This window comes from Elephas maximus, chromosome 3, assembly GCF_024166365.1.
Source record: "Elephas maximus indicus isolate mEleMax1 chromosome 3, mEleMax1 primary haplotype, whole genome shotgun sequence".
Classification (NCBI taxonomy): domain Eukaryota; kingdom Metazoa; phylum Chordata; class Mammalia; order Proboscidea; family Elephantidae; genus Elephas; species Elephas maximus.
Window position 1 is genome coordinate 45,588,611 of NC_064821.1, and position 210,449 is coordinate 45,799,059.

At 51.8% G+C, this 210,449-nt stretch overlaps 8 protein-coding genes across 23 annotated transcripts; 3 read left to right on the forward strand and 5 right to left on the reverse strand.

The window, feature by feature from the left end:
* Positions 1-18,286: 18,286 nt before the first annotated feature.
* Positions 18,287-21,273, reverse strand: HES2 (hes family bHLH transcription factor 2). Its single transcript, XM_049877771.1, has 4 exons — positions 20,417-21,273; positions 20,235-20,330; positions 19,897-19,996; positions 18,287-19,822 (listed from the first exon to the last, which is right to left on the reverse strand). Exons 1-4 carry the CDS (start codon positions 20,459-20,461, stop codon positions 19,566-19,568), a joined length of 498 nt encoding a protein of 165 aa, XP_049733728.1. The 5' UTR covers positions 20,462-21,273; the 3' UTR covers positions 18,287-19,565.
* Positions 21,274-27,952: 6,679 nt separating this feature from the next.
* ESPN (espin) lies at positions 27,953-64,455 on the forward strand. Of its 3 annotated transcripts, XM_049877765.1 has the most exons (15): positions 27,953-28,246; positions 31,779-31,972; positions 46,667-46,853; positions 47,021-47,203; positions 47,366-47,497; positions 49,975-50,176; positions 51,695-51,969; positions 54,528-54,689; positions 54,780-54,978; positions 56,231-56,257; positions 57,401-57,546; positions 57,631-57,897; positions 62,625-62,704; positions 62,805-62,816; positions 64,202-64,455. In XM_049877765.1, the coding sequence occupies exons 1-15, from the start codon at positions 27,953-27,955 to the stop codon at positions 64,347-64,349; spliced, it is 2,508 nt and encodes an 835-aa protein (XP_049733722.1). In that variant the 3' UTR covers positions 64,350-64,455. The 3 variants fall into 3 exon arrangements, with proteins under 3 accessions (XP_049733722.1, XP_049733721.1, XP_049733720.1); XM_049877764.1 differs by lacking the exon at positions 56,231-56,257; XM_049877763.1 differs by lacking the exon at positions 56,231-56,257 and having other exon boundaries at positions 54,528-54,978.
* Positions 64,456-64,586: 131 nt separating this feature from the next.
* TNFRSF25 (TNF receptor superfamily member 25) lies at positions 64,587-70,255 on the reverse strand. 4 transcript variants are annotated; one of them, XM_049877769.1, is made up of 10 exons: positions 70,010-70,255; positions 69,381-69,501; positions 69,023-69,157; positions 68,443-68,610; positions 68,256-68,334; positions 67,435-67,490; positions 67,239-67,346; positions 67,041-67,078; positions 66,133-66,313; positions 64,587-65,923 (listed from the first exon to the last, which is right to left on the reverse strand). In XM_049877769.1, the coding sequence occupies exons 1-10, from the start codon at positions 70,253-70,255 to the stop codon at positions 65,595-65,597; spliced, it is 1,461 nt and encodes a 486-aa protein (XP_049733726.1). In that variant the 3' UTR covers positions 64,587-65,594. The 4 variants fall into 4 exon arrangements, with proteins under 4 accessions (XP_049733726.1, XP_049733727.1, XP_049733725.1 ...); XM_049877770.1 differs by having other exon boundaries at positions 67,239-67,534; XM_049877768.1 differs by having other exon boundaries at positions 67,041-67,075; positions 68,256-68,610.
* Positions 70,256-71,231: 976 nt separating this feature from the next.
* On the reverse strand, positions 71,232-130,812 carry PLEKHG5 (pleckstrin homology and RhoGEF domain containing G5). 8 transcript variants are annotated; one of them, XM_049877755.1, is made up of 22 exons: positions 130,696-130,811; positions 107,890-107,966; positions 88,290-88,419; positions 87,262-87,364; positions 86,794-86,854; positions 86,314-86,405; positions 85,697-85,833; positions 85,270-85,415; positions 84,405-84,614; positions 84,121-84,315; positions 83,642-83,737; positions 82,831-82,881; positions 82,440-82,589; positions 81,932-82,042; positions 81,632-81,781; positions 81,402-81,539; positions 81,108-81,227; positions 73,399-73,531; positions 73,195-73,310; positions 72,896-73,086; positions 71,615-72,394; positions 71,232-71,321 (listed from the first exon to the last, which is right to left on the reverse strand). In XM_049877755.1, the coding sequence occupies exons 1-22, from the start codon at positions 130,760-130,762 to the stop codon at positions 71,312-71,314; spliced, it is 3,264 nt and encodes a 1,087-aa protein (XP_049733712.1). In that variant the 5' UTR covers positions 130,763-130,811; the 3' UTR covers positions 71,232-71,311. The 8 variants fall into 8 exon arrangements, with proteins under 8 accessions (XP_049733712.1, XP_049733716.1, XP_049733717.1 ...); XM_049877759.1 differs by lacking the exons at positions 107,890-107,966; positions 130,696-130,811 and adding exons at positions 88,967-89,008; positions 97,368-97,512; XM_049877754.1 differs by lacking the exon at positions 71,232-71,321 and adding an exon at positions 88,967-89,008 and having other exon boundaries at positions 71,611-72,394; positions 130,696-130,812.
* Positions 130,813-132,119: 1,307 nt separating this feature from the next.
* Positions 132,120-170,777, reverse strand: NOL9 (nucleolar protein 9). Its single transcript, XM_049877766.1, has 12 exons — positions 170,372-170,777; positions 169,391-169,610; positions 168,884-169,011; positions 164,263-164,398; positions 164,041-164,137; positions 163,330-163,427; positions 141,757-141,918; positions 141,296-141,590; positions 140,764-140,875; positions 138,629-138,806; positions 137,205-137,338; positions 132,120-136,092 (listed from the first exon to the last, which is right to left on the reverse strand). Exons 1-12 carry the CDS (start codon positions 170,762-170,764, stop codon positions 135,937-135,939), a joined length of 2,109 nt encoding a protein of 702 aa, XP_049733723.1. The 5' UTR covers positions 170,765-170,777; the 3' UTR covers positions 132,120-135,936.
* Positions 170,778-170,920: 143 nt separating this feature from the next.
* On the forward strand, positions 170,921-180,481 carry TAS1R1 (taste 1 receptor member 1). 2 transcript variants are annotated; one of them, XM_049875870.1, is made up of 6 exons: positions 170,921-171,880; positions 174,306-174,612; positions 176,588-177,349; positions 177,776-177,967; positions 178,263-178,383; positions 179,271-180,481. In XM_049875870.1, exons 1-6 carry the CDS (start codon positions 171,687-171,689, stop codon positions 180,200-180,202), a joined length of 2,508 nt encoding a protein of 835 aa, XP_049731827.1. In that variant the 5' UTR covers positions 170,921-171,686; the 3' UTR covers positions 180,203-180,481. The 2 variants fall into 2 exon arrangements, with proteins under 2 accessions (XP_049731827.1, XP_049731828.1); XM_049875871.1 differs by having other exon boundaries at positions 176,588-176,674.
* A 2,223-nt stretch (positions 180,482-182,704) lies between these two features.
* On the forward strand, positions 182,705-192,372 carry ZBTB48 (zinc finger and BTB domain containing 48). 3 transcript variants are annotated; one of them, XM_049877776.1, is made up of 11 exons: positions 182,705-182,835; positions 183,291-183,631; positions 184,449-184,690; positions 187,211-187,322; positions 187,851-187,943; positions 188,290-188,376; positions 188,532-188,752; positions 189,171-189,307; positions 189,383-189,547; positions 189,998-190,086; positions 190,310-192,372. In XM_049877776.1, the coding sequence occupies exons 2-11, from the start codon at positions 183,350-183,352 to the stop codon at positions 190,604-190,606; spliced, it is 1,725 nt and encodes a 574-aa protein (XP_049733733.1). In that variant the 5' UTR covers positions 182,705-182,835; positions 183,291-183,349; the 3' UTR covers positions 190,607-192,372. The 3 variants fall into 3 exon arrangements, with proteins under 3 accessions (XP_049733733.1, XP_049733731.1, XP_049733732.1); XM_049877774.1 differs by having other exon boundaries at positions 183,291-184,039; positions 190,310-192,369; XM_049877775.1 differs by having other exon boundaries at positions 183,291-184,039; positions 188,532-188,686; positions 190,310-192,368.
* A 398-nt stretch (positions 192,373-192,770) lies between these two features.
* On the reverse strand, positions 192,771-206,252 carry KLHL21 (kelch like family member 21). Its single transcript, XM_049877777.1, has 4 exons — positions 205,177-206,252; positions 202,227-202,632; positions 197,872-197,944; positions 192,771-196,372 (listed from the first exon to the last, which is right to left on the reverse strand). The coding sequence occupies exons 1-4, from the start codon at positions 206,195-206,197 to the stop codon at positions 196,079-196,081; spliced, it is 1,794 nt and encodes a 597-aa protein (XP_049733734.1). The 5' UTR covers positions 206,198-206,252; the 3' UTR covers positions 192,771-196,078.
* Between the last annotated feature and the right edge of the window lie 4,197 nt (positions 206,253-210,449).

Sequence of the window (210,449 nt, forward strand, 5' to 3'; positions counted from 1 at the left end):
GTCCATTTTCTCATATTATTTGTTCAGCATACAGATTAAATAAGGATGGTGAAAGAATACAACCCTGATGCATACCTTTCCTGACTTTAAACTAATCAGTATCCCCTCGTTCTGTCTGAACAACTGCCTCTTGATCTATCTAAAGGTTCCTCATGAGCACAATTAAGTGTTCTGCAATTCCCGTTCTTCGCAGTGTTATCCATAGTTTGTTATGATCCACACAGTTGAATGCCTTTGCATTGTCAATAAAACAGAGGTAAACATCCTTCTGGTATTCTCTGCTTTCAGCCAGGATCCATCTGACATCAGCAATGATATCCCTGGTTCCACGTCCTCTTCTGAAACCAGCCTGAATTTCTGGCAGTTCCCTGCCAATATACTGCTGCAGCCGTTTTTGAATGATCTTTGCTTGCATGTGATATTAATGATATTGTTCTATAATTTCCACATTCGGTTGGCTCACCTTTCTTGGGGACAGGCATAAATATGGATCTCTTCCAGTCATTTGGCCAGGAAGCTGTCTTCCATATTTCTTGGAATAGACAAGTGAGGACCTCCAGCGCTGCATCTGTTTGTTGAAACATCTCAGTCGATATTCCATCAATTCCTGGAGCCTTGTTTTTCGCCAATGCCTTCAGAGCAGCTTGAACTTCTTCCTTCAGTACCATCGGTTCCTGATCATACGCCACCTCATGAAATGGTTGAATATCAACTAATTCTTTTTGGTATAATGACTCTGTGTATTCCTTCCATCTTCTTTTGGTGCTTCCTGCGTCATTTAATATTTTCCCCGTAGAATCCTTCACTATTGCAACTCGAGGCTTGAATTTTTTCTTCAGTTCTTTCAGCTTGAGAAACGCCGAGCGTGTTCTTCCTTTTGGCTTTCCATCTCCAGCTCTTTGCACATGTCATTACAATAATTTACTTTGTCTTCTTGAGAGACCCTTTGAAAACTTCTATTCAGTTCTTTTACTTCATGAATTCTCCCGTTTGCTTTAGCTGCTCGATGTTCAAGAGCAAGTTTCAGACTCTCCTCTGACATCCATCTTGGTCTTTTCTTTCTTTCCTGTCTTTTCAGTGACCTCTTGCTTTCTTCATGGATGATGTCCTTGGTGGCATTCCACAACTCGTCTGGTCTTCGGTCACTAGTGTTCAATGTGTCAAATCTATTCTTGAGATGGTCTCTAAACTCAGGTGGGATATACTCAAGGTCATATTTTGGCTCTCGTGGACTTGCTCTGATTTTCTTCAGTTTCAGCTTTAACTTGCTTATGAGCAATTGATGGTCTAGTCCACAGTCGGCCCCTGGCCTTGTTCTGACTGATGATATTGAGCTTTTCCATCGTCTCTTTCCACAGATGTAGTCGATTTGATTTCTGTGTGTTCCATCCACCGAGGTCCATGTGTACAGTCGCCGTTTACGTTGGTGAAAGAAGGTATTTGCAATGAAGAAGTCGTTGGTCTTGCAAAATTCTATCATCCGATCTCCGGCATTGTTTCTATCACCAAGGCCATATTTTCCAACTACTGATCCTTCTTTGTTTCCAACTTTCCCATTTCGATCACCAGTAATTATCAATGCATTTTGATTGCATGTTCAATCAATTTCAGACTGCAGCAGCTGATAAAAATCTTCTATTTCTTCATCTTTGGCCCTAGTGGTTGGTGCGTAAATTTGAATAATAGTCGTATTAACTGGTCTTCCTTGTAGGCATATGGATATTATCCTATCACTGACAGCATTGTACTTCAGGACAGATCTTGAAACATTCTTTTTGACGATGAATGCAACACCATTCCTCTTCAAGTTGTCATTTCCAGCATAGTAGACTATATGATTGTCCGATTCAAAATGGCCAGTACTAGTCCATTTCAGCTCACTAATGCCTAGGATATTGATGTTTATGCATTCCATTTCATTTTCGATGATTTCCGATTTTCCTAGATTCATACTTCGTATATCCCAGGTTCTGATTTTTAATGGATGTTTGCAGCTGTTTATTCTCATTTTGAGTTGTGCCACATCAGCAAATGAAGGTCCCAAAAGCTTTACTCCATCTACGTCATTATGGTCGACTCTACTTTGAGGAGGCAGCTCTTCCCCAGTCATCTCTTGAGTGCCTTCCAACCTGGGGGGCTCATCTTCCAGCACTATATCAGACAATGTTCCACTGCTATTCACAAGGTTTTCACTGGCTAATGCTTTTCAGAAGTAGACTGCCAGGTCCTTCTTCCTAGTCTGTCTTAGTCTGGAAGCTCAGCTGAAACCTGTCCTTCATGGGTGACCCTGTTGGTATCTGAATACCAGTGGCATAGCTTCCAGCATCACCGCAACACACAAGCCCCCACAGTACAACAAACTGACAGACAGTGGGAGATACACCTTGCTACACACTCCCAATTACTCTCCCCCTAATGAGACAGCCTACTCTCTCCCTCCACTCCCTCTTTTCATGTCCATTTCGCCAGCTTCTAACACCCTCCACCCTCTCAACTCCCCTCCAGGCAGGAGATGCCAACATAGTCTCAAGTGTCCACCTGATCCAAGAAGCTCACTCCTCACCAGCATCCCTCTCCAACCCATTGTCCAGTCCAATCCATGTCTGAAGAGTTGGCTTTGGGAATGGTTCCTGTCCTGGGCCAACAGAAGGTCTGGGGGCCATGACCACTGGGGTTCTTCCAGTCTCCGTCAGACCATTATGTCTGGTCTTATGAGAATTTGGGGTCTGCATCCCACTGCTTTCCTGTTCACTCAAGGATTTTCTGTTGTGTTCCCTGTCGGGGAAGTCATCAGTTGTAGCCAGGCACCATCTAGTTCTTCTGGTCTCAGGATGGTGTAGTCTCTGGTTCATGTGACCCTTCCTGTCTCTTGGGCTCGTAATCACCTTGTGTCCTTGCTGTTCTTCATTCTCATTTGATCCAGGTGGGCTGAGACCAATTGATGCATCTTAGATGGCTGCTTGCTAACGTTTAAGACCCCAGATGCCACCCTTCAAAGTGGGATGCAGAATGTTTTCTTAATAGATTTTATTATGCCAATTGACTTAGATGTCCCCTGAAACCATGGTCCCTAGACTCCTGCCCCTGCTACACTGGCCTTTGAAGCATTCAGTTTATTCAGGAAACTTCTTTGCTTTTGGTTTAGTCCAATTGTGCTGACCTCCCCTGTATTGTGTGCTGTCTTTCCCTTCACCTAAAATAGTTCTTATCTACTATCTAATTAGTGAATGCCCCTCTCCCACCCTCCCTGCCTCCCCCTCTCATAACCACGAAAGAATATTTTCTTCTCAGTTTAAACTATTTCTCAAGTTCTTATAATAGTGGTCTTATACAATATTTGTCCTTTTGCAACTGACTAATTTCACTCAGCATAATGCCTTCCAGGTTCCTCCATGTTATGAAATGTTTCACAGATTTCTCACTGTTCTTTATTGATGCGTAGTATTCCATTGTGCCTTCCATCTTCTTTTGATGCTTCCTGAGTTGTTTAATATTTTCCCCATAGAATCCTTCAGTATTGCAATTCGAGGTTTGAATTTTTTCATCAGTTCTTTCAGCTTGAGAAATGCAGAGCGTGTTCTTCCCATTTAGTTTTCTATGCCAGACCTTCACACATATCATCATAATACTTCACTTTGTCTTCTCGAGACGCTCTTTGACATCTGTTCAGCTCTTTTACTTTGTCATTTCTTCCTTTTGCTTTAGCTACTCAATATTCAAGAGAAAGTTTCAGAGTCTCTTCTGACACCCATTTAGGTCTTTTCTTTCTCTCCTGTCTTCTTAACGACCTCTTGCTTTCTTCACGGATGATGTCCTCGATGTCATTCCACAACTCGTCTGGTCTTCAGTCATTAGTGTTCAACACGTCAAATCCACTCTTGAGATGGTCTCTAAATTCAGGTGGGATATGCTCAAGGTCATACTTTGGCTCTTGTAGACTTTTTCTAATTTTCTTCAGTTTCAACTTGAACTTGCATATGAGCAATTGATGGTCTGTTCCTTGTTCTGACTGATAACGTTGAGATTTTCCATCGTCTCTGGTTGGCACATTAATTTGCCTAATAGTTGTATTAACTGGTCTTTCTTGTCGGTGTATGGAGATTATCCTATCACTGACAGCATAGTACTTCAGCAAAGACCTTGAAATGTTCCTTTTAACCATGAATGTAATGCCATTCCTCTTCAAGTTGTCATTTCCAGCATAGTAGATAGACCATACGATTGTCCAATTCAAAATGGCCAATACCAGTCCATTTCAGCTCACTAATGCCTAGGATATCGACGTTTATGCATTCCATTTCGTTTTCGATGATTTCCAGTTTTCCTAGATTCATACTTTTTACATTCCATGTTCCAATTATTAATGGATGTTTACAGCTGTTTCTTCTCATTTTGAGTCGTGCCACATCAGCAAATGAAGGTCCCAAAAGCTTGACTCCACCATCCACGTTATTAAGGTCAACTCTACTTTGAGGAGGAAGCTCTTCCTCAGTTTTCTTTTGAGTGCCTTCCAACGTGAGGGACTCATCTTCTGGCACTATATCAGACAATGGTCCACTACTATTCAGAAGGTTTTTACTGGCTAATTCTTTTCAGAAGTAGACCACCAAGTCCTTCTTCCTAGTCCTTCTTAGTCTGGAAGCTCAGCTGAAACCTGTCCACCATGCGTGACTCTACTGCTATTTGAATACCGACTGATAGCATAGCTTCTAGCATCACAGCAACACGCAAGCCCTCACAGTACAACAGACTGACAGACGCATACCTGGTATGAATCCCACTTGGTCATGGTGAATTTTTTTTTTTTTTTTTTTTGATATGTTGTTGAATTCTATTGACTAGAATTTTGGTGAGGATTTTTGTGTCTATGTTCATGAAGGATATTTCTCTGTAATTTTCTTTTTTGTGTGGTGTCTTTACCTGGTTTTGGTATCAGGGTTATGCTGGCTTCATAGAATGAGTTTGGGAGTATTCCATCCTTTTCCATGCTCAGAAATACCTTTAGTAGTACTGGTATTAATTCTTCTTTGAAAAATTTGGTAGAATTCTCCAGTGAAGCCATCGGGGCAGGGTTTTTTGTTTTTGTTGGGAGTTTTATTATTACCTCTGGAATCTCTTCTTTTGTTGTAGGTTTATTTAGTTTTTCTACCTTGGTTTGTGCTAGTTTAGGTAGGCAGTGTGTTTCCAGAAATTTGTTCATTTCCTCTAGGTTTTCAAATTGGTTAGAGTATAATTTTTATTATAGTATTCTGTTATGATTCTTTTAATTTCATTTGGATCTGTTGTGATATTGCCCAACTCATTTCTTCTTGAGGTTATTTCCTTCCTGTCCTGTTCTTCTTTTATCAGTTTGGCCAATGGTTTTTCTGATTTTGTTGATTTTTTCAAAGAACCAGCTTTTGGTCTTGTTGACTCGATTTTTTTTTTTTTCTATTCTCTACTTCATTTATTTCTGCTCTAATCTTTATTATTTCCTTTCCCCTGGTGCCTAAGGGTCTCTTTACTGCTCTCTCTCTCTTCGTTCAAGTTGTAGGGCTAACGTTTTTATTTTGGCCCTTTCTTCTTTTTGGACTTGTGTATTTATTGCTATAAATTGACCTCTGGGAGCTGCTTTTGCTGTGTTCCAAAGTTTCTGGTAAGATGGGTTTTCATTCTCATTAGATTCTATGAATTTCTTTATTCCATCCCTGATTTTGTCTACAACCCAGTAGTTTTTGAGCAAGGTGTTGTTCAGTTTTGATGTATTTGATTTTTTTTTCTTTTTTCTGTTATTGATTTCTACTTTTATGGCTTTATGATCAGAAATGATGCTTTGTAATATTTCAGTGTTTTGTCAACCAGCATCATTCAGAGAATAGAACTGATTTTTTTCTCTCAGCAGTATTGACACAAGCTGAATTTGAAGTGTATGAACATCCTTATTGTGGTTGTTGTTTTGTTATGTGCTGTCAATTCTGACTCATAGCAACCCCATGGGACAGAGGGTTTCCTAAGCCGTAATCTTTATGAAAACAGATTGCCAGATCTTTCTCTTGCAGAGCCACTGTGTGGGTTTGGACTGTGGACTTTTTGGTTAGCAGCTGAGCACTGTAACCATTGCAGCACCAGGGTTCCTATGAATGTCCTTAAGATGATTCATAACTGGTGTAAAAATGGCATGAGACGGCATCTGACCTCCTCCGACCTCACAATGGGGAAAGAGAATCAAGATCAGCAATCCAAGGCTGATTCCCATGAGGCAGAGTTCAGATATGCCTCCTCTTTCCACCATCTTTGCCAATTCTGACATCAACTATCCCTCCCACAGCACTCCCTACTTCTCTGCTGGGTTCAATAATTTATCACAACGGCCACACAGAACTCACAAAAAATACTCGTGATTATAAGGAAGTAACAGGTTACAATTCAGGTTCAGAAACACTCAGGATACAGTTCTTCCATGAGGACCACCTCTTTTCAGCTGTGCTTGAAGGCACAAGATCAGCAGACAACACAGCAGGCCACTCACTGACTCAAGTCCCAAGAACAAGAGGTCAAATGATGATGAGCCAGATGCAGGATCCAGAGCAAGCAAAAGCCAGCGACCTTTGCCAGAAAGTCTATGTATATGTTATGGGCTGAATTATGTCCCTCAAAAATGTGTGTCAACTTGGCTAGGCCATGGTTCCCAGTATTGTGTGATTGTTCACTATCATGTCATCTGATGTGATTTTCCTGTGTGTTGTAAATCCTACCTCTATAATGTTAAGGAGGTGCTATTAGCAGCAGTTATGTTAATGAGGCAGGACTCAATCTACAAGATTAGGTTGTGTCTTAAGTCAATCCCTTTTGAGATATAAAAGAGAGAAGTGAACACAGAGACAAGGGGACTTCATATCATCAAGAAAGTAGTGCCAGGAACAAAGTGTGTCCTTTGAGCTGAGAAGCTCCTAGTCCAGGGAAAGATTGATGACAAGGACCTCCCTCCAAAGCAGACAGAGAGAAAAAGTCTTCTCCTGGAGCTGACACCCTGAATTTGGACCTCTAGCCTACTAGACTGTGAGAGAATAAACTTGTTTGTTAAAGCCATCCACTTGTGGTATTTCTGTTATAGAAGCACTAGATAACTAAGACAATATATTGGATGCAGGCCACAGCCCAGAGGAAACTCCCATTACAACTGATTGGCTAATCAAATCAGATCACATCATGGAAGTGATTACATTATATCACAAAATGGAGGATGACTGAATCATTACATAACTGCCAAATTACATCATTACATAGTTGCCAATTACATTATTACATAACTGCCAAACCACTGAGAATCATGGCACATCCAAGGATGCACAACCTTAACCATCACACAAATCAGTAATTATTATTCTCACGTGCTAAATAAATACTTACTGAGCATCTTACGTGTGCCAAGCACTAGCACCATACCTGTGACACCACATAGTACAGGAACCATGTAGATACCTGTAAGTAAAACATACATGTAGAAAAACACACAAATCATAGTTAGACAGCTTGATTAATTATCATAAAATGAATATACCCAGTAAAACCACACCCCCCAAATCGAGAAAGACACCATCACCGGCATCCCCAGAAGTCCCCATCATGTCCCTTCCCAGGCACTGGCACCTCTCCTCCCAACAGGGAAACACTATCCACAATCTCAGTGTTGTGGCAGGCAGCAGTAATTTGTTCATTTTCACTGCCACATAGTATCACATTGTATGAATGTAAGTATTCCTTCTTCAATCTGTAACCCAGAGTTTCTCAAAATTGGTGTCCTTGATCCTCAGTAACATTTCTAGACCATTTCCCACCTTTCTCCCTAAAAAAAACCAAAAAAGTCTCCCGGTTTTGACCCTCGTGTCGTCAGAATGTGCCACCATTTTCTCTCCTTGTTGCTGTCATTTACGGATGCATGGGTCATGCCCTCACATTCCTTGAAGAATTCGGTCACTAAACCTGTTCAGCATCATAGCAACATGCAAGTCTGCACTGACAGACAAGTGGTGGCTGTTCATGAGATGCACTGGCTGGGAACTGAACCCAGGTCTCCTGTATGGAAGGCAAGAATTCTACCATGAACTACCCACTGGCTACTCTGCTCATATTTCCTGGTAAGTTCAATAGCCACATAGATGACCCTGGCTTCTCTCTTTGACTGCCTCTCTCCAGTAACCTTGACTGCCTCCACCCTGCCTCAACTGCACATTCCCAGGTCACATTGTTGATCTTGTTATTACCAGTAACTGCAAAACCCTCCCCCACACAGTCTCAGTTCTAAACATTGTGCTCTCTGGCCACCACCACCATCTTCCTCCTCACTCCTCTATTGCCCAGCTCCAGTCATCCCTCAACTCTACCAGACCTTCATTCCACTGGTCCAACCATCTTCTCCCTGCCCTTACCCACTTTGAGTTCTCTCTTCCCTCCTTACCTGTTCATACTCCATGGTTGGTCATTCTAATCATCCCCAACCACTTTGTCCGTCTTTTGCTTCTTTGTACTACCTGCTTGATGAAGCCACAGCCCTGGTTAAATCCAGCTTAGTGTCTATCCTGTGCAGCAACCGTGTATATAGCAACCTATACCTGCAACCATGCAGCTGAACTCAGCTGGAGTAAAACACACAGAAAAATTGTGCAGGCGCTGTGCAATGAATTACTTTGTGTGGGCCTTCTAGCTATGGTCTTTTTGATTCTCACAAAATGATTGGGTATAAGTTTGCAAATCAGGTGTTTGAGGCCCACCAAGGGAATTAGACAGTATCTCTAATAATGCAAATAAGGCGTGTGGAACCCTTGTGGGGGTGGGACTATGCAAATAAGGTTATAGAACCCTAATGAAGGGAGCCCTGGTGGCACAGTGGTTAAAGTGCTCAACTGTTAACTGAAAGGTCATCAGTTGGAAGTCACCAGCCACTTCACGGGAGAAAGACATGACAGTCTGCTTCTGTAAACCCCATGGGGCAGTTCTACTCTGTCCTATAGGGTCTCTATGAGCCAGAATCAACTCAACAGCAATAAAGTTATGGAGTATGGGACCTTAATGTGGGGATTGGTCAATTTTGCCATTCTGTTGGGTTTAAAATGACCCAATCCCTGAGGCGGGAAGAGGACCATCAAGAAAAGCCAGGAGTGGAGTGTGTACTTTGGACCTGGGGTCTGTGAGGTCTCCTAGACCCAGGAGACAGAGAGAACTATAACACTGAAGCCCATGAAAGATTGTGCGGCAATAGCAGCAGCGGCGTGAGCAGCAAAAACCAGGAGATCAGCGCAAGATTGTACAATGGGCTTTCCAGGCCATGGAACAAAGCTGCTACAAAGTGAGAGCTGAGAGTCTTTGGGCAGGAGGCTTCCTGGCAGAGTGGAGTGCCTCTGGGCACTTATTGGCAGAGCTAAAGAGCTTTGTAACACTTGCCCAAGCAGGGCAGAGACCAGGCCAACGGATGAAGGGCCAAGGAGCCAAGGGCTAAGAGAGAGGCCTGCCTGCAAACATGGCTGAGAAGAAGCTGTCCTGGTTGAAGAACTGTATCCTGAGTCATTCCTGATCCTGAATTGTAACCTGTTACTTCTCTAATAAAACCCATAACTGTGGGTCTGTGAGTTCTGCGTGGCCATTGCAACAAATTAAATCCAGCAGAGTAGTAGAGAGTGACATGGGAGGGATGGCTGGTGTCAGAATTGGTAAAAAGATTGGAGGGTGGAGGGAAATCTGGCCTCTACCTCATAGAAATCAGCCTTGGGCTGATGTTGATGGTGATTCTCCCCGCTCCCCTACCGCCGAAGTTGGACAAGGTCTGCCATCCACACACCATTTTTACAGTTGCTGTCAGAAGTGGGATTTGTTGCAATGGCTCCTGCCTTATGGAAGTAGGTGACTTTGGAAGAGAAAGTACGAAGGGGTGTGGGAAGTGAAACTTCTGATTCTTGGATGATTACTTTGGTTATTGTTATCTGTAATAGCTGAAAGCAAAGTAAGAGATGCTATGCTGCAGCTGAGGGGAGAAAGATGCATCTGGAGTGGCTTGGGGGAAAAAAACCTGGCCTGTTAAGCAAGAGGATTGATAGGGAGCCAGGGTCTTCTGGTTCCACCCAGCCAGAGGCCCAAGGCCATATGGATATAAATGGGAAGATAATTTTTAGTCTAGGGATGGAGAGAAATGATGAAACTGTAATATTTAATAAAGGTTTATAGGTTTATGTGAATGTACTCTGAATATTGGTTTAACTAGGGCAAAGTTTCTTCTACCTAGTATGTAAAACAGACCTAAAGGTATGATGGAAATGAATATTAGGTATTACAGATTACAGAGTGTGTAACTCCACCTTCAGCCAATACTTGACTGAATATGCTAAAAAGGGAATTAAGATTTGCCCAAAGAAACACAAGCTTTTCCTTTCAAGGCAATAGACCTGTGTATTGAGTATTGGGGACTTAGGTTGAAGACCTGAGCTCCACTCAGAACTTATGGAGTCATGAAATTTGCATTTGCAAAGACATGCAGGTCCACCCAGGAGTGCTGGAAGAGCAGGAGATTTGCATTTGAAGGAAGGACCTGCAGAAAAAAAAAAAGATGACTTACTTTTTGAACTGTGAGCAAACAGTATGAATTTGTCCTTGGGTGCATCAAGGCAGGAAAAGTAAGTGTCCATCAGAAGAAAGCCTTTCCAGGACTGGAAGTTAAAGGGAGCCAAAGAGTAAACAGCCTGGTATGCTTGCTTGGGATGACCACCTGATTCCTCTAGTAAGTGGAAGTGGTGAGGTGCAGCAGTGAAGAGACGGGCTGAGTTTGAATGTGTTCCACTGGCAACCATTGACCTAGCCCACAGGGGCTAGGGATGGTAAAGAGGTTGGATGGTGTTTTAGTCATGTAGTACTGCTATAACAGAAATACCACAAGTGGATGGCTTTAACAAAGAGAAATTTATTCTCTCACAGTCTAGTAGGTTACAAGTCCAAATTCAGGGTGTCAGCTCCAGGGGAAGGCTTTCTCTTTCTGTCAGCTCTGAAGGAAGATTCCTTGTCATCAATCTTCCCCTAGTCGAGGAGCTTCTCAGGTGCAGGAACCCCAGATCCAAAGGACACACTCTGCTCCCAGTGCTGCTTTCTTGGTGGTATGCGGTCTCCAACTCTCTGTTTTTATGCCTTGAGAGATGAAAGGTGGTGCAGGCCACACCCCAGGGAAACTCCCTTTACCTTGGATCAGGGAGATGAGCTGAGTGAGGGTGGTGTTACAATCCCACCCTAATCCTTTCAACATAAAATTACATTCACAAAATGGAGGACAACCATACAATCCTGGGAATCATGGCCTAACCAAGTTGATATACACATTTTTGGGGGACATAATTCAACCCATGACAGCTGGTCCAAAGTGCAGGGAGGTATGTGGACTCCCAAGCCTATGACTGGTACCTGTTGACCTAATCCACAGGGGCTAAGGATGAGCTGACCAGACCCAGAGATGTTTGACACCATGAGTTGATGCAGATTGCGGCAATTTAATGGCTTACTCTGGACTGGACTTTGCTTATGGATGCAGATGCTCAAAGTTCTAACCAAAACAGAAGATTCTTCAGACCAAAGAACATGCTTGTCTTCTCAGAGTACTGGTTTGATGGGGATAGGCATGTGCAGAAGTAGGCCCACTCCTCCATAGTAAGGACTAGAACCCCACCTTCATTTGCTTGAAGGCCATGCAGAGCCCTGTCCACTGCAGGACAGGACATACCCCCTCAGGCTCTGTCCACTCCCCTCCTGGTCAGTAGGCCAATAACTACAGTTAAGTCATTACATAGCTCCACTGAGGACCTGCTGGGCTTGGTAAGGGAGGGCAGAGACCATTCCTCAAAGGAACTGCAGGGCCTAGAGAGAATCTGTAGGCCTGGATTCCAAAGGTGCTGAGTCAAAGTGTATAGAAGATGATGTTGGATAAGGAGGGTGTATTGCTTTGGGGAAACATTGGTAGTTCAGTGTTAGAATTCTCACCTTTCGTGCAGGAGATCTGGGTTTGATTCCCAGCCAATGTACCTCATGTGTAGCCACCATCAGTCTGTCAGTGGAAGCTTGTGTGTTGCTACGATGCTAAACAGGTTTCAGCAAAGCTTCGAGGTTAAGATGGACTGGGAATAAAGGCCTGGAGATCGACTTCCAAAAATCGGCCAGTGAAAACCATATGGAACACAAAGAGCTGATTCTCAACTGATCATGGGGAGCATTGCTCTCGGAGCCCTATCCCAGTACACTAAGACAATGCAAACAGGCTGCCAGGATGGCTCCTAGAAGCAACAACTGAGGCCAACCAGCTCAGACGAGGGAGCATGCTACAACAAACATACTATACAAAGCTGACGACCCACCAGATGACTAAGTTCCTTGGGAGGACTGAGAGGATCCACCGTTCACCAAAGCAATACAGAAACCATAGAGGTGACTGCTAGTAGGAGATGCCATTACAGGCTTGGATCACTGTCACCTGGGATGACAGACCCCAAAACCGTAGAAGTCCAGTGGCAGCACTTAACTGTCAGAAGCCAAGGAGGTCACAATTATAATGAGCAGCAAAGTCAGAGTGGCATCCAGGGATCCTAACCCACAGAGCTATGGAGATGGTTAACAGACCACGGCATCCCTAGGGGCAAAATAGATGGGCAGCTAACAAGGCTATTGCTCAGTTTACACAATTAAAGTAAACAAAGGCTGGGTGATCAGAAGTCTGTGGCAATGATCCCAATAAGAAGCAATGATCCCTTTCCATGCCTGAGAGAGCTTTCGTATCCAGAACCTAGTGCCTGAAAGAAGGCTGGGTCCCCAGGAGAATGACCTTGCATCATGTAACAAATGTATACGGTAAAGACTCCCCAAGGCCTTCCCCAAAGGACCTGGGGCATTTAATTGGATAAGTGTACACTAGGGAAAGTGGAATGCTCAAACATTTCCGGGATAGCTGGACATAGGTCTGAGTTCATACTGATCCTCAGACATCCAAAGTGCCATCTTGCATCGCTCTTGGAATGGGGACATGTTGGAGGCCAGGTAATAAATGGAGCCCCAGCCACCATTGCACTGGGTCTACTGGGTCTGTGGATCTACCCAGTGATTGTTTCTCTGATCCCCAAATATATAGTTGGAATATAAAACCAAAACCCGTTGCTGTCTAGTCGATTCTGACTTATAGTGACCCTATAGGACAGAGTAGAACTTCCCCATAGGGTTTCCAAGCAGTGCCTTGTAGATTCAAACTGAACGCCTTTTGGTTAGCAGCTGTAGCTCTTAACCACTATGCCACCAGGGTTTCCATTTGGCACATCTCTCATATTAATTATTTGGCCTGTGGGGTGAGAGTTATCTATTATAGCAGGGGAGGCCAAGTGGAAGCCTCTAAAATTTCCCCTCTCAAGCAGGTAAATCATAATAATCTTGAATCCCAAGAGGATGGTGGCAAAAATTAATGCCATTTGCCCAGTTACCACCGATGTCTGCCTTGACAAGAAACACAACAGAGAATTCCTGATGGAGCAGGGGAACAGTGGGATGCAGATCTCAAATTCTTATAAAAAGACCAGGCTTAATTAATGGTCTGACTGACACTGGAGGGACCCTGGAGGTCATGGTCCCCAGATGCTTTGTTAGTCCAAGATGGAACCATTCCTGAAGCCAACTTTCCAGACAGAGACTGGACTGGACTATAAGATAGACAATGATACTGGTAAGGCGTGAGCTTCTTGGCTCAAGTAGACACCTGAGACTATGTGGGCAGCTCCTGTCTGGAGGCAAGATGAGAAGGAAGAGGGGGACAGGAGCGTTGAATGGACACGGAGAATACAGGGTGGAGAGGAGGAATATGCTGTCTCGTTAGGGGGAGAGCAGCTAGGAGTACATAGGAGGTGTGTATAACTTTTTGTATGAGAGACACTCAATGAATTAATTAAAAAAAAAATTAGTGCCACTCTTAAAAAGACCTTAAGGATGCCTCATATCTTCATGGCATTGACTAGTCTAATTCCTACAACACCCAGGTGGATCCTGGAGGACTAGAGCAAACCCAATGAAGTAGTAGCCCCCATCACAGATGGGGTACCTTTGCTAGGGCAGATTAACATGGCCTTAGGTACGTGGTGTGTGGCTATTGACTCAGACACAGAGAAGGAGAACTGCTGGAGGTAGCAATCCCGAGTTAAATATGGACAGAGGTGAACTGAGGGTATAGCTACTGAGGCTTGAGCTTCAAGGCCTGGACACTGTGGACTCCCTGCTGGAATGTGCTAGGAGCCAAGGGGAGGCCAAGACTGCCCTCAGGAGGCATGTCTATGGAAGCGTGGCTGAGAAGTTGTTTAACGAGAAACCAAAAGGATGGGGCATGAATCTCCAAGCACCAGTAGTTACGCGTGACTTATTTTTTCATTCTGAATAAATATTCACTTTCATACTTAAGTTTTTATTCATGATTTTATATTATTTTTCTTAAAGAAGTCCTTAGTATTTGCTATTGTTGCTGTTGTTGCTGCCGTCAAGTTGATTGATTCATGGTGACCTTATGTACAACAGAATGAAACATTGCTTAGTCCTTCTTCAAACTCACAGTCACTGGCATGTTCAAGTCCATTGTTGAGGCTCTTGTGCCAATCCATCTCACCAAGGGTCTCCCTCGCCCATGTTGGCCCTCTACTTCACCAAACATGATGTCCCTCTCCAGCTGCCGGTCTTTCCTGATGACGTGTCCAAAGCAAGCAAGTTGGACAAAGTTCTGTTGTGACCCCTAAGGCTTTCACTGGCTAATTTTGGGAGTAGATCACCAGGCCTTTATTCCTAGTCTGTCTTAGTCTGGAGCTCCACTGAACCTGTTCATCATGGGTGACCCTGCTGGTACTTGAAATACTAGTGGCATGCCTTCCAGAGTCACAGAACCACACAAGCCACCATGGTACTACAGACTGACAGATGAGTAGTAGCTTTAATATTAAGTTTCCACAAAACCTGGATCTGCCTCTGATTTAGGGGGCCTAAAGCATGAGTCAGAATCGACTCCACGGCAACAGGTTTGGTTTGGTTTGGTTAGAACAGTTCTGCTCTGCACACAAGGGGTCACCATGAGTTGGAACCACCTGACAGCAACAACAAAGAATGGTTCCTAGTTCTTCAAAATCACTTTGTCCTGTGTTTTGTCTAATTGTGGTGAAAATATACCTAACAAAACACACGCCATCTTAACAGTTTCCACACATACAATTCAGTGACATTGTTTACATTCTTCAAGTTGTACAACCATTCTCAATACCTTTTTCCAAATCCTTCCACCACTATTAACATAGCCTCAATGTCCCCTAAGCAATGGCCCCTTTCCAGTGCTTCCTGTTTTTAGTAGACAAAACACCAAGATACGTGGGTCTTGGGCTGCTCTCCGCAGCAGAACCTGCAGGTGGCATGTATTCGGCTTGGAATCTTCTTCCTTCACCCACCTTCCCCAGGTCAGTGAACCCCTCCTTCAGGGCACCCGGGCTCTGTATCTGACCACCTGGGCCCCTGCTCTCTGCTGCCCCCCAGTGGATCTTGGCTGATAAGACACTGTGTGCATACTGGTGGCCTCTAGTCCCTTTCTCTGGTTTCTGAAACCATTATTCAAAGTTTATTATAGCTGCTTTAAGTGCCTGGGGCTTTGTCAGGGCTCTGAAAACCCTGAGTGAAACTAGTTACTCACTGGGAACCCTCAGTGGGTGGCTGCCTTCTCCCCCACAAGCCCAGGCAGCTCTCTAAAGGGCAGCAACAGCCACACAGATAGATGCTCCAGGGCACACAAACCCAGGCACGCACATGCTCAGTCCCCCAGAGACACAGCCACATTTGAAGGAAACCGAGACAGACACAGAGACACAGGACCAGCCCCATCATGTTTTAAGGAGAAAAAAAATTAGCCACGTGCCCATATACTTAAACACAAGTTTCATTAGCAGCCTGGTCTATGTGTGTACGTGTGTGTGTTTTTTTTAAATAAATATGCCCTTTATGTTGAGGATCTGCACTTGGGCAGGGCTAACAGGACCTCTAAACCCTGCCTGCCAGAGACCATGTTGAATAGGAGGCTGCACATGGCTGTCACCACCCATCTGTCAGTTGGTTGTACTCTGGTGGCTTGCATGTTGATAGAATGCTGGAAACTATGCCACTGGTATTTCAAACACCAGCAGGGTCACCCAAGGTGGACAGATTTCCGTGGAGTTTTCAGATTAAAACAGACTAGGAAGAAAGGGCTGGCAATCTACTTTCAAAATTTAGCTGATAAAATCCTATGGACTGCAACTGAATATTGTCTGATACAGCATTGGAAGATAAGCCCCCTAAGTTGGAAGACACTAGACAATAACTGTAACAATGGACTAAAAAATACCAACAACCATGAAGATGGTGCAGGACCTGGCAATGTTTCATTCTGTTGTACGTAAGATTTCCATGAGTGGGAGCTAACTCAGTGGCAACTAACTACAAGCACATGGCGGAGTTTAATAGGTGGCTACCACCAATCCAGTCCCTCAGTGGAGCAAACGGCTAAGTGCTGGACCACTGGTTGAAAAGTTTGGCAGTTGGAACCAACCCAGAGGTGCTTCAGAGGACAGACCTGTCAATCTGCTTCCAAAAGGTCACAGCCTTGAAACGCGTATGGGGCAGTTCTATTCTACAATACATGAGGTCTCCATGACTCAGAATTGACTTGATGGCAACTAACAACAACAACAACAGCGATACCTTCTCCAGAGTGGTGACGCCAAAGCACAGGTGGGGGGTGGGCAGCCTGTGTAGGACAGGGCTGCAGGTCCTTCCAGATGTTCCCCAAAGGCTGTGGTCACTCTACTGTCCTAGACAAACAAGTGGGAGACTTGTCTGTGGGAGCCTGGGATTATCTAGGTGGAGCAATTTTTAAATGCGTGTTAGAGGAGTCCTCCTTGGCAACCTGCTCTTTACCCTCACGCTCGCGGAAACCAGACTTGACCTCTTCTAATTAGCTGGTGCCAGGGAACAGGTGGAGACCTGTCCCAGCCCTGTCTCCTTGGAAGTCTACATTTCAGCAAGCATGTTCCCAAACACCTCAGTGTGCTGGCTACCCAGGAGTCATTGAATCATTTCACCCACCAGTTTTATTATAGGGACACAGGGCCTTTCCTCCAACGGGGTGCAATAACCAGACAGGGAGTTAGATTGAGTCATGGGCCATCCCAGAAAGGGCATCCCAGGAGCTGGCCATTGGACAAGATGTGGCGCTCCTCAAAGATCCTATAATGTCTCTTTGATGGAGGCCACCTGCCTCCCACACAAAGCCCACACCGCCTGTGCTTACATTTGGCCATCAGACAGAGCTCTAGGAATACCTTGGGGGCTACCTGGAGGAGGCACCTGAAGGTACCTTGTGGAGGAGGATGTTGGTTTCCCTATTTCACAAGCCCAGCTTGGAGCTACCAGCCAAGACCTTCTGGGCAGCTCTTGCACATCACTGCTGGGAAACTCTGGCTTCTCGCCTCAGGCCCAGAACTCACCTGCTCGGGCATGCCTCAGCTCCCTGCCAAGGCCCAGATGGCTGCTCAACTCCAGTTCCCCAGAGCACCTGACCCTGTGAGTCACTGTCAGTCACAGGCCTGTCTACATGCCCCCTCCCACAATTGGGGCTTGATGGGGGTCAGGTCAACAGGTATCAGGAATCTGGGCCCTCAAGAGCAAGAAGTGGTAGGCCTGGAAATTCTTACCCAGTTCGAACCTGTGCCAAAGTTCTTATTTACGGGGACAAGGAGCCTACCCAGTGTGTGCCTGCTGGGAGCCCTTGATGCAAGGAGGAAACATGAGTTCAAGGGTGGTGTTGCTCCTGGCAGCTCAGGAGAGCAGTCAGCAGAAGTGGATTTTTAGGAGCAGGTGCAAGTGAGAGAAAATGGCACTTCCTTCTTCTCAGCACCCTCCCCCACATTCTGATCTGTCCTTCCTGGGAGCTGGGGCCATATTCAAAGTAGGAACTGAGGCAAAAGCCAGGCTGTCCAAGTTTTCATTGCACTGCACGGCCCAGTCACATCACCCACTCATTTAGTCCACAAGTTTTATTGGGCACTTGCTATGCACTCAGCCTCGGGGACACAGGGAGGTATGCACCCCCATCTGCCAGGAGCTTACAGTCTAGGAAGCTGGGCCCACAGAGGCCGGAGGACACCACAGTCTTGCTGGGGACCTTGTTCTCTTAACATTTTTCTTAATACTGTTTTTCTTAACGTTGACTTCTTCAACAGCACCTCCAGCTTCCTCTACCCAAATCAGGGCCATCAAGGGTTGGTGTGGCAGAGTTTGATTCACTGACAACCCCCCAACTGTCAGCTCTGTCTTCTTGCCCTGTGGACCCTGGCCCCTATAAAGGCTGTTTGGGCTAAGGCGGGGGGGGGCAGGTCCCAGTTTCTCTGTGAATGCTCAGAGGGTCCCCAGAAAATGGCTGCAGGTGCTCCTGCTGTCTCTTGGGCACCCACCAGTGATCCGCATGCCTCTCCCTGAGCTTTCAGAGGCCCCCTGGTTTCCGAGGAAAAGAAAGGAAAGGCTCAAGAACAGGCTGCCTCCAGTCACCTGTCCCAGTGAGTAGCAGGGAGTGGTCGGCAAGAGAGAACAAGGGAAGGTGTTTCCTTGACCTGCTGCCACCCCCTAACCTCCTGCTGTTCCATGACACTGGCCTGTCATCTCTTAGCACTGCCTGGATGCTGGGCTCTAGTCTCCAAAGCGACAAGCTGCCTTGAGACCACAGGGCAGCCTCATTCCTGCCCCACTCCCTCTTCATAACCCCAGACCACCTAGCTGGGGTATAGGGCATAGGTGTTACATTAATGCTTAGGGGATGAAATGCTTCCCAAGATGACCTAGCAATGTCCCTCACCCTCAGGGGTGCAGAGCACAGCTGCCCTCTGCCCAGGAATGGGAGGCTTTGGAAGGAGAGCCCCCAGAGTGGAAGTGATGGCTCCCTAGCCTCTCTGGTCCCCACTTTGGTGCCATGCAGAAAGCCTTGGGGGTGGGCAGACCAGAGCCCCTTAGACTGTTGCTGCTGTGTGCCCAGAGATTCCCAAGCTGAGCTGGCAAAGAGGCAGGCTCCCACAGGCCTGGGAGACAGTGACCAGTCAGAGTCAGAGCAGATGGCTGCACCTGGCCCAGATGAGCTTCTGGCCCAGGACTTGGGCCGGTGCCAGTGCCAGGGCAGGTGTGTGGCAGCTCCAGGCAGCTGTGGCTAGTCTAGTTCCAGAACCACCTCCGCCAGCTGGGATGGGGAACGTCTTCCTCACTTGCAGCCACCTGCCACTTCTCAGTCCTGGAAGCCCCAAGTTGAGGGGTGTACAGGCAGGGCCTCTCCTCTTATTTCCTTAGAGCTGGGCCCCCCATGGTCTGCAGCCTGCCACATAGGTCAAACATATTTCCGACCTGAGTGATGGTACTGGCCTGGTCCCTCGGAGTGGGTCCTGGTCCCTTTTGGTGGAACAGCAGCCACCACCCAGAGAGCTTCCTCAGACAGCCAAGTGTCCCTTGAAGTTTTCAGGGCCCACAATCTGGGCAGAGGGCTACCACGGCCGCCAGAGGCCAGGGCCACGGGGAGGCGCTGGCTGCGAGGGCCCGGGGGACGCGGGCCTCCGGGTCTGCAAGGGTGAACAGCCAGAGTCTGCCGCGCGCCCGCCGTCCGGTGTGGCGCCAGCCGTCCTCCACAGGTGCTCCAGTAGGCGCGCGCTCACGGCGGGTTCCAGGACGCGGCAGGCAGGCAGCACAAGGGACAGGCGCGCAAGGCAGGCGCTGTAGCCTTCGCGGTAGCTGTCAGAGGGCGCTGCGGGAGGAGAGGGGCGTGAAACCCGAGTGGGTCGGGGCCGGGAGCGGGGCAGGCCAGGTAGGGTCACTCACTGGGCGCGGCCGCCGGGCAGGGGGACGCGGGAAGCTCTTGCAGGAAGCGCACGGTCATTTCCAGGATGTCCGCCTTCTCCAGCTTCGAGTAGCGGGAGCTCTGCGCCCAGCCACGAGCAAGAAAGACCGAGAGAGGGACAGACAAGACAGAGATCTCTGGCCGGCTGCCCCGGGCACTGCGCTCTGGCGTGCCCGGCGCGCCGTGGCCCGCGGTAGGTCAGCTCCTCAGCGCTGGCCCCAACTGGGCACCGCGCGGATCCCCTTGGCGGTCCCTCGGGTAGGGGCGCCCAGCCCGCCCCGCCGCCTGGCACGCGGAGCCCCGGACGCCCGGCGCTCACCTCTCTACCCAGCAGCGGCAGGATGAGCCCCTTGAGCTGGCTCAGGCTCTCGTTGATGCGCGCGCGGCGGCGCTTCTCCAGCAGCGGCTTCAGGCTCTGCAGACAGAGCACAGGACGCGGTTACGAGGTCCGGGGTCCCGGCCAGGTCCCTGGCCGCCAGGGCCCTCAGCCCCGGCTCCTACCTTTCGCAGCTCCGCCGCATCCACAGCTCTTCTGGGCAGCCCCATGTGCAGCAGGAGAGCGGCGGCTGCCCGGCCTCCGCCGTAGAGACCAGCGCCGGGGAGACCTTCCAGGAGACCGAGGCGGCACAGGGTCCGAGGCCGTGGGAAAGCTCCAGAGCCGGGCTGAAGGAGTGCGCGCCGCGCTTCCGCAGTCCGGCTTTAAGCAGGTGGCTCCCGCCCACGGCGCCCCGCCCAGCAGCCCTCCAGGGCCAGGCCACCGCCTCCTCCCGGCTTTGTCACTGCTCAGGGCGGGTCCGGAGGGGCGGCGCCCCAGGATCCGCTCTAGGCCTTCGTATCCCATCTCTGGCGGTGTCGGGGGCGCTAGCCCCACGAGCCCGCCCAGAGCCCGCGAGGGAGGGTGGACGCCATCAGAGCGCCCTGAGGCCCGGCTTCCGCAGCCCTGTGACGGCTAGATGCCCTGCCCGGCCTAGGTCAGGGTTCAGAGGAGGCGCTGAACTGGAATGTGGGAAGCGAACGAAGGGAGGCCTGTCCTCTTCCCAAGAGCAGGGAGCAGGGGTAGAGGGGCCACCACGTGAGCCAGGCAAGGCCTGGCCTCTCCTCCTGTCGATCCTACGGGGCACGGTAACGGGTGGGGGCGGAGAAACTAGCCCCGCGGTGCCTGCGAGCCACAAGCTGCTCCGTGGACTGAGGGCTGAGCTGGAAAGGGAAACCGAGGCCTGGGGACACAATGCTATCTCCTCGGCCTCTTGCCGCTGGGGACTGGTCAGATAGGACCCAGGTACCTGGACTCCCTGTCCAGGACTCTAAGGACTCCAAAGAACCCTCTGGAGACTCACTGAGTTAGGAATCACATGGTTCCTTCGTCCCCGGTTTCGGATGGAGAAACTGAGGCCCAGAGTAGGCGAGGCAACCAGGAGCCCCAGCTCTATTAACCCTCCGAGGTCATTTGCGTTTCAATCGGCTCCAGCTTCGGGTTCCACCCCCGGGACTTTCCGGGCTCACGTAACAGGGCAGGAGGGTGCTGGGCTCTGGCTCTGGCTCCCGGCCCGGCCCCGGCCCCGCCCCCTACCCCGGCCCGCCTCCGCACCGCGTGGCCGTTGCTCCTACAAACAGTCTGGGCGTCCTCCGCCCATCTGCTCCTTTCCCCCGACCCGGCTGCCGGGGCAACCGCCAGCCGGGTGGACAGCACTGCAGAATGCTGGACAGACCCACGGACAGGGTGCCCGGCGGAAAAGAGGCGCGGCCCGGCGGAGACAAGGCTAGCGCTGTCCGGGGTGCTTAAACACCCTCCACTTCTCTCCCCCTTCCCCAGCTCAGCCCTCAGCCCCCAAACCCTATCTTGGCGTCCTTTTCCCTGCCGCTGGGACTGAGGCCTCCTGCCGCGTACTCCCCTCACTGGGCCCAACGGGACCAGCGTGCCCTCCATGAAGGCGGCAGGCAGCAGCCTAGACCAGGGGAAGCTGAGGCCACCCATTTCTCTGTCCCACGCAAAGGACAAACTGAAAAAAAAGAAAAAACGCAAACGAAGCCATCCAGTCGATTCTGACTTACGGTCGTCCCACGTGTGTCAGATTATTACTGAGTTCCACAGGGTTTTCAATGGCTGTTGGTTTGCTACAGGCTGCTAACCAAAAGGTTGGCTGTTGGAATCTTACCAGTGGCTCCACAGAAGAAAACCCTGGGGATCTGTTTTCTGTAAAGATCACACCCAAGAAAACCCTATGGAACAGCTCTACTCTGTAACACATGGGGTGGACATGAGGCTAGTCGGGGGAACCCCACTGCAGCTGACAACAACAAGCTTATGAAAGCAGATCACCAGGCGTTTCTTTCAAAGTGATGCTGGGTGGATTCAAATGGCCAATCTTTCAGTTAGTAGCCAAGAACGAACCATTTGTGCCATCCAGGGACTCAAAGGACCAACCAGTCACCATTTATCTAGCACCTATTGGGTGCCAATCACACTGCCAAGTGCTTTTATGGCTCTCACTTCCATTACTCCTCATAACAATCCTGTTATAAAAATTAATCATCGACACATTTGGCCTGGCAGGGCATGGGGGTGCCTGATCCTATGTCCCCTTTGGATATCATAGTTGAGCCCAGGATGCCTAAGGGTCAGCCCCCTCCTGGGCTATTAATTATTCAAGAGCTCAAAAAAAGACTTTGTGGATCATTCACAGGTGCCCCACATGGCTCCTTCTCCCTGTGCCACCAACAATGGCTCACTCAGACCTCTACCCCCAGCCCACCCAGCACCAAGGTCTGCGTCTTCAGGGAGAGAGGACCGCATACTAAATCCAGGGAAAGGGGACTGCAGGAGGCAGACCCAGACTAGAACATCCACTTCCAGGTCTGTAGACCACGGTTTGAAAACATGGGAGGGGCAAACTCCTTTTTCAATGCCAGTTACCCCAGATCTTAAGAAGTTTCTCTCAGCCATTCTCCCATTGCTATATAACACTTCAACCAGATAACCCACTGCTCCCCTCAACAGAAGGGTTCTAGTGATGCAGCGGTGAAAGCACTCAGCTGCTAACTGAAAGATGGGTGATTCGAACCCACCAGTCACTCCTCAGGAGAAAGATGTGGCAGTCTGCTTCCATAAAGATTACAGCCTTGGAAACCCTATGGGGCAGTTCTACTCTGTCCTACAGGATTGCTATGAGTTGGAATTGACTCCATGTCAGTGGGTTTGGTTTGTTTGTTTTTATACGTGGAGGGAGGAGTCAGAGCCAGAGGAACTTAGGTGGAACAGCTAGGCTGGGTGGATTATGGGGTACAGCTTTAGACAGGGGACTGGGGCCACCAAAGGACCCACTCATGCAGTAAAAGCCAGCCCTGAGGTACAGTGGGGACACTCCACCCCTGGTCTCTGCCCTTGGGAAGCACACCAGCTCTTGGGTAGGAGGAGAGGCCTAAACACGCACTTTTCACAGAACCAAGCTGGGCAGGATGGCTGAGCCCAGCAGAGGAGGGAAGAGCTCTCTCAGCTGATACTTGGAGGATTGGAGACAGTGAGGGCACTCTGGGCAGAGGGAGCTTCAGGTGCAGAGGTCCTGAGGGAAGGAGAGCATGGCAGTCAGCTAGACAGTGAGCTTTGTCACTTCCCATTTGTATCAACTTGTACAAGGTGCTTAAAACTGCCCTTGTCTAGTTTCCTCAGCTGGGAAATGGGGATAGCAGTTGTACCTCTCTCAGAGTGTTAGTATGGGGATCGAATATGCATGTGAAGTTTGGCCCGGTGCCTGACAAGCAGTAGTTGTTGCTGTTAGGTGCTGTCAAGTCGGCTCTGACTCATAGCAACGCTACGCACAACAGAGCAAAACACTGCCAGATCCTGAGCCATCCTTACAATCGTTGCCACGTTTGAGTCCACTGTTGTAGCCACTGTGTCAATCTATCTCCTTGAGCGTCTCCTCTTTTTCGATGATCCTCGGCTTAACCAAGTATGATGTCCTTCTCCAGGGACTGGTCGCTCCTAATAACATATCCAAAGTAAGTGAAATGAAGTCTCACCATCCTCACTTCTAAAGAGAATTCTGGCTGTACTTCCTCCAAGACAGATTTGTAGATTCTTCTGGCAGTTCATGGTATATTCAATATTCTTTGTTGTCTTAGGCTGGTTCTCTGGAGGAGCAAAACCAGCGAAATGTATACATAAATATATAGAGAGAGATTTATTTCAAGGAAATGGCTCACCCAATTGTGGAGGCTGGCAAGTCCCAAGTCCGTGGGTCAGGCATCAAGCTGGAGACTTCTCCTAACTCACTGGTTTCAGGGGCTGACGAGCCCGAAATCTGCTGATCAGGTGGCAGGCGTCTGGCTAATGGGGTTGCAGGACCTGGTGAATCCCACATCTGCAGCTCAGGCACAGGCTGCTGGCTCATGTCCCAATAACCAGAGTCAGAAGATGCGGAGACAGGATCACCATCAAGCTTTGCCAGAATATCCATTTATATTGGATGCAGGTCACACCCCTAAGGAAACACCCCTTCCAACTGATTGGCTGCTCACATCAGATCATAAAACAGAGGATGATTACATAATGTCTGCCAAGCCACTGAGGATCATGACCTAGCCAATTTGACATATAACATTAACCATGACATTGGCCAACACCATAATTCAAAGGCATCAATTCTTCTTCGCTCTTAACTTATTCATTGTCCAGCTTTCACATGCATGTGAGGCGACCGAAAATCCTAGTACTTCAGTCAGGCACACCTTAGTCCTCAAAGTGACATCTTTGCTTTTAAACACTTTCAAGAGGTCTTTTCCAGCACAGTTGCTCAACACAGTATGTCGTTTGATTTCTTGACTGCTGCTTCCATGGGCATTGACTGTGGATCCAAGTAAAATGAAATCCTTGACAATTTCAATATTTTCTACGTTTATCACAATGCTTCTTACTGATCCAGTTGTGAGGATTTTTCTTTTCTTTATGTTGAGGTGTAATCCGTATTGAAGGCTGTAGTCTTTGATCTTCATCAGTAAGTGCCTCAAGTCCTCTTCACTTTCGGCAAGCAAGGTTGTGTCATCTGCATATCACAGGTTGTTAATGAGTTTTCCTCCAATCCTCACACCACGTTTTTCTTCATATAGTCCAGCTTCTTGGATTATCTGCTCAGCATACAGACTGAATAGGTATGGTAAAAGAATACAACCCTGACACACACCTTTCCTGACCTTAAATCACTCAGTAGCCACTTGTTCTGTTCGAAGGACAGCCTATTGGCCTATGCACAGGTTCCTCACGAGCATAATTAAGTGTTCTGGAATTTCCATTCTTCAATATGTTACCCACAATTTGTTATGATCCACACAGTTGAATGCCTTTGCATAGTCAATAAAACACAAGTAAACATCTTTCTGGTATCATCTAGTTTCAGCCAAAATCCATCTGACATCAGCAATGATATCCCTCGTTTCACATCCTCTTCGGAATTCAGCGTGAATTTCTAGCAGTTCCCTGTCGATGTACTGCTGCAACTGTTTTTGAATGATCTTCAGGAAAATTCTACCGAAGTTTTACTTGTGTGTGATATTAATGATATTCTTCGATGATTTCCACATTCCGTTGGATCACCTTTCTTGGGAAGGGGCATATATATGGATCTCTTCCAGTCAGTTAGCCAGGTAGCTGTCTTCCAAATTTCTTTGCACAGACAAGTGAGCACTTCCAGCTTTGCATCCGTTTGTTGAAACATCTCAATTGGTATTCCCTCAATTCCTGGAGCCTTGTTTTTCACCAATGCCTTCAGTGCACTCCATAAATGGGTCATTATTGCTGGTGTCTGCTCTCCAGAGCTGCTATGGAGGACCTGGGGACAGGGTAGACTTGAGAGGGCCCAGAGAGGAAGAGGGCTCTGGCAGGAAGGACTGAGCAGGGAGAGTCTGGCTCCCAGCCTGGCTCTGAGAGGATGGTCAGCAGGAGTGGGTGCTCACAAGTGGCTTTTACGGAGCTGTCCTTGGCGACATTAAGAGGGTTTCAGGTGCTCTGCCTTGTCCATTTCAGTAGCAGCTGGGCATTACCTGGGCCTGACCAGCAAGATGAAACTACACAATAGATGAGAGTGTACAGGGCCAGGAGAGCTGCCTTGGAGGTGGAGGTTCCCCGGGCTATGGAGGGAAGAAGGATGGGATTACAGGAAGTTTTAGTTGTGGAGAAGGCACAGGAGAGGGGCGCCCTTAGCTCTTCATTCCATAGTGCCCCTTCCACTCGCTCACCTGCAGGGTGCCCTGCTACTGAGTGTGCTTAAGAAGGGCAGCTCAGGAGAGCAGAACATCTCTCAAGCCAGGTCAGCACCAGCGCTGCCAGGAAAAAATCTCTTCCCTCTCCTTGCCCACAAACCACTGGGTACAAGTTCCAGACCCCAGTGGCCACTGATCTTATCAGGGAATGAGGCTAGTCCCATCAGGTGAAGGTTGCTGGAAACCCAACCTGGCCACGCAGGAGCACAGCAGTTCAGGCTAGGTTATGAGGACACCAGGAAGCATGGGAGGCCATCCCGCACAGTGCCACCAGGTGGTGGCGCAGGAGAATGATGTCAGCGGCAGCCCCCAGAGTGAGCGCTAGGCCTCCCCGGGCTCTTGGAAGCGGGTTCATTCTGCACCATTTCCAGCGCAACCTCTTGCTGGGCCTGGCTAGGCACTGGGTGAACCAGTCAGTCCTGGCCGGGCCCTCACAGGGCTCCAGTGGGTGGGCGGGGGACGGGAAAGGAGAGTACAGGCTGTTTCAAGATCACCCGATGTGCTGACTGCTCTCCCACAGCTCCGCAGCCCTCACCTCTGGCTGCTCCAACTGGTGTCCCAAGTACTGTGCCTCTTTCCAGCTCCCACGACGGGCTTCCTGGTGTGACCACAGGCTGCCTTGGCACACCGGTGCTCGGCGGCCCACTCCCTCCAGGCCTTCCTGCATTTCCCTGGTGCCAGCTCTGGTGATGTCCCTGTTGTCTCCTGCCCCTGAGCCCCTGCTTTCACCTCTCCTGGCTTGTGGCCCCATACGCTCAAGCTCACGATTGAGTCACCCGACCCGGAACAGCAGCTCTTGGCGTTCTCCCAGCTGGTAATGTCTAAACCCTGAGATCTGAGCACACCGGGAGTCCCTTTCCCTCGGGTCCTGAGGTGGGAGGACAGGGGGGAGGATGCTCAACCAGGACATAGGCCCAGAGCCCGTGGAGACTTGTTAGTCCTGTTTCTGCTTCAGGGCCTTTGTTCTTGAAGTTTCCCCTGCCTACAATGAATGTCCCTTCTTACTACTCAGAACCTAGGTCCAGGACATCTTCTGGAGTGGATGGGCCTCCCCGCTACAAATCATCCTTTATCACCCCGATGTCCTGTTCTGGTGACATTTGCCACCACCTAGAATTGCGGCAGTTAGCTGGCTTGTGTCCCCAAGGCCGGGACAGCAGAGAGTGAACACTCTTTGATGAATGAACTCTACAGTTCTGCTCCCCAGTGCCTGGACGGCTCTTGAATTCTAATCCTACTTTCCGGCCCTCAGGGTCTCAGTTTTTACGTGAGGCAAATTAAGAAAGAAGTCCTGGGATGCCATGTGTGTTCCGCCTACCTCTGCCGCCAGAGAACCTCACCCGACCGGTGCCCCCAGTTCCCTCAGCCCCCGGTCTCCCGGCATCCCGAGTCCCCCGGAGCCCCCAGCCCTCCCCGCCAGGTCCCCATCGCTCCGAGTACCCAGGAGCCTCAAGTCCCCCTGGGGGTCCCGCAGGTCGAATTTGTCGCGCAGCCTCGCCGCCCTTCCAGCGTTGGAGTGTGGTGGCTCGGGGCGGGGCCGAGGCGGTCCGGGGGCGGGCCCGAGGCTTAAGACCAGAGCCTGCTGCCGCGGGGCCCCAGAGCGCAGCGGAGGCGGGTTGAAGCGGGCGAGGCAACTGAGTAGAGGTCAGACCGGAGCCGGTCCGCCTCCCCAGCTCGCAGAGCCCTGACAGGCGCGGAGGCGGCACCTCCAGACCCGAGGACTAGTGCATGGTGCCCCTGGGGCCGTGCTGAGCGCGGGGTGGCGGCCCCACGGGCGGCACCATGGCCCTGGAACAGGCGCTGCAGGCAGCGCGGCAGGGCGAGCTGGACATACTCAAGGCCCTCCATGCTGCCGGCCAGCTGGGGCCCTCAATGCGCGACCCGCTGGACGCGCTGCCCGTGCACCACGCGGCCCGTGCGGGCAAGCTACACTGCCTGCGCTTCTTGGTGGAAGAGGCCGCCCTGCCCGCCACTGCCCGCGCGCGCAACGGCGCCACGCCAGCCCACGACGCCGCCGCCACCGGCCACCTCGCCTGCCTGCAGTGGCTGCTCTCGCAGGGCGGCTGCCGAGTAGAGGTAGGTCCGCGCCTCTCCAGGGCACCCTCTGGCCCCGAACCCCCTGTAGCTCAAGGGTGGGGTTGGGTACCTCCCTGGCCCCCCTGAGCTCCGCATGGAGTTCCTTCCAGAGTGCTTTGCGTGGGGTGGGCTTCCAGGGCTGAGAGCACTCAGGCAGAGGCCCTGGCAAGCTCTGGCCCCTCCCTGGATCGGAACTGGGTGATGGGGAACCAGAGGAGAATTGGGTTCCACTGAGCTGGTATTTACAAAGCGCCTAGAAGAGGGGAAGCACTGACTCCCAAAGTCCTGTGGGGGTTGGGGTCACACAGAGCCCTTGTCCTCCAGGATCAGGTCTGGAAGGGGGTGGGCAGAATAGCACATTCCACCCCAGGCTGAGATGCAGGAAGCCACAGTGTGGAACGGGGTGGTGGGGACTTCCACCAGGCCCTAGGCTGACCCCTGAGCTCAGTGCCTTCAGGCCTCCCAGGTCTGAGTTGCTTCACCACCCCTGCCTGTCCTCCTGTTCCCAGGCCCCACCTTGTCTCACTCAGTATCCCCTAGGCTGGCACCAGCCTGACCCCTCCTGAGCTAGAGGAGGAGGCAGCTTGGGCTTGACAGTGGCTCTCCAGCCTGGGACCTGTTGAAAAGAGAGCATCCAACAGGTGCAATACAGCTTCGGCTCTTCTGGAGCTTCCAGTCCATGGGGGCCCCAGCCAACAAAGCCACAGACTGAAAGTAAATCAGGACTGCTGGGTCATGTCCTGGAGAGTAACAGGTGCTGCTTGAGCTGGGTGGCTGGGGAAGGCCTCTCTGAGAGATGACCTCCAAGAGGAGTCCTGACTGCTGAGAAGGAGGTGACCAGGTGGCAGGCAGACAGTCCTGGGCACCAGGCACAATAAGTGAAAAGCCTGAGGCTTACAGATTCTTGCCTGTAGGAGGGACAGCAAGGAGGTGGGAGTGATTGTAGTAGAGCGAGAGGGCCAAGCTGCCCAGGCTGGGTCCTGCAGGGTCTGGTACGCTCAGGTTAGGAACCTAGAGAATGCTCTGGCTGCCGGGGGAAGCCAGTGGAAAGTGGGCTAGAACTGATTTTCTACTAAGACCACCAGGTTAAGAGGAGGTAGAAGGGGAGAGGTCCCTGAGTTGGGGCCAACAGTTAACACGCCCAGCTGCTAACCAAAAGGTTGGCAGTTTGAGTCCACCCAGAGGTGCCTTGGGAGAAAGAAGTGGTGGTCTACTTCTGAAAAACGAGCCATTAAAAACCTGGTAGATCACGGTTCTACTCTGACACACATGGAGTCACCATGAGTCGGAGTCCATTTTTGGCAACCAGTTCCTTTAGAAGGGGAGGAAGCAGGGGTGACTCTGAGCTGGCTTGCTGGGCTCCAAGGATAGCCAGATCCCCACCCCCACCCTCTACCCGCAGAAAGGCAAGGCCCCCTCTCACTCTTCCTGGGAGATGGCTTCTTATCTTCTGGATGGCCCTATTACCACATGGTCCCTGCCCCTTCCTTAAGGGGTGGCATGTGTCTCCCTGAGCTGGTGTCTCCCTGGCCAGAAGCCTCCCTCTCCTCCCTGAACCCAGTGTTCCACTATGCCCGGAAGCCTCCCTTGCCACTGCAGAGGGAAGAAGCATATGGCCTTGTGCCCAGCTTATCAAGTCCCCTGCCCCCAAGCCCCAGTGGGCTTGGGTGCTGGAGGTGGAAGTGTGTGTGTGAATGTGGGGGTGTTGACCTTGGTCCCTGGTCCTGCCCAGCCTGGAGAGATAAGCAGCTTTAGATATGGGCTATAGCATGCTGGCTTCTAGGGCCTAACAGTTGGTGGAGCCTTGGGGACAGGCCAGAGCCCACAGGCCTATGGCCCTTTCCTTACTGCCACCCCCACCCAGAGGCTCAGACCCACAGTCCCTGAGGCCAGTGAGAAGGGAGGGTCTTCCTCAAGAGCTGGGGCCCAGGACATACTTCACCTGGTCCTGCTCAGGTCACCTCTAGCCAGCTCCGTCCTCTGCGCTCATGGGGACAGATTGAACCCAGCTTCTGGTCATGCACAGGCTATCCAGCATACAGGAGGGCCTCAGCATCGTCCTCAGCTTCCTGTGGGCCATTGACGCTCAGCCTCGCCTTCATCCCTGCTTCTTCCTAGCTGGCAGCCCAGTCCGTTTGTCCTGCCTCAGCCTCACTGATGATTCCCAGTGGTGCCCTGGGCCCCAGTTACCTGCTTTCCTCCCTGTTTCTTTCAGGAGCCCCAGAGCTTCCCTTTCCTCAGAGCTTGGCCTTCCTCTAGCTCTGGGTCTCTCACAAGTTCTTGCTGCCTCAGCCCCCTCTGTCCCCACAGTACCCTCTCTCTCTGGGCTTCATTTCCTGGTCCTCGTCTCACTGTGCCAACCCCTCATGGCTGCCTCAGCTCCTCCCCTGCCCCTGCCCAGCTCCTTGCCACCTCTTTTTTGTCTTACGTGCTTGGCTCTGGAGCTTGTTCTGTTCCAGAACCAGTGCCCACTCTCCCAAATGCAACAGCCTCTGGGCACGCACTTCCAGGTCTCTGGTGTTTCACGTCCTTATCCATGTGACTCACAGCACCCGCCTTCTCCAGTGGACCCACACCTGGAGACTCACAGATAATGATGCATTCCGAATTCTGGGCCCAGACCATCGCCCCCCTTCTCCCCGGGGTGCCTTGAGGCGGGTCTTGACCAAGCCCCTCCCAGGGGCTGCCTCGCCCACACCAACTGCCACTGGTTGACTGCCCCAGGCCTGCCCACCAGTACCAGAAGCTTCCTCCTATGCAGGGGCAAGAAGATGGTCTATTCCCTGTGGCCAGGAGCAGGAAGGTCTGCTGGGAGGCTGGGTTCTTGGAGGTGCCATTCACAGAAGAGAGGCCTCTCTTCCCACATGACACACTGGGGAGGAGGGAACAAGGGTTTAAGCTGGATGCAGGGGTGCCCCTCAGCATCTTGGTGTCCCTCAGCATCTTGGTGGCAGCCTGGAGTAGTCCCAACAACCCAGCCATTCTAGTCCTGCTCAGCCCAGCCACCCGAACTCACTCATTCAGACATTTGCACCTTGTTGCCAGCATTTGTGAGGAGTGGGCACTGATTCTGGCACATGGGACAACACAGAGGTGACAGGGAGCTGGGCAGGTATGGGGGAAGGGCTGAGGCAGCCATGAGGGTGGGCACAGTGTGATGAGGACCAGGGATGTAAGCCCAGCTGCAAACCTGTGAGTATCTGGGTGTCAGGCACTGTGGCTCTGAGCCATGTCTTGAGAGCCTGTTGTGTTCTGGGCATGTCAGAGGGTGACCTGCTGTCCTCAGAAGAGCCCGGCACGGTGGGCCGTTTGTGGACTGAGGGTCAAAAAAAGTCTGTCCAAGGACAGACGCAGGATTCAAACCCCTGGATCAATGCAACCCCAAGAACAGTGGCTAAGTGGGGTCTGGTCTCTCTACCAAGGACGGGGAGAGAGGACAGACTGCCCCGGGGGCTGCTGGGAGGCAGGAGGTGGTTTGAGCCAGCAATGGAGGCAGGACCAGGCTTTTGGACTAACTGCTCTCCTCCCACAGGACAAAGACAATTCTGGTGCCACAGTCCTGCATCTGGCTGCCCGCTTCGGCCACCCCGAGGTGGTAAACTGGCTGCTGAATCATGGCGGTGGGGACCCCACCGTGACCACAGACACAGGCACCCTGCCTGTCCACTATGCTGCCGCCAAAGGAGACTTCCCCTCCCTGAGGCTGCTCATCAGACACTACCCTGAGTAAGGACGCCTTTTGGGACCTCTGGGTGGGGTGGGCCAGGGCTCAGGGGAGTCCAGAGCCGGCCATGTCATTCTGCAATCCAGGGAGTGGCCACTCCTGTGGCCTTCCCAGTGGCCAGGGAGCCAGGTGGGAGGCAGCACCTATCCTAGCTGAGATTTCTCCCCTTGAGGGGCTCCCCATGGTCACTTGCCCCAGAGCTATGCAGGCAGATGCTGCCCTGGGGCTCTCCCAAGCTCAGGTCTGTGCCAATATGCAAGGCTGTTCTAAATGGAATAGGGGTGCCATGGTACCTTCTAGGCCTCCTCATGTAGGAAGAGGAGGAGCCGCACCAGTTATCTAACTCCCTATCCAGCCCCTCCCCACCCTGCCCAGAACCCTCCCCACCCCCACCCCTTCTCCTAGGCCCAGAGGTCCCTGACAAGGCCATTAAGAGAGTAGCTGGTCATTTCCTGTGGCCCTGTCAGCCCATCCCTGCTACTCAGGTGGGGACGGGGCACCCAGGCCTTCTAGCACCCTTGGCCTGAGCAGCTAGTCTAAGAAAGCAGCTGGCCAGGGGGCTGGGAGCTCCCCAGGGCAGGATGGGGGCAAAGGGAGAATGGGGCTCACGTGGGGATGCTGGGGGACAGCTACCCAGACCCGTCTGAGGGAGTGGGGACCCATGGCCACAGGGACCTGAGGTGGGATGGGGGCTCTGACCAGCATCTCTTATGAGACAAGTGGTGAAAGAGGTCCCAGCCATAGGAGGGGGGGCAGCTTTGGGGTGAGAGTGCCCACTGCTCCACTCCTGAGGGCACCTGCAGGGCCACTGGCCACCAGGGAGCAGGTAGGAGGCCAGCCCACTACAAGACTTCATGTTAGGGTAGCTACAGCTGGCAGCCGCTTGGGGCAGGCACACTGGCACAGATGCAGGGTGTCCCTACACCCACCAGGCTCCAGTGTGCTCTCAGCTGGTTCTGTTCTCACTAGGCAAGAGGTCTCCTGGTTTGTTCAGTAGGTAGCCAACAGGTGCTCCGCCCAGGCAAGGACCCTCTTTTCAGCCACCTCAACAGGGGCCACTTGGCAGCTACTACAGTGTGAATTCTCACTTCCCTACAAGCTGGCAGTTGGGTCATGTCAGAGACTGGGGCTTCAGAGGACAAGCCCAGAGACCCTTGAGTGCAGGTCCCGGCCTGGACCCATTAGCACCCTAGAGGGCTCTGTCACTGACCACTGAGTTAGACTCTCCAGGTTGGCATGTGGGAGCCGTGGGTCTGAAGGTCCCACCCCCACTGCAGTGATTCTGATGTACACAAGGGGTGGGGACTGCTGCTTCTGTCCTACCCTCTCGCTTAAAGCAGAGGGCACTGAGGTCCTAAGAGGGGAGGATTGTGGTCACACAGCAAGTAGACCTTCCATCAAACCTAACATGCCCAGGAAACTACAGCTGATGGCAAGGTCCACTTAGCTAGCCCAAACTGTGACTTATGACCTGAAAGTGTAATGAAAAATGTGGACGAGAGGGGTGAGGAGAGCCCCAGGCTGACCCCTGAGCCCCTCCTCACAGAGAAGCCTGAGGCCCAGGATGAGCCAGAGCCCTTCGTGGGCTGGAGTACCAGGCCTTAGGGAGTCTCTGCCTGTTCCGTGGTACACCCTTGTAGACTTGGGGTCCTGGGGACCCTGGCCCCCTCCCAGGCCATGCCAGGTGCTGGCTGTGATTAGGCCCAGATGGCCCAGGTTGATGGGCCTCCAGCCTCCACAGGAGTGGCCATGAATCTCAGGGAGGAAGACAGGAGACTCGGGCTTTGTCCCTGCAGTGGCCTGTGGCCTGGCTGATAAGGAGGTGCCTTGTGTGGTTGCCAGGCTGGGCTCAGGCAGGCGGAGGTGGTGGGGAATTAGGTGGGGCCTGATGGGCAGGGGGTCAGGGACTGGTGGGCCCCCGTAGCCTTCCACCTTGGAGGGTGGAGAGTCCCCCTCCCCAAGGCTGGGGACACTCAGGGCTGGGTCTTGGGGAGGGCAGACGCTCCAGCTGCCGAAGCGGCAGGGCCCAATCAGGGGACCTAGGCAGCCAGCTCAGAGCTGCTGCTGGCTCCATGCTCTCCCGTGCCTCCAGCCTGCTGTGAATCACCGTGAATTATTCACAAGGGCTTAGCTCTCTCTCTGGTGGAGGGTGAGGGAGGAAGAGCTCAGATACAGGAGGGAAACTCAATCCCACCCAGGGAGGCCAAAGAGTCCATGGCCATGGCAGTGACAAGCTGCAGAGGAGGTGATGGGCTGGCCAGCCTCAGGAGGGCCCAGTGAATGCCCAGGCTGCTTGGTGAAAGCAGACCCGCAGGCTGAGAGGGCTTGGGATTAAGGAGGACTCTGCGGCCCCCCAGACTACCCCGAGTCTACCCTGTTCATTGTAGAAATTCTCCCAGAAGCCAAAGAATTGCCACAGTGACCTCAGGGCCACTGCCCCTATGAGGGCCTTCCCCCTGAGCTCCCCGTGGAAGAAGAATTCTTAAACTGGGGGGCCTGGGGGCTTGCAAGAGCCAGGCTGGGGCTGTTTCTGGCCTTGCGTCCTGAGGGAGATGGAGGCAGGAGCCGTAGTGGCTGGGAGGGCGGAAGGAAGAGCTCGGCTGGGGCAGGTGGAGGAAGGGCAAGGGGCAGGGAGCCCTCAGAGCCCTGACCACCCTCCAGACACTGTCCAGGCCCAGGAACAACCTCGTGCTCACTGGCCTTCTCCAAATCAGCTTCCGGCTGCCCCGGGGACCTGAGCAGCCAGGGGGAGCTCAGGCCACCAGGAGCCGTGGGGGCTGCTGAGAGTAGGGAGGTTCCAGCTCTCGCTTCCTTCTGGCTCCCATGCTCTGTGGGTCAGTATTGAACTGGAAGATAAGTCTGCTCAGAGATTTTTATCACCTCCGCCTCCCTGAAGATTCTCCCACAGCCTCCCCCAGCAACCCCAGGGGAGGATTGGGACATGCCCTGGCCAGGAGTCTAAGAGTCAGGATAAAACCAGAGCAGATCCTACCTGCTGAAGCCCCACAACCACTTGAGGAGGTAGGCTCTAGAATCAGCCCATTTTACAGATGGACCCACTCCACCAATACTTAATGAGCACCTATGCCAGGCAGTTGCCTAAGTGAACCAGACAGACAAATGGCCCTGCCTTGTAGAGCTGACAGATGTGGAAATGGCATCTCGGAGAGGCCCCATGACTGGCCAAGGTCAGAGGCCATCACTGATTTGCTGAGGGGGCCATGCCCCCCCCCTCAGTCTGTCCCCCACTCCCGGTCTGGCTCTGGTCTCTTGGGCCTCTCCAGTGCCAGTGAACAGCCAGGACTTCCCCTTCACTTAAGCAAAGCATCAGCATGGAACCTGGCTGTTTCCTCTGCGTAGCCCCAGGGCTCAGGCAGCCTCCACCCAGGGCAGAAGAGGCTTCTCTCCCCTTCAGGTGGACAGCTCAGCTCTCACCCTGGAAGGCTGGGGTTCTGCCTGGACCCGAGGCTGCCCCATACCTGCTGGCCTTGTTTCTGCTCAGCCAGGGGGCACTCATTCATTCTTCATTACCTCCCCACCCAGGTCCACCCTTGGTGTTTGTCCAGGTCACTTTTGAAACAGGGCCTGGAGGCAGCGCCTGTACTGGCTAGTCCTCGCCAGGGGGCAGAGGCCCTTGTGCCCTGAGCCAGGTGGAGGCTCTGAGAAGGAGAGGTCTGGGGGGATTGGAAATGCCACTCTGGAAGTGGGGAGGAGCCCAGGAGGCCCCCTCAGAAACCCCTCACTCTGTCTCTCCTACTGCTTTCCTCCCTGATCCAAGACCCCATCATCTCACGGGGGCCTAGTGCTGCACTCCCAACCCCAACAGTCACCCTGCCTCTGTCATTGCCCCCTTCCTGAGTCCTTTGAAAATGTCCACAGGCTCCCCACTCACTACCCGTGAGGGAAGGCCTTCCTCCATCCAGACCCCCTCCCTGGCCACACCCCCAGTAGGTCTCCCCATCAATTACTCTGCTCCCCTTTCCTAGCCTCTTTGCTGTTCCTCCCACAAGCCAGCACCCCAGGGCCTTTGCACTGGCTGTCCCTCTGCCTGGAACTCTCCCCCAGAGAGCCCCACAGCTGCTCCCTCCCTCCTTCCAGCCCTTGATCCTATGTTACCTTCTCAGTGGTAAGACCTACCTGAGCCTGTTTCAATCCTAACTCCCATGACACACACTCACTCCCTGTCTTCCTCACTCTTTTTTTTTTTTTCTTTTTTTCCCCCCGATACTTTATTTATTAGAGCAGTTTTAGGCTTACAGAAAAATTGCACAGAAAGCACGGGGAGTTCCCCTCTGCCCTCTCTGCCACCCCGCACACACGGATTCCCTTATTATTAACATCTCACATTCCAGTGGTATGTTTGTTGCAATTGGTGAACGGACACTGATACATTATTATTAACTTAAAAAAAAGAAAAAAAAAGCAGTTGCCTTTGAGCGGACTCATGGTGACTCCATGTGTGTCAGCAGAACTGTGCTTTACACGGTTTTCAATGGCTGATTTTTCAGAAGTAGATCGCCATGCCTGTCTTCTGAGGGGCCTCTAAGGGCTCACCTTTCAGTTAGCAGGTGCGCACGCTAACCAGTTGTACCACCCAAGGACTCCATTATTAACTGAAGTTCATAGCTTACGTTAGGTTCACACTTTGTGTTGTATAGCCCTATGGATTTTGATAAATGCTTAATGTCATGTGCCCTCCTTTACCGTATTGTACGGGGTAGTTTCACTGACCCCCAAATGCTCCACTTTTTCATCTCTCTTCCCTCTCCCTGACCCCTGGCAGCCACTGACCTTAATGTCTCTGTAGTTTCGCTTCTTTCAGGATGTCATATTGGAATCACATTGTGTGTAGCTTTTCAGACTAGCTTTCTTGTTCCCAATTCCACCGGGCCCCTCCTTTCTCAGAGTAGTTTGATAGGAGGTGATGGGCTTGCTCCTTAAGTGGCGGGGGGGGGAGGCCATGAAAAGCCTTTCTGAGGAGGTAAGAGCTGAGGAAGAAGGAGTCAACATGAGAGCATTGCAGGAGAGGCACTGGCGGGTACGGAGATCTGAGGTGCTCAAGCTTGGCTTTACCAAGTACCAGAAAGAAGGTCCGGGAGGCTGGGAGAGTTGCAGGAAGTGAAGGCTTCCAAAGACATTCTAGGCACACTCACGGATTGGGATGTAAGGCTGATTGTTGTTAGTTGTTGTTCTTGCTGGTTGCCCATCGAGTCCATTCTGACTTATGGTAACCCCATGTATACAAAGTAGAACTGTGCTCCATAGGGTTTTCAAGGCTGTGGCCTTTCAGAAGCAGATTGCCAGGTCTTTCTTCCGAGGCAGCTCTGGGTGTGTTCAAACCACCAACCTTTTGGCTAGTAGTCAAGTGCTTAATCCTTTCTGCCACCCAGGGATCCCTGACTATTCTAGAGTCCTGCTGAATTCTAGGCTCCATTTCTTCCCTAAAAAAAAATGTTGCCGTTGAGTTGATTCCGACTCATAGTTACCCTATAAGACAGAGGAGAGCTGCCCCATAGGGTTTCTAAGGAGCAGCTGGTGGGTTTGAACTGCTGACCTTTTAGTTAGCATCCAAGCTCTTAGCCAGTGCACCACCAGGACTCCATATTTCTACCCTGGGCCAGGCCTAATTTGGATCTTTTAAAATAAGCCAGGAGGACGCTGAGAGACCCAAAGCAGACAAAGGTGCCAGGACTTTCTCTTCATAGCTGTCCTACACCACAGTGATGAGATAGTGTCCTCACAGTGTAAGTCCTTGCTGGCCTCCCTTGGGGCAGGAATTATTGGCAGTGGTGAGGACCACTGGAAATGTCAGACTCAGTGGGCAGATAACTCCTTGTTCCTTGTGGCAGCATTAACAGTGACCTGGCTCAAGTCCTGGATGAATGTCCACTAACCTTTACAAGCATTCCACATTGTTTCTGGGTAATTGGAGTATGACTTAATAGTCACAGTCTGTCCACATCATCTTTTTTCCCAAGAGAAAGAAAAACACACATGCCGTGATTGATATGATCAGTGATAGGGAGCTTCACGCTGAGAAAGACAGCTTTGGCCAAGGGTCTTCAGTGACTCCTAGGGTTTGGACACAGGAAGAAGAGTGGCGTGGAGTCCTTTACTGAGACAGAGAAGGTGGGGAGGGAGGGACTGAGGGCGACAATCTGAGAGATTTGCTTTAGGTGTGTATCTGAGTTCCCTACGGCTGCTGTGACACAAATACCACAAGTGAGTGGCTGTAAAGAACAGGGTTTTATTTTCTCACAGTTCAGGAGGCTGGAAGTCCGAATTCAGGGCTCCAACTCTAGGGGAAGGCTCTCTCTGTTGTCTCTGTTGGGCAGATCCTTGTCTCTTTCAGCTTCTGTAGCGCCGGTGTTCCTTGATTCCTTGGCAGTCTTCACGCACATCTATCTTCTTCCGGTTTGTGCTAGCTTCTGGCTCTAAAATGGTCTTTTCATAACTCAGAAGTGATTAGGTTTAGGACCCAACCTACACTGATATGGCCTCATTAACATAACAGAGAAAACCCTATTCCCAGATAGGATCACATCCACAGGTAGAAGAGCTTAGATTCCAACATATATTTTGAGTGGACACAATTCAGTGCATAACAGCATGTAAAGTTTGAGAGGCCTGTGAAATGTACAGGTAGATAAGGTGGTCTGAAGTGGGGGACTGGATGTGAGGGCTGGATGTGGGGTCCAGGTCCAAGCTACAGAGAGGAGCAGCATCAGGAAGATGGATGGCCTTTGACCCCAAGGAAGTAGACAGTCTCACCAGGGCACGAGTGCACTTAGAAAGGAGGAGGGCTGCCTTGTGGCCTGGGGCACCCCAATATTTGGAGGGGGGTTGAGGATGAGGGGCCAGCAAAGGAGGCTGAGAAGCGCCTGGCCAGTGTCCACATGGGTGCATGTCTTGGTCATCTAGTGCTGCTACAGCAGAAATACCATAAGTGGATGGCTTTAACAAAGAGACATTTATTCTCTCACAGTCCAGTAGGCTAGAAGTCCAAGTTCAGGGCGCAGGCTCCAAGGGAAGGCTTTCTCTGTCTGTCACCTCTGGAGGAAAGTCCTCGTCATCAGTCTTCCCTTGGTCTGGGAGCATCTCAGCACAGGAACGTCAGGTCCAAAGGATGTGCTCTGCTCCCGACACTGCTTTCTTGGTGGTATGAAGTTCCCATGACTCTCTGCTCACTTCTCTCTTTTATCTCTCAAAAGAGCTTAGCTTAAGACACTATCTAATCTTGTAGACCTCATAAGTATAATCTTATAGACCTCATCAGTATAATTGACACTAATCCATCTTATTACATCATAGTGGTAGGATTTACAACATATAGGGAAGTCACATCAGAAGATAAAATGGTAGACAATCATACAAGGGAATCATGACCTAGCCAAGCTGACAGATATTTTGAGGGGACACAATTCAATCCATGACAATGTGCGTCCAGGAAGCCAAGAGAAGTGAGTGTTTAGAAGAGCGGACGGATCCTCTGTGCTGACCGCCAGTGAGTCGTCAAGACACTTGAGGACAGAGAAACCTCTGGGTGGTAACATGGAGGTGCCAATGTCAAGACTCAATGACAGATGAGGAGGGACAGTGGGTCAGGACAAGGGGGCAGCTGGGAAAGCCAAGACCTCCCTCCCCTAGGAGGAAAAGTTGAACTTTTCAAAAGCTTCCTCACAAGAGGCCGCTGAGAAGCCGGCCAGCAATTAGGATGCCCATATGCCATGTGAGGAAACCAAGGCTCAGGAAGTTAAGGAACTCATCAGGGCCCCCATAGTGGGGTATAGAGTGAAGGCTGAGCAGAGGTAGGGGCTTGGTCCTAGAACATTTTCTTGTGGCCATTGGCATGGTGGGCTGGAACCAAGCCAGGTCCAGAAGTCAGAAGTCCTACCAGGACCCTACTCCTCTCCTCAAAGCAAGTGGCCTCTGGGTGGCACAAACAATGCCCGTTTCTGGGCCCCGGCCTGACCCATGCTTGGCAGGGAGTGGCACCCAGGCCAGCAGTGCCCCCCACCCATGGCCAATCCTCCAGAGGCTTGGGGAGCAGGAATTTTAGAATCAAATAGAGGCTCCCCTTCCCAGGCCGTGCTGGGCACCAGGCTGTGTGCGGTACAAGGACATTCTCATCCAGTCCTCATGGGCTGGGGCAGCGCTGATCACCCCATTTCATGGATGGGTTTGAAAACTCAAAGGGACAAGAAACAAAACCATCACACAGCCAGAGAGGGAGACCACCAGGCTCACGTCAGGTCCCTTTGCAGCAGAGGCTGGGCCCCTCAGAAATCCCTGGTTGCCCCCTTCTCCAGCACATCCCACCAACACACACACGGAACTGAACTCGTCAGCAAAGCAGGGTTCCCAAGTTCTGGGCAGCTCAGCCCAGTGAGTCTGTGGAGAATAGCAGTGGTCCATTCCGTGCATTGGGGTGTGGGAGGCACAGACAGACAGACGGACAGAAGGCAGGAGGGGGTGTGAACATGCATACCTGGAGTCTGTAAAAATGGCATGGGATGGTGTCTGACCTCCTCTAACTTCACAAGGTGGAGGGAAGACCAAGATCGACAGCCCAAGGCTGATGCATATGAGGCGGAGATCAGACATGCCTCCTCTCTCTTCCATCTTCACCAATTCTGACACCAGCCATCCCTCCCGTAGCACTCTCTACTTCTCTGCTGGGTTCAATAACGCATTGCAATGGTCACACAGAACTCACAGACCATACTCATGATTATGGGGTTTATTAGGGAAAACAGGTTACAAGTCAGGATATAGTTCTTCCATCAGGATAGCCTCTTCTCAGCTATGCCCACAGGCACTCCCCTCTCTCACCCTCGGCCTCTGCCCTGTTTGGGCAGGTGTTAAAAATCTATTCTAGCTCTGCCGATAAGTGCCCAGAGGCAGCCCGTTCCAGCAGCCAGCCTCCTGCCCAAAGATGCTCAGCCTTCTCACTCTGTGGGCCAGGAAGCCCACCAAACCATCTCCTGCCGGTCTCTTCTGTTGCTGTTTCTCTGCCACCACCTCTCACAGTCTTCAGTATTACAGAGTGTTCTCTCTCACTCACTCTCAGTCTCCTGGTTCCAGGGGCTTCTTAGCGCAAGGATCCCAGGTCCAAAGGATACATTCTGCTCTTGGTTCTCCTTCCTTGGTGGTAGTGGGATCCTCTCCTTCCCGCCTCTGGGTTGGCTCATTTAAAGCCCAGCAGGACAACAAAACTGACCAATCCCCTTGGTGGGACACAATTACCCTGTTTGCACAGTCCCACCCAATCACTCCGGGGGGAGTTAAAAGACCATGGTGAGAAAGGCCACATAAAAGCAGTTAATCACACCTCAGGGTCAGAAGCCTAAATCCTGTCTGCCTCTTTCTCATCTGATGACCTTCGTCTCGTTACTTAAGCCCTCTATGCCTCAGCTTCCTTGTTTGGAAAAAGTGAACAACACTGACACTGACCTTGTGGGGTGGTTAGGAGGCCTAGATGAGAGAATGTGGGCATTGTGCCCAACACAGTGCTTGGGTGACAGTAAATGTTCACTAAATGGTGGCTGCTATATTATTATCCATTATTATTATTACTACCCAAAAAAAACCCCAAACCAGTTGCCGTCGAGTTGATTCTGACTCATAGCAACCCCATGTGTGTCAGAGCAGAACTGTGCTCCATAGGGCTTTCAATGGCTTATTTTTCAGAAGCCGATCTCCAGGCCTTTCTTCTGAGGTGACTCTGGGTGAATTCGAACCGCCAACCCTTGGGTTAGTAGCTGAGTGTTAACTGTTTGCACCACCCAGGGACTCCCATTATCACTACTACTATTATTAATTCATCTCTCCAGTGATGGGAGTTTTATTTTGTTTTCTTTCTCATCCATATTTTTATAATTTTTCCCAGTGAGCATGAGGATACCCACTCTTCTTCTTGCCTCCAGGACAAGGTACATGAGGATAACAAGGCTGGGACCACACTCCCACCCAGGCCCATCCACGTAGCTGCCCCATGTCCTGGGGTCTCCCAGGCTGGAGGCTCCAACTCTAGAATGGGGGTCATGAATACAGGGGCAAAGACACTAACAGCGATGAGCTTGGCCAGTTAATGAGTGGTTATTACAGTCCAGGGGTGCATCCTGCTCTTCACCGGCTGACTCACCTGATCTACACATCACCCCTGGGTGTCAGCAGCATCTCCTACGGCTGAGCACTCCCTTCTCCTTGAAGCTCTCTCTTCACTTGGTCACCTCCCACCTCTATGACTGCTCCTTCTCTGTTTCCTTTGCCGACCCCCATGTTCTCTCTGACAGCTCACTGTTGGGGTCTCAGGCCTGGTCCCTGTTTAAACATTGTCCATTCCCTCCACCCAGGGCTTTCAGTGTCGCTGCTGGGCCAACAACTCCCAATTTCATCCTTGACTATTAACCTAATGATTGGTGGTTTGATCCACAAGTAGTACCATAGAAGAAAGGCCTGGCTATCTGTTTCCATAAAGATTACAGCCAAGAAAACCCTAAGGAACAGTTCTGCTCTTAACACATGGGGTCGCCATGAGTTGGAATCAACTTGATGGCAATGGGTTTGGTTTTTTTTGGTTTGGTCTCATCCTTGAATTCTAGACTCATCACCCAACTGCCTACATGACTGATGTCTCTCTCCACGTAGGTGTGCAAAGGGCACCTCAAACTTCCCCTGGCCAAAAGTCAAACTCTTGATTTTTCCACAGTAAGATCTTCCCGTCGTCGTAAGAAGCAACTCCAGCCTCCAGTTGCCCTCACACGTCATTCCCTCACATCCAGTCTGTCGGTGGATCGGATCTGGGGCTGCCCTTGAGAACAGAGCTAGAATCTGGCCACATCCCATCACCCCTGCCCCATCCTCCTTCAGGCCACTGTTATCCTGCCCTGGATTATTGCAACCATCCCTACCTGGTCTCCCTGCTGTGCCTTTGCCCTTCTGTGGTTTATTCTCAATGCAGCAGCAGCCAGTTGTTGTTAGGTGCCATCAAGTCGGTTCCGGCTCATAGTGACCTTATGTACAACAAAACGAAAACACTGCCCTGTCCTGCACCATCCTCACAGTTGTTGTTTTGCTTGAGCCTGCTGTTGCAGCCACTGTGTCAATCCCTCTCGTTGAGAGTCTTCCTCTTTTTCGCTGACCCTCTATTTCACCAAGCATGATGTCCTTCTCCAGGGACTGATCCTTCCTGACAACATGTCTAAAGTATATGAGACGCAGTCTCGCCATCCTTGCTTCCAGGGAGCATTCTGGTTGTACTTCTTCCAAGACAGATTTGTTTGTTCTTTTGGCAGTCCATGGTATATTCAATATTCTTTGCCACCACCACAATTCAAAGGCATCAATTCTTCTCCATTCTTTCTTATTCACTGTTCAACTTTCACATGCATATGATGCGACTGAAAACACCATGGCTTGGGTCAGGTGCACCTTAGTCCTATGCCACCAGGGTTTCCCTTATTGGTCTAGTTGTGAAGATTTTTGTTTTCTTTATGTTGAAGTGTAATCCATACTGAAGGCTGTGGCCTTTGATCTTCATTAGTAAGTGCTTCAAGTCCTCTTCACTTTCAGCAAGCAAGGTTGTATCATCTGCATAACACAGGTTGTTAATGAATCTTCTTATAATCCCGATGCCACGTTCTTCTTCATATAGTCCAGCTTCTTGGATTATTTGCTCAGCATACACATTGAATAGGTATCGTGAAAGATACAACCCTGATGCACACCTTTCGTGACTTTAAACCACGCAGTATCCCCTTGCTCTGTTTGAACGACTGCCTCTTGATCCATGTATAGATTCCTCATGACCACTACTAAGTGTTCCAGAATTTCCATTTTCTGCAATGTTATCCATAATTTGATATGATCCACACAGTCAAATGTCTTAGCATATTCAATAAAACAGGTAAACATCTTTCTGGCATTCTCTGCTTTCAGCCAGGATTCATCTGACATTAGCAATGATATCCCTGGTTCCACATCCTCCTCTAAATCTAGCTTGAATTTCTGGCAGGTCTCTGTTGATATACTGCTGCAGCAGCCAGAGGGACCAGATTTTGACATCCCTCCCCCATCTCAGGGTACAAGCAGATCCTTCCAATGGCCCAGCGGGCCCTCCACAAGCTGCCCCCACCCCAACCTCACCTTCAGCCACACTGGCCCTCTCTTTCTGTTCCTGGAACATGTTCCACCCTCGGGCTTTGGGAATGCTGTTCCCCCACAGTCCCAGGCCTTCCTCCCTCACCTCCGTTTACCAGTACCAGTGGCTGTGGAGTCAAGTCTGACTCTTGGCAACCCCATGTGTGTCAGAGTAGAACTGTACTCCATAGGGCACATCCGATGGCTGATTTTTGGGAAGTAGATTGCCAGGCCTTTCTTTTGAGGTGCCTCTGAGTGGACTTGAACCTCCAACCTTTCTATCAACAGCAGAGCTTGTTAACTGTTTATACCACCCAGGGACTCCTGTCTTCTTTTAGTCTTTGCTTGTTTCTCATCTTCACAGTGAGGCCCTCCCTGAATCCCACCCCCAGTCCCTGGCATTCCCTCTCTTCTGCCCCCACTTTATTCTTCTCCACAGCACCATGTCAGGTGACCACCTGTGCATTTCTTCACTTTTTTTTTTACTCTTATGCTGCTATTTATTTAATATTTCTTGATTTTTTTAAGGTCTGTCTCTTGCAGCTCGATTTCACCTGTTCTTTGTTGAGTGCTTTGTCCCCAGTGCCTGGGACAGAGCAGGTGCTCAGTAAATGTCTGTCAAATGAATGGACAAATAAGCCCTATGAGAAGGGACTGCTGTTATTCCAGGAACAGAGGGGTCCAGCATCTCCCCAGAGCCTCCCTGTCTCCAGAGCCCATGTTACTCCAGAGTACTAGCTGTGGATGGGCTTGGTAACAGGGATAGGCTGGGAGTACCACCACTGCCCCCTGCTGGCCCAGATCCTGCCTGGTGCCAACTCCTTGGGCCCAGGCCAGCTGGCTGGGTGTCTCTGGGTCACAGACACCTGCCAACCAGGTGCTGGGAGGGCAGGCTAACTGCACACACTGCCTTGGGCCTCTCCTAGGAGCCAGAGGGGGCCCAGGGCCCTGGATGGTGGATCACTCGGGCCTCTGATCCCCAGGACCCCAGCACTCGCTGTGCATTGGTAACAGGGTGAATAATTCAGGCCACTGGGTGTTGGTCATGAAATATTGAACAGGCTGCTACTGACTCACCAGCATGAGAGTGCAGATGCAGGGGCAACGCAGGCACTGGGGCATGGAGACCAGTGGCCAAGGGCCAGAGTGTTCCTGAGGAGAGGCATGTGGGTGGGTGCTTGGTCTTCTAAGCTCTGGACACAGTGTGGCGATGTGTCCCAGGCCTGGCCCCTGCTTCACCCAAGATGAAAGAGGGCCATGTTCAACATCAGCCTGGCAAATGGCAGCTCTGTGGTTTGGGGAGGGGTGGTGCCCACATTAGGGAGGAAGGAGAGGGCAGGGGTTGGGTGCCATGGGGTCTGAGGGGTCAGGAAAGTGGACAGAGGCCCAGGGTTGGAGGGACAGGGAGAAGTCTGCTTGGGGAGGGGGGGAAGGACAGAGGAGTGTGGGAGGAGGGGAGGGAGCCAGGTCATGGGAGGGGTGACAAGAGGGTGGATGGATGGTGGGGGAAGGCAGGTGGGAGGGAGGATGTGAAGCCAGATGAAGAATTGCCCTTCCTGGGGTAGAGAGGGCTGATCCGAGAACAGTGGGACATACCCGCCACCTTTGGCTTCTTTGAGGGTGGTGGGCAGCTCTGGAGTCTGGACCTAGATTGTGGCTCTACTTAGTGCCCAGCTGTGGTAACTGCACCCTGTTCTGTCTATTCCTAAACCAAGCCCTCCGTACCCATTGCCATGGAGTCGATTGATTCTGAAACCAAGCCCTACAGGCACTACACCAAACCCTACAGGCACTACACCAAACCCTACAGGCACTCATTTGCAGTCAAAAAAATTGAGGCTCAGGGCTGTGGTCAAGCCAGTGTCTCTGCTCCCCTGCAGCAGTCCGGGCCACTGGGCTGGTTCCCTCTTCCCCAGTCAGAACAGTCCCAAGCTAGGGCCCTGGGAAGCTCCTGGGACCAGATCCCAAGCCCTCCTCATTCCATCCTTTCAACTCCCTGCGTGCCTACTATGGGCCAGGCCCTATGTCACACACAGATGTGTGTTCACATGCCACTTACTAGCTGTGTAACCTTGGGCAAGACACAGCCCCTGAGCCTCAACTGTTCCTCTGCAAAATGGGAATGATAATAGGGCCTAAGAGCATTCAGAAAGCTTTACTCAGAAAATGGTGGCCACGCCGTGGGGCTGCCAGAATTACAAAGCGGGATGCCAATTAAATTTGACTTTCAGATAAACAACGAATACTTTTTTAGTATAAGTATGTTCCAAATATCGAGACCCGCGGTGACATTGGTCAGTATGCCTGAAAAGGTAGGGAGAGGCCAGGTCACTGCGGTCCCTGCAGGCCTTGGTGAAAAAGGCAAGTGACTCAGAAAGATTTGCATTTTAGAAAGGAAGGGGCAAGCCAGATGGGACTCAGAGGGAGTCCTAGAGGCAGGAGCCCTGTGGCCAGGCCCTCTCCGACCCAGGGAGCCCCGGAAGGGACCGAGGGGTGTAGGGAGGCTTGGGTGGGGGGAGCAGGAGCAGAGAGCCAATGGGGCTGCGTCTCCGCAGGGGAGTGAATGCCCAAACCAAGAATGGTGCCACGCCCCTGTACCTGGCGTGCCAGGAGGGCCACCTGGAGGTGACGCAGTACCTGGTGAAGGAGTGTGGCGCAGATCCGCACACGCGTGCTCACGACGGCATGACCCCACTGCATGCCGCCGCGCAGATGGGCCACAGCCCTGTCATCGTGTGGCTGGTGAGCTGGGGGGGGGGGGGATGGGGGCGGGGCCCGGGCGAAGCCAGCATGGGGAGGGGCAGGCCCTGGAAGTGGGCTCAGCAGGTAAGGCCAGGGGACAGGGGGTGGGGCCAGAAAGGGGCTGGCGCCAGCCCGGGTCCCTCCTCCCCCGCCCTACTGCTACCCAGGTGAGTTGCACCGACGTGAGCCTGGCGGATCAGGACAAGGATGGCGCCACGGCCATGCACTTTGCGGCTAGCCGCGGCCACGCCAAAGTGCTCAGCTGGCTCCTGCTGCACGGGGGCGAGATCTCAGCGGACCTGTGGGGCGGGACCCCGTTGCACGACGCCGCAGAGAACGGGGAGCTGGAGGTCAGAACCAGACGCGGGAGGGGCGGTCCGGGCACGAGTGGGCGGGGCTGGGGCCCAGAAGGGACGCGGGCGCCCTCTGCTGGCATCGCGCTCTCTTCACAATCCTGCTCTGGAGTGGGGGTCACGGCTCACAGACGGAGTTCTCAGAGCGTGCCCCCACAGTGCTGCCAGATCCTGGTAGTGAATGGCGCGGAGCTGGATGTCCGCGACCGTGACGGGTACACGGCTGCCGACCTCTCGGACTATAACGGCCACAGCCACTGCACCAGCTACCTGCGCACCGTGGAGAACCTGGTACGTCCCAGGCGCTCCTCCTGCCAACTTACCTCATTCCCCCTGCCCCCTAGAGACAGATGTCTTTACCCCATTTCCCGAGGAGTCAGCTGAGGTTTAGGGAAGTGAAATCCCTTGCTCGCGCTCACACAACTAGTAAGTGCCTTGACCACCACAACCCCAAACCAGAGCCCCTGCCCATGCAGAGTGAGAGAGTGGAGGCAAAAAATCCAGGAGGTGGAGAACGCCTCCCTGAGTCATCTTGACAACAAGAGCTAAAGCAGCTGAAGAAGTCACAGGGCAAGCACATACCAATGGGAGGAGCCAATGTCCCTCAGCAGGCCCTTCGTGGAGTGCCCCCACCTACCCACCCACGTACATAAGTTCATTTAACCCCCACAGCCACCCTCTGAGGTAGGTAGTGTTAGTGTCTCCATTTCACAGATGAGGAAACTGAGTCTTAGGGAGATTAAGTCCTTTGCCCAATATCACACAGCTCTTAAGTGGCAGATTCTGGATGGGCCCTGGGTGCCTGTCCGAGGCCACCTCTCTTGGCCACTACACTATAATTTACTTACTTCATAGCTACTTTATAACTGGAAACCCATGTAATTCTTTTTAAGTTGTTTTATTATGGTTAGACAGCTGGGAAGTGAGCCCCTGATACATGTAGTGGGTGGTTCCAAGCCTAGGGCCCCCCTATCTGGCATAGTGTCTCCTTTGGTCAGTGCCTTCAAACGATGCCTTCCGAAGGACACCAGTCAGCTTTAGGGGCAGCGTGGCCATGAGAGGTGCTGGGAAATGAGGTTTGGAGGAGAGAAGGCAGGATGTCCAGGCCCTGTCTGTGAGCATGTGGGGCTGGCTCTGGTTTTGGGAACTCCAGAGCAGAGCAAGGTGCAGGGGTGAGAGACTGTGGTGAGACCCAAGGAAGAATACCCCCCCCACCACCAGAAAGGGCTGCCCAAACACAGCAGGTGATACAGGAGGCAGTGAGTGTCCTTTCTGCACCAGAGGTGTGTTCCTTTCAGCTGACTTTGTTGAGGGGCTTGGTGACACCAGAACCCCAGGGCCCTCCAGCCCCTCCCAACAGCCTCCGATGTGGTGGCTGTGCTGGTAATAATGCCACAAGCTCCACTCACTGAATTCACAATACATAAATAGGAATGGCTGACACATATGGATTCACTGGGTGCCATGCCCTGGCCCTTCACTAACTTTTTTAATCTTCTTTACAACCCAGTGGGGCAGGTAGTGTTATACTCATTACCAGATGAAGAAACTGAGGCACAGAAAGGATAATTGACTTGCCCAAGGTCACACAGCTAGTAAATGGTGAGGTGGAGTTCAAAGTCAATGCTTGAAGCTGCAGAGCCTGCACCCCTAACCTCTGTTCTCTGCTGCCCACTGAGGTCAGGGCTGGGTGTCCCCCAGTGCCCACTACTATCAGCCAAGAAAAGAGCATCCTCAGGCTGCCCCCCAAGCTCAGCTCTATGACTGCACCTTGGCTCATGGGGTAGGCAGCAGGGTCTGGCCTTCCCAAACTGGGTGGGGTGTGGGGTGTGGGAACCCTGGCCCCCTCACCCAGGCAGACGCAGCTGCAGCAGTGACAGATCCAAGCCACCAAGGATGCTGGCCCAGAAAAGGCAAACACTCCCACAGAGCCCCTAATTACAGGGCCAATGAGCGTGGCCGCCAAGCCGTTACCTGGTGCTGGGCCTGCTTCCTGCTCCCGGGGGGCCTGTGACACTTCTCAGCCAGGGAGGGGGCGCAGGGCAAGGAAGAGCAGGCCTGGGTAAGAGGCAGCAGAGAGAGCAGGTTTGCTGGCAGCGGGGACGCCATGGGCAACGTAAGCAGAGCCCCCACCCCAGCCCGCTCCCACAATGGGAGGGACAGGCCTGTGGGCAGGGGCACAGATGCCTGTGGGGGATGGCAGTCTTGGCAGCCTAGGCTTGGGCACAGATCACCTGGACCACCTAGACCCCCACTCTTTCCCCAAGGGCCCCATCAGAAGACAGAGCTGGGCTAGCGTTGGGAGGCTGCTCTAGGTTGGGCAAGGAGACAGAAGGGGTGGTGGCCAGGCAATGCGGGATCTGGTCTCCTCCAAGTTGTGGGCTCTTCCTTCTGGCCCAGCTGCTGCAAGTCTTCTCACCAGCGGCAGCACCAGAGCCCCCTCCCCACAGATACCTCAGAGCCAAGGCCCTCTGCCCCTTGAAGAGGAAAGAGAAGGCCCCTTTCACCCCACCAGTCTCGCAACCCTCCAGCTAGGGAGGAGCCAGGGGGTGGGAGTTTCCCAGGATCCTGTGGGCCTTTGGTAGAGTGGCTGGTCTTGAACTTTAGCCTGGGAAGAACCTGGGAGACACTCCAGTGATGGGGAGAGGGAGCCTAGAGAGAGACATGGTTCACCAAGGTCGCACAGCAAGGGCAGGCCTGAGCCCCAGCCAGGGTGCAGCTGGTTAGGGGACGAAGGTGCCCTTATGCCCCACCCTCTTTCCCCCTAGAGCGTGGAGCACCGCTTGCTGTCCCGGGACCCATCCGCTGAGCTGGAGCCAAAGCAACCTGACTCGGGCATGTCCTCACCCAATACCACCATGTCGGTCCAGCCGCTGAACTTTGACCTCAGTTCGCCCACCAGCACTCTCTCCAACTACGACTCCTGCTCCTCTAGCCACTCCAGCATAAAGGGTCAGCACCCTGCCGGTGGTAAGTGGGCTGGCTTGGGAGGAGAGGAGAGAAGAGGGAGGAGGGAAAGCAGGCTGGAGTCAAGCCCTTGGGCACTAAGGGCCAGTCCAGGGCTTCACTGCTCATATGACACCTGGAGCTGCCCAGGTCACCTGCTGCCTTGAACACCTAAGAGGGGACACTAATGCTTGTGCATGTCCATCACAAACACACATGGACAGCCACACATATCCCTCCCCCACAAAACCCACACACCTCCCACACACAATTCCATACCCTCACCCTCACCCAGGCAAAGATACCCCAGACCTTACACAAGCCTACCCAGCCTCAAGAGTGCAGGCTTGTATGTGTGTACACACTAATATACAGATAGGAATGCACGCCCACTGTCTTAGTGTCCTGCTGCCATAACAAATGACCACAAAGTGGATGGCTTTAAAGGACAGAAGTTTATTATATCACAGTTCTGGAGGCCAGAAGTCCCAATTGGGGTCTCAGCTATATCGATTCCTTCTGGGGGCTTTGAGTGAGGAACTGTTGTGTGCCTCTCTCCTAGTTTCTGGTGGCTGCCGGCAATCCTTGGTGCTTAGAATTGCACCTGCCTTTGTGGTCATATGGTGTCTCTGCTCCCCCTGCATGTGTGTCTGTCTTCCCTTTTCATAAAACACCACTCAGAAGGGATTAGAATTAGGACCAAACCTGCTTTGGTATGACTTAACTGATAACATCTTCAGAGAAAGACCCTATTTCCCCAAACAAGGTCACATTCATAGGTATAGTGGCTAGGACTTCAATTTATATCTTTGGGGGACACAATTCAGTCCATAACACCCACACATATGGAGCCATGCAGATATATACACATACCTGCTTATACACAGGCAACCACCCTCCATGCCCACACCACAGATGTGCACGTGCATACACACCCAGTACCCACAGACCAATGCAAACATACTCATAAATGCAAAGAATCACGTGCACATGTGCACACACTCAGAAATGAACACAATGCACAGACACTCTGGCAGAAGCCCAGGCATGCGTGCACACACACACTGGCCACGCCCTGGGCGTAGCTGGCTGTCCACCTGCAATACCTGCTTCACACTAGGTGGCGATCTGCAGAGTTGGCGGGGGGGGGCGGTGGTTGGGAGGTGGGGAGTGGGGGGTGGGGGTAGGGGTGGGGGTAGGGGTGGGGGGGTGCCCTGCAAAGGTCAGGTGTGGCCATTCCTACTTCCTGCCATCCACCACTGCCAGAACTGCCCACAGGAGCTGCCCCTCCCATCTCCAGATGGCACTGCCCCACAGGCACACCCTGGAGCCAAAGCCTCTTCCAGACCTGGCTGCTTGGTCTTCCCCCAAAGAATACAGGGCAGGCAGCCCTGCCAGGGCCACAGGGAGGCCACACTCAGTAGTGCCCCTGAGCCTGCCTGGCCCCTTGGCAGGTTGTTTTCAGGCAGTGGAGGGTCTTGGTTCCAGGGAACAGCCTTTGCCTCTCTCATACTCACCCTCCTTCCATCCCCCTGTCCCCAGGGCTTCCCAGTGCAAGGGCTGCAGACATACAGACTTACATGGACATGCTGAATCCGGAGCTGGGCCTACCTCAGGGCAATATGGGGCAACCCACACCTCCACCGGCACCGCCACCCAGCTTCCCCCCACCACCCCCACCCCCAGGCACCCAACTGCCACCACCCCCACCGGACTACCCAGCCCCCAGACCCCCTGTGGGGCTCCATGCAGCTGACATCTATGTGCAGACCAAGAACAAACTGCGTCATGTGGAGACTGAGACCCTCAAGAAGGAGGTACTGAGCCCTCACCACCCCCCACCGGCCTGCCTCCCAGCGGTGGGACTGGCCAGGGTGGGAGGGTGGTGAGGGGTAGCAGAGGGCCAGCAACTGGCCTTGGTGGTGGGTACAGGGCCAGGGTTGCACCTTCAAGGGTTGCAACTCCTGGACAGCCACCATGGGGCACCGCCCCTCGCTAGGCTCAGGAGTGGGCACTGAGGACGGGGAATAAGTGAGACAAAACCTCTGCCCTCAAGGGAAGTCAGAGTGGGGGGCGGGGCTCAGCCAGGAGCTGAGACCTTGCCAACCCTGAGTAGTAGGGCTGTCATGGAGCTGGCAGAGAATATGTCTGCCCTTCGGTGGACCCACACATGCCCACATACCCTGGTCTCAGTGAGGAATGGCCCGAGTGGGCCCAAGGTGGGTGGAGGGTGGAGGAAAGGGGACGGAGCCCTGGCAGGACTCGGTGCTTACTGGCATTGGGGTCTGGGGGAGAGGATATCACTGAGGCTGACTTCCTAGTTTGGGCTTAAGCACCTGAGTGGGTGAAGGGCCAGTCCTGAGATGGCAGCTGTGAAAGAGAAGCAGTCTGTGAGAAGGGGGTGCGTCCAGTGTGGGAATGTTGAGGGTGAGATGCCCAATGACTGAGGCCTGGAGGATCCAGGCTGAGGTTCTGGGAAGGGCGAGAGGAGAGAAGATGGAAAGCTGGTCTGGAGTGCTCTGGGAGTCCTGAGCAGAGAGACCCAGAGAGGGCCTGGGGTGGCAGCCAAAGAGACAGCAAGGCTGGTCTGAGAAGTGGGAAGACAGGTGGCCAAGGGGTGGCCATGGTGGGGTGGGGGCCTCCAGGGTCCTGCAGGAGCCCTGGCTCTACCATTCTTTCTCAAGCAGAAGGCTAACCACCCAAGGGCAGAGCTGAGTAACAGATGGCCCAAAATGGGGGAACACCACAGAGACCCCAACCCCATACCCAGGATGAGACTTCAGACCAAGCTCTCACGTCGGTTTCCCCTTTCATCTCCGCGAGGGGCGGGGAAAAGGGCGGGGCCTTCCAGGGCCTGGAACTGCAGACGTTTTCAGCTTGGCATGTGAGCCCAGCCCAAACCCGCGGGACAGGTGGCCCGGCCTCAGAGCCCGAGCGCCCAGCTGCGCGGTCCCCGCAGCCCCTCCCGGGTGCGTGCGTGCCGGGCCGCAGGCCCCGGGGCCGCTCCACAAAGAGCTCTTTGTGCGCCCGCCGCGCCCCCCGCGCCGGTGCCCTGGCCGCGGGCCGGACCAGGGTCGTAGCATCCGCGCCTCCGGGGCTGCAGGGGGCGCCGGGGGCAGGCTGGCCCAGAAAACAAATCCCGCGGTGTCGCGTTTCTTGCAACGTGAGACCTGCCGGGCGGGGCACGGAGGGTCCGGGGCCACTGCGGGGACGCACGGGCTGGGGGTGGGGCAGAGGGACGGCCCCTGCTGGGTCACTCGGCCTTTGGCCCTGCCGCCTCTCGTCCTTCTCTCTGCTCTGGACTTAGCGGGGGGCAGCCGCGACGGGGTCGGCCACGGCGCTGTCACCCGAGCCCAAGTTGCTGCCCCTGAAACCCGAGGCTTGGACCCGTGTGTCGGTGTCGCTTACGCGGATGGCGATGGTTTCCAGATGCGGGAGGGGAAGGACTGGGACGCGACCCGGAGCCGGGGCCAAGGATGGGGGCTCCATTGCCCGCGGCCTGGCCCGCCTTGGGGCTCAGGCCGGCGGAGAGGAGGAGTGGGGGATGAAGGGCAGGTGCTCCCCACCCAGCTGAAAGGGAGAGGCGCGGAGAGCGGGGTCACATCTGCCCCGCGGGGCTGGCGCGGCGCAGCCGCCAGGTGTGGCGGAGCAGTTGGGCCCCGGCGGCATCCCCGGCTACTGGGGGATTCGGCCTGGGATTGGCGGGCCCTGGGTGATGTCAGGCCGCCTGAGCTCGTAGGGCGGACGTACGCGGGCGGGTGCGGGCAGGGATGTAACCTGAGAGGAGGGATCAGGTAGCGCAGGTGTCGGATCCGTGCCACCCCCGCTGCCAGGTGCACAGCGGGGGCTACCGGCACAGTCGCAGGTAGGAGCGCCCTGAGCCACGATCTGGGCAGCCCGGGGCCCTGGGCAAGAGGGAGCCTAAGAGGTCACGGGCTCTCCGGAGGTGCTCCCTAGGGGCGGGACCCCGCAGGAGAGTACTCTGTAGAGTCTTCGGCCCTCCGCTGGCTCTGGTAGCGGGAGTGGGGTGCGGCTGAGGCCTTAGCGCTGGCCCAGCCCCAGCTGGGAGCTGTCCCTTCTCCAGCTACCCCTGTATCTGGGCTGGGCCACCCCGCCCCTGGAACCGCCCCTTCTAGCCTCTGTGGCGGCCCCTATGCCCCTTGGCCCACGCCCAGAATCTCTCCCTGTAGGGCCAGCTGAGCCTGCCAGGCCACCGAGGCCCCCATGACCCTCGCCCCATCCCCGCTCTGAGAACAGGAGGGCCTTGGAAGGCTGCGTGTCCTGCCTCTAGACGGCCGGAGCTGGGGAGGTGAAGAGCTGGCAGAAGGGCACAAGGGACGGCTCAAAGCCCACCCTGCCCGCTGTCTTCCCGCAGTTGAGTTCCTGCGACGGCCACGACGGACTGCGGAGGCAGGACTCCGGCCGCAAGCCCCGCGCCGTCAGCAAGCAGCCCAGCACCGGGGACTACTACCGCCAGTTGGGCCGCTGCCCCGGGGAGCCGCTGGCCGCGCGCCCGGGCATGGCGCACAGCGAAGAGGTGCGTGTCCGCCAGCCCGCTCCCGCAGACCGCCCTGGGCCGGGCCACATCGTCCGCCGCTCACTCGCCGGCCCCTCTGCTCCCCCGCAGGCGGCACTGCTCTCCGGGAACCACGTGCACAACGGCTGCGCCGTCGACCCCAAGGGGTCCAGGGAGCTGCCTCCGCCGCCGCCGCCGCCGCCGCCGCCCCTGCCTGAAGCCCTGAGCTCGCCGCCGCCGGCGCCACCTCTGCCCTTGGAGGGAGCGGGCTCTGGCTGCGGACAGCGCCGCTCTTCCTCGTCCACTGGCAGTGAGTGGGGCCGGCTGGAGTGGTGGGGGGCGGCGCCAGCCTTGCACGGGGAGGGAGATCTAGACACCGCCCCCCGCCCAGCTGCGATTGCCCTAGTCTTTCCTCCTCTCTTCGTTCTTCCTGCTGCCCCTACCCTTATGGGGACTTGACCCCAAGCAAGGGAAGGCTCTGAGCTGCTCTAGGGCTGTGTGGCCTTGAGCAAGTCCTCTCCTCTCTCTGAGTCTGCCTCCCACCCCGTAGGGAGGACCCTCCAGCTCTGATGACTGGTGTTTCTGATGAGCCGGTGCTGGAGGGAAGCTCTGAGAAGTGGAACTAGCTTCAAGTGGGCAAGGCTGCTGTCCAGCCTTTTCCTGCTGCTCTCTAACCTGAGTCTCTCTTCCACTTTCCACTTCTTTCTCTGATTCTTCCAAGTGAACACAGACTTGAGTCCTTCTCATATGTGTGTCTGGGACTCTTCTGAACCACAGTACCCCCTCCCCCAGGGGCCCTGGGTCAGCACACTTTCCCTCCCTCCCAGCAAAATCCCCCAATCCTTTCTGAAGAGCCAGACTGGGACCCAGGACACCTGGTTTTCTTTTCTGTAAGTGTCCCACCTGCCAGGATTCCTGGAAGGCCCAGGAGTCAATTGTTTGAGAGCACTTTGTAAACACTGGACCCTCCCATCCCAGTCTGGCAGGGGAGCCTTCCTCAACCAGCCACTCTGGATAGGGACCACACTTAGCATCATCCAAAGCTTTATCTCCCTGACCAGGATTGCAAGGGCCCAGAGTAGGGCCAGTTGGGCCCCCTGGGGTTCCTATGGAGTCCAGCCCCAGAGCCCCTGGGAGCTTGTACATGGCCAGGTGATCCTCCAGAAAGGCCCGCAGCCCGTGTCCCACTCGGGTGAGCATCTCCCTCCACCTGCAGCCTGAGGCACGGCAGAAGCTAGGAAGAGAAGAAAAACAGGTTCTGGGCTTCTCCAGACACCCCTCTATGGGTACCCTATCCCAGCCTTAAGCCAGGATTGAGGTCCTGGGGGGGCAGGACCCCGGGGCGCTGGCACAGTCAGGAATTGGTCAGGCCCCCCCCCACCTCCTCGCACCCATCTCCTAGCCCCAGAGGGGCTTGAGCCAGGGCCTGATGAGCTGGAAAGCTCCTCCTCTCCCCTCCTCCTGTTCTCCCTGGTACTTAGCCCTCTCTCCTTGTCCCTGCCCGCCTCGGCTCCCTCCTCCTCCTAACTTCGCTGTTGCTTCTCTCCTCTTGGTTTTCCTAGAAGTGAGAGTCCTGAGGCACAGGAAGAGTGAGTAGCTCATTGCGGCTGGGGCTCAGGCTGAGGCGCGGGGCAGGGGAAAGAGGCATGCGCAGGAGAAGCCAGGCAAAAGGGCCCGGCCTCGAGGAAAGGGCAGGGCCAGGGACCAGCAGGAAGGGGTGTACCCTGGTACCCCACCACACCCACGTGCGCACACACCCATGTGCGTGACCACACAGGCTGCACTGTCTGTCGGGTTTGCCCAAGTAAATGATCCGACCCCGGCGGCTACCGCCTGTTGCCTTACCCTCTTCCCCTCCCTGCAGTCCTCAGTCCACAAATCTAGGAGGGGTTGGCCTTTTGTTCCTCCACCCAGACCCGGCCCCTTCCTCGGGGCTCTCAAATATCCTCACCAAATACACCCCAGTCACCTCAGCTGATAGAGTCAGAAAATGCAAACTCTTGGCCAGGCATTTGCATATTATTCTCTCCAGGCCCTTCTTCCTGGTTGCTTCCCCCCCCACCCCCCCCACCCCCACCCCCCCACCCCCCGCCACCTCCCCTCTTTAGTAAGGGATCCGCTTTCCAGGGTCCTCCAGAGCTGGGTAGTGCTTTGCCTTAAGTGTGCTCCAAGCTTGCAACCTGTGTGTCTGCGTGCGTCTGTTTGTGGGTGTGTGTTTGGAGGACGGCCTAGAGGCTGGTACTCCAGGCTGCCAAGTTCTAAGGCCATGGAGGCTCCCGGCTACTCAGTCCAAGGGTCGCTGGGCTTTGCTGAAGCCAGATGAGGGCCGAAGAGAGACTCCACCCTGACAGGGCAGAGGCAGGGAACCCTGGACAAAGGTCGGGGGCTGGCCCCAGGTAGTGTCTTGTATCTGGGCAATCAGTGTGCTGGGCGGAGATATTCGCTAGAGTCCCCAGGGCCGACCCAAGAGCCACCATGAACTCCCGGGGGCCCCCAGGCGGGGGCCCCATGCTCCGTGAGTAACCCGGGAGGATGGTGGGGCCGCCACCAGCCGGGAGCCAAGGACCCCGTCTGGGGGCCCTGAGGATTACCGGCGGGGCTAGGGATCTAGAGAACTGTCTTAGCCCCCCACCCATCCTGGCTTGGGGAGGGAAAAGCGGAGGGGCACGTGGGGGACTGCAAGAACGCGGCCCCGCCCCCAAGCCAGCGTTTCCTCTCCTGCCTCCGCGTAGGCACCAAATCTTTCAACATGATGTCCCCGACGGGCGACAACTCGGAGCTGCTGGCTGAGATCAAGGCGGGCAAGAGCCTGAAGCCGACGCCTCAGAGCAAGGGACTGACCACAGTGTTCTCGGGTAGCGGGCAGCCGGTCTCCCAGGTAGGCGGCCTGGACGGACGCTCCGCCCCGGCTCCCCTGCCTCTAGCCCGCCCGCGGGGCGCTCAGCCCCGCTTCTCCCCGCAGCCCGACTCGCCGCTGCCGTTGGTGTCGCCTGCGCCGCCTTCGCGGGCCCGCAGCCCCACCCCGTCAGCCGCCGGTCCGCAGCCACTGCTCAATGGCAGCTTGGCGCCAGCGCCGCCCGCCACCCCGGCGCCGGGCGTGCAGCTCGATGTGGAGGCGCTCATCCCCACGCACGACGAGCAGGGCCGGCCCATCCCCGAGTGGAAGCGCCAGGTGATGGTGCGGAAGCTGCAACTGAAGATGCAGGAGGAAGAGGAGCAAAGGCGAAAGGTAGGCGGGGTGGGGCTTCCCAGCGGGCACCCGGGTCTGCACGCGGGTACGCGGTTGGTCCCCCAGACCCCCTCCCACCTGCCCTGGCCCTTCTGTGCTTGTAGCTCCCATTACCTTTGGAGGAAGGCAGGATTGGAAACACCCACCCCTGAGACTCTTCCTAGCATACACTTCCAAGTCCTTTAACGTGAGATGGCAGTGTTTATCAAACTGTAATGCACCTTCAAATCTCCTGGGATCTTGTTAAAACGCCAATTCGGATTCTGGAAATCTGGGGTGGAGAATTTGCATCCCTAACAGGCTCTGGGTGAGGCGGCTGCTGCTGCTGGCCCAGGGACCACACTCTGAATAGCCAAGAGAGCTTTGGTCTCCAGTAGACCAACCTGGGTTAGATCCCTGAACTGCCACTTTCCAGCTGCTCACCGCTGAGCCTCCTTCAGCCTCATTTTCTCATCTGTAAGATGGGTTGGTCATTACGAGCTGTCAGGATGACTTGCCATTCATTTGTTCAACCAATGTTCCCTGGGTGCCATCTATGTGCCACACACTATTGTAGGCTCTGAGGATTCATGGTGACTAGATCTGGGCCTGCTTTGGAGGAGCTAAGGGTGGCTTCAAGGGATCAATCAACAAGCAAACACAGGCACACACACACACATTGGCTTAAGAGTGATAAGTGCCACAAAGGAGACAGGTGATGTGAGAGAGTGAGTCGCTGGGGAGACAAATAGCTGAGCTGTTACAGCACAGCCAGCCCTGTGATGGGAGCCCCGGGGTCTGGGGCAGCCCTAAGCTGGCCACCCTACTCAGGCTGGGGGCAGTGTTAGGGAAGAAGAGGGGGAGATGTCTCAGGTGAGGCTTGGAAGATGAGCAAGAATTGGCTGGGAAGGGTGTGGGGAGGGGAGAGCAGGCAGGAGAGGGGAGGCTTGGAAATCAGGGTGGGTGTGGCTCTGGCTGGCCTATTGAAGGAAGGGAGGAGAGAGCTGAGCTGGAGGGGTCAGTAAGGGTCAGGTTACCAAGGCTTGGCCAGCCACCTTACAGAGAATGGACTTTCTCCTGGAGCAGTGGTAAGTCACAGGCTGGTTTTAACCAGGGATGTGGCCATATCATGTTTGTGGGTGGGGATGGGATTGTAGTGGGTCAAATGGACTTGGGAGGCTGAGAGGGGGTGAGGGCAGCCCCCCAGGCTAGAAAAGCAGGGCTCTTGAGTGGCAGCCTAGAGATGGAGAAAAGGAAGGAATAAATAAGAATGTAAGAAGTGCCTGGCAAGCCTAGCTCTATTCATTGTATTATTATTGTCCGACAAGGGTGGAGGAGGGGTGGGCATCTCAGTGGAAGCCATAGCTTCAGCCTCTTTGAGAATGGAGTGGAATAGTGCCCTTTCCTTCCTTCAAGATCTCTCATTCTTCAGGTAAAACATGGGTGGCAGTGATCGGGAGGGCTTGGGCCGAAGGGAAGCTTGAGAAGGCGTCTACCCAGTGGCCTCCTGAGCATCCATCCTGGAAATCACAGGCCTTGGACTGGGTGGTGGGAGAAAGACGTGGTGGTCTGCTTCCATAAAGATTACAGCATTGGAAACCCTATAGGCCAGTTCTACACTGTCACATATGGTCACTATGAGTCGGAATTAACTGGAGGGCAGTGGGTTATAGGGGACTAGGGCGAGAGAGGGCTGTCCTGCATCGCGGTTTCAACGCCTTTTGCACGTTCCATCGGTGGTGTAATGAGCGACCAAGCCAGGCATGAAGACCCTGATCGCCTGCCTGCCCTCCCTGCCCCGGCAGCACCGTCCAACAACCGGCTGTCCCCCCACCAGCCACCCAAGTGGACCATGCCCATCACACGGAGCAGCGGCCTGGGCCCTCGGCCGAAGCCTCACTTCAGTGTAGTCGCCAGTGCAGCCCCGCAGAGCCATTACACCACCTGGTACATGCAAAGGGCGCCCCTGCAGCCGCTGCGGGAGCTGGAGCCGGGCCGAGGGAGACGCGCCTCCCCTCTCTTGTCTTCCTCGCTTAGCTGACGGCCGCCAGCCCGTGCTGCTACCCCCCCGAGGGCTGGAGGTACTCCCGCGTGCACAACGCCATCCTCGGGCCTTTCGGCGAGCTCATGACCCAGGCCGACATCCTCCGCATCGAGCAGCAAATAGAAAACCTACAGGTCCTGCACAAGGCACAGAAGCTAGAGACGCGCCTGGAGCAGCTGGAGCTGGAGCTGGCGCAGCTACTGCCCATCTCGGCCGCCCTGGCGGCGCCGCGCTTCACGGTCGACCCGCGCCGCATGCACGGCCGCGCCGCCAGCCTGCCCGCCTGGTGCAGCAAGATCTCCACGCTGCTCAAGAGCATGGCCTCGCTGCTGGCCGCGCTGGGCGGTCAGCCCGCTCACTTCGCGAGTTGCTGGCCGCCGACACGGGCCAGCCACTGCCGCCGCTAGCCGACGCGCCCTGCCGGCCTGGTCCGCAGTGCCTGGGCCGGTCGCACTCGCTCAGCTGGTGCCGCGACGCGGTGGCGCGCGAGATACTCGAGTGCGGCGTTTCAGTCCAGCATCTTCGCGCCACCTACGAGCAGCTTGCCCAGAGCTCAGCGCCTACGCACGGCCCGCGCCGCAAGCTCTCGCTGCTTGCCCATGACCCGGGCCGCGAGCCCATCCTCGAGGAAGACTACGTGGCTGCCGGACCCAGCGATCCCTGCGTCGCCGCTGCCGAAGGCCTGCTCCCCGCTGGGGAGCCCGGGTGTGCGCGGGACCCAGCTGCGGCGCCCGGCCGCCAGGAGGCGCTGCCGGAGCCGAAGCAGCTGGCACACCGGACGCCGCTCCCCACCGAGCTGCGCGATGTCCAGGACTACATCGACATGCGCAAGGAGCGCATCGTCTATCTGTTCCTGGAGCACTGGCACAAGTCGACTTGCGGCGGGCCCACGCGCCACGCCCAGACGCGCCTGCGGAGGCTGCTGCCCCGCGTGGTGGCCGCCGGCGCTAGCCCGGGCCCCGAGGCCGCCCCCCGGCCGCCCGCAGACTACGGCCCCGACGGGCGACTGCGGGACCTGCTGAAGCAGCGGCAGGTAGTGGACAAGCTGCTGGGCCGCTGGCGGAGCCTGGGGCGACGGGCGACAGCGCGCGCGCCCTGCGGCCCGAGCCTGGCACACGGCCTGTACTGGCCCGAGCACTTCCTGCCGCCCCTCGACGGCGGCGCGCCCCGGAGCTACGACAGCCTCACGCTTGACCTCTTCATGCTCGGCTACTTCCAGCTGCTCGAGATGGGCCTGAGTCGCGAGGAGCGCAAGTTCCGCCACCTGTTGTGCTACGAGATGTTCGACCGGTTGGGCACCCACCCCTGGGAGCTCATCCGCCTCTTCCACCGCGTGGTGCTCGAGGAGGTGGAGGCCGGCCAGCGCAGCTGGAGCGACGGCTTTGAGGACCTCAGGTGTCAGTTCTTCGGAGACGGCCCGGATGCTGAGGCTAGGAACGAAGAGGTGGAGGAGGAGGAAGAAGAGAGGAAGGAGGAAGAGGAGGCAGAGGAGAAGGAACCGGCAGAAGAGGTTGCTCCAGCTCAGACAGAGGACTGGCCAGAAGGGCAGTCTGAGGCCCCGGCTCCTGAGCTGCCGCCCCCGCCCAGTTCCGAGGCCCTGGCCGAAGACCCACTGGAGCTGGTGTCCGAGATGGGCGAGTTCAGCAACGAAGACATCTGCCGCTACATCGACCGTAGCTTCTCCTTCTGGAAGGAGAAGGAGGCAGAGCTGTTTGACATTTGAACAGGGCAACCCGGAATTCACCCTCAAGCATCTTAACACCGCCATGATGCCTGTCTGATGCCGCCAGGCAGCCAGAAGCAGGCAGAAGAGCCCAGGGCGGCAGGTCTTGGAAAGCTAAAAGTGCCCAGGACCAGGCCGCCCCAGCCTTTGAGGCCCCATCATGGCAAGATGTGGGGCATTGGTCGGGAGAGGCGGGACATGGCATAGAGCAAGCCAGGTGTCCCCCTCTGACCACAGGCCTTGCTAGGCTCTGCGTGGAGCCAGGCGGAAGACACAGCCCCCAGAGTGAGGGACTGAGGTCCCCTTGGGCCAGTCGTGGCCCTCTTTCTCTCTCTGGTTTTCACTGGAGCTCACAGCTGCCTCCCTGGCTGACGTCAAGGGAGTGCGTGTGCAGTGTTCCGTGTGCTGTGATGTGTGCAGACCCTTTCTCCTCTGTAACACCAAGTAATAAAACTTTCTGCTGTCAGGTGCCTGTGCTGGACCAACGCCGACCATGGCATTGCCACCCTACAATTGCAGAGGTGTTGCCCACTCCATCTGGGGAGAGGACAGGTGTGGGCCAGAAGGTCCTTCATGGGACACCAAGGTGCAACCTGAACCTCCCTGAGCTGGCAAGAACTGTGAGGGCCCACGTCAGATGGCCCACCGTCCCCTATAGGGAATCAGGCTCAGAGTGTCTGAAAATCAGCCCAGCCACTGCATTCTCTACTCCCTTCTCCACCGAAAACTCAACAATAATTTCTCTAGGGAATGGAGCCTAGGTTATTGGAGGGCAGGAGGGGCCCTCCAAGGGGGCTATGGCCAGATACCTTCATCCATTTGCCCCATAGAATGGAATCATAAGGGTCTCTTCCTGTGCCCCCACTGGGACCCATTCTCCCTACTCGTCCAGGCTCCCCTCCTCCTGACTGGAGATGCACCCCCTCCAGCCCCCAACCTTCCAGCCCAGGCTGGCCCTGAAACTCTGTGGCTGTGTTTCAGGAGGAGGAGGAGGAGGCCCGGCTGGCCAGCATGCCTGCCTGGAGGCGGGACCTCCTGCGGAAGAAGCTGGAAGAAGAGAGGTGAGCTGGGGCCCCAGAGGATGCAAGGCCTGGCAGGGTGTCTCAGGACTGTGTCCCTGAGGTGTTGACACCAACTAACGCTGTCTCTTTTCCCTTCCAGGGAGCAGAAGCGGTGAGTGTGGGGCTGGGCCCAACCTGCCTCCCCTCCCCCTATCGAGTCACAGAAGCCTGCCTTACGTCCCTCATCCAGCCCCATCTTAAGCAGATTCCCTTGTCACTGCCATACAGCAGTCTCTCTACTCCCAATAATGCCACCAGACCCTTTTCCCCCAATAATCTAGCCCCCATGTCCGAATAACTTCATCCTCAATACCCAGCCCCCATTGCCCACTAAACTAGCCTTTCTACCCCACAGTTAACCCAGCCCCAGTACCAATAACCTTCCTCATCTACCCCCTCAAAACTTAGCTTCTGTCCCCAGTGCTGTCCAATAGAAATATAATGTGAGACAGACACAGATGTAGTTTTTTTTTAGTAGCCACATTGAAAAAACTATACAAATAGGTGAACTTAATTCTAATATTTTATTTAACATATGTATCCAAAATGTTATTTCAACATATAATCAATACAAAAAGCTACTGAGATTTTTTTTACGTTTCTTTTTTTAAAACTAAGTCTTCGCAATATCTTGAGTATTTTACACCTATAATACATTCCAGTTCAGACCAGCATGTTTCAAATGCTCAATAACTATATGTGGCTAGTGGCTACCATGTCAACAAAACTAAGAAAACCGGTTGTTGTGGAGCCAGTTGTGACTCATGGAGACCTCATGTGTGCAGAACAGAACTGGGTTCCATAGGTTTTCCGAGGCTGTGACCTTTTGGAAGCAGATCGCCAGGCCTGTCTTCCAAGGTGCCTCTGGATGGGTTTGAACTGCCAACCTTTGCGGTTAACAGTTGAGTGCTTAACCCTTTTTGCCACATAAGAACTCTACCCTGTGAACAGTGCCCCTATGTTCTCATAATCTTATCCCTAATGACACAACTCCCGTCCCCCAATAATGTGGTCCCTCTGCCCCCCAGGAGCCCAGCCCATTCTCAATAAGCCATATTGTCCTGCCCGCAGTCCTGGCCCCAATAATCTTGCCCTCTGCCCCTTGTAGCCCCTCCTTCATTCCCCAATAACCCAGTTCCTCTGCCACAGGATGACCCAGCACCAGTTTCCAGTAATGCTCCCAGCCCACAATAAGGCAGCCATGGCCTCCCACTCATCAGCTCCTGTGTACTCCAATGATCTATTACCTCTGCCCCCAATCAAGTCCTTCTATCCCCAGCCATCCCGCCAATGTGCCCCCAGCCCAACCCCTGTTCCTGACAATTTAGCCCTTCTGCCCCTAAGAATCCATAGCGTGCCCACAATTCTCAGTCCCTCTGCCCTCAGGAGCCCACTTCTTGCCTCCGGTGACCCTGCCCCACTGCCGACCCGACCCCTGGCCCGCCGCAGTGTTTGCCCTCTGGCTTCACCGCAGTTCTGCCCCCATCCCACCCCCAGGGAAGAGGAGGAGCGACAGAAACAGGAAGAGCTGCGTCGGGAGAAAGAGCAGTCCGAGAAGCTGCGGACGCTGGGCTACGACGAGACCAAGCTGGCGCCCTGGCAGCGACAGATCATCCTGAAGAAGGGGGATATCGCTAAGTACTAGGCGTCGCGGCCTCCTGCCTGCACCCTGGCGTGCTCGCGGCCTCAGCCCCCGCCCCGGCCTGCCCGGTTGCGGCCAAGGGCCGGTGTCGGGCCGCCTCCCCTCCCGTGCTGGTAACCCTCCCCGCTTCTCCGCCCCCGCCACCTGCTTCCCAGCCCAGGGTGACGCTGAAGCGCACCCGCAGCCGCTCAGAAAAAGTGTCCACGCTGTTAAGACAAAAAAGTTGCTGCTTATTTGCATGAATATTTACATATATTTGCATGTTTGTTGAATGTCAATGCGCAGAGCTCTCTCAGCTTTAGGGCAGTGACTTTGTTTTCCTACGGGGCGCGCGCCGCCTGCAGCCCCCTCCCCCGCACCCCGGAACCTGCGTCGCGGGAGCATCCTGGGCGGAGGCCGGCGCAGCGCTGGGTTCGGGGCTTTCCTCCCTTCCTGACCCAGATGTGAGCCACCCAGCCCGGCCGCGTTTCCCATCCCCGTCAAGGGTTTCCTCTCAGTCATTTACCAGAAACGATGAAAACTGCAAACTGCCGGTCGAGTTGGAGACTACTGCTCCCGGGCCGCCTCTGCCTCCTCCCCAATTAGGCCTGCGCCCCAGCTCCGGCCAGACCCCTCGCTCCCGGGTCCTCTCACAGCCGCGGTGGAAGGAGTGGAGGACGAGGGGCCCCGAACCTGTGTCTCCAATCGCTGCCGCGCCCCCGCCCCGCGTCCCCATTAAAGCTCTCTCAGCCGCTGGGGCTCCTGCGCACTCTCACTCGCCGTCGCCGGAGCTTCCTCTTTCTCTGACTCTCTCCTTCTCTTGGGCTAACCGGGCCGCGGCGAATGTGAGAGGAGGCGGCTTTGGGGCTAGGGGCCACACGGCCCCTAAGAACCCCTGTCTGTCCCAGACCCAGGGATGGCAGAACCCCAGGCCCTTTCGACGCCCTCCAGAAAACCAAGCTCGGGCCACGTAATACTCCCCAGTCCCGGGGAAACACCAAGCAGCAGCTTTTCTTCATAGATTTAATACGAAGGCCTCGGCCACACTCAGGCCAAGAAACAGTGTAGCCATCACCTGACCTCTCCCCGCCTTTCGTCAACGCTTCTCTACCTGAACCCTGGAGCGAGCAGGGCCGAGGCTGGAGGGTGCTGCTACGCAGGGTCGTGCCAGAGGCTTAATAAGTGACATAAAATGTCTACATGCATAAGTAACCGTACTTAGGGCTTCTCCAAGGGCCACCCGCGCCCTGAGGAGGAGGGCGGGTCGCATCACGGGCCTCGCTGCAGGCGGCTGCGCAGGTCCTCGGCGCAGCCATCCAGCCCCATGCGCTCCAGGGCCGCGTAGACGGCGCCCAGGCCTGCGGGCTGCTGCTGGCGCCAGCGTTTGAGCATCTCGTACTGCTGGTCGCGGAAACGGCCAACCTCCACTTCCACGGCCTCAATCTCCGTCTCGCGCAATCCCAGCGTGCGCACGAACTCCTTCCAGCGCCGCGCGGGCACCGCGTCCATCACGTCGTAAAGCTGCGGGCCCGGCTGGAGCGTGGCAACTGCCGAGCCTGCAGGGGGCGCTGGCGGAAGCGCAGACGCCAGAGGCGGGCCTAGGGCGGGGCCAGAGAGAGCCAATGGCAATGTGGCTTGAGCCAGGGTGCGGGGGCGGGGCAGGCAAGTGTTCGGGGCAGCAGAGACAGGGCTGGGACAATACGGTCAGTTAGCGGACAGGAAGCGGGCAAGTGGTGCTCAGGAAATCACAACTTCCCACTTCCACCTCAGAATGACATCAAGGCCTTGGGCCCCTAAGCTCACTTACCAAGGGCTCTGCTCGTTAGCTGGTCCCAGGACCATGGCACCTCCGGGCAGGCAGCCTCCTGCGTCTGGGGGGTGTCAGGGGTCCAGCTGTTGCCTACCAACTGGACGGTGCAAACCTTCTCATTGCTGCCGGGTGGGGCCAGAAGGGTGTGGGTGCTGCCCGGAGATGAGGGATGGGTGGCCTGGAAGCCAAGAGGGGCCCAGGGTCAGCCCTGCCTGCCTAATAAGACCCCTTTGCTGGGGTCTCTGACCAGTAGTGAACATACCCTTGCTCAGTCCGCAAGCATCCCAAGAGTGCTTCCTCCCCAGTTAGCCATGCTCTCCCACCCGTGGCCACCTACCACCTAAAAAAACCACCAGAGGAGCCATTTCCTGCCTGGAATACCCTGGCCCTATGCTTCTGCCTTCCAGGCACCCTGGGGGAGGCCTCCTCATTATGACATTCATCCCACTAAACATTCACTCCTGTCTGTGCTCCAGTAGACTGCAGCGATTTGGGGCAAGGACTGAGCTGGCCTTGTTTACTGATATTCAGCTCTCATTCATTCATTAGGTCTCCCTGTGTTAACCACCTGTCCGTCAATGGGGACATGTATGTTGCTATGACACTGAGCAGGTTTCTACAGAGCTTGCAAACTAAGACAAACTGGGAAGAAAGGCCTGGTGATCTACTTCCAAAAATCATCCAGTGAAAAACCTACGAATCACAAAGGTCCAGTCCCATGTGCATGGGGTTGCCATGAGTCAGAGAACAACTCCAAAGCAGCTAACAAAACCACCAGCTATGCCAGCTGTCGTGCCACACAGTGGCAACCACTAGTTAAAATAAGGCCCAGTTTCCCCACTCCAGAGGCTGAGGCCCACGGTGCCTGCCTATCCTCTTCCCCAGGTTATTACTGAGTCTCTTACCTGCAGGGGGTTCAGGGCCTCCATCCCAGCTTCATCTGCTGAAAGAGACAAAGAGGGGTTGGTCAGCTCCGAGGCAAAGCTCCTGGGTGCCTCTGCATCTACATGCCTCAGTTTCCCCTTCTGTATCAGGGCTGAAGGGGTTCTGGGCTACCCATCCTGACCCCAGGCTCCCAGGAATGTGTGTGTATGTGCGCTCACCGGGAATCACCGGCTTGCGAGGCTGGTAGCAGCGGTACGTACAGGTCAGTGTGGCGCCAAGCAGGAGTGGGACCACCAGGGCTGGCAGGAGCACCTGGACCCAAAACACTGAAAAGGCATCTGGTGGGTGGGTACCCCCCAACCTCCCCTTGGCCCATCCCAGCACTCCTGCTCCCATTTCCAGCAAACCACCTACTCTGCCTCCAGCCACAGACAGTAGCACAGGGCTCAGGACAGCTCCCAGGGGTGCTCCTATAAGGGGAAGTGGTAGGGTGAGGTATGAGGGAGTACATACCCTCAGAGGGGCTACCCGGGACTACCTGACATACTCTTTATCCAGAGGTTCTTCTCCCCCCGCCAGCCTCTCCCCTGTGAGCCTCATTTTATGTTCCAGAAGTACTGCTGAAATGTCACCTGTGTCCCTAATAACAATAGCAACCACCATCATTTATTTCTTTCTAGACTGGATTGAGGGTTATTTGAATGTCAATGTCAGAAGGACAGAGATTTTGCCTATTTTGTTCCCTGCTGTATCCCTAACCCCTAGAATAGTGTCTGGAAACAGCAGATGTTCAGTAAGTACTTGTTGAGTGAATGAATGAACAAGGTGCCTTACTCTTTGTCATAGCACTATGGGGAACCTACTAACATCCTCATGTTTTGAATAGAGAAACCATGGATCAGAGTTTGTTACTTGCCCAAGATCTCCCAGCCCAAGTTTTGAACCCAAGCCAATGTGATTATCTTTACACATGACACAAATCCTCTCTCGAATGTATGGCTGGAAGGATCACTCAGGGAAATTCTCACAGAGTGACAATGCACCCCGTTATCTGGCATAAAGTGAATCTATTTTTCCTTCTATCACCTGTGTTTGCTTCAAGTGGGGCCAGGCTCCCTCCTCCGTGCCCTTCATCCTGGGGCTCCCTTATTCCCAAACCAACAGCACTTTTCCCTGTGGCCCCCACCCTGCTCCCAGCCTCCCTTCTCCCCAGTCCAGAGCAGCCAGGAAGTTACGTGGGGCAGGGTGCGCAGCCATCACCATGTTCATAGAAGCCAGGCAGGCAGGACCCGCAGTCAGTATCTCTGCCTGAACCTACGGTCCAAGGTCCAAGAGATGGTGTAGTCAGGATGGATGAGGAGGGAGGCAGGGAGAGGAAAGATGTGGGGCAGGTAGCTTGGAACAAGGGCAGGGGGAACTCACAGGGCACAACGGTATGGCGGTGCAGGGCCTCGCAGTCTGAGCACGGACGGCAGTGGAAGTGTGAGCCAGCGCTGCATTGCCTGACTGAGCACTCCAAGAACCAGCCCGGTTCGCAGCCGCAGCGGGTGTCTGCCACTGCTGAGCAGTTCTCCAGGGCAACCTGAGAGGCTGGTACAGGTGCAGAGAGATGGGGAGTGCAGAAGTGGTCAGAGCCAGAGACCCCCAGGGAGAGGCAGGGCAAATATCCCTGAGAATGGAGACCAGGATAGACCAAAAAGGAAGAGGGTACCCCACAAGGGGGAGAGGCATGAAGATGGCTATAGCACAGAGGCCAACCCATGCACGGAGAGGAAAGCCAACAGGAAGAGGGAAGGGCAAGGTATCCTGAGGCAGGATTGTGGTGCAGGGGGGCCCGGGGTGGACAGTCACAGGGCATTCACACCCAAACCTTGGGCCTAGCAGTGGCTTCCTTCAGAAAGATCCATGACCTGTTCTTCATTCATTCATTCCCCAGCACTTATGGATGCCGGTGGGCCAGCCCCCAAGAGGCCCCACCCCCAAGCACTAGGCAGCCCCTCACCCTGCTCATCACAGGCCTGGCAACGGGCACAGCGGGTCTCATGGTGGTTCTTCCTGGCCAGGAAGGTGCCCTGGGGGCACGGAAGGCAGGTAGCAGCCCCACAGGGCTTTGTGCAGGGGGCCTTCAGGTAGTGCCCTGTGGAACCCAGACAGGGGCAAGTCAAAGGGGACTGCCCAGTACCCCAAACTGCTCCCCACCTCCCCTTCCCTACCTTCCTGTCTCTTGAGCCCTACTTCCCTTTCAGACTGCCCCCACCTCCCCCAGCCTGCTGCCACTGCTAAGCTCCCCTGCCTGACCCCCACCTGGCCCCAGCCTGCCCTCACTCCCCCCTACTCTCCCCACCCTGCGGTTCACTCACCTGCTGGACAGCCCCTGCAACAGAACAGACCATTTCTCTTCTGGGCGTCACCCGCACAGTCACACCCAGGGCTAGGCGTGCTACCCTGGCCCTGGGCTCCCAGCAGCACCATGAGGAGAGCCTGGGGGAGGGAGGCTGCTGACTCCAAATAGAGCTGCCTCCACGTGTGGGCAAACCCCTGCCTGTCTCCCCCACTCCAGAGGCCCCAGGATGTGCCTCAGAACAGTGCAGGCCTCGGTTCTTTGAGCAGAAAGAGTGCCCATGTGTGTGGTGGCGGTGGGGACAACTAATTTCCTTTACCTGCACAGACCAGGCTTCCCACAGAGCCCCTCTCACACAACCCTCCCCACCAGGGCTGGAATTGGGACTGCCCCCATCCCCACTCAGGGTTTTTTGAAGTGAGGGGCACTGATGCTTCTCCACCTGGGGCCCGAAGAACCCTATGGCCCTTCGGAGAGTGTTTCCTCCCAGCGGAATGACCCCGCCTGAGCTGAGCTTCTAATTAGGTCGGCTGGGGGCCCAGCACCCTGCCAGGCCGGGAGCGAGACTCGACCGCGGAGGAGGGGGGGCTTCCTTCACCGCCGCAGCCGCCCTGCCCGAGGCTGTGCCTGGCCCGGCGTCCCACTCACCACAGCCACCGCCGCACAGCCCCTGGGCCGTGGCTCCATGCTCTGCGCCGCGCCCTCCGATGGCGTGCGCTGCCCTGCCCCGGGCTTCCCGCTCTGCCTGCCGGCTCCACGCCCGCCGGCAGGGCCCGCCCCACGCCGCCTTTGAGAGCCCGCCTCGGTATGGGGGCCGGGGCGGGGCGCGGCCATTCCCTGGAGCTCCCCGACCTGCGCCCCCACCACCTGGCGCCCCCGCGGCAGATCCCTCATCAGAGCTCACCTGGGGCGGCAGAGCACACGTCGGAGCGGGCTGATCCCAATCCCCAGGCAGGGGTTCTAGCTCCAGCCCTGGACAAGTGACTGCCCCTTTCTGGGCCTCGGCATCCCCAACATGGAGAGGGTTGGGCCAGAAGTACCTGAGGAGCCTCGAGGGGAAAACCCACCTTCCTAGGAGTACTTGTGGGGGTGTGAGTGCAGGGGATCTCCTCCCCTGGAGTACCTCCTGAGTCCTAGGAGCACCCTCAGCAGAGCTGGAGCCTCCTGACCCCACAGGACATCAGCTCAAGAGCCAGCCAAGGCGGAGCCCCAGGAAGGTACCTCCGGGAGGGCTCTGAGGGTGACCTTGTGGCTGTGGCAGGGGAAGAGGCTTGGCCTTGGGGTGTTGGTCCAGGGCCCCTGTTTCCCGCTGCCTCTGCTAGTCCTGTCCTACTGCAGATAGAGGAGGGCACAGGAGGACAGAAAAGGAGCGAACCTTGAGCTTAAGTCCACCTGCAGCAGGAAGGGAATGGGTTCCAGAACCAAAGCACTCTTTCCAGTGGAGTATATACAAGTCTTTATAAAAGAACCAAAACCTCAATAAATATGCAACTTTACATGGAGCCCAACCCAAGGCCTGTGGGGGCCTGTGGGGCTGGGAGGGAACAGAGGCAGGGGACAGTCTAGTCCAGTTTGGGGCAGATGATGGAAGTGGGAAGGCAGCTTGGATCCCCAGCCCTAGAGCCCAGCCTAGGGTGTTCAGCTGGAAATTTCAAGGAGAAGGAGACAAGGGACCCTGCCTGGGCAGACCCATTCCAGGTTAGTGAGGGTGGCAGCAGTGGGGGTGGGTGGATGGGGTACTGTAGCCTGGGTCTGGGGCTCTGCCAGGGCCTTCCCCACTTCCATCCAGACAGTCTAAGTGCAAATAGGCCCCAGTGGCTGGCAGGGACCCTGCCTGCATTCTGGCCCCATGCACAACATGAGGCAGTGACTGGAGCAGTCGCCGGCACCCCTCGAGGCATGCTGTCTGCTGTCCCTTGATCAGTGGCACCCTTGGGGGCCTCCCTCTGTTCACACCTCCCTGCAGGGGACGGGGAAAGACAGTCCTTCCTTGGCCTATGCCATTCACAGAGGGGTCCTGACCCCCCTTTCATCCCCACCAGAATCCTCAGGCACCCTGCCCCACTGTCTCCCATAGCCACCCCCCCAGCCAGGCCCTGGGGCAGGTCTCCAGCTCCCTCTCCCATCACCATCCCCAACTTCTGTCTGCTTCCAGCCATGACTGTGTCCCTACCCACTCCCTGGGCTTGCTGTCCCCAGAAATGCTGACTGACACTGGCCCATCTCCCCTCTACCCCTGGCCAGGTCACTCACGAGGCAGTGAGTGTGGAGTTGAGCAGCAGGGTGGTCCTGATTCGGTAGAGCTGGGCCAGGGTCAGCTTCCTGTGCTGGGCAGAGATGCCTGGAGGGGGTTCAGGCTGCACCCTGGGCGAGACCCCTGAGGGCAGCTCCCTGTGCCTCCTCCCGGTGGGGCCTGTGGGCTCCCCAGCCAGGCCACTGGTTCCATCCTCCGGTTCCGACAGCTCAGGGCCACTGCCAGGGCTGGGTGCCCCCTGGCAATCCCAGCGGGGTCCAGCTTCCTGAGGGGAACCCTGAGTCCTAGATCTGGGGGCTGCAGTGGCCAGGCAGAGCTCCGACAGACTGCGGCTGGGTGCTAGAGGCACTCCACGGGTGGCAGTCCCTGACAGCAGCTGGAGGAGGCTGGCCTCCGATTTGGACTTGAGCAAGTGGGGCAGACGGGGCAACAGCTGGACAGGGGTGCGGCGGCGGAGACGGGGTGAGGGTGGGGGTGAGGGGGCTTGAGGCAACTCTGGGAGCCGGGGCACTGGCTCCACCACAGGAGCTGGGGCCACAAAGTCTTGCAAGGAGGTGGGTGAGAGGGTGCCATAGGCAGAGTCCATGGAGCAGGAGCGGCCATCCACCGGGCCCAGGGGCAGCAGCTCGCTGATGGGAGTGATGGAGGAGGCCGTGGTGCTGAGAGAGGTCTCGTCCGACTGGGAGCTGAAGGGGCCGCCCTCAAACTCAGGTGAGGACAATGTCTCCCCAGGCTCTACCACTACCATGGCGAGGGTCTCTGTGGAGCCATCCGAGGCACTGTGGGGCCCAGAGGAGAGAGTCAGCCCAGCCAGAGGAAACCTGTCTGAGGTAGCCCCGTGCTGGGCAATGCACAGAGGTTTACAACCTCTGCCCTCTAGGAGCTCAAGGCTCAGAGATGCAAGACTGTGGCACGTGTACCAGATGTCCCAAAGCCTGTGCCCACAACATAAATCTATAGTGGATTGCAGCACAGTCTAAACCCTTAAGCCAGCACTCCAGCATCTACCATTGATTTATCAGATTTTGCACTCAAGGTGAACACTGTTCACTATCCTCTCCTAGACTCTGACCAGAGATAGAGTACACATGTGCACATGCACACACACACATGCACACACACACATGCACACACGTGCCCAACGGGTTCACAACATGAGGTCCTTCACAGGAAGGCGGCATGGCTGGGTGCTGTCCAGCGTCAATGGCTTTGGAATTGGGAGTCCTGGGGTAGAAGGCCTGCTCTGCAGGGACTTGCTGGGAGGTCCTGGGCAAGCATACCAGTGCTGAGAGTTGATGCTATTGCTGCTTTTGCGCAAGATGGTGGGGGAGCTTGCAGCCGAAGTGCTGCTCTCTCCATCTTCCTCCTCCTCCTCCTCTTCCTCCTCCTGCTCATCCTCCTCTTCCTCCAGGCTCTGCAGGGGCTGCTGGCTGCCTGGGTGCTCCTGTGCACGCAGCTGCTGCAGCTGGTTCTGCAGGTAGGGCGGGGGTGCACAGGGGCAGACAGGCTGTGAGCAGTAGCCCCCACCACGCTGCCCTGCCTGCCTCGCACCCCCCCACCACCACCACTCTGCTCTCACCTGGGCATTGTAAATGGCATCCACCCAGCCGCGGCATAAGGCCTGGCCGCTGGCCTGGAACGTGTAGGCCCCCACGGCGCTATGGAACTCATTCAGGTAGATGAGGAGGAAGGACCCTGGTGAGTGAGAGCCCCTAGTCAGCCAAGGCCCCAGCACCTCTCCCCACCAGCCTCTATGCAGGAGGTGGAGGTCTTGACTCCTCACCAGGGTCCCGCAGCTCCCGACACACGATCTTGTCCACTAGCAACGGTGGCCTGATGACCTTGGTCCTCTCGGCCTTCTTCACCGCTTTGGTCACCAAGAGCAGGTCCGTGAAGAGGAAGCAGTACACGTCCATCTGGAGGTGGGGAGAGGAGGAGGCCGTTGGGGTCAGGACCAGGACCCTGGAGTCACAGGCAGGGACCCTCAGCCTGTCTGCTGCAACACTCTCACCGGGGAGGTGGGTGAGACTTGTGTGCTGACAAACACCTCCTCCACCCACCTCCCAAAGTGAACCTGTAAGTAAAATTAAAATGAAGATACTGAATTGTACACTAAAAAACGCCTGTGATAGCAAACTTTGTTATATCTATCTCACCACAATAAGAATTGTTTTCTAAATTCCAGTAAAAAGAAAAAAATTAAAATGGAGGCAGTTTTCTTTCATTGAGCTATACACTTGTGATTTACTTCAACTGAAAGTTTACATTTAATTATGGGTGATGGGAAAATTCGAAAACGAACAATGGTAATGGTTGAACAACATAAGAAACATAACTAAAAAACCAAAACACCGTGGAAAAACATACCTTGCTCATGGATAGGAAGACTTAACATAGTAAAAATGTCTATTCTACCAAAAGCCATCTATACATACAATGCACTTCCGATCCAAATTCCAATGTCATTTTTTAAGGTGATAGAGAAACAAATCACCAACGTCATATGGAAGGGAAAGAAGCCTCGGATAAGCAAAGCTTACTGAAAAAGAAGAAAGTGGGAGGCCTCACTCTACCTGATTTCAGAACCTATTATACAGCCACAGTAGTCAAAACAGCCTGGTATTGGTACAACAACAGGCACATAGACCAGTGGAACAGAATTGAGAACCCAGATATAAATCCATCCACATACGAGCAGCTGATATTTGACAAAGGCTCAGTTAATTGGGGAAAAGATAGTCTTTTTAACAAATGGTGCTGGCATAACTGGATATCCATTTGCAAAAAAATGAAACAGGACCCATACCTCACACCAAGCACAAACACTAACTCCAAGTGGATCAAAGACCTAAACATAAAGACTAAAACGATAAAGATCATGGAAGAAAAAATAGGGACAACCTTAGGAGCCCTAATACAAGGCATAAACAGAATACAAAACATTACCAAAAATGACGAAGAGAAACCCGATAACTGGGAGCTCCTAAAAATCAAACACCTATGCTCATCTAAAGACTTCACCAAAAGAGTAAAAAGACCACCTACAGACTGGGAAAGAATTTTCAGCTATGACATCTCAGACCAGCGCCTGATCTCTAAAATCTCTATGATTCTGTCAAAACTCAACCACAAAAAGACAAACAACCCAATCAAGAAGTGGGCAAAGGATATGAACACACACTTCACTAAAGAAGATATTCAGGCAGCTAACAGATACATGAGAAAATGCTCTCGATCACTAGCCATTAGAGAAACGCAAATTAAAACCATGATGAGATTCCATCTCACTCCAACAAGGCTGGCATTAATCCAAAAAACACAAAATAATAAATGTTGGAGAGGCTGCGGAGAGATTGGAACTCTTATACACTGCTGGTGGGAATGTAAAATGGTCCAACCACTTTGGAAATCTATCTGGCGTTATCTTAAACAGAAATAGAACTACCATACAACCCAGAAATCCCACTCCTCGGAATATACCCTAGAGAAATAAGAGCCTTCACACAAACAGATATATGCACACCCATGTTTATTGCAGCTCTGTTTACAATAGCAAAAAGCTGGAAGCAACCAAGGTGTCCATCAACGGATGAATGGGTAAATAAATTGTGGTATATTCACACAATGGAATACTACGCATCGATAAAGAACAGTGACGAATCTGTGAAACATTTCATAACATGGAGAAACCTGGAAGGCATTATGCTGAGCAAAATTAGTCAGAGGCAAAAGGACAAATATTGTATAAGACCACTAGTATAAGATCTTGAGAAATAGTATAAACTGAGAAGAACACATACTTTTGTGGTTACGAGGGGGGAAGGGAGGGAGGGTGGGAGAGGTTTTTTTACTGATTAGTAGATAAGAACTGCTTTAGGTGAAGGGAAGGACAATACACAATACATGGAAGGTCAGCCCAACTGGACTGGACCAAAAGCAGAGAAGTTTCTGGGATAAAATGAATGATTCAAAGGTCAGCGGAGCAAGGGCGGGGGTTTGGGGAACATGGTTTAAGGGGACTTCTAAGTCAATTGGCAAAATAATTCTATTATGAAAACATTCTGCATCCCACTTTGAAATGTGGCGTCTGGGGTCTTAAATGCTAACAAGCGGCCATCTAAGATGCATCAATTGGTCTCAACCCACCTGGAGCAAAGGAGAATGAAGAACACCAAGGTCACACGACAACTAAGAGCCCAAGAGACAGAAAGGGCCACATGAACCAGAGACCTACAGCATCCTGAGACCAGAAGAACTAGTTGGTGCCCAGCCATAATCGATGACTGCCCTGATAGGGAGCACAACAGAGAACCCCTGAGGGAGCAGGAGATCAGTGGGATGCAGACCCCAAATTCGTATAAAAAGACCATACTTAATGGTCTGACTGAGACTAGAGGAATCCCAGCGGTCATGGTCCCCAAACCTTCTATTGGCACAGGACAGGAACCATCCCCGAAGACAACTCATCAGACATGAAAGGGACTGGACAGTGGGTAGGTGAGAGACGCTGATGAAGAGTAAGCTAATTATATCAGGTGGACACTTGAGACTGTGTTGGCATCACCTGTCTGGAGGGGGGATGGGAGGATAGAGAGAGTTGGAAGCTGGCAAAGTTGTCACGAAAGGAGAGACTGGAAGGGCTGACTCATTAGGGGGAGAGCAAGTGGGAGTACGGAGTAAGGTGTATATAAACTTATATGTGACAGTCTGACTTGATTTGTAAACGTTCACTTAAAGCTCAGTAAAAGTTAATAAAAAAAAAAAACACCAAAAAAACCAAACCTGTTGCCATCGAGTTGACTCCAACTCATAGCAATCCTATAGGACAGAGTAGAACTGCCCTACAGGATTTCCAAGGCGTGCCTGGTGGATTCGAACTGCCAACCCCTTGGCCAACAGCTGTAGCTCTTAACCACTTTGCCACCAGGGTTGCCAGAAACATAACTAGTGTCACCAAATTGTGCACATAAAAAATGTTGAAAAGGCAAGAATTTGCTACAAAGATATGTATCAAGATAAAAAACTTACATTTGATATTTATGCACCCAATGACAGGGCTGCGAGATACATAAAACAAACTCTATCGGCATTGAAAAGTGAGATAGACAGCTCCACAATAATAATAGGAGACTTCAACACACCACTTTTGGTGAAGGACAGGACATCCAGAAAGAACCTCAGTAAAGACATGGAAGATCTAAATGCCACAATCAACCAACTTGACCTCATAGACATATACAGAACACTCCACTCAACAGCAACCAAGTATACTTTCTTTTCTAGTGCATGTGGAACATTCTCTAGAATAGACCACATATTAGGTCATAAAGCAAGCCTTAGCAGAATCCAAACATTGAAATATTACACAGTATCTTCTCTGACCATAAGGCCATAAAAATGGGAATCAATAACAGGGAAATCAGGGAAAAGAAATCAAACACTTGGAAACTGAACAATACCCTGCTCAAAAAAGACTGCATTATAGAAGACATTAAGGATGGAATAAAGAAATTCATAGAATCCAATGGGAATGAAAACACTTCCTATCAGAACCTTTGGGACACAGCAAAAGTAGTGCTCAGTGGTCAATTTATATCAATAATGCACACATCCAAAAAGAAGGGCCAAAATCAAAGAATAATCCCTACAACTTGAACAAATAGAAAGAGAGCAACAAAAGAAACCCTCAGGCACCAGAAGAAAACAAATAATTAAAATTAGAGCAGAACTAAATGAAATAGAAAACAGAAAAACAATTGAAAGAATTAACAAGACCAAAAGCTGGTTCTTTGAAAAAATCAACAAAATTGATAAACCACTCGCCAAGCTGACAAAAGAAAAACAGAAGAGGAAGCAAATAACCCAAATAAGAAATAAGATGGGCGATATTACAACAGGCCCAGCTGAAATTAAAAGAATCATATCAGATTACTATGAAAAATTGTACTCTAACAAATTTGAAAACCTAGAAGAAATGGATGATTTCCTAGAAACACACTACCTACCTAAACCAACACAGAGGAAGAACAACAAAATAGATCCATAACAAAAGAAGAGATTGAAAAGGTAATCAAAAAACTCCCAACAAAAAAAGCCCCAGCCCAGATGGCTTCACTGCAGAGCTCTACCAAACTTTCAGAGAAGAGTTAACACCACTACTACTAAAGGTATTTCAGAGTATAGAAAAGGACGGAATACTCCCAAACTCATTCTATGAAGCCAGCATATCCCTGATACCAAAACCAGGTTAAGACACCACAAAAAAAAATTACGGACCTATATAGGGTCGCTATGAGTCGCAATCGACTTGACGGCACTGGGTTTGGTTTTTTTTTGGTTTATATCCCTCATGAACTTAGATGCAAAAATGCTCAACAAAATTCCAGCCAATAGAATTCAACAACATATCAAAAAAAATAATTCACCATGACCAAGTGGGATTCATACCAGGTATGCAAGGGTGGTTCAACATTAGAAGAAGAATTAATGTAATCCATCACATAAATAAAACAAAAGACAAGAATCACACGATTTTATCAGTTGATGCAGAAAAGGCATTTGACAAAGTTCAACACGCATTCATGATAAAAACTCACAGCAAAATAGGAATACAAGGCAAATTCCTCAATGTAATAAAGGGCATTTATACAAAGCCAACAGCCGACATCACCCTAAATGGAGAGAGCCTGAAAGCATTCCCCTTGAGAACAGGAACCAGACAAGGATGCCCTTTACCACCACTCTTATTCAGCATTGTGCTGGAGGTCCTAGCCAGACCAATTAGGCTACACAAAGAAATAAAGGGCATCCAGATTGGCAAGGAAGAAGTAAAATTATCTCTATTTGCAGATGACATGATCTTATACACAGAAAACCCTAAGGGATCCTCCAGAAAACTACTGAAAGTAATAGAAGAGTTCAGCAGAGTATCGGGATACAAGATAAACATACAAAAATCAGTTGGATTCCTCTACACCAACAAAAAGAACATCGAAGAGGAAATCCCCAAATCAATACCATTTACAGTAGCCCCCAAGAAGATAAAATACTTAGGAATGAATCTTACCAGAGATGTAAAAGACTTATACAAAGAAAACTACAGTACACTCTGCAAGAAACCAAAAGAGACCTACATAAGTGAAAAAACATGGACAGGAGGACTTAACATTATAAAAATGTCTATTCTAATACAAACAGATATATGCACACCCATGTTTATTGCAGCTCTGTTTACAATAGCAAAAAGCTGGAAGCAACCAAGGTGTCCATCAACGGATGAATGGGTAAATAAATTGTGGTATATTCACACAATGGAATACTACGCATCGATAAAGAACAGTGACGAATCTGTGAAACATTTCATAGCATGGAGGAACCTGGAAGGCATTATGCTGAGCGAAATTAGTCAGAAGCAAAGGACAAATATTGTATAAGACCACTATTATAAGATCTTGAGAAATAGTAAACCTGAGAAGAACACATACTTTTGTGGTTACGAGGAGGGGAAGGAGGGAGGGTGGGAGAGGGTTTTTTATTGATTAATCAGTAGATAAGAACTGCTTTAGGTGGAGGGAAAGACAACACTCAATACATGGAAGGTCAGCTCAATTGGACTGGACCAAAAGCAAAGAAGTTTCCGGGATAAAATGAATGCCTCAAAGGTCAGCAGAGCAAGGGCGGGGGTCTGGGGAACATGGTTTGCGGGGACTTCTAAGTCAATTGGCAATATAATTCTATTATGAAAACATTCTGCATCCCACTTTGAAATGTGGCGTCTGGGGTCTTAAATGCTAACAAGCGGCCATCTAAGATGCATCAATTGGTCTCAACCCACCTGGGGCAAAGGAGAATGAAGAACACCAAGGTCACACGACAACTAAGAGCCCAAGAGACAGAAAGGGCCACATGAACCAGAGACCTACATCATCCTGAGACCAGAAGAACTAGTTGGTGCCCGGCCATAATTGATGACTGCCCTGACAGGGAGCACAGCAGAAGATCCCTGAGGGAGCAGGAGAGCAGTGGGATACAGACCCCAAATTCTCATAAAAAGACCAGACTTAATGGTCTGACTGAGACCAGAAGGACCCCAGTGGTCATAGCTGCCAGACCTTCTGTTGGCCCAGGACAGGAACCATTCCCAAAGCCAACTTTTCAGACAGGGATTGGACTGGACAACGGGTTGGAGAGGGATGCTGGTGAGGAGTGAGCTTCTTGGATCAGGTGGACACTTGAGACTATGTTGGCATCTCCTGCCTGGAGGGGAGATGAGAGGGTGGAGGGGGTTAGAAGCTGGTGAAATGGACATGAAAAGAGAGAGTCGAGGGGGGGGGCGGGTTGTCTCATTATGGGGAGAGCAATTGGGAGTATGTAGCAAGGTGTATATAAGTTTTTGTGTGAGAAACTGACTTAATTTGTAAACTTTCACTTAAAGCACAATAAAAATTAAAAAAAAAACAAAAACTTACATTTGAAAAAAAAGGGGCGGGGGGAACGGAGCAACCAGAATGGAAATAATGAGAATGTTCACACATTTTGACAAAGGACAAATGTAACCAACATCACTGAACAGCTTGTGTAGGAATTGTTGAATGGGAACCTAAACTGCTGTGTAAATCTTCACCGAAAACACAATAATATATTATTTAGGAAAAAAAAAAAAAGCCGGGGGGAAATGGGCAGTTATTGCTTAATGTTTGAGGTGGTAGTTTTGGAAAGAGATAGTAGTGATGGTTATACAATATTGTGAATGTAATTAATGCCACTAAATTATATACTTAGAAATCACTAAAATAGTAATTTGATGTTATACGTATTTTACCACAATAAAAGAAAAAAGAGGTGATTTTAAAATCACAATCTGCAGGATGACTAGTACAGCAGCAAGGCTCTGGGCAGTTTCTGGCCTCCCTCCCGCCCAGGACCCCCCTGGCACTGACAGGTGAGCAGGCCTGGCCCCTCCTGGATAAACTGTGACCTTGCAGAATATGTCAAAACTTCTTGTTGGGTGCTGTGGAGTCAATTCCAACTGAGGGCAACTTCATGTGTGCAGAGTAGAGTTTCTCCATAGAATTTTCAAGGCTGTGACCTTTCAGAAGCAGATTGCCAGGCCTTTTTCCCAAGGTGCCCCTGGGTGTATTCGAACCATCAACCTTTCAGCTAGAAGTCGAATGCTTAACTGTTTGTGCCACCCAGGAACTCCCTATATGTAGAGTAAAACCAGTTAAAAATCAGTTGCCGTTGAGTCGAGTCCAACTCATGGCAACCCCAGTGTGTCAGTAGAACTGTGGTCTACAGTGTTTTCTATGGCTGGATTTAAACTGGAAGCAAAATCTCACCTGTCATTTGACCACGAAGTCACTGGTTCTTGAGTCACCACCCACTGACTCAGTAGCTGAGAACCACCAGTGACAGGGGTCCCTAGAAAGCATGGCCTAAACCCACAGGGCAAGAGAGAGTGGAGCGGGAGGTGGCAGGGGCCCCCGGAGTCACCTTGCTGTCCTTCCCCTCCTTCATTCTCAGGCTCCCCTCCAACAGCAGCTGTCGTGTCTCTTCTGGGGAGGCACCAGGGATGGGCGCTGTTAAGTCCAGCTGCAGAAATTCCTTCAAGAGCTAGGGGGTGGGGAGGGCATTGACTTGTAGGGGAGGTCAGGCGTCTGACGCCCCACCTCAGTTAGGAGTCCTCAGGTGAGGTCACCAGCATAGCCTGCCTGCCCATTTAGCCTTCTTCCCCACCCAGCAGCACTGGGGACACCCTCTCCTGCGTGCCCGCACACACACGCCCACCTTGTCCACCTCATCGTTGCTGCCCTCCACCACCTCGTAGGCGTCAACGCGGCTCACCACCGCTGCCAGCCGCTGCCGCTCTTGTCGCTGCCGCATGCACGCATTCACATGGTGAATGAAGCGCTCCATGGAGCCGATCTGGGGGCAGGTGAGGGGGTTCAGGCCCAGGGCCGGGGAGGGGGCCAAGGAGGGTCTGCGATCCACAGTACCCCACCCGCCAGCCTGGTTACCATGGTGACGACGGCCTCTTTGGCTCGCGGCTCATCAGTCTTCCTCAGCACCGACTTGAGGAGCAGCGGGTACTTGGTGAGCCGCTGGTGGGGCTTGGCCAGCATGTCACTCAGCTTCAACCGCTGGCACTGCTGGTGCTTCTCCGCCCACTGCGGCGGGGTACCGCGGGCCGGACTCAGGCAGGTCCGCCCACCATGCAGCCCCACCCTCTAATCCCAGACAACGCCGCTGGCAACCTGTGCACCTGCCGCCCAGGTGCCGCCCCGCCGCTGCCCACCACCCAGACCCTGACCCCTCACCGTAACATAGGCTCGGAAGAGGTCGTTGTCGCGCAGCAGGCCGCGCATGTACTCCATGCAGCCCTCCTCCTCCATGCAGTATCGGATGTAGGGCTTGAAGAGTGAGCCGAACTGGCCCAGGGCGGGAGAACAACCACCGCACCGTTACCGCGTGCTCCCTGCGGCCGGCTAGGCGCCAAACGCTTCGCAAGCCCTTTCTCACTGCATTTTCGCAACAATCCCAGGGTTAGGCAAGCTTATGATCCCTGCTTTCCAAACGAGGAAACTGAGCCTCAGCTAAGGGACCACCCTCAGCCAGGGAGTCAGCAGTTTGATGGCCAGGGCAGGGTTCCAACACGGGCGACTGACTTGTAATCTTGCCTTCGACCACTAGGGGCCGTGCGAGGTCACTGGCCAGGGGAGGTTACGGGGATGGGTGCGCAGATGGGATCCAGTGCGATTGGGCATGGAGCCTTTCCGGCGCCCAGGCTGCTTCTGTACCCCCGCCTGTGCCCATCCCTGCCCGTACCATCTTGAATCCCTTAAAGAAGTCCCCGGGCTGCAGCAACGCCCGCGTGCGCCGCGCCTTCTCCAGCACCGGCGCCATCACGCTCCTCCACAGCCCGCGGTGCAGCCGCGCGATCTCTGTGATGTTGCTGAACAGGCGCTCCGCCTCCACCTGCGCGGGACAGGAGGTCCGCTCGGCCCGCCCCTTGGTCTCGCACAGGCCAGGCATCTGGGATGAGCCCCTCGGCTGGGCCCGCCCCTCGAGTCTAGCCCTCCCGTCAGCCTCGCCCCACCTTTCGTCAGCCCCTCCCCGATTCCCGCCCCTCAGCACCACCTTCGCCAGGCCCCGCCCCTCTTCCTAGTACAGCCCTTCCCCTGCCCCTCCCCTGCCCCACTGCCAGTGCCCACCTCACCTCACACAGGAGCCCTGACTCTTGCAGGTTCAGGAGGCAGCACAGGAAGAGCTATGAGGGTAGAAGGCGCTGCAGCTCGAGGGGGAGTTCCACGCCCCACCAAGCCCCACCCGGACTCTTAGGCTCCTCACCCATCCTCCCTCCCAGGGAGACCTGAGGCAGCCAGGGACAGAGAGAGTTTACCCTTTGCTTTCACATCTGGAGGGGCCAGGGAAGGCTCCAGATCTCAAGAAAAGGTCCAGCCCTAATGCCCACCTGGGGGTCACCGTGCCTGGACACCCCCGGAGGGAAGCTCTGGGGAGACTGGCCTCGCAAACATGCCTGGGCCTCTCTTCCACCTCTGCCCTGGCTCATCTTTCGGGGCTGGGCTCAGAGGATGCTTCCTTCAGGAAGCCTTCCTTGAATTCCCAAGCCCAGGATAGGTGCACCCCTCTGTCCAAGTCCCTTCACCTGTACCCACTCAGTACCTATCCACTGTCTCCCTGTCTAGGGTGTGAGCTGTAGGGACCTGGCACAAAGCAGATGTTCAGAAATGACTTTGAACAAGTGAGGCCTGGCCTGCGTTAATTCAGCTCCACCCAGCCAACCTCCCGAAGCCCAACCCAGGTGTCCAGCCTGTGGGAGACCCTGCTCTCTGGGGTATAGCCCTTCTCTGGCTTTCCTGCCCCCCTTTTGTTGTATGGCAACTGCTCCTTCTGAAAAGGTCTGGGCTCAGCTCAGGGACCACCCAGTCAGAGGCCATGGGTGGCGGGGGGGCAGGCAGATGAGCAGGTGGCCAGGTGCACACTGGGCCAGGGCGGCCCACACTCACATTGGTGATCACCCGCAGCTTCTTGATGTAGGAGGCCTCGGTGTGCAGGAGCTCCCACACTGCCTCCTGCTGGTGGCACTGCCGGCGCGTCAGCTTCTGCGGGGAGAGGAGGAAGGGTCAACTAGGAGCCCCAAAGCACACCAGGCTAGCAAGAGGGGCCCGGGAGGATGAGCAACCCTGCAGGCAACATCTCATTTTCCAGGTTCAGACAGAGAGGTCCCAAGAGAGGCGGGGCCATCCTGGACATCACACAGATCCTCAGTCAAGACACCCAAGTTCTGGAGACTTCCTCTGCTGCTAAAATAGCCAAGTGACACAGTGACCTCTCCTGGCCTGTTTCCCCAAAGTGGGTTAACACCAACAGCAGCCCCTAGGGCTGCCCTGTGGAACATCCCGTCACTGAGGCCTCACGAAAGCCTCATGAGGTAGGGGAATGAGGAGGGTGGAGAGGGCGCTGCCAGGCCCAGGGCTGCACCCACCTCATGCCCATCAATGAGCTCCCGCCAGCTGTCCTCCAGCTGCACGCAGGCACCGTCCTCATCCTCGTCCTCATCCTCCTCCTCCTCCTCCTCCCAGGAGTCGTGGTCGAAGCGCAGTCTCCGGGGTAGCCGGGGCAGCCCAAAGAGGCTATAGGCATGCAGCTTGCCCTCCAGCTGCTCCATCTTGTCTGCCTCCTGGAAGGTCAGGGTCAGGGGTCAAGGTTCGGCCAGCCACCTGACCAGCCAGTTCTCCTGCTCCAGGGCTCACAGGGCTACACACATACCCGGCCGAAGGCGCTGGTGCTGGGGCCTGAGCTGAAGAAGCCACTGAAGCGACTGGCCGCCCGATTCTTCCAGCTATCACCACCCGTGCTGCTGGGACCACCACTGCTGCCGCTGGGCAGAGAGCAGCTGGAGGGAGTGGGGGGCTCCTGCCCAGGGATGCTTACCTCCCCCAGGAACTCAGACATGTTCTTGCGGCGGCGGCCAGGGGCCTGGTCAGGGAGGGGGCGGTCAACTAGTGTAACTTGGCCCCACAGCCCCTCACCACAGTGGGTCTCCATGACCGCAGGCCAACCTGTTATGTGGGAGTGTCTCTGCACCCTACCCTGGGATGTGACCTCTCCTGGGACCCACCCATGCTCTGGGGGCTAGAAGGCCCAGACACAGATACACCTGGACCACTGTCTCCCAGCCACAAGCACGCACAAGGTGGGAAGAAGCACACAGTTACACACACACACACACACGCTTACTAACACAGCTCCCAAGGCATCCCGGGGATACATATACAGTCAGTGACTCCTTGATGCCTGAGCACAAATACACAAAGCCACATAGACCTTACACACACACAGACACACACAGACACACAGACACACAGACACACACACACACACACACACACAGTGACTCCTGGATCACTGGGAGACTTCCAGAGATAAGACTCATCACTTTAGTATGGTCTAGATCCAGAGAGGGTCCCCACTGTCAGAGACAGTGCCATTTCCCAGAAGAGGAAATGACAGCCCTGAGAGAGAGCAGAGAGGGCCCAAGGTGACCTCCCCTCTGAGGAGGGACCAACTCTGTGCTAGAGCCCAGCTTGTGACTTCGCCCCAGCCCTGCCCTGGAACAGCCCCTCCTCCTCACCAAGATGTCGAGGCTTTCCCGGCGGCTCTGAGGGTCCCCACGTTCCAGACTGGGGGCCCTGGCCCCAGCTGGCCGCAGTATTGGCAGGCTCAGTGACTTCGAGTCCTTCACTCCCTGCTCCACCTTGCCTTCATCCCCAGGCTTGGCTGGATGGCATTTGGGGACAAGGAGAGGTCCTCAGTGCCAGGTCCAACAGAGGAGGAGGCCCCAGCCTGGCTCTCTTGAGAATGCAAACTAAGGGCTGGCTACCCTCCCCCTACAGCCTCACCCTGCCAGCACCGGTCACACTACCTAGCAGAGACACCTGTATGGTAATGAGCTGCTGGGGGCTCTGGCCAATGGCAACTCAAGCCAGGAAGAAGCTCCCAACTCCAGAGGCCCAGCCAGGCCCCAGCTGCCTGCCCAGCCTCTGGAGCCTTCTCCTCACCTTTGACCCGCAGGTAGTGTCCTCCAAACCTGTAGGCCTCAAAGGTGAGGGACAGGGGTGTATTGGACTGGTCCAGGTAGATGTCCACTTTGCCCAATGCGATGCCCTTCCTCTCAAACACAGGCAGCAGCACCTCTCTGCCCCAGAACAAGAAGTATGGACATGAGAGAAACAATCATGGGGGCCCTCACCCTGGCCACGCCTTCAGTTCCACCCAGCCTTCCTGACAGAGAGGGGAGACACACTCAAGATCACACACAGGTACAGGCACAGGTGTGCAGATACCTCCACAGTCCTCAGAGGTTCACACACGTTTACAAACAGGCCAACATCCCACACCCTTACCCAGTCTGCACACCAGGGCAGACAGTCACACACACACCTGTCATACCCAGGTACTGGGCCATGCACACATGAATGGAACATAATGGCACACAGACTCTGCCACATGTTCCCTCAGGCTGGTTTGCATATCATGTAGGTCTGCACACAGGTGTAAGGATTCACGCACAGGCCATCACCCAGACAAGGTCACACCTGCTGAGACAGGCACCTCCAGCACAGCAGGCCACGTCTCTCCCACCCCCGGCCCTGTCCTGAGGCCCACCAAGCCCTACCCCAGCGACTTCTTCTTCATGGCTGGTACAATCTCTGTCTCAATGTCCACATTCAGGTCGAATTTGAGGGTGAAGCACTCCTTGCTAGGGTCCTGGGAGAGGACACAACTACTGGTCTCTCACTGCCACCCCTCGTCCCACCCTGTCCGCCCCCAGAGCCCAGGATAGGAACCCCAGCAGGGAAGGCAACACCAGGATCACCCCAGCCTGCCTCTATCCCCCCCCAGAAAAAAGGAGGCCCCCAATCCCCTCCTGCCTGAGGAGATCCTGGACCACCCCCACCTGGCTGAGGTGGGCAATGCTGGGCACAGGGAAAGGTGGTGAGTGGGGACACACTCACGCCCGGCCCCAGCCCTCATCCTGGAGTTCAGAGCAGAGAGGCCCAGCCTCAGGGGTAGGAAAGGGCCTGGAGGGGGGACAGGGGCAGTTTGGAGGAGGCTGTCTGGGACTCCCCCTCTCGCAGCCCTGGGGGCCACTTACATCTGTGTGTCTTCTCCTTGCTTTCTTCTTGGAGAGTCTTAGGCCTGTGCTCTTCCGGTCCCTGCAAGGAAGACATGAGGGTAGAGGTGGGAGATGAGTGTGGGCTCTCATCAGGGATGTGAATGGGGGCCCGTTGTAGCTTGCCACCCCTCCCTCACCCCAAGTTACCCAACAATTCGGGGGCCTTCAGACAGGCCCTGGCCACCATGTGGCTGTGCGCCCTCTGGTGGCCAACACAGGAGTCACACCCAATGGTACCTAGTGAGGGGTTTGATCAGACATCCTGAAGGCGGCCCAGCCAGGGGGCAGCCTCCTCCAGGAATCTGGGTACCAGCAGGGGTGGGGAGGGGGTCTGGGAGGAAGGCACCAAAGCACCTGGTTCCTGCATCTCTGGCCTGAGGTCCAGCCTTGGGACCCCCACTCCTACCCCCCCAGGTATCTGCTCTGCCCACCTGCTCCCTCACTTACCCTTTGCCATCCATGGAACCTTCCTCCTCCTCCTCCAAGTCCACTGCAAGGCTGGTGCATGGGGGGCATGACCGGGTAGACACATTCCGGGCCAGGACAGAGCCTGAGGAGGAAAATGGGTTGGAGTTATGACGACCCCTCCCTGGTCCCCTCTTAGCCTTCCAACACGGCCATCTCTAGGGTGGACCCACTGCCTGTCACCAATCCTGGGCCCTCCCCCCAAACTTGCTAGGGTTCCACAGTTCTGTAAGGAGGAGCTCAGTCAATGCTTATCCCCTATCACCCCAGAACCAAAAGGACACTAGGGCCCTGGATGATACCCCAGGTGACATCCCACTCCCATACCAATCCCCCCTCCTACAAAATGGGGGTAACAGGGTTCCGCCTCTGGCATGGCTGCAGGAAGGGACCAAAGTCCATGGCTCTTTCCCTCAGCCTCCGTTCCCTTACTGCTGTGATCACACCAATTTCCCCAGGGCCCTGGAAGAAGGGGAAAGTCTTTTTGCCCCTCGCTCAGTGGAGAAAACAAGCAAGAGGCATTTCTCACCAGGCCGGGGTGCCTATAAGCCACCCCACACAGGAAATTGGTGGTGGGCCTGGGCTAGGTCCCTATTCAGTAGGAGCTCTTGTTCCCACCACAAGTGCCTTCTGACACCCACCCCCAACACCACCACCTCGGCACTGCCTTAGCCCTGCCAGCAGCCTGGCTCAGAGGATTTGCCCAGAAGTGGAAGCGGCTGGGCCTCTCCCGTTGCCCTCAGGCTGGGCAGAGCCAGGAAGAAGAGGGCTTTCCCGTGTCGGGCCCAGGCTGGGGGCAGAGGTGGCTGTAGACTCAGCCAGATAAACAGAGTGCCCTGGTAAGGAGGCCTGCTCACGAGATGGGGTGCAGTCCCCCGATTTTTTCTCTTGCTGAAAAACTTGTGGAACCAAAGGAACCATGACTCACTTGGGTTTCATTATTTACAGTTGATTTTTGCAAGTGTGAAGGCCCAGGGTTCCAGGGACCAGTCTGGGCCCCCCGTGCTCACCTTGGGGTGGCAAGTCGAAGCGGACGTGCCCGTCGTAATGCATGGCACTGTGGAACTTGCTGTCACAGGCCTCACAGAGGTTGAGGGGCCCCTGGTGGTGCAGCCGCTGGCAGTCGGCGTGGTGGCATACCTGTGGTGGGAAGGACAAGGGGCTGGGTCAGGCTGGGGCTCCTGACCACCTGTGGGGGCTGCTCTGTATTATCCAGCTCATCATTGCCCACAGGGCGCCTTACACTCATTAATTCATTGGCAAACGTTTCCCAAGCACCTACTATGTGCCTATTCCCGTACCATGCCCTAGGGGTGCCAAGAAAAGCAAAGTCAGGCCTTGGGTGCACAGCTTGCTGGAGAAGACTTGGAGTCATAACCAGGGCTGCCTCCTGGGTACAGGTTTGAAAGGCACTAGAAAAGGATGTTGGGCTGTCGTTTGGTCTGGCCAGCTGAGTGTGAACTGGAATGCCCTGAGCACCTCCCCCGAGACTCTCTGCCCTCAGTTCTGTGGCCTGCCAGGCCCCTTGGCCCCATATGGATTCCTGAGATAAGGTGCAAAGGGGGTGGGTTATGGAGTAGTCAAGGAGAGGTGGTCAGGGTCTGAGGGCCCATGTGGGGCCCATGAGCCGCTGCCAGGTGACTTGACCCTGGGCTTCCTGGACCACCCTTATCCACCCTCTCCCTACCTCTCCTGGGCGACTTTCATATCTTCTCTGCCCCCAAACCTTCTGTAAAAAAAAAACAAAAACCTTCTGTAGCCCTCCCCAAACTTGCTCCTCCACAACTATTTTGCTTCTTATTCTCTGGAACCAGAAGTCATCAGGAGGTTGGTCCAAGACCTCTGGCCACCACATCCACTCACCTGCTCCAGGTGGGGGCTGCAAAGGAACCTCTCTCCTTCAGTCTGAAGCCACTGAGATCCCACCCCGCCTGCCAGAGGGTGGGAAGACACTGCTCAGCATTCTTCCTCTCCTCCCCCTCAAGTCTCCCTTCCAACATGCTGCTATTTGTCCCTCTTATAAAAGCAGTGTCTTGATCTCCCTTCACCCTCCAGCTTTGCTGCTGTTAGCCACCGTCAAGTCAGACCCCAACTCATGCTGACCCCCCTGCACAACAAAACGAAATGCTGCCCAAGCCTGTCGCCATTCCCATGATCAGTTGTGGATCGGACCCTTGTAATCCATAGGGTCTTCACTGGCTAATTTTTGGAAGTAGATCACCAGGCGTTTCTTCTTAGTTTGTCTTAGACTGGAAGTTCCGCTGAAGCCTGTTCAGCCAGCCTCCACTACAGATGGGTTGTGGCTATACGTGAGGTGTACGTACTGACCAGGAATTGAACCTAGGTCTACCACACGGAAGGTGAGAATTCTACCCCTGAACCACCAATGCCTCCTCTAGTTATTGCTGCCCTATTTCTTCTCGTCCCTTTAGAGCCAAACTCCTTAAAACAGGTCTCTATACTCTCCACTTCGTTTCTCACCTCCCATTCTCTTTGTTGGAGCCCTGGTGGTGCAGTGGTTAGTTATAAGCTCGGCTGCTAACCAAAAGGTTGGCAGTTTGAATCCACCAGCCACTCCTTGGAAACCCTATAGGACAGTTCTACTCTGACCTATAGGGTAGCTATGAGTCAGAATCGCCTTGGCGGCAATGGGTTAAGGGTTATTCTCTTTATTCCCTTTTAACCAACTTTTGATTTTGAAATATTTCAAACCTACAAAAAGTACACGAATAGTACAATGTCCTCCAAATACCCTTCCCCTACATCCCCCAATTGTGAACATGTAACCACGTTGGCTTTATTGCTCATTCTCTCTCTCCCTCCTCCTTTCCCTGGTGCAGAAATCATGACACTTCCCCCTAAATACTTCAGCATGTATCTCCTAAGAACAAGGACATTCTCCTACAAAACCCTAGTATAACGTCACACTCAGTAAATTTAACACTGATACAGTACTATATGGTCGCTATGAGTAAGAATCAACTCGACAGCAGTGGGTCTGGTTTTCCTTTTTACTGTTGTGGTCATAGTACTATAAGAGTCCCTGAGTGGTTCAAACAGTTAACACACTCAATTGCTAACCAAAAGGTTGGAGGTTCGAGCCCACCCAGAAACATCTTGGAAGAAAGGCCTGGTGATCTATTTTCAAAAAATCAGCTGTTGAAAACCCTAGGGAGCACAGTTCTACTGTACACACATGGGGTTCCTCACGAGTCAGAGTTGCCTGGGTGGCAACTGATTTGGTTTATAGTACTATATAGTTCATATTCACATTTCCTCAATTGCCTAAATAAGGTCCTTGATAGATTTTTTTCCCCAACCAGGATCCAATCAAGGATCACACATGACACTTGGTTGAGTCCCCAGACTTTTTTTTTCCTTTATGACATTGACATTCTTTAAGAGTCCAAGCCAGTGGTCGGGCAGAAAGTCTCTTGATGTGGATTTGACTGACAGTCCTCGGGTGGTCTCAGATTAAGCATCTGGGCAGGGACACTACAGGGGAGACTTGAACTTCCAGGTGCTTCTCAGTAAGACTGATAACGCCAGATGGTTTGTTGAGGGTGGTGCCCACCAGATCTCACTGTACTTTGCTTTGTGACTAATAAGTCACCTGTGGGGTGATCGTTTGCAACACCCTGTTCCCTAATTATCTTACTCCAGGCCTTAGCATCCACTGCCCAGTTTTGCAGAAATGAGTTGCTACTACAATGGTTGCAAAGGGGGATTTTCTAAACCTACCATTCTCTCAGCCTCTCCCCAGTCAAGTTTCCGCCTTTCCATCGTGACAAGAAACCCATTCTTCTCAAGCTCACCCCACGACCTCCAGATTGCTAAACCCACTGCTCCATTTGCACCTACTGACTCACACAGTTGTTCTCCTCGAAACAGCTGCTTTCCCAGCCCCAGGAGCACGCTCTCTCCTGGTTTTCCTCCTGCTTTTCCAGCTGCTCCATCTCAGTGTTCATGGGGGCGTCCTGCCCATCTCCCTGTCCTTGGGCCTCTTCTTTTATCTACAGCCACTCTCTCGGTGACCTCAGCAGTCTCATAACTTGAAGCACCATCTACCCGCTGAGGGCTCCCAAGTTTAAATCTCTAGCTGGGGGCTTCCCCGGACTCTGGACCAAATTCCTCAACTCTCTATGTGGATTCTAACAGCATCTCACACGTCTTGTGCCCTGCAACTCTCTCCATCTCAATGGATGGCAATTCCATTCTTCTCGGTGCTTAGGTCAGAAACCTTGGGGTCGCCCACATCTAGTCAGTCTGGAAATTCTGTTGGCTCTACGTATCTTCACCTGACCACTTCTCATCAGCCCAACCTATCCCCTGTCCCCAGCCCCGTCACCTCTAGCCCAGATTACGGAAATGGCCTCATACCTGGTCTCCCTGCTTCTACCCTTGTCACTCCCTCCCCTGTCCACAGTCTGTTCTCCATGAGCAGCCAGGGTGGAGCCTGTTCAAACAGGAGTCACCTTATATCTTACGTGGAGTTCCTGGGTGGTGCAAACAGTTATGTGCTCAGCTGTTAACCAAAAGGTTTGAAAGTTCAGATACAACCAGAGGCACCTTGGAAGAGAGGCTGGGTGATCTGCTTCTGAAAAATCAGCAAACCCTATGGAGCACAGTTCTACTCTGACATATACGGGGTCACCATAAGTCGGGGTTGACTCCATGGCAACTGCTGGTACATCTACTTAAAACCCCTCCATGGTGTCCCATTTCACTCAAGAGTAAAAGCCGAAGTCCTCATATTTGTATCTATCAGCCTCCTGCCCCCCTCCATCCTGCCTCACTCTGCTCCGCTCACCAGCTTCCTGGCTGTTGTCTGACATGCTCCTTCGGGCACACCTCCGAGCCTTTGCATCCACTAATCCCTCTGCTCAAATGCTTTCTCCCAAGTATCGAAACGCCTGGAGCCCTGGTGGTGCAGTGGTTAAGATCTCGGCTGCTAACGAGAAGGCTGGCTGTTTGAATTCAGCCGCTGCTCCTTGGAAACCCTATGGGGCAGTTCTACTCTGTCCTGTAGGGTCACAGTCTTAGTCATCTAGTGCTGCTACAACAGAAATACCACAAGTGGATGGCTTTAACAAAGAGAAATTTATTCTCTCACAGCCTAGTAGGCTAAAAGTACAAATTTAGGGCATCAGCTCCAGGGGAAGGCTTTCTCTCTCTGTTGGCTCTGGAGGAAGGTCCTTGTCACCAGTCTTGCTCTGGTAGAGGAGCTTCTCTGCACAGGAACCTTGCAGATCTCATCAATATAATTGCCGCATAGTGACAGGATTTACAACACATAGGAAAATCTCATCAAATGTCAAAATGGTGGACAATCACACAATACTGGGAATCATGGCCTAGCCAAGTTGACACATATTTTGGGGGGACATAATTCAATGCATGACAGTCACTATGAGTTGGGATCGACTCGACAGCAACAGGTCTATCAAAATGCTCCCTTGTTTCCTCCCTTCCTGCAGCTCTTTACTCAAAAGTCTTCTTCTCATCCATTGGAAGCTTAGGGCCAGTGAGTTTATGTTAACGGAGGAGGAACAATTCAGAGAAAGAGGGTGAGAATGGTAGCACAACTTAAAGAATGTAATCAGTGTCAATGTGATCACTGAATTGTACATGTAGAAACTGTTGAATTGGTGTATGTTCTGCTGTATATAGTTTTCAACAACAAAAATAAATACATTATTTTTTTTAAAAAGTCACCTCAGTTTTCTAAGTTTCAACCCTCCACACTCCCTATCCCCCTCTGGGTTCCTTTTCTCTCCTTAGCATTTACCTCCATCTAACATTCTGTGTATTTTACTGGGTCTCCTCTACACGTTGTCAGCGCTGCAAGGATAAAGATTTTCGTCTAACTAGTCCCTGGCCGCCCCATCAATATTTGTTGAATTAACAAATGAGGACAATGGAGGGCAACTGAAGAGTTTCTGGTGGGGGGAGGCCCCTGTCTTAACTGGGTTTTCCAGAAAAGCAAAACCAGTGAAGTATATATATATAAATTTATCTCAAGGAAATGTCTCATGTGGTTGTAGAGGCTGACGAGTCCTGAGTCCGTAGGTGAGGCGTCACGCTGGAGGCTTATCCTGACTTACACTGCTGCAGGGGCTGATGACCCCAAGATCAGCAGGTAAGAAGGCAGGCTGCTGGCTCACAGGCTATGGACGAATCTAAGATCGTCAGGTCAGATGGCAGGCCACTGGCTCACAGACTACAGAGGCTGATGGATCCCAAAATCAGCAGGCAATATGACAGGCGACTGGCTCAAGTGCCAGGAGACAGAGGTCAGATGATGACGAGCCGTATGCAGGATCCAGAGCAAGTAAGCAAGTTTTGCCAGAATGTCCATATCTATATTGGATGCAGGTCACATCCCTGAGGAAATTCCCCTTACAACTGACTGGCTGATCTCATCATGTTACATCATGGAGGATGACTGCATCATTACATAATTGCCAAATTACATCAGTACATAACTGCCAAACCACTGAGAATCATGACCCAGCCAAGCTGACACACCATCTTAACCATCACAGGCCCAATGAGTGATTTTCAAGATGATCAAATGGTTAAGCACTATGCTACTAACCCAAAGGTTGGCCGTTTGAACACACCCAGAGGCACCTTGAAAGAAGGGCCTAGTCATCTGCTCCCATAAGGTCACAGCCTTGAAAACCTCATGAAGCACAGTTCTACTCTGATACACATGGGGTCACCATGAGTTGGAATCAACTTGATGGTAACTAACAACAACAGACAGGATGAGAATGGCTTGGACAGCAGAAAAAGTGGCTGTAGGGAGATAGGAGGTGGTTAAAAAGTCTGAGCTTCCTTATAATGTGGTTGCCAAGTGTGCAGGCCTGCAGTGAGGACTTTACATATGTTATTTCCTCCTAACCTAGGAGACAAAGGCTATTATTGCCCCATATTACAGAAGAGGAACGGGAGGCCCAGGGAGGTTAAGTAAGTTGTCTAAGATCACACAGCCAGGAGAGCCAGCAGTTGAACCCAATATGCCTAGCTTCAGATCCCAGGATTTTAACCACATGCACACCATCTCCTGGACAATCACAAAGGGTAGGGGGAGGCTGGCCTCAGGTCAGCCTGGGGGGCTATAGAGACAGGATGAAATTAATCACGGTTCCATGCTTGCCATTTTGGATCCTGTGTCCCTCTGCTCCTAATTTTTTTTTTTTTTTTTGTCCCTCTGCTCCTAAATCAGAAATAAAAAGCAGTCAGCAGGTGGCACTCTGAGCACTGGGTGGAGGTCAGGAGCTCAGGGATTATCTGGAGGCCCACTTGCTTGGCGGGGGGCTGACTTCTTTCAGTCCTCACCTCCAAGTGGGCAGCTGTGACACTATAACCAAATCCCTGATGGCAGCCCGAGTGCCAGGCATCTGTCCCCCACTTTCTACCCTTCCGTGCCCTTCATGAGCAGGTTTTCAACTGTGTCTCCGGAACTGGGGCAAGAGTGAGGGGTTCTACTGGACCAGAGCAGCTGTTTCTATCATTACTTAATCCATCAGGGCTCAGTTGCTAAAGAAAGCTGGAAAAGCTCCATCAATGGCCAAGGCTCTTCCCCCTCCCTGAGTGTCCCTTCTTCCCTGGGTCCCCCAGTATGCCAGTTCAGCGGCCCTCTACTTTCTGTGTCTAGCTTATGTCACCCCCTCTCTGGCCTCTCATATGCCTTGTTAGCCTCAGTTTACCAGTGCCCACCTTGGCACTTGGCCATGGGGCTGCAGACCCACCAGTTACCCAGGCCCTGGCTCATGGTGGGTGGCAGGGCAGGAGCCACGCTAGACTGTGGGGGGCCTGAGGCTGGTCTCTTGGACCCTTGCAGCCCAAGTCCCTGATTCTGTTTCACAATCTTATTTTTAAACAAAACTGATGAAAAGACAACAGATACTACACAAGGATTCACTCCTTCCAGCAGATTCAGTGTTCAACAGATATTTATTGAGCACCTACTACGATGGTCAATATTATGTGTCAGTTTGGTTAGGCCATGATTCTCAGTGGTTCGGCAGACAATGGACTGGGTGCTATTCCATAACGAAATGACCTTCCATGATGCGATGTGATGTGATCAGCCAGTCACTTGAAAGGGGAGTTTCCTTGTAGGTGTGGCCTCCCTCCAGACTATAAATGGAAGTTCTGGCAAAGCTCACTCTCTCCACCTCCCCACCTGACATCCAGATCCTGGGACATAAACCTGCAGAAGTCTCCAGCTGCCGCCTGACCTTTGGATTTAGGACTTGTCAGCCTCAACTCCATGAGCCATTTCCTTGAAGTAAATCTCTCTCTACATACATACGTACATACATATATATGTATATATATATACATCTCAACTGTTTTTGCTCCTCTAGAGAACCTAAATGCTATTCATAAGGTTTTCACTGGTCAATATTTTAGATGTAGATTGCCAGGTCCTTTTTCCTAGTCTGTCTTAGTCTGGCAGCTCCACTGAAACCTGTCCACCACGGGTGACCCTGCTGGTATTTTAAATACTGGTGGCATAGCAACACGCAAGCCACCACAGTATGACAAACTAACAGAGGAGTGGTGAACAATGAATAAGGAAGACCGAGGAACTGATGCCTTTGAATTATGGTGTTGGAGAAGAATATTGAATATACCACAGACTGCCAGAAGAATGAACAAATCTGTCTTGGAAGAAGTACAACCAGGATGCTACTTAGATGTGAGGATGGTGAGACTTCATCTCACATACCCTGGACATGTCATCAGGAAGGACCAGTCCCTGGAGAAGGGCATCATGCTTAGTAAAGTAGATGGTCAATGAAAAAAAAGGAAGACCCGCAAGGAGATGGACTGACACAGTGGCTGCAACAATGGGCTCAAACATAGCAATAATTGTTAGGATGGCACAGGACCGGGCAGGACCGGGCAGTGTTTTGTTCTTTTGTACATGGGGTCGTTATGAGTCGAACCGACTTGAAGGCACCTAACAACAAGAGAATCCAGACTAAGACACCTACTACATGCCCCATCCTGTGGGAGCCAGTGGGCTCTCTTAAGAGATTCTGAGAGACTAATTTCCCCAGCACTCTGATGAGCTTAGGTGACCATGACCACCACCACTAATAATAACAACTGAAGCCAGTGCCCAGCCTGTGACTGACCTCACCTGCCTCCATCCTCCCAGCAGCCCCTAGGCTCAGGGATGCAGAGGGCATGGTGAACTGAAGGGAAGGCCCAGGATCTGAACCAGGTAGGTGTTTCCTGACTTAGTCAAGGACATCTGCTTGAGCAAGAGGTTCCAGTAACCCCAGGGAGAACCACAAACCCAACTGGGAGGCAGAGGTTTGGGTGGGCAGAGCCCCCTGGGCTGACTTCCTCTCTCACCCCTCCTAACACATCCATCCCCAAACCACAGGGTCTCCCCAGCTCTCTTGAGGGGCAAGGGGCCTTTCTAGTCCTCAAGCACGGCAGCTCCTTCCGGAAGCCAGACTCCTGGGCCCCTTCTCTCAGGCCCATGTGCCCACTCCTTCTTCTGCCATCCCTGCCAGCAGAAGGGGCAGGGGGCAGCAGGATCAGAGCAGTAAAGTTCCCAGGGCTCACCCCAAGGGAGGGGAGAGCCCACTAGATGGGAAGGGCTAATGGGGCTTGGGGGACATGGTCAAGACCCCCCCCCAAGGCACTCCTCCCCCATCACACAAAGGCTTGAGCCAGAGCCAGGAGGAAAAACAGGCCTAAGTGTGAAGGGAGGAGGGTATGGGCAGGGCCTGGTGCAGAGGAAGAAAGGGGGAGGGATGGCCACTGCACAAGCCTGGGACCCACAGGTGTGTCCGGAGGGAGTCCAAGACACAAAAGGCCAAGGGTCGGGGCTCAGCAGGCCTGGACCCCTGGGTAGGGGGAGGGAAAAACTTCGGGGGTCCAGGCCGGCCCCGCACAGCGTGCAGCCCGGGGTCGAGGGGGCGGGGATCGACCGCTGTGTGCCCAGACCTCCCCCTTCCTTGGAGGCCGCACCGTTTGCCCGAGCGCCCTGCCGCCCGCCGCACCTCCGACGCGGGGCCCGGGACTGCCTGCGAGGACCCCGCCCACGCCCCTCGTACCTGGCCTTCACCGTCGCGAGCGCGACCCCTGGCCCAGGAGGGCGCGGAGTCCGGGGAGGGCAGCCCCGGACCTGGCCTGGAGGCCGCTCGGCGCCCGGAGACGCCGGGGCCCGTCCCCATGGCGGCCGGAGGAAGCGGCGGTCTGCGCCGCCCGCCGGACAAAGCGCGGAGCCCCGCTTCCTGCCATTGTGCTGCCGCGCCCGCCCCCGGCTGAGCGCGCCGGGACCCCGCGGGGACGCCCTGGGGGGACACGCCCCCCCCGGGACTGCGGGTTCCCGACCCCCGCCTCCCTCAAGTCCCTACCCCAGCACTAAGATCTGGGGCGCAGAGGACCCTCTGGACCTGCTCCCTCCTCCGGAGAGGACCCTGAACGCTGGGGCTGGGGAGGCGGGCGTGCCGGGCCGCTGGCATACCCCCCCCCCACGACTGCGGACTCCTGTCCCCAGCCAGGCCCCGGAGGCGCCCCTCTCCGCTCTGACCACTGGCCCCCCCAGCACTAACTTCCGGGGCTCAGAGGGCCCCTCCTGAACCTGCTCCCTCCCCCCGGGAAGTTCCCTGAATACTGGACAGAAGAGAAAGGGGAGGGACCCGGTGGGGGGCGGGGTGCGCCAGGCGGTGACCCCCCACACACCGATGGGATTGCGGACGCCCCACCCCGCTCTGACCCCAGCCCCCCAACGCCATCAGGCTCTCAGAGGATCCCTCCTGGCCGAAGGGGCTTCTTAGCCCACTCCCCGCAGTCCTGGAGACCCCTAAGAGCCTCAGCCCTGGGGACCCCGCTTTCATTGCCCAGGCCAGTGGTGGAGGCAGACGAGCCAAGGAGACTCGGTGGGGGGCGAGGCCTGAACTCACCCCCTCTCCCAGTCCTCAGACCCCCACCCCCCAGTCTCGGGGCGCCCTCTCGGCTGGGACCTCAACTTCCCTGCCCCAACCAAACGTCTGGCCCTCAGAGGCCTTCCTCCACCCCGCGTCCTGAAGGCCATCTTAGCCCCTGCCCGCAGTTCTGGAGGCCCCCGCCTCAGCCTCAGCCCGGGTGACCCTGCTCCCACTGCCCAGGCCAGTGGTGGAGGAAGAGGAGCCGATAGGGACCGGGATGGGGGAGGGTTGACCACTGACCGGTGCGCCGAAGAGGACGAAGGAGGCAGTCCTTGGGAAGCCCCAAGGCGCCGACTGAGGCAGGGGCGTCGGGAAAACCCCGCAGCCCCGGGGGCCCTGCTGCTCCAGGCTAGGTCCCTCCGCGCTCGGGTAGCGCGGGACCTTCCGTACGCCCCACCGCCAGGGGGCGCTCAGCCGAGCCCGAGAGGACACCGAAGCGGGTTGAGATTGGGGTGTGGTGCTGGGGTCCTCACTGAAAGGCTGTCAACGCGCCTTTACATTCACTCCCGGAGGAAGGCGGGTGTGGGGCAGGCCCTATTATCCCCCTTATCTTTTGGGGGTAAAGTGACATAAGGTGATTCACAGGCAGTACTGACACCCAGACTTCTGGCTCTGAGACTCAAGAATGGCCTCCTTGGGACCCTCCCAGCACCTAAAGGGGTGAGTGGGCATCCTGTCACTAATACACTCACCCTTTGGCAGACAGCTCCTCCTCCGCCTGGTTCACCCTGGAAGGGGGTGGGGAGCAGAGGATCTCTGAAGATCATTGCAGAAGGTGAGAGGCCCTCCACCTAGGGTTAATCACTGTCCACACAGCACCAGGTAGATCTTTTGTAAACTAACAACTGGATCAGGTCACTCCCCCAGGTAAAACTCTCCAGTGCCTTCCCATCTTGCTTAAAGTGTCAGCAGGACCTGTCTCCTACCCCACCTCCTAACCTGTCGAAGAAGGTGGTCTGCCTTGAGGGCCTTCCCTGCTTCCTTACCACATACCAAGCTCAGGGCACATCAGGGCCTTTGCCTCTGCATTCTCTCTGCCTGCAACACCCCACACTCCTGATGGTCAAACAGCTGTCACTAGGCCGCAACTGAAATGTCACCTCCCCAAGAAGGACTCTCCTCTCCAACTAAAATAGCCTCTCACCCTCCCGCTCTTGATCCCCTTAATAAAAAATTGGGTTATTTTCTTCTTAGAATTTATTACTTCCTGATATTCTTTTATTTATATTTATTCGTTTAGATCTTAGTCATTATTCCTCCCTGCTAGACTGTCCTCCCCAGAGGGCAGGGGCCTTGTCTGTCCAGCTCAGGAGTATCCTTGGCACTCAGATCAGAGCCAGTACACAGAGGGTGTTCAGTGCAGGTCAGCTCAACGAATGGATGATTGAAGGCAGAGGAGGGGTCTGGATGTCCCTCCCTGCAGCCAACGATCTGGAAGATGCAGCCTTCCCGCCATGACCTTCAGCCTGCTGGCCTAGGTAGGTCAGCTTCCACCTCAGATCCCGGTGGTCCTGCCCTGGCCCCCCTGTTTCTGCCCCTAGGCTATCCAGGTCAAGTCCTGACAGTTGCCTTCCACTAGGCACTCCCCAGGGCCAGGCCTGGCCCAGAACCTGTGGGCAGCAAGTCTCATTCACTTTTCTCAAAGACCCCAAGGAGGGAGATACTATTACTATCTCCACTGAACAGATGAAGAAACAGTCTTGGAGAGGTTAGGTGACTTCCCCAATGTGACTGCGGGGTAAGAGAGAAACAGATGTCTGTGATTGTGACTACTACCCTTGTGCCACAGGGTAGGGGGACAAGAAGACTGGTGGTTTGGGCAGCAAGGTCTTGAGGACTCTTGGAGATAAGGCAGATCTACGACCTAGCTTGGGGTGGGGTGGGGAGGAGACTCTCACTGGCCAGGTTGCGTCAAATGGAGACCACCAGGGCTGGGCCAGGGCAGGTACTGAGAGGTCACCAGGGCACTCTGATCCCAGCTGGGCCCTGCCATCCCTGAGTCAGGTTGGTGCATGGGTCTGCTAGCCAGGCCTGGGGCTGCTTCTTAAGGGGCCAGAAGCCTGCAGAGTGTGGAGAAGAAAGGAGCCCCTCTGCCCCTGCTGGCAGGCTCCTGGCTTCCCACCTCTACTTTGCAAGGAACTGAAACAGCTCAAGAGCAAGCCCAAAAGGTCCCATCCCCTGGCTCCCTGGGGAAGGGGCCCCTCCCCTGCCCAGGCCCAGCTCCCTGCTCGTGAGTCAGGGCTGGCTTGTTGAAACTGATACCCAGAAACCAGATGCTGGAACTGATGAATAATGGAGTCTCCAAGGCAGTACCCCTCCCCAACAGCACCATCTCCCCAGCCCCAGAGAAACAGAGGCCCATGGGCATCCCCTCCCCCAGAATGGGTTGGGTCCCCTGCCTGGTCTGGGGTGGGAAGAGGGAGCTCCCTATCCAGGAGGGGCCACAGGTCTAGGGCGAGGTCTGAGGCAGGCTCTGTGCTCTGCCTGCAGCAGACTGGCCTGGAATCAGGAGTGGGGCTCCCTGGCTCCAGGGACGGCCCTGCCCAGGGGCTCCCCAACTGGGCTAAATTCCCAGGGAGCCTTTGGGCCCAAGGCCCTGCCCTGCACCTTCAAGATCCAGGGCAGAGGCTGCATGCGGGGGCAAGTCTGCCAGGGTGGTGCCAGCTCCACCAGGCTGCTCCACCTTCTCCCTCTATCCAGAGGCATTGCTGACCTGCGGAGGGACCAAACGCCCACCCGGCTCCAAAGAACCCTGAGCCTAAACCCTAGTCCTGTGGATTCCTGATGCTAAGAGGCAGAGCCTACCCTGAGGCCCTGCCTGTGCCTGGTAGATGGCAGGGGTGCAGGGAATCTCTCTGAAGCCCTGGCCCACCATACAGGTCACAGAAGCTTTGAGGTCCCTTCCTCCCCAGGGCAAAAGGATGTAAAAGGCTGGGACTCAGTGCTAGGGAGAGGAGAGAGTCTGGGGTCTGCAATCATCACCTTCTGTGTGACCCCCTGCACAAAACACCAGACCTTAGGCAGCGCCCCCCAGTGCAGCCAGCACCACCTCCTGGCACCCTGTCATCCCCCAGTGCCACACAGAAGGCTCCTTGGCAAGGAATGGGCGGAGGGCGTGTGCCTGGACTTCAGAAGATCTGGTTCTGGGGCCCCTCCCTGCTGTGCCTCAATCTCCTGATGTGTGCAGAGGGCAATGGCCTGCTCTCAAGAACTTTACATCTAAGGACTGCTGCTGAGTCCTAGAGTGAGCCTGGACCCCAGCCACGGGGCAGTGGAATAGCAAAATGTCCACAGAGCCCCCAAACCTGAGGAAAGTTACTGGGGCCTCCTGTCCTCATCTTCCAGCATGGCAAATCCGGGCTTCTCCTGGGTTCTCCCTCTTTCCCGATCCCCCAAACGGTACCGGAGCATAGCCCAGACTACCTGAGGTGCAAGCTCTTGCGCCCCCTGCCGGCCTTCGAGAGAACTTCCCACCTCGAACTGACTTGGGGCCATGGAAATGTGGCAAAGTCCGCCGAACCTCCCAGCCACCCAGCTTCAGAATCCCCAGCTCCTCTAACAGCCCCACACTGCGGCCAGGGCCCCCTGGAGTCCTCACAGCCATATCTAAGACTCGACACCACCCTGGAGTCACTAGGGCGGAGACAGACACTTGAGCCCATTCCACCGGCAAGTAAATAGAGGTAGAGCCAGTGGCACCCACTGATGTCCACCCGCAGGCCTAGGACTGCGTGGGGCCCTCCACTCCTGGTTCTGTCCATTAATTCAGGGGGTGTCTTGGCGCCCAGACCCACTATTGTAGGGGCCCCATTCCCTGCTCTCCCATAAGACTCACCTTGGGGCGAGTTTCTTCCCTTGTAGCCAGGGGGACCAGAGCCCTGGGAAGGGCTCAGTCGCCTTTGAGCCAGACGTAGGCGCATGACGTAGGGGCATTACGGTATACCGGTGCGGGCTCTACCGCCTGGGCGGGCTGGGACGCACCAACAGAGCATCGGGCGGGACTGGGGAGAGGAGGGGTCCCGGGAAGCGCTTCGCGTCGGCGGGTGGCCGCGGGGAGGTGGGGAGGTGGCAGAACGCCCGGCCCGGCTTAGGGGTAATCAAGGGTCTGGGCTGCTTGTGGGAGGGTGTCACTGTCCTCGAGGGGGCCGGCCCCTTACAGATCCCCTGGAAGTGCAAAATCCTTAGTCATTAAGCCGGGCTTGAAGACAGGAGCTCGCCCGTCTCCTGCTCGGGCCCGCGACGGGAACCGCCCTGACCTTTGAGAGGACCCCCACCGGGCAGCGGAATCGCCAGCTGCCGGGCTCGCTTCCGCTCTGTTATAAATAGCTGAATGCTGACTGCGCCCTCCGCGGCGCCCCAGAAACGTGCCCGCCTTTCTCTGCGCCCCGTCCTTTTTCCCCATCCATGCCTGGCATAACCTGAAAAGGGGACCATTCTGCCCTTCGGTGGTTCCAGCTCCTCTCTCCCCGCTGCTCGAGTTTAAAATAACTGTGCTAGGAGCCAGGACTGGGGGACTTCGGGTCCCGCCAGGAGGATGCAGGCAACCCACGCCTCAAGTACACCTACCCCTCCCCTAATTGTCGTAATTGTCTCTGCCCCGCCGGTGAGCGCCATTGGCTTGGCTCGGTCCACAAGAACGGGCTTTGGGTGCAGGCCCAACCGGATCCCCTGGGGGCTAGATGCTGTCTAGACGGCTTTCCCTCTGACCCCTCACCAGGCCAGCGCCTTCTGAGACAGCACTGACCTTTTCTGTCCCTGCCTCCTGGGCCAGGTGCCCCACACCTTCACCTGCTCCCCCCAAAAGTTACTTAGCCATGGTCCAGGAGTTCCCCTTGCATGGTATCTCTGGTCCTGCCCTTTTTCCACCTGCAGACAGGACCGAATCTGTCTACACCTGACCAGCATCAAAACGGACTAGTCACCTCCTCAGACCCCCAAAACCTGGCCTCCCAAGAACACCCCTGGTCTCATGCATCCTACCCCCAAACCATTGCCCAGAAGACTAGATGACTTCCCTCTCCCATTTTCACTACATCCGGCCCGTTTTTTCTCCACCAGGATCCCAGATCCCCACTGTCCTCTGTAGTGTCCTCCCCACCTCTCCTGTCTTCATCATGGCCACCCCTCACCCCCACTCACACACTCTGACCCATCTCTGCCCCCTCACGACCCATTGTTATGCTGGAAGGGAGGTCCTCAGATCCAGCCTCCACTCCACACTGCAATCCCATCTGGTCACCCTACATCTGAGATGGCTTCAGCTATTGCAAACTCATTCCTATACTGAGGTAAAACTCACCTCCCTTAATTTCTACCAGAGTTCCTTGGGAGCCATGCATCAAAGCCCTTTCCCCTTGCCAGCTCCTTGGAAATGGGAGGTTTGGAGGTCAGCTGGACCCAGTTAGAGTCCCAGGCTTGCCTTGACAAGTCATCTAACCTCCCTGCTACTCACTATCCTCATCTACAAATGGAGCTGAGGACAGTCCCTACTGCACAGGGTGGTGGTGAAGACCCCATGAAGAACCTCCTGTGAAGAGTGGCTGCCAGAATCATGACTTTTGTTCCAGAATGATCCCAAGTCTACAGTGTCCCCTCAGTCCTTTGCCCCCCTCATACGTAGTAGCCCAGTTATCCCCTGTGGTCTGGTGTCTGCCCCTCCTCCATGCCCCCTTGTGATCCCGGAGGTCCTTCGACCACACCAGACTTCCACCAGAGCACCCAGCTGGAGGGGGCCCAGCATGGAGTGGGCAGTGCAGACACTGGTGGTTACTTGCTGGGGGGCGGAAGGGGCAGGGGAAGCCTACCACATGGTCACCCTGTCTCAGTCTCACCCGGCCCCCAGTGAAGAAGGGAGCCAACACTTCGGCCATCTCCCCCAGACCCTGAGCTCCCCCTGCCCAGGAACATGACAGATCTGCAGTGTTTGATAAACACGCATGCCCGGTTGAGTGGGGTTGTATGGGGTCCAAGATAGAGCCAGGACATCTCAGACCTCAGGGAGGTACACCCAAAGTCTGGTGGGTTTCTCCCCCACTACATGGTAGATGACTGAATGATCATTGCTAGCATTCTCTCGAACACCTATTATGTGCTAAGCACTTCACACAGGGACCTCTTTTAATCCTGGCTGCAACTCTAGAAGGCTCATTTTCTAGAACAGGAATGAAAAAGGCTTAGAAAGGTATAGTGACTTGAGCAGGGTCACACAGCTGGAAAGGGGTGGGCTTTGAGCCTAGAGCTGGCACTCATCGGTGTGGGTTACTCTACACATCTTCATCCCAGGGAGGGATAAGGACACCCCTTCTCCTTTTGGTCTCCACCACATATGCAGTCCAGACTCCTCACCTAGACATCCAGCTCTGTCTCCTTCTCCCTATACCCCCTGACCATGCTGGCTCCTGACAGCTCCCAATATTCCTCCTCTAGGCATTGGTGGTTTAGTGGTAGAATTCTCCCCTTCCATGCAGGAGATAAAGATTCGATTCCTGGCCACTGCACCTCAAGTGAAGCTACTACCTGTCAGTGGAGACTTGCGTGTTGCTATGATGCTGAACAGGCTTCAGCAGAGCTTTCAGACTAAGATGAACTAGGAAGAAAGGCCCAGTGATCTACTTCTGAAAATTAGCCAATGCAAACCCTATGGGTCACAATGGCCTGATCCACAAGTAATCACACGGATGGCACTGGACTGGGGAATATTTCATTCCACTGTGCACGGGGGCGTCGTGAGTTGGGGGCTGACTTGAAGGCAGCTAACAACGTAACAGTAACATCCTTCCTCTGCTCACTCAGCTCTCCTTCATCTCAACACCTCCTCCTTCCTCAGGACTCTAGTGGGCCTTCTCCAGGAAGCCCATTGTGATTGTCCCCTCCCCCACCCCAGTGAACCCTCAGGGCAGGAGATAGTGATGGGGTGGTTGATTCATCTCAGAAGCCCCAGCACCCAGGAAAGGCTGAAACAAAACTCAAAGGTGGGCCCAGAAGTGGAAGGGTTCAGCCCTGCTCAAAGGTGGCCCTTCCCCAGGGCAGCCTGGGAGGATCATTTTGGCAAACCAAAGCCGGACCTCCTCCCAGCAGCACTAGGACTTCAGCAACAGGAGGGGCAGGCGCTTTGTTCGCTGTAGACTTCCAGAACCTACACCCCTACACCTGGGCCTGGCACCAGCAGATGCTCAAGGCTGATTTGGCAAATGAATGAATGCAATTATCTCCTTCAATCAAGCCTCATGCCTGGCTGAGTTCTGCCTGTCATGCTATGTGACATGGGTGAGTCCTTCACCTCTCTAAGTCTCAGTTTCCTTACATGTAATGCGAGGATAACCTAATGCCTTTCTCATGAGATTTTCATAAGGGTTCAGATGAGCATGAGGGTGCATTTGGTCAATGGTGGCTATTATCAGCATCAGCAATAACGATATTCTTTTCTCCTCTTTCTCACCAAACCTGAGCGTCATTCACCTCCTCTCACTCCCTGCTCCAAACAGGCTCACCCCCTTGGCAAAACCTGCCTACACCCCCTTCCTTCTTCTCTGTACTTCTGCCTTTGGCATCCCCCTTCTGGACTGCCCTGGCCTTCCACTCTGCCTACCCATGTTTTCCTGTCTATCAGAGGCCACCTCCCCAGGGTGTCCTCCCAGACTAGCCCTCCTGCCTCTGATCACTCAGGCATCTCCGTCCCCACATTCAGCCTGTGCCATTTGTCCCAAAGGGGGTCTCAGTGGTGACAGGGCCTGGGTTCTCCCTCGAAGGCTGGGTAACCCTTTGGCTGCTGATCCCAACATCAGCTTGGCAGAGTTCAGGACAGGCCAGGGCTGGGCTAGAGATGGGCGTGGAAGCTGCAGAGGGCAACACGTAGCTGGTCCTGCTTGCTCAGAGATCAGCTCTCTTCTCACAGGTTTCATCTGGGCACAGCCTGAGTCCTCCTGTCCCTGCCCCTGTAGCAGCTTGGTAGCTTTCCAGAGGAGGGGCTGGGACAGCATGGCTTGGCCCCCCCTTACCATCCTACCCTCCCCAGGTCAGGCAGAGGCCTCAGGGCTTCCCAAGCCAGTGGTGGGATGTACGTTGGGGGAGCTGGGGCAGCTTGTTGCCAGGAGCCCCCATCTGGGGAACAGGCAGTCAGCCAACATTAGGCCCCAATGCCAGGCACCATCCGCACCAGCAGATTGGATCTGACATCACAGCCACCCCCTTGCCCGGTGGCCAAGGCAACTGGAGACCGCCCCCTCCTCTCCCCGCCCCCAGAACAGTCCTCCATGTGCCTTCTAACTAGTGTCCTCCTGTGCTGAGTGACTGTGTGTGATGGCTGGGCGGAAGTGGGGGGGGCAGGGTGAGGGACTTGTGGGGGTGGGAGGGTGGCATTTTTAACTTCCTGCAGCTGGCAGAGCTGAGCTACATGGTGGTTAGGAACACATGCTCTGAGATTAGACAGACCTGGTCCTGGGTTCAAATCCCAGCTCTACAACTTCTCCGCGATGTGTCTTTGAGCCAGCCGCTTCAGCTCTCTGAACCTCAGTTTCCCCATCAATAAATGGGAACGATAACAGGATGATCTCAGAAGGCCAGAGGGAGGAGTCAGGGAATCCTCAGCACAGGGTCTGACACAGTAAGGGGTGCCAGTTACTAATACTCTAATACTGTTACTTAAACGGGTGACAAATTTGGGCTTGGTCTCCCATGAGTTGTGGGACCTTGGCCAAATCACACAACCTCTCTGAACCTTAGGAGTCCCTGGGTGGTACGAATGGTAAAGCACTCAATTGCTAGCCAAAAGGTTGGCAGTTCATACCCACCCAGAAGCACCTTGGCAGAAAGGCCTGGCAATCTGCTGACGAAAGGTCACAGCCTTGAAAATCCTATAGAGCAATTCTACTTTATATATGTGGGGTCGTCATGAGTTGGAATCGACTTGCCGGCAAGTAACAACAACCTCTCTGAACCTCGGTATCCTCACCTGGAAAATGGGGCAATGATGGATGTCTTCCACACAGAAGGCAGTAAGGGGTACATAAGGCACAGACATGCATGGTACAAAGCCTGGCACAGAGCCCGCAGAAATGCCCCATCAATGTTATCACTGCTATCCCTCTTCTGCCCCTGTTCTCCCTGACTTATGTTTTGCGCTCACTCCAAGCTCCTGAGTCGGGCACTCCAGGGTCAGCTTGCCCTTACTCCTGCCCCTTCACCAGCCCCAGGGCCACAGTCATTCTCACGAAGTCCCAAACTGACCCAGACCCATGCCTAGACCTGAAGAGTGGCCCGGAGCTGCGGGAAGCGTGCCAGCCAGGCATTGGAATCAATTCCCCTGGCTGGGCCTCAGCCTCCTCATCCATGACATGGGGATGCAGCTCCTGTCATCTCAGGGCTGCTGCCAGGACCACAGTGCAGGGAAGGGCTTTAGGGTACCTCTGCTCCCCCTGCCCTTGTGCAGTCCCCCGACTCTGCTGTGCCTCAGCCAGGGGCAGCCCTCCTGCATCCTAAACCAACCACCATGCGGCTCTGTCCACCCCTGAATACAGGCTGTGGTCACGCCAGCAGCACCCTTGCCAGGGCCCTGTGGTTATCTGTTGCAGGGAGCCGGCCCTGGGTAGAGGGGCTTAGAGACCTGTACCCTGCCAAATCCCCCCTCCAGGCTCTGCAGCCTCCCTACCTTGGCTGCCCGCCCCTTGTCCATGCAGTCGGGATTCTGACAGCGCAGTCCCTTCTCCTTGGCCGGGCTCCGGTCGTCTGCAGAGGAGAGGGACAGAGAGCATCAGCCGGGCAGGGGCAGGGAGGGTGTGCCCAGGCAGGGCCCCCAGGCTCTCTTGGGCCCCTGTGGCCTCCCGACCAGAGGCTGGGTGGGGCAGTCTCCTCAATCTTCCCTGCAAAGGAGGTCAGTGTCCCTTTCACTTTTAAATGCCAACTTATCAGCACGGTAATCTGTTTGCAGAGCCCTTTCTTGCTGCAGTTCCCCAGGGAAATTATCCAGATTCCACGGGGAGAAAACATCTTTGGAAATAAACTGCCCTCTCCTTCTAGTCCCCTGTTCCGGGGTGCTGGGGGGTGGCTAAATACCCTTGTGGGGTCCCAGACCTCCTGGGGGGGATGGCTGCAGGGATGTGGGGGTAGTGGGGAGGACTCCAGGGATTCAAGTTCCCCTCCTAATCTTGCCCTTAACATTACCCCTCCCCCGCCAGGGACAGATCCCCCCCAAAGGCCTGGGGTGGCCCCTTTCCTCTGCTGTCCATCCTAGACCAAGAATTTGGCCCCCTCAGTGACTGCCCCTTCCCAGGGGCTGGGGTATAGCAGCCGAGGTCAGGAAAGGGGGCAAAGAGGCGGCCGGCCCAGCCAGCGTACAGGGCGGGCGGGGGGCCTGCTGAAGCGCGCCCCAACACGGGCAGAGTGGGGGGCCCCCAGCGGCCCAGATTCCGAGGCCGGCGTCCACCTGAAGAGGCCCCCCGCAGGGGAGGGGGCGGCCCGAGCCAGCCCGTGAGAGAAGACGCCGGGCCCTGCCCCCACCCCACACCCACCCACCCCCCGCTCCTGGGCCCCCCGCCCGGCTCCCGCCCCTAGCCGCGCGGCCAAGGCCGGGCCCGCGGGCCTGCACGGCGGGGCCGGGCCGGGAGCTCGCGGCGGCCCAGCACTCACCCATGGAGGAGGCGCCGGCCGGGCCGCCTTGGAGCGCGGGGACGCGGCGGAGCCTCGCGGGCGGGCCGGGGGACGAGCGCGGCGCCGAGGGACCCTCAGCGGCGGGAGGCGGTGGCGGGCGGCGGGCGGGGCAGGTGGGCGGTGGGAGGAACCCGGCGGGCGGCCCCGCCTGCAGTGGGCGGGGACACCGGCCTCGGGCCCGGCTGCCCTACGCCCCGCACCCCGCAGGGCCAGGCGCGCCCCGGCGAGGGTGGGGGGGTCTGGCTGGGAGGGGCTTCCCTCCTCCTGTCCGAAATGACGGGGGTGTGACCGAGGTCCCCGCTCCTCCCACCCCAATGTCCACCAGCCTCCTTCCCCCAGCCACCTCCAATGAAAAAAAAAAAAACACCGATGTTTTGATGTGGTCAAGAGGCATTTCCCCATCTCCCGGTGAGTGGGAGTGAAGGCATTTTTAGAAAACTGTGATTTCTCCTGGTTGGAACTGTACCCTCGAAGTGGAAACCATACCTTCCCACACCTGGGAGTGCAGGTCAGGACAGCACCCTGAAGCCGGCTCCGCCTCCCGTCGGAGCAGAAGCCCCCACCCCAATTAGAAATGCTGTCCCTGAAGGTTAGGGATTTAAACGACAGCAGGAAGCTTAGCCCAAGGACCCCCGAAAAGGGAAAGACTCCATAGATGAGGAGGCCTGGGTACCATCTCAGTGTTGGTTAGCATTTTTACAACTTTCCGAAGAACACCTCTAATGAGTGTGCAACTCGATACACTTTCACAAGATGAACACGCCCTGTAACTAGCACCCAGACCAACAAACAGAACATGGCCAGCCCCTAGAAGTCCCCCTGTGCCAAGAGCCAGTCACCACCCCCCTAAGGGTACTGCTGTCCTGACTTCCAACTGCTCAGATTCGTTTTGCTTGGCTTTGTACTTCATGTAAATGGAATCATGCAATATTTGAGCAGCATTTTAATGGTTACAAAACCCTTTGTACTACAGAAATGGAGCTTCAGAGAGGTGGTTGAGGTTTCCCCAAGGGGCTTGCAGTGTCCCTGAGCCTGCTTCCAGGGACCCGCATCCCACCCCGCAAATTGCCAGGTTGCGCCTGAAGGCTCCAGGTCAAAAAGACCAATATCTAGAAGATCCAGTTTCTGAAAGGGCCCGGGGCCCTCTCCCAAGGGCTGAGGGGTGGTCTCCCCTGGCCCCTGCTCCCAGAGGCCTCTGAAGGGCTCTTGGCAGCAGGGACTATGGTAGCTACCAGGTCTCTGGGCTCCCTGTATTTGTTCAGCAAACACACATCAAGGGTCTCCTGAGGGCCCATCACAAGCTAGGTCTTGGCTGGGTGCTGGGGACCCATTGGTGGCCTGACATGGTTGGAAGAGCTCACACTGGGGCCTGGCACTGGGGCGGGGCCCAGGGAAAAGGCAGAGTTTGGAAAGTACTGAGCAATGGGCTCCTGGGGCTTCTGGGCTGCACAGTGCTCCTTCGCCTTTGCTTTCTGCAGAATTTTCCAGTGTGGCCTTTTCCAGTGTGAGTTCAGAAAAGGGACCAGGACCCACAACTGCCCACAGGGAAATCTCAGGCCTGGTTCAGCCTCACTCCCACACAGCTCTGCTTACCTCTCTTGGAACCTCAGGTCCAGCAGGTTAGTGACACCTGGCCTGCCTTGACCCTGGAGGCAGGGGCAACCAAGGTGGGAGATGGTCCTGATAAGGACCCTGACAGCAGGCCCCTGGGATAAGCAGCCTTGCTACCCCTTAGCCCTGCCTACTAGGAGGTAGCTGGCTCAAGGGTGGGGTGGGAGTCAGGGGCTTTTTGTCTATCCCAACGCCAGCAGTGCCTCAGCCATCTGGGGGCCAGGGGGTCCACTGGTGCCCGGGGTCCTTAGGCAGCTTTGAGGGAGCTTCCCAAGTACCTCATTTGGAGCTTCTCCAAAGAGCTAGACAATGTCTGTTATTGGCTCCAGGAAAGTTCCAGGTCCCCGGGTTCTCACACTTCTAGATCTGGAGTCGAGTTCTAACGCCCTTTGTACCTTGACCTCTGGGTTTGGGCTCTCCATTCTGTAGGCTCCCAGCTGCTTCCTTTACCACTGGGTTCTGGAACTGCCTTCCCAGTTCTCTAGGTCCCATTATGACTACTCCATGCCACAGCCACCCTAGGATCAGAATGGCCCACGCCCACTGGCTTGTCAATGCATGGGTTCTGGAGTTCTATTTGTCTGTTTGACCTCTCTGGCTTCTAACCCCTCGGTTCTAGCACTCTCAAGATCTTAACCCACTTTCCAGACCCCACCCTCCTAATTGCTTGGTCCTATCTCCCCAGACCCCTAACTTTCTCTGACCTCTGTTTCCTGGGGATGTATTCCTCTCTCCCAGAGACTCTAAACACAGAATTGGTCAGGATCCGGAAAACTCTCAGGGCCAGGAGAGAGGCCTCTGGGTGCTATGAGGGTTCAGGTATGGAGACAGGAGGTCCCTACCATGGCCTTGCCAGGATCCCCCTTCTAGGCAATCTGCCCCATCCACAGCCCTGTGGAAAGATGGGCCTGATAAGAGGGACACATTTGTACCAAGGGATGTCATACACTGGACATAGCTGATTGGACCAGAGTTGGCCGCCTAGCCTAGCTCAGCCATTTAGATTCACTTTCTGAGAATCTGAAATGTGACAGGCAACTCTTGAGTCCTGGAGCCCTGAGATTATGGAGGGTTGGTCTGAGTGGGCAAGGAGCCCCAAGATTGTTTGGGAGTGGAAATGAGGGACCCTGCAAAAGCAGCCGATCAGCATAGAGGACCCTAGAGCAGGGAGGGAGGGAGCAGGCAGCTCTGTGAGAGCAGGGCAGCTCCTGGAGGCCTGTCTGCCCTTGGTGTCCCCCAGGACCTTGCCTGTTTGTAGTCCCCTCTTACTTGGGCCAGTTGGAGGGGTGTCTGCTTCTCATGCCCAGCCAGACCCCAGGCCAACCTGGAACCGCAGACTTGGGTATGGGACAGCACCAGCTGTGCTCCTGGCCTCTCTGGGTTCCATGGTCCTGGGGAAAGCCAGGGCCCCTCAGCCAGGCAGACACCCTCACTCACCACTCCCCCCACCCCATTACCTCTCTCTCTCAGTTCAGGGTGCCTCTTTTGCTTCCCCACCCCCACCCCACATGATCTCTACCAGAATTGGCCGACGGGCGCCTGGGCAGAAGCCGCCCGGCAGACATGTTTTGTTTGGCTGAGCACAGTGCTTCAAAAGAATTTGAATTAGTTGCCAACTTTGAAAAGTCAGGAGATTTCACACAAAAATCCGGAATTCTGGCTTCTCTCGACAAACCAGAGGAGACTGGCAGCTCTGGACCCATACTCCTGATGGCTCCAGCTCCCAAGTTGTGTCTGCCTTAGACCCTCCACAGTCCTCACCATTCCCTATCGCCTCACACCAGCCCTCTTGCCCCTGAGCTTCAGGCCCCGGTAGAGCATCTCCCGGCTCTGCTTCTTGGTCCTCATGCATCATCTTCCCCATCGCTGTCTGCTGGCATCCTGCTTACACTTCAAGGCCCCAGTCAAGGGCTGGTTGCCTCAGGAAGGCCTCTGTGCCTCAACATCTCCAAATTCCAGATGAATTGCTTCTTCCTTGACCTATTGCTTTTGACCTCTCTTCCTACCGGATCACTTCAGGAACAACTCATGATAGCCATAGCGCTCACTTGCTGAACACCTGCTTGGGCGTCTTTGCTTTCCATACCTGGTCTCATTCCACCATCTTATTCTGTGTAGCTTCGTCTAACTCAAAACGGTAGCCACCAACCACTCTGACCACTGACCATTTGTAATGTGGCTAGTACGGATTGAGGTATCTGGCATACTGGATTTTGAAGACTTAGTACAAAAAAAAAAAAGTAAAATGTCTTATTACATATGTATTTACCACAAAAATAAAGAATGTAAAACACCTCATTGATGGTTTTTTATATTGATTACATATTGAAAGGAGTCCCTGGATGGTGCAAATGGTTAACACTGTGGTACAATGAGTTACTTAATATGACCCTTCAAGCCATGTGTGGTCTTGTGACTCCTATAAAATAATTGGGTGGGACTATGCAAATAAGGTGCTTGTGGCCCTTCAAGGGGATTGGACTGCACTGCTAACAGTGCAAACAAGGTGCATGGCACCCTTGTGGGGGTGGGATGACACAAATAAGGTGTATGGAGCCCTAATGAGGGGATTAGTCAGCTTTGCCATTCTTCTAGGCTTAAAAGAGAGCCAATTCCAGAGCAGAGAGGGGACCTCACCACCACCAAGAGGAAGAGCCAGTAGTAGAACATGTCCTTTGGACCCGGGGTCCCTGTGTCAAGAACCTCCTAGACCCAGGAGACAGACAGAGAGGGAACTGTAACATTAGGGCAGTGTGAGACAACAAGAAACTGAGGCAGAGAAATGGCAGCAGCAGAACCAGAAGACTGATCCAAGATGGTGTGGTGGGCTTCCTGGCCCACTGAGTGGGGTGGCTACAATGGGTGTGCCAATCCACTGAACAGGAGAGCTGAGTGCCTTCGGGCAGGAGGCTTGCTGGACAGGAGGCTTGCTGGTGGAGCGGGGTGCCTCCAGGCACTTGTTGGCAGAGTTAAAGAGTTGAACAATGAATGAGAAAGACCAAAGAAAACTGATGTCTTTGAAATATGGTGGTGGTGAAGAATATTGAATATACCATGGACTGCCAAAAGAACGAATAAATCTGTCTTGGAACAGGTACAGCCAGAATGCTCATTAGAAGCAAGGATGGTGAGACTTCACCTTACACACTTTGGACATGTCGTCAGGGAGGACCAGTCCCTGGAGAAGGACATCATGCTTGATAAAGTAGAGGGTCAGTGAAAAAGAGGAAAACCCTCAACAAGACGGATTGACACAGTGACCGTGACAATGGGCTCAAGCATAACAATGATTGTGAGAATGGCACAGGACTGGGCAGTGTTTCATTCTGTTGTACATAGTGTTGCTGTGAGTCAGAACCAACTCAAAGGCACCTAACAACAACAAAGAGCTTTGTAACACTTGTCCAACCAGGCTAGGCTGAGGGGCCAAGGAGGCAAAGGGCCGAGGGCCTGAGGGGCTGAGGGGCTGAGAGTGGGCACAGCTGAGAAGCTGTCCTGACTGAAAAACCGTATCCTGGGTCATTCCTGATCTTGAATTGAACATGTTGCTTCTCTCTGATAAACCTCATAACGATGAGTATGATCTGTGAGTTTTCTATGGCCATTGCAATGAATTAGCAAACTCACCAGAGAAGTAGAGTGTGCCACAGGAGGGACAGCTGATGTCAGAACTGGTAAAAAAAAAATTGGAGGGTGGAAGTATGTCTGACCTCCACCTCATAGCAATCAGACTTGGGCTGTTGATGCTGCTGATGATTCTCCTCTCTTCTTGTGAAGTTAGATGGGGAGGTCTGATGCCCCGACCCCATTTTTTACAGTTGGTGTCAGAAGTGGAATTCGTTGCAATGGCTCCAGACTCATGGAAGCATGGGACTTTGTAAGAGAAAGAACAAAGGTGTGTGAGAAGTGAAACTTGATTCTTAGATGCGGGGATGAATTAACCAGTAAGCAAGGTACACATGGGCTTACTTCTGTTTACTTACTAATCTTTAGTGCATAATTTCACATTTGTTAGGTGGTTACTTTGTTTGTTGCTATCTGTAATAGCTAAGAGATGTTATGCTGGAGCAACAGACAGGGAAATGGAGGATAGAAAAGTTGCATCTGGAGGGGCTTCAGGCAAAAACCAGACCAGATGAGCAAGATGATTGGTAGGGGCCAGGGTCTTCTGGTTCCACCCAGCCAGAAACCCAAGGCCATATACGTATGAAGGGGAAAATAGTCAAGGAGTGGAGAAGAGATGGAACTGGAATATTTCAAAAGTTTATGTGTTTCTTTGACATGTACTCTGGCTATTGAATGTTTCTCCTTCCTAGTGTTGTAAAACAGACCTAAATGTATGATATAAATGAATATTAGGTATTATAGACTGAAAGACAGAGTGTGTATAACTCTACCTTCAGCTAATATTTGAGGTCTGGTGCCCTGACACCATTTTTTACACACACAAATGGTTAAGGTATTCGGCTGCTAACCGAAAGATTATAGGTTCAAATTCATCCACCCAGATGCACTTTGGAAGAAAGGCCTGGTGATCTATTTTAAAAAATCAGCCATTGAAAACCCCAAGGAGCACAGTTCTACTCTGAGACACATGGGGTCGCCATGAGTCAAGAGTCAACTAGATGGGACATGTTGAAAAGGTAGCATTTTGAGTATAAAGTACATAGTTAAAATTAATTTCATCTACTTCTTTTTTTTTTAATGTGACTACTAGAAAATTTTAAAGGCGCAATTTTTATTGGACAGCACTGTTGAAAACAACTGTGAGAGTAGTATGATCACTGTCCCTATTCGACAGATGGGGAAATTGAGGCTCAGAGGGTTGGGTGACTTGCCCAAAGTCATGCGACTAGTGAGTCATGAGGCTGGGACTTGAACCAGGTCCATGTGAGTCCAAAGCCTGTGCTCCTGACCACCAGGTAACATGGCCCCAAGAGTAGCACTGCCCCACAGCGCCCGTGGGGCCTGGCATAATTAGGAACTTGGCAAGAATGAATTCATCCTCCATCATCACATAATGCTTCCTTCCCCAGCTGACCCAGGGCTGACACGAGTCAGCAGGAAACCACCCTTCTTCTCACCCTGAGAGCCCCCCACTCCAATGGATGCTTCTGCCCCAAGAAAACAGAACCACCCTGTCCACCACCCCCAGGTCTGGCCATGAAAAGCCTGCCCCTCCCAGGAAGCAGCTGTGATCTCGAATGCCCCCTCGCACGAAGCCTAACCCTCCTGGGAGCCTATCTGTGGGTTGGCAGCTGCCACAGACCATGTTGGGGCCAGACCCCTTCACCAGGGCAGCCTGGGGAAGTGCAAGATTTGACCCAAACCTGCCCAAAACCAGAGAGGTCTGTCCTGGGGAAATGATTGCTGACCCATGAACAATCAGCCACCCCCTTCCCCGGCCACTGCTCAGGGTATCACAGGTGGCTTGGGAGAGAAAAGAGGTCCCCATCCTCTTCCCAAAACCTTGGGGTATCTTGGGAAGAGCAGTCAAGTGGGGACCCTGCTAGAGGAAGGGCACTGTCCCTGCTTGCAGCCCAGAACCATCGCCGGCACCATCCCCTTGGGCCTGGAGACCCCAGCTACTGCCCTGCACCCACGACTCCTGGCTCAGTATAAGAGGTAGGAGGACACATAGAGAATTTTTTCCTGGGGCCACAGACACTGTCTACTCAGGTCCTGCACACAGGCTGGGGCCAGCTGCCCACTTCCTCTGGCTGCAGCTGCTGTGGGCCCCTGCCCATGGGCCCACCAAACCATGGGCTTCAACCTCCAGGCTCCTGGGAGGAAACGAGAGTGGCCTAAGGGAGGACTAGGAGCTGTGCAGAAATGGGTGTGAGATTTCGAGTCAGGGAGAGTCATGCTCCACAGGGCCCCACCCCTACCATGGAGCTGGGCTGTGCATGGGCCCAACACCCACCCCTCCTGGGCCTGGGCCAGGTACTGACTCCAGAGGACAGAGCCCACACAGACAGCTGTGCACCCTGTCACCCACACGCCGCGCCTCAGTTCACCCCAGAGGTCTGCTCACGTGCCTATTATCCGGCCTTCTGTGCTGGGCCTCTCTGCCAGCCCTGGATGGGTGAGGGGCACTCTTGGGAGTAGGACTCCTACGGAGGGGTGTGGGCCAGGTCCTGGAGCTCTGAGCTGAGGGCATGGGCTTTGTATCTCAGCTAGCACCACCGTTCACCAAGTCTCTCAGCCTCCCCTTTCTCCCCAGAATAAAACTAGTTGCCATCAAGCCAAGTCAACCCCAGCTCAAAGCAGCCCCATCTGTGTTAGAGAACTGTGCTCCACAGGGTTCTCAATGGCTGATTTTTCGGACGTAGATCGCCAAGCCTTTCTTCCGAGGAGCCTCTGGATAGACTTGAACCTCCAACCTTTTGGTCAGCAACTGAGCACATTAATCCTTTGCACCACCCAGGGACTCCCCTCAAAGAATGAAGGGTTGAAAAGAATCATCAAAGGGTTGTTGCAAAGAGTCCAGGAGCCAAGCCTTGAGACCTGGTGAGCACTCTCTCAATATTAGCTGAGGGATCTGTACTACTGCGGGGGGATGCCCAGAGCTGGGCACAGACAGTTGCTGGACTATAAGCTGTGGCACCCCAGAGTGGGGAGGGACCTGCCTGAGAAGCCAAGGCAACTTCACAGAAGATGGGATTTCAGGTGACGAGGGCCCCCCAGGTGAAGGGCCGGCAGGAATAGAGATCTAGAGAGCAGACAGGAGAGCCACTGGGGTGGGCTGATTCTGAGAACTGCGGCCTCACCACCCGCCCAGGGGGGCTCAGTAGAATCAGGGATGGGGTGGGCGGGGGCGGGACACAGCTCCCAGGGCCACCTTCTTCACTAGCCCCTGCTGGGGCCTCCCTGGCTGTGGCTGTACTGGCTACATGACCTCAGCTGCCTTACCTGCCTCAGAACTTACCAGGCACAGCAGCACAAACAGATAGGACTGCTTCAGCCCAGACACATGCCCAGCCCCCCTCAGGCCCCATAATAGTGCAACTGGTGAGGGGGTGATGAGTTTGTCCCCACCTGGCCCCCTTCAGCACTGCATCTCTCTGTGCTCCTCTGTCCACCCCCAACGGCCCCATCAGAGAATCCTGCCCGCCCATCTCCTCACCCATCCTCTGAAGCCCCCGGGTACTCTGGGGGCCTAGGTGGGCCCTGTGCCTATCTCTCTTCACCAGGCAGCCACCTCCTCCCATCCACTGCTGTCAGGCAGTGGGGCAGGAAGCAGGAGGGGCTCACTCACGAGGGGACACCTGTCATGTACGCCCACCAGGTGTCCTTTCTCCTCTGACAGCAGCAATCCCATCATGCTTTGTGGAACCCATCCCCCCACTTCCGTGTGGTCTGGGTGATCCCTCCCATCTCCTCCCATGGCTGAACCTAGGTCTGACCACTCCTTTCCATCCCCTCGGGCCTCAGGGATGGATTCAGGGAAGAGCCCAACTAGGCTGGGGAAGCTCTATCCTATCCGGGGAGAGGCTTCTGCTTTCTGAGCTGTGGCCTAGGGGAGGCCGGAACCTGGGCCTGTGGGGGAGGCTAATGGAGAAGAGAACCCAGATCTCATCTAGCCGTGGCCTGGGCCTCACTGTGGTGCCAACAGCAGCCACTCTCTGCTTGGGTCCTCTACAGCAGGTGAGGGTCTCTGTCACTGACAACCCAAGAACCCTGATAGCAGAGTCACCACCTAAGGCTCCCAACTTGAATTGGCCAGTTATTAGTTGAGCTACGATAAAAATGACAGTAAAAACTATAGCCAGCATTGATTTAGCAATCGACTACTAAGCTAAAAGTTGTTGGTTGAACCCACCCCTTGTGCTGCAGGTGAAAGACCTGGCGATCTGCTTCCACAAAGATTACAGCCAAGAAAACCCTATGAAGCAGTTCTACTCTGTAACACACGGGGTCGCCGTGAGACTGAATGACTTGATGGCAACAGATTTGGGTTTTCCATGTGTGCTACGCGCTGTTGGCAGGGCTTCACGTACGTCACCCCAGGGAAGCCTCTGATCCTCATCCTTATCCCCATTTTACAAGTCTTCTCTGGCATCTCACACCTAGGGCTCTGATGGGAACACAACCTGTGAGCGTGGCATCTACTACTACTTTGTCCTGTCCCTCAATGGGCTTAATCCTGCTGTACCTCTGTTTCCTCATCTGTAAAATGGGAACAATAGAAAAAATGAACCTCATTCTGGGATCTGGAACATGGGAACATTCCAGAAGGGCTCCTCCCACCACAGGGCCCTGAGGGAACCCTGTGGTCTGATTTTGGAAGGTGGGAGGGCAGAGGCAGAGCCCCGGCCTGCAGCCCAGCACTGGCTGCTCCCCTAGCCCAGCCCTCACTACTACTGCCCACCTCTAGCTGTCTGCCCCAAGCTGCCCTTGCTACCCCTGGGTCCTCACTGCCCTCGGGGCCCTCAGCTCAGTCCTCTCCTCCATCAGTGGGCGGCTCTCAGGAGGGGCTCTGACCCCCACACCACCAAGGGTCCATGCTGACTATGGTGCGTCCCCAGCAGGCAGCACGGGAGCCTCCTGAAGTCTCATCCCACCTACCCCTGAGGTCCTCGATGATGTCTAGGCTGGAGCTCCATGAGAATCGCTCCACGGTGCCCAGCTCCAACTCATCCAGGGTGCCGGGCAGGGCCTCCAGCTCGTAGGCGCCCCGCTTCTTCCAGTAAAGAAACATGGTTGGGCCTGGGGAGGCCCCCCGCCTGCCTGGCCCTCACCGGTGCCCTCAGAGGCTGGACAGCTGGGGCCCTGGGTGCAGCGGGTGCAGGGGGCTTGAGGGCCGCAGGGACCACTGGGACTGGCCCTGGGGCAGGCCAGGCGGGCAAGCGCAGCCCTCCCCAGGGAGGGAGCATTCTGGGAGCGGCTGGGGGCCTCGATGCTGACCAATGGCCAGGGCCGCAGCCCCACACAAAGCGCCTTTCTTCCCCTCCTACAGACATTTTACAAATTTCGTTTTCCCGGCCCCCTCGGAGCCCCCGCCGAGGGGATGGGCTAGCGTCTGGGGATGGCAGCGGCCCGGAAAAGAGTGCGATTGTTCCGTGGTCTCTTTGCTAAGATAAGTTTTCAGAGGAAAAAAATGTGCTGCCCCAAGAGCAATTCCAGGCCCCCATCCCTGACCCGGCCCAAGCCCCTGAAGGATTTCTCAATGAGGAGCAGAGGCACCCGTGGGGGTGCTGTGAGATGCCCCCCAGAGCTATTTCCCAACTAAGCCCCTCCCCAGGAAGCTCAAGGCCCACCACTCCACCCCTGATGAGCAAAGGCCCAGATGAGACCTCCTGGGGAGTCCTTCAGGTCAGAGGGTAGGAGCTGCTGGCCAGGCCTGGTCCTCAGGCTGTCTGTGAGGCTTGGGTTCTCACCAGGGGTCTCTCCCCTCCCTGGGCCAGCCACAACCCCACCAAGCCGCCCACCCTAGCCCTGCCTGCCTCCTCAGACTGGCCCCCACACCAATGGAAAGCATCATGCCGGGAGTGCTAGGCAGGCCCAGCCCTTCCGGCATCAACTTGCAAGGGTAGGATGGAGGGGGTTGGAGGGTGGGGCAGAGCCACTCAACCAAAAGAACCATGAGAAGAGTAAAAACCAGCTGTATAGGTTGGAAAACAAAAGCCATGGGCAGATATATTCAAGAGCCACAAATATTTTTCTGGTTAGAAAATGAAAACTAAAAAGCTGCAGCCACCCTCCTAGGGAGACCCCGCCTGGTCCAAGTACCCGTGGCCCTTCGTCAATCATTTTGATTATCCCCATGAAGGTGGGTTTTGTCCCCACGGCACAGATGAGGAGACTGAGGCCCAGACTCCTCAGCTAATGAGCAGAAATTGGATTTGAACCCAGGGCTGTCCAGCTTCAAAGCCAAGTGGGCTGCCTGGACAACCACCTAGGGGAGAAGGCCAGGTTGTGACAGGGCTTGGAGCGGCCCCTGCTGGAATCCAGACCTGAATGGGTTGAGGGCACATGCACTGAACCCTCCAACCAGGTTCCTCTGCCTGGCCCCACCCGTGCTCCCACCCCTGAGCCTGCTGGGACTAAAGGAGCTGAGCTGGGGGAGCTCAACTCCCAGGACCAGACGCCTGACAGGCAGGAGGCCCGGGCAGGGGAACCTGGCAGCAGTGGGCTCAGCCTTCCTAGGGGTTCAGAGGGGTCACCCTGGGGTTCTGGTGGGTTGGGGGGTAGCCATCTGGGCAGCCTGCACACCCTCAGTTGAGGGTTAAGGTACCAAGAGATGGTTGGAGTGGGTAATTCAAGTCATATGCCTGCCCACCCACCCTCCCTCCTCCCGCGGCTCAAGGCCAGGGAGAAATACAGGCCCCTTGGTCCCAGAGCATTGGCACCAACATGGCTGAGCTCCAGCCCACAGGAGGTTGGGTGTGACCCTGGCTCATGTCCACGTGGCAAGTGGCCAGTGGGGGGTGTCAGACCTAGGCCTGGGTAGTCAGCTGACCCATTGCCCAGGCTAGCCATCACCAGTCTGTAACACCCACCCCCCTAGAAGCCAGGACGGCAGGGCGGGGGTGTCCTGGAGTAGTTACCCAGCCTGAACCCCTCTTCATCTGGGCCTGGCTGAAGACGGACCTGGTTAAAATTTCAGGACAGGCCCGCCTGGGGTGGGGAGGAGGGCAAAAGTTTCTCCCAACCTTCAGCTTTTCAGGGACTCAGGAGCCCCCTCCCACCCTACATACACCCGCCTGAGGAGGTCCCACCCTAGATGAGGCTGGGTCCTCTGGAGAGGTTGCAGGTGCTCAGGACCTAAGCCACCCTAGATGCTGCAGAGGGACCGGCCTTGCCTCTCCTGGCTCTCCCATGGTGAGCCAGACCCTGCAGCTCACCCGGTTGTTCTCTCAGTCCTCAAATGTGCCTCCAACCTCCCACCTCCCTGCCGTTATTTGTGCCAGTCCTGCTGCCCGGCTGTCCTCCTCCATTTCCAAGGGAGCCTCTCCCACATTCCTTCTGTCCAGGCTAGAGGCTCCCACCCTTTGCCTCGCCCTCAGTCTCCCCACGCAGGAGGGCAGGAGGCAGCCCCAGTGGGTCAGAGTAGGCTCCTCTAAGGCTGGTGAAACAGCCCTACGGTGCTCAAGCGCCCCTGTGAGCCAGCTAGTGTTGAAGGCAGGTGGACACACTTGGGCCTTTTACTTTACTAGGGCCTGGAGAAAAATAAAAAGGTCCCTCAGTGGCACAGATAGTCTGCTCTTGGCAACTAACCAAAAAATTGAGGTTCAAACCCACACAGCAGCACCACGAAAGAAAAGTCTGGAGATCTACCTCTGTAAGATCACAGCCAAGAAAACCCTATGGAGGAGTTCTATTCTGACACATACGGGCCGCCATGAGTCAGAGTTAACTCGATGACAACAGGTTGGAGAAAAGAAAACATCCCAGGATGCATCTTCATCCCTCTGAGACAGCCGGACTGGGAGGGCAAGTCTATCTTACCTTCTCCTGTGTCCCCAGCGTGAGACACAGAGTAATGACGACATCTGCCCTTGTCAAGGGACCAGTGCCATGCCCAGCACCTTCTGTACATCATCTCACTTTATGCCCATGTCATTCCACAAGTCAGGTACTATCATTCCCATGACAGAAAGTGAGAAGCTGAGACTAAGGTTGGAACTTGCCCAGGGCCACACACAGAACTAGCCAGAGGGGGCATTGCGGTCTGAACTCTGAAGCCACTGTCTGGCATAATGGCTCTCGGTGGCATGCACAGAGTGAGCAGTTGAAGCGTCCTGGGAAACCCCGGCAGGGACAGATGGGAGCCCAAGGACTGGAGAGACTAGGGCAGCTTGGAGCCAGAACCCTATCTTTGCAACCCCAGCCTACCTTGTGTGACTCCAGGAACCCACTGCCTTGGAATAGGAAGATCCAAGGGGAGCAGAGACCAATCACGCACTCCTCTCCAGTGGAGCCTCAGGGCAGGGAGCCCTATGGGGGGCAGGAAGAATCAGAGGTTTGCCTCTTGTCCCACCTCGAGCTCCAGGTCCTCCTGAGCTCTGGCAAGCGCCCTCTGGCCTTAGGCTGGACAGAAGTATAAGGAGCTAGGAATGGGCTCCTACATCCAACACCCAACATTGGCCCTGGCTATGGAGGGGGTCGACCTTCTGTGAACTGCAGCTGTTTCCTGGACAGCGGAAGTACCACATGAGCCTGGAGCAGGCAGCACACAGGGTCCTGCTGAGTAAGGACCCAAAAGAGGAAGAAGAGCAGGTGGCATGAGCTGCCATGGGCCCCAGGCTGGCCATCAACCCCATGCCTCCCAGGAAGCCACAGCGATAAGAGACCTTGGCCCCTGGGGGCACCCTCTGGCTGAGCTCCAAGGCCAAGAGTCCCTAGGCCCCTTTGATGCCCTATTTGCCTCAGCCAGCCTGGGGCCTCTCTCCCACTGTCTGGCTCCCTGAGGGCAGCATCTAAGGGTTGGACTTGGTTCAGATTCCTGCCTCTGCCCTCACAGCTGGGCACTTCGGGCACTTCTTGAAGCCTCCAATTCCATATCTGTGAAATGGGTTAACAAGACCCTCTCCCCACAGTGCAGTCCCCTCGAGATCCTGCAAGTGCAGAGTCAGCATGGCGCCCACAGGTGGCACACGCTCGCTCCTCGGGAGGAAGTGCTCATGATGGTGAAGCCCTGGGGTCCCTTCATCCTGCCGAGGGGCCTCGCCTCTCCCCTCCCCAGGCAAGGCCCACAATGACACCCCATGGTCCCTTGAGGCCCCAGGAGTGGGTGACTACATCCCCTCCTCCTTTTCTCAGAGTCTGCAGAGGCCTGTCTGGACCCCCTGAGCTGCCCAGGAGAGCCAGCTGTGTGGGTTGGTGGGGGGCTGGGAATGGAGCCGGCACTGTCGGGCCATCCCCAGAGTCAATGGCCGGTCGCGTGAGAAGTGGCGGCTCTGCAGGCCGCGCTGTGGGTTAGCATGCCAGGTTGGCGGCAGAGGCTGTTAGGAATTAATCCTGCCAGCCAGACAGAGGCGCGTTATGTAACCCAGTGGGGCGGGCACTAGCCACCCAGCCCTCCGGCTATCTTGCCCCTGCCTCCGTGGCCTGGGCTGAGAGGAGATGTGTCCGCTTTCTCCCACCTCACCGGGCCCCTAGTTCCAACTAAAGAGAAAAATCCACCCCAACCCATTGAGGCATGAGCCAAGGACCCCCAGACCAATGCCAACATGACCCCTGGTGGGTGTCCAGGGCGGCTGGAGGCCAACCCCCACCCCCAGCAGGAGGCCTGGTATGGGCGGCCCAGACCCCTCCCCTTCAAATTAAAAACTTCTGAATGCCAGACATGTGCTGAAACCTTGGCCACCTATAGGTCCTTCAGTTAGGAAGATGCCGCTGGAAATGGCCACAGCCACCTGGCTGTGAGTCAGCTCATTCACCAAACTTCAACCAGCCCCCCACCCCAGACCCTGGCCCCCAGTGCCTCTGAGGGACTCTGAGGAGCTAGTTTCAGCTAAACCACAAAGGAGCAATAGCTCTCACCAAGGAGGGGCACTGACTCACCAAGCCTCAGCTTTCCCTCTGCAAAGTGGGAACGGTCCTGAGAAGCCCCTGACTTCAGGGCAATGGAATAACAATTCCCTGTGTTGAAGGCCCTAGCCTGGAGCTTGGCAGACCTGAGAGAAAACATTTGAATAGAGTTGGTGGGGCATCTACAGCTCTCACAGTCCGCCGCCTACTAGAGTGGCAGCACTCACAGGGCCAGTGGGGCTCTTGGAGGGGTCCTCACGCTCCTGTGCTACCCTGACAGCTCTTTCTACAGCCCTCAGTGCCCTAGGGTCTGGGGCCAGACAGGTAAAGGGGAGCCCAGGAGCAACAGGGCCCAGGAGTGGGGTTCATAGCACCCATGACCAAGGCTGGAAGTACCCTGGGGGGTTTCTCCTCCACCCCCAGAGTGGGCACCACAGTCTGCTTGTCTCAGGCTGCCCCCAGTGACCCATCCCCATGGCATAGGGAGCAGAGGGATGAGAGTATTCTGCTGGGCAGACAGCCCAGTGCCAGGCCCAGAAGAGGCTGGGCCCTGGGATCAGGGCCGGGCAGCCTTTACTGTTCTCTTCCATATGCTCATAAACAGACCATCTCCCTGCAAGTCTCTTCAAAAGCAGAGGCTTTTGGGCTATGGGATGCTTGGGCCGGGGACCCCAACTCCACCCTCTTTTCTCCATCTCATGGTTGGGGTTACAGTAGGGACACTGACATTTGCTAAGTCCCCCTATAAGCCAGGCTCTGAACCAAGAGCTTAATGATCCTGTAATTGAATCACTATTACCCTATTTTACAGATGGGGAAGCTGAGGCTCAGAGGGCCTAGAAACCTGTCCAGGTCAGCCTGGGCGGGGAAGGGTTGGGATTCACATGGTGGAGGTCTGTTGCTGAGTCTCTCTGCCACCCTCTATTCTCGACCTCTGCTCCTTTCACAGCCAAGATATTCAAGTTCTATGTGCCCGGTGTGGTCCACCACAGGGTGAGGTCCACCCCAATGCAGGGTCCACCTCAGGGCACAGTCAAGGGCTCTTCCTACCTCATTGCTGCTCAGCAGCCTGAGCCCAGAGACCACGTGGGCTCGGGTGGGCCCATCCAAGGTGACCTGATTCCTTTCCCAGACACATCCCCTGCCTCAGGACTCTGGGAGCCCCTCAGGGTTGGACAGTCCTCCCTGACCCTTGAGCCCAATGGGCAAATGCCCAGGAAGGTGGGTCCCTCGCTGGGCTCCCTGGGTGTAGGGGGCAGTCAGACAACAGCCCCTCAGACTCTCTAGAGGCGACAGGGTGGGAGATCCTTTCATCATCCAGTGTCTGGTCAGGTCAGGCTGTCTCTTGCTTATCCCTACCACACAGCATGAACTAGCTGCTCACACCCTTCTGGAATGTCTCTCAGCTCCATCGGCCCCCTGTCCTGGCCCTGGCCCAGGCTCAGGCCAGCACTGTGCCTGGGCTCCCTGCCCCACTCCTGTCCCCCTGAGCCAGCCTCGAGAATGCAGCCCGGCTACCTGGGTTCAAATCTTGGCTCCAGCTCCTGCGGCCTGTGTCACCTTGGGAAAGCTGTTTAACCTCTCTGGGCCTCAGTTTCTTCATCTGTAGAGTCGGGTGCTCACAGTAGCTACCTCACAGGGGGAATCAAACCAAACCGAACCTGTTGCCATTGAGTCAACTTCAACTCATAGTGACCCTATAGGACAGAGTAGAACTGCCCCCATACAGTTTCTAAAGCTGTTATCTTTACTGAAGCAGACTGCCACATCTTTCTCCCATGGGTGGCTGGCGGATTCAAACCACTGACCTTTCGGTTAGCAGCTGAGCTCTTAATCACTGCACCACCAGGGTTCCTCCACCCGGAGACAGTAGGTATTTAATGATTAATACGGAAAAGCACTGGCACTAGGTGGGGGCTCCACAAACTACAGCAACAGAAGGCAAGTCTGAAGATGTCACAACTTTGCTTAAAAGCCTGCTCCCCGTCACCTAGGGTGTAGGCTACATTCCCTGGCCTGGTGGCTTGGACCCTTCAGGATCCCCTGCCCATTTCTCCCTGACGGAATCAAGAGCTCCTCCTGCCAGCTGCTGGGCCTCCTTTGACCCTGTCTCTGTTCCAGGCGATGAGTCACCTAAGATGACCCCACTGGCCTTGTCCGGACCTGGAGCCCCTTGAGGGCAGCCATTCCCTTGTTCTCCCCAGAAGCCAGGGCCCAGGTCCAGTCTGGCCCAAAGCAGGTGCCAGGCAAATGTTTGCTAATTTGAACTTGAATTAAGTCTCTCGCCCCACCCTCACAGGTAAAGGTGCTAGGGCTCAAGGGGGACTCTGAATCAGAGGGCAACCCACAGGCCCAGACATCCAGCCTGGGGCCAGGTCTCCTGTCACCCCCTTGGAGGTCACTCCCATGTCAGGTAGGAACATCACTGCCGTCTGCCCCAGGCTCTCTGTCTGCTGGGTGGGTGGACTTCTCTGCCTGGGGTTGGGAAGAGAAAAGACCAGAGGCTGCCTGTGGTCATGGCAGGATGGCCACATTCCAGTCTCACTGCTGGGCTCTGGCCACCGCAGACATTTAAACCTGGCCAGACAGACTGAAGGGCTGGGCCCTCTCGAAGGCCAAGTCTGTCCAAGGAACAAAGGCTTCTGGGCCAGGCTCCTAACCACAGAAAAGACAGGCCAGACTTCCGGGACAGCTGGAATTTCAAAATATCCATCTCATTGTTGGAACACCGGTTCTGATGCTTGGAAACTATCTTTGCAGTCCCCCTGGACACCCCCAGCAGAGACCTAGGATGTCTTAGACAGGTTTCGTCTCCTTGTTAGCACAGAGACTCCAAGGGTCCCTTCTTTCCCCAAGCCCAGGGGTCAGGCCCAGCCTATAGAGGAAATTTCTGGGCAGGGCAGCTGCTGGGTCCCAGTCTGTCTCAGCATTGTGGTGAATACTGGTGCCCGAAAGCTTCATGGTCCTGGAGAGGTTCAGCCTCAGTCCTGTTCATTTACATTTCAAGAAAAATAAAGTAAGACAGAGTGACTGCATGTGTGTGTGTGTATAGGTATGCACACATGCACACTATTTTTGATACTCCCCTTCTGAGGAAGGTGCCTTTAAGCACAGACTGGATAAAGTAAGGCAGCTGGCCATGCAGATATCTGGGAAAGAGTTCTCAGGTTGAGAAAACAGCAAGTGCAAAGGCCCTGAGGCAGGGGCATGTTTTGTATTTGAGTTTAGGTGACCAACTGCACCCATTTGCCCAGGGCTGAGGGGCTTCCAGATGTAGGACTTTGAGTTTTCAAACCAGGACAAGGTCGTCACCCTGGCAAGAGAAACTTCTGGAGGCCAGAGTGGCTGAAGCAGGGTGAACAAAGGGAAAAAGACAAATCAGAGAAGTGATGGGGCACCAGGGCCTGTAGAGCCTGTGAGGTTAATCTGAGACTGGAGTCATTGGAGGTCTTGAACAGAGGAGGGACATGATTTGAATTAGATTTTAAAAGGCTACTATAATAGAAGTAATTATGGATGAAGTGAGAGGAGCTTAGGAACATGGGGAAAAACTAGGGGAATGCAAGGATTTTCTGAACCTGCTGGGCCTCCAAGTCACCCTCAGAAAGCCTCTGTTCTGCCTCATTATGAGTCTAACAAATGCTAGTTTCACGTACCTTAAAAATCGCACCAAAATTTTGGATCTAACAGCAATAGCTACAAACAGGCAATGTGATAAATGCTTTGAACATTCAGCTCATTTGCTGGGGGTGGGGTCTGCTTCCTACGGTGGGGGACTAAATAGCCAACACTCTCACTTAGGACTACCAGAGAAGCTGGATAAAAAAAAATAATAATAAATTTTTTTTTAATCCTTTAAAACATCAAACAAGTCAAAATGTGGAAGAGGAGAACCTAAAGAGGTAAGCCCAGCTGTTTTTGCTGTAAGGGTATTTATGTATTCTGAAGGAAGAGTTAAGAAACTCAGTTTTACTTTTAATGGCCTTTGAGGACTAAGGTGTATCTGACCCAAGCCATGGTATTTTCAATTGCCTCATATGCATGTAAATGCTGGACAATGACTAAGGAAGACAGAAGAAGAATTGATACCTTAGAATTATGGTGTTGGCAAAGAATATTGAATATACATCTGTCTTGGAAGATGTACCACCAGAATGCTCCTTAGACGTGAGGATGGTGACACTTTGTCTCATCTACTTTGAACATGTTATCAGGAGTAACCAGTCCCTGGAAAAGGAGATCATCCTTGGTTAAGCAGAGGGTCATTGAAAAAGAGCAAGACCCTCAAACTTCTGTCTTGGAAGATGTACCACCAGAATGCTCCTTAGACGTGAGGATGGTGAGACTTTGTCTCATCTACTTTGAACATGTTATCAGGAGTAACCAGTCCCTGGAAAAGGAGATCATCCTTGGTTAAGCAGAGGGTCATTGAGAAAGAGCAAGACCCTCATGGAGATGGATTAACACAGTGGCTGCAATAATGGGCTCAAAAACAGCGACGATTGTGAGGATGGTACAGGGCTAGGGTGTATTTCGTTCTGTTGTCATAGGGTCTCTATGAGTTGGAGCCAACTCAAGGGCACCTAACAACAACAACAGGGGTAAGGGAACAAAAGTCAAAGTTCAGGGAACATCAAGCCTTGAATTTGGATTAAGGTTGTCCCAGACTAGTCGCGTCTCCAGGCATATGGCAGAAGCACATGAAAATCTATCATTCAAGGCTTCAAATTTTTCCTACAAATAATTTTTGAAACACAATGTCCAATGCATAGTCAAAGATAACTAAGCACACAAATAAATAAGATCTCATGACTGAAAATCTACAAAACAATGGCAACAGAAATAGATCCACAAAAACTTGTAATACTGAAATTATGCAGCACAGATCAAAACATTCCCACATCTGATCTCCACAATAACCCTGAGTGGTAGATACTATTATCTCCACTTTAAAGATAATGAAATTGAAGCTCAGAAAGCTACAGTGATTTGTCTACGGTCATACAGCTAGTAAGTAGGACAGCTGTGATTCAACACAGGTCTGTTGCCTCTGTAAGCTATATTATTAACAACTTCCTGTATAAGAGGGTCCTTTGAAGTAGGAAAACTAACAAGATAACAAAATTATGCTTAGTGTGCCCTTGATGCCCTCCACCCTCAGAGGTCCTAGATGGATGTTGTTAGATCCTGCTGCAGCTGCCATTGCACCTCCGCTAAGCGCCACGGCATTTCAGTAATGGGAGTGGATAGAAAAATGCCTGAAGACCAAGTAAGGGGACACCTGCCCAGCCACCCACCCTCATACGTCAGGGGCAGGCTCATGGAAGATGATGACCAGACGGAGTACATATACAAAGGGCCAAAATACTCCACTGATGGGAAAATAACTGGCACTACTTTCCTGGATGGCAATCTGGAAATATCTATTAAAATGTAAAATGCTCATACCCTTCTACCCAATGTGGATCACTCCAATTAATTTCTATTATCTGGCTACCCCCAGCAGAGAGCACAGGTAAGCTGTACTTGTGGGGATGAGCCAGAGGAAGGGAGAGTCTGAAGCTCAGACCACTTCCTGGGAAGGGGATTACCTGCACTGAGGGCCCGTGTGGGTGTCGGGATGATTGCTCCGTGACTCACTGTTCATGAATCTGTCTTGGGCCAGTCATGGTGGGGGTGGGGGCAGATGAAGGTTGGAATGGGGCTCTATTTGAGTGCAATCAGAGGGGTGGCCAGCTCAGCCCCAGGTCACTCCTTTTTGGCCAGGAATGGGGTGTTTCCCAGGCCAGAGCTCCAACTCTGGGGTGTTGGAGTGTTCTTTGATTCCATGAACACAACACCCAATGTGTCATGGTATATATTAGAAAAAGAAAATAGAAGGAGACTTAAAAATACTGATGGTTTAGGGGCAATTTCATGGCCCTCCCTGAGAGAGCTGCAAAGGCAAGAGTGGGAGCCCGTTCCAGACCATCCGGGCAATGGGGACATACTCAAACGCACACAATCTAATTGCTTGAAGGGTCTTGGGCACATTCCTCCTACCTTTCACCTTACAGAAAACTGGAGAACCAGCACCACCACCAGCCATCCCAGCAAATCAGCTCCGCACTAGAGCAACCTTTAAGAAAGTGTCCTGCCCTTTCTTCTTTCAGGAGTTGGGGAGCTGAAACTGAAAGCTTCTTCCCTCTACCTCCTTAACAAACAGCACATTCTCTCTGTCCACAAACCAGAGTTGATGGCTGAAGCCTCTTGGACTCGAGGGCCTTGACCTCCGTGCTCTTAATTCATTAACTCATTGATCGATGAGGACACGGGGGCTGAACATACCCAGCATGCAGAAGGCGGCTTTAAAAAACAACAAAAATCAGTTGCCACTGAGTTAACTCTAACTCATGGTGACCCCAAGGGTGTCAGAGTAGATCTGTGCTTCATACGGTTTTCAGTAACTGATTTTTCAGAAGTAGATCACCAGGCCTTTCTTTTGAGGTATCTCTGGATAGATTTAAGCCACCAACCTTTCTGCTAGTAGTAGCCAAGTGCCTAATTGTTTCAGCCACCCAGGGACTTCTAGGAGGAGGCTCACAGGGTCTTAAAGGGCCTAGTTTAATTATCAGCTGACTCGGCAAGTGTGGGGTCTTGGTAGCCCCTCCAAGCCCTGCAAAGCCCCCTCTTCTCCGTCCTCAGCCCTCCTTTCTGGACAAGAGAGGAAGAAAACACTCACCAGTGCCCATGCGCTGGCCAAGCCAGCTCCGAGGTGGAGACCCGTATTCTGTCAGGACTGAATTCATGCTTGACCTCGGGTGGCTGGGTCTGGCCCAGCCCTGAGCCACGTGCCAGCACTGAGGGCCTCTTGGTCAGGCACACTGGTGTCCGTCCCTCTCTGTCCACTGGCAGTGCAAACACTGAGGGCTTCTCCCAGACATAGCTCCACTTTTTAATTCCTCTAGCTGAATCCGGCTGAACAGAAAACCATGGAGCAATGTGTTCCGCTCCAACACAGGCCCCCCGGGTGCTGTAGATTTCAACGTATGGGCCACGCAACCACAGAGCTCATTGGGTTTCCTTGCTAGTGGATTTTTTTCCTTTGGATTTTCCATTCCCAAGTACCCATTTGCTCCCTGGAAGACTTTTTACACTGCTGGCTGCCTTGGTAGATGCCTTCCCTCTTTTCCCAGAAAACAATGCCCCAAAGACCTGTCGACCAGCAGAAGCCCCTCTGCTGGACCCCCTTGCTAGGAGGAAGGCCTCAAAGTTTGGTAGCTTCCCCCTGCCAGGCAAAGGTTTACAGCCCAGAGACCCGAGCAAGTTCCAAAGCCTTAGAAAAACCTGAGCCTCAGTCTGCTGAGCGCCAGAGCAGCACCACGGCCAGTTGCCATAGCAACCCTTGGCTTCTGAGCCCAACACATTGTCTGCCCAGCTCAGCTCTATTTGCCGATGCCTAGATCTTGCTTACTCAGCTTGCGGCATTTCCAGATCAGACCTGTTTCCCCTCGCCAGCTCAACTGTGTGTCTCCTCGCAGACTGCCCCCCCAGTCAGCCCCCTACCCTGCTTTTTCCTGGCAAAGCCTTGGAAATATTTAACTTAGCAAGGTCCTTCTGCAAAGGCCTGAAGTGTCACGTGAGCATTTTCCCCCTTACTGCACAGATGGCCCCCACATTTATTTTAGCCACCGTTCAGACTCAGCCTGTCGGCCAAGGCTTTCTCTCTGCCAGGCCAGCCATGAGGAGAAGCTCCAAGAGCAGAGCACAGGCAGACCCCAGGTTTCTTGCTTTCTTTCTTTTTTTAATTTGAGCTCCTCAGGGAGCAAAATCTTCTTTCCTTCTAATATACTTTCAAAGACAGTACGGAAAGGGCACACATCCTCTTAAGTTACATACTTGGACCCAAGCAGAAAAAGTTTAATTCCCACTGCACTCAGTACTGAAATGGAAAGAAGGCACAAACATTTGCTGGAGATTCCTAACTCCTCCTCACTTCTGGCATCCAGATTTTATTAGCCCCTTTTCAGAGTTTTTTTTCCCAAATGTTTTTGCCATAATTTCTAAGCATTTAAATAATTTTGTGTAATAAAATGATCTAGTTACATAATAAAATTACACAGAAATTAAATTCATGCTTTCAAAAATATTTAATGATACAGAAGTTCATGTTAAATGAAAAACACTGGATAGAAAAACCACACACAGTAGGACAATTTTGTTAAAAAAAAAAAGCCACGAAACACACATGCACACACATATGTACAGAAAATACCAGATAAGAGGATATCACAGCATTAACAGTGACTATGTGGTGGTGGACTTAAACCTAATGTTCTACATGTAATTTGTTTATAAAATATATGTGGGTTTAAGAAAAAAACCCTGGAATGAGTGGGTTCAAAAGAGGCCATGAACCTGCTTTAGAGCCCTTTAAATAAAAACAGGACACTGGTTCACAAGGATAGCTTTAAGGCAACACTACCTAGAGGCAGGAGGGCAGAAGCGGACGCTGTAGCTTCAAACATCCAGTTTCTGCATCATTCATACATAGCTGTGAGGATTACAAGTGGGCCCTGCCTTCCAAGAGTTTATAATCTAATCAGAGACAGACCGCACACCAATAGTTGACATGTGGTAGACTGTGTCTCACACCGGAATGCTGGAAGAGGAACTATTACCCCATCTTAAAAGGGGGCAAGCAGGCTCCATGAGCTTAAATATCTTCCTCAGTTATACTGCTACCAAACGGCAGAGCTAGGATTTGAACTCAAAGCTCTACTATCAAAGCCTACTGTCTTACCACCACATTGCCATCCAAACCTAAAAAAAAACTATTAGACAATTAAAAGAAGTCACCATCTGGTACCTTGAAAAGAACTCCTTGCCCATGTCCAGGCCACATGATCTCATTTGACCCTCACTACCTGCCTGGCGAGCAGAAACCCGAGTGTCTGGCAGGCTAAGTACCTGCCTGGTGAAGGGGTCCAGGTGGAGGACATGGAAGCCCTCTGCCCAGCCTGGGGTCTCACAGCCCACACGCTCTCCTCTCCAGGGCACTTGAGGCGCCTGCTTGAACATTCCCCCCGCCCCTTTCTCACATCAACATCCAAGCCATGGTTCCAGAAAAGATATATCGAGTCTCTGCTTCCAAGAAGGTGGAAATGTCAGACAGATGGACCAACTGAACTATCTTTGCTTATGAAATAAAACAAATCCTATAAATTGAGAATATTCTCATTTATTTTCATACCTACTTTTCCTATTAATGGATCTCTTTAGAAAAGAACTGATCGTAAAGAAACTTAAATATAGGCAATTAAGAGTTTTCACTTTCTGCGCCATATATTTATATAATTTTTAAAAAAAACCGCATGTGCTACTTTGGAAGTCCCTGGGTGGCGCACTTAAGAACTTGACTACTAGCCCAAAGGTTGGCAGTTAGAACCCATCCAGCAGCACCTGGGGACAAAGGTCTGGTGATCTGCTTCCAAAAAGTCACAGCCCTGAACACCCTATGGATCAGTTCTACTCTGCATATGTGGGGTCGCTGAGTTAAAACTGACTTGACGGTAACCAACAGAAACAACTACATTGGAAACCACACACACAAAATATTACGTTTTTGTAAAAAATAATTCAATATAGAACTCTGTATTTCCCATTCTAAGCCACAAGAGACTGTAGAAATGAATAAAGGACCAATTCCATTCTTTCTCTGATATCTAGGCTATTAACATTCATAATCAAATGGTCAAACACCCAGGGAGGATAGCACCATTATGGGTCTGACCAAACAAACCTGGAGCTGATCCCAGAGCAAGTCAGCAGGATCTCTTAACCCCCTGGGAAAAGTCCGACACAAGCTCCTAGGGCCAACTCTAGCCCTAATAAGAGCCACCTAATGAATGGCCAACAGCTCCCTCTAGTGACAATGGTTTTTTCTTCACTGATGGAGACTGAAGACAGGACATCCTGAATGGCCAGAAGGATAACTGGGCTAAACGCGAAGCTGGATTTACTAAAAACCCAAATCACAGGGCCACCACTTCCATTCTGCAAAGGTGTTGAAAGGCAAATATGTCACCTTGAAGACTAAGGTGTGTCGACCCAAGCCGTGGTGTTTTTAATCACCTCATATGTACGCTAAGGCTGGACAATGACTTAGGGAAGACTGAAGAATTGACGTCTTAGAATTATGGTGTTGGAGAATACTGAATATATCATGGACTGTAAAGAGTGAACAAATCTGTCTTGGAAAAAGTACGACCAGAATGCTTCTTAGAAGCAAGGATGGCGAGACTATGCCTCACAGACTTTGGACATGTTATCAGGAGGGATCAGTTCCTGGAAAAGGACATCATGCTTGGTAAAGTAGGGGGTCAGCAAAAAAGAGGAAGACCCTCAAAGAGATGGACTGACACAGTGGCTTCAACACTAGGCTCAAGCATAACAACAACTGTGAGGACAGCCCAGTGTTTCATTCTGTTGTACACAGAGTCGCTGTGAGTTGGTACCGACTCGATGGTACCTAACAACTTTCATTCTTCTAGAGACTTGCTGCTAATGACCTATATATAGTATTACCTTAAAGATATAAAGAACTGGAGAAAGACAAGTTGATGGTGGTGGATCATTGGTTAAAACTCTTTGTAAGACCAAGAGAGAAAAACAGGTACAAGCTAAATTTGGACGTAAATAAGAGACAACTAAAAGGCTCAAACTTAAGTGGTCTCTAGGGTGCCGAGGAGGGTGACAGAGGGTTCCTGTCCTCTCATGTGGGTCTATAATATGCTGAAGAGCCACCACAAAGTACTTAAGACATGGGTAATCAACGGTTTAAATAAACATCAATGTTAAGACTCACACATCCCAGTAGCTACCCTCCACATGATCATGCCAGGAAGCTGTCCATTAATTCTGATGATATGGTTACAATACCAGTTTGAAATGCTGCCCCAGTTAAGTAACTCACCATCTTTAAATGCAGAAATGATACAACCTGGCCCGATTGCCCTGGTTTACAAAAATCACTTTCAGCCTCAGAACATAAAGACTCATGACTACCCAGAAGACAAAGAATGGCTCTTCATTGTTTTTTTCTGCAGGAAAATGGCATCAACCCCAGTCTTCCGTACCCCTTGGAGGAAGCTCTAAATGGCACTGTTGTTCATATGCACAAGTTCATGTCTGGCTGCCCAAAGCCTTTTCACAAGAGTTGGTCTGCCAGTCCTTCTTCCAAACATTCTTGTTTCCAGTTCTGCCCCATGGTTGAATCTTCAGCCTTCGATGAGAACTTAACGATACAGTTTTAAAGAGCTCGGAGGAGATGCTATCCAGATTTGAGAATAATTTCTTCAGCATTATATCATACAGTTAAAAAAGATCTTAAGAGCTCTTGAGTCCAAACTTTCATCTATTAAACCCTGATTAAATTTAACACACCAAACATCATCTTTTATCACACAACCCATCAATGGAAGATAACTTATTTAGAATCAAATGAACAGGAAATAAGAAGGAGCACCCAGGGTGTGACCATCCATCCAGAAGCCAAGGAGGAAACCCGGTCGGGGTCCCCTCCCTCAATCTGCACGGCACTCCGGCAAGAACTGAGTCAGTCTTCATGGCCCATTGTTCCTCAGATCCCGCTCGCCATCCTCCCTTCCTCCCTGGTATATTTTTGTGGCCCCAATTTCCCTATTTTTATCCAGGTTCCAACTACCAGAATCTTGCAGAGCTTTCAGGATCAACCATATTGTTTTAATGGTGTACTTTTCTCTGCTGCTACTATGAATGAGAGGTATAATTAACTTTCTCGATCGTGTAGCTTTAAGACGAGAGAAACTCCAAAATGTTTACTATTGAACATACTCATGAATTATATAGAAATACTGTTTACTAGGTAAGTGCACCATTCGTTTCCATAAAACACCACCAATCAAGCCTTCTGGTAGGCAAATTTCTCCCCTTTTTAAAAACATCAGTATCGGTACATTTTTCGATATAGTTTAGGCCTCAGGTGCCTTTTCTCTTCATAATTTTGCTCAGAGTCTCTTGCTCCAATTTTGTCTCGTGCTCCAGGAAGGCTAAAATTATAATCTGTTGTGACGTAAGGTATTGTTCCTTCAAATCCACACTGAAACAGAAACAAAGAAAATAGATGGAAACACTCCAAATCCAGGCAATCAGAGGCTGCACTACTTTATTTCTTCCCCACAAGACTGTGTTAAAAGTGAGACTTCAACAGAGGCTGGAGAAACCCCAAGAGTATGGCCCCTGGACACCCTTTTAACTCAGTAATGAAGTCACTCCTGAAGTTCACCCTTCAGCCAAAGAACAGACAGGACCATAAACCAAACAATGATACATGTAGCTCAACCACGTGTACAAGATTAGAAGGGAACACCAGCCGAGGGGCAAGGATAAGAAGGCAGGAGGGGACAGGATAGCTGGACAAATGGAAATGGGGAATGCAAGGTCAAGAAGGGGAAGATGTTGACATGTTGCAGGGCTGACAACCAATGTCACAAAACAATATGTGTATTAACTGTTTAACGAGAAACTAATTTGTTCTCTAAACCTTCATCTAAAGCACACACACACACACACACACACACACACACAAAGTGAGACTCCAGTGGTAAGGGCCTCTAAGCACCCGCCCCCTCCAGCTCAAAGGGCCCACTTAAAACAATCAGCCCAATTGCAAATATGACTACGCCTCCTTTCTGTACAATTCCACAAATGTATCAACAAACAGCATGAGGGCGTGTCTGTGTCTCTCTCTTGAGTATGCAAATCAAGCAGGTAAGACAAGTAGGAATATCCACTGGCTCCCACTCTACTTGCAGCCCCCATGGTTTGGCTTTGGGGGCTCACCAATACCCTTGGGATGCCCTTGGCCAATACGCAGCAACCCAGCACCTTCCCCTGGGTGCACCTGAAGGCCATTGTTAGGAAGGGGTGATCTGAGGGAGGCAACCTCTGCTCTCTTCTCCTACACAATCTACTCCTGCGATCATGGCTCTACCACAGGGCCCTTGGCCCAGAGTGATGGCGACTCATGGCCTCAGATCTTTGCAACCACCCTGATACTCCATCATGCCACATTCAGGCCCTACAACCAAGTGTAAGTTTCCCAAACAATAACCTGTTCATTTGACTCTAGCCCCAACAGCAGTTCCTCGCTTTCTCTATTATGGACACAGCCAGACTCCCTCCCGAGGTGGCCCTGGGAATCACACTCACCTGGCTCTTGAAGACACACTGTGGGACGGAGACAGCTCCAATCAGCAGACAGTTCACGTCTCTTAGCTCTTCTGGGGGTACAGGGGTGAGGATGTAGTAAAGCCTCTTCTCCATGTCAATCCCTCTGCAGATCCCTTGAAGACATACTCACAATGCAAAACTCATCCTTTCAGAAAGAAAACAAACCTACCCACCATTTAAAATCGAGTGTCAGTTTCAACCGTTTTGCTTTGAAAAAGCAAAGCATCAAGAGACGCAGTATTCGTACCCTTCCCCTTGCGCAGCTGTAAGGAGCCAAAACTGCCTAAACGCAAAAATGCTAGATTAGGTTTTAAGTAAGGTGAGCACAAGACAGGGATAAAATCTACCACTGAAGAACACAAAGCGGATGACTCAACATTTCTCCATTATCAATTCCTGCTTTATGGTTCTATATTAAATGACAATTCATGTGATAATGCTTTTGAAAAGGACAGTGTTGTACCCAACCTGAAAAGTGTATTTAATTACTCAAGGAGAGTGCTATCTTTGGGTCACTTAGGCTTAGCTGCCTTCCATGAACGCCTACAGACACTGACTGACCTCTGTGAGCCAGGGCACAATAATGTGCGACAGGGGTAGCAATGGAGGCAGGGACCCAGTGCTGCAGCTTAATATGCAATGGGAAGTGACAGGACGGGACATACTCTTATCTGTGATCAGATCACTTGACTGTGAGAAGGGATTTTAAGAGAAGAAGTGAGGGTCTGGTTAAGCAGCTTTTCCAGTGGCTTAGACGAACACAGAGAAAAGGGGAGGAACCTGGCATACTTTGAAAACAGAAACTACAAAACTTGCTAATGTGTTGGATGTGGTGAATGAAGGAGAAGAGGTGTCAAGGACAACGCAGGGGTCTAATGGGAACAACAGAAGGAATGAAGGGACCATTCACAGGCCTGGGAACAAGAGGAGATGGTGTGGGTGGGTGGGAAAGGTCCAGGTCCCACCAAGAGCTCAGTGTTGGACACATCAGGTCAAGATGCAGTGAGACACCCCAGTGGAGATGTCCACTGGCAAGCTGGGGCTCAGATGCCACACTGTGCTGGAGGGTCCAATGGGGTGGTTAGCCTAAAGATGGACTTAAAGCCCAGCAGTGGATAAGAAGGCCTGAAGAAAAAGTGTCAAGTGAGAAGAAGAGGGCTATGATGCAGACCTGAGGAATCCTACATTTAGAAAAGCTGGCAGGAGAGGCTGAGAAAAAAGCTGCTCTCCTTCCTGGTCTCTAGCCTCCAAAGGTAGCTGGTATAGAAGGGTGAACAGTTCCCTGATCACTCCAGCTGAAAACAGCTCCATTATCCCCACCAGACTGAAGCCAGTTATCGACAGTTACAGAAGTAAACCCATTTGATTAACGGCACGGGCATGTTTTACCCTCTCAGACTCACCGAACCCCACACAGTCACAAAGGGGAGTCTGGGTGAGCAAGATGGGCCCGTTCACGTAGCCTCTGACTTCATCCTGGATCTTGCAGAGGCCAACCCAGCTGGCGTTCACAGCATACATGATGTGGGTAGGGGCAACATCAGCGTGCGTGATTCGCAGCGCGACTGCATTGAAGGGGACCTGGAAAATCAACACACACTGCCCTCCATGAACTCGACCTTGACAGGCTGCTTGTAATTCTTATAGATGACTAGCCAGCTATCTAAAGCTCTGTCTACCAGACTGACTATCCAAAATTATCTATGGACAACAATACTAACCAGTGTTTGGTGAGAGTGTCACTGCTTTAATGCAGTGAACCTAAGGAATTTACATAGTTCTTGTGTACCAGCTATGTTTGCTAGGAATCTAAGCCGAATGTTCAGAATGTCTTTGTTTAAATGGACACATAAAATGAAAGTTTGGAGGTGTCCTGAATGAGTTAGAGGGAGACGTTCAGCTAAGTAAGTGTGAAAACCCCATTTATGGAGGGGTCTCCTATGGTAAACAATACAAGTCAACACAGGGAGAACAGGCCCCCACTCATTTCCTAATATAACCTATTGAGGCTATTCCTAAAGCACGAGATAAGTAACTACCTTTAACATGGAACTTCCTGGACTGTTGTTTTTGGGTCCCACTGACTCAATTCTGACTCATGGTGGCCCCACGTGACACAGGAGAACTGCCCCGTAGGGTTTTCTACGCTGTATCTTTACAGAAGCAGATGGCCAGGTCTTTCTACCGCAGAGCCGCTGGGTGGGTTTGAACTGCTAACCTTTTGGTTAGCAGGCAAGTGCTTAATCATTGCGCCATCAAGGCTCCTTAACTTTCTGGGTAGTTCCAAAGTTTTAGAATAAAAAAGTATTTTGTAACACATATTACTTAGGCTTCAAAAATAAAACTGAAACCACCAAAGGGCATGAAGTTAAATTACTGACAGATTGTCGCAGGTTTAGTTACAGAGCATCTCCACAGGGATAAGTGACCCAATAAACCAAGGTCCCCTTGCCCCCTAAAAGAACTGCCCAAGATTCTCCAGGGGAGCTGACATGGAAGCCAGGCCCACCACCTCTGGCTATGTGACCTCTGGCCAAGTGGCTCATCCTGACTGGGACACGGTCTTCTAAGCTGTCACCAGGGGACGATAATGGCACTAACCTCACAGGGTTGCCCTGAAGAGCCAGTGAGTGAGCCATTCCACATACAGTGTCAGAACAGCACCTGGCACCCATGAGTGCTCCACCTTGGAGGGGCTTTACAGCAGGGGATTAAGTCTCTGGGCCCTCTGTCAGGCTGCCTGGGCTTAAATCCCAGCTCAACCTTTTACTATGCCACTTTGGGCAGGTTGACTCAACATCCCTGGCCTGTTTTATCATCTGTAAAATGGGAGTGGTAGCAGGACCGTTGTGAGTCAGTGCGTTAACACAGTCTTAGAAGAGCGCATAGCACAGAGCAAGTGTTTAAGAAATGCTACCTGGTATTTTTGATCTTTCATCATCCTGAATCCTAACATTATGATGATTTTTTCCCAAAACAATTCTCAACATTTTGGATTTCAAGTTGCAAATACTCTGACGTTATAATCTACTTCTGACAACAACGATATCAAATACCTTAAGAGTGCTTTTCTGAACACTGTTTAATCTATACAGTCATTCTACAACGTACTGGTACTATCTCTACTCTACAGATGAAAAACTGAGTCACGGACATTGAATAAGTGAAAGGACTGGAGCTGGACTGCCTAGGTTTCAATCCCAGCACCATCACTGGGAGTAGGTAGAACGTTCTCAGCCAGCACGTAACCACACTTATACCAAGCAGAGAGCAACAGTTAAGAACATGGATTTTGGAGTTACACTGCCTGGGTTTGAATTCCAGCTCCACCAGTTCAGCAGGATCACTTAGCCTCTCTGCATCTCAGTTTCCCCAATGGTAAAACGGGGGATACTTACAGAACCTACATCGTATGTTGTTTCAGGATTAAGTGGGTGAAGAGTTACAAAGTAGCTAGAACACTACCTGGCACACAGGAAGCCATGTAAGTGCTTGTTAACAAAATAAAGACAATTTCTCTCGCAAGACTTCGGATTACCTGGTAGGGTGTCAGACCATGTAAAGGAGAAACTGATCTTGGATCTGGGGGCTGCAGCTTGCCAAGGTAACCTAAGACTGCCAATTCACGAAGAACTCTGTTATGTGATTCTCTGAAAAGTAAACCAGAGCCAGGTCAGTAGAGATTCAACCTTACATGCTCCCCTCCCATTCAACAACAGAGGTGCATTTGTTGTTGCGCAGATGACACTTCCAGGGAACTGGGCTGTTTTCTTAAGCTGTTTAGGACCCTAGCATCTGCAGTCCCTGCTTTGACCCAGCCCGACTGGAAAACACCCGAGAAGACTCTCCTTGACGTCGAAGCTCCTGGCAACCACACCCAGAGGCGTGTCTGAGTATTTCAGTTGGGAAAATAACGGCTCAGAAAATAACTGATGCCTTTATAATTTTATAGGTGTGAAGGAGATTTGAAAAATTTGAGACAACTATTTCTATGAAGGCACTGAGAACAGAAGGCCTCGTTAAACTGAAGAAAATGTAACTCTCTAGCTGAATGGTGATTCTTTATTTACCTATTTCTTGGAGTTTTTCTAAACGCAAACTCTGATCGAACGCATATCAGTTTATGTCCAGGAAATACAACTGGACTCTCTCTTTCATCATCAGCATACTCCAAATTTTCTGCTTCTGGAAGGTGGAATCCTCGATCTCTTATCTTGGGCCTGCTTTTTGTGTATAAGCCATCAGTGTCATCCACATAATCGGGGGTGAGGTTTGGCATGTATTTACTTCGGCCAGAACTGAACTGAACGACGTGGCTGGGCGACAGCAGTCGGATGAGATCGATGAGAAGTAAGAGCCCATTGTCTGCAAGGAATAGATGACACAGGCACCATTAATGTACTGTGGGGCAACCGCATGTTCCTACAAGAAAAGGTTACACCTAACCCAAGACAAAGTAATCAGTGAGAAGGGTTCAACATGGATAGCTGACAGCAAAAAGCTGGCACAGGCACATGTCACGTGTGCTCACCTGTCACCCATCCCATCGTGTTGATGATAAGAGGTGACTCTCTCTTGTAAGAGCTGAACACATACTTGATTATCTCAATATAATGTTCATAGTTGTCTTTACAGGACGTTTTCCCATAATATACCATTTTCTGTGGTGTTCTCTGGTGGGTGAAAGGAGGTCCTAAGAAGACAAAGGTAAGAGCCATTAATCCATGTCGACTTAAAAAGAGACGAGATATAATTTTATAACAAAAAAGGTGGGGAGAGTTTTATTTCAGCCACCATCACTGATAAAGATTCTCAGAAAATCTAAGCCCATCCTACCAAGAAAACCCATTGCCGCTGAGGTGATTCCGACTCATAGTGATAGCTGTAATTCCACTTTCTGAAAACTAAGCTTTCAACTTAATATGTAAAAGACATGCTCGCTATTATGTAACCAGTTAACCCCAATTATGTCTTAATATGGCTATTCACTCAAAAAATATTTACCGAGCAACTGCTACATGCTGGTTTAGATGGGCGGAATATATCCATGAATAAGAGATAAACACCACCACCTTTTTCAGGTTTACGTTCTAATGAATGAGTAATTAATAATAACAGCAATCACTTACTGGGATGTAGCACTTACTATGTCTAGGTACTTCTTATATATTTTCCAATTTTCATAGATCCTTATGAGGTAGGTAGTATTATCATCCTCATTTTTACAGATGAGGAAGCTGAGAAAGAAATTAATTAACTTGACCAAAGTCACATAGCTAGTAATTCTAACACTGGGATTTGAACTCAGGTGGTCTAGTTCCAGAGTTTACACTTCTAATTACAACCCTAGTCCGCCATCATATAAACATTTGTCCAACCCAAGCCATTATCCATTTCCTTTGGTGGGGGCCAGGAACTGAAGTGGTACAGTGAGGACCAGTGCTAGGCCCATGGGCAGAATGTTGGCAGGACCAGGCCTGGGCTAGTGTGGTCAGTACAAGCCCACCTGGGACAGAGATTCAACTGGTAGCATGGACGCTGTGACTGCAGCTGGAAATTCAACTGGCAAGGCTCCCTTCAATGATGGGGCCAGTAAGGCCAGGGATGAGTGACAGCCAGCAACTAAGGGGGTGGTCTGCATAGTCGAGAGAATGAACAAATAAAGTAGGATTGAGAGTAATGGTGTCTAGCTTCCTCATCCTCAGAGAAGAAACTTACAAATATGGAAAGAAGGAAGGCTAATGAGAATGAACTCTGAGGTGTTAGATTGGAATTGGAATGATTGCTGTAAACCCTTGGCTTTTAATACACAGAAACTATAGAGACATAGACAGCATGTAAGGCCAGGGGCCAACTGTGGAACACACTGCTCATCAACTGGTCATATGCAAGTTCAAGTTGAAAGTGAACAAAATCAGAGAAAGTCCACAAGAGCCAAAATACGACCTTGAGTATATCCCACCTGAATTTAGAGACCTTCTCAAGAGCCAATTTGACGTGCTGAACGCTAATGACGGAAGACCAGACGAGTTGTGCAATGACATCAAGGACGTCACACATGAAGAAAGCAAGAGGTCGCTGAAAAGACAGGAAAGAAAGAAAAGACCAAGATGGATGTCAGAGGAGATTCTGAATCTTGCTCTCAAACGTTGAGCAACTAAAGCAAAAGGAAGAAATGAAGTAAAAGAAATTAACAGAAGATTTCAAAGGGCAGCTCAAGAAGACAAAGTAAAGCATTAAAGTAACATGTGCAAAGAGCTGGAGACAGAAAACCAAAAGGGAAGAACACGCTTGGTGTTTCTCAAGCTAAAAGAACTGAAGAAAAAATTCAAGCCTTGCGTTGCATTTGCAAAGAATTCTATGGGGAAAATATTAAACGACAAAGGAAGCATCAAAAGAAGATGGAAGGAATACAGAGTCATTATACCAAAAAGAATCAGTCAACATTCAACCATTTCAAGGGGAAGCATATGATCAGCCCATTTATGTTGGTGAAAACAGGTATTTGCAATGAAAAAGTCATTAGTCTTGAACCTATTACATCGCCACAGTAGTCAAAACAGCCTGGTACTGGTACAACAGATACATGGACCAACGGAACAGAATTGAGAATCCAGACATAAATCCATCCACATATGAGTAGCTGATATTTGACAAAGGCCCCAAAACAGCTAAATGGGGAAAAGACAGTCTTTTTAAGAAATGGTGCTAGCATAATTGGATACCCATCTGCAAAAAAATGAAACAAGACCCATACCTCACTCCATGCACAAAAACTAACCCAAAATCAATCAAAGACCTAAATCTAAAACGATAAAGATCATGGAAGAAAAAATAGGGACAAAGTTAGGAGCCCTAATATATGGCATAAACAGCATAGATAACTGGGAGCTCCTAAAAAACAAACACTTATGCTCATCCAAAGACTTCAACAAAAGAGTAAAAATCTACCTACAGACTGGGAAAAAGTTTTTAGCTATGACATTTCTGATCAGTGCCTGATCTCTAAAATCTATATGATACTGCAAAAACTCCACTGCAAAAAGACAAATAACCCAATTAAAAAATGGGCAAAAGATATGAATAGACACTTCACTGAAGAAGACATTCAGGTAGCTAACAGATATATGAGGAAATGTTCATGATCATCAGCCATTAGAGAAATGCAGATCAAAACTACAATGAGATTTCATCTTCACTCCAACAAGGGTGGCATTAATCCAAAAAACACAAAATAATAAATGTTGGAGAGGCTGTGGAGAGACTGGAACACTTCTACACTGCTGGTGGGAATGTCAAATGGTACAACCACTTTGGAAATCGATTTGGCGCTTCCTTAAAAAGTTAGAAAAAGAACTACCATACGATCCAGCAATCCCACTCCTTGGAATATATCCTAGAGAAATAAGAGCCTTTACACAAACAGATACATGCACACCCATGTTTATTGCAGCACTGTTTACAATAGCGAAAACATGGAAGCAACCAAGATGACCATCAATGGATGAATGGATAAATTATGGTATATTCACACAATGGAATACCACGCATCGATAAAGAACAGTGAGGAATCTGTGAAACATTTCATAACATGGAAGAACCTGGAAGGCATTGTGCTGAGTGAAATTAGTCAGTTACAAAAGGACAAATATTGTATAAGACCACTATTATAAGAACTTGAGAAATAGTTTAAACTGAGAAAACATTCTTTTGTGGTTACGAGAAGAGGGAGGGAGGGAAGGTGGGAGAGGGGTATTCACTGATTAGATAGTAGATAAGAACTACTTTAGGTGAAGGGAAAGACAGCACACAAATACAGGGGAGGTCGGCACAACTGGACTAAACCAAAAGCAAAGAAGTTTCCTGAATAAACTGAATGCTTCGAAGGCCAGCGTAGCAGGGGCAGGGGTCTGGGGACCATGGTTTCAGGGGACATCTAAGTCAATTGGCATAATAAAATCTACTAACAAAACATTCTGCATCCCACTTTGAAGAGTGGCGTCTGGGGTCTTAAACGCTAGTAAGCAGCCATCTAAGATGCATCAGTTGGTCTCAACCCACCTGGATCAAAGGAGGATGAAGAACACCAAGGTGATTACAAGCCCAAGAGACAGAAAGGGCCACATGAACCAGAGACTACATCATCCTGAGACCAGAAGACTAGATGGTGCCCAGCTACAACCGATGACTGCCCTGACAGGGAACACAACAGAGAACCCCTGAGGGAGCAGGAGAGCAGTGGGAAGCAGACCCCAAATTCTCATAAGACCAGACTTAATGGTCTGACTGAGACTAGAAGGACCCCGGTGGTCATGGCCCCCAGAACTTCTGTTGCCCCAGGACAGGAATCATTCCTGAAGCCAACTCTTCAGACATGGATTGAACTGGACAATGGGTCGGAGAGGGATGCTGGTGAGGAGTGAGCTTCTTGGATCAGCTGGACACTTGAGACTATGTTTGCATCTCCTGCCTGGAGGGGAGATGAGAGGGGGGAGGGGGTTAGAAGCTGGCAAAAAGGACACGAAAAGAGAGAATGGAGGGAGAGAGCAGGCTGTCTCATTAGGGGGAGAGTAATTGGGAGTGTGAGACTGACGATTTGTAAACTTTCATTTAAAGCACAATAAAAATTATTAAAAAAAAAGTCATTAGTCTTGCAAAATTCTATCATTTGATCTCTGGCATTGTTTCTGTCACCAAGGCCATATTTTCCAACTACTGATCTTCTTTGTTTCCCACTTTTGCATTCCAATTACCAGTAATTAATCAATACATCCTGATTGCATGTTCTATCAATTTCAGACTGCAGAAGCTGATAAAAACCTTCAATTTCATCTTTGCCCTTAGTGGTTGATGCGTAAATTTGAATAATAGTTGTATTAACTGGTCTTCCTTGTAGGCATGTGGATATTATCCTATCACTGACAGCGTTGTACTTCAGGATAGATCTTGAAATGTTCTTTCTGATGATCAGTGCAACACCATTCCTCTTCAAGTTGTCATTCCTAGCATAGTAGACTGTATGACTATCCGATTCAAAATGGCCAATACCAGTCCATTTGAGCTCACTAATACCTAGGATATCGATGTCTATGCGTTCCGTTTCATTTTTCACAATTCCCAATTTTTCCCAGATTCATACGTCGTATGTTCCAGGTTCTGATTATTAATGGGTGTTTGCAGCTGTTTCTTCTCATTTTGAGTTATGCCACATCAGCAAATGAAGGTCCCGAAAGCTTTACTCCATCCACGTCATTAAGGACGACTGTACTTTAAGGAGGCAGCTCTTCCCCAGGCATCTTTTGAGTGCCTTCCAACCTGGGGGGCTCATCTTCTGGCACTATATCAGACAATGTTCTGCTATTCATAAGGTTTTCACTGGCTGATTCTTTTCAAAAGTAGACTGCTAGATCCTTCTTCCTAGTCTGTCTTAGTCTAGAAGCTCAGTTGAAACCTGTCCTCCACGGGTGACCCTGATGGTATGTAAATACCGATGGCACAGCTTCCAGTATCACAGCAACACGTATGCCCCCACAGTACCACAAACTGTCAGACATGTGGGGGATCAAAATGATAGTAACAACTAATAGCCCCTTTGTTGCCACTTGTCCTACGGTCTCCTAGATTTTCACTTCTTGGAGTTAGGTCAAGTTTTCTTTCCCATTCACGTTTACAATTTGGTAGCACCAAAACAGATTTTTTAATTTATTTTGTATCAGTAAGTTCTCAAACTAGCATTGTTTAAAGGCAAATACTGGTAGTCCCCTGCTTACAACTTATTAGAGCTACAATGACTTACAGCTGTCTTTGTTTTTGTACATCTTATTGTTAGTAATATGTACTACAAGCAATGTCGCAGCATGTAATTTGCCGATATTATCATTCTCAGATGTTCACTTGCAGATGTTCAAAGATTGGATTTATAAAGATACGGATACTAAAAGGCAATAATAATGGAAACAAAAAAAAAAAGAGGTACTTGATTTACGTCTGAACTGACTTACAACAGAATTGCTGGAACAGAACCCTGTCATAAGTCAGGGGCTACCTGCAGAGTTGTATGACTCCAGCAAGTATCCCCTTGTTCTTTCAAACGCAGAGTTACCATATTACCCAGTAATTCCACTCCTAGGTATATAACCAAGAGTAACAGAAAAAAAAAAAAAAAGTCCACACAAACACTAGTACACAAATGTTTACAGCATTATTATCCACAACAGCCAAAATGCAAAAACAACCTAAATGTCCATCAACTGACGAACGGATTAACAAAATGTGATACAGTCATACCAAGGAATAATATTCAGTACTACAAAGACATGAAGTACTGATACATGCTACAAAGCAGTTGAACCTTGAAGCGTTACATGAAGTGGAAGAACCTAGACACTAAAGGCCACATATTGTATAATTCTGTTTATTTGAAATGTCCAGAACAGGCAAATCTAGAGACAGAAGGCAGTTCAGTGGTTGCATAAAGCTGAAGGGTTAAGGAGAAATGACTGCCAATGAACAGTCTTTCTTTTTGGGGTGACAAAAGTATTCTAAAATTGATTATGGTGATGATGGTTGCACATTTCTGTGACTATCACATACTTTTAAAGGGTGAATCATATGGCATGCAAATTCTATCTCAATAAAGCTGTTATTAAAAAAAAAAGCACGCTATCCTTTGACCCAGCAATCCCATAGGTAGGAACATACCTGGTAGATATTCTCGCAGAAGTAAATGCAAGAGGACCTTACGAGCATATCAACTAGCCTGTTATCATATGAAAGCAAAGAAAACCAAAACCAAACCAGAAACCACACAAATGCTCATCCACAGGCAGTGGGTTCAATAATGGAACATCCGTAAAATAGAGGTCTATAGAATTTTGAAAGAAGAATAAGGCTACTTTGTACGTGTGAATATGGAAGAAAAAACCTCCAGAGATGGTAACTGAAAGTAAGAAGAGTGAAGAACCACGCATGAACATGCAATCCTGGTTGCACACATTTTTTAAAGGAGACATACGTGGGTTTTTCTGAGAGGATTCAAGAAGGCTATCTACTGTTACAGTGGTTTCCTTAGAAGGACTGACAATGGGAAGACCCACTTTCTATTTTGTGTCTTTATCTTTTTTGTAGTGTTTTATTTTTGTCATGTACAAGTATTATTGTGATTTTGAAAATAAGTTTTAAAATTTGTATTTAAATAAAGGTAACACACTGCAGATTGGAACCAATGTCACGAAACAATTTGCGTAGAAATTTTTAAATAAGAAACTAATCTGCGCTGTATGCTTTCACCTGAACCTCAATAAAATTAAAAAAAAAAAGTACACAAGAAAATAGGACTTATTGGTAACTGTTACCACATATATAATTTTGAAACAACAGCAAAAACAACCAAAAAATATATGTGCAGGTATATATGGGTGTATGTAGGCATATATGTGTATAAAATTGTGGTGTTGGCAAAGAATATTGAATATACCATGGACTGCCAAAAGAACGAACAAATCTGTCTTAGAAGAAGTACAATCAGAATGTTCCTTAGAGGCAACAACGGAGACTGCGTCTTACATACTTTCGACATGTTGTCAGGAGGGATCAGTCCCTGGAGAAGGACATCATGCTTAGCAGAGTACAGGGTATGCGGAAAAGAGGAAGACCCTCAAAGAGGTAGATTGACACAGTGGCTGCAACAATGAGCTCAAGCGTAACAACGACCGTAAGGATGGCGCAGGACTGGGCAGTGTTTTGTTCTGTTGTGCACAGGGTCGCTATGAGTCGGCACCGACTTGATGGCACCTAACAACAGCAGCAACAACAGAGGTATACAGAGAGCTCAGGTGGCACAGTGGTTAAGTGCTTGGCTGCTGACCAAAGGTCGGCAGTTCAAACCCACCAGTCACTCTTGCAGGAGAAATATGTGGCCATCTGCTTTCCTAAAGATTTACTGCCTTGAAAACCCTGTGGGGCAGTTCTACTCTGTCTTATAGGGCTGCTGAATTGGAATCAATTCAACAGTTAACAGGTTTGGTTTTTGAATATAAGTGTTTGCCTATGTGCATGTATATGCATATGTGTAACTGTAGGCACATATATTCACATACATAAGAAAGCACACAAGGGCACAGTTCCAGATACTTTTTAGACAAACGAAATATCTCATATATCTTCATATAGCTGGACTGTATGAAGAAGAACGGGGCATCAGGGTTGGAGGAAGACTCATTAAAGACCTGCATTATGCAGATGACACAACCTTGCTTGCTGAAAGGGAAGAGAACTTGAATTAATTACTGATGAAGATCAAAGATGACAGCTTTCAGTATGGATGACACCTCAACATAAAGAAAACAAAAATCCTCACAACTGGACCAATAAACCACATCATGATAAACGGAGAAAAGATTGAAGTTGCCAAGGATTTCATTTTACCTGGATCCACAATCAACACCCATGGAGGCAGCAGTCAAGGAATCAAAAGATGCATTGCATTGGGCAAATCTGCTGCAAAGGACCTCTTCAAAGTGTTGAAAAGCCAATATGTTACCTTGAAGACTAAGGCGCGCCTGACCCAAGCCGTGGTATTCTATATCACACCATATGCATGTGAAAGCTGGACAATGAATAAGGAAGACCTTAGCAGAATTGATGTCTTTGAATTGTGGTGCTGGCGAAGAATATTGAATATACCATGGACTGCCAAAAGAACAAACAAATCTGTCTTAGAAGAAGTACAACCGGAATGTTCCTTAGAAGCAAGGATGGCAAGACTGCGTCTTACATACTTTGGACAAGTTGTCAGAAGGGATCAGTCCCTGGAGAAGGACATCATGCTTGGCAAAGTACAGGGTCAGCGGAAAAGATGAAGACCTCAACAAGATGGAGTGACACAGTGGCTGCAACCATGGGGTCAAGCATAACAACCACTGTAAGGATGGCACATGACTGGGAAGTGTTTCGTTCTGTGGTACACAGGGTCGCTATGAGTCAGAACTGACTCGACGGCACCTAACAACAACAAATATCTCAAGGGATTGGATATCTGGGTTGAAGAACTAGGACCATAGCCTCTTAGAACATCTCAGTTAACTGGCATAATGTAGTTCATAAAGTTACGTTCTACATCATAGTTTGGTGAGTAGTGTCTGGGGTCTTAAAAGCTTGCAAGTGGTTATTTAAGATACAACTATTGGTCTCTACTCGTCCAGAGCAAGGGAAAGAAGGAAACTAAAGACTCAAAGGAGAAATTGGTGTACAGCAGAGTCTACATGAACCATGGCATCATCCACCCTGAAAACAGAAGAGCTAGATGGTGCCCAGCTACCACTACCAACCATTCTAATCAAGGCTACAACAGACACTGATGGAATGGGAGAAAAATACTGAACAGAACCTCGAATTCCTAAAAAACAAAACAGACTTACTGGACTGGTTGAGACTGGACGACTCCCTGATACTACTGCCCTGAGTTACTCTTCAACCTTCAACTGAAACTAACCCGAGGTCACCCATAAGTACTGTGTCCCTTGAAAAAAAAAAAAATCCCCTATATGAGACCAAATGATCAACAATTACTATAAAACAAAAATGAGAATGTAAAGGGACAAGGAAACTAGATTAATAGAAACAGAACAAGCAGAACAGAAATAATGAGATTGTTCATGTATTGTGAAGAATGTAACCACTGTCACTGAAGAACTTGTGTAGAAATTGTTGAATGGGAACCTAAACTATGTAAATAGTCACTGAAAACACAATAAAATATTATCTTAAAAAAAAAAAAGAGATAATAACTTTAGCATTAATACCATTTATAACCAGAATGGACTGAAACGCAAATGTTTAAGCCCATGTGTTCCTAATGATATTGAAGAACAAGTGACAAATTAGACATGGAGCAGGGAAGGGGGTGCTAAAAAGCCAATTCATTACCTTGAAAACTGGCATATAAAGTGAGACAAGTAAGCATTATCTTGCCTTTTGGATATGAACTAAACCACTGCATGATAGCAGACGAAGATAAGTTTCTCTGTGAAGAGGCATTCCAGACAATAAAAGAAAAAAAAGAATTAGAATATCAGAATTTTGTAACCTCTATTGAATCTAGGGAGCCCTGGTGGCACAGTAGTTAAGAGCTACAGCTGCTATCCAAGAGGCCTGCAGTTCAAATCCACTAGCCACTCCTTGGAGACCCTATGGGGCAGTTCTACTCCGTCCTATAGGGTCCCTATCAGTCAGAATTTACTTGACGGCAATGGGTTTAGGCTTTTTTGGTATCGAATCTAGGCTTTGATCAAAAGTGGCTATAAACATCACAAAAAGAACAAGCAGATGTCATGTGCTCTGATGGAAGAACACAACATTACTTATGAAGTAATTTTTCTAAACACAAAAATTCTGAATCTGATCAAGCTCTAGATCAGAGTTGTCCAACAGAAATGCAATGTGTCTACATGTGGAATCTTCTAGTAAACACATTAAAAAAGTAAAAACAAACAGGTGAAATTTTAATATTGTATTTAACTCAGTATATCCAAAATATTTTTACTTTAACATAGTTAACGCAGTAATTATTGACACAGCTTACATTTTTTTCATACTAAGTTTTCCAAATCCAACGTGCGTGACACTCACAGCACATTGTAATTTGGACCAGCCACACTTCAAGTGCTGGATGCCACACATGGCTGGTGGCTGCCGTACCAGGCAGTACAGGTGTAGGGCCAACCCCTCATTCACAGGAAACACAGAAGACAGAAGAATATGCTAATCCCTGCCACAGAGATGCAATCAGCAAAATCCAGACTGTGGAAAATTCTACAGGACAAATAATCCAGTTTCTTCAACAAATAAATATCAGGGAAAAAGAAGGGACAAAAGGGAACTTACACTGTAAGGAGGCTCAAGAGACGGATCAAGGAACCCCGTGAAGCTTATGTCCATCTGATTCAAACCAAACCAAACCTGTTGCCGTCGAGTCAATTTCAGCTCATAATGATCCTACAGGACAGAGCAGAACTGCCCCATAGGGTTTCCAAAGAGCGGCTGGCAGATTCAAACTGCCGACCTTTTGGTTAGTAGTCCTAGCTCTTAACCACTGCACCATCAGGGATCCTGATTCAAACAATACACTAAAAGATAAATGAGTAAATATATAGTGTGCCAAGAATCAAGGAAGGCATATTTGGAGGTAGAGGAGGTGGAGCACAGGCTAGGTCAGACCTAGTTCTCAACATAAGGCAGGAATTCCAGAAGAGCAGAGAAATCATAACCTTAACCTGTGTAACGCTGAATATGGCTGTCCGATTCTTAGGAACAAGGACTGTGAACACCTCAAATTCTGTAACTGCCCAAGCATCCAATGCTAGAACAGAACAAAAAGTTTCCAGGCTTTCAAGGACTCAAAGTATTCCACCCGTGCACTTCCTCTGAAATAATCTAAGATAATCCCGCAGCAAGATGAAAATCAATCAGAATAAAGAGTTCTAGGACAGGAAAGGACATGTGCAGACAGAACTGGTGAGCAAAAAAAAGAGGTGATTTGTTGTTAGTCTAAAGCATTGGCAGAAAATGAATCCTAAAACCAAAGAAAAAAGGCAGCAACAGGAGAATGGACACGTACACTGTGTCTTATTCATAAATGAAATACTACATAGCAGTTAAACGGATAAATAAGCAATACACAATCAAGATGGGTAAATCCCAAAGGAAACCCTGAAGAAAAAGCAAGTTGCAAAAAGGTACTGAACATGTCTTTTAAAGTTTTTAAAAATAGAAAAATAGTATTATAAACTATCCACAATTATATATTTACATATGTAAAGAATAAACACATACATGGAAATTATAACTATCTGATAATAATTTGGGAGGCAGGAGATTTTGATGATGGGGAGGAGGATACACAGGGGACTTCAATTAAACATGGACTTACAATGTTTTCTCTTTTAAACCAGGCACGGGTGTTCATTATGCTATCTACCCTCTTACACAGTTCTGAACCTTCCATTAAAAAAAAAAACCCATCTATAAATAACATTTCAAATATCCTCAACAAAGCCAGGGAAATGTAGGAGAGGAGAAAAGATGCCAGGTTGGGTGGGGTACGAGGAAATGCCAATTCTTTATTGGTAGGGGAGGGCTTCACATGTAAAAGCACAGAGAATACTTACTATCCAGAGCTAATAAATGTTAACATAGCTATATTTATTTCGGATTTTTTTAATTTGCTAAAAATTATGGATAACAACCAGAAGACTAAAAAAAAAAGTAACACATAAAACTCAAACTAGTAAAGAAAAATATAAGGATAAGAAAACTCAGACACAAGAAAGCATTAAAACAAAATTGAGATGGCCAAAATATTTCCACACTTATCAGGGATCACAATAAATGCAAACATATTATTCTATGAAAAGATAGTCACACAAGTGGTGTATGAAAAGGAAAAGACAAAATCCAGCTATACATTATTTACAAGAAATGACCTAAGTTAAAATGTCCCAGAAAGGTTTAAAGTACAGGGATAGGGCCTCTAAGTTAGGATGGTAAATTGAATACATGCATTTGAATTTGTTCCTTTTCAAAATGTCACTAGAGGAGGAGTAAAGATTTTACATAAAGATATAAACTCAGAAGATGGAGAATACAGGGAGGGGACGACAGCATCTGGAAACCAGAATGCAGATGGATGAAGAGTAGTTGGCTCGGCTGACCCAAAATTCCAAATCCTAAGCCAGTAGTAAGAAAGCTGAGAACCAACCGAAATCACAGTCTTCAAAAAGGCTTGGTGGCCACAACGTCAGAAATAAGAAACTTAATAGAAGAGCTGGAAGATACAGCTGAGAAAGTCTTCCCCCAGAGAGTGAAAAGACGACGACGGAAAACAGAAGACGTTCAGCCTAGGAGGTCCAAAATAATTTATGTAGACATTCACCTTAAGGGAGCAGAAGCATGCCTCCCCACTCCCTCTGTGTGGGCTGTGCATTATGATTTCCTTCTAAAGAGCACACTGTGTAAAGGGGGAAGGAGTAACTTGACTGTGGAGAAACCTGAGTAACACTACTTTGGCCAGGTGATCAAGGGCAACATCAACAGTCAGAAATTATGTTGATAGTATGTACCCTTGACATCATGTGACGAAAATGATACTTTACCTCTTTAATTTTCTTCCCCAAAACCCATAAACCCCTTCTAATCATGAGCAGAATAGCAGATAAATTCCTATAGAAGAACATCCTACAAGCACCTGACCCCTCAAAACCAAATACAAATACCAAAACTGGAAAGCTCATCAAAAAACAAGGAAAGTCTGAGAAATTCTGACAACCAAGAGGAGCTTAAGAAGACATGAGTAATGTGGTATCCAAGATGGGATCCTAGAACAGAAAAAGAACATTACATAAAAAAGTAAGGAAATCTAAAATAAACTATGGACTTTAGTTAATAATATATCAAATCAGTTATTTAATTACGACAAACATACCATGGAATGTAAAACATTAATAATAGGGATAACTGGGTGTGGGCATACAGAACTCTCTGTACTACCTTCTCAATTTTTCTGTAAATCTAAAACTGTTGTAAAAAAATGAAGTCTTTTAATTAAAAAAAAAAAAAAAAAGCTTAAGGGAAAAAGAAGATAAAAAGTTCAGCCTCAGAGATTCAACATCTGATTAAGAAGAGGTCCAAAAAAGGAGAGATTAGAGAAAACAGAGAGGAAGGAATCAAGGAAAATATTTGCGACATATCATAGAACTGAAGGACATGACTTTCCAAAGTGAAAGAATTCACTGTATACTCAACGCGACAAATGAAAACAGACCCACACCAAAGCATATTCTTGTGATTTCAGAGTGCTGGGAACAAGGACCACTCTAAGTTTCCAGGGACGAGTCACACACAAAGTTCAGGGAAAAAAAAACTTCACGCTTCTCACTGTCAAGAAGACAATGACAACAAAGAGACCAATGTTTTCAGTATTTTAAAGGAAAATATTTCTGAACTAAAATTTTACATTCAACCAAAATTATCTACGTAGTTATGAGGGTAGAATTAATACATTTTCAGATGTGCAAAGTCTCCAAGATTATTAGCCTCCCATGAAACTTTTCTAGGAAGGTACTGGGGGATGTGCTCCACCAAGACAAGGGAGCAAACCAGGAGACCCACTGGAGGTTATATCCACAAAAATGTTACGGAAATCAACAGGAGGATGATGAGAGGGGATCCCAGGTGGGCAACAGTCCTTCAGGAAGACAACCAGTCCAGACTGGAGCAGTGAGACTCAAGACACAAGGAGCTAAGGGTTGTCATCACCATGCCTTCTGCTGCTGTACTGCCTTTACAACCTACTAGCACAACTAAGATGTGCTCCAGCAAAACAAGAGACTAAATCAAGAAGTAGAAAGGTATGAAATCCAGCTAAGTGGAAATCCAACCCAAGAGAGGGAAAAGGTATCATAAGGAAGACATCAAAGGTTAAGTCTGACAGCTATGCAGTAGGCCTAACAAGCAAACAGCCCAGAGAGAAGAATGGAGGCTTCCAGGAGGGACGTCACTAAGACAAACACTGGTACTAAGGTTATCTGATATGACTGGACTAGTAAGCTGTACTGACTCCTAGAAGGTGTGGGAATCAGCAAAGGCACAAAGAAAACAAAGCAAACACAAACATAAAACAAGGGAAAGATTCCCCTCAGGGAGAACAAAGTAAAAATGGAGACAATCATAGTGCACTACAAGACTCAATTGTGAACACTGATTAGGATAACACTATAAATAATGAATACTGATTTTACTAAAAATTGTAATGCACCTATAAGGTGATGATGGGGGAAAAGCAGAGGGAATCCTCATCTGCCATGATAGGTAATCAATAAATCAATAGATAATGTCTAAAACGGACTAATAAAAAGAGAGCAACATCTACATGTAATTGAAAAACAACGAAATAGGTAAATGCCAGAAGACATTACTGAAAGAATTTAGACAAGTTATATTCAGAGAGGGGGACTTAGGGAGGTGCCAAGAGGCAGGGAACTGATATATTTTGCTATAAGCCTTTTAATATTATGACTTTTAAATAAGTTCATGTATTATTTTGATAAAATTAAAATTAATTAAAGTAAAAGAAAATAAAAAGCAGGATTAAAACTCATGAGGAAGTCACAGACTGGGAGAAAATATTTGCAAAACACGTATCTGATAAAGGACTTGCATCCAAAATATACAAAAAACTCCTAAAAATCAACAATAAGAAAACAAACAACCCAATTATAAAACAGATAGAAGATACAAACAGAAACGTCACCAAAGAAGATATACAAATGGCAAGTAAGTATACGAAAAAAACGCTCAGCAGCATGTGTCACTGTTAGCTACCACTGAGTTGGTCCCCAGTTCATGGCAACTCCATGCACAACAGGATAGGACTGTTGTGATCCACAGGGTTTTCACTGGTTGATTTTTGATAATAGATTGCCAGGCCTTTCTTCCTAGTCCATCTTAGTCTGGAGGCTCTGCTGAAACCTGTTCAGCATCACAGCAACAGGCAAGCCTCCACTGACAGATGATGGCTGCACCTGTGGTGCACAGGCGGGGACTTGAAAGTGGGTCTCCCACATGGAAGGCAAGAATTCTACCACTGTTCCCTCATATGTCGTTGTCGTTGGGTGTCGTCGAGTCAATTGCAACGGACAGTGACCCTATAGAACAGAGTAGAAAAGCCCCATAGGGCTTCTTAGGCTGTAAACTTCACAGGAGCAAATCACCACGTCTTTTCTCCTTTGGAGCTGCTGGTGGGTCCCTATTTCTAATCTTTATGTTAGCAACTGAGTACTTAACCACTGCACCACAAAGGCTCCTCCATATGTCCTTAGGGAACTGCAAATCACCTATTACCTACAAATCTATCAGGATGGCTAAAATCCAAACCAAGAGGACACCAAAGCTGGCTAGGATGTGGAGCAACAGAACCTCCCCATCATGGCTGGTGGGACTGGAAAATGAAAACAGCCACTTTGGAAGACAGTCTGGCAGTTTCTTACAAGGCTAAACATAGGTTCACCATATGATATACCAAATGTCCTCCTAGTATTTACTCAAATGAAATAAAAATGTATATCCACATAAAAACTTAAACAGGAATGTTCACATCAGCTTTATTCATAATTTCCAAAAGTTAGAAGCAACCAAGATGTCCTTCAGTAAGTAGGTAAATGGATAAATAAGTGACGGTCTAGCTATATAATGGAGTATTATTCAACAATAAAAAGAAATGAGCTTATCAAGCAATAAAGACTTGGAAGAACCTTAAAATGCCCATTCCTAAGTGAAAGAAGCCAGTCTGAAAACGCTACATACTGGATGATTCTAACTGTATAACATTCTATAGAGACAGAGAAAAAATCAGTGGTTGCCAGTTCAAGGAGGTCGGAGGGATGAATAGGCAGAGCACAGGGGATTTTTAGAGCACTGGAATGATTCTGTATGGTACCGTAATGGTGGGCACATGACATTATGCATTTGTCAAAACCCACAGGACTGTACAACACAAACTGTAAACCCGAATGTAACTACGGACTTTAGTTAATAACATCAACACTGATTCATCGACTATAACAAAGGTATCACAGGAAAGCAATACGTTAACAGTCAGAGAAAGAGTGTGCACTGGGGAGAAGGGAATACAAAAACGCTTGCACTTTCTGCACAATTTTTCTGTAAACCTAAAATGGCTCTAAAAAATTAAGTCTATTAAGATCTTGAGAAATAGTATAAACTGAGAAGAACACATACTTTTGTGGTTACGGGGCGGGGAGGGAGGGTGGGAGAGGGTTTTTTACTGATTAGTTAGTAGATAAGAACGACTTTAGGTGAAGGGAAGGACCATACTCAATACATGGAAGGTCAGCTCAACTGGACTGGACCAAAAGCAAAGAAGTTTCCGGGATAAACTGAATGCTTCAAAGGTCAGCGGAGCAAGGGCAGGGGTTTGGGGACAATGGTTTAAGAGGACTTCTAAGTCATTTGGCAAAATAATTCTATTATGAAAACATTCTGCATCCCACTTTGAACTGTGGCGTCTGGGGTCTTAAATGCTAACAAGTGGCCATCTAAGATGCATCAGTTGGTCTCAACCCACCTGGATCAAAGGAGAATGAAGAACACCAAGGTCACACGATAACTATGAGCCCAAGAGACAGAAAGGGCCACATGAATCAGAGACTTACATCATCCTGAGACCAGAAGAACTAGTTGGTGCCCAGCCACAACCGATGACTGCCCTGACAGGGAGCACAACAGAGAACCCCTGAGGGAGCAGGAGATCAGTGGGATGCAGACCCCAAATTTTCACAAAAAGACCATACTTAATGGTCTGACTGAGACTAGAGGAATCCTGGCGGTCATGGTCCCCAAACCTTCTGTTGGCCCAGGACAGGAACCATTCATGAAGACAACTCATCAGACATGGAAGGGATTGGACAGTGGGTAGGAGAAGATGCTGATGAAGAGTGAGCTACTTGTATCAGGTGGACACTTGAGACTGTGTTGGCATCTCCTGTCTGGAGGTCGGATGGGAGGGTAGGGAGGATTGGAAGCTGACAAAATTGTCATGAAAGGAGAAACTGGAAGGGCTGACTCACTGGGGGAGAGCAAGTGGGAGTATGGAGTAAGGTCTATATAAACTTATATGTGACAGACTGACTTGATTTGTAAACGTTCACTTGAAGCTCAATTAAAAAAAAAATCAAGTCTATTAAAAAAAAACTCACTAGGCAAATATCAACGAGAAAAGTGTCGATAATTTCAAAGTAGAACTCAAGGGTAAAAAAGCATTAAATGAGAAAGTTTGTATTAATAAAGGGGTTATACACCAATAAGAAAAACCTATGTATCTTTATACCCCCAACAGCAAAGCATTAAAATGTTGTTGTTGTTGTTAGGAGCCACTGAGTCGGTGCCGGCTCATAGCGACCCTATGCACAACAGAACGAAACACTGCCAGGTCCTGCGCCACCATTACAATCGTTGTTATGCTTGAGCTCATTGTTGCAGCCACTGTGTCAATCCACCTCGTTGAGGGTCTTCCTCTTTTCCGCTTACCCTGTACTCTGCCAAGCACGATGATCTTCTCCAGGGACTCAACCCTCCTGACAACACGTCCAAAGTGTGTAAGATGCAGTCTCGCCATCTTTGCCTCTAAGGAGCATTCTGGCCGCCCTTCCTCCTAGACAGATTTGTTCATTCGTTTGGCAGTCCATGGTATATTCAATATTCTTCGCCAACACCACAATTAAAAGGCATCAACTCTTCTTCGGTCTTCTTTATTCATTGTCCAGCTTTTACATGCACATGATGTGACTGAAAATACCCTGGCTTGGGTCAGGCGCGCCTTAGTCTTCAGAGTGCCATCTTTGCTCTTCAACACTTCGAAGAGGTCCTTTGCAGCAGATTTGCCCAATGCAATGCATCTTTTGATTTCTTGACTGCTACTTCCATGGCATTGAAATACATAAAGCAAAAATTATCAAAAAACCCCACAAGACACTTACTAGTTACACAGGGAAATACAGTTAACTTTAAGTGAAAAAAAGTCAGGTGACACCTTAACCAAGCAATCAAAGTCAACATCACCAATAATAAGGCATATTACCATCATATACCTCAATATGATATACTGAGAAGGGTACATCATTGCTTCCATAGTATTCTTGCTAAAAATATATAATATCCATCCAGTCATGAGAAAGCCTAAGACAAACACTGTATCTACTAAAGAAACTGAATTTGTATTTAAAAACCTTCCCACAAAGAAAACTCCAGGCCCAGATGACTTCACTGCTGAATTCTACCAAACATATAGGAAGAAATAATACCGATTCCACATAAGGTCTTCCAGCAAATAGGAAAGGAGGGAACACTTTCCAATTCATTCTATGAGGCCGGCATTACCTTGATACCAAAGTCTGACAAAGCCATTTCAGAAAACTATAGATTAATACTCCTCATGAATATAGATTTGAATATTCTAAACAAAAGATTAGCAAATCAAATCCAACAATATACAAAATGAGTAATAAGTCATGACCAAATGGAGTTTATACAAAAATGCAAAACCGGTTTAACATTTAATCAAGCAATATATTAGAACGGCAACAATCAAAAAAACAGAAAACAACAGGTGTTGGTGAGGTTGGGGAGAAACTGGAGCCCTCATCTATTGTTGGTGGGAATGTAAAATGGTACAGCCACTATGGAAAACAGCTTGGTAGTTCTTCAAAAAGTCGAACAGAAAATTACCATATGACCCAGCAATCTCAATCTGAGTTACATGCCCAGCAGTGAGGGCCGGAATACGAACAGAAGCCTGTACAGCAATGTTCACTACAGCACTTTTCACAATAACCAAACTCTGGTGGCACAGTGGTTGAGTTCAGCTGCTAACCAAAAGGTCAGCAGTTGGAATCCACCTGGCGCTCCTTGGAAACCCTATGGGGCATCTACTCTGTCCTATAGGGTTCACAGTGAGTCAGAATCGACTCAACAGCAATGGGTTTGGTTTCTGGGTTCAAAAGGTGAAGACAACCTAAATGTCCATCAACAGCTGAATGGATAAGCAAAATGTGGTATATGCATACAATGGACTATCACTCAACCATAAAGAGAAATGAAGTCCTGAAAATATAATGCTTAGTAAAGCCAGTTACAAAAGGACAAATACTGTATGACTCCACTTATATGAAACAGGCAAATATACAGAGATCAAAGTTTGTTAGTGGTTAACAGGGTTGGGAGGAAAGGGAAAAAGGGAAGTCACGGCTTAGCGGGCACTACGCTTCTGTTAATGGTGGTGGAATCATTGGGAAAAGGATAGCGGTGATGGTTGCAAACACAGTGAAAGTAATCAATGTCACTGAACTGGTCATGTAAAACTTGTTAATTTGGCACATGTCATACATACTTTTACCACAATAAAAAAAATTTTTTTAAATAAGAATCAATGTAATTCACCATATCGACACACTAAATAAGAAAAAACATATGATTATCTCAACACACCCAAGTATCATCTGACAAAATCCAACATCCATCCCTGATGAAAATTCTAGGAACAGAAAGGAACTTCCTCAACCTGAGAGAGGGTTGCTATGAGAAACCCACAGCTGACATCATAATTAAGGGTTAAAGAGCGGATGTTCTTCACCAAAGATCAGGAACAAAGCAAGGATGCTCACTCTCCACACTTCTATACAGCACTGTACTGGAGGTTATAGGCAGTGTAATTAAGGCAAGAAAAAGAAAGAAAAGGCATCCATATCGAAAAGGAAGCAGAAAAGCTGTCTGTACAAGCAACCCCCGGGTTACAAAAGTCTGATTTATGTACAACTTCTAGTTATGAACCAACCTTCATAATGCCTATTCTATTAAAAATTTGAGGTACGTACAATGGCTTATAATAGCAAATGGGCACTGCTTTGCAACGTGCATCAAAACATTATCACTAGTACTGTATTATTATGTAACAGATGTTTTAGCATATCTGGAAGTGTTTAATTTTTTTACACACAGAAAGGTACACTATATACCATATACTAAGACAAACATTCGATTAACTGACATTAGATACTAACCATACCTAATTGTTCTGACTTACATACAAATTTGACTTAAAGACAGACTTAGGATTGGTACTCCTTTGTAATCCAGGGACTTCTTGTACCTACAAACAACTCGTCTGTAGAAAATCTGAGAGACCTACAAAAAAGCTACCAAAACTAATAAGCCAGTTCTGCTGTTTCAGGATGTAAGGCCAACATATGAAAATCAATTTTATACCTATATACTAGCGATGATATTTGAAAATTGAAATAAAAACAAAATACCATTGAAAATATGAAATGCTTACAGATATGACTAAAGATATCCAAAATCTACGTACTGAAAACTACAAAACACTGCTGAGAGAAAAAAGGTCTAAACAAATAGCGAGATAGAATGAATGTTCACGGGTCGGAAGATTCAATCCTCCCCAAATTGACCTATAGATTTAACAGAGCCCCAGCAGTTTTTTTTGGGTAGAAAATGTGAGATTCATTCTAAAGTGTTTATATAGAACTACAAGGATCTAAAATAGCCAAAACAACTTTAGAAAAGAAGAACAAAGTTGGAGACTCTCTCCACCTGAATCCAAAATTTATTATAAAACGACAGGAATAAAGAGTGTGGTACGGGCATCAAGACAGATTAAAAAAAATCAGTGGAACAGAATAGAGTCAGAAATGGACTCACACACTAATAACAACGTATATGAGACCAAAAGGCCAACAATAACACTAAAGCAAAAATGGTAAGGTAAGAGGGCACGGAAACTAGAGTACTGAAAACAGAACAACCAGAACAGAATTAAAGAGAATGATCACACGTTGTGGAAAATGTAACTAATGTCACAGAATAATTTGCGTAGAAATTGTCAAACGGGAACCTAATTTGCAGTGTAAACTTTCATCGAAAACACATTCAAATATTATTTAAAAAAAAAAAGAAATAGACCCACACATCTATGGACAACTGATTTTTGGCAAAAGTGCAAAGAAACTCGTGATGCACATGGTGGTGGAACAATTAGATATCCATGTACAAAATACACAGAGGCAGTACACTTCAAAAGTATCAAGGTCATGCAACACAACGAAAAGCTGAGGAACCCTCTGGGACTGGGGAGACTAAGGAGACACAACAAAATGCACTGTGAGGTTCCAGGCTGGATTCTGCATAAGAAAAAGCACATTAATGGGATAGCGTTGTACCAATGTTAATTTCTTGGTTTAAGAACTGTACTAGGATATTGTGAAATGTTAATATTAGGGGGAAAGTGTGTTTCTAATTTACATAAAACAAAATGCATAACAGTACCATTTACTGAAATGGAACCCTAGAAAAGAACCATTGTTTGCTTTTTTCCAGGTGGTAGAGGAACAGTTATAGGCAGATCACTAGTAGAGGGCATGTTCACTTTTTACGCTTTTATATTCTTTGAGTTTTTCATAAGAATCATTACTTTTGATTTTTATAAAACCAAGATATTTTAAAAATCTGTATTACATACCCAGAATTGGTTCTGTAATATTAAACAGAGAAATGCAACCAGGAGGAGTAAATTCTGTCTGTCCCAGATCACATTCCAAATAGTCAATACAGGGAATACTGAAAAGTAAAAAAAAAAAAGAAAAAGAAAAAGAAAATCTTAAACTAGCTAAACTCTGTAGAAAAGGTAAGTCAGATCTTAAAGATTTTATGTGACACACAGGCTAATTCAGCGCATGCAGAGCCTTCCAGGTATAATGTACCAAAGACGACCATTGATTTTTCTCTTTGCAGACTACTAATCACAAATATAAAGAGAAAAGGTAAGGCAGGCACGGTAAAAAGTGTGCGTTCATTATCTGCACACAACTTGATCTTTCCTAAAATCGCATCTCTAAAGTACAACAAAACTGATCCCTTCTGTGAATCTCTGGATTCAGAAATATCATCTGGACAAACAGAGAGGCTAAGATCTCTCGTCTTCTCTGGCAAGATCGCCTACAAGCAAAGCAAGGTCAATACACACTAATCGTGTCATCACCCCTCTCTCAAACACACTAAAATAAAGAATGTCATCACTCAGCTGAGCAGCTTTATACAGCAGTTGTATATAATTCCGATTTAGAAGTTAGCATGCATACCTCAAGGTTTTAAATTAAAGAAAAAAAAAAAAAATCCTACTCCATGCCCAAAGCCTAGGTATATGTGACAAGAAGAATAAAAGCCCTCTTACCTATTTAACAACTGGTTAATGAGATACCTATTAAACGTCGACTTTCCAAGGTCCTGGCTTCCACAAACCAGAATGACAGGGCAGCCATCTACTTCTTCTGGGGGTGAGACAAACATTGACACCTAGAATTAGCCATCTTCTTTAGGACTCTAATAATGAGTAGTAATCTTCTGAAGCTCTGGTGGAATACGACGGTCAAACTTATCAATACACATCACTCACCACAAGAAACACTGACCAACTCGTCCACTGCTGAAGTGACACTCTCACTTAACTGAAGGCCATTTTTCCTCTTGCTTCTCCTGATGCCAACAGACTTCAAGGTTAAATATTCAGGGAATAAGTGGGAAGTTGGAGTCTGAAAGTAACAATTTAAGTTTTAAGGCAAAAAGAAAAAAAACGCACATTTTTCTTCAGTTCTAAATTAATATGCCTCATACAGTTGTGAGCTACAGAAGATAAATTTGATCCCTCCCTTTACCAACGTCATCCAATGCCAAATGCAACCCATCAGCAAGTCCTGTCTGCTCTATTCCTGAATTCGTTCACGTTGCTCTATTTTCATATGCTCACTGCAGGGTTGCTCTGAGTTGGAATCGACTCAACGGCAACAGGTTTTGTTTTACTTTTATTTTTTTGGTATCCTCACTTCCAAGATACATCACCTCTGCCAGAGACTCCAGAGTTAAGAAAATTACAGGAAATTTAAAATGATCGCCACAATGAAAATCAACATAAGGTTAAATAACAGAAGGATGACAAATGTAGATCAGGTTGGTAATCGGGAATAAAGTAGCAATTCCCGAATATGTTAAAGCCAAAAAAAAGGGATAAAGCCTATGCAAGTAGAGACAAAAGCATACGGAAGCCAGGTCCATAAAAGGGTACGGAAGCCAGGTCCATCAAGTCCGACAGCTCTCTAACAGAAGTGCCGGAGCACCACGGAAATGGGAGAATATGCTCCTGAGCTGAAGCAGATGAGGTGCAAGTGGAAAGAGCCTACCATGTTGAAGAGGATGAACGAAGGCACCCATCCGTGAACACGTCCTCATGCAATTATCAACACAAAAGATAAAGCTATCATAAGAGCCAAGAATCAGCCTGGTGTGAGACTTCGTATCAGCAACTCTGGATTCTAGAAAACAACGGAGCAAGGGCTTCAAAGTTTAGAGAAAAAATTCTTCTGAACCTACCATTCTGCACTGTGCCCAACTATTGGTCACTGAAGGCAAAATAAAAACATTTTATAAAATGAAATAATCTCAAATTCACTAGCCAACTTTATGAAAAAGTACCCCAGAGTATATTAATACATAAAGGGGAAAAGTTATCCAAGAAAGAGCGTAAGGAATATAAACAACAACATGGTTGAGTACATCGCAGGAAGATAGTAAAAAAAGCTGAAAGTAAGTGAAAAAAGAATCTGCTTGATCCGTAGCATCTGAACATTCACTTTCAAGTGGTGAAGGCTTGGTAACACACGATTCCATGTTCTTCTCTATGGCCCCGATCACCCTATTGGATTCTGCAGTAAATGAAATCTACACAATCATGCCACATCTTTGCCTCTCACGTCAAACCTTCAACATCTACTTACTCCTCTACTCAGTGGTGACCTTGATTCTCTTTCTCAGCCTAACAGGAAATAAGAGGATGAGAATTTCTACCATCCCTGGCCCTATCCTGGGGTGTCCTCCAACTACTATGCATGAAGTCCCAACACTCCCAAGGCCACTCCACCACATGGGCCCCAGACCCTCCCTTCGTGGTAGACCCGCTGGCGCAGCATCAGCCAGTCTCTCTCTCTACAGCATCATCAGTTCCCCTCTCCTCTGGATCACTCCTACAGGCATCCAAACAGGTTTTTTTTTAATCTATCTCTAAAAAAAGAAGCTCTCTTGATCACACTTCCCCTCCAGCTACTACTTCATTTCTTTCCTTCCCTTCACATGCTAAACTCTACAAAAGCAAACTCTCTCACCACTAATTTCTTCCCACAGAAGGCTCCCCTCAGTCAGTTATCCAGGGAAACTGCTCTCTTCCAAACCATGCTTCTATACCCAAGGGTCCTTTCTCAGGCCTGATCTTATCATCTGCAGTGTCTCCTGAGACTTCACTTGGCCTCCAGGGTATTTTCTTTCCAATGTCTGCTCCTCCTTAGTCTCCTTTTTCTTGGAGTGCCCCAGGGTTCAGACCTCAATCAACTCCATTGAGGAATCGTTACCATACCATATCATGGTCTTTAGCACCCTCTCTGAAGACTCCCAAAATCTCCAGCCTCTTCCTGTACTCCAGACTCACATATTGAACTGCCCCCCTGACATCTCCAACTGGATGTCTAACAGGGATGTGAAGCTTACACATCTAAACCTGCTCCTCCTGAAGTCCCCTCATCTTAGTTAAAGGCAACTCTGTGCACCTGGCTGCTAAGCCAAACAGGCCGGCACTATCCCTTGACTCTTCCTCACACCTTACTTCCAACGTGCCCCCGAATCCTACAGGCTCTACTCGGTACATATCCAGAATTAGGACGCTTCTGACCGCCTTCATGGATGAGGACACCATCACGCCTTGCCTTGATTTTACAAGCAGTTTCTTATGCAGTCTCCGCTTTCTGCCCTTGCTCTACCTCAGTATATTCTCAACACAGAAACCAGAATGATCCTGTTAAAACCTAAGTCAACCACATGCACCACAGCCTACATGACCAGGAGACCAGAAGACTTAGATGGTGCCTGGCTACCACTACCAACTGCTCTAACCAGGATCACAATAGAGGGTCCTGGACAGAGCAGGAGAAAAATGTAAAACAAAAAATCAAATTCTTAAAAAAAGACCAGACTTACTAGACTTACTGGCCTGACAGAGACTGGAGGAACCCCTGAGACTATGGCCCTAAGACAGCCCTCTGACTTGGAACTGCAGCCGTTCCTGGAAACCACCGTCCAGCCAAACAGTAGACCGGCCCATAAAATAAGCAATACCACTCGAAAAGAACATGTTCCGTAGGACAATTATACGAAACCATAAGGGCAACACTTGTCCAAAAGTAAAGATGAGAAGACAGGAAGGGTTACCAAACAAAACCAAACCCAGTGCCGTCGAGTCGATTCCGACTCATAGCGACCCTATAGGACAAGAGTAGAACTGCCCCATAGAGTTTCCAATGAGCGCCTGGTGCATTCGAACTGCCGACCTTTGGTTAGCAGCCGTAGCACTTAACCACTACGCCACCAGGGTTTCCAGGAAGGGTTAGGAAAACCAAATTAAAAGAAATGGGGAATCCAGGATAGAAGTGAGGAGAGTGCTGACATAGTGTGGGGGCTGCAACCAATGCCATGGAACACTTTGTGTATGATTTGTTGAACGAGGCACTAATTTGCTCTGTAAACTTTTACCTAAAACACAATATTAAAAACAAAAACAAAAAAAAAACTGAGTTAGATCCTGTCATGCCTCTGCCCAAAACCTCCTAGTAGCTTCCCACCCACTCAGAGTAAATGCCAGAGTCCTTGTGTGATCTGAGCCCCCCCTCCCTCTGCACTGGCCTCCCCTGGCACCTATGGTGCGTGAACACCTCCTCAGGGAGGTCTCCTCTGGTCACCCTATTTAAGACTGCAAACCACCCCCACGCTCCCTGCTGCTTTTCTCCGGGGCACTTAGATATCTAACACTGCTCCAAGTCACACCAACCTTATATACAATAGAATGAAATCCTGCCAGGTCCTGCACCAGCCTCACAATCATGGCTAGGTATCTAACATAAAACATATTTACTTATCTATTTTGTTTCCTCTGTCTCTCCCCAACTAGAATACAAGCTCTAAGACAGGAATGTTTGTACTGTATTCAATGAGGTATTCCTACCCGTAAAACCCATTGCTGTCTAGTCGATTCTGACTCATAGCAACCCTACAGGACACAGCAGAACTGCCCCATAGGGTTTTCCAAAGAACGGCTGATGGTTTCAACTGCCGACCTATTGGTTAGCAGCCGAGCTCTTAACTACTGCACCACCAGGGCTCCGAGGTACTCCTAGCACCTGGCAAACGATCAACATGCTATCTACTGAATGAAGGGTTTATAGGCAAAACCAAAAAACCCACTGCTGTTGAGTTGAATTCTGACTCATAGCAACCCTACAGGACACAGTAGAACTGCCCTACAGGGTTTCCAAGACTGTAAATCTTTATGGAAACAGGCTGCAACATCTTTCTCCCACAGAGCAGTTGGTGGGTTCTAACCACCGACCTTTCAGTTAGCAGTTGAGTACTTAACCACTGCACCACTAGGGCTCCTCTGAAGGGATTATATATACTGTATATTGGTTTCCAGCTTTAGATTCAGCCTATTAGCTCATGGAAGACCATCACAGAAAGAGAGCTTCACTTTGGGAAATTAATAACATTAATCAAAAATGTGGAGGTGAGGAATGAGAGATGGAAGAAAGTCTAAGTACATTTAAATTATCTAGTCATATTCTGGAAACAATTTATACTACTTCAATTTAATAAATCAAGAAATAAAGGTTTAAGCATCCCATTTGAATTCATCAAGACAACCACTGAAAAACCAAAAGGCATTTAACGAACTACAATATGAAATGGTTGCTTTCACTGGGGGATGAAACTAAGAAAGGAGAGGGAAAACACCTTTCTATGCTGAATCTTTTTCCTGCATACGTATATTGCTTTCTAACTGTATACCTGCCTGACGTTCTGCATGACCTACAGCACTAACGTGACAGACAAACTGGTCTTCTGAGACAGCATCCTACAAACACCATCTGATGACTGTTTTGGTGTAAATAACTGACAAAACTGTGAATGAAAACCGGTTCTACCTCTTGTAAGAAGACATAAGATAAACCTGGATGGCTGATTATGAACTCCGTAGTTGGTGTTTTCAGACGTTCCAGCACCACGATGGAACACAGAGGAGAAAAACATTTCATCAACCGACATCTGTCATCTGTAACACAAAAATAAAACTACCTCATGAACAAGAACTCAGCTAAATTCTACACCCTTTAGTACCTCCTCTCAGCTAAACTGTAAACTTTTTGAGAGCAGGAATTATGTTTGAGAGCCTCTTTTAAGATGCCCCATTGTGTAACATGGACATATCTGAATGGAGAAGTCTACTTGGGTTTGCTACGTACTAATTGTATGGCCTTAGGCAATTTTTCTCAGTTAAAAAGAAAAAAAAAAGTTTCACTTTAAGGACCACTGTGAGGCTTTAAATAGATAACGTAAAGTGTTTAATGTAATGCCTAGACTACAGCAAACATCTAAAAATTATTAGCCTTATTACAGTAGGCCCTCAGTAAATCACCCCTTCTTTTGCTTACCCCGGAGAAGATGAGCTCTGAGCAAAGTTCGGGCTTCCCTTCTCATCTCCTTCTTGCTTTTCTCAGGCATCGGGTAACGAACCGCCATGATACTCAGGAGAGAGTTGGTATAGGCAGAGAACACCTCACAGGCAGGCTGACCTTGGCTGATGGTAAAACCAAACACTTGTACTCGGCCATAGAGGCAAGTCACACGACAGATCCCACCAAAAACAAAAGACTAGCAGGGAAAGAAAAGAGAAACAAAAAAAAAACGATAATAATAACATTATTAATTCTTTTGTCAATAACCGAAAAATTCTAAAATCTTAACTCACTATTCACATATCAAAACGTGGCTGATTTCTAAGTAAGTGATTGCATTGTACTAGGTGATCGGCAGGTACTTACATTTTTGACCTAAAGTCCTAGTGAACCCTGACTACATGAAGCCCAGCTCTTCTGTCCTCATGGCTCAGACAGACTCTACCACCTGCCCTTGCAAAGGTCCACTGAATACCACATCACCCCAATTTAGCACTGGAGGGGACCTGCTAGGCTAGCATCCTAGTGAAGAATCAGGCTGCTCGGATCTGAATCCTGACCCTGCCTCTTTCTGGCAAGTTACCTAACCTATACTTCTGTTTCTTCGTCTGTATGAGCATACCCACAATGCTTATTACACTCCACAGAGAACTGACAGTATTAAAAATACCATAACAGATCGTGGTGTTAAGCACCCACTAAATGCGACCTGTTACCGTTACCACTACTACCACTACTACTATAACCCCTTTCAGCTCCAAGGATGTAGCTAGACTCCCCTTAGCAGGAGTCCTTGTTACCCTGCTGCTCGGCACCACCGCCAAGAGAAATGGGCTCAACACTTGCAGCTGCAACACTGGGAGAGGCGCGACCAAGGCTTCCTCGTAGACAGCAACTCCCTGAGGGTCGCGTCTCCATCCCTCTCCGCCCACCAGTGGCTCCTACTGCGCGACTCACCTGCTGCAGCGGTAGCAGCAGCACCGCGCGGCCGGGGCCCGCTGGCAGCGGCGGCGGGACGGGGATAAACGCGGGAACCGCCGGGGCTGGGGCGCGGACGGAGGCGGGGGCAGGGGCCACGGCTGGAGCTGGGCGGCGGAGCGCGGCCTTGAACCGCCGGCTTGCTGCCTCCGCCGCTGCGCCAGACACCAGGCGGCCGCCCTCCCTCCAGTCCACGCCTGCTGCCTGGGCCTGCAACAGCCGCCGTCGCAGCCGCCGCCGGCCGCACCAGCGCAGGGGCCCGGGCCGGCAGCGGAGCCGGCGGCTAAGGATGAACTGGGGCCGGGCCTTCCGGGCCCGCGACCGCACGAAGCGGCAGGAACCCCGCTTGACCGGCAGCAGCGAGTCCGCCATGCTGGGCCGCCGGCGTCTGCCCCGCGAGTTACGCGAGATCCCGTCGCTCCGCCCACCGGCCCGTGGAGTGGCTGGAAGGAGCGGCCTCGAAGCCGCTGGCTCCCTCTTCCGGCGGCACCTGGCAGACAACGGAAGCGACCTGGGTGTCCACCGGCCACTGGGAGGCTCCAGGCGGCCCGGGGCGGGCTCTAGGGGGTCGCCGCCTCTGCAACCCCTAGCCGGGCCAGCCCCCGCGGGCTCTATTTACATTATGCAAAAACCACCCTGACAGGTTTGAGAGGGCAAGGTAGAAACCCCGGGTCCAGCAGCGGGGGCCACCTCTCCGGAAACCCACCTGGAGGCGATTTCTGCAGCCCAGCTCGTGCGGGAAAGGTCCTAGGACTGGTGTTCTAAACAAAGCTGGACTATTTGCATGCCCACTGTTTGCATGCATTTGTCTTCCGGCTGAAGAGAGCAACCCTGGGTTCTAGGTAACCAGGTGAAACCAGGAAGATTCACTCAAAATTTCAGTGTCTGAAACCTGGGGACTGGGAGAGAAGGGGTGTCAACTCCTAGTCACGTCTCGTTCTGTAAACTGAGGCTGGCCCAGGTAAAGGGCCTTGAGAGCCCACAGCTTCCTGACAGAGGCTCTCTACCCTTGTGCCTGGAACAAAAAACGACAGGGCTCCCAGAGCTGGGACAAAACCACAACAGCCGGAGAGGAAGGCCCGTGGTACCGCCTGGTTTGCATCTTGCCTTTGCCCTCCCGAATTCCTGAGGGGCCCGCAGGCCCGGAAGGCCAAGGCAAACACCCGGTCCTCGTCCCACCCCTTTTCATGGGCCTGAGGTTGCTACACACCCAAGCAGCTGCCCAGTATTCTATTTAAACAGCCCGGCCTTGCAGAGGCTCCTCGGCCATGCCAGGTGTAGGCATTCCTCCAGCATGCTCCCCTGGGACACTCACCTGCTCGGCCTGCAGCTGTCCCTGGCCTGCTGCTGCTGGGCTTTAGGCTGTCAAGAAATGAAGTCCTCCCCTGACTTCAGCCTCCCAGGGGATTACCTCATAGCTGGCTTGTTCGCTCTCCACACTGGATATCCGGGGGTGAGACGCAAACCTGAAGTGACCCTATGTGACAGGTGAGTGAGGGATCAGCAGAGTCATCACTGAGTGAGGCCTGTGGAGACCCTTGGCCTGCCTTCCTCAGCCAGGAGCTTTGCCTGGGCCAGCTTCTCACCTGAATGGCCGCAATCCCTCCGTCCATCCATAGCAATCACCTTTGAGCATGGACTAGGCCTTGGCAGGCACATCTGCCCAGTTCCCATTTTGAGACACATTGCTTTGTCGTTCTGTATAATTCCATTCAAGTTATTTTCTGGCTTTGTGATGTCACTAGATGGCAAGGGTCAAGCAAGAGTGGTCCTTTCCTTCCCCTATCTCCTCCCCCTCTCCTGTGTAGGTTCCAAGCTTTTTAGTCTCCCCTACGACAAATAGGGTTCTCCACAGGGAGGGAGAGGAGGACACACAGCAGTAGATGCTTCAGGGGATCAGCAAAAACAAATTAGGTGGGTGCCTTCATGAAGGTGACAGTCTAAATAGAGAAAAGCAACTGCTTTTCTTTTAAAGCAGATTGTTGCTTGTGGTCTGTGTAGGTCACAGATTCATGAGGCTGGAGAATTAGGGCTCTAGCTGCAGGGTGCCCTCAATGGGAAGCACAGCTGGTGTTTGGCCCAGGACAGAGGGTCTGGACAGCCTGGCTGTGGGAAGAGAAGACTCAGATGGGAAGAGAGGTTAGGTAGTAGGGCAAGCAGAGGGGGAGAGGGAAAGGGAGACATGAAAATCGGCTTCAGATAACTGAAGGCTTGTCTCCTTGCTGGGGGCACTGAGCTTCCTCCAAGTGTCTCAGAGGACGGAAGTGATAGAAATGATGGTCTTAGTCATCTAGTGCTGCTGTAACAGAAATACCACAAGTGGATGGCTTTAACAAAGAGAAGTTTATTTCTTCACAGTAAAAAAGCAGGCTGAAAGTCCAAATTCAGGGCATCAACTCCAGGGGAAGTCTTTCTCTGTTGGCCTTCTCATCAGTGTTCCCCTGGACTAGGAGCTTCTTTGCACAGAGACCCTGGATCCAAAGGATATGCTCTGCTCCCGGCACTGCTTTCTTTGTGGTATGAGGTCCCCACTCTCTGCTTGCTTCCCTTTCCTTGTATCTCTTTTAAGATAAAAGATGGTGCAGGCTGCCCCCCAGGGAAACTCCTTTTACATTGGATCAGGGATGTTTCCTGAGCAAGGGTGTTACATCCCACACTAATCCTCTATAACTACACACAGAGGTGATGATATTTAACACATACGAAAATCACAAAATGGAAGACGACCACACAATACTGGGAATCATGGCCTAACCAAGTTGACACATATTTTTGGGGAACACAATTCAATCCATGACATGATGGAAGAACCTTCCAATGAGTAGAGAGGCTGGAAAACATAAAGGGTTAGCAAAGTCTTTGAGCAGGGCTGAATCATGTTCCCAGTGTGTCCCTGTTGGGTTCCAGACAGCAGTTTCCAATGTAGGTCGTGAGCGTCATTCACGAGCACTAGGTATACAAGGTTGAGCAAGCTTCTCTGCTGCAGGACTTCCAAGTTTTCAGTGCTGATATGCTAATCCCAAGGGAGGCCATGGGTGCCCCCATCTGCCCAACACCTCCAGGATCTGTGTGTGCCCATGGCCCATATTTAGGTCATGGCTATAGGGGACTGGACAGATGACCTGGAGGTTCCACTCTTCCCCATTTAGTCTATCCAGTTGCCATTAGATTGGCTCCAATTCATGCCAACCACATGTGTGCAGAGTAGAACTGCTTTATAGGGTTTTCATGACTGTGACTTTTCAGAAGCAGATCTCCAGGCCTTTCTTCTGAGGTGCCTTTGGGTGGGTTCAGACTGCCAATCTTTCAGTTAGTAGTCAAGCACTTAACCATTTGTACTACCCAGGACTCCTCCCCTATACCCCAAAAGCCTGGGATTCTAGGAGGGTAGAGGGTCTCAGTGGAGTCCCTGGGTGGCAAAAACAGTTAATATGCCCAGCTGCTAACTGAAAGGTGGGAGGTTCAAGTCCATCCAAAAGTGCCAATGAAGAAAGGCTTGGTGATTTCCTTGCAAAAAAATCAGCCATTGAAAACCCTATGGAGCACAGTTCTCCTCGGACACACATGGGATCACCATGAGTCAGAGTCAACTCAACAGCGACTGCTTGGTAGATTTAACCATATAAGAAACCACCAAGTACCAGTAACATTTTGTAGTCCCTGGGTGATGCAGATGGTTAAATTGCTTAGCTGCTAACCGAAAGGTTGGTGTTTGGATTTCATCCAGAGGTGCCTTGGAAGAAAGACCTGGGAATCTACTTCTGAAAAATCAGCCACTGAAAACCCTATGGAGCACAGTTCTGTTCTGGCACACATGGGACCAGTGTGAGTCAGAGAGGAGTTGATGGCAACTTGCTTTGTAGAGGGTGTCAGCAAAGCCTATCCTTGACTCTCTGGCTTTGCTTTCCTACAGGCCCAACAGCTTCAGCGGCCATGGCTACCACCTCTTCCAGGCCATGCGGTTCGCCATTGAGCAGATAAACAACTCCACGTCCTTGCTGCCCAATATCACCCTGGGCTATGAGCTTTATGATGTGTGCTCAGACTCTGCCAATGTGTATGCTGTGCTGAGTATTCTCTCCCCGCCGGGGACACGACTCATAGAGATCCAACGAAACCTGTCCTCCTACTCCCCCAAGGTAGTGGCAGTGATTGGACCTGACACCACCAACCGTGCTGGCACAGCTGCAGCCATGCTAAGCCCCTTCCTGGTGCCCCTGGTAAGCTGGGGCCTCGGCAGTTTGTCCATCTCCCTCCTCTGGAAGTCCAGCATGGACTGGTCAGGTGGGCAGGAGCAGCTATGCCACCGGAGGCCAGCCTGGCCTCATAGCTCAGATGGCAGAGTTGCCTGCCCACTATGACCACTGCCCCAGTGCTCCTTCCTTTCCAAGTGCTGCTTCCGGACTTCCTTCCCTTCACCCTCATGGAGAAACCCATTCTCCTTCGAAACTACTGCATTTGGCCAAATGCCCTCTGCCCTTCACTGTCCTCCCAGCTATTCCTTGAGAACTGAACACCCTTAGCTTCCTACCCCAGAAACACACCTACCTCTCCCCACTTCCTTCCTAGCTTCTTCCCTCCTGGCTGAGAGGTGGTAGCAAGCCACACCTATGCTCAATCCCGTCCTGTCCCCCTTGCCTTGGCCCATCAATTGTCCCCTCTCCTGTCACTTGTCAAACTCTCCCTAAAGCTCCTTCTTAGCCTGTGAGCTTGCCTGAACCCCTCTTTGTCCCTCAAACCCTTCCAGACACTTCCACGCTCAGCGTTGTCCACATGATCTCTCTCTGCCCCTTTCCGTTGAAACTTCTCGGCAGAGTTCTGTATTCTTGCTTGCTTCTTTATTTTTCGTGTACTCCTCAACCTTGAGTTCTGCCCCCACCACTCTTGTCCTTGCTGTGATCTGGAAGGCTCTCTGAATCCCCAAATCCAATGAGCACTTTTCAGTCCTTTATTTTGCGTGACTCTTTGTGACACTTCAGCTAGTCCTTCTGTGAAGCTCCCTCCTCGGCATTTATGACCCTCTTCTCCCCCACATAGCCTTTCTCAGTTTCCTAGAGTGAACCCTCATCCTGTATTCCTCTGAAAAGGAAATGATTCCCTGAGCACTGGCTTGCCCTCCTCTTTCCTCTCCTGATCCCACACAGGCTGTGGGCTCATGGCTTCACTTTCAACTTGCTGGACACTAGAGCTTCATCTCCAGGTGCTCACTGGATATCTCTACTTCCTGGACCCAGCAGGCCCCAAACTGATCTCACCTTCCTGTAAAACCAAATCCCATTTTTTTCCTGCATGACTCCTTCAGCACAGTTGGCCACACGACCTTCTCTACCCAAGTCAGAAATGCAGAAGTCCTATCTAGATTCTTCCTCCCCCTACTCCCCATGCTTAGTCACTTACCAAGGCCACTCCTTGTATCTTCTCAACTCTGTCTAGCCACCCCTTCTTCTCCATTGCCACTGCCATAGCCTTAATCCAGACCACCACCATCTTCCACCTAGGTGATGTGAACAGCCCCCTCTGGGTTCTCCTTGGCTCCAGTCCTGAGCCTTTTCCAACATACTGCTCACTGAAATCAGAGATATACTGCTAAAATGCATGTCTGAACAAGCACTCTTCTGCATAAACCCTTAGGGGCTCCTTGTGGCTGACAGAATAAAGCCCAAGCCCCTTAGGCCAAGAGTTAAGGCCTTCCTGACTGGGTAGTACAAACTGTTAATGTGCTTGGCTGCTAACCAGAAGGTTGGACATTTTGGCCAGTCTTTCCATGAAGGTTCAAGTCCACCCAGAGGTGCCTCAGAAGAAAGGCCTGGTGATTCACTGCCAACTGGTTGACTTGACCTACTCACGCTCTCCATCATTCTAGCTTCTGACCAATGCTCCTCTAGCTGGATGAAACTCCTTGTAGGTCCCCAAACGCATTATCCTATTTCACTCCTTGCACACAAGTTTAGTTCCCTCTGCTTTAGATGCATCACCCCTCCCCCTTGTCCACCAGGTAGATTCCCTTGCTGTGGGGCCTGCCCTGTTTTTTGTATGTAATTTTTCAATCTCATATGTCATGTGCTGCTCCCCTTGAGGACCAGAGCAGGGACCACGTCTTAGTACACTCTGTGTCCCAGCACCCAGCACAGGACCCAGCCCTGGGGCCTCACTGAGATTGGTCCCCATGACTTGGCTGCACCGAACTTCCCACAGATCAGCTACTCGGCCAGCAGTGCGATGCTCAGCTCCAAGCGGTGGTACCCGTCTTTCCTGCGCACCATCCCCAGCGATAAGAACCAGGTGAAGACCATCGTGCTGCTGCTGCAGAGGTTCGGCTGGGTCTGGATCTCACTGGTGGGCAGCGATGGTGACTACGGGCATCTAGGAGTGCAGGCGCTAGAGGGGCAAGCCACCCGGAAGGGCATCTGCATTGCCTTTAAGGGTGTGGTGCCTTTCTCAGCACGGGCAGGCGACGAGAGGATGCAGGGCCTGATACTCGACTTGGCCCGGGTGAGGACCACTGTTGTGGTTGTTTATGCCAACAGGCAGCTTGCCAGGGTGTTCTTTGAGTCTGTGGTGCTGGCCAAACTGACTAACAAGGTGTGGGTCGCCTCGGAGGACTGGGCCATCTCTACGCACATTGCCAAGGTGCCAGGGATCCAGGGCATCGGCACAGTGCTGGGTGTGGCCGCTCGGCCGAGGGTGGTCTTAGGACTGAAGGACTTTGAAGAGGCCTACATCCGGGCAAACAAAGGGGTAGTCAGACCATGCCCTCAGGGTTCCTGGTGCAGCAGCAACCAGCTTTGCAGAAAGTGCTGGGCTTTCATGCAGGACAAGATGCCCACACTTGGCACCTTCTCCATGAGTTCTGCATACAATGCCTACCAGGCTGTGTACACCGTGGCTCATGGCCTCCACCACCTCTTGGGCTGCCCCTCAGGAGCCTGTTCCAGGGGCCTTGTCTACCCCTGGAAGGTAAGACAGCCTGGCCCCAGGCACCTACATCAAAGGGAACAGCCACTCCTGAGGCAAGCAGTGTGGTCACTCTCTGGCCACCCTTAGGTTGGGAGTGGGGGACACGAAGGCCTGACTTGAGGATTGGTCCCTTCTCTTCTCTGAACCTTGCGTCCCCTCATCCACCCTGCCTCGGAAGCGTCAAGGACACGATCCAGAGCTTCCAGTAAAGAACCCTTTCATTAAAGACCTCTTCCCAGGAGGCCAGTTGGGCAGGCTGAGAGACTTCCCAGGAGGGCAGAGGGCTTTAAGGACCAAACCATCCAGGCAGGCTGAAACCACCCAGGACGGAAGCCCATGAAGGCCCCAGGCAGGGGAGGGGACTGGGCGGGCAGAGGAGGGGCAGCCTATGTCCCCTGAGGTGGTTTCATGAACCCTGTGTTTCAGCTTCTACAGCAGATTCGGAAAGATACCCTGACCTTTAACGACAGTGGGGACTCTCTCAGTGGCTACGACATAATTACCTGGGACTGGAGTGGCCCAAAGTGGACCTTCAGAGTCGTTGGCTCTTCTAGATGGCCTCCAGTTCGGCTGGATATCAATAAGACCAAAATCCAGTGGCACAGAAAGAACAACCAGGTAGTAGGGATACAGTCCCTCTCTGATGACTGGTTTATGAGCAGACTGGGGGCAATGTTGTCACTCTTCACAAAGCAGGAGAGGAACCCCAGGTACCAGGCTACCATACTATCCAGCCCTGCCTGAGAGGTTCCACGGGCTAGGAAACAGGTGCCTGGTGGGCATTGGTTCACACCACTGGGAGGGAGCCATGAGGGCAGACACATGGAGATTCTGTGCCTTTCATTCCACTCGTGAGTTTGTCACTTGACTTGGGACCCTCCATGGGGCTGCACAACACCTGGTCTTCTTGCAGGTGCCCAAGTCTGTGTGCAACCAAGACTGTTCAGAAGGGTATCGGCGCATGGTCACAGGTGTCCACCACTGTTGCTTCATGTGTGTATCCTGTGAGGCTGGAACCTTTCTCAACAAGAGTGGTGAGTGGGCATGTGAATGGGTGGAGACCCAGCTCCCAGGATCTGAGGCCTTGCCTCAGGCCACATGTGCACTGCTGGTCCCAGAGCCAGGGCCCCAGGCACTCTGCCCTTAGGTACACTTTGGTTGGACCCACCGCCAGTCTGAATTCTGGTCAAGCAGGAAGAAACAACAAAGTCAAAGCCTCAGGCCAGGTGTGCCCTTCATCATACTTTCTATAGGTGCAGACTCATCCTAACTTCAATCTCTTTATCCAGATGGCTGTAGCTACCAGTCCTTCTGTACCCTCCTATCTGTACAGTGTCCCTTCTATTGCCCTTGCCAGAACCCTGAATACGGATTCTAGCTGTCTGCAGCCCACAAAACCAGCATACCCACCCCTCCAGCCCCCACTTCCCACCTAGTGATGCAAGGTAGAGATCAGAGAGCAAATTGAAGTAGCCAAGGGAATGCTTTCCTTGGACCAGTGCTGGACTCCTGAGGCCATTCTTACCTTTGAATATTTCTGCTGGGGTGGGAATTTCCTACTATTTTACTTCTGTTGTTAGAAAATGCACAGAGCAGCAGCACAGGAAGGTAGGTCTGCTTAATGGAAGTGCTTGGGATAAAGATGCAAATATTCTCCCTTAGGGGCTGCCTGCTTCTATCCCATGAGAGCCTCACTGGTATGTGGGCAGAGCTACCAGGCTAAGGTCCTTCCTAGTGACCTCTTCGTTTGCAAATCCCTTCCAGGAACATACAGGATCTACATGTGTGTCCCGCTTGGCCTTGGGAGCCCACTCAGGGTTACTCCTATCTCAACAGGCCTGGCTGAACCTAGCTCTTCTGATATAGCTCTCCCAGGTCTGCTCACCTGGCTCTCAGGAGCCTTCTCCACCTTCCCTTCCAGACCTCTACCGTTGCCAGCCATGCGGGAAAGAAGAATGGGCACCCGAGAGAAGCCAGACCTGCTTCCCACGTACCGTGGTGTTTCTCACCTGGCATACTCCCATCTCTTGGGTGCTGTTGGCGACTAATACGCTGCTGCTGTTGCTGCTGGTTGGGACTGCCGGCCTGTTTGGCCTGCACCTTGATACCCCTGTAGTAAAGTCAGCGGGGGGCAGGCTGTGCTTCCTTATGCTGGGGTCTCTGGCAGTGGGCAGCTGCAGCCTCTATTGCTTCTTTGGTGAGCCCACACTGCCCACCTGCTTGCTGCGCTTGGCCCCCTTTGCCCTCGGGTTCACCGTCTTCCTGTCTTGCCTGACTATTCGCTCCTTCCAGCTGGTCTTCATCTTCAAGTTTTCTGCCAAGGTCCCCACTTTCTACCGTGCCTGGGTCCAAAACCATGGTGCTGGCCTGTTTGTGGTGTTTAGCTCAATAGCCCAGCTGCTGATCTGTCTAATGTGGCTTGCGGTGTGGACCCCGCTGCCCACCAGGGAATACCAGCGTTTCTCCCAGCTGGTGGTGCTTGAGTGCACCCAGGCCAACTCACAGGGCTTCATGCTGTCTTTTGCCTACAATGGGCTTCTCTCTCTCAGCGCCTTTGTATGTAGCTACCTGGGCAAGGACCTGCCAGAGAACTACAACGAGGCCAAGTGTGTCACCTTCAGCCTGCTCCTCAACTTCGTATCATGGATCACCTTCTTCACCATGGCCAGCGTCTACCAGGGCAAATACCTGCCTGCTATCAATATGCTGGCTGTGCTGAGCAGTCTGTATGGAGGATTTAGCGGCTATTTCCTCCCCAAGTGCTATGTAATCCTTTGCCGCCCAGATCTCAACAGCACAGAGTACTTCCAGGCCTCCATCCAGGACTACACTAGGCGCTGGGGCTCCACCTGACTGCCTGGGCAGCACTGAAAGCCTCCCCTGCTTGAAAGGCCTGGGGTTCCCAGGAGGCCTTTGGGCCCAGCCCATGGGAATGCCCCAGCTCAGGCCCCAGGCTGCCTGTTGAAGAGAAGGAGATGTTTGACACCATGAGCTGGTATAAATTGCTGCAATTTGGTGGCTTGCTCTGGACTTGACTTTGTTTATGGATGCAGATGCTAAAAGTTCCAGCCGGAACGGAAGATTCTTCAGATCAAGGAACATGCTTGTGGAAATTGTCAAATGGAAACCTACCTTGCTGTGTAAACTTTCACTAAAAACTCAATAAAATATTATTAAAAAAAAAAAAGGAACATGCTTGTCTGTGCAGAGTACTGGTTTGATAGGGATGGGCAGTTTAGAAATTGGCTAAGTAAAATGGGGAGAGATAAAGGCATGAAGTGGGTGGCTTACACACTTCTGTGAGTGTACTTACACTCAGAATGAGGCAGGACAAGGAAGGATTACCACTGAATAGTTTCCTCTTTTCCTGATGCGTCTGGGGAAGGGAGGATGGGGGAAGATGCTGATAGGATTATATGACTCAGCTGTGAGCCTTGATTGTTAGCAGGGTTGTGATTGTAAAAACGGTAATTGTAGCAGCTGTAACTGTGGAAGAGCGGACTCGGGGAAGCACTCCTGGACTGGAGAGTACAGTCCCTTAAAGGTTTTGCTATGCTGATAGCTTATGAGGCTCAGAGCAGGGGAATAATATTCTCTCAGTTAAATTTTATCAGATGCCAGAAACAGTGAAGCTTAGGTGAGTTTTGGAAAACTGACCAGATTGGATGGATATCTGCAGCAGACCTGGATGTCTGGGACCTGAGAGACCTTATGCTGAGAACTTTTTGCCCTACTGAAGGACTAATTGTTTTGGATTGGTAAAATGATTGGGAGAGGTTATCCTCCAAATATGGAAGAACCACGGCTAAAATGCTGGGGCGGGGGGTGACCTGTAGTTCAGTGAAATATTTAACATAGCCCTTTTAGCTACGCTTGGTCTTGTAACTCCTACAGAATTATTGGGAGGGACTATGCAAGTAAGCTACTTGTGGCCCACGGGGACTGGACACTCTGCTAATAATGCAGATAAGGTGCATGGAATCCCTGTCAGGGTGGAACCATGAAAATAAGTGTATGGAACCCTAATGAGGGGATTGGTCAAATTTACCATCCCACTAGACTTAAAACAGAGCCAATCCCAGAGCAGGGGGGGCCTCACTGCTGCCAAGAAGAGCCAGGAGTGGAATGTGTCCTTTGGATCTGGGGCCCCTGTGCTGAGAACCTCCTAGACCCAGGAAACAGAGAGAGAGCTATAACGCTGGAGACAGCATGAGACTTCAAGAATGAGAAGCAGTGGCAGAGAAATAAATGGTGGCAGCAGAACCAGGAGACCAGCGTGAGACCATGCAGTGGGCTTCCCGGCCCATGGAGCAAGGCGGCAACAGTGGGTGTGCTGACCCACAGAGCAAGAGAGCCGAATGCCTTTGGGCAAGAGGTTTCTAGGTGGAGTGGGGTGCCTCTGGGCACGTATTGGGGAGCTAGATAGCTTTGTAATACCTGCCTGACCAAGGCAGAGGCTAACTGGAGGGGCCCAGGGGCCAGGGGAGAGGGCCTGAGGAGGGCTGAGGAGCTGTCCTGATTGAAGAACTATATCTTAAATTGTTCCTGATCCTGAATTATAACCTGTTACTTCCCTAATAAACTCCATAAGTGTGAGTATGGTCTGAGAGTTCTGTATGACCACTGCAACGAATTATCGAACCCAGTAGAGAAGTAGAGGGTGCTTTGGGAGGGACAGCTGGTGGCAGAATTGGTAAAAAGGTTGGAGGGTGGAGGTATGTCTGACCTCCCCTCATAGGAATCAGCCTTGGTGGTGAGTCTCTCCTCTCCCTGGTGAAGTTAGAGGAAGTCAGACGACCCCAACACCATTTTTACACAATGACCCCTTGCTGTTGGGTTGATTCCCACTCGTAGCGGCCCTATAGGACAGAGTAGAACTGCCCCATAGGGTTTCCAAGGAATGGCCAGTGGATTCTGTCAACTTTTTTTGGTTAGCAGCCGGGCTCTTAACCACTGTGCCACCAGTGTCCTTTTGACACAATTAAAAAAAAAAAAACAACCCATTGCCAGAGTAGATTCCAACTCGTAGCAACCCTATACACAATAAAGAGGTAAAATCTGTGTCTGGGTCTTGGCTACGCTTCCTGTCTAGAGATGGAGGGGGGCGTGGTTGCTTCAAGTCTGCAGCGTCTGGGTGAGACCACCCTACAGACAGTCCAGCAAAGACGCGGCGTCCAGCTTGGTGTTGCTAGGCAACTGCGGGGGCGGGGCTCTGCCAAGAAAGGGTTGTGCGTGGCCCCGCCCCTTTCTGCTTTCCATTGGTCCTTCGCTGAGTGACCACGCCCCCGAAGCAGGACCTAAAGTCCCTTTGCTTCTGAGGCGCCCCGCCCCGGCCAGCACGCCCTGACGTCACGTCCGGCGACGGCGGCGACCGCGACTGTCTCCGCACGGTCCGCTGGGCACGTACAGCCCCGGGCGGTTGGTCAGGGGACTGTGGGGGCGACCGGGACTGGGACAGTGGGGCCGGCACGGGGAGAACCGGGCAGGTGAGGAGGGCGTGGGGCGAGGGTGGGAGGCAGTGGGCCGCCGTGGCCGCTAAAGGGCTTGTGACTGCGACTCCTTCCGCCCGGCCGCTGAGGACCTGTGGGCGGGGCGTGGGTTCAGCTCACCTGGCCGCGCCGCCGTCTTTCCGGCCGGTGTTCTCTCGCCGCCCCCTCCGCCTGCTCTTCCCAAACTTTGACTTCTCCTAGCAGCACCCCTTCACAACCCTGGTTCTCCTATTCCCTGCCATGCCTTGCCCACCCCCAGCCATACGCCTGCGCACCTGCCACCTATCTTCTCTGGCCAATCTCACTGTGGGCAGCTCACCTGTCCCGCGTTTCTCCAGAGGCGCCCAGTCTCTTTCTGTTATCAGCGTGCATTCTCTAACCTTTACCCAAACCTTCTCTCCGGTGAATGTTTGAGTAGAGCAAACCCCCTCTTTCTATTGTCTCACACCCAGGGGCTTTCTCTTCGGCTTGGCCAGGCAGGTGTCCCTTTTGCCTTCCTCCTCTTCAGACCATGGACGGCTCCTTCGTGCAGCACAGCGTGAAGGTCCTGCAGGAGCTCAACAAGCAGCGAGAAACCGGCCAGTACTGCGACGCCACCCTCGACGTGGGGGGCCTGGTGTTCAAAGCGCACTGGAGCGTCCTCGCCTGCTCCAGCCACTTCTTCCAGAGCCTCTACGGGGATGGCTCGGGTGGCAGTGTTGTCCTCCCTGCTGGCTTCTCAGAGATCTTTGGCCTCTTGCTGGACTTTTTTTACACTGGTCATCTTGCTCTCACCTCAGGAAACCGGGATCAGGTGCTTCTGGCAGCCAGGGAGTTGCGAGTGCCAGAGGCTGTGGAGCTGTGCCAGAGTTTCAAGGCCCAAAACTTGGTGGGACAGGCCCCAAGTGGCCAGAGTGAGCTGGGAAAGCCTGCCTCCCAGGATGGGAGCAGCTGCCTCAAGGAATCAGCGGGCTTGGAGGAAGAGGAAGTTGCAGGGACTCTGGGTCAGGCCCCCAGGGGTCAGGATACTAGCAGCAGCCACAGCCCTCAGAGGCCCCCACTGTGCCCCCCTGCTCAGAGTGAGAGCCCCTCCTTTCTCCATGGGAAGTTCAGGCAGGCCCTGAGGCCTGGTCCACCAGAGGACAAGGAGCCTGAGAACTGTAAAGTACCCCCGAGGCCCCTTGAGGCTGAAGGTGTCCAGCTACAGGGTGGGAGTCATGAGGTACTGTGAACAGGGGTGCTGGGAAGGGGAGGCAGAGGTAGGGGGGAAAGACTGGCACTTTTCTGTCGTATACCTGGAACCCAAGGCAGAACCTCTGTTACCTGGGTTTGGGCCAGAGGCTTTCTTCACACCTAGGTAGGCAGCTTATCCTGCAGCCTTGGGTTAGCACTGTCCAAGGTTGCCGGGATCCTGGGGTGCGGTGTGCCCCACAGGGGGTCAGGTGTTTCCCCAGGCTTCCATTTCCCACAAACAGAGCCACTGACTTCCCTGGGACCTTGAAGGGAATAGTCACTGATGAGGGAACTTCTCTGGGATGTACCTGGGTTGGGACCTAGAATGAAAATAGAGCTGAGCCCCCCTGCTGATTTCTTTGGTGACCATGGCCTCTCCTGCTGCCTCTCTGCTCCAGTGGGAAGTGGTGGTCCAAGTCGAGGATGATGGGGAAGGCGATTACGTTTCTGAGCCTGACACTGTGTCTGCCAAGAGAAAGTCCAACGTAATCATGAAGGCCTGTGCAGCTGAGCCAGCCCTGGGCTCAGGCTCCCCAATGGCTGAGCCTGCTGAGAATAGGAGAGGCGCAGTGGGGCCAGTCGAATGCCCCACTTGTCATAAGAAGTTTCTCAGCAAATACTATCTAAAAGTCCACAACAGGTAAACACTCTGTCTTACTCTTTCCTTTTCCTATCTGCCACTGGGGGAGGGGCCTGTGCACCCCACTTCTGGGGTTGCTGGTGTTGGCTCGCCTCTGCTCATCAGGGACTGAGAGCTCAGCCTGGTTAGAGTTCTTCTTCCTCATCCTTCTAGCCATAGCCCTGTGGTTGGGGATGGATATGTGGACACCTCGTTCCATCCACCGTGGACCTTTAACCCCAGGTGTCTTCTCCAGGGGATGAGAGGAGTGTGTGGCCCTGAGTTGGGGCTCTGAGGCCTGACCTTCAATATCACTAAAGCTAGGCAGTTGGGCTTTGGGCCACGGTGCTGATCTTTAGGGTGGGTGCTGCCTGCATTTCTGGGGGAAATGCTAGTCTGCACCATAGTCTCATGCTGGCAGACCACCCAGGAGGGTCCAGGCAGATCACAGACCACCCCAAGCTTTCTCCCACATTGGGATGTTTCCAAGACTCCCCTGGCAGCAGCTGCCCCAAAGCAGAGCACGCAGGTACACGCGCAGTTTCAATGGCATGTAAACAAAGAGCATGTGTCTAGAGCTGCAGTGTCCAGTAAGGTAGCCAGTAACCACATGTGGCTCTATTAACAAAGGTGGATAAAAAGCTCTGTTTCTCAGATGCACTAGTCACGTTTTAGATGCTCAGCAGCCACATGTAGCTACTGGCTACTGAATTGACCGGCGCAGATGTAGAGTGTTTCCACTACTGTAGAGTTCTTTGGAAAGTGCTGCTCCAGACTCTCTACATGGCCCCTAGGGATGGCAAGTTAGATGACGTGCCTTCCAGTGCCCCAGCCCACGACCTCACTGGTCCTCTATAGCACTGTTTCTTGACCAGGCCAGGTTAGGCACATACGTTTTCTTGGCATAACAGTTAGGAAGCCACTACATTCGATTGGCGTTGGAGCCGGGGTGGGACCTATGTGTGTATCTGCATGTTCTGTTCTGAGGCAGCTGCCGCCAGGGGAGTCTTGGGACCATCCCAATGTGGGAAGGGGCTTGGGGTGGTCTGAGTTCTGCCTGGACTCCCCTGGATGCTCCCCCAGCATGAGGTTCTGGTACACAGCACTGTCCCCATCCGTACCTAGAGCTTCGGCTGGCTGGAGTGGCCCAGGGAACTGGGAGGGTAGTAATGGCCTCAGTGGGATGCGGGATAAGGACAGGTGACATGGCAACATGGATGAGTAAAGCATCTGGCCTCTGGCAGGTTGATAGGAGCCGACTCATGGTTGAACCCTGAGGTCAGGGTTCATTTAGTTCATTTATTTGACAGACTATCTGCCAGGTAGCAGACAAGACTGCTCTGGGTACTTGAGCAAAAAGGATCTCTAATGGTGCTTACCTTCTACCAGAGTGATGCATATAACAATTGTAGTAAATAAAGAAGCTATACAGTACAATAAGAAGTGAGAAGTGCTACGAAAAAGAAAAAAATGAACAGTGCCAGGGGGCTGGGAAGTTGATGGGTTTGGTTGCAATTTTAAATAGTGATAGTCTGGGCAGACTCAGTGAGAAGGTGACATTGGAGTAAAGACTTGAGGAGGAGAGGAATGTAACTGAGTGAATAACTGGGGAAAGAGCATTCTGGGCAGAGGGAAGGGCCAGAGCAAAGGCCCTGAGGTAGGAGTGAGCCTGGTGTGTTGGAGGTAGGGCAAGGACGCCAGCACACCAGAACGGAGGGAGCCAGGCAGAGAGACTGAGGGTGTGAGGCCGTGTGGTGAGAGGTAGGCCAGCAGGCATAGGATGGTGTGCCCTTTAGAGGAAAAGGGGAAGTGCTAGAGGGTTTTGAGCAGAGAAGTGATTCATTCTGTCTTAAAAAACCCTTCTGACTACTGAAGTTCAGACCTGTCAGGGAGCCAGGGGTGGGAGCAGGGTGCACTGTCCTGTGCCAGCTGGTCTGCTCCTCACCTCCGTGGCCTTACAGCCTAGGTCTCTCCAGCTGGCTCCCTCTGTTCTACTGTGTTGGCCTTGTTGCCTTGCCTCCAACACTGCGCTGGGGGATTGTCAGTGAAGGTAAGGACCAGTAGTCAGTTTCTGGCCACGGTTTGAATGTGGAGCCCATGAAGTCCTGGGCAGATTGAATTGTTTCTTCAGGTAGTCAGGACCCAGGAATGGTTTCTGCTTCCAGAGAGCATGCTAGCCTGCTGGGCCACCCCCTCAGCCTCTGTAGTGGTCAGGTCAGTGGTGGCTGCGTAGTGAGGCCGGAAGAAATGGGGCTTGAGGCCTGCTCTCTGCTGTGGCTGCTGGCCCTGCAGGATCTCCACGAGGGGCATTCTGGGCTTACCCTGCAGGTTCCTCAGCCCAAATCGAAGGAGCCTGTCCCTTCCAGGGCTTCATGGGGTCTGACCAAGCCCCATGGTGAGCCTGGGCTGGGCTTAGGACAGCTCTTTTTCCTATCTGCTGGTCAGCACCCACCGGTCTGTGGGGAGGCCACAGGACACTGGGGGAAGGAGTGGCCGGGGGGCCCCATCAGCCCCTGATCCTCCTGTGACTTCTTTTGGCAGGAAACACACTGGGGAAAAACCCTTTGAGTGTCCTAAATGTGGGAAATGTTACTTCCGGAAGGAGAACCTCCTGGAGCATGAAGCCCGGAACTGCATGACCCGCTCGGAGCAGGTACTTGGCGGCTGGCCTCAGCCTGCCTGCCATCTGGGTTGGAACTTTGTCTTGGATGGGTCTGTAGACATGGGAGAGCCACGTTGTCCTCAGATGCCATTCAGTCCATTGCCTGGCTTTATAGGGACAAGCCCAGGAGAGCCTCTGGGAGGCTGACTGGGTCTGTCTGCCTAGGCTCTGGGCCCCCCTCCACCTTGAGCTTTGGAGAAAGGGTACGTCCACAGGGGGTGGCTGCTGGAAAGGCCTCCCAGCCTGCCTCCCATCCTGTCCCACCGCTGGCTACAGGTGGCAGGACCCATCAGAACCCCGCCCTTCTCTTCCCAGTGGCCTGTCTGGGCATGAGAAGGACCTGGTATGGTGGGTTTGCATGGTCAGGGCAGGCAGTTTATATGTTGCCCTCTCCCACCCGAGCGTCCCCCCCACCCCAGGCAGACTCCTCCCAGCAGCGAGTGGAAGCCCGGGCAGAGGCTGCCGCCGTGGGCAGAGGCCCCCCCTGATGCCGGCCCTGCTTGCCCCTCACACTGCCAGGTCTTCACATGCTCCGTATGCCAGGAGACCTTCCGCCGGAGGATGGAGCTGCGGGTGCACATGGTGTCCCACACGGGGGAGATGCCCTACAAGGTCAGGCTTGGTCCTGGCCCATGAGGTGTGGATGGAGGGGAGCCTCTAGACTGGGGTGCAGCCTTGGGACTCCTACTCCCAAGCCCTTTATAGGGGCGGTGTCAGGCCTCCTTTGCCCATCCAGTGCCCCCATACCTTAGCCTCACTGCTGGAGAGGGCAGGCTCGGTGTCCCTGTGAGCATGGCTCTGGGCAGCTGAGCACTGTGCCCTTGGCCCCTCTTTCACACCAGACCAATGATCCTCTCTGCATCTCGGGCCAGGCCCTGCCCTCCAGTTCCCGCCCCCATGGGTGGGGGCAGCCAGGCGTCTATCATTGCCCCAAGGTCACTAGGGACCTATTTTCCAGTGTTCCTCCTGCTCCCAGCAGTTCATGCAGAAGAAGGACCTGCAGAGCCACATGATCAAGCTGCACGGAGCCCCCAAGCCCCATGCTGTAAGTGCCCTGCTGGGCCGGGCCAGGCTTGTTGGGACACTGGAACTGCAGGAATGAGGTGGCTGGAGGCTGCCATGTGGGTGGTGGAGGGCACCGGCTGCTCCCGTCATCCCCACTCTGTCCACATCCCGGTCCTGGCCCCCTCTGCCTGGCAGTGTCCCACCTGTGCCAAGTGCTTCTTGTCACGGACGGAGCTGCAGCTGCATGAGGCCTTCAAGCACCGCGGTGAGAAGCTGTTTGTGTGCGAGGAGTGTGGGCACCGGGCCTCCAGCCGCAACGGGCTACAGATGCACATCAAGGCCAAGCACAGGTGTGGGGGCCGTCCTCTCCCTGGCTCCCGGGTCAGCCACCAGCCGGCCAGGAAGGCAATTTGCTGGTATTTATGTGGGATGAGAGCATGTCCCTGCCCCCAAATCCAGGATCTACTCCCTTTCTGGGGCAGGGGACCTGGTGGGTGAGCAAGAGTTTGCTAGGCAGAGAGGTTGGGAGGGGGTTTCTGTGTCTCCCTGGGCAAGTTCTTGGTCCTTGGTCACACCTCCTGGACCCTGGTATGCCTGTGTCCTGAGACTCCCAGCCCTGTAGGTGTCTCCTTCCACTTGGGATGGAGGTGGGGCCCCTGCCCTGGCCCCTGTGGTTCTATGCAGTCTGGGCCTGGTCCAAGGGTGCAAGCAGCCTTGTGTTGGCCTTGCCCTGTTTCCTTGGCTCTGTGCCCAGGCATGCTCCCAGCTGCGGTGGAGGTGAAGGGGACAGCTTCCCTTAGTGATGCCTCTGCCCTGTGTCCCCCGCCCGGGCAGGAATGAGAGGCCATATGTCTGTGAGTTCTGCAGCCACGCCTTCACTCAGAAGGCCAACCTCAACATGCACCTGCGCACGCACACGGGCGAGAAGCCCTTCCAGTGCCACCTCTGTGGCAAGACCTTCCGAACCCAAGGTGAGGCAGGCCTCTCCCCTACGCCCCTGCCCTGGGGCCAGGCCCAGGCAGCTGAGCCCTGGTTTGTCCTTGTAGCCAGCCTGGACAAGCACAACCGCACCCACACCGGCGAGAGGCCCTTCAGCTGCGAGTTCTGTGAGCAGCGCTTCACTGAGAAGGGGCCCCTCCTGCGGCATGTCGCCAGCCGCCACCAGGAGGGCCGGCCCCACTTCTGCCAGATCTGTGGGAAAACCTTCAAAGGTACCTGGGCTGGCAGAAGGTCACCTACCCTCGCCCTTCCCTGGGGAAGGTCTGGGTCACCTGCATCTCCTGCTGACGTGAGGTGGAGGGCTTGTGGGGGAGAGACTGGGCACAACAGTGGTTTTCAGTCACTCATTTCCAGCAGCAGAACCTGTCTGCTTGTGGAGTCTCTTGTATCCCATAATGGAACAGAGAAGAGTGAAGCTGCTTTGAGGGCAGCGGAGGTGGGCAGGTCCTCCTGGCTGCTATGCTGTAGCAACCTCAGGGTGGTGGAGTCCTGGCAGGGTCCTGTAGAGCAGTAGGCAACTCCTGGCCTCTGCTCAGGCCCTCTCACTCTCTGCCTGTTTCCCTATGGGCCCTGGGGCTCCCAGTCTCCCAGCTTCAGGGCATGATCCTGGCCCACTTCCCACATCTCCTGGAGGGCTCCTCATGCCTTTGTCCCTCCTTCAGCTGTGGAGCAGCTGCGTGTGCACGTCAGGAGGCACAAAGGAGTGAGGAAGTTCGAGTGCACAGAGTGTGGTTACAAGTTCACACGGCAGGTAGGGCAGAGCTCCCCGCCCCTCCACCTGAGGCTCCCCTCCCCCAGGGCCTGGGCTCCCCCCACCACCTCAGGCCCCCTCCCCCAGCTCTGAGCTCCCCTCCCTCCACCTCAGGCCCACTTCCCCCCACCTTTGAGCTCTCTCCTCCCTCCACCTCAGGCTTCCCCTCCCTTCATCTCAGGCTCACCTCCCCCCAGCCCTGAGCTCCCCCTGTCTACCTCAGGCCCACCTGCGGAGACACATGGAGATCCACGACCGTGTAGAGAACTACAACCCACGGCAGCGCAAGCTCCGGAACCTGATCATTGAGGATGAGAAGATGGTGGTGGTGGCGCTCCAGCCACCCGCCGAGCTGGAGGTGAGCTCAGCCGAGGTGATTGTAGAGTCCCTGGCCCAGGGCAGCCTGGCCTCCCAGCTGCCCAGTCAGAGACTGTGTGCAGATGAGAGCTTTGCGGGCCCAGGTGTCATGGAGTCCTCACTCATCATCACAGCTGCCATCCCTGAGGACTGTGACACGTAACCCACCCTGCCGCTGTGGCCCCAGCCCCCAATAAACCACATGGCTTTGGACTTGGGTATTCTGGCATAGCCGCAGTCCTTTCCCCAGATCAGGACTCCAGTGATGCTTCTGTCCTCCATGTCCTCAAGAAGTGGGGCCCTGCCTGACTCTTCCAGAGCACAGAGATCAGCCAGTGGCTCTTTCCTACCTGATTAGGAGACGGCAGCTTTGTAGGCCATACCTCTGGCCCCGAACCCTCTTACATCCATTTTTTTGTCCCTCATTCCCTCAGGACTTTAATACTGGGAGCATTAACCAGATACGGCAATAGTGTTGCTATTTTATAGTTGAGGTGGTAACAGTTAGTGGGGGTGGAAATCACTAAGCCTTTTCAAGTCAGATCAGAGTGATGGCCTTGTTGGCTAGTCAAGACTCAGGCTCAGTTAGTGTAGCCGATCACACTGGGGTCTGAGGAGGGCCAGGTTCATGGCCAAGCAAGCTTTGGACCCTGGCTGGTACAAGCCCACCAGAGGTGACCCTTCCCTTAGGGGGCTCCCAGCTTGGTTGCTTGTACAGGAGGCCTGGGGTGAAGGGAAGGCCAGGCCTAGGATAGTGAGAAGCCTCGGTGGCTCTGCCTACAGCCCTGGTCTCCAGGTTCTCCAACTGCAGGGCACTGTGGGGTGAGGTGCTGCATGGCACTGAGGGAGAGTGTGTGGGCGCTGGTGGCACAGCACCTGTGCCTAAATCCCTTCCCAGCTCTCAGCAAGTTACTAACCACTCCCTGCTTCCATTTCCTCATCTTTGGACAAAGTAATGCAGCTTCACAGGCATGGATTAAATGAGAAATCCCACAGTTCCAGTTACCTACTACCGGGTAACAGACCACCTCAAATTTAACGGGGGCTCATGATCTGCCGTCCAGGTGGCTCATGCACCTGCCTGGAAAGTTGATGCAGTTGGTGCTGGCTTTTGGCTGGTTGTTGGCTGGGACCTTGGCCTGGGCTCGGCAGGGCCTACGCTCCTCTCCACTGTTGCCGGGACTTCCTCACAGCATGGAGGCTGGGTGGGTCCCAAGAGACGGCTGAGGCTGTCAGGCTCATGTATGATCTGGCTTTGGAAGTCGTGTAGTGTCACCTGTCATGTGCTGCTGGTTGAGGCAGTCACCAAAAAGTCACTTCCCAGAATCAAAGGACATGAGCACTACCACTTGATGGGAGGGTTTTAAAGTTGCCCCACCCACACAGTATTGAAGGACAGTGCTTGACACAGGTAAACTGAATCAGTAGTAGTGATGACCATGGCCCCAACAGATGTAGAGCCTGGTATGTAAATGTGTCACTGGTGGCTTCCTGAAACTTCACCTCCACACTAAATTCCTCCTGGAGTTTTTGACACTAGGAAAAATTTTGTTTGATCTAGAACCTGTCTTGACCATTTTTCCCTTGACCTTGGAAGCTGAGGGCTAAGAACAGCATTCAGTTGCACCGACACCCTACGTTTCTCAGTTCTTGTCCTGTATAGGTTATGAGCTGCTTCACATCTTCCTTGGAAAGGGTATTAAAAAACATACCATAGCCTCAAGACACTGGCCTTCCTGGCCCTGACACTGGCCCTTCCTCAGCTCAGGCCGGGTTTGTGTGCTTGCTCAGAGGGAGATATGGAAAGCGTTCCTAAGCTTCGTGTCGTATGTGGACTCAGCTTGTTTTGGGAGTCTTCCATTTTAAGGGCTCTACCTCCCAGGATCAAGGCTCATCCCATTGCAGAGAGATCATTGCTATTCTGCATACAGCTTTAGGAGAAGGGGTTAGGGGAAAAGGAGGGGAGGAGGCTGAAGCCAGCTAGGTCCTGACTGTGCCAAGTAAGGTAAGGACTTCCCCACTTGGAAGTTACAAGGATTAAGCCGTGTGCATCCCTCAGTGTCTCCTGGGCTTGGCCTCTCCTTTCTCCATGACTGCATACCTTTCAATGATCTGAGATGGGAAAGGACTCGAATCACTTTGTAAACTATGTCCCCAGAAGACAGCATGAGCCCTGGGCTCCTCGGATCTGCCCTATCCCAGTCAGCACAGGGACCTCTCCACATAGACCTCCTTTTTCCCCTCCACCCTTGGCCTCATCCAAGAATTCCCGCATAAGGATAAAGACAATCATACAACGACATCAAATGTGTAGGAAATATTTTTATTTCAAAAAGTTTGAAGGCATCCTACAACTGTACACAGGATTCTGGACATGTAAGCCTACAGAACAAACAAAAATAAATACACATATCTGCCCCACACTCTGGGGTGGAATTTGATGTGGACACTGGAGGGAAGGTGCCCTCCACGTAACAGAACCTCTGAAACCATATAAATATAGAATATTTTAGTAGATAACCATTAAATACTAGTCACTGGATCATCATAACTTAGCTTGTCTTGTAGACGGAAAAGTTCTGTACACACAACATAGGGAGACAGTCACATCCCCAGCTGGCCCGGTATCTGTCCCAAGGTCAGTGTACAGATGTCCTGAAGGGGTGGGGACTCTTATTGCCTAGAACCCAGGACAAAGGGGAGCAGAGAGGGGAGGGAGCAGAAGTTTCTGAAGGATAAGGTCCTGGTGGTGAGGACCCAGGCAGTTCTGGCAAGCAGACATGGGAGGGGGACACAAACCTAGCCCTATCCCCTTCCTCACTGGCCCATACCAAAATCATCCATTATCTGAGCAGCCACTGTGGTATGATGATGGGCAGTCATGAGAAAGCAATCAACAGAAGTAGGAGTACAGAACACTGGCTGCCCTGCAACCCACCCCCAGGTTCCCTCACCATCAGGAAGCTTCCCAAAGGAACACCAGATGGATGCCTCAAACTTCAGGGAACCCATGAGCCAGCCTGGGCAGATTCTAGAGCTGGAATGCAACCATGCGTGAGCTAGAAAGCAAGGATTTCCTGCACTCTTGTCCCAACAAAAAAGCTTTATACCACTCCCTAAGTCAGCCCTCGGAAAATCCTTGCCCTCTATAGTGCCATCGTTATCCCTTTCCGGGGGGTGGTACAAAGAGCTACAAGGACAGCATATGTCCGCCCACCTGCAATCCTCACTGAGCCTTCTCAGGCTACTGAGGGAGCCTCTAGCAGACAGGCCTGGGGGCGGTGAGAATGATGCCCACGCAGCCAGGCCCTGAGAAGGGCCTCCTAGTCGCACCTCCCAGAAATGACCTTGGTCTAGCTGCTATCACATCTATCAAAAGCTCCTCGAGGGGCAGGCTGCACAGAGCTCTGTGCCTGGTATATATCTGGGGACTGATCAATCCAGCGATGGGGGACATGGCAGAGCCAGGAAGCGGCCTCCTCTCAGCCCCACCATCCCCTGCCATGGCACCTGGGCAGCCCAGGCCTTTCCGTCTGTAGGAGGCCGACAGCCAGCATCACAGTGAGCAGACAACCTCTTCGTGGGCACAGCCTGCTAGGCAGGCACTGGGGCCAGAAAAACCCCATGTAGTCCCCTGGGCTCAGCAGCCCCCTTAGACATGAAGGGCTGAAGGAAACAGCCATCTTGAACTGAGACCACAGCTAGGTGCGGGGATGCAAGGGCAGGCAAGCCCTGACTCACCCAGGGAGTACAGAATTGGACCAGGTGCGGTGAGGGGTGGAGGGGCCCCAGGAAGCAGAAGACCCAACATCCGAGCCCAGGCACAGGCTTGGGGGCCAAAATAAGCACCTCAGACAGAGGCCTGACCCTGAGGGGCTCACATCCACTTCCACGCTGCCAACAGTAGTCCCCAGCTGCCAAGGTCTGACCCAGTGGACACCCTCACAGGGTACTTCCCCCTGCCACCCCGCGCCTTCCCACAGCACTGGGTGCACAGGAGGAGCTCAGCAATGACAGAGTGAATGACCCTGTGGGGAGTGGTGGCTGCTCTCCCTTCAGCCCTCATTTCAGGCAGCATGCCAGAGGAGCCTCATGAACATGTGAGAGCAGGAGGGCAGATGTCCCAACCGGGACTCCCGCCAGAGGCCCTAGGAGAAACTCAGGCAACAAGGCTTCTCCTGGGACCACACGTGCTACCCTTAATAAAAACGATTTTAAGTGCAATTTGTTAAGATGGTCCTAAAACGAATCTGTTTTTCTCCTGGTAAGAACACAGCTCCAAAAGTCAGGTCACTGGGAAAAGGCTACTCCATGAACATTTCCTTTTAACTGATTAATAAGGAACATGCAGGCCAGATGTCCCTGACTGGGAAGGAAGGACAAATTCAATCAAAGGCTACTTTGGGCATCAAGAGAAGACAAACCACCCAGATCACAGGGAGACAACCAGGAGACTCCCTGAGCCATGGTGTTTCCTTGAGGCTCTCCCTGCCCTCTGCTTCTGGATCTGGCCTTGAGCTTCTGAGAAACCTCACATCATCCCAGCCCCACAGAAAGATTCAGCAATGGCACTTTGATAGACTTAAAAATGAAATAAATCCAACCCTGCTCCTAGCTTCTCCCCTTCTTTAAGAAAGGGTGAACTGCAGGTATTGTACACCCTTGAGTCAGTCACCGAGGCTTCCCGTACAGCCAACAGGTTTCTCCAGTTGCAGGCACACCGAGGGCTTGGGCTTAGGCTAGGGCTCAGGGCAGGGCCCCAGGAACTCCATAAAAGCGTCTGCTCATTTGCTGGGCTGGGCTCCAGGAGACTCCCAGTGTCGTCCAGAGAGGGCGCTGGCCTTGTACTTGGAGATTTTTGCTTCCTTTATCAGCCCAGGACACAGGCCCAGCAGCAGCTTCCATGCCAGGTCAGGAGATACACTGGCCAGCTGGGAGGATGGGCAGGAGACTCAGCCTCCACCACAGCCCATGTGCTCTGGACACAGAAAGACTCCTTCAAGGTCACCCTCCTGTTCACATTGTCCTGCACCCATCTCCACAGGCCCCACCGCTGTGAGAGAGACTGGGTGGGAGACCCTAGCAGGGCGAGGAACTAGGTATGCAGACCCTCTTCCATCTGGGGAGCTGGCCCTTTGGGAGGGCCAGTACTGGACATGGAGCTGGGGAGCCCTGTGTATAGCCAGGAGCTGCTGAGCCCTGGTGCTCCAGGCCCAGATGAGGATACCCAGGAAGGCAGGCCTAGGTCATTCTCAGGCTCCTCAAAGGACCCTCCACCTGTCCCCCAGAGGTGGCCTTTTCTCCTGAGGTAGGAGCAAGTAGGCAAAGGTGGTGGCAGCAAGAGGGGTGTGCGCTGCAATGGTTAGCTGGGGACCCACAGGAGTGAGTCAGAGACGTGTGCTGGAAGGGGGTGGTGGCTCTTCTGTGACCAAGGGAGAGGCATCTGTGACCAGCTCCGGCTCCAACAGCCATGACTCTGGGCTCCAAATGCACAGAAACTTCCCAGGTGGTGGATCCCGAGGGCCTGCACTCCACCTGGGGAGCCCAACCTGTCCTCGTGCATGAAGGAGGATCGCTGTCCCCCCCACAGGTGCTGGGTCACCGGCACTGAGGCCCTCCCCGGGCAAGGCCAGGGCTAGTGCAGCTCAACCAGGTTCTGTGGCTGCTGGAGGCGGCCCGAGTTCACTTCGTGGCTGCCACCGTCTAGCTCAAAGCCGCGCCCACCTGAGGGCATCTGGGGCATGAACTGGCGGAAGATGCTGACGCTGCCATGCCAGAAAGTGGGCTCTGGGAGCCGTCCCACCACACTCCAGGCTCGAGTCTCTGGGTCATATGCCTCTACCACATCCGAGAGTTCAAATGTATTGTCGTAGCCGCCAGAGACGTAGAGCTTCCCACCTAGGACGGCCAGGCTGCCCCCGACATGCACCTGTGGGCCAAAGAGGACAGGTGAGGGAGGCTGGCATCAGGGCAGGGCACAGCCCTCTCCCAGGCTGGGCCACAAGCATCTCACTGGAAGCTGTCAGTTCTACAGAAGGGGAACCACAGCACCTTCTGGAAGCAGTACTGGGAGCCATCCTGTGCAGAAGACTTTCCAGGGAGCAACTTAGCTAGGACTGGCTAACATCCTGCCTATACCTGGCCAGAAAACTGGGGGACTCCCCAGGAATCAAACATCATGTTGGGACTGGCAGGTAATCCTTCCCTATAGCAGTCAGGGCAGCCCCTGTGGACACAGCCAGAGTTTCCCTGGGCACAGGTTGTGCCCCACATGAGAGATTATCTCGTGTGAGCTCTGCACCAACCCTCTGGGAAGGGACTACTGCTTTCCCCACCTTAAAGATGGAGAAACTGAGGCTTGCACAGGTGACAAATGTAGAGCTGGGGTCTAGTCCATCTTTCCCAAACTTGCTACAGTGCATATGTGTAGCCTACTGGATGGAAAACAATAAAGTTACAGATGCCACATGTAAAGAAAACGTTAAGTTGTGATGTCAGAAACTGTGACATCAGCCATGCAGAGATTTCATGAGAACACATTCGGGAATTTTAAGTAAGATGGAAAACGAGGACCTAGAAGGGTGCAAATAGGTGTCGGGGACTAGGAAAGGTGCCCAGTGGCCGAGCCTTCCAGGCACCATCACCCGCTCAGGCTCAGGCAGCTCCCTGCCAACGAGCAGTCTTCTCTGCAGCTGTTTGGGCATACTGGTGTCCTGTTTCAGGGCACACAGCAGGCGCTCAATAAACGCCCACCCAACATCAGTTCCTGGGGGTGGGGGCAGTGAGAGTGGGTCATACTGTCTGCCCTCATCTCCTCTGCTGCTCCCTTGTTCACTCAGCCACCCTGAGCTGCTGGCTGGTCCATGAACACACCAGGAGGCCATCTGCACAGGGTGTTCCCTCTGTTACAACACTCTTCTCCCAACAAGTGTATGACTCACTCCCACACATCCTTGTGGTCTCTGCTCAAAAGTCAACTTAGCAGTGAGGCCTAAACAGCAAAGTCCACTCCTTCCCCCACCCCGGTACCCTGGCCCCCTCCCCTAGCAGTTATACAGGGTGCCAGACGTGGCATTCTCCTATTGACCATTGCCATCTCCCCACTATGCTGTTGGCTCCATGAGGGCCAGGACTTCTGTCGGCCTGGTTCTCTGCTGTGCCCTCAGTGCCTAGAACAGTGCCTGCCTGGTGGTGTTCAATCAGCATCAGCTGAATGAATGAACTCAATGAGCTGTGTGGGCCTAGGATCTTATTTAACTTCTCTGTGCCTTAGCCGATCCTCAAGGGCAACTCGAGAATAACAGAACCCCTTCTGTTGGCTCCACACAGAGCTCTGCCCACCACCACTGTCTATCAAATGATGACAATACTTCAGGTGAATAAACGAGTCCCGCCTGTCTGTCCAACGCGGCATGTCAGGAAACTCACCTGATTCATAGACGGGATCTTGTCCCACTCGTTCTTTACCGGGTTATAGACATCCACCTCGGCGGAGTCATCCCTGTGGAGGAAGCGAGGGAGCAGCTGGTCAGGGCAGAGAGGAAGCACCCTGGGTGGGGGCAGGGCTGACTGAGTCGGGTCCCTGAGCACAGCCCCGGAGGCCCCTCTCCTGTGGGGGCCTTCCGACCACACATCCATCAAGACAGCTGGGTTTCTGTGATGCCACTTGGAAGCCCCGCTGGCCGGGCAGGACCATATCCTGGTTCTCAGGCACCAATTCCAGGTGCTCATGCCAGCCCGGCCCTGCTCAGGGCTCCAAGGCCAGGACCCAGCCTTGCTCCCCAAGCCCAAAGGATGTACCCCTTGACTACTTACACCCTTGGCTGGTTCTCTACCACATAGCACCGATGTAGCTGCCCCAGCCCTCACTGAGATCACACTAGCTTATTTCAGTGCTTGGACTTAGCACATTCCTTCCCACATCAGGCTTCCAAACTCCCCCCTCACACCTGCCCCTCCAAGTCTCCTACTTATCCTTCCCATTCTGACTTGAGCCTCCTCTTCAGGGAACCGTCCATGGCTGACCAGTCCAGACCACCTCCCGCTCCTTGCACACCCCCACATATCCTGGACTGTTCCTCGACCACTGCCCTGACCACCACCATAAGCCCCCGTGCCCGCCTGGTTCACTGCTGGGTCCTCGGTGCCTGGCATGATAACCATGGTTACACGAATGAAGAGACCAGTAATGCCCTGCACTGTGGGACCAGGATCCATCAGCCTGTGTGACCCCCTCCTTTCCCTGCAATAAAAGGCTCAAAGGCACAGCCTTGAAAAGCAAACCTGCTCCTTGAAAAAAAAAAAATAGTGATAGCAATAGAAGAATTATAATGACCACAGATCAGGGGTGTTACTGGTTAAACTGTGTTCCCCAAAAAGATATCTTCAAGTCCTAACCCCTATACTTACGAACAAGACTTTATTTGAAAATAGGGTCTTTGCAGATACAATTAAGACCAGGCTGTACTGGATTAGGGTGGACCCTCTAGATTAGGTATGGCTGAAGTTTTTGTAGAAGAAGAGGCAGACACACAGGGAAGACGGCCATGTGAAGACAGAGGCAGAGACTGGAGTGATGCAGCTACAAGCCAAGGAATGCCAAGACTGCTGGGAGCCACCAGAAGCTAGGAGAGAGGCAAGGAAGCACTCACTCCCAGTGCCTTCAGAGAAAGCACAGCCCTGCTGACAGGTTGATTTCCGACTCCTAATCTTCAGAGCTGTGAGACAGTAAGTTCCTGTTGTTTTAAGCCACCTAGTTTGTGGTACTTTGTTACGCCACCCCTAGGAAACTAAAAGGAGGGGTCAGCAAACATTTTTTGAAAGGCCAGACTGAAAATATTTCTAGCTTTGTGGACCAGATGGTCTCTGTCACAACTACTCAACCCGGTTGTTGTGGCGCAAGAGCAGCTGCAAACAATACGACAAACCCTGACTTCTGGACGCTGAAGTCTGAATTTCCTATAACCTTCCCATGTTGCCAAACAGCATTCTTTTCATTTTCCCTCCAAATATCCCAAAGTGTAAAAGCCATTCTTTGTGGACCATACGAATGATGATAACTGAAAAGTGGAACCTGCTAGGCTGTCTTCCCTGGGCTTTCCACTCCCACCCCAGCAAAGACCCTCAAGCTGCAGCAAAGAGGAGCCAGGCTCTTTCCTCGGCTGGACCTGGTGCATCCAGCCCAGGAGCCACCTCCCATGAAGATGAGGGCACTGCTTGAGGGGAGGGACCAGCTGGTCACTGCCCAGAGCCCAAGACAGCAGACACCTTCAATAGTCATGAATATGACAGTTGAGAAGCTGCGGCCCCCATGCAGCACTGGTTGCCTCCCTGGAGACAGCACCTTCTGGAAGGAGCTGCCCAGATAGGCAGGTGTACTCTGGGCCAAGAGTCACCTGCTTTGTGCACCAAAGCTCAAGAAGCCCTGAAGTGCTGTGAACAAGGGCGACTCTGGGATCAACACTCAATTGGCACTAGACCCAGACTCCAGGCCCCGTCCTGGCTCTCAGGAGCTTCTCTCTGCTGCTCAAATAACCTCCACTCAGGCCAGGTGCCTATTCCTCACCCAGGAAATTCTATGGTCTGCAGTGTGCGGGCTGCTGGGGAGACTGGGCCAGGGCCCCTGGGGCAGAAACTGGGGTCCGTCTCCTCCCACCCACCCCTTAAGGGAAAGGTTATACCCTAACACTTTCATATCAGACAGTTCAGCAGCTGATGAGTGACCCAGACTAGGAAGGGAAGCGGACAAGCCTGACAGGGACAGACTGGCCCTTGGGCACGTCTTGCTCCAGAACCTCAGGATGGGGAGGACGTTCTCAAAGACACTTGTCCTGGAATTGCTGCCGAGGGGCTGGGGCGAAGGCCCTGGCATGCTGAGAAGCTGTATTTATAGCATCCTCACCCCCCTCTTTGAGGACACCTACCACGGCTCGGGAAGGAGAGTGGACCAAGGGTCAGGTGCTGTTTTATAACAGGCTCAGGAGCTGGCTGAGATTCCAGGGCTTTCTTGGAGAGGACCAAAGACCCCTGGCACATGGCGACGCCAGGCCCCTTGGCCACTCATGTGACGAGCAACCCCACAGTCATTCCCAGTGGTACTTGCTCACCCTGAAAGCCCAGTTTGTTCCCTGCAAGAAGCCTCAGGCCAGGACTGGAGAACAAAGACCACTGATACTCAGACTGAAAGGGGGGAATCAGAACAAAGAGCTTACCTCCACCAAGATCCCAGTTTAAATCCCAGACCAAAAAGGGGACAGAAAGGACAGTCATTCATAGCCTCCCCTTCTTCCCTGGTCCCAGGAAGGGTCTGGGTCAGGGAGGAGAGCAGCAGGCATGTACGTACTTACATACCTACGCACGCATGAACGCACACACACATACACACAGAAACTGCCTGTGGCGGACAGGGAGCTCCTAGCTCCCTCCTGGATCCCCGCTGACCCATAAGGAGAGGGCACTTGGCTATGACCAGACAAAGCCTTCAAGGTCAGCAGACACACGGTGACCACTGGCTGTCACCGTCCACTCCGTGCTGCCTCCTGCCCAGCCCCGCTGTGAACATAGTAACATTAGACTTGGAGATCTGGGTCAGACGTCCTTGGTTCAAACTGGCACCACCACTTAGAGCTCGTCGCTGTCAACAAGTCCCTCTAGCTCCCTAAGCCTCTCTTCTGCCATCTGTGCATGGGGACAACAGCAGCGCCCAGATCATCAGACAGTCGTGGCGATCAAATGTGGATACACGCACACGGGGAGAGCAGCAGAGCTCACCCATGTCCACACACACACACAGCCTTGGCACGCGCTAACACTGTCATCATTCCTACAAGAGGCTCTGGAATCCTTCTCCAGAGCTGCTCAATACCAGGCCCCTCCCTGGTCCAGAGCAGCTGCAGGTCCCCTGGAGAACACCACTCAGGCCTCAAAGACTGACAAGCACTCCTGGTGTTAGGCCTTGGGTGGGCAGGCGGCAGGAATCGGAGTGGGAATGCCTCCAGCCCAAAAACAGAACCTCCTGGAAATGCTCAACATCAAAAAATGAAAAACTCACACCTGTTGCCGTGGAGTCAGCCCCCCGACTCACGGCAACCCCGTGTGCCATCCAGCAGAACTGCCCCATAAGGTTTCCTTGGCTGTGACCCTTACAGCAGCAGTTCACCAGGCCTCTTTTCCATGGAGTCACTGGGTGGATTTGAACCACTGACCTTAAGGTTAGTAGACAAGTGCAAAACACTTGTGCCATTCAGGCTCAACATGCAAGGATGCTTCACATAGTGGTGGTGGGAGCTGGTTCCTTACCTGCCTGACCATGGACCCTCCACTTTGCATGTTAGGGGGGTGAAGGCCACACCTCCCCAGACTCAAATGTGCGAACAAGCTCTTCTCCAGCCTTTGTCAAATTCAAAACCCCTTCTAGATATGACAGATTCCTCTAACAAATGTCATGTGAAAACAACCAGGGCTCTTAACACAATCTTCCAGATGGAGTCCAGCAAATAGGGACAGTTTTATTTGGCTTCTATTAACCTCATAAAAGTTCTCTGAAAGGACCTAACTCCAACAGACTTGGCATCACCTGACCAAGGCAGTAAGGAAGCCCATAGAAACTGCTCTAAGAAATGGGCTGGAGCAAATGCTCTGGAGTCAGAAAGACCTGGCCTTGATCCCAGCTCCACCTCAGTCTCATCTGGAAATGGGGAGAACTGTGGTGATGTGCTTACTAGCACACGGCCTGACCTGGTGTAAACGTTGGGCAGACAGCAAGGCGGCATCCAGGGACTCACCTGACAAAGTACATGAGTCCATTCAGCGTCACAGTCTTGGGGGCAAACGACCAGGGTGGGAGCTGGCCACAGTCTACCAGGGACCATAGGTCCGTGTCCGGGTGGTAGCACTGAATGACCATGGTCTCCTTGCCGGCCAGGGAGCCGATGGCATAGAGCCTGCCGCGGCAGGCGGTGGTGGAACAGTTATCCATGGGGTAAGTCATGGGCCGCAGGGCTTCCCAGGAGTCGGCAGTGTGGTCGTAGCGCTCCGTGCTGTCCGCGGCAACCACGTAGAGCAGCCCATCCAGCACCGATGAGCTGTGGTACTCGCGGGCCTTCAGCATGGGTGCCACCTCCGTCCACTCATTCACACTTGAGTTGTATCTCCACACGCAGTCGTAAAGCCTTGAGCCGTCAGACCCGCCTGCCAGGGACACAATGGAGAAGGTCAGCTCACGCCCACCCGGTGTGAGTCAGCCCATCCAGAACCTTCCTAAACTTCAGTGGGGCCTTCCCTGGGGAGTGACTAACCTCACTGAGCTTCAGTCTCAACATGTGTCCAAGACTTGTCTTCTCTCCCCCTGGCCAGCCCAGGCACCCCACTGATGCTGACCACTGGCCAGGGGCCAGGACTGAACTTCACCCCATCAAACAGTGCCCTGCTTTGTGCCACACACCTGCTAGCTAAACAAAGGTCCCAGAGCGTCAATCCCAGATACACTGTGAAGCACCCCACAACTGGATGGGGATACTAGGTTTCTGTTACTTCTCTTGGGAGCCGCAGTGTGGCGTGTGGTGGGCAGGGACATGCTCAGTCAATTCTAGGCTTCCTGGCAGGCCTGACCCAGGCTGTGCCAGGACAAGCAAGAGATCTGATCCTGAAAGTAATGCTCTGAAGGAGGCTTCTGGGGCAGGTATCGGAGATGTGTTCTATTTGTAAAAGCTCACCAGACTGTTCAGGTTGCTATGTATTTTTCTATGTGAATCTTTTACTTCAATGCTGTGTTGTTGTTACATGCTGTCTTGTGCATTCTGACCCACAGTTACCCCATATGAAAACAGAGAACTGCCTCACAGGGCTTCCTAAGCTGTAATCTTTACAGAAGCAGATTGCCAGGTCTTCTTCCCTCAAAACTGGTAAGTGGGTTCGAACTGCCGACCTTTCAGTTAGCAGCCAAGTGCTTAACACCACTATGCCACCAAGACTCCTTTTTATTTCAATAAAGAGTCTAAAAAAAAAAAAGTGGTGCCGGATGTATCATAAAGGAAAACCCGAGGCCTACTCAGGACACCAGAGTCCCTGGGTGGTATAAATGGTTAACGCATTTACTATTAACCAAAAGGTTGTAGGTTTGAGTTTACTCAGAAGCACCTCAAAGAAAGACCTCGCAATCTATTTCCAAAAAAATCAGCCACTGAAAACCTTATGGAGCACAATTCTACTCTGACATACATGGGGTCGCTATGAGCCGGGAGCACCTTGACAGTAACCAGTTTTTTTATTCAAGACACCAAAATCTCCACGATCCCAGGAATCCTGGGAGATGTGGGATGTTCTCCGAGGCTGGCGCCACCAGACAGAGCAGCAGGACATTCTAGCTTTCTATCGTCCTGAGCTTTGAAAGGAAGAAGATAAAGCTCTAGCACTTGTAAGTCGTCTCTGCCTGCCTTCTTCCTTCCAAGTGAGGAGGGTGTCAAAGGCAGCTGCAGTCGCTCTCTCACTTATGGAACCCCCTACAGGCAGCTGTAGCGTGAACAGACCAGTTGCCTAAACTCCAAGGATTAGCTGCTCAGCTGTGACGTTTATAGAAGAGTGTGCAGAAGCAAGGCAAGGCTGGCCAATCTGGGAGTGAGTTCTCTGTTCAAAGCCACTGGCCAGACTTCAGACGGGCCATGGTCCCCAACCAACACCAGCCATCTTTAGATTGGAAAGAGGACAGATTCTGGCAGAGGCTGGACCCTGCTCCACAATCCATGGAGCTTTGTCCAAAGAGCCGAGCATTCCTCTGGCCAGGCTGCACGCCCCCTGGCCAGCTCAGAGCTCCCCCAGAGTACCAGAACATTTGCTCCAGGGGGAGTTTCCTCCTGAATGTGCCAGACTGGGCAAAGGGGCTGTGCTAACTAGCCCTGAACCTCCCCTGCCTGGTAACAGGGCTACCAAAGCCTGACTCGGTTGGGTTCTTTCCTTATAAAGCAGTCAGAGAGGCCGCCCCTCCTCACACCAAGGGAGATAGTCTCATGTGCAAACGGAATTCATAGTTAATAAAAAAAAGTGGGAGAGCCCAGGACCAGCAGGCAGGGGCCCGCCCACCATGACTCTGCAGTGTTTTGGGGTCTGGGCCAAGTAACTGGAAGAAAAACTAGGAGCATGTGACTGTGTTTACAGTCTAGGAGCTCAACCTAAACACCATGTGACCCAAGCACAGCTCCTAGGGGTGGGTGCCCCAGCCTGGGGAACCTGGTCACCAGTGACAAACCAGTGAGTCAGGAGTCTCCTGTGGCCCCAAGTGAGGGAGAAATCCCCGTGACAGGATGGCTGGGTGTCTCACAGGGCGTCAGCCTTGGGCCTGTCTCTGGACTGCTAGGGGAGAAAAAGAAAGCACCCATTGTGTGGGGTAAATGCCCCAGGACCTTCCAACCAAATAGAGGGCACCTCCCAGCAGGAATCGGGCTCACCCAGACAGGCACAGCTACACAGAGAACAGTGGCCCACAAGCAACTACTTGTTCTGGCTCATACAAGGGCCCTTTCTGCCGGCTGCAACTATCAGCCCTAGAAAACGTCACGGGTACCCGTCTGCCAGCCTCGCTTAGGGGTGGCAGGAGGAAGTGGCCGTTTGGACTCAGGTGCGGTCCCAGGAGATCAGGTTTTGTAGGTTTCTCCTCAAGGTATATGTCCTCTCCCAAGAGCGGAGGCGGCCAGGCCCTGGGACCCCTACCTCTCTGAGGCTACAGTCCCTTTCACTCACCCGTCACATAGATGTCGTTGCCCAGCGCCACGATGCTGTAGCCCCCGCCCAGGTGGTCGGGGAACTCGGCCAGGTAGCGCCACTGGCCTGTCTGAGGGTTGTAGCAATCGACGGTGACCAGCTCATCACAGTCCTGGTCGCAGCCGCCCACGAGTACGAGGATCTCGGCGAGGCCGGTGGAAGGACGCGGGCGCATGCGGGGGCAGGGCCCGCGGTCGTGGCGGTCGTAGCGTGCTGCTTGGAAGTCGCGCGCCTCGCGCAGTAGACGGAGGCAGGGCGGGCAGCGCGCCACCAGCGGCTCGGCCTCGACGTGAGCCAGGAGGTAGAAGCGGCGAACGAAGGGCAGGCGCACAGCCTCGAGCAGCTGCGGCCAGTGTGCGGCGCGACGCGGCGGATCAGCGCGCACCCAGCGCAGCGCCAGCTGGTAGGCCGCCTCTTCCTTGGGCACGCACAGCCCGTCGTCTCGCAGGTAGCGCAGCAGGCGCGCCAGCGGCAGCCGCTCCAACTGTTCTGCGCCCAGCTCGCCCACGTGGCGCAGGATGAAGCGCTGCGCCGCGCTCGCCAACCCCGCACAGCTGAAGGCCTCGGCAAAGTCCTGCATGTCCAGGCAGTTGGCCAGGTCTAGCTGCTGCTGTAGGAAGGCGCCGCACGCCTCCTTCACAGCCGGGAACTGCAGCAGGTCGGCGGCGCGCAGCAGCGGCTCGGCGTTGTCGCCGCTCACCGCCACGCGGCCGGTGTAACTGAAGTCAAGCAGCAGCTGCAGCATGTCGGGCGGCACGCCGTGCAGCCGCACCCGCTCGGCGCGGCTCTCGCGCAGCTGCCCCGCGAACATGGCGCGGAAGTAGGGGCTGGCGGCCGCCAGCACGGCCCGGTGCGCCGGGAAGTCGCGCCCGCCCGCCGCCTCCAGGGTCACGTCCAGAAACTTGCGTTCGGCGCGGAGCTGGCTCAGGCCGCGCAGCAGGCTCAGGGCGTGCGCAGGGTCCGAGAACGGCAGCACGGCCAAGGGTGCCGGCCGCTCCATGGCGCCTTCGCTACTTGGGGACCGCGGCCGGGGCCTGCGGAGAGATGCTGCGCACTCGGCGCCGCCGCGCTAAATATGGCCGGGCGCGGGCGGGGGCGGCAGGGCGGGGCCCCGCTGGTACCGCCCACTTAACCCCCGGCTGCCCGGGCTCGCCTTCCGGCGCGCTCCCGCCCCCGCGCTCCGGCTGAGTCACTGGTCCGCCCGCGCCCGGCTCCTCCTCCGCCCTTCCGGGGCTCCCTGCCGCCTCCGATGACGTCCGGGCTGGGGGGAACGGGTGACAAGTGTCTGCGCGCCGGGGAGCGGGGCCTCCGAGCTTGCGCACCGCCCCCCGGGCCCCGGCCTAACGCTCAGGAGCCGAACGCCGTGCCCGGCCCCGAAGCCATCCTGCGCGCTCCAGACTTCCCGACTGCTGGGAGCCTGGGTACAATGGTTGTTTTTTTTTTTTCTCCCGAGTTTTAATAGTTCAAAAGGTTGGTGGTTAGCCCTATCACAGGCAGATTTCTCACTATAGGATGATTCTTACGACTCAGGAAAAAACGTGAACGACGAAGAGGTGAACAAATATACTGATTTTTAAGTGGTGGTTTTTCTTGGAGCATCTATAAATGACACGGGGCTATATTCCAGAAAACTCCACTGTTGCTGCAGGAGTTTCAAACTATACAGTCATTACTTTTAGTTAGCCAGCAAGGAGTCGGTTTATCCTCCCATTCTTAGACTTTCAGGCTCCAGGGCCACTCTCCAGAGGGAAGAATCCTGTCTTAATGAAACTCCCTGACCCCTGACCTCCCAGGCGGGTTTTCCTATTCCATGAGAGGGGCACTGGGGGTCCAGGGACAGGGCCTTCAGCTCAACGGCATGCAGGGTGCCCAGCATCAACCCCGCTGCCTTAAACAACAGGGGACGTGGCTCTTTCAGAAATGTTACAGCCACTTGGGCGTGATGGCGAAGCACGAATCTACCAGGAGTCACTTTAAACGGTAACTTAATGTGGAATAAAAAAAAATCCCCTTACTTGGAAGCCTTTTTTCCTTCGATTTAAAGTACACCCTGCTAAATTCAGAGAAGACCCTAATTTTACCTTCACCTGAGGTTGCAAGAGGAAACCGTGGTGGTGTAGTGGTCGAGTGCTGTGGCTGCTAACGAAGGGGTCAGCGGTTCGAGTCCGCCCGGCGCTCCTTGGAAACTCTATGGGGCAGTTCTACTCTGTCCTATAGGGTCGCTAAGAGTTCTATAGGGTCACTAAGAGTCGGAGTCGACTCGATGGCAGTTTTTTTTTTTTAATGTTGCAAGATGAAGCTTGGGTTTTTTGCTAGTTACCAGCCCCACCCACACCCTGCAGGCCCTTTATAGACATTCCTGATGAGCAGCCCACGTGTGTCCGGGGGCAGGCCTGCCTGCTGCCAGGAGCTGGCTGTCATTTTTTAGTTCCAGTTAAATCCAGCTCAACTTTTGGAGAAGACATTTTGTTTTTATTCAGTCTTTGAACCTAGAGCTCTGGCCTTTCACTCCCACCTGGGAATCTCTCATCTTGCTGTGAGAATGTCTCTGAGTTTCAAGGTCAGCCTGGGAAGCGCAGGCCTAAGTAAGAAAACAGGCAGGTACCCGGCAGCAGCCTGTTGCCCATAGATGGACTGTTCACACAGCTATTAACGGCAGCAGCAGCATTCCCGGGACCAGGAGCCCGGCCAATCGCTTACTTGGTCAGGCTTTGTGACAAGAAAGTCTGAGGAGCCAGGAAGTGGGATGATTGTAGGGAAAAACACTATAGTCCCTCTGGATCAGAACTCATCAACTCTGCATAAACTGGATGATTAAATCAGTAATGTTTCTGTGGTCAGAAATTGAGTACAATTTTTTTTTTTTGTATTCCTAACAACGGGGATTATTAAATCATGTTCCAGTCTTATAGATGAATGATGTAGATATTTATTGAAACGGAAGGATGTTCATGTTATGGTGTTAAGTTAAAAATCAAATTACACACATTATGATCCATGTCATATGCCTAAATAAGTGGGAAATATACATTTGCTCTAGTTGGTTAGGTTTGTTGATTTTGTCTTTCTGTGTTTTAGTCGGTACTAAACATATATGACCTTTGTATTAAATAATAGAAGCCTAAAAGAAAAGAATTTAACTCTTGAGAAAAACAAGTATGATTAACAGCCTGGACATAACAGGGGAACTCTTGAAACCATGTGTATATATCTGAATCAATAAAGGAATGCAGCTAGAAAAAGATATAGACCTATCAGCTGTGGTTGGAATTCTAAACAGCCTACTAACCCAGGCATGCCATTTAGTTCCTTTTTGCTCATCAGCCTCATGAATTCAAAACGGGAACTCAAGAAATTAATTCACCGAGGTTATGACAATGTGATTGTCAGCAAATAAACATATGATTAATAGTGTGTTTTAAACTCCTTGAAGACTGGGATTGCACAAACACTGTCCTTTGGTGAAGATGTTAATTCTAGCCTAATAAGCAAGAGTTGGTGGCAAACTGTATTTATAAATTCAACTACAATGAAAGCTGTAGAAGTTTCTCTCTTCTAAAATCATAAAAACGGTCTTTGCTTTAGTAATTTATGATTATATATGATTTAACAATAATAAATTATAATTTCACTACTGTCAAGTCAATTCCAACTCATAGTTACCTTCTAGGACAGAGTAGAACTGCCCCACAGGGTTTCCAAGGAGTGCCTAGTGGATTTGAACTGCCAACCTTTTGGTTAGTAGCCGCAGCTCTTAACCACTATGCTAGCAGGGTTTCCCCACTGTCCTGATGGTACTTTTTAATTGAAAAAATTTAAACTAATTTTGATGATATTTGGATTCTAATATTAGACAGGACAAGAGGTGCTGTTACCCCCTTTTTTCCTTTGAGAACACTTAGGGACAGATACTTCAGCATTTATAGAATCTGAAGAAATTGCACTTTCCTTTAATACCCTGATTTTTCTTAAATCTGGGCAGCCCAAGGTGTGATTCGTAATGGTTGCTAAACATCCCGTTAGCTATTTATTATCTTTATATTTTACCTTTACAACCCATAATGAAAAAAATTCATTTGTTTCTTTTACACACAGGTTATTTTCCTGACTACATGAAAAGCTGACAACACACAGTTAAGGGGTATTTATTAACGGTTTAAAAATTCACACATATGTGTTCACACAGTAGTAAAGATACTAAAAGATGCAAACAATTATGATTCTGAGAAATTCACTTTTTTTCTCTTCTGTAAATAGAAGGGAGAAAACTGAGGGTAAAGAAAGTTCTTAAACTATTAAACTGAACAAACAGTTGCCAACACCAGAAAATAATTCAGGGAAAGATAAACCTTTGGTTATGTTCACACCCATACTCAAGTGTAGTTTTAAAACGGGAAGAAAGCTTTCCTGAATGTTCCCCCAAATGAATGTAGTGTAGCCTTCAGTGTGATTTAGGAAGGTGAAGCTATATTTGGTAACCAAATTAAAATAACTACATTCTCAAGTTACGTACTGGGAAACCATGGTATTCTTAGTATTTTTAAACTTGTCACAACCTGTACTAATGTTGGAGTTTTCTTCCTCTTTCCTTAAGTAGCTATAATCATCTGAGAATTAGCATTTAGCAGCAGGTATAATTTTTTCTTTAAAGCAGAAAACAAAGAATCATAGACTCCAGGGAGTTGGCTACTTTGGCTAATCCTCTTGAAGTAATCATGGAATTCTAGATTCACTCTGTGGAGCCCGGGAATAGTTCTACCTGAGAAATAAACTAGAAAAATCAAACAAATCTAAGCATGTCCTATAGAGAAACCCATCGCTGTTGAGTTCATTTCGACACATAGCAACCCTATAAGACAGAGTAGAACTGTCCCATAGGGTTTCCAAGGTTGTAATCTTTTCAGAAGCAGACTGCTACATTTTTCTCCTGCAGAGCAGTTGGTGAGTTGAGTTCAAATCACTGACCTTTAGGCTAGCCGCCAAGTGCTTAACCACTGCATCACCAGGGCTCCTTGTCATAGAGAAAAAATCAACGTTATTAATCCACAGCCATGAGTTATGCTATCGAATTTGGGTCAATTACTGCTGTTATAGTCCTTTTTTGAATCTAGGGATGGAATGGTAAATATTAATGTCTAACCCTTTCCAAAAGGCCAAATTTCTAAGGGCAGTCAAAGGAAGGAGACAAAAAAATATCCGTCTCCATGAAGTCTTCTATTTCAGTGGAGTGGCAGGCAGGACGACAAGCACAG

Coding starts and splice junctions, on each gene's coding strand:
- HES2 (XM_049877771.1), bottom strand. CDS start 20,461: ATGGGGCTGCCCAGAAGAGCTGTGGATGCGGCGGAGCTGCGAAAG. Junction 19,997..20,234: donor TGCCGCTGCTGGGTAGAGAG/GTGAGCGCCGGG, acceptor GGCTGGGCGCAG/AGCTCCCGCTACTCGAAGCT. Junction 19,823..19,896: donor CTGCCCGGCGGCCGCGCCCA/GTGAGTGACCCT, acceptor CTCCTCCCGCAG/CGCCCTCTGACAGCTACCGC.
- ESPN (XM_049877763.1), top strand. CDS start 27,953: ATGGCCCTGGAACAGGCGCTGCAGGCAGCGCGGCAGGGCGAGCTGGAC. Junction 47,204..47,365: donor CAGAGAACGGGGAGCTGGAG/GTCAGAACCAGA, acceptor GTGCCCCCACAG/TGCTGCCAGATCCTGGTAGT. Junction 57,547..57,630: donor GCGGGCAGCCGGTCTCCCAG/GTAGGCGGCCTG, acceptor TTCTCCCCGCAG/CCCGACTCGCCGCTGCCGTT.
- TNFRSF25 (XM_049877770.1), bottom strand. CDS start 70,255: ATGAGGGATCTGCCGCGGGGGCGCCAGGTGGTGGGGGCGCAGGTCGGG. Junction 69,158..69,380: donor TTGCAGGGGCTGTCCAGCAG/GTGAGTGAACCG, acceptor TGGGTTCCACAG/GGCACTACCTGAAGGCCCCC. Junction 66,314..67,040: donor AGGCCCTGAACCCCCTGCAG/GTAAGAGACTCA, acceptor CTTGGCTTCCAG/GCCACCCATCCCTCATCTCC.
- PLEKHG5 (XM_049877754.1), bottom strand. CDS start 130,762: ATGAATTCAGTCCTGACAGAATACGGGTCTCCACCTCGGAGCTGGCTT. Junction 86,406..86,793: donor CAAGGAGAAGACACACAGAT/GTAAGTGGCCCC, acceptor GTCCTCTCCCAG/GACCCTAGCAAGGAGTGCTT. Junction 73,087..73,194: donor ATGCCATTTACAATGCCCAG/GTGAGAGCAGAG, acceptor CCCTACCTGCAG/AACCAGCTGCAGCAGCTGCG.
- NOL9 (XM_049877766.1), bottom strand. CDS start 170,764: ATGGCGGACTCGCTGCTGCCGGTCAAGCGGGGTTCCTGCCGCTTCGTG. Junction 141,591..141,756: donor CACGATGGGATGGGTGACAG/GTGAGCACACGT, acceptor TATTCCTTGCAG/ACAATGGGCTCTTACTTCTC. Junction 137,339..138,628: donor TTGTGACTGTGTGGGGTTCG/GTGAGTCTGAGA, acceptor TATGTCTTCAAG/GGATCTGCAGAGGGATTGAC.
- TAS1R1 (XM_049875870.1), top strand. CDS start 171,687: ATGCTCCCCTGGGACACTCACCTGCTCGGCCTGCAGCTGTCCCTGGCC. Junction 174,613..176,587: donor GCCCCTTCCTGGTGCCCCTG/GTAAGCTGGGGC, acceptor AACTTCCCACAG/ATCAGCTACTCGGCCAGCAG. Junction 177,968..178,262: donor GGCACAGAAAGAACAACCAG/GTAGTAGGGATA, acceptor GTCTTCTTGCAG/GTGCCCAAGTCTGTGTGCAA.
- ZBTB48 (XM_049877774.1), top strand. CDS start 183,350: ATGGACGGCTCCTTCGTGCAGCACAGCGTGAAGGTCCTGCAGGAGCTC. Junction 187,323..187,850: donor GCATGACCCGCTCGGAGCAG/GTACTTGGCGGC, acceptor TCACACTGCCAG/GTCTTCACATGCTCCGTATG. Junction 189,548..189,997: donor CTGTGGGAAAACCTTCAAAG/GTACCTGGGCTG, acceptor TCCCTCCTTCAG/CTGTGGAGCAGCTGCGTGTG.
- KLHL21 (XM_049877777.1), bottom strand. CDS start 206,197: ATGGAGCGGCCGGCACCCTTGGCCGTGCTGCCGTTCTCGGACCCTGCG. Junction 197,945..202,226: donor GGACTCATGTACTTTGTCAG/GTGAGTCCCTGG, acceptor CTTCCTCCACAG/GGATGACTCCGCCGAGGTGG. Junction 196,373..197,871: donor AGATCCCGTCTATGAATCAG/GTGAGTTTCCTG, acceptor TTTGGCCCACAG/GTGCATGTCGGGGGCAGCCT.